The following is a 236,153-nucleotide window of genomic DNA, read 5'->3' as shown; positions in this document are numbered from 1 at the left end:
TGCTAGTGAATTCGTAAGATTCTGCCAATAATGGTATTACAGAAATACAGCTGATTTTTTGCCTCATAACATTTAAATTTGCAATGTATCATGCTGCACTCCTATTCACTCAACACTCTTGCCATAACAAAAGTTTCAGTGGTAAGACATCCAACTGCAGGCAACTAAGAAACTGTAAATACAAAGACTTCTTTAGAAATCTACCCCTTACCTTTGCCATCAGGTGGTATTACAACTTACCTACTACTACGTAGGATTATTTTGCTCCAGAAGCATTTAGAGAACGTATATCTCTCAAACTCCAGGAACATAGGATGTTGCTTGGGTTTTTGTTACAGGAGATGAACATAAATCAAAGAAATAAAGGGAGTTAGTTAGGACAACTGCATACATTTGTATCATCTGCAGTATTCTGCAAGTATTCCCCTTTAACTGTGGATAGGAGTATCCTTCACAGGGTGCTCCTGATTTCTTTTTCAACATCTGACTGCAAGCCCAAGTGTCTCTTCAACTGCTTTGTGACATTCAGGTCAGGGAGGACGCAGGGAAACAACACACTGAGCACATTCCAAGGCAACTGAGGTCTTCCTTTGAGTGAGGAGGATGATCTAATTGTGGAATGACACACAGTGTCAGGAAGGAAAGAATTTTAGCTAATAGAAATTTTAAACCACAGAAAAAGAACACCGATGTCAAAGGGAACTGACCTATGTCATCAGCACCAGATCGTTTTTGTCTGAATAATCTGATCCAGAACCTTGCAACCTGGTATTTTACAATACATACTAATTGTGACATAAAAACATATCTCACAAGGATTTCAAGATTAAATGTGTGTCTCAAAAGAAATAAAAAAACTATCATCAGGCTGACGTTTCAATGAATAGGAACTAATTTTAACATAGTCTCTCTTAATGCCAACATCTTGCAAATTGTTTGAACCAATGAATACATCTAACAATCTGCTCAAAATGAAAGAGATTGGGGCTTGAATCTCTTCTTACTCAATCAACTGAATATCAGGATTGATTTATGCTAATTTTAACTTGGGTAAGTAAATCAAAGGGAATTCGGGCTCTAATTCCTTTATCTAAACAGAAACCAGTAGGAGCAAGTATTAAAACGCTATAAACATCACTGAATATGATCATTGTAAAAAATATTTTTAAAATAAATGTTATTAATAACATGTAAGTTTCATTTTCACTATGCTATCTTAGGCAAGTCTGTCCTGTATACCTTGAAAATTTCCATTGACACTTTTAATGTACAGCCATACTGCTAGATAAAATATTTCTTCTTGATGCATACTGTGTAAATTTGAACAGCAAGCTACATTGCAAGCTCACCATACATAAGAGGTTCTGAGGTAGATAAGCATCATCATCCCTACATAAGCGGTAAAAAGATTCATTTATCTACTTTAACAATTTTTTCAATAAGGATAACACATTTCACCCTTTGAAAGATTTAACTTGACAATAATTGGAATAATGACCAGAAAGGAAATTAGCATGTGCTTAGCCCAAAAATTCTCAAAGCACAACAGAATTCGTCAAAAGTTTTAATTGTGATGACTTTGATACAGAAGCCATGTAAGTGACAGAGCCCTTCTATTGACTGTTAGAACAGCAATACACATATGATTGTCTTCAGGCCCCAGTACCTAAACAATACTGGAATTAAAAAAAAAAAAAAAGAAAAAGAAAAAGAAACAAAAAGATCTAGCTGATTTCCAGCTGGAGAGGGAAGAGAAATATCGAGCTGCATTCATGCATTTTATGGGAAAGATTGCATAGCTGGTTTAGAAAGAAAATGTCTTTTCACGTCCTTAGTAGTAGTTCTGTGCTTCTTTAACTTCTTCATGAGTTACTGATGATTATATTCTTCCATTCAACATTATCAGCCCATAGAATGAGTAAAATGTAAGACCCCTTTTGAGAATAAGGACACAGTTTTAACATTTATCTTGGGAAGAAATGAATCATGTGTGCAGTTATCATATACAAAAGGCAAATATTTCAAGTTTCATAAGGACATGACAATCCATAAAATACTGGTTGAAGGTAAGCACCAAACCCAGCAACTGCCATTTCAGTGACTGAAAGGCAAACCTGGGATGTGGTTGTCTTCAACACTGGGAGCTTGATCTTGACTGCAGTTCTTTCACCTAAGATAATTTCCATGCAAGGTCCCCAGCCGTACAACACAGTGATAGAGGCATGTCATTATTTAAGGCCCATGCTTTCTTTCAAATACGTTGGAAAAGTCACCAAAGCTAATCTTTCTGTCAATCTTCTTTTCTTTTTTTTTTTTTTTTGCGCTTTTAAGAGCAGTATTAAATATTCATAAATATAAAAAATACGTGGAAATACCTTTAATAATATTCTGATTCTGCGTGTTTAAAAAAAGAAAAGAAAAGAAAAGAAAAAAAAAAAAAAACCCACAACCCAACAACCAACCATCTTCGCCAGAGTGCTTGGCCAGCAGTGAAGATAAAAATGTGACTGTTCCAAATATCCTGTAGGTCACATGATGCTTCTGTCTCTTTCTGGATGAGAATTATTTCAGTATTTTCTGCTGAGCTCTAAGAAGCCATAATTAGAGGACAAAAGCCCCCAAAGTGCCTGAGATTCAGAAAGGCTGGACTGGCAAGTCATTTCTGATAACACTGGCTCACAGAAACATCTTCAGATTCTTATGTGGAAAGTACTGCAAAGGAAAGAAAAAGATTAAGAGATATAAACACATTTGTCATTACGCACAACATTTTCCTTAAAGCACAAAAAGGAAGGTGCTGTGTAATGAATCCGAATCTCTTCTCTCACACCCTCAGGAAGATTTAAACATTCTGGAAGAAATTTCCATCTTCTGAAAATGTTAGCTCAGGGGGCCAAGCTCAGCACTGGATTAAATCAAGTATAAGTTGACCTATTTATTTGATACGCAGCAGAGCTAAATGTTTCCCAATTGCACTTTTGCTACGGCACAGCATTTGGGTTCCTAAACAAGTCAAATTAGGCAGATAAACTTGTTGTTTCTCTCGCTAGGACCAAGAGATCCTGATTGTTATATTCTTTCTATTTGTCCTATGATACAGGCAAGCAGCATGCCTTACTACTGCCATCAATTTTCTGAAAAACTCCCAAGCATCTTAGCAGGATAGTAAAAGACAATTTAAAGAGGGCATGCTGAAACCTCACTTTCTCTAGGTAGTAATCTCTGTTCAATGTCATGATATTGTAAACCATACGTTTCTTTCTTGACTGAAATCAGAAGGGATTATTATATATTTTTCTATGTAAATACTATAATTTTGATGCCTACACGGAAAGAAAACTTTAAAGGTTTGGAGTATCTGAGAGGCTGAACAGTTCTGGATGTACAGTTTTGGGATTTTGTTTTACAAAAAGAATGTTCTAACTTAATCACAGCTATTTGATTTTAAACAGAAATTTGCTGAAGGAAGCTCTGTGGTATGTATTTGGAGGAGATGATAAAATTTTATGTTTGCAGTGGTCCCTAGGGACTTCGTATCTAGGAATTTATTCAATCTGGGTGACAGTGAAAGATATGATGTATTGCAGTCTGGCATACTAGCCTAAGTATTATGAAAGAAAGCGTACAGTGATGCAAAGAGCATACCAGCACTAAGATTTTAGAAAAAAAGAATTATAAACCTTTTGTTCACAACTCAAGAAATGGTTAGAGCCCCATATTAATCCAAACTCTTGAAAATTTAAGTCCCACGCAGGCAATATCTAGGAACTAAAAAATCCACAGCATTGTATGTGAACACATTTTAGGCATGACTCCTTAAAAAAAAAAAAAAAATCCATCCAAATCAACTTAACCGGAAACCTATTTATTGGAAATTTTTTGTATTTCTATCAGAGTGTCATTTTGGCCTTTGGAGATTAAGCTTTTTTACTAAGAAGCAGCTGAAGTATTCTGTGAAAAATACTGACAAAATTATTCCCTTCCACGGTTTTCTTGCTAAGCATCTCTTGCCAATTTGTCACGAGCTCTAATTTTAGTCCTTAAGAACTAGAGAATTTGCATTTTGGGACAGGTCTTATGAGACACACATTTCCTATAAGAGAGCTTCTGTTACTTCAGCTTTAGGTAGGACTGGAGTCAGGACAGCAACTGTTACATGGGTAAAGGCCCACAAAGGTTACGGAAATACTGCATTTCCAGTGACGTATTTTTGTTTAATCTGTTGTTTCTCTGTCTCGTTCTGGCAGCTCCCAGGTGTTACTAATGCCATATTCTTCTCAAACTCCATTTCAAATTGTTATAGTATGTTTCACCCTCAGGCATTCAAATAAGTTTAAACTTTCAGGATGATTTATAAAACAATTTCCCATTGAAAACGTAACCAGTCTTGTAGAACAGAACACTTAGCTAGTGCCACTTCAGAGTGCTAATACTTCCATTAAACTACAAGCAGCTTCTTAATGATAGCAATTTTGAGTGAAATAAACCTACTGGGATCAAATTTTCTGAACTAGTAACTGTCATTATCATTTACAGCTTACTCAAGCTTCTGGGATAACAGCCAAAAAGGTATATATCTTCTTCCCTGGTCAACGATTAGCAGTGTTTTCCTTTAGTCTTGAAAAAATTCCTCAACCACAGCAGTGCAAATCAAGCAGACTTTACTGTATCTTCATTTGCTTGACAGCAGTACAAAGCTTGCAAAGGCTGTCTGTAGGAGATTAAACCTACACAGGGTCATTAAGTAAAGGTTTGAGAAATGAGTGATGAGATAGGGAAAAATCAGTCAACGTTCAGTGGATGAACTTTAGCTCATACAATGGCAAAGCCTGGATCATGGTGCCAGAATTAATGGCTGCTGTATATATTAAGTGAACGATAGTATGACAGCTTAAAAAAACCCAACATACTGAGCTGTGTGAAAAAAGTACTTTGAAAACGGAGTGTACATTGTTATAGGAATCTGGCCTTCAAAGGTTTTCCACAAACAGGGTAAAGAAGGTATGCCTCCTCAGTAATTTCATACTTCATTTTAATGATGATGAGATTTTACAGCTGGATAGTTCACATTACGAGAGTTCTCAATGTTTGTCAGAAGTCAGGTAAGCACTGGTCCCATGTAACAGAGCAGAGAGAACAAAATGATCTATGGCTTAGCAGAGATCACTGGCTCAAGCAATGGCAGAGCCAGGGATAAAACCTAACTGCCTTGCAGCCTAAATTTCTTACTCTTACAATGTGAAGAAGTGGTTTTTGGTGGGGGGAAAAGGCAAAGAACAGAATAAGAAATCCTTTACTACAAACAAAGTCATCTGGAGTCTGGTCAGTTAACTGACATTTTCAAAAGGATCCCATACCAGCTGCCGTTCTAGGATCAGATACTCAGATACGTTGATTGCCCATAGCTTCACAGCAGTCTCTGAAAGCTGCAGTTGAACAGCATCTCCAATTGCTTACTAGCAATCATATTCAAAGTGGCTATTGCTTTGTTTCCTGGGTGTTTAATTTTCACAGCTGCTGAGCATTTGAAAGTATAAATCAATAGGCACTAAGGCTTCCTTGAATTTAAAGCCTGGAATGCATTCAACTGGGCACAAAAAGTGGAGATATGCAAAACCAAATGAAGTTGACTGTCTCTGGACATTGATAGGTTGGTATTTCTTCCATGTGTCTGCTGAAGATTTCAAAAGGGACAATTTTATTTAGATAAAAACATGTTTTCCTATCTTTTTACAGTATTAAGAAGATAGTTCAGGCATAAGTTTACCACTGGCATATAGGGTTGCTGATCCACTATTAAGACACTTCTTAGGCTTTGCATGTTCTGCATTACATTACATGGTCCAACTGCACAGCCCTGTCTTCAGTTTGGCTGCACACAGCCTATGGTTATCACTTAGGAGGACCATTACAGCTGAAGACACAGAAGAGAGGAAAATGAGAGGCCATGAATCGAGCTGGAGATAAATTCATAAAGATAAAAGAAAGCATTGTTTCTGTAAATAAATAGGTAATGTGTCCAAGACTGTTATGAACTCAATGGGTTTTCTGTGGTGAGAGATCAGCTACAGGAATTGCACTCTTATCACATGCTAGCATGCATTGGGTACTATCCGAGAGCACTGGTTTAGTTTCAGTCCCCAGTCAGACCTTGGTGTACCTGTTGTGGCATTAAAATTCAATGGATCCCATTCCAAAAGTCAAATCACTGTCTTCCTTTAGAATGCAACATTTACACAGTATTTAAAAAATGACAATAAGTGGCTCAAACCAGGAAGTTCGGTATTAACAAATATGTCAGTCTATGATGCACTGCATACAGCAAAAATATGACTAAGAATGTCCTCAAAAAATAAAATACCTTTACAGGCAAAAGGAACAGTAAACTGCAATAAGGGAGAGGTATCAATCAAGTCTTCCGTACAGATTGGTTTGGATAAAAGTGGTCTCATGACCTTGTCACTTTCTTTTCCTGCAGCTGTTAACTCTGGCTGAAACAGAAAGCAAATCAGAGAAACTACACGTTCTCTTCTCGGCTCTGAGACTTTTTCCATTTACACCCTCATTTTGCAATATAACTTCAAAGGTTAAAAACCATGTTGCTGAGTTAACGGTCAGAGGCTCTAAACCAGTGTTTCAGCTAGAAGGTGGAAGGAAACCCTTCCTTAGGTCATGTCACATCAAGAGCTCTTAAGCCTGAGGACTTCAGAGCTGAATCCTGTGACCCAGCTAACCTCCTGGACCTGAAAGGAGAGGGAAGTTACCATTTCCCTTGAAGCCAGGGATGGAAAAAAATCTGCATTAAATATACACATCACTGCCCTGAACATCAAGGAGACATCTTGATAACATGAGTTCACCATGTCACAGACACGGATCAAAGTATATGTGTTTAAACTGGGCAACTGGATGATCAGTCTTCCAATATGTGATAGCCTGGTGCTTTGAGATTATCAGTATTGTCAGCAATCCCCGCCCCCTCTATTTTCTCTACCTAATCTATAACAAGCTCTGTGCTTTTCCCTTCAACCCTCTTTTTACTCATCTTCTTGCCCTGTTGAGTACCCAGCCCCAGCACTCAGGTCTTTCCACTCATTTCCTCAGCTTCCCAAAACATCACAAGCTTGGAAAAGAAAAATAACTATGGCAGTCATTCCAATAGCTACAGTGGCAAATATTCCTCTCCGCTACCTTCCCAGGAAATAACTGGACTGCACAGCATCCTCAGCGTGGAATTATCAGTCAGCAGTTTGCAAGCCTCTACAACACAGCGGTTAAGTCAGTCATGGCACAGGAAACTTCTGGAACTACAGCTTCTGCTGAGTCTTCAGATCTGCCTCTAAGTCTTCACATTTAATCTCTGCTCTCTACCAGATTTGTAGGTACAGTACAGCCTTTTCATTGATTAAAGGAAACTGCATGGCCCCAGCAGCTTCTATATGGATAACGGTATAAATTAGGAAATATATGTAAACAAAATATTAGAATACCTACTCAGCTGAGCTTCACCATAATGATGATACGTATCTTGTTCTAAAAGAGTTTCTGGTGATACACTTGATTAGTCAAGGAATGCCTGATACGTTTCTAATGTATAAAAGACATTCACGTTGACTTTGTAGCATATCCTCTCGAGATGCTGATGTTTCTCAGGGTTCATAGGGATCATGTCCTCATGCTTTACTGTAGAATCATTTTGTTGTAACGTCTTTCCTTAGAAATTTCATTTATGAAATAAAATGTTCTGTGTTCTGCAGGACACTTAAAAGTTCTTAAACACCATTAGCATTAAGATTATCAGTCTGAATTTTGATCTATCTTAATTCAATCCTAATGTTTAGCCTTATTTCCTATGAAAATACAGTTTATTCAATCAGTCTGACTGTGAGCTTTGTTAATCCTCCCCAGTAACTTCTGAATCCTTTGGCAGAATTCAACAACATGTGACTGAAAGATGAGTAATTTTCTGCCAATTTCCTGCAAACAGGCAGCTGTGTAAAAAAGAGTCTCTAAGTGTTCCACTTCATAGAAAGATGCAAAATAATTCCACTCCTTTCCAGACGTCAGAAGATCTACATAGATGAACCAGTCTTTGCTCCTTAACTGCAGCAAAAGAATTGGAACTAAACTCCTTCTCATGTATTAGCCAACTAATCTGGAGACACAAGTCTGCAGAAACTAGTAATTCCAACATTCCCAAAACAATTTACAATCATACTGTATACCTGCTTGCAGTCCAGACAAATGTCGGATTATTTATTTTCCCAGATGTTAGAATTTATCTGTTATTATCAATTATCACCAGACAAACAGCAACACTACCAACTTAACAACAATGTGTATGAACAAAGATTATGAAAAAAACCTTTTCAGGTTATCAAGCATTTACTATTAGACATAGTTAACCCAGACCACTGAAATTTGGAGAGAAATTAGACCTCGGTTTTAGCTCCAGCCTACTCTGCCCGTGGATTCAAGATTCAAATATGAACTCCTCTCAATCTGGGAGTATCTTATTTTGCTGGCTGGTTCACTATAATTTCTTAAAGAGGGTCTATCCTTGTATTACTTAAGTAACAGCCTTAACTATAAGTTTATATGGAATGTTTTATTAATGTGTAAAAATGAAAAGTCATTGTCCTTTTCAAAAGGTCTCTTTAAACATGAAATATGCAAGAAAAACTGCCTTAAGATAGCTGGGGTTTATCTATAGATTATTAGGAAGAAACTCAGCAACAAAAATAAAAAATATCAGTTACAAAAAAACCCCAATTAACAATGGATTGAAGAAAGACTGCAGTAATTAATCATTTTAATTGATTTTCTGCTACCAGCATGAACGGTACCACTGTAATGTCCTCTAGCTCTCACCTTCTCAACACAAAAGATCAATGTATTTCCATGTAAATTTGTAACATGTATACAATATTCACATACATTCCTATTCAGACAGCATGGATCCTTGCTATAGGCTTGAGAACAATGTGAATTTGAGCTTATAATAGATCAAAATATTTTCCTGAAGGAACCACACAAACCAAAGGGGAAAAAATAAAAGGAGATAATTAAAAGTCATTGAGCTCGTAGTCTTCAAATTAGGAGAGAACTGGAATATGCTCTAGAAAAGTAAACTGCATTAAGGTAAGAAGTCATCCTCTAGTCAGCTCTCTGGTAAAGTACTTACATCTGACATTTCTTGTATTATACTACACAGTGATATCCTAAAAAAATACCTGAAAATATGCAAGAGACTATCTTTTCCTGAAAACAATACCTGAGAAAGTCTGGTGCTTTGGAAATCATGTTTTCAAAATCTGCAAATCCTAGTTTCCCATCACCATCCATGTCAGCTTCTTCTATCACTTTCTCACAAACTAGAGTGATTTCTTCTGCTGTTAGCTCTTCTCGGGTCAGCTTATTGAGGGTTTTTTCCAAGTCTGATTTACAAATGAAGTTATCTGTGTTAAAATCTAAACAATAAAAGAACAAAAGCAAAGATCACCAACAACCCTCGTACTTCTTCAAACAAAAAAGGCATACAAAAGCATCCCAATACAGTACCATAGATCTTAAAGGCATAGATTGCTTTAAGCTCTCTAGGAGCCATTTCACTGAGCACAGAGAACATATCCACAAAATCATTGAAGCTGAGGCTCCCCTCTCCATCTTCTGAGAAAGACTCCACGATCCTTTCCTTGAAGGGATTCTCCTGTGAAAAACAGATATATACTTATTTTTAAGTATTTGGAAGATCAAAAAACCTGCAGACTCCCTGTTAATAATGATGAGTATTTAATTCCATGGTTGGCTCTTTGAAGACAACATTTTCCTTCCAAAATGCATCTAAAAATTTATATTTGCATGCTTTAGCAGAAAGTGTCAGCAGAACATGCTGCTGTATAGTACTTCTTGCCCAGATTTTCTCAGCTCCATTGCTACTCATTCTCTCTAAACTGGTGCTCATCTTGTTTCTCCTGTGTGGAACACACGCTTTATAAATGTTAGGGTAAAGGTACTAAGAGTGTGAAGATCATTTGCACGTAACAGATTCCTGACAGGGTGTCAGACTGATACAGTCGGGAGAGTTACAGCTCCTACATTAAGAAAGTAGCACATCCGAACAGATGACAGGAGGGGAAGGAAACAGAGACTCAGGTGGAAAGCCAATGAAACAAGCAGGGTCTTTATGCTTTCTGGTGGCACTTGACTGAAGGCTGGAGGAACAAATATTATTTATGAAACCACCTTAAAAAGTAAATATCTGCATTCCACACCTGACTGATGTGGAACCATCAATCAACCATCAACAAAACCGTGTCTGTTCATTAAGGATGCAGAGTCACAACCCAGTGGAATCTTGTAGAACTGTCTCTCATTTTCACTCTGATACATATCAGTGTCCAACCTCTGGTTGAACTGACTGCAAACTCCAGAGTTTTAAATGAAATTTCATCTCCGCAGGAGATGATCCTAAGATCCTTTTCTAGCACTCTACCAACCCAGCTGGTGTCAAGGCTACTCTGAATAAGACAATATTCTAAAACCATAAACACACAAGGAAGCATAAGAAAAACTGCTTTAGTACTCTGAAGTCCAAATAAATGTTTTTATAGTAACAAAACAACATCTTTCTCGTAGCTATGTAAAAACCCAAGATGAATTTGTAGCTATGTCTATAAAAATGGGAAAATCAATTCAACTGACTATGAATAAAACACACAAACATCATTTGGGCTGTGAGCAGCATCTTATCAAAGCTGTTCTACAGATCTTATCTGAAGCCAAGACAACGATTAACATATTGATCTCCTAAAAATGTAAACAGCTTTGGTGGTGGCATATCATGTTCATTATTTTTAATATGCATGCAGCATTTTATATGGCTTTAAAAGAAGCAGTATTGCAGAAGCTCAGAGCTCAAACGTATATCCATTTAATTTTTTTTTCTGTAAGTTTAATTAGCTAACAAGTATTCATAAACCATCCAATTATTTTAAATGAAATTTCATAAAACAGCTATATTTGAGAGGTAAACGACCAGGAAATGTTATTTTTAGGTTTACTTGTATTCTTTCTTGATAATTCACACAGAACATATGCATCTATAGAAGACATTTTCTGCATACTTGTGGAGACTAAAAAAAAAAAATACAAGTGGCATGTACAAAGCAGAGTTACACAGATTGATGTTTTATACTTCTGTAGTATCCTTCATCTTAAAGGAACACAAAGTACCTTACAAGAATTGGGTTACTTACTTACCACTAATATGCAGCTGCCTCTGAAGTGAAATTCAACAACTGTTAAATGGTGTGCAGCAGCTTACAGCAACAGCTGCAGATAAAGATGTACAACTGAAATCACAGGGGGAACTTGGAAGCATAATGAGATTTGTCACCCACACAGAGATAACATTTAAGATTCATTATTTTGAGGCTATGAAAAAATGTAAAAGTTTTAAGGATTCTTGATAAAAGACAAGCGTAACATACAAAAGCTTAATTTCTGTAAGAGGAATGTGAGGTATGACTGTGCACACGAACATTTCAAAGAACATCCAGTTCCTGGAAAACAGCCTTCCTTTTTTCTCCAGGTGATCAGTCAATGCGTAGATTCACACTACGGGATGACCCTTTGCAGTGTCTAGTTCTGGGATGCAGGTACAGAGAAGTGGTCAGACATTCGGGTACAAGACATGGACTGATCAAGGGTATACCACACCTACATACATTTGGCAAGTCATGTCACCTGGCAAATTTAAGAAGAGATTCCAGTGGCCATCCCAGCTGGAACTTTAAGATACTTTTTCACAGATGGTATACTGGCCGTTCACATCCTCAGAGAGCATACCTGATTCTATCAGGAGGTTTCTATTTAATAATAACAAAGCACTCAGGATACATCAACTATCTAATGAGATGTCTTGCAGTTTGCGCTCCAGGACTATTTCCATGGTAGAAATTAGTTGGAGTCTGCCAAAAGGCAAATATCCATCTAATGACAAACCACATAAGTGTGTGTGTCAATCTTCTGAGGATGGGTGATATTTGAGAAAGAGACATTGGAAGCATAATTCCCTGAGACCATCAAGATTCAAAATTCAAAAAGTAACCTTGACCAGAGATTTTAGGACTACTAAATGCCAAGATGTCCCCAGTCTTTCTGGCTGAGATAATGGCCAGGAATAAGGCTGTTTTAATGGATAGGTGAAGTAGAGACCACAAAGCCATAGGCTCAAATAACAGCCCATTAAGGCAGTCAATACTAAATTCAAATTCTTCTTCAGGGTTCGATGACTGAAGTAATTCCACAATAGGGAGCATGCCTACAGATTTCAAAGGGTAGAAGATTAATGAGCTCACTGTGCTCTGAGCTGAAGATGTAAGGCTGAGCTCAGTGTTCAGATGAAGACAAAACCAGGCCAAATAAAAATAAAAAAGAAATTAAATAGAGTAGAAAAAAAGGGATTCCTGAAAATAAAAAGACAACAGGCTCAAAAAAGCAGCAGGACCAGATCTCTTGAGAGTCTCAGAAAGAAAAACAACACCCCAGAATTAGCCAGATGGCTGAGAGAAAGTAATTGTAAAAGGATATGTAACGATCACTCACATCATGTGCATGATGCATAGAGGAGGTATAGCAGATGTGCAACTGTGTGTACTGCTAAGGCTAAAGTATCTGACCTGAGTGCTTGGCAATATGCCTGTTTGTAGTATGAATATACATACAGACGCTCAGTGGAAAACAATTGATTCTATTGTTTCAAGTTGTTAGTTTATTAATAAGCCAAAGTAAGATTCAGTTGGGCTGAAATACGTGAAAAAGGCCCACTTTCTTCCTAAAAATCACATTAAAAATTGCTGTATCTGTTAAACGTTTAATATTAGAGAATGCTAAATCATAGAATCATAGAATACCAGGTTGGAAGGGACCTCGAGGATCATCTGGTCCAACCTTTCTAGCACAATCTAGACGAGATGGCCCAGCACCATGTCCAGCTGAGTCTTAAATATAAGAGTGGACGAGAAAACATGTTAGAAAAATTATCTTTTTTATTTCTAAAATACTATATTGCTTTCTTTGGAACAAACCTCATCGGAACTAAGTGTCACAGCAACAGTTGTAAACTGACATCTTAGAGGCAGCATTGGGTAACAAACAGGGAGTACACAGATGCAAATATCCCTATCAGCAGTGGACATCAAACCCAGGACTTTCTGCATTAGAAATGCTAGGCATGATCTCTCTGACTGAATAAGTATATTGCAGTAGCATAAGATGAATTATCTATTTGGCAAATCAGAGATCTTGACAATACAGATGAATTAACAATGAATTAAATGGACCTAAGCATACTTCTTAAGTAACTCTTTGCCAAATGGATCTCTAAAACCTAAATGAAAAATAAAATCTTTCCTCCTATTGATTTCTTTCCTTTAACTTTCTCATATTATGTGTCTTCAGGCAGTTTATCTGTGGTCTACACAATGGAAAGTATTGGCTTACCTTCAGAGATACTTTTCACATCCTTTCTGTAATTTCATTACCTCTACTCTAAAGAGCACAGATTAAGGTTCCATCATATTTAAAGGAAAAGCCATGGGGGAAGGGAGTAAAGGGGAAAACAATACTGTTCCTTCCTAGATTGTCTTCCCTCAAGCATTAATTGTTTAAAAAAGAATCCCTTTAAAACTAGAAACTTACACTTGTCTTTGTTAAAAAGCTTTTTCTGTCCTCTCACAATAAAAATGAGAGGGGAGACAGAAACAATAAAGAACTGTTACAGCTAAAACTCTGCTGGTTTGCAGACTGGTGCTGCTGTAGTGGCTTGAGATAATCCTAAAAGTGCCACCCGTCTTTTTAACAATCACTTTTTCTACTCAGATAATTGTGTTTCTGTACATTTTTGAATGTCATGTAGCATCTATTCCAACATGCAGACCTAGAACACCATACAATAAAACATAACCATTGGTTTTCTAAGAAACTATTATAGGGTTTATTCCTGAGATTGCAGCTAAATCTTACCAAGTCACTTGTTATTTTCCCATGTCTTCTAGTTTCCATCACAGGCTCTAGCAAAGCACTGCATTGTCCTTTTGCCCTATCCGTTTTGCAGCTTGATGAACTTATTTAAAGCACTGCACCCTATTCTCGTAAGCTGTCTGCATTTTGGAAATAAGAGGTTGCAAGTAAAGCTGTAAGATAGGTCAAGATAACTAAGCTGGAGAGGCTAGACAGTCATTAGAAAATGGCTCTCAGTTTTATATCCACAGAAACATGATGACAATTTTCTCTTTTGTATTTGGACATAAGTCCCCACCAACATTATGGAAGATATTTAAATGCACAAAGCAGTCTGCTTTGCAGACTACTGAAAGCCAGAATCCCTTTGAATGCTTTAATCAGGACTTGTTCAGAACTTATCAGAAGCAAACCTTTCTCAAATTTCAGGAGTTATTTCTAAAAAAATAGAAATGAACTCTTATCAGACAAACATTAATATAAAAATGGCTAAATTGTTCATTACCAGATCTCCATAGGAGAGGCTGGTGGTTTGGAAGGGAAGTATAGTAAGTGCAACAACAAATTGTCCCTGGAGCAGATAAAAGCACATTTCTTTGTTAGTTTTTTTTTGTCCTTCTTCCTCAAAATCAACAATTCCTTTTTTTCATGTGTAGATTATTATATTCATGTCATCAAACTTCTCTGCAGTGCCTACAGGGTACTGGCTAAGAAAACCCTGCACAAACCAAAGCTAAGATACAGCTAAATTGATATGTTTACATTTTTAAAAAATGATCATGTCATTCTGTCAGAAAGCAGAAATGTAAGACTGCAGCAATGAGCTTACCTCTTTACTGAAGGCTCCACTATGATCACAACAGCCAAATAACCTGGTTGCATATGGAATTGCTTTAATATTACAGAATGTAACAGTATACCATGGGAATATAAGGCATTTTAACAAAAACTGATTCACTAACTATAGCAGAAAACTGCAGACAATACTGGTAAAGACCATCAAGCAGGTATAGATTTGGAGTTCAATGGAGAGAAAATGGCCCTCACTTACTACGCTTGGAGGGCATACAGTTGATTGAGACACATACTTAAAAAGGGGCTTCAGAGAAGCAAGAATAGTGGTCTGGAAGGGGTAAAACATCCCATCATAACTAGAAACAACTAAGAGGATGCAGAGGCAAGGAAGTTGGGATGAGCTGCAGGCAAAGATTGGCCAGAGCAGCGGTGGGGGCTTGGGAAGAGTATCAACCTGCTCTCTCAAGTGTCATTGCCTGTTACATGGAAAGCTTTGAAACTGAGGACTCATTGAAATTACTTCTAAAATTCCATCCTCTTGAAATTGTAGAAAGTGTTTTCATTTTATTTTGAAGGAACTTGCATGCATTCATGTTTAAACTGACCAAAAATAGGGTGCTAACATTGGTTCTGAAATGTGTGATCAATTCACTGTTCCCTGTGTGTCCTTTCTTTCTCCTGACTGATTCCTGTGCCTGCTGGTCATTCCGTTTCAGTAGCGTGTGGATTTATGAACTACCTTACTCACCACTGCAGCTAATGACAAGGCCTGCGAGGATCAATGAAGTTACTGCGTGAGCCAAAAAAAGAAAGCAACAGACTGTAAAGTGAATGAAACAAAAATGGTTCCCCTCCAGGAAGTCCTTTGATGACCAACTCCTGACAGAAGGATTGCTCTACACTACAACAACCAGAGACAGGCCGTACACCAATTTGAAGATTCTGACCATTAGGGACGTATGTGTCACAAAGATGGCCACCCACTCACTTCTACAGATCATATGTGATCTCTGTCATCAGGTTACATTCCCACATCTAGTTCTGTGGAAATGACAGGGATAATGTGAGTGGAATAAGTTTTGTTTTGAAATAAAAATCACTTTTGCTTTCTACGTGGTCTCATACTGAACAACCCATATCATTGCTACAATTTTGCCATATTAATTGCTGCAATCTCACAGGTGCCCATATGCCCTAAATTTAATTTATTAGACTGCTGCCTGTGTAACCAAGATTGTCAAAATTAGAGAACAGAGGCGGCAATGAAACAGATGGAGTAAACTAGCTCTGTTAACTTCAGTGTAACGGTAGACCTAATAAACTTAAAGTATCTGCCCCTTCTTTATTTATTTATTTCTCGTCCTCACTTTCAACTTTTAAGAATCATGAGTTAGTGAATAATTCATAACCAATTAAAGTGAGTGACCATCAGCATTTTTTTTCCTTTGAAACACAAAAATCCTGGCTCAAAACATTAATGCATTAGGTAAAGATCTTTCTTTATAGTAGCAGAATCTAATTTAGAAAAGTGCATTATTGATTCTATCCATTTGTCAGAATCTGCAGTGGTACTGAGCTCAACATTGCCAGTAACTAGAAATGTAATGTGTATATGAAAAAAGCCAGGTGCATTGAAATTATCACTAATTTTATTAAAATTCAGTAGATATTTAGTTCATTTATTTCTATTTTAAGATTTAAATGTTGGCTTTGTCTTCACCTTGATGAAAATTTACTGAAGAAAGAAAACACCAGAACGATTTATTTAGCAGTCTGGTCAAGTTGCAAAGGTTAAAGATATATTTTTCTTAGTGTATGAGCTGGAGTTACTACCTAGATTGCTTAGAAAATGAACTCTAGGGGAAAGACTCTCTCCCCCTCCCCACCATCTGCACAGGAAATAGTAAAATGCTCCATGACCAAGATTGACCCCGGTTTATAACCGAGATCCTAGGTGGCATTTTAATATCTTTTAGTGTTAATGTTTTGAAAGAGTTATGGAGAAAGATCTAGTCTCCTGTAACTGATATTTTACTGGAAACAAGCTCGCTAGCTATTGAAAGCACTTTCTCTATGAACTGCTAGAATTGCTGAAATGAGTGGTTTGACAGCAATATTTCTAAGGTTCTTCCACAGCCTTATGAGACTTGGGAGAGAATTATTAGAAAATTTGACACTGAATTCTGTCCTGCTATTTTCATAAAATCAAGTTCCATTACCCTAGAGAAATCATCTCAAGCAGGGTCAGAAAGCCTCACAGACTTGATGTGGTGCAAGAAGATAGATTATGATCCACTTTACTCACGGAAATCTATTATCATTACCACCTAAGTTTGTTAAGGTAGAGAGATGTGCTCCTGTATCTCAAAATCTAATCGTGGTCCATTATAAAATTTCTGGTTTATATCTCAGCTTAAGTACCAGGCCTTCTTGTAAATATAATAGTTTCCCATCTCTACGGTTTTCATAGAATAAGCTGTTCCTTAAGTGTTCAATCCTGTATCACTGAAGCCAAAAAGAACGTTAGAAAAAAAAAGATAATCATACGATTATTGTTTCTCACTTTCTTTTCTGAACTTAGCCTTGATTTTTCATAAAGCAACTATCAGCCATCTGGCAGTTAAACTCTTCACAGTCACATAACTAAGCCAGAGAATTTCATATTGCGCTATCAAGATCCTACAGTTAATAACATAAAACTTAAGGAATACTGATTGTCCATACCAGAAGTACCAGTACAAGCATCTAGCGATGCTACAGTGATGAATGAGTTGCAGACATGTTAGAGAGATATAAAACTACTTGCAGTAATGGATGAATGAATCAAAAGCCCTTAAGGATGATACACTTTATCACAAAGATAAGAATTCAATATTTATGCGTAAGCAAGAACAGCAGATGGCTGAAAACAATCAGAATACTTCAAGATGCTGCCACGTATTTAGACTTTGTGAAGCCCATGCTATTTCATCCTGCCAGCTACTAAAAAACCCTGATTATTTTATATTCACATAGGTAAGACCATTAGTAATTTTTGTCATATTGTATTCCATGCAACACTAATTTGCATTTTTATATACAGCTGTCCAACATGACAGCACTTCAGTAAGTCAGGCAAATATTCCTGTTTCAAGATGAAGAGTCGTCTTCCTTTTGTACTAGCTGCTAAGCTTCAAATGACTGGTTCCAGGTTACTGCTAAGAGCAGGTCCTTTAATTAAATCATCTCAGACAAATCTCACTGGGGCATTAAGAATAAATCCAATGGATGTAGGGGTTGCTTCTAAGGGGGAAAAACAAAAAGTATAATACGAGAACTGCCGTGAGTCCATCCAGCCCACCAGCCTAACTCTAACTGGAACCACTGGCAGATAAGGCAAGAATTTAAAAAAAGGAGGGAGATATACCCAGTGATCCTTCCCATAGTATTTTCGAGATTAGTGCAATGAGCATTTCAAGGACTTTCTGAGTTAGATATTACATCCAGGTCCTAAAACTTAAGAGCTATCTGTGGAATTCTGCTCTATAAAAGCACTTAAATAATTTTTGAAGACTAATGCTGTCTTCACCAACATGTCTTGTGGCAATGAGTTCCTCGATATATTCACACATTATGTCAGCTGTCTGTCTGTAATTTCATGCAATACTTCCTTGTCCTTGTGAAAAATTGTGTATAATTGTTCTCTATTCACCTGTTGGTATTATTCATCTGATCCCGTGATCTTGTAGGCAGGACAAAGAAGACTTTGAGCAAGTGTTCCAATTCCCAACTTTTAGCTCCACTGAGTAATTCAACACTATACTTCAGAATACAGCCTAAGGGCCTAATTAGATCTGCTTGTGCTAGCAGCTTCTTGCAGGCTACTGATTCTGATGCCTAATTGTGTCTTAAATCTAATTACAGATAATCAAATTTGAAATCTTTGTTGCTATCTCCAAATTGGACTCAATTTGAGGTAACTAAAATACAGGGCATTTTTGCAAAGTATTGTTAATTTTGCCTGTTGCCTAATTTCCTTATTTGTACAATAAGAAAAAAACTATACAAACATTTATGTTATTCAAAACTTATGTGAAATATTTATAAGATATCCGAATGGTTAATATATACTATTTTATGCAATTGAATGAACTGAAAAGAACTTTTCAGCAAGATCTTTATACCCCCTGTTTTAAAGTTCCGCGAGTACTCATCTAGATGCATTTTTTTCATCATTGAGTATACAGGCACATAATTTAGGCTCTTTCATAGACACTTCAATACATTTAAACACATAATATTATTGAAAAATAATGTTTTCTTGAATGTTGCTGATACTACAAGTTCATATATAAACAAACCTTGAATTACACTACTTCTGTATCCTGTCCTACTTCATACTGCGTAACATAATGGGCAAAGATGAGAAGAATTTTTTTTAAACTACGGTACCTTCATGATTTATTAAACGTCATTCATTTTATTTGAGGTGAGCTAGGAAGGTCAACTTTGCAAGCTGCAGAAGAGGGAATTACGCTTATACCTGTGGCAGTCAAGGACACATACTTGGAACATGCACACAGCTGCTATGAAACTAACCTGGAGCTGGATTCTAATTAGGGCTGGGTTATGCAGCTTTAGGAGTTAAAAGGCTGAATAGCTTTCAACCAGCTGATGAAAGAACTATTTTTTAAGTTCTAGGAACAGCTCATAGCATATCACAGGCCTCAATTCCATAACTATTTAAACAATAGTGAGGTATATACTAATTTTATTCCTATACTACACAATATTGTTAAGGAAGGTCATTAGCAAAACAGCCCTACCAAAATCCTTAACTATTAATATTTTTAGTAACTCAATGTAGCTGTGCTGTGTTGATGACAGTGACATTTATGGCTTTTATGATAAAATTAATGATGTCTAAAGTTTTCCTTGCATTTTTTTTATTTATAAAATTTTAAAACTTATAATATTTCTTTATTTTTTATGCGTAATTTTGGAATTAAAGCTAGCTACATCTTCATCTACTTTATTACAGGGCCAACTCATCATTAGAAAGAGTATAAACATATATTAGGATTTTGCTGAAGAATCCCATGCTTAGTGTGAAAAAGAATCCTAAATTATTTCTGTTTCTTCAGAAACCCAAATTTCTAAGCTGTACATAGGTATCTGGTAAATCACAGTCAAAACTGAAGGATGAAAATTTTTCAAAGGTCTTCTATTGAATTAAACACCCATATGCATTCAGTCTCTAATATTTCCATTTATATGAAATGCTGGTCAAACACTTTTTAACAAGCATTCTTTAGAGTGAAATCTGCTTCTTGTTCAATAAATGGTATTGTCCCAAAATCAAACATGCAGTAAGTCTGGTACTAAAGGAACAAGGAGTCCTGTGAACTTCAGCTTCAAATCTAATTCAAATGTCTTTCACTTTATGTTGACTTAAACTCCTCCGCAACTGAATTTCTAAAGCATTGCTTATGCTTGTACTTTTTTTTCCCCCAAAGATTTGATCTCTTACAACATTAAGGAAGAGTTTCTAAATCATTGAAATGAAGTGGAAGGCCATCAATTACAAGGGGTTTTTTTTATGGCATTGCTCTTAAAAAGCTTAATAATACTTCATGCAACTATCACAGTGAACATATAGTTGTTTCTACATGATAGTAATTTAAAGGTGTCAACTAATTTGCACACATGAAAAAGAAAAATAGACCACAAGACCAAAGACAACATAATTCAATGAACTGTTTAAAAAATAAATTGTAAAAATCCATTTGTCCTGTTAAAACCATATTCAATTGTTGAACTGATAAAATAATAAAACCAAATACTGTCTCAATTTTTTTGCACTGATTGCTTTATGCCTACTGCTTCTCTCATTTGTAGTTACATGGACTGTCTCTCCATTCCCTATCATGTAATGACTCCCTGAAAAATGAAACCTCCTAATAATTAAGAAAAATAATATTTATTGTGCTCTTGCAGCTGAGAAAAAGAGGGGAAAATCTTTACTTTTGATCAGCAATGTTCTGCACACCTCTGGCAAATTTCCTGTCAACACACAGAGAGATAAGAAAGATAAGAACTTCTGATTTCTGACCAGCTCTTCACACAGAGATCCCACTGGCTTCTAAGGGATCGATATATACAAAGTTGAAAGATTGCAAAATTTAATTTAATTTCCTACTCATTTCCTTTAACATCTATCCCAACTATCTCTGAAAAAAAGACATTCACCTAGGTATTTTCCAGTTGCTGGGGATGGTTTTGCCCTTGAACAGTAACAGGAAGGGGAAGACCTCAGCATGCCACATTGCTTCAGGATATCAAACTCACTTGGCAAAATCTCTGGCAGATGAGCTACATAACTTAAGAAGATACAGTTTGTAAGCAGTCAGAAGTGATACCTTTAGCTCAGGCATGTTTATTATAAGCTGCATAGGTAGTTTAACATCTGGGTCCTTTGTATAGTCCATGGGCACAACGTTTGGTGCCATTTCATGGTATCGGCCATGCAACCTGTAAACAAGCAGAAAAAAACAGCCAATAACCAATTTTAAGTAACCAATTCCATTCATACAGTAATCAGACACAAATTTGTCTTGCAGCTCTAATTATTATTTTTAGTGCACAAGTCTGAGCCCACCAAATCCCCATCTTTTTGAAAAAAAGAGGGCTTTGATGCAGTATCCAGCATAACTGCTACTAACACACATGCACAACTTGAGGTGTCTCACACTACCTGTATATAACATTTAAGCACCGTATAGGTACATGCACAGAAGAAGTAAGCCTGGACCAATGTACTAACACTGTGAGTATAATCCAGGGATCCCATCTCAGTGCAGATTATTGGTTGACCTGCACTATGCAATAAAAAGTTGTTTAACAGCTCAAAGAATTTAAAAGCCAAACAATATGCAACTATGATGCAATAGACAACAGTATCCTTGGGAGACCTTCCTTCTGAATTAAAAAAGCCCTTTGCCTATCTGTCCCTCACTAACATAGCAGATTTAGTCTTACAGTTCTAGCACCGGCTGACACCAGCACGCAGACCATTTCCACTTCATTCCTTTTCACATAGTTTTGTTTCATTCTTGGCTCAGCTTATCCATCAAACCAGTATATTTTAAAGGCAATAAACAAGTGTCTTTCCTGAGAGATGCAAGTCAAACATTCATAAACCTAGTTTCACTCTCTAAAGCTTGCTTATCGTGCTAACAGTATTATGTCACTGTTTTGATACGGGAGCTGGGAAAGAAACAGTCAAAGGCAATGAAACACATAGATGTTTCTAAAGGTTTAGAAGCTGAATATCAGTAAATTATGAAAACTGTCTCAGTCTCACGTACAACCTGGGCAAAGACTGTGCAAACGTTTCTACAACGTTACTTCCAATTGAATTAACTTAACAAGTGTTAATCCCACCCTTTATTTGCTGTCTCCAGATATTCCAGTGAATGAGTTCAAAAGCATAGCCCAAAAGCCAAGAGAAAACAGCCATGTGTAAAGAAAACATCAAATTAAGGAGGATGCAAATTTTAAACCTATCTTAGCACATTTATTCTCACAAGGATGCTCACTCAAACTGGGAATAGAAACATTTCAAGTAAAACAGGTATCCAATTCAAGCTCACCGATGGATATCAAATTCTGAGCTCTCAGAGAAACTACAGACAGAAATTGCCTAGTAAGTAAAATATTACCTGTCTAGAAGCAATTCATATATTAGAGAAATTAACTGTACTGATTTTCTGATTTTACTCATTCTAGTGGTATCTCAGTCTAGCGGGCAAGTATCTAGAATCCAAGATTCTGTCAAATATCAGCACAAAGAGGTTGGAGAGGGAACACCAGTATCCTAATGCTCAAAGATTAGTCAGAGATCAATATATTTATCTTGAATGTATGACCTGCCAATCCTCTACAAAATACCACATGTGTAAAAAGAATAGGAAGGAAGAGTAGGTAGTTGGTGTTCACAGAAAACTTAGAAAATGTCATGTACTATAAAATGTAATTTTTATCATATGTGCAAATTTTGTCTTACACCTAATTCATAAACTGCTTAGGGCAGAAAGTGGTCATTTTGCCATGTCTTATGTACTAACAGAGAGTATTCTGGTCTCTCATTAGGTCAAATGTACTACTTCTTAATATATATTAAAAGGATATATTTATTGTTTTGTGACTCATTTTCATTTTAACAAAAAATCCTGCCTGCTTCCTAGGTATACTAACATTTACAAATAGCGATTAACGTTTTAAACAGCAGAACATAAACAAACCAGTAATAGAGCAAGTAATGCCTCACCAACTCCTTCGTTTTTCCACCTTTAGCTTCAGCAACTCCTCAGTCAGCTCCACAAGCAACTGAGCTATTTCAGATTAATGTGGGTAATGAATTTCAAAAACTAGGAGAAAATAATCTACAGGCATCTCTTTTCTCAGCACCTCTTTGGTCATGATTATGATGTGTCACAAAGAACACAGAAAGGGAGCACAGAAACATGTTTTGTCTGGATCTTAGGAAACTACTGTTTTTAAACTGTGCAGCAATATATTGTGCCATACAGGAAATTAAATATCCACTGATCTAAGCATATTTCCAGCTGCTTACCACAGCTTGTCCTGACATTTCATAAATACTGTGTAATTCAAGATGCAATAGCCATTTCCCACTCCAGCAACTGATTTCTCTGTTGTAAACAGCAGCTGCAAAGATGCCCCTAAATACAACGGAAATAACAGCTTAAAAGCACTTAAAGGAAAGCAAACCTTTCAAATCAAATATCCATCTAAAGATTTTTTTTTTTTAAAGCCAGAATACTGAAATGGTGTTCTAGTCTTCATGAAAATAAAGCATTCATCATTGGAATGGATTGACTATTGTGGGCAACATTTCAAAACACACTAGCTGGCAATGCCTGCTTATTTTAACTGCCAAGATTTTCTCTCCTTTCTCCAGTATTAGACTTTTCTGTCTTTGATCTGTCTTCTCCAACAGGACTATGAATACAGGCACTGAGTTGGGCATCTTAAAGGAGTTGTCCATAACGTCTTTCAGAAGACACAGAAGGGATTGGAACAAAGTGATCTGTGTTTCATACTTTACTAAGCTTGTTGTATTAATCTAAAGTGCAAGGTATGGAACTTCTCTTAGTTTTCAATAAAAAACTCTGAACAAACCTCTTGTTTGTAAAAAAAAAAAAAAATTATAAAAAAAATAGCTGAGTCAATTCCTACTGGGAATAAACATATGACAGAAGTTTAAAAATGTTGTGGGAAAGTATCTGTTACTGAAATATAATCACATCACAAGAATAAACAAACACCTGTTAATGGTAACAAAAGAAACAGCCACAACAGTGTGAATTTAAAGTTACTCTAGTACTGGGAATAACGCAGTGCTACAGTAGAGACTGAATACTAAGATGACAAATAAAAAGCACTTATTACGGGTACTTAAAGAGGCACTTCGGTGACTCACAGTGACCTGGTACTCAGTACTATTTTGGCAGAAATACTAAAGCTTCTTATGATGCTCACCAAATTAAGTAAGAAGTTTTGAAACAATATCTACAGAGCAAGCAATATTATTCTAACACAAGAAATACCCTTGTAAGGCACATGACAGGTTGCAATGCTGTGTCCCAGATGCCATTTGCTGTGAAGCAACAATCTTATTTCAATGATGGAGGCTTAGAGGGAGAGAGATCAAAGAGAGAGCACAGCCACAGCTCTTACCAGCTGCTTACTGACGTTCATTTTCTCAGGACAAAGGTTTAGTCTCTTTATAACATGCAATATCAGTGCAAAGTAAACCCATCGTTTCTTGCTGACAGAATTCAGCATCTTGTCCACAGAAATTAACACAACCTGTTTATACTGAAAGTAATCCAAACTCTCCCATAGCTGAAAGAAGGATCTGATTTTTCAACTGGAAGGGATTGTGTTGTTAATTGCAAGGCACTTAGCAGAGCAGTTAGGTTTTGTATTAGATCTTAGAACTGCCCTCCTTGTCCCACAGATATCACCTCATTTGTGTCTTCTAGTATAAGGCCAACAAAAGCACTCCTACTTTACTATGGACAAGGCACCTACACTAACTGTAAAGAATATAGTGTGTCCACCTGATGGCACCGTGGCAAGTACAACTACCCAAGACTGATGCATTCTCTCTTTATTGTGCTTTTCCTACTACTTCAGACATTGAGTTTTTGCTATGCCTTCAAGACAAATGATACTACCCTAGCACATTTACACCTCCATACAATGTAAATACACTCATTTCAGAAAGCATCTCTAAGAAAATATTCAAAGCATCCTCCTGAAAGGGTTAGGTTTTACCTAAAAACATTGCCAAACGACACAGAATAAAACCGCATTCCTTTGGTTTGCTGCCACAGATTACAATAAAACTAATTCCTCTTTCCTTTCTACAAGAAGTTACAGTCAGAAGCATCGAGTTGAACAACACATTTGCTGACAGAACTCAATTTTTAGAATCAGAAAGGGAAATGCATGCCTAGGGATGGGAGGTGGGGAAAGACAACCAAAGCAAGAAAACAACTACCCCTGCCAAACACCTTTACTGTAACATATATGTAACCCTACCTATACATATTAATAGATGCAGTTTCTACACCTGTGTTTTATTCAGAAACATCCACAATGCAGACAATATTTATTTTTACAGAAATCTGTTAAGATAACATGTTCCCAGTCTGTCCATTTAAAGTTAATCCTTTCTTTTATCTCTGAAGGTGAGCAGAAAGGAGTTGCCAGGCACTAGCAACCAGACAGGCTTCCAGCACACTGCCTCGGGCTCAGCAGGACTCCGCTAGAATTAGCTGGAAGGCAGATAATGGACACAGAAATGTGCAAGTAATTAACAGCAGATTTTAGGGCAGCTCTGATATCCTGTTCTCCTGCCACTAACTCTTCCATTAATTCACAAAATTGCTTAAAGATCTGTAGGTATAAGAGCTTTCCGCCTGAGTAGACTTCACACTAAAGCATCCAAATGAGTCTGTAGGAAGTGGCTGGGATCCAGCTCCCGCAAACTAAATCACAGCAATAAAATAGTCTTTCACATGCTTTTACCTGCAAAGATCCTACAACTCTATTTGTGATAGCCTTATTACATGGCATAATTAACTAATATCACAATGAAAAAGACCATAAGGTTTCTCCAGCTTAGGTTCCAAAACCAACATACAGTATGTTGCACAAGCTCCATTATCCTTTGTAATAAAACAAACAAATGAAAAAACCCAACCAACCAAATAACAAAAAATAGTAGCACCTTTTCCCACTGAAAGTTCTTTATACTGGAAAGTTCTTCAGGGACACCATGCACTGGTTTATGACAAACACAGCACTGGATTGCCAGTCTCTCAAATAACCAGATTTTGTAGAAAACAGGTGGAAAAGCAACAGCGCTGCCTCAGCTTCTTACAGGATTCTGAGAAAGCCACGTATCACAGTGAAACACAGTCCCTTTTGCAGGAGTTTCAGCAACACTTCTGTTTACTTGAGTAACCTACATTACACTGGGTGAATATTTACTTTTTGGCAAGGAAACCGGATGCATTTCTGATCAATTATTCTATGACACAATGTAAAGATCAGTAGACATAAGGGTTATTTACACCCATAATCCTCCTGCCTTTATGCAATACATCACTACATCAATTTGTCATACCACTGCCATACTTGGATCAAGTACTATGATCAATACTGTGAGTCAGACTCTGTCATCACCTCCCAAATGCTGCACCAATTGGCACTGTACAGACTACTGACTGTTTGACACATCTCTCAATAACATTAATTACTAACCGTAAACAGAAAAGAAACAAACCTCTGTGGTAAAGGCTCTAATATTCCTCCTGTTCTTATAGAAGCAGAAGACACTTCAGGTGACTTGAACACATCAGGAGCAGTTGCGACCTAGAGAGGAAAGGCTTTTTGTCCTTTTACTCAGCATGCACCTCAATGAGAAGCATATCTGAAAATAACCTAAGGCTGCTTTAGCTATCTGCCCAAGTCACAGAAACATTTATGTCTTGTCAGGGGAGCAACGTAAGGTTTTGCAGTGCTGTCTGAACAGATATAGATTTGGAAAGGCTGCCACTACCATATACAGACCATTATGTATATTCAGAAGCCCAGGACCTGCAACCAGCCTCTCTGTATTTGCAGTAGTGACTACAGATCCTGCAGTGATATTTGCTTCAAAAAATTCTTCTGGATGCATGCAGAAGCATTTTTCCATTCCTGGATGTGCTCTCTTTGTTGCCAAGACGCCTTATTTACTCTCCATGGAAGAAGGAGAAGAAAAGCTGGCAGTGTTTACTAGTGTCTTCCCTCCCACAGGTGAGAGTGGGAGGGAATGTAGTGACAAATTTAATTTACTGATGATGCCCTGTCCCCACAGGTTTTGGTATATGTTTAAGCTTAATGTACTATATCCAAGGATTAAGGCTGTGATTCTGTATCAATTTAATCCAGTCTAAACACAAGTTGCTGAACCTGCCCTTGGAAAAACTTCAAGCCCACCCACCCACTCACCTCCCTTGCATAAGCACTAACACTTAAGAAACTGTAGTGAGGTTCAGGGAACTGATGTGTTTGAAAATACAAAAGTTTTCACAGTCAGCTCCTTGAGGTAACTGATGCAGTTGCAACAGCAGTACTGCCCGTGCAAGTAAATGGGGGTATACTTTTTCTATTGAATTAATCAATTAAATAAGGGCAGAATAAGACCTACCCCTGTAGGCAGCAGAAGTTTTTAAATCAACTCAGCTGCCCATCAACCAATGAAACCCAAAAAAGCTGTGTTCAGAAAAAAACAAGCAAACAAGCAACACAGTACTGCCTCCACAGCCTACTTTTTGTTTATGCTAACTTTCATTCTACCACTTTTGAGGATTTTACATGGCAAAAAAAGGTGGGTCAGAGTCTGTCCTCACTTCTCAAGGGTGTAACATCCTGGAGTCAGCAAGGGTGACACTTTCTGGGTATTTGCTGGACACGACTTGACTGGGATGTCTCCAAACTCATAACAGAGCCTCCAGCTATACCTGTGTAGACTGAAAAAAGAGATTTCCAAGCTTACACCCTGCAGTGATTTTTTTAATTTGCTATTAAGCTTTGACAGAAAGTCAGATTGTACCCAAAGTCACCAGTGGGTGTGTTAAAACACAGAGCATCTCTTCCTTGGCTTGATATACATAAATCACCACCATTAAAGGTAGTGACAACACATTACAGCTGGCTGGGCTGCCTTTGTAATAAGAACTCTGCACTAAAGGAGTGCTGAAAACAAAAGATAAAAGCTTGTAATGGCTCATTGATTAGAAATAAGTAGAGGCTTTAAAGTGGCCTTTAGAACCTAATAAGCATCTCGTCCACTCTGGTCCTGCCTTCATAGTACCAGTCACTTGATTTATGTTGTAAACAGAAAATATTTTTATTCAGCAATATATATCCTATTTATTCCTAAATAACAGGAATGCATTCAAAGACTTTAACATTACAATCAAGACCATCCCAAAGAATAAATTCTAGATTGCCCTGCATATTCACAGAAAATAAACAGCAAAATGGGTTAACTGCAACAATGAAGCAAAGCACTGAGCACTGATGGACAGTCCCACAAGGAGTTCATAGGAGTCGTGGCATGACCTGATGGGAGACTGACTATACAGAATGGAATAAACTATGTCAGCAGAAGGTCCAGAGAAGCACTCTGTTGCTGTGCGGTTGTGCTTTCAGTTATTCACCATAATCAAAGCTATAGGCTCTTGTTCAGTTGTCAGAGTTGAACAGAACAGCTGGAGAAGGACTTCTTGTAATATACAGAGAAGAATTCGCCACTCCAGAGACCAGCAGGAGCACTGAGAAGTCTATCCATAGCCCTGGAAACAGACAGATCTGAGCAGTCAGCCCTTCTGAGCCCCTGGAGACATAGATGGCTGGAAGGAAAAGAAGCAATAGCATTCAAGATGGGATCGCACAGACTGCAGAAAAGAATGCATCATGCTGATGCAAAGACACTGATGGGAACTGATTTACAACTGACCCTACAGAGGCTGTAGCCCCCTCCCGATGCAAATTGTCCTATAGTGTCATTATTGCAGATGTACAAATGTGTGATCAGAGAGCTGAGGAACAGGTTCAAAAAGACGTATATCCATAAGTCTGCCATACACAGAGAAAAAGTTGCCACAGCTCAAAGAGAAGGAGGTTCTTTAATCCCAGGCTGAGAAACTGAGGAAGGAGGGGCCTTCAGGGCTGCCTGCAACTGATAAGGAAAGTACTTTCAGGGTGTCAGATTTATGTCATACATTCACAAGCTGCTTTTGCAATGATGGTTACGTGTTGCACATGGTAAATAAGGCATAAATCTCTGTGCTGCAGCAATTCCTCAGTGAATTATTGCCTCCAAGGATTGCAAGAGTTTAGAACATTCTATTAGAAAAAGGCATCTACCATATGAAGCTGAAACCAAAAGGACAGGAAACTTGGTGCCACATTGGAAGGCACCAGCCAGGAATGTCAGATAGAAACTGGAACCACAACTCACTAAATTGCCAAATTTGACAAAGGATAAAGAACAAAGAATAGTGAGAAACACAAGCAGGATGAGTTGAAAGGTGAAGGAATTTTGTGACTTTTCTGTTACGGATATGCCTTGTCCCTTCTATGCTTTCCAGATGAAGTTATATCAATAAAATACAATAACTGGACACAGAAATCAGATCTACAAAAAGGCAGCATAAGGGGAAGAGAAAAGGTGGATAGATGAGCCTTCTGCCAGCTTTTAGTTAACATGTCAAGTGTTCTTTCATCTCTGCAATGCAAAATGAAGCAGTACAAATTAATTCAAGACAATACTAAATAAATATCCTCCTAAACCATCTGCAGTAAAATTAAAAAGAAAATCTGCATGAGAAATGTTTTTGGCAGATAATTTAGAATAATAAATTCATTCTAAAAGATCTAGTCAGACTTAGGAAGGCTTTGCCTTTCGATACACCTAACTCTACTGTTCACAGAACTACTTGATGCATAGTAAGTATAGATAAAAGCAGTTTATAGTATTTTTCCTTCCTTGAAGCACCACTGAAAAACCTGCTCATAGGCCTCTTCTCCACTGGTGATTCAAAGAATCACAGAACAGCTGAGGTTGCAAGAGATCATCTGGTCCAACCTCCTGCCAAGCAGGGGCACCTAGAGCAGGTTGCCCAGGACCATGCCCAGATGGCTTTTGAATAGCTCCAAGGATGGAGAGTCCATAATCTCTCTGGGCAGCCCATTCCAGTGCTCTGTCACCCTTACGGGGCGGGGGAAGTGCTTCCTTATGTTCAGACAAAACCTCCTGTGTTTCAGTTTGTACCCACTGCCACTTGTCCTGTCACTGAGCTCCATCTTCTTTACCCCTCCAGATCCCATCTCTCTCAGTCCTTCCTCATATGAGAGATTCTCCAGTCCCTTAACCATCTTAGTGGCCCTTTGCCAGACTCTCTCCAGTAGCTCCATCTCTCTCCTGTACTGGGGAGCCCAGAACTGGACACAGTACACCAGTACTCCAGATTCCATGCAGATCAACACTGAGAATGATTTTGTCCTCACCTGAGCCTAGCAACACAGGTGCAACCTGAATAAAACATAATAAAGGAAAGCTTTATGGTACAGGAGATGCAGGAATTATGTAGAAGCCTTTTTTTTTTTCATTCATAGACGATACAGAAACATTATTAACAACAAGAATAGAAACATAATTAACAAGAAGATCAATAGCAGCTTCAGGAAGATTCCCAAGGGCATAGAGTTCCCCCAAACTTTATTTTCTTGGCAGACACTTTTTTCCCCCAAAGCTGACCACATGGGAATTTCCCCTTTCTGCATATGAACCCCAAACTTTTTGAAAGACGGGATGTGTTAGAAAAACAGGAGCTGTGCTCTAACCCCTCCCTCCATGTGCATAGCGACTTGCTCCACAGGGAGATGCATCTCAAGCAGTTTGCTGTATTTGCTCCCTTATAAGGAAGGCTTTCCAGACACTTGGAGGAAACCACCGCTTATCTCCCTAACTTAACTCAGGCAGGTTTCAGATTTAAAATCCAGCATATAGCTGGATTGGCTAGAAGGGCTCCTCTGCACCTCACTTTTCACCCATCAAAAACATGCCAAGACACAGGCAGAGAAGAGAATGCAACAGAACTACTAATTTTCTTCTACAAAAAGGTTCAAAGGTTTGTTCATTGCCTAGATGGCACCCAGCTTGGTAATTTAGTGCCACATTCCCCCAGCAGTTGTCTAGCTAGGTTAAGTCAGTCTCAAGCTACACAACTTTTAATTTACAGATTTTGTGCTTTTTGGCTAGGACAGACATCCAAGAACACCTGTGTTTGAATGCCTGGGTATTTGCCAAATTGTACTCGTCTACAGGGAGAAATAGAAACAGATGGGCTGACTAGGAGATAAGCATTATTACTGGAGTAAAAGCTTGTGTGCTAGAAAATCAGATTTACAAAACTGAGTAAGAGAAATACTGCCTTATAAGAAACAACTCAACGATTTGTTCCCATTTACAAGCACAAGAGAGGCACGTTATATAAACAGATTCATTGCTATGAATAAAGTGTTTTTCCAACCTTTCTTCGTATATCATTTTTTCCTCTTATTCTTGTTTCTCTCTACTGGATGTTTTCCAGTACAACAAATCTTTTTTGAATGGTGATGCCCAAAACTGGACAGTCTATTCCTACTGAGGCCCCAACAATGCTGACTGGAATGGAATTCTCCCATTTTATATACAATGCTGAGATTAATGCATCCTAGAACTACATTTTCCTTTTTTGCAAGAGCATCAGGGGGTTTTGTAGGTTTTGTTTGTTAAAATTACACTCATTTTGCTTAGATCAACTAACCCCCTGCCCTGCTGTTGGTTTTTTTTTGTTTGTTACATTGCATTCTGCGCTTGCAGATTTTTCTCAGTTCTTAATACTTGACTGCAAATTTCCTGTTGCTCATTTTGGGTCTAATAATTTCTCTGATATATTGGGCGCTGTTGAAAAAGCTAATCTTGATCTTCATAGTATCTGCAACCCTCTTCACCTCAATGTTTTTTACCATTCTTACAAATTTTTTAAGTATGTTCAATAGTACCTTAGTCAAGAGGTTAGCACACTTATAGAGGTAGAAAAGGACTAACACATACAGGAATATATAAAAGGCTTTACCAAAATAAAGATATGTTGCATCTGTTCCTTTTCTCTTATCCACAAGAGCAGCCACTCAGAGGAAGAGATCTGCTTTTAACAAATCCACAGTGGCTCCCTCTAAGCACATATTATGTTCTAGGCACTTATGAACTGATTGTCTACCAGTGTGTTCTGGCATCTTTCCATACACCAAAGTTGTGTCCTGAAGTTATACACACTGGTCTAATTTCCACATTCTCCTTAAGAAAAGTGGGGCATGTTTTCAAAGCCCTAACACATACTTACCAATGAAATCAGTAACAACTCTAAAAATTTGACAGTTATCCTATACATATTTTAGATAATGTTTTGAGTCAGTGATAACATAAATATGTCTACATTACCCAACATTCTTTAACACGTTCTTGCCCTGGGGTCATGAGTGAATCCTCTTAGTTGTGTTAAGCACTTCTCAAAATTAACCATCTCTATTAAAGACTTAAGAGTGTATTTAGGTTTTCTGGTGATAAATAGCTATTAAACACCAATAATGATCTCTGCTTTCTATTTTTCTCTTTCACCAGGCATGCTTGGCTCTGCTGCAATCTAACTTTATTTTTTTCCTAGATCCATTTTCATTATTCTGTGTTCATTTCTTCTTCACCTTAAATTCATAAATTCTACTAGTTCCTGATAATTTGCAAATTATCCACACTCAGATTATCAATCAAGAGAATGTGTCCTCAACCCCTTTGACCGCAGCCTGTGTTTATGTTGACTTAAGTTGATGCTGGTACCAAAGTCTTACACACTAAAGTTAGACTAAGCCAATCTAACACCTTACTGGTACTGAAATGCTAAGTCTTGCTCTCCTCTCCTTTCCTCATTTTCAGTTGCATTTGCTCGCTCTGACTCTTGTGCCAGCTTTAGCACTCATCTGATCCCTCGGAGAGCTGATTCAGCTCATTAAACCAGCAGAAAATAGATTTTTTGTTGTTTGGGCTTTTTGATGGGCTACTTTTCCTGTAGGGACAGATAAAAACACTTAGCCCATTTCACCTAATTGCAATCTCATGCTGCTTTACATCAGCTTAAATCGATCTAAATTAGAGCTGCCATATTCATCCCTTCATGCCTACCTACACAACTATGCCCCTTCCCTTGTGTCCACACTAACACTCATGCAAATGGATGGTGAGCCAGCCAGGGTGGCTGACTTCAGCAAAAAAACTATTAACTTTTTTTTTGGTAAGGTTACTCCTTGCTGGATTGTCTCACCGAACTTCGCAGCTGCACAAGAAATTCAGTTCAGCCTAAACAGAGCTGGACCTGCACTTCCTTCATATCACATCTGAGAGTATTCTGCAGTGCATAAAGAAATGCACAACAGTACTTACTTCCCTCTTAACTGAGGGGGGGACATGCTAAATCAGTAAGTGCTAATTAATGAGGGGGTCATAACCCATTTTATTTCCACTCAGTAAAACTTCACCTCAGACATGCAGAAATACCTATTGATTCTACTCTATTAGTTAGACAGCAATTTGTATTCAACAGTTTATATACAGTAAATAAATGCTACTGAATGTATCACTATCTTCCATATCATAAACTGATTATGTATAGAGGTTCCCAATAAGCAGAAACATCACACTTTGAGGATAAGGCAGAAGAGGAAATACAATGATTCCAAGTGACTATTCCTTCTCCCATGATTTTAGGTCTTTACAGAACTACTCCCATGATTTTATTCCTCTAAGCATTTTACAATCAAGCATTAATCTTCAGCTTTGTATAGCATACTTTTCAAACAGAGCATCTATTTTTCACCATCCATTAATGTAATCTCTTACCCCCAAGAATATCTATTTTTCACAATCATATTCTAAGGTTGCACTGTTTCTCATAAGTATTTTTGATTTTGCGCTTTTTGATACAGATAGTGTGCAAAGTCATGCAGCCAATGGCTCCCTTATCTCCCATACACAGCCCATAAGCAGGAAAGTTTTCTTTAGCCTAACATAAACAATGTAATTGAGTCTAAGTGCATGCTTTGTTCTCTTCTCAGGAAATAGATTGTTTCCCTAGAACTTCAGTTACGAAATACAAAATGTGTTATTAGGCTTTCACAGTACTCAAGCTGAGGTCCATTACATGTTTCCTATTGGAAGAAGCTACACTTCTATTTCACAATAAATTATAACAATTTTGGGCATTACCATTGGCATCACTCATGCTCTTTTATATTACTGAAGAGAGAAAAGCAAACCAAGACAAAATTCTTTATTTACATTTCTATGCTTTTTAGAGAAACAGCACTTACTAAAAATCTATCAGGGTTGTTTTAACTTAAATATTATTTGCCACATTCAACACTTCACTGTTCTTTAATTGTTCTATTTAAATGACCAGGTCTACCAGGTGATAGTAACACCTCTCAGAGATACCATAACCCTAAAAAAATATTCAGAACAGCTTTGCACTACCATAAAATGTAAAAGCTACAACTAAGATCACTTTTAGCACGCTGCATATAAAAATAGTTTACATTATCCTTACCAGGCAGAGTTTGCAATCTAAACAGGCAAGACAAAGGAAATATTATCCTCATACTTAAAAGGCACAAAAATATTATGTGTAGGTAACACAGACAAATTACAGTGGCAATTTGTCAAAGGTGCTCAGTAGCATGCATAGACTAGTGACAGAGTAAGAAAGTAAACAGGAGCTTCCAATTCCCCAGTCCCTATCCCACCCATACTCCCCACGTCAAACTTTCTTAGATAGAAAAGCATCCACTTGTTCTAGAATAGCAGGAGAATCTTTTCCACAATTCAATGCTGCTTCCTTTATCATCAAGTCCTGTGAATTACAGTGACCTCCTCTACTCTATGTCACACTTGCCATGCGAGGGAAAAAAAGATTACAGATCATCTGTCTGCAAATGTAGTTTCAAATTACACACTTTTGAAAGAGATACATGTAGTGTTCTGTCCAGCACTGTGGAATTTGTAGCACTGTGCAATCTGCCTAAATCAAAAAGGAAATAAGATCCATTTCTACTCAGATATTCCTTTATGCTGCCAAGAGTCCTGCAGGACAGTGGAGTGCTCTTACTTACTGAAATAAATTGTGACCTGTTTTTACCATTACCAAAGGTCCTGTGTGAAATACAGTCTCAGGTTTTGGATATGGCATACACCAAAAATCAACCCCAGAATACTGTTATATAAAAAATATTTGCAAATCCATATAATTTTTTGTTGTGATTTTTAGAATGTTCTGAAGCATTGTCTTCAGTGCCTTGATATCAAACTTCAACATAAGTTTTATCTGTTTCATGTGTCAAGAAAAAATGAAGAATGAGCGTGAAAGTTTTATGACAATTCCGTACAGAAATCTCTTCATTTCAGCCAGTTTTTATCTACTTGTCAAAGCTGCACACTGCAAACTCATTCTCTACACGTATATTTTTAATCCACTGCAACCCAGAAAAAGAGAACAGAACTTGCTGATTCTTCATTTCATAGCCAGATTTTGCAATACTGTAAATTCCTCTTTGCCTACCATACAATGATATTTTCTAATCTCATGACTTTAAAATATCTTTTCCTAAAATCTGCAGTGTATTTTTCAAAGCACACCTTCTGTATTTTCTCTGTTGCACATGATGGTTCAAATTTACAGTTTGGAAATGTTGTTTTCCAGATTAAAAAAAAAGTTTGCCTATTCTGATTCAGCAGTTTCCTAATTACAAATTCTGTGGAGATGGTTGATTCCTTATTTCCTTTCTTTCATCAGCATTTTACAGTTCTGAGTCCATTCTCCCCCCACCAATGTTACAGTCCTGCTATAACATTGGTCATATTTTAGGTCATATTCTTTAAATTGGGCCTGTACCGCACACGTTTTACGTTTCCTATTTGTCCACAAATTTTTCTCTAAATGTATTTTAGGTGTACATGTACCAAAATCAGTCACTTTTCTTCTTCTTCTTTCTTATTCTGTTTTATACAGAAAATTACACTAAACCATTCAGGAAATTTTTTTCTGGCTATATAATGTATATAGCTGAGATTTGGTGGCCACACAGGGACATCTTTTATTCCGTATCCAACTGCTGGAACTAATGACGGTACAGGAACATCACCGAATCACTTCTGACGTCTGAACCACAAAGTGTCTGTTATTTTGGGCTCACAGCTGCTTTTCTGAACGAACTGTGATGACAAATTCCCTTATTGCCAAAGCCAGTGTTCGCAAGCAGAACTAACAACTTTGAGCCCTGATAGAACATACAATGACCATTCATTTTCATTTAAGCTGCATGACTTTTTGTAGGGTACCACAGTCACAGAACGACACCTCTTTATAGCTAACGATCATGTGTCATTCCTAGAGGTTTGCAGCTGAGGACTGCTTTGCTAAAGAAGTTACATCCATGCTATGGTAATTCACTTTTGCGAATCCTTGACTTGCTTTGAGGACACCAATATCTCTGTTGGAGCCAGGTTGCATTAAGCTTAGCTTCTCTTTGGGCCAACTATCACCCACTCACTGCACACATATTCTGACTCATTCAGTCACACCATCATGTATCATGAAAATGTACTCCAACAATGTGACTAAATATTAAACCATAACAATTATATAAGAGGGACCCAGACCAAATTAAATCCTGGCTTACGTGGTGGTGGTATTGCAATGTTCTTACTTCACAGTGATCTCAGAGATGTTGTGCACTGCTGAGGAGTGAGTGCATCATTTCTCTGTGATCTCTCTGTGTGAGAGCAAGGTATGCAAGAAATGAGCTGAAATACCACCTCTATTTTTCCAGCAAAAAATAAAGCACCCCACTCAAAGCCATGCCATTAGTTTTTTGCCTTGACAGAATCACTGAACATCAGTCTTACTGATGTTTACAGCAACAGAGTAAAGGCAAAGAACATTTGTCTCAGAGACCATGTCTATTTTTGATCTCAAAGTGGTTCCCAATGTTTATGAAAACAAAGGCTGCTTATGTCTGAGAAGCTATTCAAATTGGAGAATCCTGAAGCATTATGAACTCCTAGGTCTAGATACATACAACAGATTTATTCTCATTCCCCAATCTGGCAAAAATCCTCAGGAAAAACAACAGGTGTATTGACAGGACAGGATCTATGTCATACTTTCACATATCTTTAATCTAAATGGTTAGAAGATCAAGAATCCACTGCAGAATCCATGGCAGGATCCAGGGCAAAAAGTCAGCATATGCATAGGCAGAAATTACTTCAGTTTGGCTCAATCAATCACTACTGAAAAATACCAAGTCCCTTCTATTGCAAACAGTGATCCCAGTCTTTGGGACTTTCTGTAGGGAAAGTTTGTACAGAAACAAACATTCTCAGCACTCTGCAGTTTAAGTTCCACCAGTTTTCCCCACACTTAAGTCCATACCAAAACCTGTACTGACCGAAGGATGTGCCCTCGTTGGTATAACTGAGCAGAAAAGCAGCAAATTCCTTTCATAAAAAGTCACTGGCTCTCAACTGTTCAATGGCTTATCTCTAGAAAAGTCTATGATATTGACATTAAGCTAATCACCATCTGTTTCTTTATACACATTTACATATTATAAGTGTTTCTTGAGTCCAATCCTACACTCACTCATTCATTCATGCAAAATAACTGCCTTTATTTGGTTTCCTCACAAGTCAGAAAAAAAGATTTAGTTCCTTCCATATGAATCACAAAGGAAAAATTTAATACCATTTACTTACCGAAGGATTTCTTTCCGAGTGAAGAACGTGCAATCCTGTTAAGAAAAAAAAAAAGTTATTGTACTATAGAAATATTGAAAACAACTGCAAAGAATTATTTTTCAACCTTTTGGAAGGAAACTCAGATCTGGCAGAAAAACATTAAAGCTGTCACTTTTGTACCATCTGCTTTTGACTCAGAAAGCAATATATGCTATAAAATAACTGAAATATCCTAAGGACAGGGTTATCAGTAAAAAAATATTGTTAATGTGAAACTTCAGGAGAAAAAAAAAACAGCTTGCTGAAACACTTCTCCACTGTGGAATGACCAGACCAGAAACAAAATGAAATAAAAAAGTAAGGTACAGGCCAAAAGCATTCAATAAATGGATCTAGAAAGTTATAAATAACAAATAGATGAAGAAAACTATCTTCAAACTTGGAGTATTCCTCTATTAGAGACAACTGATTTAATAATAAAAGTCATGTACTTATTTATTAGTTATTAACTCTTTTTGCTAACAATCACTTTGCACTGTGGTTACTTCAGCGAAGGCTGCAAACTCTCATATGTTAGGAACATGGGTAAAAGGACAGCCCCTGCTCCAAACAGCAGGCAAACTATTCAGCTTTCCCTGTGGTATCACAGAATTTGAAATAACTTACTAGAATGCAAAGTAGAGCTGGCTGAACATGAAAGAAGAGCTTACAAGCATTCACTTGCATTCTGAATGGCTCTGTGGTAGGACTGCATTTACACTAGTTTAATTCACTCTTTATGAACATCTGCATTTTGCTAGCAGAATTCACACACTTCACAAAAGAACCATGATATGAGCAGTGAAATAGTTTGCATTTCATGTATTTCTACATCAGTCATAAAATAAGTTATATTTTCAGATGCTGTGAGGAACCATAATAATCAGTCCCATCCCGTTAATAGAAATATCGCCTAATACCCACTATCTTATCTATTTAGGGCAAATTCTGCCCTGCATCCAAAACTAGGAATACTGGTGGCAATGAAATATTGGATGATCAGTTTAGAACATTGTTCAGGTCATAAAGTCAGAGAATATGCATCATCTTGTCTTAGAGCTAGTGGCTGATGAGGGTGTATATATAGGGAACAACCACCAAACCACAAAATTCTTCCTGATTACCCACCTCTCTCACAGGCCCATGTGATGCGGCAAGGCATTTGCCTAAGAATTCAGCTCTTAGTAGTTTTCCTCCTTTAATGTAAATGTATTTAAAATATATCATATTTTAAAATTAGCTAGTGACAGGGTAACAATATCAGACTTGGTAAGTCATACTTAAAGAGTACATACAACTAGTATGACTCCCCCAGTCCTGCTCTTCAGTCAACTAGTAAAAAAGCATTTCTTCCCTAAGCTGAGAATCACTCTGGCTAAATGCCTGCTTCTTCCAAGGAGGGGAAAGGCAAATGATCACAGCTAGCTGAAGCAGTCAAACAGCTTGTCTCAGGTATCCAGGTACGCTATCAGTCCTGCATGGTATCAATTATTGAGTTTGCTTGCTCTCCTCCATATAAAGCGGCAGGAGAAGCAGCTCTTCCTTTAGTGTATTGTGTAGCAGAATAGTGTTACAAGGCACGAAAGGAAGCACCTTGTGAGCTGCTGACACTGATGTCACATTGTCTGGAACTGCACAAAGTGAAATAGGAGCCAGCTGGTTAAGTCTTCATTAATTTCAGCACATTCAACGCTTACAGTCAAACTGTCACTTAAGGATGCTTCATTTACTAACGAAAGGCAAGTGCAATCTCACAAATAACTGTAATGCCCTCAGCAGCAATCATCCCGTAATTATATAGGCTTGAGAAAACAGGAGACACCGTTACTTAACTAGAAAGCTGACAGTGAATTGATATGCAAATGGTGATGAAGATGAAAAAGAGAAGTTACCCTTTACCTTCCAGATATCATGCAAAAAATGCCATTGGAAGACATATTAAGAGGTCAGATCGTAAACCTTTTTTACTGAAGGTCCACATAATTTTTTTTTTATCTGAGTCACCTCATGTCTTTGACAGACACTATTGTCTGCCTTTTTTTTATCAAACAAAATTTTTACTAATATAATCTAAAAACCACTGATATTGAAAACCTGTATAACAAAAGTAGTTGCAAGTATCTGCCTGACCACTGTTACTGACCGCAGTATTCCAATTATGCCTGCCAATTACATGTAATTGTGTGTCAGGGATGAGGGGTGTCAAAAAAATTTACAGTGGTTTCACAGACCACTTGCAGAGGTCTTAAAGCTATTCAGGGTCAGAGCACCACAAATTAATTGTGACCTGGCCTATACTTCTGATCCACAGCAAGATCACACACACCACTTAAGAAATGCTTTACCATTAAGAAGCCTGTCTGGTCTCAAATGGCAAATGTAAAAGCCGTGGCTCCAAGCTATCTCTGACAGGGAAGGCCAGCCAGCTCTCTTGCTTCTCTCAAGCTTCTTATTTCTGCCTCTTCCTTTATGCGGACTTCACACCGATGAGTAGCATAGCTGCATCAGAGAACCCTGAAGGAAGGAACTAATGTGTTTGAAAACTAACCTAGCAAAAATGGATTCATTTCCAGCTTGGATCATTTCCTTTTAGTGGCTTAGAATATAGTGTCAGTAGTGCTGGTACAAGAGATGAAGCTAAAACAAGTATCTGTTCATGGCAGGACAGAGGTGCAGGACTGCCCTTTTTTTTTTGTTTTGTTTTGAAAGCACAGCCCTAAGTTGGATTAAAGTCACGATGGAGCAAGGGTCTAAATAACATAATTACATTTTACAGTTGCTGGAACTCCAGCAATTTAATTCCAATTTAATTAAAGACTTTTGGCCAAAGAAACACGGAGATGAATCATCCAATTTTCTTCTGGCTACTTCATTCATACAGAAAATACACAATGATGGACAATAAATAGTAAACTAAAACGTTAAATTAACTCCCTCATAAGGAAAGGTGAAGTTGGTCCTAGAAAGCATTTGTCATTTATGCATATGATGACATTCATCTTCCTTCAAGCCAGAGATATCACAGAACACATTTGCTATTACGTGGACTGTATTTGAGTTTATTATGAATTTAAAAAGCAACCTGTCTATTCTGTCTGGACACTAAAGCCACTGGGAGTCCTGCTAGAAAAGCACAAACAAAATACCAAACAAATAAGCGTTACCAGAGTTTTCATAATTCTTATCAATTCAAGATTTCTGGCAAGAATTTATCCTGAGAATTGTTGCTTTTATTTCTAATGCTATACAATGGCCTGAAAAACTTCTGCTAACAGGAGGTCCCTTGTGGGTTTTAGGTTATTTAGAATATAGGCTTTGTCTTGAAAGGTCACCTACTCCAGCCCCTGAGAAAATACGTGCTCCTTTTCTAAGATCAACTGTCCCACTTGGTCTGTCCTTGTGCCCTTAATAATCAAGTTAATTAGAAGTCTGACAAAGGATCACTGCTGGTTTTTTGAAGGTAAGATACCACTTAAACAAATCTGCAAGTATCCCCTTAACTTCCTTACGTCTAGCAAAGTGAATAGAATAAAGCAAACAGAAAATTTCCCATTGATTTCAATGAGATCATTAGCTTATATAATGGGACTAGGTTCTCAAATTTAGCATTTAGGTGGCTTAACTGGTTCTTAAAATATTTTGCAGAGAAAAGAGTCAGATAGCTGGTGTATTTAGGTTCCACGGGTGGCTTTGCTCTGGGCTGGTAGTGTGACTTTCTGCAAGTCACTCAACATTGCTTGTGAAGTAGGGCTAATGGTCTCTGCTCTTAAAATTTACTTTATAAAAGAGCAGAATGTACAGGCTGTTAGTTTTATTCTTTGATTTCCTATGTCAGGTGAATGCAGGTTTAGGACAAAATGGGAACAGACTGAAACATGGTGGTCCACTACCTTTTCCATTAGTCTGTAAGATCTTACTGCAAACTCCTAGAGCGGTTCTGCTTTATGTTTAGTTCTACAGGGATTTGAACAGAAAATAGGAACAGAGATAACTCTGCTGAGAATGCTGATACTTAATTTTATGTAAAGTGTGCATACACAGCATAACATAAGGTATGGCTCCAGAATCAGACCACATGTTATTTCTTCTGTTGGATCTATTGCCAATACCGGAGCACAGCATGAATTTTATGAATGGCAGCAGAGTCCACTGAATGAAAGATTATCACTTACCACTTTTAGAAGCAAATATTACTGTGCATAAAGCACAGTTTTCAGGTAGAACTAATTTCACATAGATAAGCAAAACACTTCAGAAAAGAAAAGAAGAAAAACTAGAGAAAGGAATGATAGAATGAAAGAGTAGCAATGCTCAAGTATGCAAAGCTACTTTGTAATAACATATCTTAAACCCATTACATGCATATTTCTCCTCTAAGACAATACATATATAATTATGCCTTTTATATGTATAGTTTCATAAGGGCAGGTTTATTCTGATCCTGCAACAGTTCCATTGGAAAGTTTTATAAATACGGAAATAATGTAAAACAGTCTTAGCAATACAAAATCACTCCAAATTAGAAAAACAGTCTAAAACAAAAGCCAGCAAGCCACAGATAAAGTAAACCAATGACTAGCAGGAATTTTGACAATATCCTCAAGGCAAGACAGATTAGATCCATATAGCTGTCTTACTGAACAGCTTTTAATAAATGAGAAATACTGGATGCTGCAACATTTTAAATGTTAATATTTCAAATAAATTATTTCAGAGGTTTCATTTTTTAAATCACAAATTATGTTTTGTACTGTGCCAAAAATACACAATGTGTGTAAGAACATTTAATCAAAACACCATAAAACCATCATCCTATGAAGTAATCAAAATGGTTCTGGATAGAAGCAAATGAACTTTCATATAAGATCTATTATTAAGTCTATTCTGGTAACATTTTACAAATGCAATACGTTTATTCTAGTTGCCATACAACTAATACTGGTACAGAGTTGTGCAAGACTGAGTCAGCAAGATACTATGTATTTTCATCACTGTAAATATATAAAGAGTTACTGGAAGTCAATGAGATTAGCACCAGTCTAAGTTCTGTAGCTCTGCAAGTACTTCAGTGAATCCAGATTTAAATGCTAAAAAAAAAAAAATCCTGTCAGAGTTAGTATCTGCATTAATAATAGTATCAGTATATGGACTTTTATTTTAAAAAATGCTGGTTGCATCAGAATGTCAATGGAGATTTTAACATCCAGCCTATCTTCATTTGTAATTATATATATTTTAGAACTACTGCCAGAACAACTAAAACACCCACTGAATTTCAGGAGAAAAAATCTGCAGCTATAAGAACCAGTTTATATATTTATATTGCAACATGGGAGTAAAAATAGTTAGACATTAGCAATGACTGAGGAACAAACAAACTGTCAACAAATGTAACTTAGCTCAATCTATATATGCACCAAATGGTAACATGAAACCAGAATCTGACTAAAGGATAATTTCACAGAAACCTTGTTCCATTATTATGCTACTTAATATTTGCACATTAACAGCAATGCTCTATCAAACTGAAAAGTACTTTTTACAGAAGATCCTGGAGAACCTGTGATAAATACACTTTTTGTATTCTTGCAAAGGGTTCATTTTCATCAGAGATCCTGATTAAGTCAAGCATAGCTTTTTAAATCAAAAGATAGCTTGATGACCTAGTTTCACTTTATAAATGGCATTTCTTGACAGATCATAACATAACTTTCATCTGGTTTTGCATAATTCTCATGAAATATAGTTGAATTCCACTTAGACGAGAATTTTAATAAAAGGAAAAAAAGTTAGTTCTGTAATAGACAAATTCTTGTGCAAAAGAAGGAAGTAATTATTTCATATTACTGTCTTTTATTGCAATATTGCCGAGAAGACAGCCAGGATATACATCAGTTTGCATCAGAGGCTGCATTAAATAATGTAGAGTAAATAATCCCATTAATGACAAATACAAAAAGAAATGGCTTGTAATAAAACCAGTAATATCTGATATAAAATATTTGTGCCCTATATTCTATAGGTTCTGTCTGTTAAGAAAAAAAATTAGAATCAAATTCATATCAAATTCAGGCCACTTATTCGAGTAACCCCAGAAAAGGCAATGAGATTGATTGAACAGTGGAGTAGTTTGTCCATACCCCAAGCACAGCTTCTATGCATTTCCCACTCCATATAATTGTTTCTCAGTGAGAAATGCAGTGCACTGAGGCCAATATACGGCTCTGATGTTGCTTTATTATATACCTTTATTTTCCACTGCTCCAAGCATCCTTATACAGCATCACTCAAAAATAGCCTAAAATTCTGGTTCATTTTCTTTTCTCATTATGAGACTTGACCTTCAAAATCTGTAGACAACTTTTAAAAGCTTAATTTTAAAATTATGTTCTTTGATTGCAATGAAATACATCTTTCTTGCTGATTAATACTTACCTTCTCCCTAACCAGACCTTGGTTAGATTTTGCATTTTATGTAAAAAACAAACAAAAAAACAAACAAACAAACAAAAACCAACACAAACCAAACCAAAAGAAACCCACCAAAAACACCCCCAAGCAGTCAAGTACTCTAAGGGCGTAAGAAGCAGAAATCCCCAGTAGAATTAATTTTCTTACAAGGCTAACTTTTTAAATGACGTGAATCTCAATGAGGAAACCAATGTTAGCAAAAGCCTAATTTCCAAAACATTTCACTAAATTTACGAAAATGTAAAGAGCTGCCAACTAGAACACTATCTTAATAACAGGTGATGTGACAAGGTGTTAGGAGATTTGCAGCTTTCCAGTCTTTCTTTAGACAATTTGCCTCTACCTCTTCTGGGGGCGGGGGGGGGCGAGTATGAGAGGTTTAATACTATCAAGTCTTATTGTGCATCTCTCTTACTAACAGTTTCAACTGGCCACCTATCACCAGTCTTAATGAAGAGTATTTAAAACACTAATCTATTAAAAACATTGAGGTCATCTTGTGGGTGACCAGATTTACAATTATTTCATGTAAATGAAAGGTGCTGCTAAAAAGTGACTCTTCAATATGATAGTTTATATGCAAAAAAAAGTTTATACATGGGCATTTCAGAAAGTTTTATACAAAGCAAATAAATTTATTTTATTTCACTAATATCATATGAATGATCTGAGATTTATGTATGCTAGCTTTTCAAGCAGGTGATTTTTCTTCAGCTTAATCTTTACTCCTGAAAACTAAAGCCACTTACATATGGTTTTCCCATACTTTAAGCACATTAACTTCTCACTTTTCCATCTTATAGTGTCTTCTATGGAACAAGCGCTTAAAACATAATGCATTAAAAAAAAAAAAAAAAGTAGCGTTCAGGTGCTATAAGCTCAGAGCAAAAAAGCTACAACCAGATAACACAGTGGCCAGAAATACATTCAAATAAAGAAATGATAAGTCTAACCATGAGGGGAGTGAAGTTTTGAACAGTCTTCTAATAGGAATTGTGGGGAATTAAAAAAAAAATATATCTATTTTACAAAAAGGATTAAGTTGACTCCTTTGCTTCTGCCATACTGATACTACGGACTCTGCAACCCTGGGTATTATTGTGAGGAGCAGAGTACCAACTCACAGACATACAAATTCACAAGAAGTTGCCTACTTCTCATTTGGGAAAAAAAAAAAAAGAAAAGGATTAATCAATGATCCATTTTAAAAGCAATTTATATGTAGATGCCTGGCTGTACATTGGGGTACAGATGTGCACAACACCCTGTTGCAAAGTGGACCCTGGCACACAGTGTTTTACTTTGGTCCCGTGTTCAGAGGACCTGGCAACCGAAATGCTCTTTCAAGAAATGAAAAACCTGCATTTTAAAATTATGGAACCACTACCCCATTCTCCCCTTTTCTGTTCTGAAGGAATTCCACAAATGAGAAAAAGGCAGATAAGACGGCAAACTCCAAGTCAAACAGCTCCATTTGTATTACAGCAACTGCATACTCCCCCAGAATGTAGTGGAGAGGCAAGAGCTCTCTGTGTGGATGGCTACAGCAGCAACCCCAGGATTTCCGTGTTTAAAAGATCCAAGAGGTATGCAATAACTAATGGATCAGAGGCAAATCACCATCAAAATAAGGACTTTAGCTGATTGTTCACAGCATGAGGCTAATATTCCTTCCTGATACATTCTGGAGATTAGTTATTGTCCTGAAACTTGTCATTTTATTGTACTTAGCATATATAACAAGTGCTCTTACTAGTAAAAAATTGTCTAGCATTATACTAATGAACTACAAGTCTGCCTGTAACAGAGAAATCCCATAGGCTGGCTCAATCCACTGGGCCTAACTACTGCCAGGCTTTGAGATCAATTACCTGGCATTATGCAAGGCAGGGGCTGCAAAAGCCATTAGAGAAAGGCAATTTCTACATGAAGAGTAGTGAATTAGGGATGACATTTCAGCTCTTGCATTTGCCAGTTTATGTCAAGAAGATAACGTTAATTACATTTGGATTTTGTTTTGTTGCACTGCAGTTGTCTCTGCTCTGTGTTCACTTTTATTGGTAGTAGGAAGACTGACACTGGTGTTTTACAGATCTTTGATTTCCCTCTTGCCTATTCAGCAGGGATGTAAAAAAGCCTTTTTGGATCTTGGACTACTAAGTCTGAGATCACTAACTTAGACTAATACATTACAGTGATAGACTGCTGGTGAGGGTGACATGTGTAACAAAGTGGAAATTAAAGAAGCTCCATTTTCATATTTCCTACAATGACAAGAAAAAGGCTAGGAATTTAATAAGAGCATTTAATTTATGACTTGTTTTCTGCGTGGGATAACATTTTAAAGCATATATCCATTGCCTGACTCTCCGTATAAATACCTACACCTGTGAAAAGTCCTTGTTAGCAGTAACTCCAAAGAAAATTAGTATTTAAAATAATTGTTTCTAGTTCAAGGGATTAAGTCAAAGATTCTGAAAGTAAAAAGAAAGTTATTTGCTTTTGTGTGCAGTGGATCTGTCCCTTGGTTAGCACAAGATAAACTAAACGTTAATATCCTGTGCTGTTAATTGTCTATGTTTATAGCTTCATGTAAGAGAACAGATCAGTGCAGCCAGCCCTGTCTGCATCTCCTAATAAGTAGTCAGCTGCCTCCTCCTTCAGCACACTTCTGTTCGATATATTGCCTCACTGTATTTTCAGAAACTTGTTCAAGATGCCCACTGTGCAGATAGCTTCCCGCGATCCATTTCACCAAGATTTGCAGTGTGCTGAAACATGACTGAAAACTGGGAATTATTATTTTTTTACCCTATTAAAAAATCAGTTGATGCAATGTGAAGTAAATAAAGTACCACCAATAAGCTATCCCTGGACATAAAATGTATACTTCTTCTGTCAAGGTAGGAAACTGCCATCCAGGAGCGGATGCAAGCATAAGGATACCTATTCTGGAATTACGCTAAGCATATTTCTATGACTTACCCTTAGAAGAAGTAAAATTAGATAAGATTTTATTTTTTTCCCTTTCCCCTCTTATTGACAGCAAAGGTATCAGGGAGAGAAAAAGATGGTATTGCTACACTTTCTTCTTTACAAAACACTCAATAGAAAGATTCTACTAAAAACTCCCATTGTCAAGCTAATCACCATCCTTATCCTGCTTCCTAGTCCAGACATCGAGGATTTGACTCCTTTCCTTGTATACAGAGAGAGGAATTAAACTATATTTAAGAACCCATCCTTACAATACTATTACAATTGCTGGGAAGGAATAGTAGAATATATGCATGCAGGCTACAAATGAAGTTTTTGTTTATATTTGGAAAAAACACTCCCCAAAACAAAACAAAAAAACCCCCACAAACATATTAAGATATGTTTCTCCTTTCCTTCCCCTAATGCAAACTAAGATATCTTACCTGGTAGGCATCTAGCTGTTCATCAGTAAATATTGTTTGCTTATTACCCATCTTAAATGAGGAATTCTTCCTCTATGCAAATGCATCCCATTAGAAGTAGCTGGATTCCTCTGTATTGTAGGCATTTAGAGCACGTATACTCCGTGAGCGCGCTGGAAAAATCCCAAAGCCTGCATTGAACTGGTTCTGACTGTACCTGTCCAATGAGGAAGGACGCAGTATTGAGAAATCTTTGCAAAGGCTTGACCTGAGTGTGCTGGGAAGGAAAGCGTTAAAATCACAGGCAGGTGTCGCCCAAAAACAGTGATGCCATTCTCCCCCTTTTTCAGATGCTTTTCTAAGAGGCATACAGAGCTTTTATAACGTAAAACCAAGTAGCCAGTACCAGAAGAAATCAGCTCTCTACTGCCCGGGTGCCTCGCTCGCTCGCTCGCTCCCTGACTTCAGGGCGCTCCAGCTCGGCACCTTCATGTTTTAGAGCAGCTTTGCGTCACCCGATGGCGCTCGGTAGCGCAGTCGTATTACACACACACACACACAGAGCAAATCTAGTAACTAGAAAAATGGATCAGCAGAGTAAAGGTTTCTGCAGCTGGTCTCCTCACAGATAAAAGTACATCCTAGTCAGTGCTTGCATCTGACCTGTACCATGCTGCCAATGTTAAACACAGCTGGATGGAGGCTCAAAGTGTCCAGAGTGCCCCCACATCATCACAGGTGCCGTGGGGGCTCCACAGTAAATGCTGATGTCTACGCTGTGGCTATAACCAGCCCGGGCTATCAAGGATGTAAGTTCACTACCAGAGGTGGCAAACTCCCAGGTATGCCAGTGAATGCAAGTATTCCTTCTCACATTAATTTAATCTTCCTGATTTTTTTTATTTAAGTAGTTTAAACAGACGTCAATCTGACTCCTTCGGCTCAAGCAAGCACAGCTGGTAAGAAAAAAAGTTACCACAGCCTAAAGCAAAGGTAGAAAGTACCACTAGAGGGCTCACAGTGTATTTTAAACTAATACAACCCTATTTCCGTATTTCCGGGGAAATTAAAAAAAAAAATAAATAAAAGAAATAGAAGAGCATATAAGAGATGCACACAGAAAAAATTAATAAACTCAAACAAAATTATATTATCTACCATCTGCAGAAGGATAAGCTCTTATAACAACAGTAGGAAGAAGGCTGAGTGAGAAAGGATGGGAACAGGGAGGAAAGACCTGTTATGACTAAGTTTCTTTGGACTGCTCACTTCCCATTTGTACACACAGGAACGGGAGAGAGTTTATAAATATTTAATAAAATTCCTACCTTCTTTACCTACAGCTCCGCCAATGGTCATTATTTCCTCAGCAAGTTAGCATGTTTAATAAAAACACCTGGAGAATTATCTTGTGCTTTTTCCTAGAGCTTCTAATGATCCTGACCTGATAACAGCATTGGATAATAGGAGTTTGGTTTACCTTGGCATATAACAACAAAGAACAAACATTTAACAATAATACTGAAAGTAAATGTATTGTATACACAGTAAAAATATCCTGTGAAATGTGTTGGATACGTAGTAAAAACAATCTACAAAGTGCTGAAGCACAGACTGTTCTAAGAGGTGTCTTACTTAGATTGTAATATTTAGAAATGCAGATCTGATGAACTGCAAACCAGCACCGCCTTGAGTTACAAAACCACAAGGTATTACCATATATACAAAATAAATGGCTTGGGATGAGAATGCATTCAATGAGGCTTATTAGCGATAAGCAAACATCAGCATTTTAACAGTGAAAGAAATGGATTCTACCAATCGAATATATTGCAGCACAGTTTCAAAATAAGAAGGAAGAAGCTAATATATAATAAGGACAATACAAACTCTGAATGACCTACCATCAGGTCAAGAGTGCAGCTAGCACCTATTCGAATATCAGACAGTTGAATCGACTATTACATGGCCAAGCTGACCTCTCTTTTTGTAGCCACTAGTGTTGTGGTTTTTTTTCCTTTTCCCCAAGGTACAGTGGCATTGGATTCTTGTTATGTTCAAGAAGATTCTCCATAAGCAAGTCAGAATGTAATGACGAAAAAAACCCAAACCTGCAAAATACAGTATTTCTGTTTATTAAAAGTGCTCTTTTAACACACCTTTTTTGAATCAAAAAAACAACAATCCGTAAGGACCCCTTGAGATTAAGAATTTTCACAGTTCTGAAAGTTCTTACACATCCTCAACTCTGAATGAGCTTCATCATTAGCTGTAGTGGTTATGCATATAATTAAGTGTGTTTCGTAGCTGGTGCTACTGAAATGCCAGAGCTAGCAGCTGTTCTCACTCAGACCAGACCAATACATAGTCGAGTGATTTGTGTGAAATAGCACTCCTTTCACAGACACCTAATTCAAGCTGCCTTTAATGTCATTATACAAAAGCGAATTGCCACCAGGGGTGCACTGGGCTCCATATCTTTTCATCTTGTCATTCCGTATACTTAACAGTATTACTACAGTGAAAAGACTGACATCTCATTTCTTCTTTTTTTTACCTGCTTTTATATTCCTGGCTGTTTGGTCCTACTGTATCCTAGATGACACACACATCAGCTAATCTCTATCTTTAGAATCAAAATAATAACAATAAAAAGCAGAAGGGCTAAATGGAAAGCACCAACTAGGTAAGACTTACTTGTGGTTACAAAGTAGGCCAGAGGTAGAGTTCCTGAGGTTCACAGACATATTCCCGTTTATGCGTTTGGGCCTGGCTTTCCACTCTGCCCCCTCCGCTTTTCTCTTGCATATTAGAAATGCTGTGGTTTCATGTAATGTAGAGAAATTATGCAGGAAAACTGGTATGGCTAAGAGAGTTGATTGCTTTAAAAGAGTTAGTAGTTCTTGCTTTAAAAGAAAGACGCAACTTACCAAGGGAACAGCACCCACTGAGTATATGGACAGAAAATACACTGTTTCTTCAGTTCTTCTTTCCATACCCTGAAGAGTATTTTCCACTATTAAATAAGATCAAAATGCACAGAATTTTAAAAAGAGGATTCAAACACTGATTGTTGAGGATTCCACTACACTAGCTAGTTCTTCTCAAGCATGCTATTGTGGTACCTATATTTCATTGCATAATTACCTTGCTATACTAATTGGGTAAAAGTTAAAGACAATATAATGCACAAACTCTTTTTGACTCCTTGTATCTGTTTGTATGTATCAAAGATCAGATAATTTTCCAGTTTGCTCTTTTTCACTTCTTCTATCTGTTTGTATTTATCAAAGATTAGTTTAATTTGCCAGTTGGGTGTTAAGCAATACTTACTCCCAGCATAAGCTACTGCAACAAATCAATACTTTTCTATGTACACAGCAAGATCTGACCTTAATGTTATCAGTACCAGCCTTTCATCACACTATACCGTATTTCAATTTCTCTAAACTGTTTGCCAAAGCATGTGATTTTAAGCTATTTATCAATATATAGCATATATCTTGCCATCAGTTGTAAAATAAAGTTTATTAATTAGTGTAAGTATATATACAATAGTCTTGACATTACACTGGCCATTATACCAGAGAACATGGTTAAGTAGCCACTGTTCATCCACTTTAAAAGTTTAATTCATGGAGCAGAAAATATACTATCAACCACGTACACCAGATTTAGTATTTTATAGCAAAATGGCTGTCAGCTGCAATAGCTTAACACCCACCTAAGGCTGCAATCTGATCCCAGCTGCAGGGATGTGATGGGCCAAATCATGCTAGCACTCCTGATCGCCTTCAGTGCAAAGTCTCTTGCGCTGAACTGTTGCTAGCCATGGCTGCTCCACCAGGTGACTTTGATTTATTAGTAGAGATGTTAAATTTAATAACCTCCAACAGACAGGTCCTACTACCTTAAATTGCCTCTGTAAATTATGCAGTAAGAACTTGACTGTGGTTTAGGTATGAAAGCTCTTATTCCTTGTCAAAGGAAGATCAAGATACTATGAACAGAGATCACTTTACCTGTTAACGAGAAGATCCACACAGAATTTTAACAATCAAGTTGCACATCTGCTGCCTTCACTGCTCAAGCTCGTTCGCTACAACTTTTTTTGAGTTTTCATATATAGACATAATCAAAAGTTATCCTTTTAATTGGGGAAAAAAGAACCTGCAAGATTTTGTGCCCATTACACCAAATATTCAAACAATTTCTCTCCCACACAGATGTTTCCTTGCAGATTAGCTCTTCGTAAAGATTCACCCTGTTAGCAAAAAGAACAGTTTTGATAGAGAAGGGCTGTCTGTCAGTTTATTCTGTTGCTACTTTCTGTAAGTTAAGTTAGGGCCCCCTGCTACTGAAAGTGTAAGCAACAATGACCTCTACTTGCAATGATTACATGGGAAAAGTTCTATCCTCCACCGAAGCTGTGGAAATCCACCCTGAGTCTTCGGGGCTTGTCTTATTTACTTGAACCCTATTCACAATTCTGTTTGCTCACAGGTAAATGAGAAATAATAATGTTCAGGTACAATAGGTGCTGTGGAGATAAAATAATTAAAATGCTTGTGAGTCCCTTGAATGAAAAATGCGACAGCTACAAAACATTACCATTGTAATATGCTTCACCAACTGTCACAGCTTGCCTCTTATTCAATAGTTATTGCAAACTATAAATAAAAAATGAGCTGTAAATACACAGTTACAAGACAGACATCCTAAAATGAGTGAAAATGATGGTTTCATGCTACTGCAGTAGATTGATTTTCCAACACATGACCAACTGGATGCTTAAACCCCACTAAATTTGTCTGGAAGTGCTAGCCTATAAGAGAATGCTTCATGGGACTGAGCCCTCTCTTACGAATGAATAAACAGAACTTGAGAAAGATGCAAAACTCACAGCCCTCAAACCAATGAAAGATGCTGACTATCTGATTAAATGCACTTGTTATGATGAGCAGGAACTTTCTGCAGAGAGTTTTTAATACTAAAGAAAACAAAGAGAAAGGAAAACCTTGTGCCAAATTTGTTGGTTTTATGCTCTTATCTATCTAACTTAATAAAATACACTATCTTGGAAGATGGAGGTTTCTGACTGCATTTCATTAAGCCTAATTTATCCATAATAAATCAAGAAAAAATGATTTTTTTTTTTTACGATGCTTTACCCAAGACAATGCTTTGCCTCAGGGACAAAATAATAATAAAAAAAATTAATGGTTTCCTATGCAGACTACATTTAATATCATGAATTTCCTCACATGGATTCTCAATACCATGTTCACTAGGGGAAAGAAACTCCTGCTATCTCTGTATAGGCATCTTTTTTCTAGGCAAAGTAACTACTAATGGTTTTATTACTGTGTTGTTTAGCCCTTCTCAAAACAGACCCAAACCAGCCACTGTTAATGGCTTATTATTGTAGTATTATTATGGTAGCACCTATAAGACACAGATCAAAATCTGTTGAAAATATGTGTAAAAAATCCTTTCTCCCCAGTTTCTCTCCTCCACTCAATTTACAATCAAAGTGTAAACCGAGAAAGTACATGCAGCTACAGTCAGAAAACACAAGAAAATAACATGAATATACTGATCAGCACATAATCAACATTTATGGAGTCCTTTGGTAAGCATCATGGCAAAAGAAACAAATATAAAGAAAGGAGTAGAACAGATGTATACATCGCATGGGAAGCAATACAGTAAAAACATTAAAAATTCAGCTAGTATGTCCTAGAAACATCACAGGTCAATCTGAGATGGGAGCAGGCCTCAATTTGCAAGAGGCTGGGGGGAAAGCAGTGAATAGGACATGTAAGCTGTGGAAAGTAAAGTGGCACAACAGAAGAGCCAATATGTGTAAAGTATGATCAAGCTTTGAACAAAAAAAAATATTTTACAGAAACATTTAGAATAGATATCCACAGGACCAATTTGGATTTTAAGACTAAAATGAAAAAGCAGCAGTAGTTACCAGAAGAAAATCAGTATCAAGAGAATTCTGCACACTTGCAATTACAGACAACATCCGAGAGACTATTCTCAATTCAAAGCATTATCAAAAATAAAATAAAACATACACACAGTACGATGTTTCAAAAATTGTGAGTACCCTCCGGTGCCCTGTCATGGGAGGGGGGAAGGAGCAAGCGACCCCCAGAAAACAGTGGCTACTAATGCTGGGCAGTTTTGAGGATTTCTACTTACTCACACTTTCAAGACAAGAGCAAACTGAATACACAGTCTTAGTCCTGAGTTTTCAAGCACATACAGGACAGAGGTAAGTAAATGGAAAGGCCGCAAGCATTTTGATAATTCCATCACCAAAAACTGGCACCAAATTATACTGAGATAGAATCCAAATCTTTATGTTGCCAAAAAAGTATAAGAAACCAAAGGCAGTTCTGGTTTTCTTTCAAATTGTCTTTTGAGTTTAAACTTTCAGGATATATTAGACTCACATTTTGTATCACTCTTTGCAGCCACTGAGTTTAGAAATTCAGTCTTGGTTTTAAATCAAAGCTGAGAGTCTCATTTATTTCTATAACTAATTTTTTGAATTGACAATAAAAGAGTTGACTTAAATTGACTGAACAAAATTGCAAGCAATGGCCCCACCATTATTTAGACAGCAGAGCCCACCATATCATAAAAGAGTCTCTGCATCACTGTTTGTCTAAGAGGATCAAACAGAAGGTGGAAGTATTATCACCATTTCACAGGTAGGAGAATCGTTTAAAAGTCAGATGAAGCAGTCATTCCCAGAGGTCTGAGCTCAGGCTGCCTTTGTTCGAGCTTGGTGCTTCACTCTGAAGAACATCCCAAGCTAGCTTACCACCCTTAAGCATAAGGAAGAATAAGCATTTCTTAACTGCTTTAGGTGGGACTCTAAGAGAGCTGTCTCCATTCTCATTTATCATTGTAAGAAGCGCAGCGCTGTCTCCCTTGCCGTATGCTGCTCAGGAAGGGACGCTCCACAGCTGGGGGCCGCCCACAGCCACAGCCTAAGCCGGCTCCTAGAACTGACACACAGGAGCATCAACATTTTTAAAAATAATGAGACAAGTACCTCAAAAATTAAGGCAAATACAAATTTTAAACTGCCCCTATTTCAACAGCTTTGTTTTCTGATGCTTTAGAGTGCATGGGTTTTTTTTCTCTGCTGCAACAAATACGTGACACTCTTCTTTGTTCATGACGACTATTTTCTCCTGTAAACGACCCAATTCTAGAATCTGAGATTTTATAATAGCATCAAATGCTTCAAAACCGGAGGCCGCTTGCAAAACCGCTGTTGTTTGTCGCTAGGCTGATGCCACGGCGGTGCCGCCTCACCCCCCCCGGGCTCCCGGCGGCACCGGGCTGAGCCCACCCCAGCACCTCACGCACTGCCAGGAGCGACGGCTCTCCGGCTGCACCTCCGCCGGGTCGCCCGGGGCAGCCGGGCGGGGCCCGGCCGGGCCGGTGGCACGCAGTTGCCGGGCGCTCCCCGCGGTACCTCGGCCCGCAGCGGACCGCCGGGGTGGGGGGTGAGGGGGGGCAAGGAGGGGAACACTTCCCGCCACACAGGGCCGGGGCATCCCCGCTGCCGGGGGCAGGATGAGGAAGGCGGCTCGGCCCGGGGCAACGGCGGGCGGGAACCGCGGGACCGGTGTCGCCGCGGCGGCTTCCCCGGGGGCGGGGCCTTGCGCCGCGGGGGCGGGGCCTGCTGCTCTCCGGGCGCCGGTTCCGGTCTCGAGGCGGGCGCGGGTGTTCTCGGGCCTCAGCGCGCCGCGGTGCCTGGGAGCATCATGGCTGCAGCCGCGTGGATGCCTACGGTAAGCGGGGGGGGACAAGCCCCTTCCCCGCGCCGCCGTGGGGCGGCGGCGCCCGGGGCGCGCGTGTGACCTTGGCCGCGGCGGCGCCTGAAGCGACGCCGCCGTGGGGCGCCGCCCGCCCGGCCGCAAGGTCGCGGTGCCGCCGGGCCCCGGCAGCGCTACCCGGGGGCGGAGGGCCGCAGGGCTCGCGGCCGAATGGCGGTCCCGCGGCGGCGGGCTCTCTGCCCACACCGCCCCGGGCCGGACACCGGGGCGGCGGCGGGAGGGGTCCGCGGCGGGCCGTTACTCAAACGGCCGCTGCTGCCGCGGGCGCCCGGCCCGGCCGTGGCGGAGGGAGCGCCGCTCCATCCCTCTCGGCGCGGCCCCGCGGCGGCGGCCTGGCGGGGAGGTCGCGCCGTAGAGGTCACGGCACCGGCACGGCGCCTCGCCGCGGCCCGGCCGGGGAGGGGCTCGGCCCTGGGGCAGCAGCGGCCCGGCCCCGGGTGGGGCTGCAGCTGCGCGCTGCTCGGAGCCCCCCCGGTGCGGGGCCAACCGTGCCCTGCTTACCGACAGCGGGGGCTGGAAACGCCATTCCTGGAAAGAGCCTGCGGTGCCAGGCCGTGCGGAGCCTTCCCGGGGGAGAGGCTCAGTTACGGGGTTTTGTCCGATTGCTTTCTGGCCCGCTACCTGGCCTCCGGGATTTACTGGCTCTGAACTATTCTGAAACGCAGGCCGTATTCCCTGGGGCTGTCACGGAGACGCTGCTGCTTTTTGCCTTGAGTAAATGAAATTTCCTTTGCGCCTTTTAATAATAGCCTGCCGGAGGCTAAGTCATCGAGGAAGCCCCGCTTTGCATGTTTGTTAAAATATGGAAGAGCTGTCAAGAGTTAATCACGACACATGAGTTTAAGGTCAGAATGGATCGGTTTTGTTTAGCCTGATTCTCTGCTAGTGTTACAGATGTTGAACTGCAGTATAACGTGCCAGGCCCATGATTTCTGGCCAGACAGACTGTGCCCTTTCCAGGGCTACTCTGGAACGTGAATCCTGACTCTCTATGCGGGAACTGTACCACGAGGGCACTTACACTTGTGTAGTCAAATTCACCTTTTCATTTATTGCTCCAGCTGGTGCCTCAGATATATGGCTTGCTGTGGCAAACATTGCTTGCCTGTTCCAATGACCTTGTACATCTCACATTAGGTTACAAGTAAAAATAAATTCTATCTTAAATTACTTCTCCCACAGCATTTGTTACAATATACATGAGAATTATATTGTTTCTAGTTGTTTCTATTAGTGCCAACATAGTTTGTCCCTTTTGCCACACAGCTATGTTCAAGCATACGTGTCAGTAAGATAGGAGGTAACAAATACAAATAGGACAGGAGAGGAATACAAATTGTCAAATACATTCCTGTCTAGCCTGATAGCTGCAGACAGACTGCATACATGAGTATGGTAGAACTGAAGTAGTGTGAGTCTGTTCACACTTAGAAGCCTTCTGATTCTTAAGTCATAGAGGCATGAAAAATCCTAGAGAGGAGGATAAGATTGGGAGGCTGTGATTTTTCTGCAGTTACCGATACTGATAGGATTGGTGATTTTGTCTGCGGTGCTCAGCTAGGCAAGAGTTCAAGCTGTGGTATCATCCCAGTTTTGAAGCTTAATGCCAGTTCGGAATATTCAGATGTTAGAAAATGTAATTCTTTGACTATGCTGTGTAGACTCGTTGCTATGGTGAATTTTGTCTTTAATGTGCATTTCAATTATGCTTTTTAAAAACTGTCAGGCATGCAGAAGGCAACAGTACAAAACCTACAGATGTAAAAGATGGAAGAACAAAATTCACCACAGTCTGAATGGAAGAAGTGACACTAATGCAAAGTAGTTTTGCAAACATTACCGAAAACATGTAAAGATACTGTCTGCCCAACTGTTAGCGAACGTGTTTGATTTTTCACTTTGCTTTCCACGAATCTTAATCCTTAGCATATCATCTATTTAGCTAGAGTTACACAACCTTGCTTCCAACGTGTAGTATGTAAGGACTCAGGTTGTTGTGCAGTAACTTCCCCTCGCCCCCAGGCAAGATAAGAGAGTATGGCGCACTGCAAAACGCGGCTGTCCTGGGTTTGCCTTGCGCTAAGAATACCCACATGAGGTGTTAGTGCACAGAATGTTAGAGAGCGACTTGGCAAAGCATTAGTTACTCTTGTTTCATTTGGGTTATTATACTAGTTCAAGATAGGAAATTTAAAGCAATATGATTTTAAAATGCAGATTTGCTGCAATATTGTTAACTTTTAAAAATTCCATTTATGCAGTAAAATAGCATCTTTTTGCTTTATGTTCTTGCAGGTTTCTCGATTGCTAGGTGCTTTCAAAAACCAAAAACAGGTGACCAGAAGTTTTGGTAGTGCTGTGAGTATGATAGTACCATTTTTTTCTTTTAAGAAGTTTCTCAAGAAGGGGGTTCAGAAATTTATAAGATTGCTGCTCTTATTTTTACATTCTCAAAAAAATAAGGCCAAAACAAGTGAACATATATGCTCCTAATGCTGTGCTGGACTTATACTGGTTAATTACTATCTTTGGCAATTGCATATTAAAGCATAAGTGATAATACAAAAGGCTCTAGTAAAAGATAGAAGTGGCATGAAGACTTTTCACAAAATATGGACATAAGCCAGTCTTCTGAAACTCATCTGGAAATAGGCAAATACTGGGCAAAGTAGAAAGATTGTTGAGAAGCTTCTCATTTTCTTTATCTTGCAGACTTTCCTCTAAGCACTAGATTTACTTTACTGCTGCTTTTAGAATACCTTGCATATAAAGTTCTGCCTTTTCAAGGCCCTCTTTAAAGTATTTTAGACACTGATTGTTTATTTCCTTGTAGATGTTTTACCTTCTTTATGCGTATGTGTTTGAAGTGCCCACGGGCCCTTTTTTTTCCAGTGAAGGCGGCCTTGAAAACTGCTCAGGCAGAAGCAGGGCTCAGCACCACTGCATGCACCCTTAAGCACAACTTAATTTTAAAGAGAAACTGTGGCTTTTAATATAAGTTTTGTAGAACAGCAGGTAGAACAGCTAAAAAAGAAACTGAAGAGTTGCTCATATCTTATACAGTATAAAAAGATTTAGAAGGTGAGGCACCTCCAGTTCTGTTTATACCACATTACTGTTTCAGATGAAACGTTCTGTGGCTCAGGTGGAGTCCTGCTGTGCTGTGAAGCAACAACGCAAGACAGCACAAAACTAATCGTGAGGCATTCCATCAGCTATGCGCTTGCTCAATAGCAGTGTTCTTGTATCTGAGGCTCTGCTTCTTTTGTTGTGCACAGTGAATTTCTTTGGCTCAAATTAGTTAAAAAATCAGTCAATAGATGTTGAAATTCTGAATATTTTGTGTGGACAAGGATGGAAATGTATCTTGTGAGTTGATTCTAACTGGGGTTTTGCAAATAATGCTGTATCTGAGCTGCCTTTTTTGTAGGTAAAAATGAGCCCTTACAAAACCTTTGGAAATCTTTAAATAAAACAAAAAGAGCTAGGGCACATACAATTAGAATAGTGATCATATTTTTTTTTTTTTTTAATCAAAGCAGAGTACTTTCTTCCCCTGTTATTCAGTGAGCCTGGGCTGTGCAATTTATTTCATCTGTTTGATGATGATAAAAGAAACAAGACTGAGAATATTATGGGAGGAAAATAACTTGTTGTTAAAAACAGGTCTGAGATTTTTAGGAAGTCACTTGAGAAGTTTAGATATACATGAAATTTTCTTTTTTTTATGTGAATGTAGCTTTTCATAAATTTAATCTTTTCTAGCATGTGTCAGTATTATGCAGCATGTTAATAATATTGGAGACATATGGGTAACAGAACCATAACTAGGTAATATTATCTCCTCTCCAAATTTCAAGAAGGAAGCATGCTGAGATCATTCATTTCAAGGAGTACTGAGCAGGAACCTGCCTTTCAGGTTAAACCTCTGTGTTTTGAAATACTAATAGATAGCAGGCAGATTTTTAAACAATTCTCTCAAAACATGTGCGCGCTCCTTTTGAAGGCAAGCTAGTCATTCTCGCTTCTGCCCAATACTGCTGTTCTTCATGGTGAATATTTGGTAACTGAAGCTTTCTTTTCTTTTCTAGTAGTGACTCCATTCTTACAACACATGAAAATGTTTTCTACATAGAAAACAAGCATTCATTTGTTGTACTACTGATATTTCTTTACCTAGGTACAAACAGTAACTTTAATCCCAGGAGATGGCATAGGACCTGAGATTTCTGCTGCTGTCATGAAGATCTTTGATGCTGCCAAAGTAAGTCATGTTTGTCTTGCTGTAAGTTTAACTACAACAACAAGTATTAACTAGGTGTATTAAAAACGTTTTCTCTTTAACTTCCAAAAGATCAAGTCATGTTTAAGCTATTAAAACTTCTTGACAATAGAAAGAGTCTGAAGCTTCAGCTAATAAAAGATAGGATTGCAATATCAACACAGGGTTTGAAACTGTTAGCTGGTGGAGGAGTAGAGAGTTGAGAGCAAATGTTGTGTTTAATTTTTGGAAATATGAACTCAATATATCGTGAAATCACCTTGTTGGGGTAGCAATCCTGAGCAACTGATAGAGGATGTTCTTCCATTCATTGTGACTTCCAGTGCAGATGAAAATGTGTGTGAAAGGACTGGCTTATTCTTAGAAATCAACTGCTGCACTGCCAAACACATTCACTTAAGTGATATGAAAACTAAGTACATCCAAGAACTGTATATCCAAGAACTGTTTTACTACCTATCTGAGGAACTTTACCAGAATTTGTCCAGTTTCCTTGAAAGGAAATACAGCTCTTCAGGAAAGATGCCTGTTAAATTGTTCCACATTAGTTACTAACTAGTAATTACTACTACATTCCCACTATCTGACTTAGATTTGGAAAAAGTGAAGTTCTCTCTAATTATATATGAAAACTTCGTAATAGTTTTGGTTGTTTCTGGGCAATCACGCAGGAGGTACGGAGGAGTAAAATGTAAGTTTGTGTGTGAGTGCATGTTTGCAATACTTAAATCGGATTTGTTTGTTTTAAAGGGGATTCTCTAGTATGTTATGCTTAGATTGGTTCTGTTTGCTTATGGAAGCCCTTGTGTCTTTTCCTTTATGGTCCTTCCTCCACTTAGAAGATTCCCATGGTGAATGCAAATTCAGAAGGCATTGTGGAACATTTTCAGTTAGATAACATATATGTCTATGTTATATACTGTCTTCCAGGCAGTATGGATGAGGAGTTCTCAGTGAATTCAGTTTTCAAATGTCTTGTCTCTTGTATACAGGGAACTCAACAGCTCTAAGAGCTTGAAAGAAGTAGCGTGTATATTGCAATTCTAACGATTTCTGTGTATATGATGCCTAGGGAGGCATCTTGTGGTATTGAAGTTTATAATGATATGTTGCTCATACTATTTTATTTTCACTTACTTAATTACATTTTTAAAAAATTGTTTATTTTTTAGTTCAAACATGCTTACTCTCACTCACCAGAGAAAAATTGTTTAGGAAGGCCTGGGCAAACCTCCTTATGCACCTTTTTGTGAAAGGGAAGTTACAGCTTAAAGCAGAAGTCATGATATTTAAGTTAACATAGAGTAAATGTGTTTAGGCTCCTATTCAGTGGGAAGAGAGGAATGTTACAGCTATCCAAGGACCAGGAGGGAAGTGGATGATACCTCCAGATGCCAAAGAATCCATGGATAAAAACAAAATGGGATTAAAAGGTACTTTAGGGGTTAATACAAAGATATTAAATACTGTTCTTTTTATTTTGAGTCTGATTTAAAGCCGACGTCCTTCATCTGTAGCACAATAAAATGGCTAATTATAGGGGATAGCCTGTCAGGTAGTCTTCTGTAATCTTAAAACAGTCCTTCATTTCAAAGCCGTAACACATTTCCTAGAAGATCTATAAATGTTAAAGGCAGGTATTACTACATACCAACCTTTGGACACTATGCAGAATGCATTTCTAATATAGTGGATGTACAATAGTAAGTGATAGCTATATTCTGAATGAATAGTATTTTTTGATGTTGTTTTCAGTGAAAACCTTTTGTAAAAACTCCTATTCCATGTAAGGGTTGCAATCTGGCCTTTAAACAGCTGATTAGTATCACTGTGTAGTACTCTTGATAGCACAGAGAATTCCCATGGCATTTCAGCATCCGGGATAAATAGGAATTTGGAGATCCTCTGTAAGAGTACCACTTTACCTCGAGTTTCACCTCTAAAATTCATGGAGGGGTTTAATCTTCTCATTCATTCTTGTATTTTCTTTTCTTCTTCAGGGCCTTTAAAGACCCCAATTGCTGCAGGGCACCCATCAATGAATCTGCTTCTGCGTAAAACCTTTGACCTTTATGCAAATGTACGTCCCTGTGTCTCAATTGAAGGGTACAAAACCCCGTATACAGACGTGAACATTGTCACAATTCGGGAGAACACAGAAGGCGAATACAGCGGAATTGAGCACGTGGTATGTTGCTGAAAGTGTTGCGTTGCTGGCAGGTTTTCTGTGTTTCATGAATGATAACTTTGCCTATCACGGTGGCCTAGTATTAAGAGGTTGGGTGGTGTTTTTTAAGTTTGCTACCCATAAAAAAGTTATTTTATTGTGAAGTGCATTGTCGAGACTGCCTCACTTAGAATTCTACTGCTTTGTTCCAAACATTCATACTAGTGACTTCAAAAATGAGCTTTTACTATCAATGCAACTACTGTCTTTCAGATTGTTGAAGGTGTTGTGCAAAGTATCAAGCTGATCACAGAAGAAGCTAGCAAGCGTATTGCAGAATTTGCTTTTGAGTATGCCAGAAATAATCAGAGAAGCCATGTTACTGCTGTGCACAAGGCAAATATTATGTATGTTGACACTTCTTTTTGAGAAAAACAACAAATAGTAATATGCATTTAGTTATAAATAACTTTTTAAATCTTCCTCAAATGTATAATTTCTGTTGATGCTAGTGGGAGTAAGTAAAATAGGCAGTAAATAAAGTAAATGCCTCCTAAGTAAAATGGGCAATACTGACCCAGTATTCATAGGGCTGTAATAATTATATACTAATGTTTTTATTAGCAAGTTTGTAGTAATCCTGTGACTTTCCTTGCAAAGCTCTCATTTTAAAAATAGTCTTAAACTAGGAAAATGAATTTAAAAACTGAGGATGAAAATGGCTAGTGTATTTTACAGTTTCCAAGCCACTGAACTGAGTCGTGACACGTGATATTATGTGACACCACCTTTACAAACTCAGTAAGCCTTTAGTAAATCAATATGAGTCATTCTGAGAATTAATGTATGCCTGTTAAACTACTGATACAAAAATATTGTGGGAAGGAATTTAAAAGGCATAACTTATCTGACTGTAATATATTTAAAATATTATTTATATTTAACAAAAGGGATAATTAGTCACAAATTACATTTCTGCCCTCTAATGTTTTTATTTAATCCTCTGTTGCATGCAGTTTTCTTTATCTTCAGTATTGCTTACTTACAATAACTGCGATATTCTCTTGCTTATTTAATTGCAGGAGAATGTCCGATGGGCTTTTCTTGAGAAAATGCAGGGAGGCAGCAGAAAACTGTAAAGATATTAAATTTAATGAAATGTATCTGGATACTGTGTGTCTGAATGTGAGTATTTATATGTTTTAATTGTGGTATTTTTTTAGTTTAAATTCTTAACCTTAATGAAAATATACTTCTTTCTAGATGGTTCAGGATCCATCACAATTTGATGTGCTTGTTATGCCAAACTTGTATGGTGACATCCTCAGGTATGGAGATTTTAATTTAAAATAACTCAACTCAATAACTCAATGTAAAATACTGTTACTTTCCAGACAGTTTTTCAGGTTATTTGCTAGCCAGATGGGTGATGATTTTATGCATCCAGAGTTTAAAACTTTATAAATCAGACTCTAAATGGGAAGAAAGGATGGTATTATTACACTTCAATTATTAATGTATTGTTGGGAGGGGCTATAAGATGAGAATGTGCTTCTTATTTTTAAAAAAAGTTTCTGCTTATGGAGGCTATGAATATTGTTTAGATGGGGCAGAAGAGGAATTTCTCTCAATGCGAAGAATTTAATGGCTTAAATTGTAATAAAGAACGCCTAGTTAGATATTGGGGAAAAACTTTCTAATATTAAGCACTAAAATAGATTGTGTAAGATGACTGTGGTGCCCTGATGTTTACAGCAAGCTAGCCATACAGGTAAATGATTCTGCATAGTCACTGAAGAATGAAATGTGTGGCCTCTTAATATCCACCAGTTCTTGTTTTATGTATTGTATTTTTTCCTTATCTTCACATTAAATTTCATATTTGAATAACATTAATACTAGAGGTACTTGATGTCTTGGAGGCAAAATCCATCAGCACAGACCTTTCATTTTGTAAAATGTTAAGGTGGAGCGTAAATTCAATTAAATACTGCGTGTAAAATTAAGTAGCTTAATCTGAACCTTTAAGTGTATAACATAACATTGCTTATCCTTGCACCTCTAAGGAGAGACTGAGACAACAGCCTGAATCAGAATTTGTTTAAAAGTTCAGTGATGATTTACATCTTAGAATTCATCTCCTGTTTTTGTACAGATAATAAATGTAAAGGTAACTTAGGTATAAGAAGAAATGCTTGTTGAGTTTCTCTTAAAATTGCACTCTGATGAGGCTGTCTGTCACCTCTAAGAAAAATCAGACTCCAACTAATGCTTCTTGCTTTAAGAATTGGTAGAGGAGTCCATAGGGCCCTCACAGCAGCTGTTATGTCGTTAACTGAGAGATCAAATCAGATGAGTCCCATCATCAGTACTATTTCAACTCACTTTACCTAGTTCAGTATCACCCATTTTAAAGTTCTCGTAGAAATTCTGTAAAGAATTTCGTAGTTCTAAAAATTTTCAATAAATTTGAGTCTGTTCTTGAAGAAGGGCACTTTTCTCGCTGGGGAAAGTCTCACCCAGAGTGCTTTTTTTAAAGCATGAACATAATGCCAAACAGGTTTCTTGGCCTAAATAGGTACAGAAGGAAATCTCTTATCTTGAAGCATTAAATACCTAAAGTGACAAATGTAGACTGTATCCATTTTTTTCCCAGACTAAAAACTAAAGCTAATTGGTTTATTTTAGCTTAAACTTAAAATATTGTTCTGCAGGGTCATCCAAACTTTTCTGCTTGTTAGTCCTTGATTAGCTAAGTTGTAGGCAATAAAACAGTATGCTAAAATATTAGTTTTAAGAGCCTTGTTTATCACTATGTTCAGCTTTGAGGGTACAGTATGATGACTATAGGCACCGTTGGTTTGTCCTTCCCCATGTTAATTTTCGAGGAAACCAAATGCAAATTACTTATGTCTGATGATCTGCTAATGTCAGACTTGTGACTTATGGGCTGTTCAGTAAAGAAAGGGGGAAAGCTAGTCTGGTGTCACCTGGAACATGATCCTTAAGGTACATGCAATAAACTTTAAAAGTACTAGTAATTCATCTACCTAAGCAAAATTCTTCCACATTTTTTAGAAGGACTTTACATATGAAAAGTAGTTCTGTGGCCTCTTCAGAGAGAAATAAGACTTCTGGATAGTTACAGGGAACTGTACATTACAATTTTTGCTAGTTTTTGAGACTTCTGCAGGTATTCTGTGCTTTGAGTACCTTTGTTGTGCCTATGTCTTAATCAGCTTTACTCTAGTATTTGGAATTTCCTTTTAATTTTCCTTTATTAAATTGTCTCCTGCTAGTAGGTCTACAAATTTTCAAATGTTCCAATGGAGTACAAGTGGTTAGCAGTATCTGTTCTTACCCATAATTATTATCAGATGGTGTGGGTATATAAAATAAGTTATTGTTGCAATAAAATGAGAAACAAAAATATTTTAATACCTTGCAGAGAAGGAACTGTATATGGAAAAACTTGTGGGGTTTTCTGGTTTTATTTTTTGTTTTGTTTTTCCAGTGACTTGTGTGCTGGACTGATTGGGGGTCTTGGAGTAACACCAAGTGGAAATATTGGTGCTAATGGAGTTGCTATTTTTGAATCGGTAAGTTTTCTTATGCAAGGTACAGTAATAACTACTACTTTGTCTCAACTTCAGAATCTAAAACTTCTCCATGACATACAATGTGGCTGTCATTTCACTAAGTTCTTTGTAAAACTATTTTTCACTATGAAGATGCTGAAACTTTACCCAGAGAGAGTAGTTAAAGTATGTATTACAAATAGTTTTTTGCATGTCCTTCTACTGACACTTTGTTTTCCCCCTTTTTCGTAAGATAAATACTCTCTGTGAAATAGAACTTGAGGGGCACAATTGGGAGATATTAAGTGACCTAGTTCCCTCTTTCTGATGCCTTTGAACTGAATTGTTCTGGTCTTTATCTCCTTTCCACTAACTGTATCACAGTGAAGTCCTATTTTAACATGCTTGTACATGTTTCAGGTTCCTTGCATGCACTTGAATTGCCTAGGACATTTTAATCACCATATTGGCATCGTAACAGATAGGTTCACTTTTATTTCTAGGTTCATGGAACGGCACCAGACATTGCAGGAAAAGACTTGGCAAATCCAACTGCCCTTCTTCTGAGTGCTGTAATGATGTTGCGTCACATGGGACTACACAAACATGCCACAAAAATTGAGACAGCTTGCTTTGATACAATTAAAGATGGAAAGGTAATATGAGGGTGTGCAAATAAATGCAAATCATCAGAACATTAACACCACAACAGTGGATGACCTGCTGTGCTGGCCTGACACATAAGCAGTGCCACTATCCTTCTCTGATAGTAATTATATTATCTTTGGTGGTATTAAATCTGCCTAGCTCAGTAATAAGGACAGGCTGTAGCATTCCTTGTGTCTCAGTAATGCTCATTCTACATTTCCACAGCTTTGTTAACTCTAAAAGCTAGAACTGGATGTCCGTTTTTCATGAAGGGGATGAGAGGTTTAAATAACTACTGGTATTCCACTTGCAAAGTTTATAATGCATACAAAGTATATATCTTTAAATCTGGATCCTGAAGTGAAGGACACTCATTTGCCTTTCACAGGCTTAATCATCCACTTTGTTTATAGCATTTCAGTCCTGACTGTATATTTCTGCTCCTGTTTTTTCAGGTCAATTATTTTATCTTTTTCCTCCTAACTGCTTTCACACTTTTTTGGACTACAAAAGAACAGTTTTTATCCAGCATTTACATTTTCCCTTAAAATTTTATGCGATTTCCCTTTGGCAATAAGCGTCTCCAGATTCAAGACTCAAATGGAATATTCTGGGGGCACTTATGCTCTGAAACCTGACTTGAATTTGTGCTCTTAACTTTATTGGTTCACTCATCTATTTTGGCATCCACCTTTTCAAAACATAGCAGGAAAGATCCTGAAGATTGCAGTTAAAGAGGATTAGCAGTTAGCCACGCTGGTTCAATTATCTTGGGCAGGAGCATAAGCAGCTGCTTTGTAATTAAAAGTAACAAGCATGCTTAAACAAAAAGCTCTCATCATTTCATAAGTGGTCTGTTTGCAGCTATCTTACTGTGTGTAGGAGCCAGTTAAAAAAAAAATCTAAACTTACAAGTGAATAAAGAGGTGCTCCTGTAAAGTTCCCATTTACTGCTCTGGAAATGAAATCCTCCATCTGCAGGTCAGTAATTCTACGGAAGATAACATAATGCAAGTTTTGTGATATGGCTATTTGTTTACTAGTTACTTACAATGTTATGATTATATGCTTACAATGGAGAGAATCTTTTTAAATTGAAAAAAGCATAATGCAGTTAAAATGACAAGATCCTAAAACAGTAACCTTTATTGCCTCTCATGCTTGCTGTTTCTCCCTTCCCCCCCCAGCCATTTAATTAAGAGCTCTGCGTGTGTCATGTAAGGGGAAAACTAATGATTTTAAATTATCTCCTAGACTGCTTTAATCGAGCTAGGATGGACAAGCAGTGTTGTCCAATTTTTATTTGATTTTACTATCTTCATGCTGCTAGACAGGAGTTGTACTTGATGAAAAAGTTTCTTTTAACTCTGCATTTTTCCATCTCTTAACTAAACTAAGCAAACTTAAAAAACTGTTAACATGCAGCGTTAAGAGCTACGTGTGCTTTTTCTGTTTTCAAACCTTACTGAATGACTCAATTAGTTGCCTTTGCGCTGAGCCTTCATATACAAATTTTACTTCCAAAGAACAAACTTTTATTGAAAACTTAAATACTAAACAATTAATTACACTGTTACGTGGCCAGGGGACTTTGGAGAGCTTTAGCCAAACGCCCTTTCTTCCTGTAGTTAAGATAAAACCATGCTGAATAATGCTTGATGTTCATACTCAAGTTTTCTCTACCTGCTTCAGTCTGCATAGTCCTTACTGATGAAGGCTATACGGGATGCAGAAAAACTCAAACCTGATGTATTCCTTCTTACCCCTACTTAGTATCCATACACAACATAGAAGAACAACATATAGAACTTCAGAGACAAGACTAGCCCCATAAAACATTTTAGTAATACTGTTTTTTCCTTCTTTCAGGTCTTGACAAAAGACTTGGGAGGTAGTGCCAAGTGTTCGGAATTCACAGAAGAGATCTGCCGCAGAGTACGGGACACAGACTAAATTTTTGTCATACTACTTGTAATAACTCCAAAAGGACACATCACACACAGTACATTATATGTAACCTGATACCCATATAGGTTGCTTGTCTCTTAAGAGAGCAAACTTTTTAGTTAGGGCCTCTCCATTAATAAATTTAGTCCAAATGGCTACAAATGATGCTTGTGACTGCTTTCAGTGGACTTTTCTAAGTGCTTTGTCTTATTTATTTTTTTTCTATCAGGTGAACATTTTTATGTAAGTGAATTCTTTTATTGCCACTGTAACTGTCTACCATTTTCCATTTCAACTAGAGGTTTTTACTTTCCAGAAAGAAATTATGCAAATAAACCAGTAACAGAATTAGTGAAATGTAAAAGCACCTTAATGGTTAAAACCTACTTTATTGATCTTACTGAAATTTAAAAGATAGGTTTTCAGCCTAACAATAGCACAAGATGACCTTCATAAACAGAAACGGGTATAAAATAGCTTAAAATAGCAATTTCATGTTAAAAGCAATGAAAAAGCTACTTCAGATACTCTGGTGATTCATGAAATATAGCATTGCCCTCCAAGGGCATGAATAAAGAAATTAAAAATTCTAGACATTTAATCTATTTATGTATTTTAAAAACCCCACAACCATTAACCAGCAAGGGGTGAGAATTAATGTTGAAGTAAAATTATTTTTCAAATCTATATACCAAAATAATTCTTACAAATTTTCCCCTCTGAAACACACTTTACAACAGAGTTCTAATGAGAGTAAATTATACAGAATTACTTCTGCCATATATTGTGAGGGGAAAGTATTAACTTAGCAAAATTTATACTAAATATTTCGTGACTTCTGCTAGAATGCTTTTTGTGTTGTACTTTTATGCATAGTCTGTTCAACGTGTCTTACTGTATTGACTAGTAATTTTATTCTAGAAACTCTGAATGTAAGGGACTAGTCCTAAATGGACAAATTGAAGGTTTGGCTCTGGTGCCTATGTTCCAGAAATACATTTCATCCCTATTCAAGGGGATCTGAAACTATTTTTTTCCCCTGCTTACTAAGCTTAATGGGCAGAAAAGCAACTCTCTTCCCTCCCTTCTTCATTGTACAGGTTGTCATATGAGTCATTCTGATCTGTGTGTCTTAAGGTATGCTTCCAGTAGTAGACCCTACAAGAAAATGTGTATTTTAAAACTCCTGACTATAGCACAGGATTATCCCTACTGCCAGAACCAGGCTTCTTAAAGCTTAATTCTATTAATAGATACTACTCCACTTAGTTACTTTCTGTTAAGACTGTTTAGGCTGGTGGTTTCAGAAGTAAAATCAATTTTGAGTGATGACTTCTAGTATCACTCTATAAAGTAAGCATCCCAGCTTTTTTTGTACAGTCTAACAACATGCTGGAGGAGGGACAATGAGCTTTATTCCTCATGCACTCTGCTTTTGGTGAATAGGGCAACATTTCTTTCTTGTGTTTTACAAGCTGCTGCTTCTTTGTTTCCTTCAGATTAATATTGTTAAAGAACTTCTGAATTACCATTACGCACAAAATGGGGAAAAATAAACTTTTCAAAGTGCTATTGCTTGTTTTGTTTTTATAATCCTAGGCTGCTGTCTTATGTGTTGAACTGGTTGTTGGTACTTGCAACAGATCTTAAGTCTATAAGATGTGTAAGGCTGGTAATGGAACTCTCATGGAAACAATATCCTATTCTGCATGACGTTTTTGATCAAGAACAGTGGCTGTAGCCTGCCTGCTTGTGTTAGCTACTACAACTCTCTGCCAGAGATCAATTACTAACAGCAAACCCTTTAGACAACTTTCTGTCAAGTATGTCTTTCACATAACATGATTTATTTTTTATAAGGGGAAGAAAAAAATGCAGCTCACGTTTGTCAGAATTAGTACAATGTGAATATTGAAACATGCAGGTAGTGTTGCAACACACTGACAAACATTGCTTCTAAACACTTTTGCTTAAAAAAAAAGGGCTGTAAACAATTTTAAAGAAGTTTCTGTTCTAAATAGCACTTTAATGCGAGAGCTCCTGTATTTGCCACTTTGTGTCTTTCAATCTTAGGGAGCTATTCCCCCAATGTTTTTTATTATTTGTTTTTAGGATAGGTAGTAATGCTTATTTCAACATGAATTTAAGAAATTATGAGCTGCTGCCTTCACAAAAGTCTGAATTCTAGCCACTGTAAAAATGGAAGAGGAGTGGCTTTAGGTTTGGAAATGTGTTAATGAACAAAAATACTCATCTCTGGGATGGAAAAAAACAGCCCTTTTGATTTTTTTTTTTTAATTATCTTATTGTTGGAACGGTATAAGTTTCACTAAGCATTACTGCGAACTACTGATCTACCAAAATGTATCACGAGCTACAGGCAACCTCCTGTAGAACAAGAACAAAAATATTATAAGGGAAGATCACTGTATAAAAAAAATTTCCTTCTGTTTCAAGTCTAGTGGAATAATTAGTTATACCTGCTTTATACAACACAAGAGGATGTTTTAATCATTTAGGGCGTAAAGTAAAAACAGTATTAGAAAACACACTCTGCAGATGCTTCTGTAAAAAGAGGACAAACTATCAGGTGAGTATCAGGAACAACTAAATTGACACAGCAGTGTTCTAGTGGTTCAGTTCAGTAGACTACACAACCAAAACAAGCATCTTCATTAATGCTTTTGATTAGGAAATACTTTAGCTCACAGATCTTCCTTAATGCTTGGATGAAAGGCTTCTTATTCTTCATAGAAGGAATCTACTTCATTTCTGTATTTCTCAAGCACGGCGAGCCGTTTTAACTTCATTGTCGGACCTTAAAAGAAGGATTTAGTCACAATAACAGAAATAGGAACAAAAATTCCTACTCAGGTTGAGCTTTGGTTCCTAAGATTTTCTATTGAAGAGCCTGTTTGGAAGAACATCTCCCACTCTGTAAGTGTAGATACCTGCTGAAAGTGAAAAGCAAGCGTGGTATGTAAGGTTGCCTCCACATAAGCACAAGGACTTCAAAGGGAGAGGGTGATGACTGACTTCTACTACTTCTTTCATTAAAAATAATTAAAAGGATTATGTTTTTGAAAGCTTTTAAAGAATTCCCAGTTTATTCAGAGAGTCTGGTAATGTGCTTGGAGCTCTGCTGTCAGGCTTTCACTGTCTTGCTTCTCTTTTTAAAATGAGAAATTTTCAGTATTGTTACTGGAAGTTATTCATACTGGAATTAACCAGAATTGATTTTTTAACTGCCCAAAGCCATCTGAAATTTAACTATAGAGCTGTACATGTAAATGAGCACAGATTGATACATATGTACACAGCAAAGTCTCCAATTTTTTTATTCTTTAACACACACACACACACACACACACACACTCTGCATAATGGTTTTTTCCTTTCCTTCTAGTGGCTGTACCCAGAATTTGGCATACAAAACTGTATTTGAATACTCTTAGATCAGCAGCCTCTTTACTGTGTGTATACCTCAATATAAATCAGTAAATCTTACCTAGTTCTCCCCCCGAAATGGAAAAATCTCTTGGCAGGACTATCCATTTTTGAATACAATGAACTCTGTTAGTAGCATTCATGTTGACTTTGTTGATTCCCTCCTGAATGGCCTGGTAGATCGCCTGGTCTCTTGTAGCTACAATCTCTGATACTTTAGTGGCTTTACTACCAGTCTTCTGGCAGAAGTCTCTAGCTTGCTCAGTGAGAATGTCAGTGGGATCAGACGTATCTGGGTCCAGCACGCTCTACAATATCAAGTGAAGGGAATCATCAAATGCTCACTCTTACAAGGCATTAAATGTTTCTCTGATCAGGTCCTCCCCAACTAGTAAGAATCAAGAAGGCTCAGCATCAACACCCAAACATCCTGTAAGCCTTAAAAAGCAGAAACACCTACAGATGATAGTGCTTTTCTTTCCACTTGGCTACCATATGCAAATATTTTTGGCTTATATGCACATGACATGAACAGACTTAAAATGTGTCAATGAATCAAGCAATAAAGTCCATCTATAGACCTTGAATTTCTACCATATTTTCCAAATTACTCCATTGTTACAGGGGAACGTTTAGCTCATAATTAAATTGAATTACTGTGGTGTAATGTAAACAGCTTGAGATAGAAGCATTCTTTGAAGTTAGACTTCTTAAATTAGTATTTCTATTATACCTGTAGATAGGGAGTATCAGTCGTAGAAGTAAACAACTTGAGAAAAACTCAACGGTCTTTGACTGGGTATGTACACAGAATATGAAGTGCAAATGTTTTAGAAAAAAGTGATTTCTCAATTGAAGCTTATACCACAGCAAAGCTATTAATTATTTTGTTCTACAGTCATCCTTCTATGTGTTACATGAACAAAACAAATGGCAGAGAAATGTTTCTGTTGGAAAGTTTCTGTTAGAAACTGGTTTTGCCCGTAACAGAAACATTTGTTGTCTCTGCTTGTCTGTGAGAATAAAAAGCTATTCTTGTGCTCCGTTACAGAGACTTCTCATTCTTTCAACATTTCTTAATTAAAAATTTTCATTTAAATAAAAAAAAGGTCTTATTATACGTATATAGGAGAAACAGCAGTAAACACGTAGATGTTTAGCAGATCATCTAATCATAAGAAGTTTAGACCATCAGGATTTGGTCTGTATTTGCTATATATTTTTTTTCCCACTAACGTCCTTCCTATCTAATTTTGGGTCTTTTTACAAACAGTTCAAAATTCTTCTGGTTTTGCTAGGTGTGGGTGTATAATTTCCCTGAAATCAATATTAAAACTGGTGTACCTTTAGGGTCAGCAACATTGACAAAAACTTCCTTTTATCTCCGATCACCATAGCATTACTAACAATTGGGAGTTCTTTTTTAACAGCATCTTCAATTGGAATTGGAGGCACGTTTTCACCTCCAGCTGTAATAATCAAATCTAGGCAAAAAAGAAACGCTATTAGTTGAATTCAAATAAATCCCGAAGATCAGGCTAATGTATGGATTGATGCACTTTTCTTATTCTGACATAAAGAATAAGAGATTTTTTTCAAAGATAATGTTTTCAAAGAGAACAAAGCCTATTAATTAATTATCTTCAAAATAAAAATGCTAATATTTTTCAAATATGTGCTCAAGTTCTCAGTTCTCCCTCAGTATAACATATTTGCTCCAGATTATTTTTACATAATCCAGAAACAGGTTAGTTATTCTCAAGGCACTGTTGCATAATCTAGAATTTTTCTGTGAGCAATCATCTTTTCCAAATTAGCATAGGATTCACTCTATTTTACTGTTGCTATCTCAACAAAAAGCAAGTTCATTGTTATCACAATTAAAACTAATTCTTAAAGCCACCAAGAGGGGTCAGACAAAAAACAAGTTACTACTGCAGGAAGGCTCCCTGAAAGCAATGTGGAAAGAAAGGAGAGAGGATTACAAGGAGGGAGAAGTCAAGATCCCAAGAGAGGAAGCCTGCCGTGGAAGTAGTGATTCCTGCCCTACTTTTGACATGAGGGGAATATAAAGACAGACTAGAATCTTAATATTTTTAAGGTCTGTAAACAATGGTAGAGATACTTTATTCTACCAATAAAGGAATGTACATTTTTATTTGAATACACTAATTCTGAAGTATAATACATATATTCATTAGAATTATTACAAATTTGAGTATTGTGTAAGTAACTTCCAACTCTTTGCTTTCATTACACTGGTGACTTCCCACTTTCCTCAAATAATAGTCTTTGCAGCATTTCAGAACGTGCTTCAACAAATAATGCAGGCAAATGGTATTCCAGTCCTTTGTGTAATAATGCAGCTGACTGTATGTATTAAGGATCGGGTTTGGTACCTGATTCTCTGTCAGGGGTAAACTTGAAGAATTTAGATGCAATCAAGAGAATATAGTGCCCTTTAAGCATTCACAGGTTTGGGCCCTACCATCTCTACTGCTCTGTAAGAACTATGATGCGAGATAACTTCCAATCTACACTCAACCTTCTGGTATGAAATAGGCATTGATCTCATAACTATAAAAGTTACTTGTCTCCCTAGTCAACACACATTTGAGGAAGCACAAGTACTGTTTATAGAATGAGAGACTTCTGTCAAACCACAGATACATACCAAAGTTAGTTGTGTATCCAAACTTGTCTAGGTCTATTTTTACCTTTCATTCCCCCCTCCTTTTGCCGTAGTCCTGTTTTTGCCTTAGAACCTCTACCAGTCTCTGTGGCCCTTAGTTTTTCGTTGTCTGACATGTCAGCTTTTTCCCAGCTGATCCAAACAACTCTAATAATTGTAACAACTTTTTCCACACCTCTACAAATACTCCCCCTGTACAGACTTCTCTAGCTACATCTTTGTGCTATGCAGCTAATGAGGTCTAAAACTCCTAAGACCCACAGAACCAAAGGAAGAAGTCCTGTTTCAGTCACCAGAAGAAAAGCTTCTTTACTACCTTCTATTAGATTTTACCTTATTTGGACTTGGATTTAAAATTTTAATGAAACTGGACAGACAGTTATTTTGTCCCAGATGGTGTACCTGTCCTGTAATTCAGAGTAATTGTTATTAATTCAGCAATCAAGGAAGATGTAAATGAAACACAAGTGTTATGACAGAATGAGACTAGGAGTTGCTAACTGCTACGCTAAAGGAAAATGAATCAGACAAGAAAGCAAGTTAAAATCAAGATAGCTGCATTTGGAGTAGATACTATTAATAGCCTGCACAAGTCCTGATCCCTAACAGGACACCATGTCACCCTATGACAAATTCACTCATCCATCTTATCTCCCTAGTGATTCATCATGTATTCTAAGGTGATAGTTCCTCAATTTTTAAATCTTCCTCAGTTACACCTTGACTGTGACCAATCCCACTCTCTGAATATGTATCATGAAAAAAAGCTTCCAAGTAAGCAAGTGACCAATCTTACTCATGTGAGACTTCAAGCTATGTACTGTAATAATACCTAGGTTTATTGCTTTAGCTTTAACTTTCCCTTCTGCTCTCAAGCTTCAATACTAGTCTCTGCAAGCACGTCACCTAAGGCATCAAAGGAACCTAGCTCTGACCTACAGCAACAACTTTTATGTAACAGAGGATTGTCTCTTGTCACTGTCTAAACATCCTAATGTGCAATTAAGACAATTTAGCAAGATTCAAAGGGAGACTGGACAGCTTAATGGATCACTAGAAGTGAAGAAGACACATTAAACCTGCATTATTATTTTATAGTACTAATTGTAATTAATACTGAATAAAGGTCTGGGAGATAAAAAGCCTCATTGTAGGAATTGAATCATGTCTACCCATTACAAACTAGAGGGAAAGCTTTCCTGAACAGGGCACACCATGGTTTCCTCACAGGAAAGTTTATTTTACCTTCCTATTAGGTCAATGCTGCTGGCATTAAAGGAAAGACACTTAATTAGATGGGCCACATCTGACATGTGACTGAACAGTGCTGAACCATTACCATAAACATGGAGCAAGATTTTGCTTATTACCTTTAATTCTTCCAGTGACATAGAGAAAGCCATCCTTGTCTAGTTTTCCTAAATCTCCAGAATGCAGCCACCCATCCTTATCAAAGGCTTCTTTTGTTTTGTCTTCCATATTTAAATAACCCATGAAAACAGTCCTTCCCCAGAAACAGATTTCTCCATTGCCTTCTGTATCTTCATCCACCAATTTCACCCTGCAGCCAGGTACTGGTTTACCACAGCTATTGGAGAAGAGCAGAAAAAAAACACACAGAGCACAGAAATATTAAACATAATACTGCTAAGACATCTAACACACCAAATCCCTGAACCTATCAAAATATTAGTGACTGTAAATAACACCCTGCTGTAACTGTTTGAAAGCTATGGAATATTAATTCACTAGGGCGGATATGTTAGGTTATCTAAGTGCTTTTTGGCTACCTATCTTGCTCTGTGCTTCCTGTGTTTTGTTTTTTTTTTTTTTCCCCTCTGCATCTTCAGGCCTAAAACCACTTTTGTATTTGAGGTCTTCCATTTGAAATCTATCCTACCCTGGGCCAGGGCTAGGATATACATCAGATTTAGTAACTGTGTTCTATAATGCTGCAGATCACTTTCAGTGCTCTTGGCGTGGCATGCTATGGAGGCAATGTGTTCAGCTTCTGACCTGGAAGTTATTTTGCCTCCCAAAGTCACAACAGAGTGGCAATGCATTGAGAAAAAATAAAATAAGTGGCAAGACCTTTGCTGAACTTGGCAAATACTCTTCTCACCGATATAATGAAACATACCATATTAAAAAAAAAAGTTACATTACCTGTGCTGCCTGTATATATAGGGCCCAGATAGGCAATGTGGGCCTGTGGTCTCACTCATCCCATAGGCCTCATACAGGGTGATGTTCAGACCCAAGAAGAAATACAGTGTTTCTGTATTGAGAGGAGCAGCACCAGAAAAGTGCTTCTGACAGGAAGAAAAACCCAGTGCATTGCGTATTTTTGCAAGCACCAAATAGTCTGCCAGCCTTGTCCAGAACTGCTTTAAATCACTGCTGAGTACAAAACACACAAGAGAAGGAGACGGTAAGTCAGCGCAACCTATGAAATTTCCAAAACAAAATCAAACACAAATTTTGTTTAGAGATGTATTTGCCATTTGGTTTTGGGTGTTGGCAGAAGTTACATCAGTAAGAACAGGTTACATATTTGTCCTTTTTTCATTTATTCAGTGTCTTTCATCGCTAGTGAACTCCAATTCGAGCTGTCTGAATACTGAAAATACACAAAGAATCTATAAAAATGTATTGTATAAAAAAAAGCTCTTGTATTTCTGATTCTTTATCAGTTAAATGTGTCTCTGAGAACCTATACCGCTAAAATCTGAAATTTGCAGGACCTATCTCAGAAGCTGAATAATCAGACAAGCAAAGCAGTATCACTACACGATCTTTTGGAATACCATTTTCTGTAATCAATTTCACACTTCATTGTGTCACGCTTTAAAGAACTTTGGAACAGGAAAGAATAGTGAATTAAGGTAATATTTTAATTTATACAACATTCTTTATCTGGGAAATCTTATAGAGAAAAACACCAATGCTATTCAGAACAGAGATAATGTACTTAGAGCTCAGAGAATTTGTGGGGGGTGTCCCTGAGTTTCTGTGTGGAGATGAGATGTTCTTACTCACATGGTGCATACCCCAAACTGTCCTGAGCCAGCCTGTCTGGGCTGTCCCCCAAAAACTTCGCCCTCTCATACACATCCTCCAAATGCATGCCCTTTTCTCACACCAGTAACTAGTACTTGCACGGTCACATGGTGCACTGCACCAGGGAACTCTCCCAGCTGAAAACTAACTGTTCAATTCACAGAGGACACAGAGTTGGAGGACTTGTTAGTGGGAGTATGTTCTCAGGGAGGATGGAGGGACACTTTTAACAGTCACCTGTGTTTAAGATCAGCGTACTGTAACTGATAACTACACCCGCCTTCTTGCATTATATTTGCTGTGTTGCCAGGCCAAATTTTACCCAATTATACTTCGTAGTTTATTACAAGCAAATAGCTACTTTCAAGTTGACAGAAATCTCACTCATTATAACACATACCTGCTTGAGCAGTTTAGGTTCCTGTCTAAGCTAAGTGACATAGCCCATGACAGGATTTTCTTCTTCATAAATCCTGACTGAGCAGAAGCATCCTTTAATTTCTCCATGATTTTCTCCCATACTCGAGGAACTCCCATGTGAGATGTTGGCTGCACTTCTTTTAGTGTGTTGATCAAGCTGCCCTGTTAAAATCGTTAACATCATTTCAAAACATTGCAAAAGGTCCACAGAAGCGATAAAGAGGCTTGGTGATGCAGTCTGCATCTCGCAATGCTAACATGTAGAACATCACTAAACATGTAGGATATAAAGAAGGACTGCTGAACCTACTTCAGTCAGACACACGCACTAACATGTGCCAGCTCTGACACATTGAGGGAGGTATGTATACAAGAAGGAAAACACACTGGTGGTTTAGTTCCTTCTGCCTCCCTTTCCTCCAAAAATTGCTTATACTTCTTTTGCTTTAGATGCATATTCTTCTGCCTTAATAGAAGCTTATGGATCTGGATTATGCATTTTAATTGGAGTCTAGAGCACTGGATCACAAGTCTAATGGATTTTATTTTTCCATAATTCTTAAAATAATGAACTCTCAATCTTCATCTTCTGCACCTCTTCAAAGACCATATTGTCTTCTTGAGATGTTTTCTAAGAGAAAGAAGTGCAAGCTTAGTTAGGTGCAATACAAGACAGATACCTTCAGAGCATCTGGCTCAGCAAAGTAAACTTGCTCTCCCCATTTGATTCCAGTCCACAGGTCATATATCTGCGCAGCTATATGGCTGAGTGGGAGATAACTGACTATAGACTCCTGTTGGACCTCTGCAGGTTGCATATCTCCTGCTCTGCTGCAATGTGCTGATGTCCAAGTTATCTGTTTAAATAAATAATAAAACACATTAGTTATGGTGGGTTTTTTTTCTTTTTTTCTTTTAACACAAACTGAGGATCCTCATGCTATGTTAATGTAACTATGAAGAATCTGTGCTCACAGAAATTGCTGAAGACATTTCAATCTTTGACAACACACCAGACTGTCAATTCCCTGGGGGACACTCAGTCAAAAGTATCAGCAATGAGCTCATTGTCTTGTATTGATCATCACCTGGCTAAGCACTAATGAGGAAGACAGCAGCTGTATTCTGCTCCTCTGGAAGCCTCTGGGATATTCACCACAGCAGTTCACAAGTGACACTCACACACGCACCCCGCCATGAGCAGCACTGCATGTGTGAATATTTTTGAAGATGTGCTGCTTGACTTCTTAGTGAAACTGTATGATGCTTCCCCCCTCACCTTCTTCCTAATTTCCACTTTATCTCAGAAGATGCAGCTGAAGAATGCTAAATACGCATATCTTCATTATCAGAATATAGCACATGGAAGACCCACAAATATATGCGGGGGGGGAGATACATGTGCACAGCAAAAAACCCCACCACAAAACAAAACAAAACCAAAACCCCAGCTCTTTCTCAGAGGAGTCTGTAATCTAAAAGGGGTAGGGCAGGACACAGAAATGAGATTATTCAAGATGGCAGGGAAGAGATATAAATCACATGCAATATCTGTTATCACAGTATGTTCCTGCCAGCTCCTTTTCTTTGTAATACATTAGAAGGTATGAATGTACATTTGGTCTAAGGAAATAGAGATTCTCAAGAGAGATTTTTAAGGAGCAGCATCCTGTCAGGCCAGGCCACTCCAAGTTTAGATGGCAGCACTGGACAAGTGGCTATGGGAGACTTACACAGTAGACAGAATGGGATGTCTTTGAGATGTGGCTGTCTTGATTGCTTATCCTCCTTATCCTTCAAGCCTCGCAGCACGCAGGCACACTTACAGCACATCTGTGTGGGTGCATATATGACTGACTCAGCATTGGTTTTGCACATGGACAGTAGCAAACATCTTTTGACTAAATAAGGCAGCGGCACAGTTACAGGCAAGGCATGTTTTCCACCACTCGTCAACATAAAAATAGTCTGTTTGTGATCAGCAGCCAGGAATAGTTTGGCAGCTAACATGGAAATGACACCAGACTCCTTTGAGATAGAAGTGCATAGGATTTGCAACGTCAGATCACTCTTTTTGTCTATCAAGTCCACTATGTTCTGCTTCCAGATACTACTGTACTGATTTCCCTACATTTGGGTGAATTGCATCTCACAGTGTGCATGTCTACAATAGTTACTGCATTATTTTAAGAGGAGAGGGCACAACTTAGACCAGCCGTTTCACAGATTGTCTGTGTGTTCAGAAAGGCTCCCTACCACTTTCCACTCCTGCTCAGTCACCTTAAAAAAACATTAAATATATAAAAACCCAGAACAACCACAGTCCAGATCTTAGCTAGCAGACCTCTGAGGAAAGTGAAACAACTTTGCTCTTCTCTATCACTGGAAAATTTTCTGTTCACAACAATGCAGTTAGGGCTATTGTAAGTACCAGGACTATGCACTAGAGTTGTATTATCCTCCAGTGACAGATGTAGAAACCCAAGTCTAGGAATACAATAACGCCAAAGTGAAAAAACCACACATCCATCCCCAATTTTAATAAAATTTGCAAAAGCAGTCTATCAGGCTGTTTTGATAGTGGCTCTCTGATGTATATGATTTGTTTGTTTTAAGATGACCTGTGACATCACCTGAGAGACTTTATGGCAATCTGTGAATTATATTTATGAAAATATGCATATCTCACAAAAAAACAGTGAATAAAAAATTTATATTCATAACAAACTGTTCAACCTTGTGAAGTGCTAGTTCGAATGGAGTTTCATTCTTTACCGTGCTTATACTTTACCAGAAACAGCCGACTGCATTTTGAATATTGCTTTGTAGTACAATAACCATGTTGCAAAAGCAGAAGGATTTCAAGGCTTTAGTGTGTACCAGTCATTTCAAAACACAGGAATAAATATCCTCATACTTTGCTATTGTTATGCTAAAGGAAGAGCCTAAAGTACATACATTGTCATGACTCAGCATGGCTCCTTTTGGCTTCCCAGTTGTTCCGGATGTGTATATTAGTACACAGCATTGATTTGGCTTTTGGGAGTTAATAATATCATCCAAAGTAGTATCAGATATGTCATCTCCCAACTCCAGAAACTCTTCCATCTAGAACATGTAACAGAAAATACAAGATATCAAATGGCTTCCTACAAGTGGGAAAGAAGCAGTACCTTATCAGTCTCAAAAATGGTAGAAAACTTCAATGCCTTGCTCTGAACATGTTTCCAAGGCAAGTTTCGCCAGGTCTTGCCTACATAAGTAGTATGATAAGACTAGCTTAGAACTTTATGGGCAAATTGCAAACAGACTATATAAAATTGTGCTGCCATGAGTCTTTTCAGTGTCTAAGAAGGGAATAGTAACACTATTCCTCCTCCAAGATGGATACTACGGACAAGTCATAGAGGCTAAAATTCTGTTACTATCTCACACTGTTAGAATGATTTTGAGTCTTAAAGGAATCTGGATGTACCGTTCTTAAGTAAGAGTACACTTGTGACATTCCACTGATAATTCCTTGTCCTCTATATAAATACAAATATAAATATAAAGCAATTGGATGAAAGCTTCCTTGCAAAAGCATCATCATCTAGATGTGTGAAAGTTTGCCCAAATTATCTGCTATTTTATAGCAAATAGAGCATATGATTCCGGTCACAACTTCCATTCAAATTTGACTCAACCTAAAATGAGCTAACCCTTTTATGATGCTGCATTTTTGTGCCGCACAAATCGGCCCAGAAGAACACCGAACCTGATCCTCTATGTTATATTGGCTGCTCCCAGATACTTCTATTGCATGCACCTGATATGCTGCTAAGTGTACCATTGATTTCAATGCTAGTTGAAAACTAGGATATAACAAAATTTTTTAAGAAAGTCAATAACCAAACTGTCAGTTTCCCATTGGAATCAGATGATTCATCCTGTGCTACAGAACTATGTTATTCAAATGGAAGATGCAGCACCTCCATTCTTCAATGATTTCCTGGAAACATATCTAGTACCACATAGCAGTGAAGGGGATGATGCGAAGGACAGCAGAGGTAAAAAATGAGAGTCTGTGCTTGAGAGGGAGTTCATTGTTTTCTTCAGACCTCTGCCATTGCCAGTGTGCTACTAAGGTTACAATAGTTAACCTCTGGCACCTAGACTTCCTTTTCTTGAGTGGCAAGGCTGTCCTAAGGATTCTTCTAATTACCAATCATCAGTTTTATACTTTCTTCAAACAAACCACAACTGTGAAAAAGAGAGGCAGTACAATGCACAGCTCTGTAGCAAGTAGAATATTTGTCACATCCTATCCCTTTCCACAGAATGTGGCTGCGTCAATCTCCCTAGCTCCTGGAAAGTCTGGAGGTGTCAAGGATGTAATTGTTTCTATGTGACTTAGCAGTCATTCCTGTTTTCCTGACCTTACTGTCTTCTCATACTAGAATGCATTAATCACTGTGAATCTGTTGCCTAGGCTTTGTTTACTGAACAGTACCTGCAACAGACAGTGTTTCCATTCCACATAGTGTGAAAGGTACAAACAAACAGTCACACACACTACTGACTTTGCATTTGCCTTCTGGAAACATGCACTGATCAGTGAACTAGGGCTCTGCCCTTATGCAGCAATTGCTCATTACACATTACCTGTCAACTTGCAACACAAATCCCTTTTATCAAATGCCACATGGTTTGGGTGGTTTGCTTCACATCAAGTCTAATAAACAATTATTTCTGCCTTTGGTGATTTGATGTCTGATTTTTCCTTTAGATGACTAACTATGGCAACTGTCAGACACTCTCACAGCTACCTTTCTCCATTGAGAAAAGGTGTCCAATATGACACCTGAACAGGGGTGTTTTCAAATATATCAATTCTCAGGCATTTAGGTTTCAGCAACTGAATGTTGTTCCAGAATTAATTGCTAGCACCTACTCCTTTTACTAAGAAATACAAATAGTAAGATCATCTCTGTACTAATTTTTTTTATTGTATTGAGATGCAAGGCATACTCTATACCAGCATGTACAGTATTGTAACAGTAACTGTTTACTATTAACAGTTATATGCTATTCAACATAGCAAAAGAAGATATGATTAAAACAAGTTCAGAAGAGTTTCTTTTGTGTACCTAGTAACCCTCTCAGATTATCGAAATCGTAAATATTTTAAAATATTTCTACACTGTTCACTCTTCATTAATATCTTTTTTCCCCAGTTGAAGATTTTCAGCCCAGAATCTGACAATCTGTAGTCCACTTAAAATGCCGATTTTTCTATCACTACTTAACTATTTTCAATTATATTTTCAAAATATATTGGAATAACATGTTTACAAAAATCTGTTCTGCTTGAAGTCCTCATATTTCTTAAATTAAAGGCTGGACTTCTACCACTCAGAAATTTCTGATCCTGGCTTTGTCCTTTTTTCTGCTTTATTTTTACCATGTGATACGAAGATTCCACATATACTAAGAAAATGTGCTCCTCTGTGTAGTCCATAGTTACTTCTCTTCACGTGTTGCCTAACCACCAGAAACATTTGGTGCAAACAAAATGCAACTATCATCTGTAGAAGTACAAGCATTTTCATGTTCTTGGATTCAGTGTAACTAACCACAATTCAGTTTCCACTAGCACCAGTGGGCAACTTTTATTTTTAACAGTTTGAGAGTACACATTTCCACCTGAAACCTATTAACCTTTTGTTAATCCAGTCAAGTAAAAAGCCAGGAAGACACAAGACAGACAGTTAAGCAAGGTAGCTCTAATTTTAAATGTCAAGTATAAAACATGAAGTTACAGGTAAATTAAAAGCTGATGAAGCTTTTGAATGTGTTTGCTGGAACACAGCAATGCATTCTAAATGGTAAACATTCCACAGATTAAACATAGTAGAAATTAATCAAATAAATAATACCCCATGAATTATAACTCTGTTCTAGCATTCACATACCGTATACAAATTTGGCTGTCTCTCTGGAATGGAGTCCTTATATAGCACAACAGCTTTCAAGTGTGGCAAGCGATTCCAGATCTGTTGGATTTTTTAAAACAAATTTATTATTTATTATTCATATCTTGTGTAGTTTTTTTTTTTTCCACTAAAATACTGCCAAAACCGTAATGGCTTGACAGTCACAAGAAACCTCCTGTTTCCCTCCGTCCTCAAATAGTCTCCCCTAAACTCACAACCAACTAGCTCAACAAGAAGTGGGGCGGGGGGGAAGGAAAAAAGGAGACGCTACGCAGCCTGCTCTAGAAAATCTTTTTTCAGTCAAAAGATTTAAAAAAAAAACCAAAACCAAAACAAAACATCAGAAATGGCTCCTCAGCATCCTTTCTCATAATGCAAAGGGCACATCAAGGAACAGTCTAGGTCAAGCTAGAAATTGACCCTAGCTGCTCTGGTTACCAGCAAAGATAGAGGAAGTCCCTCAGCAAAAACTGTTGTTAAACTGCTAAAAAAACATTCCACCTGCTTAAAAAAGGAAAGGAAGCTACATGCACATTTTAAGGATAAATAAAAATATAAAGCTGCAGGCTTACAGGCAGACAGCAATGGCTGTTGCTTTCAGTAGCTCTTTCTCTGCTTTGCATGGCCTGCAGAGAGCGTTCATTTCACTGAACCTCGTGGGACCCAGTGCCTCAGATGCCTTTGAATTAATCACATTCTGAACTGACTTGATCAATCTGCGCTAATACAAAAGCAGTGGCTTGACGGCAGCCATTATGTATATATTATTAGAAGGATAAAAGTTGAAATGTTATGTTATTATTTCAGTCTTGGGTTCTTCCAGAAAAAAGAAGTTTCAAAAAACCCTCATCTGGATAAAGCAGTGTTGGCCAGAGCTGTCTTTTCTTTTTCTAGATAGAAATGTGTAGGAATCAAATCCCTTGAGTTCTTCAATTTTTATTCTCCTCTCCACGTTCATGACAGCATAGTCTGGTATTTAGTCAATGACACTGCAAGAAGGCTTGTCTTGATTGTATGTTTTTCCAGAATACTTATAAAAATCTCTCTTCCTCCAAATCAAATATAAAACAAAACTACAAAACACAAAGCAATTAATGTATAACTTTTATGAAATACACTGGAAAAAAATCCACTGATATTTTCTCTCTGGCAGGTACATGTTTTTGGCAGAAAACTCCATCGCGGAGGGTCCCCCTGCTTCAGCAAACAATGCAATTTGGTGCAAGATGGATGACTGACTTCCAGCCACAGGCCTCCCTCAACATCTTACTGACAGACAAGCCCTTCCCAGGGAGCTGCCCTGTGCTCCTGTGCTCCTCCCCCAAGTCATGCAACAGGGATCTTTCCGTCAAGTTGGTCTTTCAATCTGGCACCCTTGCAGAAACCCACTCAAAGCTGCCAAAGAGTTTTGTCAAAATTGTGACTGTTCACTTAAAGAGCCACCTCCTTTCTCACTAAAGGCTCTCTCCTATCAACCATCATGCTATCAAAGTGCAGTAAACTCAACAGCCTTAATGGTTAATAGTAGAAGCAGGAAAAGATGACATTTTGGAAAGAGGAAATTCTAAACACTAACATCCTTAATATTCAAATGGAAGGCCTTTACAAACTCACATCATCCTAATCTCTTCCATTCAAGTGGTCTGTGCTTTTCCAAACAGAATCAAGTGGTGACATTATAAACACGGGATCAAAACATGGGGTTTTTTGTGGGTAAGTTTGCAGTGAACCAGCCAGCAAGCGCTCTGCTGGAAAGAATCAGCACCGCTTAGACATGAGCCACAGACACTATACAGAACAGAGCTGCAAGTTACGCAATAGCTGAAACACCAGATACCACGTTTCCGAGTAAGAACACTCCCATGAAAGGTTTCATGATACAGATAGTGAATATGGTATTTGGGACCAATACAGCACCGAGAAATGGGAAAATTATGGCTTTTAAGTAACCATTCAGCCACCTTGTACCTGCATTATCTTGTCCAATTGTTTCTGATTCTCCACAACCATGATATTGGTTTTGCTGTCATAAGCAATGTAGTGACAGGCCTCTGGAGAATTGGTTGTATATATTCCTGTGACAATTCCTCTGTATCAAAAATGTATATATATATAAGAACATGTATTTATATACATACACACACATATACATGCACTTAGTATCAAAAAAGAGAATAATAATCAAAGATCAGATGAAAGCTGAAAGAGTATGAAGATGTGGAAGTAAACAGCAGCACAGCTGCCATGTTTGTTTCAAGTATTCAGATATACATGAATATCTCCGATATATGCGCATTGCAAAAACTAATCTCTGTATTCAGTAGAAGATGCCATAGGCTAGGATTCAGCATTTTAACCCACTTGAGGCTACATGACAGTTAGCTCAGGAAGTGGTAAAAAACACACTTATGTCCTCATTCTGTTCAAGCTGCACGCAGATATCAATTTGAATTTCACTGACACAGAAACAGCTTAAGAGGTAAAATCCAAATTGTATAAACAGGTATCAGGACAGAAGGAATTAGGCTAGTTAGTGTTTATCTGTCACTTCATCTACTTGAATGTATCTTGCTGTAGACAAATATCATTAATATAAAACCAGGAGTCTCATCTGTTTCCCACATCTTCCAGTGATAAGATACTGTACAATAGCTTCTGCGTGACTGTCACAGTTAAGCCCATAGCAAACAGGATCAATTTATGACTGTCTGGACTATTTCAGATATACAGAAAGCTATGAGACTCCAGTAGGTCACTGAACATGCTTACCAGGTGCAGCACAACTTCCAAGATATGACACCAAATACTGATTTGCTGCATTTCCAGACTGAGCAAAGCAGAAATCCCCAAATCCCCCGAAAAACCAAACCAAAAAAATCTTACCCAGCAAAAACAGCTCCAACAGCTGAGATGAACCATTCTGGAGAATTAAATCCAAGGATTGCTACGCTGTGGAATCGTTCAAGACCAAGCTTAAAAATAATAAGCATAAGGTTATATAATATAGGCACACTGTTGAGAAGCATAGAGCATGAAACATACATACAAATATAAACCATGGGAAGTATTTGTTATTTTGATATTCACAAGACATGTCCATGCACATCTCTGTTGATATCCATAGCAAAACCAGTATTTATCAGCAATTAACATGATCTAAACTTTCCACTGCCTTCTCCTGTCTGGTTGAGCTCTGCTGTCCAGAAGGGCCCGAAAAACAGAACTTTTCAATATGAACAAGACATAATGAGTACTAATCTTACCTATGTTTAGGATGTTTTAAAATTTGTCTTTATCTCACCAAATTCATGACAGTGCTGCTTTCACCTATTTTTTTTTTTTTAATCTTAAGGCCTTAATGCTGAGCTTTGTACCCATGCCCCAGTGAGACAGTGTAATACAGCAGCTCTTCACTTGCAGTCAAGTTCCCTTGACAGCAGTGTTCTCTCTTTGACCAAAACCAATTTTCATCATTATTATTTCAATAAAGAATATGACTGTTGATCTTCAATTAATGGGAAAAGCCTCTTATACCCTTTTTGGGTTTTTTTTGTTGTTTGGGGGTTTTGTTTGTTTGTTTTGTTTTGTTTTTTAAGGAGACAAAGGGAGAAAAAGGAATTGGTTTTGTTTCCTGTACCTACCTTCAAGAAGCTCTTGGCTGCTTTCCTGGATAGGCAATAATACTCTGAAAAAGTTATCTTCTCCCACTTTCCATTCTTTTTGCTGGCCAAAGCATTAAGGGATCCATATTTTTCTAGGCTCTCCTTGAACATCTGATGAACTGTTATGGGAGTCTGTGGACATGAGTTATCTATTCTCAGTCTGACTCTGCCATCAGCAAAGGATGTCCACAGAGACTCTGGAAAGTAAAGCATTATCATCAAAGGATTCTGTAATTGAAAAATGCTGTGTGACTGTGTACCAAAAGACAAGAGGACTGAATAAAGACTGCAGGACTAAGCGCAACTCTGGCACTTCCCACCTTTTGAGAGAAGGGCTTTCCAATTTTATAACTATCAAATATGCCATGTAGAAAGAGAAAGAAATCTTTATTTCTTACACTTTTTTCTGTGTCTTGAATGGAAGTGCCACCATGCAGAATTATGCTGATCTTCTGTGTGTTACAGGCACACCATCAATTCCAGAAGAATCTGTTTGCCCATGCTCAGCCCTGCACAACCCACTATCGCTTGAGCTAATGGAGTAGCTGGTGAATCAGAAGGCTACAGAGATCTGAAAGATCTGAAAGATCTGAAACCTCTGTCCCTGTTTGGCCTGCAAGCTCCTTTTGCTCGTCATAGCTCCTTCCTCCCTCCCTCCTTCCCCTCCAGCTATTCTCCTTCATCCTGCTCCTGTTCCCCACTGCTCCCTGCAGTTTTTTTCCTTGGTCATCTGCCCTGTGTTCTAGTACGTAAAGCCACCCCACTCACTCCTGTCTTGCCCTATTTCCACGTCATCTTTCACCTTCTTCTGTTCTTGCCTTCCTCACCCTGTCTTTCTACCGTCCACTTTTTTCCCCCCTGTATTTTTCCTCCCCTTCCTTGACAGGACACAGACACAGCACCAACTAATGTCACTTGGCTCTCACCACTGGTGCCAAGGACTGGGGCAGTCCCTGGCATTCACAAAAAATGACTGTCTCAAATATTCTACTTGGCTTTTGCAAACTCAACAAGACACAGGATGAGTATAAACACACTCCTTAGAGAATCCAGGGGTTACTAAGTTGGCAAAATTTAGATGAATTCTCACAAGGAAGACAAAAAACCACTTATGACTCCCCTATCAAATAGTTAGTTCCCATACTTCTGAACAAAATAGTACAACAACATTTTAAGACCAACATTTCTTCCTTAGATTTACTTTCATAAATGAAGAAATATTTTTAGCATAAACATAAAAAAAATATATATATTCTACAGAGAGTGGGTGGAAAATTTCAGACCAAACAGCTCAGGTTTGTCACAATTAAGAGTAACAGAAAATACAACTTTTTGAAGTTTTTGATACAAGTTAATAAGCATGATTGGTTTTTATTACACTTACGGAAAGCAAAAACTCTAAAGAAAACACAGCTAGTATCTATGCTGTTTCCTGGTACCTCAGTTGCTGAAAAAAGCAGTTCTGGAGTGTTCAAAAGTACAACATGCTTTACATCCCTCTTAAATGCTATTCCCATAGTTGCTTCACAGAGGGCCTGGAAACGAAAATGCTTCTGAGCATTTCTGGCAATACACAAACACATCAACCATAGCTGGATCCACATGAGCGCTTTATAACACACTTGCAGCTTCCCTCAAGTCAGGCTTGCAATCTGCGCAGACAACCAGAGGCACAGCAAGCTATTGTAAGCTCACCAACATACATTTAAAAAAACAAAAACAAAAAACCAAAAAAACCCCAACACAAAAAACACAACAAAAAACCAAACACACAACCAAAACACAAAACCAACTTTCTCTTGCAGCAAAAGCAGTTTCTTTACTTAGCTGTGTAGAAAAGCTCATTCATAACCAGCTAATAAAGTACAAGTACTAAACTGAAAAATACCAAAACCAGTCTAGTTTGCTGCCAGTATTCCGTGAAACTATTTCTGAAGGTTTCACTGCCCCATGCTATATCCTAGCATGTGCAGAGCATTTGGGGGGGGGTGGGGGGGTGGAATCACCTTTCTACCCTGTCCCAGGTAAAGAGACAAAAACCCTGGTGCAGAAAGTGAACTGAGCAGTCAAAGGTGTGATGTGTTTCAATCCAGGATTAATTTTCCTGACTCACATTATGTTCCATTCATTTTCCTGACTCACAGTCTTGCATTTGTTCTCTTGACAAGCAGAAAGTAATGATGACAGCAATAAATACAAATAAAGCTGCTTAATCTCCATGTACCTTAATTTTCTCAGGTGTAAATCGCATATAATGATTTTCAAAACATAGGTGTGGAGCTTTGCTTAGGTCAGTGGAAGAAGGGCATCATAAATCCAGACAGTTTAGAAAATAAGTAGCTATGACGGATTCTAGTTAATAGACAGACAGACTTTATCAAAGAGTAAACAGTGGCACCCAACAAATATTTTATGAGTAGAGAAGGCAAAGCAGGTATTTCTGCACTTAACCTCAATCCTGGTGTGAAAAGGATGACAGATAAGACCTGTCAAAGACAAAAGCTAGCGTTAATCCAAATGCTTATTTTCTTCAGGGACACACTAAAGCCCAGATGAAAAACTCTGTATGATGTTCTGGCTTCTAAACCAACAAAGATAGAAGGGATTTCAGGTGTGGTTGGGTACAGGCGGGTGACTGCTCAGTTGAAAACCAAATTGTACCATACAGAGCTGAAATACAACATTCTAGTCTGTGTATTATAAAAAGCGCTCTTGAATAGAGCGTATCTCTCTTCAAGGGAACTGAAAATATTAGCAACATTCCTATAATAACATTACAAAAGTTGCATAATTACTACCTTTTCACTGCAGACGTAGATAACAGAATAGTTTCCAGAGAGAAGAGTGAAAGTCAATCAAATCATTGCAATATCTATACACAGAAACCAAAAATATACTTTGAAACTGTGTCTCCTTTTGCTTTTCCTTGTGCATTTTTGTCAAAAAGGCATCTTTTATTCATACCAAAGACGAAGAACAGAATCAGTCTCACAGAGACTCAGTGAATCACCTTAATAATACACGATATATATAGCAAAGGAATATAAACTTGAACACCCATTCAGTGTCTGTTCTTGCATGTATTTGCAGGTAGAACTTAAATCTAAAAACAGTTCCTAAATTTAGATAATAAGCCAAATAATTCTAAAGATCAAACTATTCTGTCCCATAGAATTTGTAAAAACAGCAGAACGTGAACAATATATTCTGCTGTCAGTTTGTAGAGGGATTTTGAGCACAGGGCTCGTTCTTCTCAGAAAGAGCCTGGGAAGGAATGCCTGGGTAAATACTGAGTGAATCGATTATAAACTTTGGGAAAAGCAAAATAGGTGCTCTGCCTCGCTAGCATCTGAAAGTTAAACTGCAATGTCCAGGCTGGAAATTAACTCAGCGCCTCCTGAAACCAAAGTAGAAATGAGAACAAAGATCCTTTAAATACCCTATTAGTGTTGGCACATTATACACCCATAGGTTTACAGAGAGCATAAGAAAAAATGAAACAGCATTCCAGCTCAAAGTACTTAAGGCCACTGAAAGTTCCCTATATGCAAAGAGGAATATTTGTTCCTTTCCTCTTTCTTCCAGTAGCTCCTGCTACCTGCATTACACTTTGTACCCAAAACGCTTTTTCATTCACTAATATGTGACGTTGGCTCATGTCCTCCATATGAATTCACTGAAGGTCAGCGCTGGTGAGAAAAGATTTGCTCCTAAAGAAGACTATTTTGTCAGATAAAACAAGAAACGACAGAGGTTTTATTCAGATAAGTAGTCTTGACTGCCACTCCTTGAGCCTCTTCAAGTGGTTTTTTTCCCCCATGTCATTCTCCTCCAAAGATTCACTGTCTTTAATGCTGAAGGAAGAGATGGTTCAGAGTAGTCTTATACATACAGCATGTAACGGGATGACTATACTGCAGTTTGTCTTAGGAATTGCTCTAAAGACAGCTAATCTAAATATTTTGGATTTTAGGTGTGCAGTTTTCCCACTAAAGTGTAAGTTTTCAAGAAGAAACCCTACAGAAGAAAAAAAAAATACTTAAAAACTTTGTTTACCACTTAAAAAACACTTTGAAAGTTTTCAACTGATCTTTTACAACACATTCCTAGACTTGTGTACCATTTACATGTGAATACTGATTTATAAAACTAAATTTATTATTCAAGTATTTTCTACCAAGTCTGAAATAATACACAACATAAACACATTACAATTTTTGTATTTTTATCATCCAATTGTTACTCCTTTCCACCATGTATGACTGAACAGTTGTGACATGGTCCAGGCTGTCTCTCCCAGCCCAGGTACCAAAAATTATTTTAAACAGACAAACAAATAGCAAGTCCATATTTTTTTTTGCATGAATAATCACTCTGGCTGAAACTGCTGGACCTCTGGGATGTATGAAGGAGACTGTGTACTAGTTAAAACAAACAAACAAACAAAGAAAACACTAATCCTACAGTTTAAAGCAAATACATGAATGAAACCTTCTCTCTGTTCACTACCTGACCTGCAAGTATCCTGGTGACTGCCAGAATGGATTTGGGAATGTAAATTAATTCTGATGTTTATGGAAGAACAACTCAGAGCCATACAAAATGTAAAAGAACCAAGGTCACCTTTCAGACAGGTAAACAAACAGACAGGCTGATTGTGGAATGGCCCTGCTGCACAACCAGAGTAACTCCAAGTGATATTCCATAGATGTGCCCTGAAAAGCAGGAACTAAGACACTAATTTAACTTCTGCTTGAAACTGATTCAGATTTAACTCACAGAACAGTATCTCAATTATATGCCAGTTCCTGCAAAACATCACTCTGCTCTAATGACGGAAGAAGGTATTCAGCTCTTTGCTGGAGGCGTTTCTGACAGACAGTCATCATCCCGGATTCCACAGCTATGATGCCATCACATTCTGCTGACAGCACAAATACATCATTCCTCCTCTCACTCATTATTTTTTAGTTTTCTTCAAGATGTCTGTGGCCCTGAAAGCTTAACTTCTTTTTACTAAAAGCTGGAGCCGAGTACACACAGGCTGGAGCCTGAGAGCTTGGCATGTGTGTCAAACTTCCCCTTGTGTCAATGAACAGATTAAACAGAAGTACAGAACTTCTGAATTTCAAGTGAACCTGAATGTATCAGCCAGAATATATTCATAGTGATTCTCTTAAAAAATACAGAAACCAGCTTCCTGTTGCTTGCCTAGCCACAGATGGGGGAGGAGAAGGGTTTCCTACTATATTATAAATTTTCCGCAATAAACATATAACTTTAAACTCTCAAACAGAAAAGACTGGATAAATAGTGGAAATCTTTTTAAATTAGCCAAAACTCACCCAAGTATTTCAGTTCATGGAACCATGTACCTTTTCCATTGGAGGAAAAGGGAACATTTATGAATTGCAATACAATATACTGCTCTTCACATCAGTAAACTACTACCAATGTGGATCAGAGAAAAGATATCCTCCAAAGAATGCCTCTACAAACTGATGTGGAGGGAGTGGTGCATCAGGACAAGTACAAAATAAGCTTCATAACAATACCGACGCTTCTAAAACTGATTACGATGCACCAAAAAGGAAGTGTGTGGAGGGTGTAATCAGGAAAAACATCACTACAGAACCATTGCCCAGGCATGCAGGAATGGAAAGTCAAAACTCAGTTGGAATTGAAATTGGCAAGTAATGTGAAGAGCCACAAGAAGGGCTTCTGCAGGTACACTGGCAGCCAAGAGGAGAACCAAGGATATCATCATCCTACTGACATAGGACATGACAAGGGCTGATGTACTCAGTGCCTTCTTCACCTTGGTCTTTACTGGCAAGACCAGGCTTCCTGGGTTCCTGTGCCTAGTGGCAGGTGAGAAGTTTTACGTACAACAGGAGCGGAAGATCAAAGTAGGGACCACTTACGCAACCTGGGCACATACAAAAATGTCGATGGGCCCAGATGGGATGCTTCACAGTGTACGCTGAGAGACCAGGCCAAAGTCATTGCAAGGCTGCTCTCCGTCATCTTTGAAAAAGCATGGCAATCTGGTAAGGTCCCCATGACAGGAAAAAGGCAAATGTCACACCTGTCTTCAAAAAGGGGAAGAAAGAGGATTCAAATAACTAAAGGCCAATCAGACTTACCTCAGTCCGTGGAAAAGCTATAGAACAAACTCCTAGAAATTGTTTTGAGCTATAAAATGGTGACTGAGACCATCCAGAATGGATAGAATTGATTTGGCCTTGGAAAATCCAACCCAACTGTCTTTCATGATGAGATGACTGGCTCTGAGATGGGGAGAGCAGTGGCATGTTGTTTACTTTACCTTTAACAAGGCCTTTAACAAGGTCTCTCCCAGCATCCTTGGAAGGTTTGGACCGGATGGAGTTGGAGTAACAGGTGGATAAAAAATTGGCAGGATAATTAGTCTTCGAGAACAGTGGACAACGTTTCTATGTCTAGCTAGCAGTCAATAACAAGTGACATTCTTCAGGGGTTAGTCCCAAGAATGATACTGTTTAATGTCTTGGACAATAGAATGCACCCTCACCAGCTTCAAAGATGACACCAAACTTGGGGAACCGGCCAACATGCCAAAAGGCAGGGCTGCCATTCAGATGGACCTCAGCAAACCGGAGGAATGGGCTGACATACACCTCAAAGCTCAACAAGGGTGAACCTAAGTCTTGCACTTGGGGTAGGATAACCCCATGCAACAGCACAGACTGGATGCCGGCTGGCTCAGCAGAAAAACCCCTGCGGTTCCTGGTGGACAAGTTGAATGCGAGTCAGTAGTATGTCCCAGTGGAGATAAGGGCTAACTACATCCTGAGCTGCATTAGCAAGACTATAGCCAGCAGATCAAGGAAAGTGATTATTTCCCCCTACTCAGTACTCATGAGGGTGCACCTGAAGCAGTGTGCAGCTTTGGAAGCCCCAGTGCAAGAGAAAGATCCTGACAAATTGAAGCAAGCCCAGAAGAGGGACTCCCAGATGGTCAGGGGCCTGGAGCACACCATGTATGAGAAGCCCTTCAAGGAGCTGTGTTTCTTCAATCTGGAGAAGACAAAGAATGAATCTAACTGCAGTCTGTCACAGACTGAAGGGGAGTGCTATAAAGAAGACAGATTATTCTCAGAGGCACACAACAGAAGAACAAGAGGCAATGGACATGAGCTGCAGCAAGGAAAATCCTTGCTAGATAAAGAAAAATAATTTCAAAACTCAGCTGAACAAAGCCATGAGCAGAAAGCTGGACTAGTTGTCCTCCAGTGGTCTTTTCCAACATAAATTATTTTGCAGTTCCATCAGTATAAAACCAGTGTGAATGAGTCCTCTCTTAACTTTACACTGGTTTTAAGCCAATATAACGCTTGCTGCAAACAGTAAGGTTACTCTGGATTTACATATGCATTAGAAATCCAAAATCTGGCCTGGTTCCACAGCTTCTATACATTGGTGGAAAAGAATAGGGAAAAAATTCCAGAACAACCCAGGGTCCTCATTAGGCAAATTTACTCCTGAAGTTGCAGAACACATCAATTATAAAATGAGAAAGACAGTTCTGCACAACTAGAAAACATCCGAATCTCCTTCTTTTCTCTTGATATATAAAACAGACCCACTGCAACCAGACACTGAGCTTCCTTCTCCTGAAAGATTTTTGGGAGAAGTTTTTGACATTCAGTCCTCACTGTACCACTCAGCATCTGCATAGCTGTGTGATGTTTCCAAGTCAAACACTGCTTCTCATTTAAATGGGTAACAAGTAGTGCCACAGATTCCCAAAGTCAAATAAAAGACGAAGGCTAACTTAAATTGTAAGCTCCTGATTCATCAACTGAGAAACATACCTAAACTCAAATAAAGGAACTGCTTAATTAAAATGGATAGGGTGTGACTTGTGTTTGCAGGAAAATTATGATGGAACAGCTGGAACGACTTCTACCCTCAGCTGCTCACCTCACCTTTCTTCCAGAGGCTGTGGTCACCTCTGCAGGAGTGGCTGAATGGCATGTGCATTCCTTCCTGAGCACTGTGGTTTACAGCCCAGCATATTACTCTAAACTGCAGCCAGGAGCAACCTCTGGGAGAGAAGCAGGGTAGATAGCTGACAGCAGTAACCAGCATCCCAGATAAATTCTTAGAAAAACAGGTCAAAGGCTTCATGAGCACGCAACAAGTACTCCACAGAATTACAGCCTCAGTAATAATCTACGTATACAATGTGTCTCTCAAATAGTTCAATAAAATACCCCGAATTTGAAAACAGAAGTTAGTTATCACCTTTATCCATCCAAATTTATTTCCTGCTTACTGAAAAACAAAAAGCAAATGCCTAGTAGTTCAATTCTTGGAAAGAAACCTATCGCGTATCAAAGAATTACCTTTTTAAAAATAAATATATATGCATACAGGTATATACTTAATACATATGTATAAAGTCTGCGTGTGAGTGCCTACATAGATCTGTTGTTTCTTCAAAATCCACTTGCAGTCATTGCTTCAATTGTCTCATAAAACAAATATTCCCTGTTTAAATGAGCAAATTTAGATACCAGTTGAAGCTTCACCAAGGCAACAGGGAGCTTCCTCAGGACTGCAAACCTTCCAAAGAACCTCGGAAAGTTCTGCTAGTAGACCCCCTTTAAGCCACATGGTAGCACAACTAGGTTAATTTACCACTGCAATTGGTTTAAAATTACAGTAGTATGCACATGCTACAATGCAACACAGAACTGACCAAAGTATGGATATTCCTTTACAGCCTCCAGTTATTACACAGTATGCCAAATCCTCAACAGCTGACAGCTGGTAAGCAGGCTGTGATGCCAAAGGTAACACAAGAATTGGTATGATTTTCCATGGGATCAGGCTATTTTTCACTTTTATACAGTAATCATCTCAAATACAGACAAAAACTGGGAGAAGCTATTGAATTCATCCAAGTTTACAGAAAGCTCCTGAAAATTTTTCAGTTGCCCTGAATCACTTCAGTTTAATTTTATTTTTGGCTGCCTCTCATTATCCCAGCCCTGAAAAATTGTCAGTCATAACTTGATAGAATAGACACAAAAACTACATTAAAAAACTGTAATAAGAGCTCAAATTTCCAAGGATCATCTTTTACATGCTTACCTGTTGGCTCCATGCCTTCATCTTGGATCTCCTCCAAATGAGGCAGCAAATCTCTGCAGACAGTCTGTGCATCTGTAAAGGTTCTAAAAGAAAACAGACCTATTAAAAAGTTATCCAGGAGTGCTAGTAAGATCCACTACAATCAACATACAATATATCCAAGGGAAAACAAAAACACAGCTTGCAAGCACTTAGAAATACAAACAGGAGAAAACAGAAAGGTCAGAGGAATTAAGAACATTTTGCCTCTGTTGCAAACTCCACTACAATCAGGTTAAACAGGGAAATGCCTTCACTCTAAGGATGACATTCTTATTTCATACAGTGGACTTCTGGTTTCAACATCATGGTATATACCAGATGGAGACACTAATTTTGAATCTCGACAGAGAGGCTGTGCAAGTATAAAGAGTGAATTATCAACCTTAACCTTGATCATACTGCCACTGTACCAATATCACGATACCTTTTAAGTTGTCACTGTTAATACCTGTTGAAGCTCTAAGGTTAGGGGGTTGTGTTGTTGTTGTTTGTTTGTTTTTTTTAAAGCTAGGAAAAGAAGGAGATTTAATTCCTAATAATAATAAAGTTTCTCAAAAACTTCACCAAAGCAACAAATTACCATATGGATGAAATTAACTTTTCTTCATTTAAATTAACCAGATGAAGCTTAAAGCATAGATAATATAAAATCAGAAACAGAAAGTCTGTAAGGTAACAGACTGCAAAGGATTCTATGAGCAAAAAATCTAAACAATAACTAAGCACTTAGAAATGACTGACTGCATAAAGCAATGCACGGCAGATTATTCATGAATAAGAGCATGCAGATTTTTTAATTTAGCTGACTTCATTTAATAGAACAAGGGGTGGGAATCAGCAGCCTTCAGAGGCCAAGAAAAAGTTTGGATTACCTTCATTCCCTCTCAACAGGTACAACGGAAGAGTCCTGAGTGAAGCTCAGGAAGTCCTTCCCCTCCACAGGGCACTAAATTAACTCAAAATGTAGAAAAAGAAAGTCCAAACAATGCCGTTCCCAGCTTTCAAATAAATAAGAAACAACTTCAGAAGCAGTTTTTTACACAGCAGCATCAGGTAGCAAAGAGTAGGACCAAATACTACATCAGACATTAGTTCCTATCTCATATTAACAACTACGTTTTGTAGAATACCTATATGTGGGACATTCCTAGAATTTGTTATTGTTATTCACAATTAAATCACACTTTAAGAAAGCCTTATCCAAGCTGGATCCCTTTTACAAGAATTCAGCAGATTTTGTAATTCTTCACCCATCAGAAGTGACAACAGCATTTCATTTCCTCCCGTGCTACTACTATGCTGCAGATCTCGTGTCTCAGAGCAGAGGTACAGGTCGCAAAAGCAGCTGAAGGAAAATGAGGAGTCATCACTAACCTTGCTTGCAAGGATATTTTCTCTCTTGTTAATAGCATAATGGGACAAAACATGAAAGGGCTTGTCTGATAAGCAGAGAGTTAGGCTCTGAAAATAGTCACTGGCTTGGTGAAGGCAGGTTTTGATGAGAAACCGAGTAATTTAAATATAGAGGGGCATTATACTGCATTTTGAAAAGTAAGTCTGATGATATACGGGAAAATGGTGACTTAATGAAGTGGGATTGCAAGGACAGAACGACGGACCAGGAAGACATATTTGGGAATAAAAATAAAAGAAAACATCTGAAATAATTTGAAAACATGTGTTTGTCTGCCATCTCAAAACACTTAATAGTTCTTGAAATTTTTCCTATTTTAAAGAAAAACTATGTTTAGAAATCTAGTGCAATCTTTTCCTTTAAATATCTTTTGAATACTAAAGCTTTTTAAATTTGTATTATTTTACAAAACAAATAAACCAAAGTCTTAGTCAAAAGATAACTGACCGTTACTCTTGCCAAAAACGAATAGCAAAAAAGCCCTCAGAAGAAAACAGATCTGATTAGTAATATATTAGAAGAGCCTCCTGTGAGGCTACTCAAAACTTTTAATAATCATCATTAATGACTTTTCCCAAATGAAAATCTCCATTTTTTGCTTTATTCTCATCTGACTATTGTAGAATACTGGTTCGGTTTACATTATGTTCCCTTAATAGAAAAGTAATCAACAAACAAGTCCGAACTTCTGGACTTGCTCTGGTAATGCTTCAACATGCAAATGTCATATGAGGAGCTCTATGCATCCAATATCTTCAGGAGTGTTAAAGTTAGTAATGCTGCATGCAAAGTAGTTGTTACCTGCCTCTACGGACTAAGTAGTCAATTTGAGAGTTGGGGGTGTGTGTGTGTGTGTGTTTGGTTTTGTTTGTTTGTTTTTTCCCCTGAAAGTACAACTAAGAAATTTTCAATCAACAATTTATGTCTATATTCAAAACCATCCCTTCTGAGTGAAAGAATGTGTTTTTAATGTTGTTACTTTTAGCTTTTTTAGGAGTTATTCCTTTAGAAATTAAGTAAAAATCCAAGAATGGTTATGTTATCTGGAATCGTTCAAGTAAGACTGAATTGAGCAGAATTCGGTGGGACGGCTTGATTGGAGCTTGCTGAGCATACTGCAGCAAGGAGAAAACACACTGCAGCATTACAGTTCCATGGTGAGATGCCCCAGCAAAACCAAAATGCTTTGGAAATCTGGACTTTGGCTGCTAAATTTGTTATTAAGGCTGAGGTTCCGTATAAATTATTTAGTGTTATTAGTGCAGGGAGAGCATGTTCCAAAATCCAACTACCAGTTTAAAAGTGGATTTTCTACATCCAATTTTTGTGTTAAATAAAAAAGTTTATGATTCCAAAGGTAATACGCAAAAACCTCTACAGCACACACACAGAGGATTTAACAGTAGAGTCACTTTAGCAAGCCAATTAGAACAAACTGAGTTCATGTTACACAATGTTGACCAGCTAGAACTAAACAAAGCATACTTCTGTATAACTCCATTAGCAGGAGTGGCTTTTGAATGACACTATTTCCTGATGTAATTTGGGATTTAAGTTCAAGGTACCATTCTATCAAACATCACCTCATCTGCTGCCTGAATTCAATGCACACACACTCCTCCTCCACCCGAGAGAGAGGCACAGCACGCTCAGGCTGACTGGCTTATCCAGAGGTTTGGGGCAAATCCTAACATAGCATAACTTGCTTGCAGCTACCACCCCTGCTCTGTGCCAGTCAGATGTTACACCATACTGAAGCTGTTCTCACACATCAGGCCAACCTAGAAAACAAGAATCTGAACATTCTCTATACTGGATTAACAAAGGGAAAGTTTCCTTTCCTTCTTTGTTTCCAAGATTGTAACAGCTCTAGTGAGATTTACCTTTGCAAACCAGTGGAAGTAATGCATGTGTGACAGATATTATAATGGTAAAATAATGACTGTCGTAACTGACAGTCCTTAGCGCTGGTGATGATTCACCAGAAGCAAAACATCCAATCTGAATTTGCTGGCATAGCAATTACTTTTTTTAACTAAGTATATTTGATGGAAACCAATAAATACAGTACCATTTCTTATCATAACTACAGATGCTAAATGTAACAGCTAAATCTCTCCACTTTTATAATTATGAAATGGCAGTGCTCTTTTGCTGAAGCTACACATTAGAAAAACTGTTTTTTCTGTTACCATCACGATACCGAGTGTCCGATTAACAGCACTACTTACTGTGATACTAATTTCTATAGTTTTTTTAGTTTCAAGGGACTTGGGAATTGGCCTTTTCCTTACACAAGCTCTATGTTTCCCTCTCTGGTAACTGGAATTTCTGCTTACATCTCATATACTAGGTCATATACAGTCAGATATTTACTGTCCTCTACATTAGGTTAGAATCTTTTCTCTCAAATTTAAAACCTATGAACTTAATGTTGTAGGGTTCAATATATTTTGGCCTTAATTCTGCAGAGTGATTTCTGAGATCACAAATTGCACCAACAAAATATGAACACTGTTATGCAGCAGTCATTATGAGATTCAAGGGGAAGCTATTCATTAAACTGATTATGTATAGTGGCAAATAAAAAGACATCTCTCATTCTTTTTGTATTCCTATTCCTTGTCACTATCGTTCAACTCCTGTAGCTTTGTCAATGTTAAAGTTTTACCAGTTGGCTCTCTACAGGGGTTATTAGAATTTTCTATAAACTTACAAAAATAAGCAGTTTATCAAATAACTGCATATGTATATTGTTAATACATTATTCAGTACAACGTATTCCTTTAGACTTCAGGATGTTTACTCATAATCCTTTATATACTTATAGCAAGTCAAAGTACTTAGTCTGGAAATCACATTCACAACTGCTCACAAAAAAGACTTAAACATTTTTTTGCAATTAAAACAGTCAGTAGTTCAGGCTACGCATTCATCCAGTGTACCCTACCTCAGCTTCCAGACCTATGCTGTCTGGATTCACGATGAAGCTACCATCTCCTCCTCCCTTTCCTGGTATTTCTAACACAGAGGCTTCTCCCATCACACAGCTTCTCCACTCTCACCTTGTTTCTGGATAACGTTGTACCATGTGTGGGTTCACCATACAGCGAAAATATTTTTATAAATTTATTTTATTCTGGTTTAATGTATGGGAAATGTTCACTGTTTAAAATACTGCATTCATGTATTATCAGGTAAGTTGAGATTAATGTGATGCCTCATTTTAGAAGAACAATGTGTTCAAGGTGGCTATGGCTATGGTCAGCCACATTACTGCAGTTCCTGTCTGCTTAACTTCCAAAGCTTTATTATAAACTATTGCATGATTTTTGTTCTTTCATTCCTTCAAAATAAATTATCCTGCAGATTGTCTACAACAAATAACATAAGCAATAATGACGGAATGCTCAGTTACAGTGTCTGCTGAGTACATACAATTTCTCTGTCACTTACATGCTTTTTCCAAAAAGCAATCCGTTTAGCTTCTCCTGGGAATGCTCTCATAGCACTGCTTCCAGACTCAATGGCTCTCAGGAAGGCTCACTTGTGTTTTGCCCACACTATGATGATCCAAAGCAGTGCAGCTCCTTCATCTGCTTTGCTGTTCCTCTGAGCATATCATCTACAAGCTCACTCAGCAGGCTACTTTCAACTGGCAGTAAGCATGTTACTACATATTTCTTACAACACAGTCTCCACTTTATAATTAAACTCCGTTCTCTGCTTGCCTTGCCCAAAGAAGTATTTTGCAACATGCAGGTGTTTATCTTGGGGAGCAAAGTGTGAAAATCCCCATTTGTACAAGTACTTTTTTCCTCAAATACTTGTGTTGAATTGGCTTTCTTAACTATTAAATATGAATCTTGGTTAATAAAAAAAAAATAGGCTGAACTGGAAAATACACTTTTCCAAGGCAGAACTTCTTAACAAATTTTGTTTTAATCTTTCCCTGCTTGCTCTTCCTAGGGATGACTTGGTGAATTTCACCTCTAAACTCCTACAGCTTGGTTACTTATTTAAGTAATCCATAACAAAGTAGAAGAAAAAAAATCCTTCTTCCAATCAGTGTGCACCTTTTGCTGCTTCATTCTTTACAACGTGTCCTAAATATTTATCTCTGTTAACAACAGGTTTTGTTTTGGTTTTTTTTTTTTCCTAAGCTTTTGTTACATGTTCTCCCGGACAACCCAGCTATATACATTCCACCAGCCTTAATCTACATTAGAGCTGCTTTTGGTAGTATTTCTTGGGTCTACATCTGCACATTCCAAAGTATTTTTTATTGGGTGTTAGGCATTTTCAAGAGCTCACTGGGGCATTTGAATTCAAGATGGAATCACTAAGTAATCATCTGACAATTATTCTGGCAGCAAAAAGCAATGGCTTGAATTACCTATGGGTACCTCTGAAAACTTTACTGATTCTGGCACTTTGCCTAGAAACTTCAGAAACAAAGTATCTTCATCTGGATACCATTCATGAGTAATCCTTTCCCAATTCCCCATGCATCCTGCAAGCGCTGAATCCAGTATTTTAAAACGGAGCTCTGGGGAGAGTTTGTAGGAGGGAGCACAAGACAATAAATTTAGAATCACAGGTCTGTCCTAGTTCTAGACAAAGACAATAAAGTCACTCTGACTTCAATCAACATAGCAACATAGCACCAAAGCTTCGACAGCTCAGCAGCTAAATAGAAATCTGTGACTAGCACATAAATAGCCAAGTAGCAAATACTACATCTCCAGACTCTGAGGAGCTGTGAATTGTTACCTAAGACATTTTGAAGATGTTTTCTCATTTTCTATGGCATAAGGGGAAAAAAAACCTCACAGTAATGACACATAACCTTAGTTCTTTAAGCCCCAATTTTGTATTACATGTAAAATTCTTCCTATATTAAGGAGCCAAGTAAAGAGTCACAAGGGGTCCTCGTGGTCCTTTACAGGGACATTACTGTCTATTATGACTGGTCGTCTTATTTACTAATTACTCCTCTATTCAAATTAGGGCAATAGTATAATACTTTCCTTAGTCGTTCTACTTAAAATTTCCCTTTGTCCTCGAAGAACAGGTTAGATTTAGGTTTTAATTGGTTTTCATGCCCTCATGAGACTTAAAAAGGGGGCCACAAATCAGCCCAGATATGTTCCTACTCTTGCAAAAAGGGTCAGCTGATTTGACAATCACTTTGCTTTTCACAGTGCACAAAAAGCCAGTCTTGCTCAAATTACTCAAATAACTTCTTCCCACAAAAAGGTATATTTAAAAGCAACACAAATGCTTAATAAAGAACAAAGTACTAAAGATAAAGTTAACAGCTGAGACCTATTTCACCATATAACACAGTTGGCACGCACCTTCTAGTAAAACCTCTCTCTTTACTTGCAAAAAATAAAACTGAAGTGTATTTTCTTTTGTTAGGACTAAATATCCTCAAAAATGAGGCCATTTATTTTGGTGAGCAGACCAGTTTTACAGATGGCTGAGAACTATGTGGGTGCATGGGAAGGAATCAACAATGTATCCAGCCTTTTTTTATTCCCTCCCCCCAAAAAGGCTCTATTCAGCAGTTGGAGTGTACTACAACCCTTCACTGACCTTGGTGCAGATTTTCTGGCTCTGTTCTCCCGTGCACAGCAAAAACCCAGACCTGAAGCTGAAATCTTCCAGTAGCTGCCTCTGTATGGCTATTTGCAGCAAAGTAAGGTCATACAGAACTCATTATTTCATCTCTTCCTCATTTTTTAGGTCACACTGATTCAATTTCAGCCTTATAAAAGGTCTTTTTTTCCTCTTTCCATTTTGCTAGAATTTTATTTTCTTTGTCTAGTCCTTTCTACCTGGAATCCTACTTCCAGCATACAAAAAAGATAATATTAAGTTTGCTACCTAGCTTCAAACCACATCAGGTAAACAACACTATTTAACAGGAGAACATGGACTGACTTCTTCAAAAAACTAACAAAGAAGTATTTATTCCAAGGGCTTTAAATGCATCAACAGTATTTGGCATTCTAGTCTCTGTGATATTCTTTCAATAGACATTCAGAAAACAAACCAAATGCTAAACACCTTTCTAATACAGGAAGCTTAAATTTCCTGTTTGCAGTGGGTGCAAACCATTACATATTTTTAAATTCTCTTTTAGCTTTTTTTTTTTTTAAATAAAGAAAACATGGCTTTTTTTTTTTTTTTTTTGCTTAAGCATGTCACAAATAGAAGCATGCATGGACTAAAACAGAGGCATTATAACTTAATTTAGCAAATTCCTAATTTTCATAAATCAGTGTGTACATATACCTGATCACAAGTCAAATACTGTTTTATGATCTCTGGAAAGATTAAACAAAAAAAAAAATACCATTCTAGTATTAACTGCATAAGGACTCCAGAAGTAACAACAAAAACAAAACAATCAAAAGCTTTCAAAGGTTTCTTACACTTTTTTCTTTCCCAAAAACATTAAGTCTACAGTTTGCTCCTAATGATGCTTATCCAGGATTACAAAGCCCAGAACAGAAGAAACCATTATGACAAAAGTGACCCCAACCAACCGTTTACCTGAAAGGGTCAAGCAATTGTTCCAAGTGACACAGCATGCAAGTTGTTACCTAAACAAACGTGAAGCTAGATTTAACTTAACAGAAAAGTAAGTATCTACCTGATAGAATAGTTCAGTCTCTAGGAATGGATAATTAGTACTCAGCAATACTGACAAACTTATAATAATCAGAAAATAAACTATTTCCTGTGAGATGTGGTGTTCTATTCTTAAAACAGGTATTTCCACAAACTCTAGAGATGGGGAGCTTTCTCTCACAGAAGATACCATTCCAGTGACAGAGTAACAGGAAAAAGAAAGTATTTTTGCCTTTTGTGCTGCCTAGGACAGAAAGAAGACAGCAGCCAGTAGGGTTATCTTAAACATAAAAAGGTAATATAGACCCTAAACAAAACTCTTCTAAAATGAAGTTTCCCAGTCCATGCTCTAAGATATGGGTTATCTGGTTAAGTTCTGTTGCCTTTGATGCTCAACCACAAAGGCAAATTATCATCTAAGGATTATTCCCCCAAATTCAGGAGGGAAGAACGACCTACTTCCATAGCTGCAGCTAAGGTATTTTTAAAAGTCAATGCAAAGTAGATTATATGCATTGTAATATGTGCAGAGCAACTGGTACTGAACTTCTAGAGTCTTCAGTGCCACTCTTACCATCAGAGACATGTGAAGGTATGGTACAGGAGCACTGACTGGTTTTTTTACTTGACTATCTGAAATTTGCTGTTTTCTGGTATTTGAGAATGCCTATAATCTCACCACATGGTTGAAAAGCCATTAATCATTTAATTTACTGAAGCATAAGAGTCTAGTAGTTTACCAGTATTTTTGCTAGCATTCCATGCTTTTGCTAAGCTGTGAGCAGCTGAGCCACAGGAGCTAAGCGTACCTCTTGTCGGAACTGCTACACGTGAACTTCTGCTGAGCCCACTTCTGGGGCTAGGAGCCTCTGTGCTGTAAAATGAACACTACACAACTAGGGATATGCAAATAGGATACAAGCAACATAGTCCGTACTGAATGATGCTATTGAGTTTAACGCCAAACTAGAAGTTAGCATAGGAGCATAAATCCATTTAGAATCTTCATTACAATTTTCTCTCATTCTAGCCTCAAAAGATACACCTTATTCTGCATTAGATAGCAGAGACACCATTAGGCAGACAATGATCCTTGTGGATCTGTGCAGTAGTAGAAGATAAACTTAAGTTGTGAAAAATTGGTAAATCAGTTTGTTAAAATAAATACTCAAGCTACTTTACCCATTTTCATAGCTTTCTGAAATATTCACTGCATTTTCATCTTGTAATTTTTTCGTAAGAGTCTCTCCACTGTTAGGCATGCTGACAAACCCTCTAAAGCTGGTCACAAATATGCTAAATAACTGTTCGGGTCAGGCATAAATAAGCTACTTGGACAACTGAAGAAACCAACAGTAACTGGTTATTTGTTAAAAAAAAACAACACGTAATACAAGAGGAGGAGACTACAGCTACAAAAGCTATTTCTTTCTGATTTTAACATGCTTGAAATGTCGCAGTGCCTGTGAGCTGCTTACTGTTAAACTTTCCTTTTAATTCAGTTTTCTTTAATTATCCATGAGAAGAATTTTAATGAGTCTACAGTGCTTTAAGATGCAAATCTTTCGCCAAGATTTCCAACAAATTTGTTCACAGAAGTTGAAGCAATTCTAATTTTATTAACTCTAGTTTCAAAAAAGAACATTCAATGAAGTTATTTCCTTAAAGAAAATGCAGATTAATTACATTAGGAAATGCCTTCAAGTCAATTACACCTATGAAACCCCGTACTGCAACAGCCAAGCACCTCCTCCAGCATCACAACTACACCAGCACTTCATCAGCTTCACCAAACCAGGCCTATCATATACTGTAGAAATTCTACACATGACTAAACAAATTACTTCTCAGGATATAAAGTCTAGTTCAGCTACTTAGGCTACTTCTATACTAGTAAACAAAAAAAGATCTCAGGAATGGCTCCAGCCACCCCCTGCAAGCACCTTCCCTGGGACGGTTCTGGTCTGCGCAAACTGGCGTTTCCCTACACCAGGCGATAACCCAGGTCAGGGGCTGTTAATGGGAGATGAAATTAATGACTATCCTGTCTGGAGGAGGAAGAGAAGGATGCAAGCTGTGCCATGCCATTTGCCTTCAGAGTCAGAGAATATGATCTAGAATGTTTTATTTAGTGATACAAAGACAACCATAGCAATTAGGAAAATGTAAGGCTAGTAAACATCTAACTTTATAGAAATATGTGAATTTTATTCCAGAGTATCTTGTACCATACCCAAATGCCTAATTGTAGATAATGGAATTTGAAATGAATGGAAAAGAAAGAAAACTTTGTAGTGGGATTGTAAGGGGTCCATTCTCACACCAGAAACTTGAAATATCTAAACACAGAACATGGGATATTTCAATGGTAAAAATGTATCTTCTTACACAGTGAAAATTCATTTTTGTCAGGATTGATTTAGTTCCTTCATTTTGGGATAATTCTCCAAATTCCCACTTTGTTCTGATGCTGCCTTGCAGAAAGCCACTAGGTATCTTCCATGGGCTTGCAACTAGCTTCTCAGAAATATCATAAAGAAAAAACAGGATTAAACTCTGTTGCAGGAAATCTCATTGGTTTTTTTTTCTTCTTCTGGTCATCTAAAATGTTTTACATGCTACGTTGTATAAAGGAATCCAATTAGATGACCACTAATTATCTTGCTTGGGTTGCATCTTGGGTGCTGAGTGGCTAGGTAACAGGCTGGTCTCATGGAAGGAAAATGGATGTTAATTCTCTAAAACTTGTACTTTCAGCGAATAAACAGAAAACCTCAAATATACATCTCTTCTATACATACTGTGTTTAGAAAGGATTTTTTTGTTTTGTTTTTCATATAATCTTCCTTAAACTAACTGATGGTTAGAAAATTATTTTGATGCAATCAAGGATTCTCCGATGCTAAATCACTCCCCTAGTAACAAAAGTGGCTGCAGGGCAGCCAGGCTGTGAAGCAAGGGGAATTTATCTGGGGGGACTGGTGGAGAAGAGTTGCTTTTGGACTGTGTATTGTTTGACTGTAATAGAAAACTCACATGATTGTGCTAAACTAAGTTTCCTGCAATTGTCAGCTACAAACAGTCCTGTGTCATTTTAACAATAGGCTTATGAACATCATGCTGTAAGAAATAGTTCTACACGGATTTGCCTTTGTAGTTCTGGTCCAACATTTCTAGGTACTCTTCAAGTTTCAAGTAATAAACCCTAACAAATGAGACTAGCAACTTATATAGAGTTCAGTAAGGAATGCTCTTCACCCTCAAATGATTTTTACACGCAGAAGTTTACACGATTCTATGGTCCTTTTCTTTTATGCCTACATCTGCCTGCATGTAACTTGCACAAGACCACACTAGACTTCGACTGAATGTTTGCAGTGGGACGGGCTGCTTTTTCCAGCTACAGGTTAAGGTTTCTGGGCGTTGACAGGCTCACAAAGCTATGAAGGAAATTAAGGGGCAAATAAAGCTCACGTACTGTTCACGTCCTTTGCTCTACAATTACGATTGGTATCTTTCAGGAATTAGTGACTGATACTTAGAGTTGAAGACACTGTCACGACAAACTTGCACTGTCACAAGATCCCAAACAGAAATATTAGAAGCCAAAACAAAGCGATGTTGTTACTAAGGTCAGTAACCAACAGAACCGCAATGCGCACATCAGCCTCAGCGTGGGTGGAGCGTATGGCACCCCTTCATGTTTGGGACAGGATGCTGCAGGTTTAATTCACAATGCCGCTATGGCAACATGAAACTGCCCATGGCTGCGTACTCCCCCATTCCTTTACTTGTAAGGCAAGAATGTTTATGGTTGTTTGGGGTTTTTTGTTTGTTTGTTTTTTTAATTGTGTAACTGGTAACAAACATCTTAGTGTAAAACAGTGCTTTTTGGTACAAGCATGATGTTAAACTGGTAGTCCTGTTGTTATTCCAGACTTCCAGCACTGAGTCCAAAACAAAACAAAACAAAAGAACACCTCAGCCCACAACAACTACCAGCAAAACATCTAATAATCTTTACAGTTTCTATTTCAAAGGCTTTGTTACATTTATTTACAAAAATGGCACCACTTCCAATCTTTTCTTCATTATTTCAAATCGGTCCTCTTAAAGCCTGGCAGTTTTTCAACTTGCTACTAATTGCAGCTCTCTGTCTGCTATGTTCCTGAATGGCTGTTAACTGCATTTACTGTGATTATATAGAGCTTTCACACACAACACATTCATACAACTTTTCTTTCCCCAGTTTCTCATAAAATTAGATTTAATTTTTGCCTCTAAAACATTTTAGCTAAAATAAAAACATAATCAACTCCACAGTCACTCTTAAACAAGAGTAGGTTTCAGGGTTTAAGCAAAATTCTAAATCCAAACAGGTCTTCAAACATTACTGTGGCTAAGCCTCCATTAAGTCTTAGTAAACAAATGAGTCTCAACTCATACCTTAAAGATCAACAAATTCATGCTAGCTTGGGCCAAGGAGAAGATGCTGAGGGCAGATTCCATAATGAAAAGCCTCAGGCAAGCAACATCTTTTTAAACTCACATACACTTTTTACACTAATTAATTTCTGATTAAGGAATTCAGATTAGAAAAAGGACAACTTTTACCCCTAGCTGTGTCTCCCCATACTTGCATAACAGAAGAGAATTTATCCATACTCAAATCAGCATCTCTAGGCAAAACCAGCACGACTACCTCATAGACATTTGTCAGGTGAAGCAGTTTATTCCACAGAACACTTGGCTATCCACAAGCATAACCAGCTGCATGTATTAATATTTCACAAAATTTCCAGTAGCAATCTCTCTGTAAAAATGTTTTCTGTCATTGACCATGCCACAGCAACAGGAATTTCATTTGCTTTTCTGAACAATGCATTCTGCTTTCTAGGAATTGTTCCATGACAATACAGAGGAAAAACACAGATTTGTTTGTGCAAAGCTTCTGGAGTCTGAGTGCCAATTACAAAAGCATCTTAGATTTGCCTGTAACTACCAGTTTGTACTAATTAAGGAAGAGAGTCATAAGGGGGGAAAAAAAAAGTAGCTGCAAATGCACATCTGGAGAAAGAGGCAGCTGTTTGTGAGCAACTGGAGAGAGGCAGAACATTCTGTCAGGTCAAAACAACAGTTGGTCTGAGGACAGGCACATCTAGAAACAATTTTGCTGGTTCTTTCTGAGGAAGAGATTGTTTTGGACTCAAAGTAAGTAGCTTGTACTTTCACATTTACCTATAGGTGTTCACTTATCCCGTCATATTCGCAGTCAAATTTTCTACAGGCAGGCCCAAACCACTTAGAGATGCCCAGCCTTTAACCAATCAAAACCGTACTATGACAACAGGTCTTATTCATTCTGTATTACTAGCAATTAATTACTAGATTGTTGCACATTTTAATTAAAACTTGCCTCAGAAAAATCCTCTAAAGATGCTAGTCACTCACTATATGCTGCCCTAAAATAGCTCAGAACAAATGCCATCATTTAAGTTTTCTTGCAGATACAGATCTTGTACCTTCCATCACAGGCAAAAAGACTTTCCTAAGAGCTTGTTTCTGTACAAAACATCCTTTTCAGATATTAATTACGGGGAAGAAGTTCCAGGACCATTAAAGGTCTACTACATGAAACTGTCATACTTTAAATAGCCTTTTAAAAGTATATTTTAAATAAGACTAAAAATCATAGGTTAAAAATATTATTTAAAGGGTTTTCCTAACAGCTTTGTGGAAATTGTGATACTTGTTCAGGTTTGGATGCTGAAAGAATCTAGCCCAACACCAAGGAAAGTCTGTTGCGATTCCAATTTCACCATCGGAGGGACTACTGTACCTCTTTATGCAAATTTAGTGTGACTGAAAACACACACAAGTTTCAAGCTCTCAGATTCCTGATTTTTTTTTTGTTTCAGGTGTTTGTAATGAAAGTCCTTCTTGGAACTTATTTACAAAAATCAAGGGTGCTGCAAGAAACTGCAGCTGCAATTCAGCAGATTGTACTCTTACCTGCATCTCCAGGATGCTGCTTCCAATGACAGCTTCACAGTTTAAAAGGCATGATTAATGAGAAATGGTAATATGGCCAGATAAAAGATGGAAATGCAAACAAGGAGATTCTATGAGTATTTCATATAGCAGAGATTAAAAGATAAATGCATAATTCTTGTAGCATATCTAGATGCTGTATGCTCCCCAGCCCAGGTTTTTGACTCTTGTTGTGTGCTAACAGTGGGAATACCTATTTCAGAGCTGAAGGCAGAGTCCTCTTGTGGTTAAATGAAACTGGCAGTAGGATCTGATTATTCCCCACTTCCAGTCCAGTCCTGCCTACTTGCAAAGAACGGAAATTCTCCACTTGTTTTCCTGTTTACACCTACATGCAAGTTTGATACTGTGCAAGTAAAAAGTGACAAGATGGTTCACAATATTACATGCAGCAGGAGGGAAAGGAAAGGAAAGAAGGTAAAAGAGATCAGCTGTTCATCTGAGAAACTTGTTGGCAACTGCTGGTTAGGAACAACCACAGAATTAAGAATGCAAGGTGTGTAGCAAAAGAAACAGAATTGAGCATATGCACACTCGATCACCAGGTTGGTTGAGGAAGGGAACCACCACTGTAATTGCTGAGAAATATGTCAGCGTGTCCAAAGGCTGTATTTTATTTATGACTAATTATGACAAATTAGATGAGTAAAATCAGCTGCTGAGGATTCCAACTCTGTTCCTTAAATACAGTATTGATAAATAGGAAATGTGTTGCTTCAGAGTTACAGAAGTACTATATTCCCCTCAGGTGTCAGGATGACTGCAGTTCTCAGACTAGAGCAATGCAGGGGATGCAGATGATGACGTGAGGAATACCAACAGACTGATATCCCTCCTATTTTTCTAACCCGAAACACCAGCCCTTACTACTTTTCCCACTAATTCTTTGAATAACTAAGGAGTTTGGTTGTACCAACTGAAACCAAAGACGGAGAAAACAAATACTTAATATTAAAGATAAAACAAATATAACCTGATAGCTCCCTCTAATAAAATGCAAGTAAATAAAGCAGGAGGCTCAATCTTCTTGAGCAAAGATCCATATCAGCAAAGTTTTTCGCTGTTACTACTAGTAACTGTTACTAGTAAGGAACCACCCATGAGTCCGAGTTCATATTATATTTACCAATATCTACATATACCTACATGAGGGTTTCTACTCACAGGAATTATATACTGTTTCTTTATACCACACTATAAATTGATCTTTGAATTTCAATTCTCAGTGAAATTCATTATATGCTTTGAAAACCCCTCATCTGCTGAAGCATCCAGCTACTATTAAAAGATTTATCATTTCTTCTTAAACAGGAATATTATCTTCAGGACTATAGGATTGTAGCTAATTTATCTTTAAGGTGAAGACCATTGCTAGAATAAACTGGTTTTTTTCCCCTTAAAAAAGGGATATATAGTTCTCAGCCTACAAATTTGCAGAGGAACTTACTATATTTTAGAAAATAATTTCTGTATTTACTTGTCAATATAATTTCACAATTGCAAAACACAGATTTACATGTTCAGCTGCTGATAATTATGTTTAGAGAAAATAATAGTTACCAACACCGATTTCTTTCTTGTGGTTTTGAACTGTTCCTTTCATTGATATTTTGGGTTTTTTTCCCTGTAGATGAGCTTCCCCTCCTTTAGCAAGTCTACATGCTTAACACAAGTAGGAGTACGTAAAAAACAGATTGCATTAATTCAATCTTCTAATAGCATTTACCTGAAATACAGTAAGAAATTCACTACAATGTCACTAGAGCTTTAAACCATAAAAAAATTTTCATTCAAAACCCACATTGCCTTTTTTTTTCCCCCCCTTTTCTTTTATCTCATTTTCCACTGTTAGACAATGAAACACAGTTCTTTTCTTCATGGTCATCTCAACTTTCTACCTGTTTTGCGGCTGACAGAGCACTGCAGCCTTTGAGTTATCACAACCACAGGAGATGTTCTTGTTTTATAAAATTGCTTTCAGGAATAACAAACTCTTTCCTGGATTAAAAACAGCTTGTAAGCATTTCTACTCATCTCAAGGTTGAACAAGTTCTTACTTCATACAGCTTTTCTCTATTTTTCACTTGTGATTTTCACCATTAATTTGTCATCTTCTATGAAAACATGCTTTTACTCAGCTCCCATACCAGCACGGGTTATCTCCTTTCAACCGAGCAGTAAATAATTCATCAAGAGACCTTTGGTTGCCTGGAGAAAGATGAAAACCAACCCAGCTTTCTAGCCCACTCTCGGCAGGCCGGCGTGAGGAAAGGGCGAGTAACGAATACAGAGCAGGGGTGCGCCATTAGCTCAGTTAATTTTCAAATGCCCGAAACACTGAAGAACAAGGCATTGGAAATCCGACAGATTAACTAACAGCTTCTCCAACGCACAGCCAGGACTTCCTTACCAAGAGCGCGTGAGTTTGTACGAGGGTGCTCGTGGCCCTCCCAAGGCCGGATACAAACTAACGAATTTTACAGGAGAGAAGGGAGGGAAAGCTGCCACCAATTAGGAAGGCGGCTGTAAAATTACACTTTAGCGGCCCAACCCTTGATACCTGACAGAGAGAAACCGCCCCTGGGCGAGCCTCCTCCTGCCGGAGGAAGGCGGGCAGCGACCTCCGCGGCTCGCCTCACCCCTCACCGCGCCGCGCCCGCCGCAGCGCCACCCCCGCGCGCCCGGAGCGGCGGGCGGAACAACGCTCCTCCCCCTGCACGTACCGGCGGTGACGTCATGGGCGGGAATTCTAGACCGTTCCAGGGCCGTGACGTAGGGCGGCGTCATTCCAGAAGATTCGGCCGGTGCTCATATAAAACCCGCGGAAGAGGCGGGGCAACGGTGATCAGCGAGCGGGCGGCAGCAGCAGTGGCGGCGAGGCGGCTGCGGCGGTGAGCGCGGCCCGGTGGGCCTCTGCGGGCCTCTGCGGGGCGCCGGGCGGGGCGGCCTCTGCTGGGGCGCGCGTCCTGGGCGGCGGCGTGACGGGGGTAACGCGGTGAAACCCGGCGTAACGCGGCGCGTCCTCCCTCCCTCCCGCAGGGCACCATGGTGAAGGAGACGGAGTACTACGACATCCTGCAGGTGAAGCCTAATGCTTCCTCCGAGGAGATCAAGCGCGCCTACCGCAAGCTGGCGCTGAAGTACCACCCCGACAAGAACCCCAGCGAGGGCGAGCGGGTAGGCGGGGGCCGGGGCCGGGATGGGGCCGGGCCGGGGCCGGTAGGCCGCCCGCCCGCCCGCCGTGAGGCGGCACGCCGCCGTCGGCGCCCCGCTGCGCTGGGCAGGCCTCTCCGGCGGGGCGGCGCGGGGCCGGGGCCGAGCCCGAGGCCAGTGTCGGGCCCTGCCCGCGCCGGCCGGGCTTACCGCAGGCCCCGCTGGGCCTCAAGATGGGCGACTCCGGCGGGAGAAGCCGGGGGCTGGCGCAGAGCCGCGTGCGTGGGGCACTACGGGTCTTCCACATAGCGGTCGTTGTTCGTGTACAAAGGCGGAAAGCGCGCCCTTGGTCCGATTTTAAAATTGTGCTTTGCCTGAAGGACGGACACAATGCCCTTCCTGCAGCATAGTGCGAGTAAATGAAGGCTCCCGTTCTTCAACGTCTGTAAAAGCTGGCAGCAGGCCTGATGGCCCAGCTGTGGCAGGAGGGGATGCCTTGGTTCCTCTTTTTGGACGCAGTTCCTACCGCTCTCCCCATAGTTGCTAATGGGAGCTCATTCTTAGTAGAGATGCTGGTTAAAACAGGCAAAGCTGAAAGGATTTCTGGTGTCCCAGTGGCCATCTTGCTGTGTCAGATGTTGCAAAGGCCAGTGGTGGATCCAGCTGCCAGCACTACTGTGCGTGCTGGGGTTGCACTGGATGGATTTGTGTTCCTGAACAGGATGAGTTTTCTTCAGAGAAATTGCTAACGCAGATGTACAAGGTAACTATCCAGAGGAAATCATTGGGCTACACATGGGTGGACTGTTTACAACAAAACCATTTTACACATGCTCAACTGCACATGTTGCCTAGGAGGATAAATGAGCACCACAATTGGAGAACTATGGAAAACTTGAATGATAGGATTATTTATCTAAAAGTTGGTCTGATAACACCTTAACATAGGAATAGAAGCTCCATATTTGTGTATTTAGTACAATAATTTGCAAAACTCGAGCTAGTTAAATAGTAACATACTCAAAGGTAACCTTGCCTGCTTTTTTACCTACACCACTTTACCTGGTCATAAGTAAATCATGTTTAAAATTGAAGTTGTCATTTCAGTAATAGCAAATTGTGTTTAAAAATTGACTTAATCGTCTTAGTAATAGGAAATTCTTGATAGCCATTTATAAAAAAAATTAAGGGATTTTTTTGAAGTGGATGTTTTGATTTATATCTAAGTCTTTCTATTTGTGATGAGTAAGCAACACCATTGTCTGGTCACTCAGATCTCCGCTTAGTTCTAGCTGGATGTAGCAGCTCATCAGGCATGAAGGATCCCTGTGTAGCTCTAGCACGACTAGCACTGCTGGCCATTGGGCGTCTGAGGACCTCCAAGACTTTGGGGATAGTATCATATCCCTTCCTAAATGGATTTGTTAAAGGTGTATAATGGTCGCAACTACCACAGTCATTTAAGTGTAGTTTGCATATGCTTCTAAGTTGGATGTGACTCTGAATTAAGCCCACTTGTAACATGGGAGGAGGGGGGAGAGGGAGAAAAGGGGTGGTTTTCCTGGACAAAAGCGTGCTATTATAGTCTGTTACACATTTGTTTAGGGAGTTTCCTTTTGGAAAAAAACAAATGCTACAAGAGAGTGCTATAGTGGCTCAATCTGAAGATGGAGTTGCATATGAGAGGGTTACTTTTCCTCTTGGTCATAGTTGTTCAGAGCTTCTTTTTTCTTTTTAGTTTAAACTCATATCCCAGGCATATGAAGTTCTGTCGGACCCAAAGAAAAGGGACCTCTATGACCAGGGTGGGGAGCAGGCTATTAAAGAAGGAGGCCTGAGTGGCGGCAGCTTCTCTTCACCCATGGACATCTTTGACATGTTCTTTGGTGGTGGAGGCCGAATGAATAGAGAGAGAAGAGGTACACAGTTCTAAACAAGTTCTAGAAACTCTAACCATGCACTTAAGCATAGAACACCTGTACTATGGTACTGCTGTTCTGCTAAGTACACATAGTGTGGATATTACTCGTTGCAACAATAGATCAAGTAAACTATGATTTATTTTTTTTTTTTAGTTACTCCAGCATTAAGATTCTAATAAAGTAGATAACATGATGTAGCCATAGCAATCTTTCTGACTAGTTCTGTTTATTTTTTGTTAAAGTGGGTGTGGGTAATCTGTAGGGGAGGGGGAAACATTAGTAGGTTAGAGCAGTTGAATTACACTGGGTCTAAGTTACCTTTCTTCCAGATCTGTGCCTTACTTGCTCATAAGCTTTGGGCAACTGGCTTCCAAGGACACCATCAACTTAAACTTCAGTAATGTTAAATCTCATGGAAATATTTGGAAGAAATTGTGTGAAACTGAGTACAGAGTGCTGCCAAAAGCATGGCATATTTGTGTTTTTCCATGCATAATGTCTGTTGAAGGAACAAGTAGTAACTTGCTATAAAATCTTTACGCTATGAAGTGGCATGGAAATTTATAGGTAGGCGTAATAGCAACTTCTAAATTGACTAGATCTGAAGCTGGTAGTGTCCTTGCATCTTGCTGTTTCAGTTAAGCTTATAAAATTACGGGTAGGAGCAGGGATAGGGTGGCTTTAATGATGCTTTGCTTAATATTATAGCTAAACTTTATGTTCTGACATAATGGGTGCAGCTCAGTGGAAGCTGATGGAACTGCACATGCTTTTAAGGGGGCTGAGCTGTGTTCCAAGTTTGGAATGAACTTTACATTTCTTCATTGAGACTGTGCATGTATGAAAAAGTGTAGAAGCCTTTAAATAAACATTTGTCCTTAAAACAGCTGAACCAGAATTAATGTTTCTCTTTTTTTTTTTTTTTTTGAAGGCAAAAATGTTGTGCACCAGTTAGGTGTATCTCTTGAAGATTTATATAATGGTATTACAAGGAAACTGGCACTGCAAAAGAATGTTATTTGTGGAAAGTGTGAAGGTAAAATGACAAATAGTGGTTGCAAACCCCTTTTATTCCAAGTTGTTTGTTTGTTTTTAGAAAAGAACATTGCAGGGAGGGCTGGGAATAAAGTGTGGGGTTTTTTTTAATCCCCAGCCCGAAAGTCTGTCAGGGTATTTAGTTCTTATTTATGCTTATCCAAGAATAAGGCTGTCTTAAACATAGTGGTATAAAGTTATTGTTCTAGTGGCAGGCTCAAACTCACTGTGAATTGCAGTTGAGGGTACCTAAATTAAAAGTATCTTAATCTGGAACTTTAATAAATGGCTGTTTCTTTAAACTTAAAGACGTCTAGCTTGTATTACATAACTCATTTTACAGCTATTAAGTATCCATAATGACTGGTTGTCTTTGAGGTAAATCTTGATGAGGTCTTGTATGTCAGTACTCCTATTAAATATTTAGCAAGCAGATTCTTTCCAAAGTATTAATGGAATGTCTAGGTCTTGCGGTATGCTGATAGTTCCTTGAAAACCAAGATGCATTGGGAGGTGGGGCAGAGGCTAATAAAATAAGCTGTGCATAGAAAACTTCTTTGACTTGTATAAACTTCTAACTTGTGGGGCATGTTTTGTGATGGAAACTAAATTCCAATTACATTGGAAATACGTTACCAAACTACTCTAAAGGTGCCCTAAAGGTGCTCTTGAAGTCAGTGAGTTCCAGCCTGACTACTGTAGAGTAACTTTTTTTTTTTTTTTTGAGACTGAGATCAGATTTAACTTTTTTGTCAAAGGTTATGGCGGAAAGAGAGGGGCAATAGAAAAGTGCCCTGTCTGTAAAGGAAGAGGAATGCAAGTTCTAGTTCAGCAGATTGGACCTGGCATGGTACAGCAAATCCAAACTGTGTGTCCAGAATGCAAAGGCCAAGGTGAAAGAATAAATCCGAAGGACAGGTGTGACAACTGCAATGGCTGTAAGGTTGTAAGAGAGAAAAAGATCATAGAAGTTCATGTCGATAAAGGTAAGAGCTGTATATTTGTTCTGTGTCCCTAATCATAATCTGCAGTTCTGCAGGGAATAAATGGGTTTCTTTTCTCCAGGTATGAAAGATGGTCAGAAGATAGTCTTTCATGGAGAAGGTGACCAAGAGCCTGATCTGGAGCCTGGTGATGTTATAATTGTGCTTGATCAAAAGGATCACAGTGTCTTTCAGAGGCGAGGGCATGACTTAATCACAAAAATGAGAATTCAACTCTCAGAGGCTTTATGTGGTTTCAGAAAGACCATTGAAACTCTGGATAACAGAGTTCTCGTCATATCATCTAGGCCAGGTAGGTCTTAAGAGTTCTGATGCTGTATAAACTGCTTGCCTGTTTCATCGTGCCTTGACTGGGGTTTTTTTAGGGTGTTTGTGTGGGGTTTTTTTCACTAGTTGGTGCAACAGATTCAAACTACGCTTCCAGTCATTTAATTTAGTTGGTTCTTTGTCATTCTTGTCACTCCTTCTAAAACATTACATGCAGAATTATAGCTGAAGATGACAAATGCTTCTTAATAAGCTTCAGCCTCGGTGGATAGCTGGGAAGATATTCAAGGGGCCAGAAACTTAAAGGCTACTAGACTATCTGTCAATTCAGCGTGAAGGCTGTGCTAAAAAGCTGGTTCTCTTACAGTAAAGTGAATAGCCTAAATGGCCTTACTTCTGTATAGCTCGAGTTCAGTACTTTTCAGTCTGCAGCCTTTTCTGGGGGTTGCTTAGTAGTTTCCCTCAGATGCTGTGGGAACACTGCTTGTGTATAACCCTGCTTGTCATGGTTATGAAGTGTCTGCCATGTCAGCTTACTTACGCCTCTTGCCTCCATGTAGGTGAAGTGATAAAACATGGTGACCTAAAGTGTATCTACAATGAAGGGATGCCCATCTACAAATCTCCAATGGACAAAGGCAGCTTAATTATACAATTTTTGGTAAGTAAGTTGACTGCTTTTCTGTAGCAAAGGTATCGGTGTTGGCATCGGGAGTAACTATTCATTTAAAAAAAAAAAAAATACAAAATTGTAGGTCCAGTTCCCAGAGCACTACTGGCTCCCAAGGGAGAAACTGTGTCTGCTGGAGGCTCTGCTTCCTCCACGAGAAGATGTTATGATTACAGATGAGATGGATCAGGTAGACCTTGAAGATTTTGATCCAAGTGAGCAAACCTACCGTAACAGTGGGGGAGAAGCATATGAAGAAGATGAGGAAGGTCCAAGAACAGGAGTACAATGTCAGACATCTTAAAGCAAGGTGGAATGAATGTCATCTAAAATGTAAATTTTCACAATGAAAACTGCATGGCTGTAATAGCCACTGCTTGTGGTTTTTGTGTTCAGCAAATTGAGTTGCTGCGCTGTCAGTATCACCTTTTTGTAACTAATTTATATTGTGTTCTTGTAGTCTTTATATATAAAGCAAATGTCACACAGCTGAGAACCAACTGAGTTGGTATACATTTTCCTTTGCTGTGAGGGTTCTCAATTTATTTCACCTATGCTATTTATATAAGACTTTGGCAATACTGATAGAGGCTAAGTGGAGTGTCTTATGTAAATACTTTCATACTGGAAAATTAATTTCATGGAATAAAACATAGCAGAAATAACTTCTAATAAATAGAACTCTTCACATTTTATTGTGCTTCTCTTGTACTCTCTAAGCCACTCTAGAACCCCCTTTATTTAAGTAAGTTTCTCTAAGCTCAGACTCCTGTCACCTACCTAGTCTAGACTGTTCTCCATATTCAACATTGTGTTAGCTGCAACACTAGTACCTGTCTCATTTTGTATTTCAAAAGCATTTTGTGCATGCTCCACAGCACTCTTCTTTGTGGTCTTTTGTTGTATTAGAGTAGCGTTCCTTCAGCTGCTTAGTTCTATGTAAGTGTAACTTAGGGTTATAAGGTATCCTTCTAATGTGTATAGAGTGTACTCTAAATACTTCTGATTTACATACAGGCAAACCAAATAAAATCTTGATCTTCCAGAAGCTCAAGCTCTATATTTCAGCCTTCCCTAGAAGGGGTTTTCACTTCCTCCTAGGCATTGTGTACTTGAGCCTTAACTGAGATGAATAAACCAAAACCACATGTGTTGGGTATACTGCTACTGTTCTATAACATGCCAAGACACCATAGTAGAATGATTAAAGCTGTTTCCTTTTTTTGTCTGTTTTCTAGTAGAGTTTGTATTAAGTCAGGGTTGGAAACAACTAGTACCCTTTAGTGATGATTGAGCTACATGTCACCATACAATTGCTGGAACAGGTGTTCAACTTAAGTGACCCTATTGCATTCACTAGGACAACATCAAGATGAGTGCAGGCTATCATTTCCCATGCATACAACACATAGCCTTAGTCACTTTTCCTTTTGCTAAAATAAGCTGCTGTGAGACTTGGTTGATGCTTTCCAGCCCCAGTCTATTTATGTATAAAGGCAGGGGAGATTAACTGAGCAGTTACTTCACCCATGACTACATATTTCCAAAAATACATTTTTCCAAGGACTAGACACAAGTTACTTGCATCTGTAGCTTTTATTTAAAAAAAAGTACAGCTTTCTCTCCCGCTAAACAAAATCAAAATTACATATAAACATTGGTTTTGCAGATCAGCATTACTAAAATGCTTTTATCATACTAAAAAATTACATAGAAGGACAGTAGTATTCCTGAAAACTGCCACAAGAGTTAAAGGGTCTGAGTCAAGACATTTAAATTGGACAGTCATAAATATGAATTTCTTGGTCATCTCCAACAGATACAATTTTGGACCCACTTCCATTGTATTTTACTCCCCAAACCTGCAAATAGGACATATGCAAGGTTATCAACAGGAGACTAAGAGAAAATGTCTTCATAACAGTCATATTTATTGACTACAACAAGCAGAAGAGGGAGGATTATTTAAGATCACCTGGTCCAATTATGGCTTCTGCCTCAACAGCAGATGAAGCTGATGAACCAGAGAAGGACACTGCCATCTAGTAGCCTGACAAGTTCTTACATTCCACTCCTACTGACAACAGATTACCCAATCTAAAGATACTTGAAAAAGGCTGAAAAGTGCTTGCCCCAGTTTGCATAAATCAAACCTAACACTTTCACTCTTGCCCATCCTGTCTTCCTTGCTGAAAAAGAATATTTTGCAGTGCTTTCAGGAAAGCAAAAAGTATTTTTCATGCAGATTGACACATCATGACAGACTGAAGAATGATCCATTAAGATCTAATTAAGATGGCTAATTAAGATGGCTAATTAAGAAAGCCATTTGCTTATCAGTGCAAAACTTTTAGAAAAATTCAGGTCGGTCCTCTGACTTGTGACAGTTAGACAAACTCAAGTGACCCCCATCTCCATCATCAGGATGGCATCAGGAAGAGTGAAGGCTACCCAAGGTACTCACAGGGGATTGCAGAATGGGTGTGTTGACAACAGCATGTTTTGGGGAATCTTGTACGCTATTTTGCATGAATACCTAAAAGCCAGCCTTCCCAAGAGCTGACACATCTCTGCCTTCCACAAACTTGCGAGATTATAGACAACAGCTAAAACAACACTGGGAATCTGGTTCTGCTTTGTACTTCAATACTAAGACCCCCATAGCTGTGGATAACTGAGAATGTTACCAGTAAAAAAGTACTACAGAAGGAAGAGCCCAAATAAAATCTAAAAATTTCCTCTGTTAAATCTTCCTCTAGGATCCATTAAAAAAAGCATCATTCTATTTAACACGTAACATTTGGAAAAATAGTAACTTGGTAGATGCCCAACTTCCTCTTCCCTCACAGGTTGCTATCACTCAGCAAAAAAAAAAAGGTATTGCAGACATTTGAGGAAGGAAAAGTCCCAAGTTTCAAGGGTGCTTTTAAGCATCTTTTTAGATAATTCCATCCTTTTAAGTAAGTATTTTCCCCCCTTACATATGCACACACTGCGCAAGTGATGATAGAAATAAGTAAGACCACAGACAAAAAAAATACAGTCTGGTAAGAAGCCTTTTGGCCACAGGATTACCCTTACTTGGACCTGAAAAATGTAATTACTTGGAAGAGATCAGCCTACACACTTGGAGTATTAGTTCAATATTAAGTGCCAAATAATCATGAACAACTTTTAAGATTTCATTACAGCGAGCTGAAGTCCAACCCCGAAGCTATAGCACCAAGCTGAAGCACAAATGTGCACAACTACACAACGGAAGTTCTCCTGTGAACACAGGGACCTAGACAGAGCAATAGCAGACATACCTGATCTTGGTGGTCAAAGAACGTGTGAACACAGGTTCTCGTTCCAGCATCCCAAACTTTTACACTTTTATCAGATGAACTGAAAGAAAAATAGAATTGATCAATGTTTAAATTAATAGATTAACTACAGTTTAGTGCAAAGCTTAAAAGATTTCATACAGTAGACATAAGAAACCCTCTTTCACCCATCAAATACAGGGATGAAGTAGCAGAGGAGTGCTGCTTCCGCCAGGTTCCAGTTACCTTTAAAATACATTTACTGTTTCGATATCTGCAAGATTAAAATGAAGGCTCCCATTTTAGCCGGAAAATTTTTTGAAGCAAGTTCTTTTGATAAAGAAACTCCTGTTACATATACTTGGTCCCCCAACTGCCTGAGCTGTTTTAAGAGTTAACGCTGAAGTTCAACTAGATTAAGGTACTACTACCGTAGGTTGTACTTTTTAATTCAGCAGCAATTTTTCAGCTATTTAGAATCAAATTGCCCTTCTCTTAAGTTTAGATTTTCTTCACTTGTAGGGAACTACACTGCAGTGGGTTGACTTACACTATAAAATACTATTCACTACAACTAGTATCACATCACAGATTGGCTCTTGAGTCTTCAATTGCAATGTATGTTATTCCATTATAGATTCCATTGCAATTTGTACATATTTACTTTTTAGGATCCATCTCCCCTTGTAAATATAAAATCATTTTTTTTTCCAGTAAGCATAAACAAGTTAAAAATCCTCAATACCTGGAAACAAAATGGGTATCATCAGGACAAAATGCTACATTTAATACCCAGGATCCATGACCACTTAATGTGCCGGCCAAGTTTGCATGTTGCCTGTGGAAAGAACAAATTTTAACATTTGGTTTGTGAATGCCAGGGAAAAAGCAACAGGAATATAGCTAATGCAGTCAGGAATTGTTCAACGCAAGGTCATGGAAGGTGACTTCTGGACATTTGTTCATCCAAGCTGAACTGGTGTTACAACAGATTCTGATTTTCCATTTCAAATGGTTAACATAAAAAGAAGTCACTACGAAGATACATTGGTGGACAAAACAGTTTCACCACGAAGGAGGCAAAGTAATGCAGGTTTAGGGGAGCGAAGATCACTGAAGCAGTGCCTTTTCCTCCCCAGGGTCTTCCAAGTTCTGCACAATGCAACAGAAATAGGCCATAATTTCTTGGGTACAGAAAAAATGTTTAAGATGGGTAAACACAAACACACAGGACAGATATACAAAACAATTAGCCTATTGCCTACAGGGCAAATATGAGGAAAGTAATTTGTTTTCAAGTTAAGGCTGTCATCCACCTATGCACTTTTTAAAAACTATCTCAGAGTGTAATATTTTAAGATTGTTTATTATATAAAGAAGTCACCAAAAGCTGAAGGGAATTATAGAGAGCAGAGAGTTTAGTATTTTTTTACAGTATCAGCCTCTCTGAATAGTTATTTTCCTGTTAGCATGTCTTGCAAAATAACAACTTACACATCATAGATTTTGATATAGCCGTCATCTGAAGCAGTTACAAGTAACTGAGAATCTGGAGAAAATGTCAGTGAACGAATAGGCATCGCATGACCTGAAATTCAAAGTTATATATGGCTTAGAATGTAGCTTTTCCTCTTACTAACGACAGTGCTTAAGAAGCTACCCCGGAACAGCATTCCCTGTTAAAATACAGCAACCTCTGAAGAGTCTTTCTCTCTATGCCTCTACAGGCTTCTTCGCACAACATAAAATGGAAACTGACAGTAATTCTGAACTTCAAATGTTAAGGCATGTCCACTGCAACGCAAAAGTATCTAATTTTTTCAGCTGTGGATCTTTATTATGTCATATTTTCTAATATGATTTCATATTGTTTAAGTGGTTGATCTTTTTAATTAACCATACATCTGGACAGAAACTGCATGAACATTAAAAGCCCATTTATCTGTTAGAAACATGCACATACATCTTCTACAACATAAAATGTTCGGTTGTTTTTTAAAACAGGAAACAATTGCTATAAAACTGATACCATAGCAAAAAGAAAAATCATACGCATGGCAGCACACATTTGGCTTAGCTTCATTCCCTTATACTGCACTGCAATACATGAAGGAACTGCAACTTAAGAATTTACTTAAGCATTACTGACTGTATCATTTGAGATAGGCACTTATGATGCAAGCCTGAATTTACAGTTCGCCTCTAATATTTTAAGTGGTTTAAGTTACAGCACACTAAATAACTAAATGCTGTCTAATGGACAGAAACATCGACTCCTTTATGCCATGGCTGTTGTATCTTATTCTGACTTGCGTTATATCCTTTAATTTTGTTCAGGAATGAAGCCAGAGCTTGGGTATTGCAAATACACAAACCATTACCTTCTAGCGTATGCAGAAGTTTTCCAGTTGCAATATCAAAAATATTGATAATGCCATCTATCGCTCCACTGGCTAAGTATTTTCCATCTGGACTCTGTAATAAAACACAAAAAGTATGCATTTAACAACTGTATGTATTTATGCTATGTACCTCCCTGACATTCTCTTGGCAACTTTTCACAAATACGATCTATGCAAGATACCTGGGCTCCAAAAATCCTGAAGACTTCAGCTGACTTATTCACAATGTGTGTATAAAGCAAGATCAAAGTATATTCGCCATACATGCACAGGGAGAATGTCACGTAGTTTATATTTGGAACTATTAAAATATGGCTGTCATTTAGTATTATCTGGAGATAAACTGACAGATGGAAATAGAAATATCTGATTTACAACATATTAGAGCAATAGCAATTTCACAGAAGAAATTATCAATTGTGCTTCTTACATATGCAATGCTAAGGATGAACTTTCCTCTGGTGTCCAGAGAATATTCTTTCTTTCCGGTTTCAACGCCAAAAATATTTACTTTTCCCACATGACTTCCTGTTGCAAGGTACTGGGAATCAGGTGAAAAAGCCAGGGACCAAGCATCAACTGTATTAAAAAGAAAAAAATCAGTTAGCTGAATACTGTTTCTAGTTCTTATTCAACAAAGTCAGTTCTGTATGCATCTGTTTAGACATTTAACCCCCCTAACTACTCTTAATACTCTAAACTCTCCTACGTATTCTTAAGAAGAGTGTAGAAGTTCATGAAAGTTAACTTCCTTCTATGTAAATAATGGAGCATAGCTTGAGCCATTTATTTCTGTTTAGTGAAAGATTACATTTTCTAATAAGACCTTGAGCTTATTAGACCCTCCTGTAACAATAAATTTAGAATTTAAGACTGTGTGAGTTAAGTCTAAATTCTTACTTTTCTCCTGGTACCAAAAGATATTAAACCAGTAAAAGAAAGCAACACTAGTATCTAGCAAAGCACAGAAGATGCAGGAGAAACACAGATATACTAATGTAACATACATCAACACTCCTTGCAACAGAATTTAACAAACCATACCTTTTTGTAGCAGTACAATGTATTTATCTGGCACAATGTAATTCACAGTTTTTTTCTATAAGCTTAATATTAATTACCTAAAACACTGCAAGATTGTTCTTAAATTAGGGATTGCCCGTGGACCAATTAAATATTTAGAATAAGATCTTAGGCCCTGAATTCCAACTTGGAGGACGTAACACTGATCCAGACTTCAGCTTTACTGTGTTTTGACTTGCTCACTCAGGATTGGGTGTACTGCATAAATAAGAATCACATATACGGCTCAAATTCAGTGCAGTGCAGTGCTTGCGAAGAAAGTTCAGACTTTCCTTGTAAATCAATCTGAATAAGCATTTGAATTATTTTTTTAAATATCCTTTCATCAATACATCTGTAAGAGCAAGCTGGTTTCCATTCTGCCTTATGCCTCTAGCAAAAAGCATATCTAAATGTACCTGAGAAAGCATAAGTAGTGTGAAAAAAAAAATGTAAAATTGTCTGATACTACTGATACTACTTTATGTTGAGTTCATAAAATCACTAAGATTTTTGCAAACAAAGATTTAAAAAAAAAACCAAAAACAACTAGTCATCTCATATACCCTAATTATACACGGTACGGTATTCACTATCTAGAGTAAGGACACTTCTTACGTAGAGACAGCTTAACACTGGTATCTTACCAGGACCAGCATCTATTGACTTGATCTGTTTGCCAGTTTCTAAATCCCAAAGGCGAATATGGGCATCTAGGGAGCTGGATGCTGCAATGGAGCCTGTGTGGCTGATATCCACAGATACCACGCCCAGCTGGTGACCCTCCAAAGTCCACTGTAGATCCAATTTTTCATCATTCCTTTTGTTCAAGGGAAAGAAAAGCCTAGTTATTAATAGCTGGGGGTACTTAACCAATCTCCAACCTCAAACAGAACAAACAACCAAACAAGACAACCCACATTTCTCCATTTTGTTCAACAAAAGGGGAATCCAACTTCACTCACGAAATGTGAAGATAGCTACACACAAATTGCTCTCTGTGCTTAAGGGAAAGAACTGACTAATCAATTGTTTACCATATTTCTGCAAAGCATGTATTTCATCTTAAGTCTGTAAGTAATCCCACTGAAATGTCCATTACACATCAATACATGGGTACTTACACAGCAGACTGTTAATCTGTCATCACAGCGTGAAATGCAATGACTGGCATTTTTATAGTCACCACAACAGAGCTACTCACGTCATTAAAATTAAGCACATACTTAATACTGCTTTGGCTAAGAGACAGAACAATTTCTTTGCAAAAGCACACTTCAGTGTCACTTGTATGAGGATTACGAGGATTTTTTTTAATAAAAAAAGAAAGATGTCATTTCCTCTTTTACTCTATTCCCATTATTCCTTTCACAGTACAAATGCTCCCAATGCATTGCCTCATAAAAAGTTGCATTTCTAATTCTTTGGTTTAGAAATACATCAAGTTGTACTATTCTCTGGCAGACAACGTGTAAAATTTGACGTGCATTTTCAAAAGGCTTTGCGTTCTTTGAAAATTAAAGCACATCAGAATGCTGCCACTCCAAGAGAAAGCACGCTCCAATCAAGATAAGCTTGCTCAAGAGAACAGTCCTGTGTGCCAGGCTACCCCTTCCCTGACGTAACTTCTAACATCCCTGCAGATTATGGAAATTCAAGACTGCTGTATCTCCATACAGACTACGTCCAAGGCTTAAAACTGGTTAATAGGGAGCACTTCACTTACCACTTCCAGACCTTCACTAGATCATCCAAAGAACCAGAGATCACTGTTTCGGAACCATCTTTTTTATTTTTTCCCCAGGCAACTGACCAAATGGCATCATCATGAGCTAAAAGAGAATATAAGCATAGAAATTAAAAATTAAGTGGTTTCTTTTGATGGAAGACAACTACCAGTTTTGGTAATGCTAAAATTGCTGATTGTAATGTTGGCAATAGTCCCCTTGCTCTTCAGGCCTATCAGTACTCGGAAAGCCTTGTCACTGTTTTCATTGTTTCGAAACACATGATGTATTTTGTTCACCAAGGTCACTGTTGAAAAAACAGCATAACTATTTTTAAGTTATTGAGATTTATACTTCATATAAACATAATCCAGGTCATCTCACAAGTATATCTGCTGTTATCAATTTTACATCATCCAAGAAGACCAATATTATTTAATACATGTTAGTGTTTTCTCACCTTGCTCTTGCTTGAAGAGAATACCGTACTAGAAAGAAAAAATAATTAATATTACGTATGAGCAGCCTAAAAAAAATACCAAGCTAGCGATTAGTTTAATTAACGCTGTGTCTTTATTTACCTGTGTGGTCATGTTTCTATGGAAGCAATCTTAACAGGAATGCTCTGGAAGGAGAAACCCCATTAGGCTCAGCAATAAGACTCTGCCTCAGAAACACTGCTCTGGAAGGAGAAAACCCGGCAGGCACAGGAGTAAGGCCTGAGGGAAACCCCGCCTTTTTGCGACCCTCCGCTCGCACGGCGAGAAGCGCCCGCCACGCAAGGGCCCAACACCCCCGCCGCGGCCTCCCCTCGGCCCGCGGCCGCCTTCGCCCGCCCGCCCTCTCTCCCTCACCGTGCCGTGCCGTGCCGTGCCGGACACACAGCTTTCTGCCCACCGCCACCCTGTCACCACCACAGCCGCCGTCGCACTGTGATGACGTCTTCTACCACCGAGAGCGCGGCCAGAGCGCCTCTCCCCAACGCCCTTCTCTCCGCCACAGCACCAGAGAGGACCCCGGCCTGGCGCTCTGTCCCGCCGCCGTGTGGCCAAGGCCGCTCCCTTCGCCCCAACGGCCGCGGCGGCAGCGCGCGCCCCGCCCGCCCGTCCCTCGCTGCCACAGCCCGCCGGCGGGAGCGCCGGGCCGCCGGGAGCGCCGGGCCGCCGCCCGCCCTCGGCTGCGTCCTCAGCGGCTCGGGCGCAGCGCGGGGGCGAAGGCAGCGGGGTTAATACCGCGGGCTGGCTCCCTCCGGCCCTCACGGGCCGCCCTGACGGGCCCGTCTGGCAGCAGCAGGTCCGCAGGCAGCGCCTGTCCCGCCAGGCTGCCCGACACTCCCCTTCCCACCGCCTGGCAGCGCCAGGGCCGGGGCGCTGGCAGCTCAGCTCCCTGCCTCCTCCTTCAGGGGATGCCGGTGAGACCCGTGGGACTGGTGGTGCGGGCTCCGTGTTCAGCCGTACCCCTTCCCAGCCCTGCATCTCGTCACGCTTGCTTAGACAGTGAACCCCTTGGGCGAGGGACCAGTCACTGTAGTTGCAGCTGTCCAGAACCAGTCAGCGTCTTTTGTGTACGATATTAATGACAGTAATACCCTTCAGTGTTGCGATGGCAGTAATGATGTAAACCGTGGAAAACACGAAGGACTGAGGAGTGCTTTCAAGTCTGCCGTCTCAGCAGTGTTGGAAGCTCCTGGCTGAAAATTGCAGCTGGCTGCCTTTTGTCAAAGACATGGAGGAGGAATGCCGACCAGTCAGGGGAGACTGAGCACAAAATTGACTTCCTACCCTGGGCTGTGGGGTCACCTTATGAACAGCTGGCTCCCTGAATCCTGGAGTTGCAGTAAAAGTTGAACAGTACTGCCCATTTCTCCCACCACAGCACAGAAGGCTTCTCTAATTTCATTGGAGTGAGAGGAAGTTTCCCTACTAATCATCTGTTTCAGAAAAAAAAAAAAAAAAAAAGGTATGACTTTTTTGGAAGCTGAGTTTTTTCAAGTTGCTGCCTCTGCTTGAGTTAGAAGCGGAAAAAATGTCAGAATTAAAGTTCAGGAGAATAAATCAGATTCCCTGAGGCTTAAAATTAAAGACGAAGGATCAGTGGCCTTTCACAGCTTTTAATCAGTCTTTATGTGTACACAAAGCTCTTTGAGATCAATAGAGCTTGTCTCAGTAAGCAAAGTAACAACCCAAACAGGAATTCTGAATGTGTCTTAACACGGTTCTGCAGTCAAGAATGAAAATCTGGGTAAAACTCTTACATATGATTACAGAATCCTTAGTTCTCTGATTATTTAGATTGAGCTTTGAGAGGATTTTAAGGCATACTGCTTTAATATATTGAATTTCGGAAACGCTAATTTTCTTGTTAGTAGTGATGCAATGGTAAGCATTTTCCAAAAGTAAGAGAAATTATTCTATTTCTATTTCTTACCAGGATTCTCCTAAGAACTCTTCCATTTAAATTTGTACTTAAAATGTAATACTTTCACCTTATGTTCAAATGACCAGGATTTGGTTTTGCAATTCTGTTTAGAGTACTGCAGTACTGTAATATCATCTTTGACAGACAAAGTGTTTCTAATCCCTCCAGAGTTTTCAAATCATGCAAAGTTCTCCTATGCACTTGTATTTACTTTGTACATGGAACATCTTAGACCTTCATGGGAAAAGATTGTTATTTTTCTCCTGCGAGTGCAGAGTGAGATTGCAGGTTATTTCCTACTTCACTTATGACACAAATCTGTATTTGTTAGAGTGAAAGCTGATTAGGTGCTGCTTTGGTGCATCAAGAGGATAATCTGAAGCAAAGCGTGCCACATGTTTGATTTGCAGATAAACTGCCTCCTTGGAATGGTACCTGAGAGCACGTTTCTATATGTTTGTTCTTGTTCTGGAGCACTAGCACACTTTGTATCTGTATGGATATTTCAACCCAAATCAGAATAATACTTTATGAGTGCATATATGTTTAAATGCCAGTTTTTAAAACCACGTTACAAGGGAAAAACCTGGTGTATTTAAAAACATTATGATCACTCTAATATTGTGCTAACACATAGAAGTGAATTAGGTCAAGACTTTGAGGTGCAAACATCGCAAAAGGCACTTCCCAGCCCAAAGCTCAGTTGCAGAGAATGAACTGAGAGCAAAACACTTAGTTTCAAAAATAATAGGCTGATTGCCATTGTCGCCAGCTATTGAATCACAATTCAGATCAGCATTCACAGTTCAACACCTGCCCAGCCTTACACAGAAGATGAATGCCAAGTAAGCCTTGATTTATTAAGGTCTTGAAGACACATGAACCTCCATAAAACAGTAAGGCTAGATAATTAACTGGGAGCTTCAGCTCTGCAGGTACTACAGCATTCAAATGTTGTCATATATGTCAACTCCTCTCCCCCCTCCACACTAAATAATTCATTTACTAGTGGGTTTGAGGAAAATGGTAATGGTACTTGAAGTTATGTGTGGTGTATGCCAAAGTGGGTAACATATGAATATGTATTCTTGTGGTTATCAAGATGGAACGACCTTGTCAGTTTAGGAAAGGGACTGTGTAACATAACTGTACCTGCAGAGGGCTGGATTCAATTATAGGTCCCTTTCAGGGCTGATCCATCAATTTGGGGTTTGATATTCCATCTTGGGGTTCAGTGTAGGATCAATCACAGAAACCCACAGGCGCTGCAGAAACAAAGGGCCTGGAGTCTGCATGCAGATTTATACCATCTGCCCGTTGTGGGGCAGCAGCAGCAAGATAATCTCCACCTCTTTGCAGTAGCAACGGGTTGGCATTCACAATGAAACATTAATCATTCCGCGTCCTTCTGTGTCTGGGGACTCTGAACTGTTGTGGCAGGAGCAAAGAATCCTCTGCTTATGTTGCCTGATGTGCCTCTAGGAAACCATTAAGGGACTGTGTTCCTGGGAGTGAATTGGAATGGCATTTGCACCGTTTGCTCATTCATTTCAGATACCTGTCCCCTCCATCATGTTCCAGGAAGACAGTTACACACAGTACATATACCTTTTTCTTGAAAGACAGTGTATAAGCATGTATAATGCACCCATCAGCATTGTAGTGCACTGGCATCAGGGTAGTTGAGGCAAAAGCAAGAGACATGGAAAATCAGATCCTAATGCAGTCTACAGTTCCACTTTTGAAATGAGTCCAGTTGCTTGCATGCAGATTTTATAAACTTCCAGCTTTTGTTTGTTTTCCTTTGCTCGCTTATTTCTTTGTTGTATCTTTTTCAGCTGCAGTCCCCTTTCTTCCCTTTTCTTGCCAGTTCATATGCTTTTTCACTGATAGGTTTGTCTCTGATGGTCCCAAGCAGCTAAACTGGGATGTGGATTCAAGTATAAATTCTCCTGAAGTTCACAGAGGTTCAGATCAAGGCTTTGCTTTAAACCAATCTCTTGTCTTATTTTTCACAACATCCATTGTAAAGGCACTGCATGTTCCAGGTGATGGCACCACACCCAGCCATCCCACTTTATAGGACAGAGAGTTGGAACTACACTCATATCTTTAGTCCAAGCGCTGGCCAAAACAGGGAAGTGATATAATGGAAAAGCTCTTCTTCAAGAATCTGAAACCAAGTCCAAATATTAATGACATTCTTGCCCTGTGAGTTAAGGAAGGATCATTATCCCATTTCACAGATGGGTGAAATCTGAAGCAAGGTGACGAATTTAGTCAGTGGCAGATCGAGGAATGGAACCCTTTTCTCAACCTCTTGGTATGTATGTGCTCTAACTCAGTGTGTACCTACACATTGACATTGCTTTAATCTTACACTTGAATATTAAATTGCTTCTTTAGGAAGAAGGCAAGCCTTTCAATATATTCAGTCAACAAGTAGTGAAAAGTTCTTGGGACAGACAAAAATGGAAAAGAAAATCAAAACTGCCAGAGACTAAGCCTAACAGGAATGAAAATAATACTTAGCACTTGCAGGAACAAATCTTTCTCTGACTGGCACTGTGCAGTTCCACCCCAAGGTGTCCTTGTGGGGTACTGGTCAGAGGAAAGCTTGGCCTGGAGAGCACTTTCCTTCAGAATGGATGAGGTTCCTTCAGAATGGATGAAGTGGGCAGTGAGACTGGAGTGAATGAACAGCTGCTTCTAGGAAGAAAAGAAGAAAATAAAACAGTTAGTTAACTAAACAAATCCTAAAAGCTAGACTCCGTCCTCCATGGAAGCAACCTCATCCCCATTGTCACTTGCAGAGAAGCCAGAATCATTAGATGTAATAACAAGCCTTTTAAACTCCTGCTTATGGCATTTATAGGTCAAAGGGAACCTTTCAGAGCACAACTGTTTTGAAAGGAATAATAAAATAAACAAAAAAAAGCAAAAAGCATTGTTCTTCATGAGAGATTTTCTAACAATTAGTCTGTGCTTGGTGATAACTGAACCCAGACTTTATTCTCACCCTATCTTCTCTTCCTATGGAAAGACTTCAGTTCTTCCTTCATTTGCTGTATTTAATCAGAATTATTATATTTTATTCTTGATTTTGTTCTCTCTCGCAGCTTCTCTTTTTTTTAATGGGGCGAGAGGTGGGTCAGAGAGAGTTTCTAAGACCTTAACATGAGCCTGAAATGTTGAATGACTATATAAAATGCAAGTACAACAAAAGAAACATCTGGTGCTCATTTGTCAGGATTGAAATAAGGCCCTTTAAAACATCATGCATGTGGTTGGGACTTGCTTTTAGAAAGCACAAAGTTTCAATGCATACATCAAATCTAGCAGTAAAACTTTTCTCTCCAGTACGATGAATCTCATGTGTTTTACCAAAATTCATGTACGTCCCTTGCTATTGTGGCTTCAGATACACATGACAGCTAGTGAGGACCTGATCTACGACCTTATGTACCAAAATTGAAGTACTTGAGCTCTAGGAAAACAGTTTTGGCTGTCAGTTAATAATTGGCTGTTTAGTTGTGGGCAACTAAATAATGATCACATAATCTAAGACACCATTTTAAGCCTGATTGTGTACTTTTTACTTTGGTATCCATACCTGATGCTACAGAAGAAAATGCTGTAACACATACGTATGGGTAGGCTTTTCTATGCCAAACATCACCCAAGTGATGTTCAGTTCTCAAGTGTGAATGGATATCTGCAGTCACTACCTGTATGAAGCAAGATACTATACTCATAAAGCAAGAGTATGAAGGCATCAGGGATCCCAGGCACTTTTTTTACCCAGAATGCTAGTTCTTCTACTTGCATCTGGGTCATGTGAAGTTATGATGGGTGGTGGCAAAGAAGACAAGAGAAAGCATCTTTTTTTTTCTGATCCGTGCAGACAAATGTTTGAATAGGTTGCTGAACTGGGAGACAGGGAGGAAGGAAGGAGTTTCTTTCACCTGCTGTGGGACATTCTCTGCCTGACCAAGCTGTTCACAATTTACTAATGATGGAATGAAGGCATCATGGTTTCAGTCTCTGGATATGTTATTTGCTCCACTGTAAAATGCTATTAATTTTATGCTTCTTAGGGATTCTCTTTATACATTGACAAGTCACTTAGCTGCTAAAATTGGCTTTTAGCCAATTTTTTGCTGGAGTGGGGAGCCAGAAACTGATGTGGCAATGTGGCATCTTTGTAACTTCAAGGGTCTTTTTGATACGAAAAACTTTTACAGGATCGAATGTAGAGGGCACAACTCTGGCTTTTGAGAATAATTAGTAAGAAAACTCAGGAAGAAAATGCTTCATTCATTGGCAGTAGATGCAAAGAAGGTTTGTAATAATTACCTCAGATACTCTCAGAAACCTCTAGTTGTACTTAGTAAGTGTTTGTTCCTATGTATTTTTGTGTCACCATCTAGAATATATTTACATAAATAGGCACTTAGATCTTCACTGCCTAGTATCCATTTGCATGGGTTGCTGGCAGGCGGACTGTATGGATACACTTGGCTCAACCAGCCAATTACTTTGCCACTTATCTTCATGTCACTGCCCTGCTTTGTTATTGCAGCCTTCAATGCCACTTCTGTCTTCATCAACACTGTCTCATTCATGCTCTTTGCTTTGATGAGTTTGCTGGGCAACCTCTTTCGTGTTCTTGTCTCCTTGTGAGAGAGGCTTATTCTTGTTCAGTTTGCCTGTCTGGCTCACAAACCCTTGTGAATCGAATTGACGGTATTAACCTTACACAGAGGAGCTATGCTGGAGGATAAATGCCAGAGCTCTGCATGCTCTGGCTCACATGGAAGTCAGTGGGAGGAGGACTAAGCATGGCACATCATGAAACATTACATTCAGCTACCTCTGGATGAGATGCTTGAATCAAACCATGTAAGTTTGTTAAATCATTGTGTCAGTTGCCGGCTGTGAAAGCCCATTTTACAGTGGTGATTCAACATACTATTTCTGCACAGCAAGAACATGTGTTCATGTCTCATAGATTTTACTAGGTCCTGAGCACATGTTCAAGTGTCTACTGAATCAGTTCCATAAATACCTCATGCAACACACTGTACACTTTCCCCTGCTTTTGTGAGTTCCCATCATAAATACTTCATTCACATTTGACATTGTACCAGTGATGGGTGTTTCATATATTGAAAAAAAATCCTGACTTCTAATGAGATGGTTGTTCGACTGGTTTGGTCCACCTATGTTTAGAGATGTGTTACTGATATGAGCAGAAGCATGGCATGAGGAAATAATAGATTTTGGACGTAAGGTAATCATCATCTAGGTCTCAAGCTTTCTAAGTCAGACACAGAACCAAAAAGAAAAAAAAAAAAACCCGAGGAAAGTCTCCTCCTGATTTCAGTGAATTTCAAATCGATCACTGTGACTGGAGGATTGTTGCCAACAGCACAAAACACTGTATTGGAATTTGGACACTGTGATCCCAAGGAAATCTTCAGTTCTGCGTGTTTCCCCTGACAAGAAAACCTATGCTTTGAGAACTGTAACATTTGAGTTAATTTATGAGGTGACACCTGGAGCCCTGTGCTCTTAATAAGAGATTCTTGATTTTTGGTGGCTGGGAAATGCCATCTAAAATGCAAGTGTCCCTTCCCAATGGGATGTGCAAGTTCCCAAAACCATGATGGGAAATTCCTGAGAAAAGATTTTCTTCCAGATATGGATGCATTGAAAATAGTGAGAGTGCAATTTTCCCTGCGGTGTCTTGGCCCTCAAGAGTAGACTTAGAGGTATTAAGGGTGAGAAGCCCATAAATGTGCTCATTGTATGATGTTTGACAAGTGTTAGTGAAGTGGCTTTTGCACTGCACAGGAGTCAGCGCCTTCTGCATTTATTTGAAAGAGAACGAGTTTATGCAGCTGTACTGAGCTGTATTTGTGACTCAGTTAGCTACAGCTCTTGATGCTGCCTAATGGAGGGAAGTTGTGCACAACATTTCTGTAATGACACCTTGGCTGGAGCTGATCCTGCATGAAAACAATTACACACTGACCGCAAAACTTCTGAGGTCAGGAACGAAGAGAGTGACCTTTCAGGCCCTTGCAATGCACCATCAAACTTCGTGAAGTGCAGTCAGTAGCTCTCATTTACTAGTCTTAGTTCATGTGCTGGTTACTGGTGGAGATGTAGCAGTTTATTGTTTGAAGTGCTAGAGTCACCATAAAAATAACTGGGATATTTCAAATTTGAGTGCCATCACTGGATATTACTGTGACATACAGTGTATCGCAGTAATAGCATATGGGATTGGTACAAGTCCGTAACTGGCAGTTTAACAGTAAAAGCTGTATCGTAGAAATTTTACCATCGAGCAAGGTGGTAGCAACAATACGTCAGTGTTGGCCTGCACAGCATTCACCAGTCTAGTGCCAACAGACAAACACAGGTTCAGTTCTTGCCTACATGAACACAGTCTTAGAAAGCAGAGAACTATAGTTTTGGCCCGGTAGCTCAGTATTGAATAAGAGAAGGGAGAGCAGTGGTCCTGTCTGGACTGCCATTATAAACAGGGATTTTATGAGAATGCTCAGAAAGTAGAGGGGTTTGCCTGGCTCTTTTGCGCTACTGAACTTAGTCCATATAAGTGTCCTCAGGTCCTGATCCAGCAGAGTATTTAAGCATACACTAAGTGTTTTAGCATTGAAGTAAAAGTATTTTGAAGCACGATGCTTAAGTATTTTGCTGGTTTTGAGCCTTAATAACAAGAGATGAAGGTAATAAAAGACCTCTCCCATGTCCTCAGTGAAGATTGTTGCCCAAATCCTGAAGAATCAATTTTAAGGAGGTATTTTAGGCTGATGTTTTGACTAGGTCAGATTCTTCAGTTCCTGAATTGGGAATGCTCCTAGTAGAGTCTCCATGCATTTTGATAAAATGTGTGCTGGTTTTGGGGCCCTCTGTGAGAAGAGTCACTTTTCAGTATAAAAGGTGCTCTATCAAACATCAGAAGAGAGAATGGGAAATTCAGCTTCAAAGCTGGGTGGTCTAAATATTGGCACATGATACTCTGCAGCAGTTTTAGATTTTGAAAAGCAGCTTTTCCAGCACGTGTTTAGAATTGGAATAATTTACAATGTGAAGAAAAAACAAATTACAGATTTCTAGTGTAAGTATCAAGGACCAGTCGTCTCCTGTTTCCATATACTGCTTCTTGTGCCAGGTTTCGGCTTCTGAGGAACTGAGTAATGCCCTCAGGAGATGGCCTTTGCTGGGAGAGTAATGCAGAAAAGCTAAAGGAGACTTAGTAATGTGAGCTGCAATCTGACATACTTTGGAGCCTTAATTCCTGGATGGCTAGAATCTAGTCATCCTCCTCCTGACCCTGTAAGTGGAGGAGTAGTAAACCTGGCTGGCTGTTTTTCCTCAGCACAATGTCAGCTGTGGCCAGTTATGTTGCATGTGTATTCATCTCTCCTTCTGTGCAAATCACAGCAAGAACAGCTTCTTTTCAGAGATGGGAAGTTCCTGGCTTTATTACATGTGTTAATAAAAATATGTTGTAGCAACTGCTGATAAGGTGCTGATTTAAAGAGATGCAGACTGTTAAGTCATGAGTTTCAGTGGACAGTTTTACCTCAGAAAGACTGAAAAAAAGCAGAAAGGTTTTTGATTGTCTTCAGTGATCAAGATCTTGAATTTGAGAGCTAGATTCCTCCAAAAGCAAGTGGACAAAATTCAGTTGTTAACAGAGTGAGTTTGTCTGTGAGGATTCTGCATTGTCTAGCTCCTTAAAGAAAATATTAGCTTGCTGAGTAAACACAATCCCCTTTGCTTTGTCATCTCTGCATTGGTGTCTGCACAAATTCTTTTTGTTGTTGCTGGTCTGCGGGGTTTTTTTTTTTGTATGAATTGGGTCACTTTCCAGTCTCCTTGCATTAGAGCATGGTAACAAAATCCAGTGTGACAGTTCCCCAAATGTTCCAATGTTTTCAAGAGGGAGGTGTGAGGCAGCAAAGAAAGGCTCTGCCCTTGAAGGAATTAAATCTCTTGGAAAACACAATGTCAGGTCCTTCCAAGCGCTTCATTGACCGACTTTTCAGCAAACTGCTGAAAACTTAATTGGACTATGTTTTGATTGGTAAAACAGATCTGGGAGGCAGTCCATAAGCAAAGGGGAAGATGAGCAGGGAAATCAGAGATACACACTGAGTTAGTGTGGAAACGACCATCCTCCCAGGCTGATCTGAACTTTCTCAGACTGCTACACAGTGCAAGAAGAAAGGAAACAGCCCCAGGCTACTGCTTCTTTCTTTACCCGCTTCTCTGTGGTGAAGTCTAGCTAGTGCAAGTCACATAGACCACTTTGCTGAGGCAAGAAGAGACAAGCTGGGCAGTATGGGCAGACACTGGGCTCCCAGGAACCAGAACTTCAATACGTCTAGTGCGGGAGAGGAGGGTTGGAGGGAAAGGCAGAGGGTGTGCTCTCTGCTACTCATGATATTGCTGCAGCTTGCTCTTCACGAACTGATGCTGCTGCATACACAGTGGCTGGGGATCATGATTACCCCTCTTTCTAGAGTTTCCTTCATCCCCTCCTCCTCTTTTAGGTAACTGCCTAAACAAGAAGATGAGAAATCCTAGGGTTTGCTAGATGGTCCTGCCCTAAAGCAATCCCGTCAAGACAACAAATTTTTCTGACATCATGACAAACTCCCTGCAAGAACAGCTATAACCTTTCCTTTTTGGAGTGGCTATATTTTGTTTTCACCTCTCATGAAACCAAAATCTGTGACCCATCTTCTGAAACATACACCATATACTGAGTTCTGATCAGAGACATGTTTATCTCAGGGTTAAGATGTTCAGAATGTTAGTATCATTGCAGTGCATTCCACTGCAAACACACATGCTCAGATAAATTAATGCTGTAGGCATAATACTTGTGGTTTAGGTGCATATTTTCTTGCAAAATTGTTATAATTAAAAGCACTGATATCAGAGGTCCAGGAATGTACAACTGGCATCCCTTTGCATCCTATATGAGGCCTGTGCGTGATAAAGGATTCATGTGGAGTGTAAATAAAGTTTGCACCACAAGACAATGAGCATTGCAGAAAATCAGGCTCTAAACATATAGCTGAAATAGAGAAGGAAGAACAAACATGAGGATTCAGAATGAATCCAAAGACCCCATTCTAGCTAGTGATTGCAGATTTCTTCTGGAGATCCCCATCTCTGTGTAGAGGCGAATGTCCCCTTGATGTTTCTGACTCCCCATTATTTCAAAGGAAATACATTCTGCGTGTAGCTGTAGTTGTTCACTGGTATTTGCAGGTAGAACTGACCTTGTAAAATGAGTGTAAAATTAGTAACAGCATATAATTATTAAAGCATATTTGTTGAAGTAAATCTCATCTCTTTCTCGCTTATCTTACATTATCTCTGAGTAACGTCATTTTCCCCTACAATTTCAATTGGAATCTCTGTACTCATATCTACTACAAAAGTAGTATTACAGAGCTGCAGTATTTTATTGGAGAACGCTTTGCAAATGCAATGTATAATGCCTGCAAGGATGTGGAGTCTCCATCAAGTAATGATGATCTACCTTCTTTCATCAAGGCCTCACAACCAGCTGAAGTTCAACATGGGCAAAAAGAGCTCTTCATCTTCCCTGTACCCTGTCTCCCTGCCTTCTGCCTTAAGTCCATTTCTTTGTCTTTCCCAGTCACTGAGGAAAACATAATCATTTGGTGTGTTTCTCGGGTCTCTTTCTCAGACTTGGACTTCACATCTGATGTGTCTCTTTTCTATGTTATTATATGCCTGTCTCTAAAGCTTGTAGAGTTTTTCTCCATAATATCTTTATGATAATGACAGTCACGGGGCTAAACTTTCATCTTGGGACTTGTGTCTCTGTTGCTATAATATTCTTTTCTCTGTCGTGATGGCTTGGATTTCTCTATCCAGATGATTTTCCTACAACCATTCTGACTCATCTGCACAGACTCACTTGTTCTCCTATCTTTATCATGCTAAGCATAAGCTGCTTGGCTTCACTCTCAAGACCATTCACAGCTATGAACTCTGGCCCTTTTATCATCTGTCACTCTGTATAATAGGTTCTGCAATAATCATGGTAACAACAATTGTGGGCTGGAGTCTGCTTCTCTTTTTCACATGCAACAGTATATTACTCTTGGAGTAGCCTCTTTGGTTTCAATGGGCATACTTGAGAGATTGCATACAACCCATTCTGAGTAAGGGTAGGAAAATCTGCTCTGAATTATTATTATATAATAAATAATCTCCAGATGAAATCATTGGATCGATTTCAAAATCAGTATCCTTTGAAATAGTAAAGTAACAAGAACAGATGTATCATCATGTTAACATGCATTACAAATGAAGTAAATAGATGCCTGTGCATGAATAACTTGACTGTTCTTAACATCCATCAGCTCATGTTTTGTAGTAACTGGGGTAAGAAAACTATGAATAAATAGAATAATTAAATAAACTCATATACAATGAGAACTGTACTACTACACCATTAGCTAGTTTAGAAAGCTCTCAAACAGATATAGATGGATTTAAAATTGCACCACTGAACCAATAAGCTGATTTGTTAATCTTTGATCTCCCTGTGCCCAGGGCTACCCTCTTTGCAGTTAATAGTAGTCATTCTTGGTAATGATGAAACTGTCTAAAAATGAGCATTAATGGAGACTTAATTAAATATCATTAAATAAGCTAGCAGTAGCTCTTGTGGCCACAGAGAATCATGCAATCATTGAGTGATGATTGGATTTAATAGCTTCACTGAACAAAACAGCTTCTTTCAGGTACAAGATTTAGACTTTCCTAGAACAGCAGTTGAAATTCATTGCCATGATGAAGAATAGTACATCTCTGTTTGGTTTTTTTATTTGTATAGTGAGTAAAGATCTGTTTCTGTGTGTATTATGCTTTATCAGAAAGTTAGCACTAACTGCTTTGGAGTAGATAATAACTAAAAACTTGGAGATTGCTAAAGTGTTTTTTTTAAAAAGGTGTAGGGTGAAAACCAATGGTTTATGTAGACTCTGATGTAAAAAAATACATCTTAAACTCTGAAAGTGGCACAAATAAGTAATTAGCTTCTTTTCCTTATCTTTTTTCCTTTGAGTATATTCCCCCATTTTCAATTGCACTGAGTTCATTAATTTAAGAGTACCTTTCTAAGTTGGTGGGAAAATATTCTTTGTATATGAATGTGACATGCATTTAATGAAAGTGATAGCAAATTGCTCCATTTTCATAATGTTCCAGATAAAACACTGCCTTTTTATAAAAGCTTGCTTAACAGTGAACTGTCTCATAGATAAAGTATTATTATTCTAGCCATAGGATTGCACTGTTCTGTGTATTAGGGAAAAATGGTGAGGGGGTGCTGTATACAAAAGCGTATGTATCTGACAGACAGACATTAATTTGTTTTTTTGGCAGGTGAAGTTCTTAGATATCAGTACAGTGACATCCATTCTGGTAGGAATTAATCTTCATAGAACTAATCCAAGTGGTAGAGAAATAATGATTTCCTAAAGCAGCAGACCATATTAGCATCTGCAATGGAAGTCGGTTTCTGCCACATTGCCCTCACAGTGGTTTATACCATGGAGGTTCCTCTAGAAGTGTGTAAGTGCAGTAGTCGCTTATTTTTTATTCTTGCCTGACCCAGAGGCTTATTCTGTCAATGTGCTTTCCTGTGAGGATGGGGATATAACACGGATTTTTAAAAGCAGATTTCCAAATTTTCTTTCCTTATTAAATTCCAATTCTGGAATCTCACTTAAAAGTGTGAGTTTGCTTTGATGCTGTTGCTGTAAATATGCACCCTGGAGAGATACAGCTGGCAGAAAACTGAATCAATTTAAAGCAATGCGTTTAAAACTGAAGTAGGTGCTGCACAGAGTCCTCCTTCAGGTCTGTGGCTTTGCTACCACTTCTCTTATTTTTTTAAATTCTTTTCTCTATACTGTTTATTTGGTAAAGATAGAAAAGGGAATGTGGAAGAACTAAATGCTATGACCCTGCTACTGCATGCTCACAGATGACTATAGTGACCATGCATAGTCTTGGTTAAGGTTCAACTAGGTTTCCCTCCCATCTCCAAACTGAAACTAACCCTGTAGGGCAGAGTTGTTTCCAAAGAGAATTTGAAGAAAACACCAGAATTTACTGGACCCTACATTTCACAGAGTAAAGAAGTTGAAGAGAATATCAGAAGAATATTTTTTCTCCAATTCTTTACATTTACAGGAATTTGTAGGGAAACCACAGACAGATATGATTTGTTTTCTTAGTTTGTGGCACCTTTAAATTATATCAGCTTTATGTAAACATAATATTCAGATAGATAGTATTAAAACATTAGATTCCTACAGTACCATTCTTTTAAGTTGCAGGCTAAGGGAAGTGATTTTTCTTTATATTCTTCTGATAAAATTCCAAATATCAATTATTTCTTTTTGGCCCACAGGTGAAACAATTAACCCTGGGGGAGATGCCAAGAACTTAAAAACTCTTCCAATGTGTTGGCTTGTATGCCTGATGGCTTTGTAAAGTAAATGTTTCTAATACTCCCGTCATCTTTCTACACATGCACACAGTGCTATTCTAATATTTTCATATGCTACAACATTGCATGGTGTCTAGAGATCACAAAGAGTCAATCAAGCAGAGCTACTACAAAACAAGCAGTGATATCACGAATAAATTACCTCCTCTTTTCTATTGCTGTCAGTGCCCAAGGCCAGGAAATGAAAGGTTTTAATCTATTCTGAAACGAGAGTGTTGATGTGCTGCTGTTGGGCTGTGACAAGCAGCAGTAAACAGTTTTCTAGGTATAATAGTCAGGACTGTCATGCACTTAATTAGTGCTATATGAGCTCTAGCTGGCCTTACATACTATTTACATTCCACTTTTGATACACATTTAGAATTGGGAGACCATGGTGCAGATATTTTTTTCCAGCTTTCTAGTGTGTTTATTGGGAAGAGCTAAGGTCTGTGCCAAAAAAATGAAGTTACAGATCCTGCAAGGTACTGAGGGCTTTTAATTCTTGCTTCAGGAAGCATACTGCCAGTATTGCTTCAATTAGAGTCCCACATTAAGTAGCCAGCTGTCTGTTTGTCTTTTCAGTGTGTCACTTATCCTTTCTGCTCCTGTCTCGCTTTTCATTGCCATTGTGAGTCTGTTTCATATTTAGCATGGTGGCCCACCTACTCTTCTTGTCGGATGTAATTAATGTCACAGCAGCCACAGGAAGGAATGACATTTGAGAGCTGGCTACACAGACTGGTTCCCGCAGCAGGGTCATACAGTAGAGCTGGTCAAATACTTCACCTATTTTCTTGCCTAGCCTTTTCCAAGGTTGGGAACTCCATCTGAAATGTGTGCCAGCTGAACTGGCTATGTGAGTCATTTCAGATGCATGAGATAATGGCTTAAGCCAGCAATACATTGTATATATTTATGGGGTTTCTTCCTACTCAAAGTGACTAGTGGTGTGGCATACTATATATAGTCAGTGTCATACCACTCACTGCATTTGAGTATGGTACAATCAAGCCTTTAGAACTGTCAGATAAAACAGAATTTGAAACCTTTAGCCAGCAGCAAACTACTCTGTCACAGTCATTAGACTGAAAAACATGGGAAGTGCATTAGAGATTGTTGTGGAAGTATATTCTGCCTAATCACAGCTGCAGGCAGTGTCTTTCTGAAGCAAGAAATAAATCATCAGAATGAAGGTCTGATTTAACAGCAGAAAGTCAGGGGGAGCTTATATGCTGTTTACCTTAAAAGGGATAGTGAACCTTGTTTTTTGTGTCTATAATTGTTCTAATGAGTTAACGTAAATGTTTCATTATTAAGTCCGTGATGATTAGTCCATTTTCCGAAGGCAAATACTGTTTCTGGGACTGGGATATCTCAAAATCATAAGCAGCAAGGTGTTGCTCTTTGGCGGAGAGGTTTGCTGGTGTCACTTGAGAAGACCAGCAAACCTCTCACACAACAAACAGTGGACACAGATAACTGTAGCCGGTGTCACAATCTGCCCTTGTGCACCCTGCCAGGAGAGCACCATTCCCTTGTGACTGAACCAAAGTGCTGAATCCTATCCAGTTCTTAGTTCCCTCCATTGATCAATGCTCCTACCTCTCAGTTTCTTGTTTGCAGATACAGCTCACATATCTGGCACCTGGAAGCAAAGGTATTTGGTATCCCATAGGCTGATGGCCTAAGCATTATGCCACCTATGCCACACCTGTGCTACACCTATGCCACAGTCTACTGAAATTCATACTGTATCAAGTCCTTAATAGACAGTGAATTCAGATTCCTGGAGCACAACAAGCTCCTGAATATAGTTTAGTTGCTTTTATAAACTATCATCTGCTCAGACACATATTTACCGATCTTTCCCTCTTGCTTTAGATCATAGACAGCCCTCCCTGTAAACTTGCTTCTGATAGTGGAACATCTCTTTTCTCAGGAAAGTAGCCTCCATTACTAAACTCTCTCTAAGTTGGTTAGTCTAAGTCTTCATTACTACTACTCTGGCAGTAGATCACAGAATTTCAGAAATAAAACAAAAAAAAAAAGACATTAGAGAGAGTCCGTTCAAAGTCAGTGGTATTATCAGCAGAACCCCTCTTGTTCCAGAAAGGAAGATGCATTCAGCCTAGTGGCTTTCTGTCATAGCTCATTAAGCAAAATCAAAATTAATCAATATGCTACAATTTCCTCATTTCCAGCTGTGATAATCTGAAGTTATGTCTCTGACATATGGGTTCCATTTCTCTTTAGAAATTCTGCTTAGGCTTGTAGCCTTCATTTTAGCACAGATTCAACAGCCTGGGTCCCATATACAGACATTGATTTGTTTGTGCCGAGAAAATATCATTCAGAATTATTTGTGAATGAAAAAATGTAGACAGAATTACATCTATAGCATCTGGCATAATGGGGACTTTAATCTTGGGAGGGCCTTTTTAATGCAATATTAAAAAACAGTGCATAGTTGAAAAAGATTAGTTGTCTGTGTTCATAAGCCCTTTTATGATTTAGGTCTGGCTGTTTACATGGAACTATTGAATTTTTCTTTTGGGTGTAGACTTAGTATTGCTTTTAAAATGTGCATGTAATGACCTTTCTCCTTTTGTAAACTATCTGCCCAGACATAAACACTCTAAATGATAGAACAAACAATGCCATTCTTTTTTCTTTTTTTTTTTTTCCATTATAAATGGAGAACCTCTTGTATGGGCTGGAAAGCCATAGCCGTCTGACAGTCTGGTGGCAGAAATTGAGTTCAGATGAGGAGAGTGCTCTTTATTCAGTGACCCACAGCAATTAATGGTAAAAAGGAAGAGTTTAGCTTTTTGCCCTAAAATCTGTCATTTGGGATTGCTGTTTAGATTGCTGACATGGAAAGATATTGATGCTCTTTGCAAAATAAACTGATATTACATTAAAATAAAAATTTAAATATCCTTGCATCTTCACTGTGGCCCCTTTTTCTGTCACCTCTGTTCTGAAATGTAGAGAGATTACATCAGCACAGCCAAGTTTAAAGTTTAGCAATTCCCCTTTAATAGTGTACCTATATAATAAACTTTGGATGTCAGCTTTTATGAAAATACCCTCCTGAAATTCAGTTGTAGTATTTCACATAGCCTTACTTTGAGAGTTGATATCTTGAAATTACTTGACATAATATTCTGTTCTTCTCCCATGTTTTTCCTGTTAACATTATTGATGGAAGATGCTCATAGGAAACTGCTCAAGGCTGAATGCATCTGGGATACAGATGGAAGAGCTACATGTGGGTGCAGTGACATGAAGCATGCTCTGCACTAGGTGGTGCTGATGGGAGAAACTACAGCCTCCTTAGTACTCCAGTAAATTTACTGCCATTATCTTTAAAATAAGAGGCGTTCAAAGATATTTTGAGATATACAGAATGGATTTCTTAGATTCTTAGCTTTTGAAGGCTCTTTTGAGGAAGGGGCTCTTTTGAGGAAGGGTGTCTTGAGAAAAATGAGACAAATTCTGTAGAAAGTGACTTATTTGTACTAATGAGTTGCATGAATGTAAAAATGTATGTCTGCTGTTCCTAAAGGACTGAAGCCTCTAGTAGTATGCCCCTCTATCTCAGCCAGAATTTCTGCTTTGCCAGGATGTATTATACAAAGATCGTATACAACCATTCAGAACATCAGACTTTTTATGTCTTACGAAAGAAAAGGGAAAGAATTTTAAAAAATAGTTACTTCGCTCATAAGCACTTTCGAAAATCACGTAGATCGTAAACTATAAATTTAGATGCCTAAATACAACATGTTTGTTTGAGAATTCTCTTCATCCTTTCCAAATTTGTTTGCTCTCAGCTATTCATCTAAGCATATAGTGAGGCACGTAAGTAAAAATATCGCAATTCATAGAAGTGCTGAGTACCCTCTCCTTTTACTGACATCAGTGGGAGTTCAAATTATTATTAATTCTGAAGATTGAGGTTCTTTTATTTAGATACCTCATCATATAGTTTGCTACAAATTTCAGCATCCAAGTTTGAAAATCATGGCCATAATCACTTAGGTCCCTAGAGATGACCCCTCAAATCTTAAATGACGAGGAAGTGGCTTGAGTTATCTTGATGCTTTCCAGATAATGTTTAGACAAAGAATGTCTGCATTATTCCTTTTCAGTCTGAAATCTGCAGATCTAGTACTAGGGAGGAAGCCTGGAAAACAATGACCTCCTTGTCAGAGACTCTGGTTTCAGTTGGGAATGGTCACTTGGCCTGTTTAGTTAATAAGCCCCAGAAACATTCTGAATTCGAAAGAGCAAAGGATGTTAGCTTAGAAGGTCAGAGGGTTAACAATGGAAGGAGCAGTTGTACTCAAGGTCATTTTCTGAGCAAAGTTTAGCAGGACAAAATAAAGATGGGAGAAGGATTGATAGGAGTTAGAACACCTACGGCTTACATATTTCTAGACCTCATCTTCTGATAGTATAAATTGTCATATCTTCACTGGAACTAGTAGAATTATAGTTGTTTATATTGGTAAGGACTAACTCCAAACCCTTAGGCTTATTATTGCGTTGAGATAGGCTGATGAAAAACCTTTCAAAAACATTTGGAATTTTAAATTGAATTAATGGATGTGATCCCTATTTCCTGGTTCTAATTTATGTGGAATGCTAAATACTCTGTTTTGTTAGGAAAGGGAAAATGAATTTTCTTCATCTTCTTTTTGTCTGCCAGATGTAGTGGAAAGCTTTTGAATTTAGCACGTACACAAAGGTCAGGGCACCAGAGTAAAGCCTAGGATTGTGCAAATGGCGTGGCCTCTATAGCTTCAGGACATGGCCCTGTTGGGAGTTCAGTCCAGACCTAAATGAGAATATACTCCTTTGAATTCACTTATTCTTCTTCTGGACATTTGGAAAAAATAACATGGCCCCCTATCCCTGGAGACGAAGATCCTTTAAGAGTCTCCAATATCTAAGGTAATCCATGCATCAGCTTGGTCCATCTGCCTGAGTAAGTAAACCTTAATAGACCTGTGTTGTCTTCAGAGGGGAGCTGACACAGTTTGATGACTTTTATATTGACAGCTATGGCTTTATTAATGCCTTTTGTTCAAGCAAATGAGAATTGCAGAGTTCCTGAAAGCCTCTGTGAAAATCACTGATTTCTAATGTCATGATAACCCCTTCGTGAAAAAGAAACAACTTTTCTGCATTAGTGATTATGGCGAGTGTTTCCAATTTAACAACAAAACTTCAGCAGTGTCAAAACCCGAAGTATCAAACAAGGCTGTGTAACACACAGAGCACCGCTCTCACTTTTCTAGCGTTGTTCAGTTATTTGTGGTGACCACATAGGGAAACTACCAGACATAGCTCAAAGGAAAGGCTGGGTTTTAAGAGCTGCTTTATCAGCATCTCTACCCCTTGCCTGACTCAAGTGCACGCTTGGAGACATCTGTTAGATACATCATATGAGGTATTTATCTAAAAGCAGTAACTTCGTTTCTGACTGCTGGACATACCTATGAAAGCTTATTTGACTTGGAGATGGCTTGATTTTATTTCCTAGAGATTTATGCAGACCAGTGTGACCCAACCTCAGGAGCCCAGGAAGCTCCTGCCTCAGATCCTCTGCCCTCCTAGCCTAGTCCTTGCCTTAGGTTGCCTGTGAACAAGTGCAAGTGACTTTACTGCTTAAAGAACTGTTCGTTATCTTGTCTGAAGCAAAGGTATTGGACTGAAGGGAAGCATCCCCAAAATTGGTTGAATCAGTCTGAATACACTATTTCATTTCGCTTCCTTCAGTAAAGGATAAACTGGGGAAAAAGAAAAGGAGGCTAGAATCTTACTTGCTAGTTCGCCAAAAATCTATTGGGATTCTCCAAGATCTTCTTCATTCAGAAAGCCATCCTTGATTCACAGGTCCACAAAAAATCCGTTAAAACATGTGTAAGGAGAGGATGACAGAGGACAACTTTCACCCCCAAGTCATTCTCAACTGTCATGGATTCTGAAACTCAATAAATCCTTTTTTTTGCTTTTTCTTTCTGAAGTACATTATTTTACCCAATAAAACATAAAGCTCTGTTCAATCATGTGAATAGATTTTTTTTTCCTGTTCATACAAGACTGTATTTTAAACTTGGCAGATTGTTAGTGTTCCTTCAAAACTGTTACTTTCTGCCATGTTGCTTTATCTGAACCAAAGGGGCTTGGGGATTGGTAACTCCCTTTCAGCTGCCAAGCCAACTTTTGGGAGACAAGAACTGTTCAGGGCAGCTGGTGATAGCTGGACAGTTTGGACAGAAGGTAATGTCACTTATGTTCCTAACTCTTTCAGTCAGTGCTCAAATTCTGTCCATGTAGGTTAAAGGGATCAGCTACTAAAAATCTGTATTGGATGTTGGTTATTCAGTATGACCGTTCTGTACAACTATTTAGCAGTTTTTAAGTGGTTTTCCAAAGCAGTGATCTAAACTAATTTATATTACAGACAGAATATTAGTCTGAGACTGAGTGATCTTGGTTTTCCTCTCCACTGACATTTGTGGGTTTATTCTGCCACCAGCCCAGGAAAACACACCCATAAGCACCTCTAAAACGCAGTTCATAGTTATGCTACTAGCACTGCTACTATGCATTGCTGGGTAAGGATCAAATTGCTCAGCAGTCTGCAGAATTAATGCCCAAGTGAAAAGACAATCAAACTCCCTTTGTTTTCAGAGTAAGAGTAGCAAATTTTACTTTGGTTAAGAAAACAGTTCTCAATTTTATTGTATTCTTGTAGCAGTTCAGAAAAGAAAGAAAGAGCAGGTGGCCAGCTTAAAGCCTGACTGTGGAAGAGAACATGGATCAATTAGTTCCCTTTGAAAGGGAATATTATAGGGAAGGAATTAAGGTGATAACGTTTATTCTTCATAATGAACATAAAACTGGCAAACACTTCACTGTCCACCTCTAATAATGCAAGAATTCATTTACTTTCCTATTAGTTAGGTCTCAAAAACCAAAAGGATAACTTGGGACTGGAAATCCCTCTAGCATTTTAGCTTGGGAATAGTGGGTATTGTTCCAGCTTAATGAGAGTGCAGTAGAAGATACAAGGCAACACTGCAGAAATGCTGTTTACTCTGCATACATTTGTATTACATTTCACCTACTGTCATGCTAGAGGCCCATTGTAAATTAATTTGGCGGATAAATTTACGACGGCAATTTGCCTTCCAGTTGTATAATTTATTCATGTCAGAAATAATTTATTATATTCTCCCTTAAACCAATCTTTTTTTCCTAGGGTACCACCTTAGTAAATAAAATTTATTGTTTACACGGAGCCTTGTGTGACTTCACAGTGGTCAGTCAATAATCTCAAGGGGATAGTTTTGGTCACATTACTGGTCACTTATTTGGATGGATGATGGAGTGCCCCGGTCCCATCTGTACATATATTACTTTCTTTTGTCTTAGGGGCACTGTTGGAAAGATTAATTAGGTCCATCTGCAGGGAAGAATCAGCCTTAGGGGATTCAGGTAAATAAAATAAATGCCAAGGGGAAAAAATGCTGAGGGGGATGTTTTGAAAACCAAACTGTTTTCCATAACATTAATGGGGAAATTACATACAGAAGGAGATTGAAAGAAAAGTAAAACTGCTTTTTAGTCTGGGTTATTTCAGCATGACCTGATAAACATCTCCTATTGCTGCTGTGCTAGGATAAGGATCTATGAAGAGAGTTAAAGTCCATGGGCAATATTCTCAACTAATATAAATCAGCATAGCTTTCCGATCTCAGTGGAGCAACCCTCACTTTATAACAGTAGAGATTTGAGTCATGTCTGCCATAGTGATATTATTTCTGTCTTTCATTTGGGTGATCCAAGACATGCAGTAAACTGATCCTAATTCACATTCTGTCCCCTCTTAACTTTTTCATTATACCACTGCTATCTCCTTTATGGCTCTTACATCCCACCTCTGTTTTGCTTTCCTTTAAGCTTCTTTCCATATTTACTTCCTTATCTTTTTCTTCCCTTTCCACTGACAAGTTCAGCATGTAAATGAATCCAATAGCATTGAGAGAACTGATATGATCACAGCTTGTAAAACAGAAAATCAGCTCTTACTGACTTTTATATCCTTATTATTATATGCATAATTAATTGGTGTAACTAGTACATAAGCCATGTGAAATCTGTTGCTTTTAAGTTACATCTCACTCTGTTGCCTTATCAGTCTAAGTGGGGATTTGTATTCCACAATGCAATGGGATTACAATTGACAATATTTTTCATAAAACACGACATGGAAAAACAAAAAGACCGTTTTTCTCACTGAGCTTTAGCTGTCTTAAGAGACTGGAATATAAGAGTTGCTTCTAAACTTTACTTGGAGTGAAGTTAGGTTCCTTATGAGTTTGGAGTTCAACTCCTGCTGACTTTCAAATTAATCAGTAAAGCCAGAGAATCATGCGGGCACATTTTTGAGATAGAGAAGGAAACATAAATGATTTAAAAGGAAAGGGAAGGATACAAAGGAAAATGTAACCCAAAGGGCAAGGAGGAAAGGGCAGTTGGTGAGCAATTCAACTACTGTGTATACATGAAGAACTACTGGTGAGAGGGAGGACATTGGCTCTGGAAATGCATGTGTCTGTCTGCAGCCTGTGCTAGCAGCAGTGGCCCCTCAGTCTCAGAGAGGGACAACTCCTTCTGTGGTTGAACTTCGAGGTCTAATTCTAAACAGTTGGTGAGTCTGCAGTATGCAGTGCTTGAAGGAAACTGCCTCTATGTATAAATAAGGTGTGAATATGTACACATTGCCAGACAGAGCCAATTAGACACCCGAGAGTTTACCTGGGTTTTTGTTTTAGAAACTGTACTGTATAGGTGGATCACAGCCTCGCAGCTCTATGTATTTAGGACGAACAGCTCAATGTACTGCCATTGCAGAATAGAGCCTTTATCGCCTGAAGGCACTTGTTCCTTCTAGCTTGCCGCACTTGGTAGATGAAGGGTTTCTGAAGGCTCTCTCCTGGTCTTCATGAAATAGGTCAATGGCCACAGTCCAACACCTATAAAACAAGTCCTACATCTTAGAAACACTCTCACAGCTAACATCTACTGGAATAGTTCTTGTTCGTATCAGTGGTGCAGCAAACAAAAGAGTAGTTGTGGAACTTAAATGGTCCTTTAAAGAATAAAGTATCCTCCCCTTAAAATCTTCTGGTTATTTTATTTTCTCAGGTAGAGATAGGTGGTTCCTTTCTGGTTTATGCTGCACATACTTATTATCATAGTTAGCTAAGGACTTCATCCTGCAAAGAGTGAGCCATATCACTTCCACTGGGCTCCATGTATACATATTCTGCAGGATTCTGGAAGCAAGCCTGGATCATGGTAGTATGTTTTCAGTTGTGCAGTTGGGAAGTTGAAACTGAGGGACTGAGCAGGGTTTTTATTCACTGTTTCATAGCAATACACAGACTTGGTATGGGTTTGTTGGGCCTGCAGCCTTTTATTTGTAAGACTTGAACCTACCTGCAATAGGGAAATGATTTGTATGTCTGGTTTTTTTCCCAAGTGGTTTGTTTGTGTGTTTGCTTTGGAGTTCTTTTTGCGATTGAAAATGTTTAAACAAAGTATTTCAGATGGGGATTAATTCTTTTGTCATTTACTAAAAACTGCAAAATGCTTCATGCTCTGTTTGTTTTTTTTTTTTTAGAGAAAGCCTGTTATTGAAAACAGATATTCCTCACTGAAATTTTCATTTCCTGGAAAAAAAAACGCATTTTCCATCGAAATATTTCAGTTAAGGAACTATGCCTCCAGGTCTCCAGGGCATCCTTCTGAAAAGACAGAAAAAAAATCAGTAGAAAAAGAGTGACTATCAAAAGAAAAACATTTGGTTCTGCCCTATGGTTCTTACTCAGGTAAAACTCTTCCTGGGATAAGAAATGAGAGCAAATTTCAGCATATAGGAACTGGAGAATCCTGCCTAACATACGGATAAAGTAACTCCCAGATCTATACATTTTCCAGGAGTGAACACATTTTATACATACCTTAAGTAACCGACTTGTTCATTTTACGGAGTGAGTCTAACAAGTGAAGAATGGTTGTGAATGTACCATGAAGCTGGCTCAGCAAAGGCTTTCCTATAATTAAAATACATCTGGCTCTGTTCTGAGTGGGAAATCACAGACGTCTGAATGTTTTGAGTATTTCCTTATGCACAACAGCAGTAGAAAAACTCCATATGCCTTAACCCATCAAATTCTGTTCACCTTAATATGTGGATAAATCAGCTGCAATAAGGAACTTTAGTCTATCATCTTTGACCCGAAACTGAGGGATTCAAAGCAAAGACGACGGAAATGATCATGGAAAGTCTGAGAGGCGCAGAGCAGTGCTCAAATCTTTAGCACACTGGTGTCAATTTAAGTAAGCGTGAAATAGCTTGATGTGCTTCTCCATAGAAGCTTGTGACCGCCATGGGCACTGCTCTTTCTGGTGCCGCAGGAATACCTTCCAGTTCCACAGCTACATCCTCCAACAGCCAAAAGCGCCACAGAGCAACAAGGGAGTGCGTGGCTGTGACTGGGGAGTAGACATTGCATGTGTCTTTGTCCTTCACCCTTCTCAAAGGGGCAGACTTGGGTCAGGGGGCAGCGACAGCTTCCTTACAGCAGCCTCCTGCCCTGGAAAGGGCGGTGCTCCCTGGCACCTCTTTGGCACGGTGGCCGTCCAGATGAGCAGCATTGGGGGCAGGTTCGGTGGTGTGCAGGCCCGCCGAGCTAGGAGGCCTGTGCCCGTGGGGAGCTCGGGGGCGAGGGTGTAACATAGTGCTGTGCCTCAGCCTGCCGTGGAGGGGATCAATCCAGCGTGCGCCTGGAGAGGGTGCTCTTATTTGGATTGCCCTCTCCCTTCCTTGCCTGCCTTTGGGGCCTTTCAGCAAGTCCTCAATGTCCACCCCAGCTGTGGGACAAGTGACAATTGGGCTCTCCTTCCTGGGAAGCCCCAGGAGGCAGCTGGCGGGCTGCAAGGCAGGAGAGCAGGGAGTGATGGATGGAGGACTGGAAAGATGGATGGAAGGATGGATGGATGGATGGATGGACGGATGGACGAACGGATGGGCGGATGGCGGGGCTGTGGCTGGGAGGGGGACGGCTGCCCGGCGGCGTGGTGCCGGCCCCGGGGGAAGGGGTGGGGGGCCGGGTGGGTGTGACCCGCCCTCCCAGCCGCCGCCGCGGCCCGCCCCGCTCACAAGGTGCCCGAGCCGGAGAGAAAGCAGCAGCGCCGCGTCCCCGCCGCCGTCCGCCGCGCCCGCCCCGCCATGCCCAACTTCGCCGGCACTTGGAAGATGAGGAGCAGCGAGAATTTCGACGAGCTCCTCAAGGCGCTGGGTGAGGCGCGGGGGAGCCCGGCGCCGGGCAGCGGGCAGCCCGGGGCTGTGTCCCGCGGGAGGGGGGCACGGCGGGGCTGCAGCTGGAGCCGCGCTCCGGTGCCCGGTGCCTCCAGAGCCGGGCACCCGGGAGAGCTCCGCGCGGGGGGAAGCCGTGAGCCCTGCCCGGGCAGGGGCGATCGCAGGCACGGCGCGGTCAGCGCCTCACCTGCGAACGCCGGTGGCCCCGCCACGGGGAGCCGGGCTGCCGCTGGCCCGGCGGCGCCTGCCGCGCTCTGCCACGGGGATCCCGGCGAGACCCCGCGTTTGCCGTCTGCAGCGCCTGCCGCGGAGCCGCAGCTCCCCGCCGCGGCGCGCTGCGCGGAGCCCCGCCGTCGGGCTGCGCGCAGTGCCCCGGGGCCGCCCCGCCGCTGCGGGCGCCGCCGGCCTCTCGCCCCCCTCGGTCCCCGTGGTGCTGGGCGAGCTCCAGGGCACGGCCGGCGGCTTCAAGCTCTGCTTCCTCCCCGCTTCGCCCAGGTGTCAACGCCATGCTCAGGAAGGTGGCGGTGGCTGCCGCCTCCAAACCCCACGTGGAGATCCGCCAGGACGGGGACCAGTTCTACATCAAAACTTCCACCACTGTCCGCACCACTGAGATCAACTTCAAAATCGGGGAGAGCTTTGAGGAGGAGACGGTGGATGGACGAAAGTGCAGGGTAGGAGGAGAGCTGGGGTGCATGTCTGTGTGTCTCTGTCTGTGTGTTACCAAGTCCTTTTTAGATGGGACAAACACATCTGCTGCCAGTGTCCCCAGACAGTGGCATTGCTGCCCTCCACCTTCTTTTTCCCAGAAACACTCTTTGGGGGTTCTTGGTGGTCACTGCTCCTCTTGTCCCTCGTCCAACATTCTCCCTCTTGCAGGGTAAAACTGAAATCTGAAGGCAACAGAGTATGGCAGGTCCCAAAGGCAGAGTTCGAGTACTTGCTTGACAGCTCCTTGGCTGGCAGCAGTTTGTCCAGCTCATTTTGCTTCCCTCTCCCTTGGAGACCTCAGCTACAGTGAAAGCTCTCCCCAGCCCCTGTCCCTGACGGGAACATGGGGAACGGTGGAGCAAGAGAGACCTCAAGAGTCAGGATTTAGTGCATAAACCTGACATAACTTTTGTCCTAAACTGAATCAGCTGAATTCACAAGCAGGACTGCAGACTGTTTGTAGTTTGGGGCTGAAATCCTCTTTCATTCCCTTGCAAGTACATGTCTCCAGTTTGCTGATCAGGTAAGTCTTTAACAGTGTAAGGCAGACTTTCAGCTAGTGTTATACCAGCCATAATTACACCATCTCCTTGTGCCGAAGTGTATTAGAGGGAGTTCACTGGGGTGCTTTGGGCTTGATTCTGTGTGTGAACCCTGCTCCTCTACCTTTGTAACCACTTCTATGGCTATGGAGGGGGCTTTAAGTCAGCAGCCTCTGACGCCAGCTACTCAGTGCTGTAGATATATGGGATCTGGGGTATGGGAGAACTGGGCTGTGATCATAGCTGTCTTTTGAAAAAAGTTATCAAAGGCACAGGTTAGTTATCCTTTCCTCAGGCACTTTACTCTCATGCGTGTAAGAGAAATATATATAAAACACTTATAAAAGAAGTATGAATAAAGAGTATCAGAATGTAGTCCCAAATGAGAATGCAGTTTTAAAGGTATCCTATGATGGTGAAATAATCTACTTTCCAAAATATGATCTCTGCTAATTCTTGGGCTAGCTTCTGAGACCATTTGCACCACTAAAAATTCAGAACTTACTATCTCCAGTGCAATTGCTGTGAATTTAAATTTATGAAAAAGGGAGGCAGATTCTGGGAGTCAGTGAACATGTAGAACATCCGCTTGATCTCTAGGATGAGTTATTGTATATATAACAGTTTGTTCAGGAAATGTTGCTGGCTTTCTTCATTTATCTTGTTCGGCAAAAGTAGTGTTTTAGTGTCTTCATGCATAATGCATATACAATAAGTGTGACCCACTTTCTAGAGAAGGATTTATTGCTGCAGATGGAAAAACAATAATTACGGCTGTAAGCTATGAAAGTTGGAAAAATCTGAAAGAAATGTGTTTTGTGAAGTAGTAAATTTTTTCCATGTGTTGTGAAATTATTTATAGTCCACTCTCAGGAATGAGTTGTACTGCTGTGTGTATATAACCAAGATGTGGCCACAGAGCAGCAACTGACAGATAATAAAATAATACTTCAGAATGTAATTTGCAATATCTGGCAAAATAGCTGACTGGTGAGAGATTTTGCTACACTTTATGGGGTGGAGGGTTTTGTTCTGCCAACTAACTTGATCCATTGTTCATACAGACAAAGAGCGAGTCATATGTAGTTGTACTGCAAGGCATAGCTTCTATAACTGCCATGGCTCGTTGGCTTAAAAAAACCTATTGTTTTGAAAAAATATTTATAAGGTAAACAGCTAGTTTTAAATCAAAGTAAAGTTGTTTTCCCTTGGAAAGTCTGGGAAGTGTTAACTTGAATTTATGCATACATATGCACACACACATGTACATGTATATAATCACAGACTAATGAATGTCTCCCATGTGCTAGTTATAAAGCGATTACTTGCACATTCATTACAGGGCATCCTTCTGCACAGCTGTTGTTCCATTGCACTGTAGAATAATAGTTCAGTGCTAGAATGAAAAGCAACAGAGTCAGGGCTTGCCTGTTTGTGAAAGCTAAACAAAATCCTATGGGTTTTTTTTTTTTATTTTTCAGTGGTTTCATAGTCACTATTGAAATGCTTTGAAAAATGCCCAAGGGTATTTCAGTCTCCAGGCCCACAACCTTAAAAAAGTAATATTGCAAACACTAGAATACTAACAAAGTTTCTTTAATTTAGTTGTGATTTATTCTAGTTTGTTAGCACAGTAAGTGTTTAATATACAGTTAACTTGGCACAGTGCCATACAGCATGAAAGGTTGTAAGTGACAAATACTGCATTATTTATGACCACAACATGATACATATGATTCTTTATGCTTTTACACTAAGGGGACTCTGTAGTGATAAATAACATGTCAGATCAAACCACATGTGTTCAAAGATGCTTGGGAATGTAGACACTGTATTATTACATGTTTCTAAATTATACTTTTCAACATCAAGCATTTTATGAAAACTGGGTGGCTTTTTAATTTGGAAACAAGTGTAGATTTACACCGAAAAGACACATTTACAATTACTTTGTTATTAATATATACCTATTTCCAAAATGCCCCCTCATACCTTAATTTTGATTTTACCAGTTTCCACTGATGTCTTTTTCCCTTTGCCTTTATCTGTCTATGTGTCGTTGCTCCTTTACTGCAGCAATTATTCTCACTACTGCTCATTGTTGTCTCTCTGCCTCACACTGCCAGGGAATATAATTAATGTTATTCCTAATGGTTTTCTTGCCTGCAGAGTTTGGCCACTTGGGAGAATGAAAACAAGATCTATTGCAAACAAACTCTTATCGAGGGAGATGGCCCCAAAACATACTGGACTCGAGAATTAGCTAATGATGAGCTGATTTTGGTAAGAACCTTGAACCCAACCAATACATGCACCATATTAACAGTTTGTTGTTACCATGTAGTATGACTTACTATTTTTCCTTACTTAAATCCACGTGGAAAACTACCATTTTCATAATCCTCTACAGTACAATTCATACATCACATTTTTTCCTTTCTTTTTAAATATTTTTTTAAGAACAAATGAAGATGTATGCAGGTTCTCATTTGCATTTTATTGCTATAACTTTTGCCGTACTTTCACTGGTAGAATAATCACAAATGGGCCACTTCTGCTCAGTAAATTCATGTCACCACCAAAGAATTTACTTGATTTATTGCAAATTTTCTCTGGTGAAAGTGAGATCAAGGCATTTAACCTCATTTCTGGAGAACCTTCTTTTTTTAGGCACGTGCATAATATGTTGCTTCTTATCCGCAATCACATGGTGTATAGCAGGAAAGATGTGGCATGTTAGCATGCTCTAATCTCATTCTGTTTATGAAGAACGTATAATTCCTCCCCCATCTCTGCCACCTTCCCCAATTCCTTGATCATCTCTGAATCCAGTTCAGAATTGCTGTCATGAGTTTCACGGAAATACACCTATTTGCACGTTTTCTGTCAGCCAACATCCCCCCAGTCCTGTGTGACTTTCCATATGGCAGCAGGGTTACTGTAGGCATTCTGAGCAGCACCTCTGCAACTGCTTCACCATTTATGCCATGAATCATGTGCAGTTTATTTATTTATATTGTACTTATTTCTGTTAGAGTTGAGTTCTCTTCACTGAATCTTTCCTCAGTAGTCCCCCTACATTAATGAAACAATATCCAGAACTGGATAAAGACACGGTTTCTCTGAGTTACAAGTAGCACAGTTCAGCTTGAGTTCAGAATCATTTTATTGCACATGTTCTTACTAGTGAATTCTGGACAAGTAGTTGATTAGACTGTTACGCCTCATCAGTTTGGGCATGAAAGACAGGCTGCTGGAGTGACGGGTAAGAACACATCAAAGCAGGGAGGTTTTATTTCCAACTATCACACTAACTAAACCTCTGCACTTTAAAAAACAAACACCCTCCCCAATGTTCCTCTAAAGCAGTTGGAGCTCTGTTTTTAAGATTGCATCTGAAACAAAAACAGCACCCAAACCTAACCAAGTATAAACAAAAAGCTTTTAAGGTGTTAATATTATTCCAGACATCTTGGAACCGTTCATCCACCCCTTATGAGGAGGTGTATGCTGTTAGTGAAATCACACTGGTTTCTATTGAATGAATACTCCAATTATGGATAATTTCTTTTGACTCAACCACTGGAATTCTTTATATTATCAAAAAACTTTAGGAGGCAAAGTACTTTGTGCTTCACATCTTTATATATGATGCAGTTGACAAAATATATTTTCAACTATAATTTTTCCAGCTTTCTAACAATACATTTCTGTAGTTTTATTATTTAAGCAACAAACTAGTGAGGCAGCTGTTAAAGAAAGTGAACTGCTCCAAGCAAAGCAAGAAAGCCAGTCATAATACTATTGCCTCCTGCAATCAGCAATGTGAACTTACCCTGCTGGGGAAGGAGAGTGAGGTTGGTTAAGAAACCAGAGCAATTCAAAAATTATAAAGCCATCTAACCTTTTTTCTTGTATAATACCATCTGTTGAGCTTTTCTGAATTAATTATTTTTCAAATTAGGATATAAATTAGAAAAACATCCTTCTTATTAAGATATTTCCATTCATAGCAATGCAATCACAACTTTTGATAAGTGTTTTACTGGTTAATTTCCTTGCCATTAAAATATACACATTATTTCTAATCTGTATATATCTAGATTTAACTTCCAGTCATTACATAATTGTATAAAAGAACCTAAATAGTATGCCTAAAGTTTGCTGTTGCAAATACTTAACAACACTGATCAAGCCACCTCTTGGAAGAACCTTCTTGTTGTTAAGCTAAACCATTGGAAAACCTTGAGCCCTTCAATATAAAGCAAGCTTTCCTTGAATCATTCTTTCAGTGCTTCTATAAACCCCTTCAACTTATCAATTTCCTTTCTAAACTATGAACACCAGAACGGCACATGCTGTTTTGCTAGCAATCACACTAGCACCTGATGTAGTGACTTCATCTCCCTACTCTTATCTGAAATTATTCTGATTTATATGCAAAGACTTTGTTAACTCTTCTTTGGGAAGTCATGCTCAGCTGATCATGATACCAAGTAATTTCCCTGGTTTCTGGTTCCCCAGACTGATCCCCTTTCCCTCGCCTGCAAGTTGGGACTATGTTCTTTGGTTGCAATGTAAGATTTTACCATGGCCATTATGAAAACATAGTGTTTGCTTCCAAGTGATCCAGATCGTTCTCTCTGTCTTTTACTATTTAATGATATGCAATTCCATTCTTCTGCCTCTTTTCTGGAGCATAATGGCCTCTTTTGCTTTATTAAATATTAGGGCATTACTTGGTCCTCAGGACAAAGATTTTCAAACCCCTCATGACATTTGATGGGACTGAATGTACAAATCTTTTAAATACATGGTCAACATGTTCAAAATCTTCTGACACCGTGAAGCTCAGCAATGAGGTGTTTCTAAGAGTAATGGTGGTGAGTGTGAGGTCTGTGGTCCTTTGGAGAAGTTAGGATGGCCAAAATGAACCCTTCTGGGAGGCAGCAAAGGATTCTAATGTTTGGAGGAAGACAGAAGAGGGTAAGGGAAGCTACATTTCTTGTCTGTGGCCCCTAATTTTAGAACCCCAGAATATTCCCTCCAGCCCATTATTTGGGCTTTAAAAGTTAAACTACCTGAAGGGATTGGCTGAGGTGTGTTCCTCAACTATTAACAGGGAACAAAGTAGGAACAGGAGCTCTTAGCGAGAAGACCTTGTGATCCCTTTTGATCTCTTTCCTCTCAGTTATGTTTGGGTTTTTCATCACTCCAGTGAAGACAGATTCAACTTAGATTATTTTATCTCATGCTTGGAAATTTTCCTTGGATCTGAGTCTGCAAACCCCCACTTACATCTTAGTTCTTCAAAACTAAGATCACAGTGAGAAGAAGAGATCTTTCTTTGTCTTCTCCTTTCTTTCTTCTTGCATCCTCCCAGCTTTGTTAGGGTTCTTTAGGACCTGAAATTCATTCTCATTCAGTTTTGCTGCCTGTATCACTTCAAACATTTAACAATACCCATCTTCACGCTTCTCAAACCTCCCTGCTTACCTAAGAAATATTTTCTGTTCCTTTACTCTTTCTCATGTGCTTTGGTAAGCTTTCCCTATTTCCATTCTGGCAGAGTGCCTTAAATAAGCAGAAGGAAACCACATTCTTGTGAACTTCTAGATGTTTGCAGCTGGGAAGCTGTCTTTTATGGGGCATGTAGCAGTTTAGGAACTCTGTAAGGCTGATACTCATTCTCACAGTCTCTGCTCCTGTTTCTCTATCCAAAGAAATCTTTCAAGAAGTCTTGAGTCTCCTTCTTAGCTATTACATGCCTTTGCAGAAGAAATCAAGAAAACTCATACCCAATTTGGAAAAAGTTGCAAGAAGGAATCTAAACTGTTAGACTGAGGCACGAATGGAAAAAAGGCTTGGGGCAACAGGCAGGGGGTAAGGAATGAGTTTTACTCTGCTAATATTGGCTGCATAAATGTTGGAGCTTTGCCACATAATTTTGATCTAATATGCTGCATTGCTTAGGGGGTCCATTAGATTATGACATTTTCCTAGTGGAAGGATGTATTTTTTCCCCAACACAGCATGTTAAATAAAATGCATTTATTATCACAAATAATAAAGAAAAAAATCAGTGTTGAATTGTCATGACTACCACAGAGCTAAAATAGAAACCATATTACTGTATAATTATCAATCTTTCTTGCATCCTGGCAGAAGAATTCCTTATGTGCTTCAAAGATACTCCCTTGGAACAATACAATGGTGTTCCATGTCACATCATGTCCTCTGCTACACAGATGCTGGGAACACACTATTTAGTTAGCAAAGGTTTTCTTTACCTTCAGGTACCAGTTAAGTCTGCCTTAAGTTCTCCTTAGCTCCTTGCAGCATGGAGAATGAGATTACTCTTACTAGTAGCATAAATAATATTTGACTCATACAATGGCAGAGGTAGGTCTAAAGTCCTGTTAGAAAAAGAGTCCTTTCAGCTGAGTAAGGGAAGAAGGATCAAGCTCTGCTGTATAAAAAAGGTGCTGTGAATGTGTTAGAACATTGCAACTGCTTTCATCAATGCTGTTTATTCTAATCTCATCTGATGCACTTGCTGGGATTACAGTGCTGCATTTTTAGAAGCACTGAACAATGTAGGTAAAAAAATTACATGGAATATGCAAGCAAGGGAGGGTGAAAAGGATAGATCCCCATCAAAGTCCACATTTGTTTGTCTTGACTGGGTCTTTAGATTCCATTGTATTGTACTTTAAGACTGTAATGTATACAGAGAGTCAGAATATCTGTATTTACAACTCCACATTCATAAAGTATACTTGGATTAGCACTTGAGCAATCAAGATCAGAATATAACACAAAAGATATATTTCCTTAACTTGTCTGAAAAGTAAGATCTGGCATTAAGCCTATTCTAATATGCTTTTTCTTCCCTTTTCTTTTATACTCTATAATGTTTTTGCTGTTGCTATGTGTTTTTGTCAGGGACATTAATGAGCCATCAATCACTTGTGTAAGTCAGAAGAACAAAAGGTCTGCTCTTACAAAGTTAAAGGATGCTGCTTCCAAATGTTAGCTATTCAAATGAGAAACATTTATATTCAAACTTTATCTGCATTGCTGCTTTCATAGCTGCTCATGCCTCTATAGACTTTAGTTTAACCTGTAACACACAAACATTTTAAAGTGGATGATTACTGAAGAGGGGCTTTAAAAACAGCCTCAGACCACATTTTACACAGTTCACGTATCACACAGGGATTCTCAGAATCAATTATAGCAAGGGTCAAAGATCAGAACATTAGGGGGGGTTTCAAGCATGGTTTCTATTCTACATTCCCTCCCCAGAAAAATCATGCCATAGTTGATTAAAACTGGTGAACTGTGGAGCCCAGATGAGTGAGTGAACATTTTTTAAATTATATTGCTGGCTCCTGAAATTAAACATAGTAGGTGAGAAGGGTCAGTGCAGATTTGGAAAGGTACTTTGCAGCTGAATGCGGAGATTTGTGATGTGCCTAAGCTTTGTATCGAACAACGTTAAACTAAGTGTTTAACTTTTCTATAGTTTTTGGAGAGTGATCTTAAATAAAATCAGTTATCAAAAGGAAGGCCTACTCATACTGAGGTCAGTAGGGGGTTTTGCTGCAGACCCCATTAAAGCAGCCTTGATAAAAGTTCAGAAGCCTGTAATAACGCTTACGTATGTGTTGCATGGACCTAATTGCTTTAATTTACTGTTTGCCATGAGCAGATTTACAAGGGGGCTTAGGGATCTGCAGCCCTTCTCACTAGTATAGCCTGGTCTGGGTCACATCCCAAACATATACGCGTTTGCATCTTGGATGCATCTGATCCTGTATGTAGCCTCTTCTAATATCACTTGTAGCTTAGATGTTTGCTGTGTGCTGGCTTTCAAGACTACTACTGGGAGATAACATTGTCTCATGTTCTTACCTCTGTCATTCATTTGCTGCATGACTCTGAGGAAACTGTATAATATAGTTCTCAAACACAAATATCAACAATTAGGTACCTCGATAAATGACCTGATTTTGCATGGTCCTGTCAATTGATATCCTGCAGAAAGTGAGGTTGTATGTTGGGTGATTTGCTATTAATATCCAAGTATGAAAGTGGGGGCTGCACCTTCCATGACCATGGCCCCATAATGATCAACCTCTTTCATAAAACATTATGGGATTCAAGAGGAGAAAGGTTATGTATGTATGCAATATGCCTTTATTGTGGATAACATGAAAGTTTGCACATGAACAAAGCCTCTTCTGAGGATTCATTTAAGTAATATCTTCTCCATTTGTTTGCTGATGTATTCTGTCTTCCTTTTGCAAGTTGCCTCTGCAGGTTGGTCAGCCACGAGCAGATAACAGGGGATTTCTGCATACACTGGCAGAAGTGATCTTTCCCAGTTGATTGTTTCAATGACGGTCTTCCTAATTATATACTGTGTGCTTCACTTATCACAAAGGCTTCTCAGCAAATGTTGATGAAGAAGGCCTTCAAAAAGCAGATTTACTCATACAGTAATATATTACTGCCCTGTAATTCTCTTGTAATCTCTAATGATGTCGGTGGTCATCAGATTGTGAGTGAACTGAGAGAGGTCAATTTATTGGATTATCCCCCTGTGCAGGGCTTTGTTTGCAGTGTGCTTTTGGACTCTTAGCTACAGATTATGACAAGCTAAGTGAAGAAAACAATCCTGTAATTTTCAGTCATTGCACATTTAAAATCCTGTTTTAGGTTTAGATAGAAGCCTTGCCTTGTAGCATTTTGTAAGATAAGTGGGACCTTTGCAAGCTGATGAGAAGGTGGTATTTGAAAATCCTGCATCTTCTCCTTAAATTTGAATCACAGTTTGGTAGTGTTGCACTTTTTCTTAGTTGCTCTGGTGAAACTTCACCACCAAATAGCCAGGATTGCTTGCTCTCTTTCTTTTTATTAGGACGTTCTCCTTTGGGTCATGGAAATCTTTAAAGTCTGCTGGTTCTGACAGGAACCATCACTTCTTTCCAATCTAGAATTAGAACCATAGACACTAAACTGCTTCATCCTACCCCTGAATACAAGGATTTAAGTGTGAAGAATAACAGAGTGACAGCCTTTTGATTTAGACCTTCCCTTGATCTTGGGTCCAGCTGTACCTTAGACATTTCTGTGAGTAACCACAAGAAAAGCAATGCAGCAAGTTTGAACACCTTCCTCTTTGCTTTGTTTAGCAACATTTAGTGGAGTTTTATCAACAATGCTAGTAAGCTACAATAAGATAGGGAAACACCTTTTACATAAGTCCACATTTAAACCATGTACATAACCATGACAATCAAAGCCATTTATTTATGTGCTTCAGTTTGGAATTAGGTCACTAATCATCTGAATGGGTATAAAGTATGAAATCTAAGTGCTAAAAAATGCAGCTTATTCCTGAAGCAGGTCAGAGGCCACATAACCTAGCTAGGTCTTCAAGGAAAGGATGCCTGGCTGTTTAAGAAGTGCTCAGTGGCTACATGGTACTCCAGAGTAATCGTAATTGGGCTTTGCATGCATTTTATCTCTTTACAATCTAGATTTAAAGATATGATTGTGTTAAATTATAGTGGTTTTCCAGACTGTGAGACTGATGTCTTGCAGAGAATGGCATTCCTTGTGTATAGCAACTAAGACTACTACGTGTTTGGGTTCCCCAGGTATGTCCATGTTTTCTGCACTTAATTTTTATCCTGACAGAGCAATTTGAATGCAGTCCTTCGCCTGAGCTTTTCTAGAGTCCAGAAGCCCAGCTGGAGCTGGATGTTGGAAGTACAAAACAAACAGCCATTGCGCTTTGTCAGAAGCGTGTCAAGTTGTGACCCTGTGAGTGCACAACAGTCAGTCTGTGTGTACATACAGTGGACTTGCTGCCTCTGCAGTGCATTCTGGATGCACCCATACTGCTGAGCTTTCCCAGAAAGTTACTATTTCTTTTTTCTTCCTCCACAAATTTTTATCTTTATTTTCACACTCCCTGCTGTGGGTCTTGCAAGGAAGCTGCCAGCTGGGACTGCACTGATGTCTTGGGAGCAAGCTCTGCCCAGGAGCGCAGTCTCAGAACTGGACATTAGAATTTCACCTACAGTGGCACCCTAGGATAGACTTGCAGCATGGATCACTTCTATTTCAATGTACTCTTCCCTGCAGTGTTCCCTCTCAATGCAACTGCTGACCTGTTGTGAGAATAACTGCTGTTGCACAGGCTTAGGGGAAGGAGTTTGTCTCTTAATTTCCCCGAAATGATAGACATAAATTTACTGGGGAGGTTACAAGAGTTTTGGCAAACTGCTGCTGCAGCCTTTCTCATTAGAACTGGCTGATGTGGCACCCACTCACATCACAAGATGTGGCTGCATAGCTGTGCAGCTCCAACTGTCAGACTGGGGCCGTGCCAGCTCTTGAAGAACACTACACAAAGGCTGTTTTACTATTATTTATGATTTGTGTTGAAATAGCAGCGGGGGACTCAAACTTCACTGTGCTTAGCAGTGCCTGAATGTACCATAGAAAGACAATCACTGTCACAGTGACCTTCCAGTCTCCACGGACAGCCTCAAGCCCTGGATGGTCTTGACTCTGACTTGCTTTCTCTGGCAAAGCTCCTGCCGAAATAATTTCACCTTTGTGTATAATTTTGGAAATGTTGAAGGAAGCCATAGTAAGGGTATTTGCAGGTGATGCCGTGGGCGACAGAGAACTATCTGCATCCTTTAACGTTCATTTTCAGACACTTTAATGTATAAGCTAAAAATGTGTATAAAGATTGATATAAGCTCTTTATATGCATAAAAACAAAGCCTATATCTCCAAAATACTAACAGACTTTTCTCCTCAATAAAGTGAACAAAATATAAGCCAGAGTCAGTTTTAAAGCCAAGTTCTTTCAAAGACGTGTTGGCCAAAACAGGCGTAGAAAGCATTAAAACAAATAAAGTCCAGCTGAATTTTCATAACACACTGGGGTAGGTCTTAATTATATTTCTCAGTGAGACCTTGGCAGTTATTATAGCCAAACATCCCACCTCACAACTTGTTAGTGGCGAGCTCGAAACTGTCTGTCAGTGTAGCTGAACATGAAGTTTTTTGCAGTCATTATTTCCTCGCTCTTGAACCCATTATTTGCTTCATTTTTAATTGCTTTCTTAGATTCCACCCTGCCAGACCTGAAATTACATACAAACACTCTGGGGTTTAGGTGGCTTTCTCAGGCAGCTGCCACAATCGCTGTCCTGCCTATGTGTCCTGATAATCTGTACTGCAATATTGCTGGGGTAGAATTGCCTTTGAAGTGCAGAACTACACAGCAATTTAAAAAACGCAGGCTTTCAGGTGCGTATCTGAAACTCTGTTTCAATCAATGGTATAACATCATATAACACCAACTCTAAGTATCTGGAAAATCAAGGTACTCTGAGGTACTGAATCTGGTATAAGAAATGGGATGATAATGGGACATAGTCTGTAGTAAGTCAGTGACTTTCAGATGTGTAGTGATCAAACGTTTGTGAGATCCCACAGGTGTTTAGTCACGTGAAATGAGTTTGCACTCCACTACATTTTTCTCCATTATGTGCCCTCATTTCAGACCCTTATCATGGTTAACAAATTCACTGGTTAAGGTCACAGTATCCTGAAAGAAGGTTGTGATTGATGCTGCCCACATTCCAGCTTGGGAGAGAGGGTTTTGGTATCCTAGCATGGTGTGTCAACATCTTGCAGCAGCATTGTGTTTACAGGTTATAGGTATACATCCTCCTGGTCTTCAGCATTGCTCCACTGACTACTCTGATTTATACCTGCAAATATCAAAGATACCTTTTGAACACGCCATCTGAATTCCACCCTCAGCATTTGCAGTTCAAAGCGCTGCAACTGTTTCTAAATATAACAACAGTACATTCCAATTTCTCTTTCTTTTCTCATGTTTATTTATAAATGCATGCCAAGAAACTATAGAAAAAGGGAATTTCTGTGTCATTTATCATTCTGACAAAATTCATCGTGCCTTGGAAAAAAGGTCACTTACATTGCATTTCTCATCCAAAATTACTCCTTTCTTTACTCTCATCTGTCAAAAGACATAGAAAAAGGTATTTTTGCTGTAGAACTAGCTACTATAGTAAAAATAACATTAAAAAATGGTGTTAAATGTTTGCTGGTTCCATCTCTTCTGATTGATTTCTATTTCTTTTCCAGACCTTTGGTGCTGATGATGTTGTGTGCACAAGAATTTATGTAAGAGAGTAAAAACATCAATTTACTTCTCATCTGGGATGAAGTGGAGAACTGTGAAAATCCCCAGTATACTAAGTATCTGTGTGTGCTGTTACTAATGCGGTGTTGTATGTGACCGTGTGTGTTATATCTGAACCCATATCCTCTGTTAAGTGTATTTTGCTTTCATTTTTCATTGCAGACACTATTCCTTCCCACTTTTATGCCATCATTTTTTGTGTCTGCTTTGTATTTTGTAGTTGTCGCTTGCTATGGTTTCATCAATTATTAAACTTATTGGGCATAACTCACAGCCGTTTTGGGGTGTTTTTAATAGAAAACACAGCAGTGCTTTGGTTCGGACTGAAACGCTTTTTACCCTCTTTTGAAGTCAATGTGGAGTTTCACTGCTGTTGGCTAGCACTATGCTGTCAGGGAACACCTCCTAAGGGCAACACAAAGCGCAGGAGGGCAAGTGAATTGCAAGGCCTTTCACAGAACTGCAGGCTGCTCTCTCAAACCCAGAGCTCTGCTTCTTTCCTTCTTTCTGTCTCATCTCCTTGGGAGAGATGTTGAACAATTCCTGTATCCCGGGATTGCTGGGACTGTGATTCAGCAGAACCAGGCAAGACAAGGAGAGATCTTTACCCTCTTTCCTGCTGCGTCTCTGCAGAATGCCCAAACTTTCCCTGTTGAGATGCTCATTATCCAAGTACAAAACCCAGCTGTATCTACAGGACAAATAACATTGTGATCATGACTAATACTTACTGTCATCACACCCAAGCACCTCAGGCCCGGTCAGAGAGCCAGCAGAATCTGACAGACTTTACTTGTTTGGGCCGTAAAAAGATAAAGGTGAGGAAAGCTGCTTTTCTCCTACCTTCTCACCTGTGACAGAGAGAACTTCTGATGGCTTCACTCCCCCCTTGCTGTTACAGCTCTCACTTTTGGTGACTCAATGTTTCATTCTTTGAACAACCAAGTATTTCACAAACCAGGGCCGTAGTTCAAGAATGAAAGAAACACCAAATTTAATGTATTTATTCTGGCTCAGAGTTCTGGCCACAGCACTGTCAAGTATTAGATTCAAGCTGAACAGACATTGCTCTAGTGAACCAGAAAGTCTTCTGTTCTTCAGCCTTGGAAATATCTGGAGATTGAGACGAGGAGCACTACTTATTTCAGTGCAATATCCAAGCTTATCTGACCAACTTTCAGCTTTGCAAGAATAATTTATCTGCTTCATGTCACCCAATCATAGAAGATTTTTAAGAGGATCAGTGTTAGCAGAGTAAATGCCCTGTTCACTGGACTGTGCTCAATATTCAGAATGGGAAAGTAGGTCCAAATCTTGATCGTCTTGGGATATTCATGGGAAACAAATTACTTTGTTTCTTCATCACTCACATAGGTATGCAGAGGAGTCCCCTTTGGTAGGACTGTCAAACTGCTACACAGAAATCAGCCCCCTGTTCTATACATTGCAGTGTGAGCTACAGCAGCACAACAGGAGAGAAACATACAACATTTTCTCTCTCCTCTGGTCTGACAGGTCACACTTTCTTTCTCTGCCATGAGGACTCAAGATACAATATTGCAGTTGAAAAGTGGGATCTTCTCCTTCTACACTCTAACCTTAAGCCAAACCCTGTTTCCAAGACCTTGGTTCAGTTGGTACCAATTAAATACACTGCATGTTATCTCACATTGAAGCATAAGCTGAAATTAGTTTATTGTGGTTTGGACGCAGCTGAAGCTACCCCCTGGTAAGAATGAAACCATGTGGGGGAATGACTGATCTATCTTTATTTTCTATCTTCTTTTAAGATTCAAATTAAAATAGTTGGGTGTTTTTTTTTCCAAACAAATTCCATTTCAGGAGTATCTGGACCTGCTTGTGCAATCAGCCATGCCAAAGAGACTCCATAAAAAGTGCCAGGCTGAGCTAGCTCAAAGCATCTCAGTGATGCAGACAAAACTGTGTCTTGCCACATCAAGGCTAAGAAGTAAATAGCACTGTGTTGCCGGACATGCTGGCACATGCCATAGCCCTACGGCAACAGGAGCCCGCCAACACTGTAGAGTGCTTTGCCTCCACCTCCCAGAAGGTTGGTGGTGGATGTGGGGGCTGGTACAAGCTGACGAGGCAAGTAGTAGAGCCAAAGCTGGTAGGTAGCAGGGCTGTTTTGCCATTCCAGAAAAATGTTACTCTTAGCAATTACCTTTTCTGCCTGTGTCTAAAGCAGCCCTGATGCACGGTTTGCAAAGGTTCAGCAAGGTATTGACATGAACCTCACATTGTCTAGAGCAAGTGAATGCATTTAATGGAAGCAGTGATTTCTATGTTTCATTTCTAGGAAGGTTCATGCTAAGCTGTTGTGCTGCTCAAGCACATATCCTTCAGAAAGCTTTCCCATCAACTGGAAAATACCAAGTCAGGTTTCCATCCAGTTGGCAACTACTATCCAAGTAGTAAAGCATGAGCTGTGTAACTGGGTTGTAGAGGTTATGATTAAAAACAGGCTTCTGAGATATAAGCTACCCTGCATAACTGGGAACTTTCTTCTTCCAGGATTGAAACTGTTCCCCTAAGCTTCATTTGCAGTCTGGCATGACAGAAGTTCCTTTCTTTAGTAATTTCAGTGTGGAAGCTTCACCACTTGATTGCCTTTCATGGAGCTACATTAGTTACTGGTGCATGAGTAAATTCATACGAACAGAGACTACAATTGGTCCAAGGTGTTAGTTTTACGGCTCATTGTTGAAACACTGCAAAGGCCAAATTGCATTTTGTGAGTCCTCCTGGATTTAAAAGCTCTTCAAATCTAGGCACACAAGGATTTGGAATGATTTTGCTGGCCAAAAGCCTTGCAGTTGTCTCCTGCCTTTCTTTTCTTTGCTGAGATTAAGGTCCTTTGGGAACACGGAAGTTGAACAATGCCAGGATGGCCAACAGAGACAGTTTTATCCACTTTTTGTGTAAAAAATCATGAATTCACCCCTCCCTGGATGAGGTGATGGAAGCAGAGTAGAGTTACTATAGCTGGCATCCACAAAAACTTAGTCTCACAATGTCTGAGTGTTAAAGAGTTGCTTAGCAGAATAGGATCCTGAAAGCGTCAGGCGGCCGCTCTCTGCACATAGGAGGCAGGGACTTCTTTTATAGGCAAAGGTGCCAGGTCAATGGAGCACCTAAGGGTTACATAAATGGTTTGTTGATTACTTGATAGCATGTGGATATCTGAAAAGGGCCCCAGGGATTTTATGGATATTGCCTTCCAGATTCAAATCAAAGAGACACTCTCTGCCTCACGAGGGCTTTTAATCAAGCCTGTGATGGAACAAGCAGTGGAGCCAGGGACAGAGCCTGGCTCACAGTTATGTGTATCAGTGAGCAAGCAGGAACTTCCTTCCCCTCCTGCTGCTGTGTTCTAATTAGCACTTTGTCCCTTGACCTGGAAGCACTCGGTGGTTACAAGCATGGAATGGTGACAAACGTAGCTCACATCTGTCTGGATGGCAGCTGATTGACCACTGTATGCATAACCACCCACTGCACGTCTGCTGTCTTGCAAGTCTCCGTGCCCAAGAAGCTAGACTTCTGAGGTCTGCCAGTGCTCAATGGTGATGGCCAAATGACTTTCAGGCTTTGTTGCTAAGAACTTTCTGACCATATAAGTGAATGCATTAGGGAACTCTTCCCTGTGAGTTTATTACATACTACTATTTATGTTTGAGAGTATTTCTCCACACAAGGCCAGCAGAATACAGATAGCTAAAAAGGTGGGAAGTCTTCCTCCCTGAAATCTAAAGGCTTTGTCTTGCAGTTGCCTGAACAGTTCTGCTGGTTGAATGGATACAGTACAAGTGAGTATTCAGTTGCCTAAACATAGGTGTCTACAGCTGGTTTAGATGTCCTATGTATCCAAGAGATCTGCACAAAGCTGGCATATAACACAGGCTCTGCATGAGAGCTGTGCCTTTTTTTGGGGGAGGCAGCAGCATATCAGGGACAAAACCTGAGGGCATCACAACATAGATGGCTGTGATTAGGCAACTGACTCCCAGCCTATGTGCCTGCAGGCTTGGGACCATGCTGTGCACTGCATTGACCACACTGATAACTAACTAACTGGTACAGCAAGACAAAGAAAGGGTTATACAGATATCTGCAGCAACTTGGCACATGTGTAACATTTCACAAAAACAAAACTTCCCCACATGAGTGGAACACTAGGATACAGCAGCCATGTTCTCTGCCCTAGGGCAAGAAGAGTTCATTTTAGGATTTTCCTTTGATTTTCCATACTTTGTTCTTATGCTGCTTTCATAAAACATTTATTGTTTTTCTTTTCTCCAGGAAAAATAAACATCCTAACCAGTAAACAGATCAGGCAGTGAAGTTGGATTCAAAATAATCCACTGTGGGAAACCCAAAATAAGAAAAAAAAAAATCTCAGCCAGAAATGTGATATTGCATTGAACTGTTCAGTTCAGACGTATCTGTACCACCAGCTACTATTGTGTGGGAACAGAGCTGTCCCACTGCATACTATATGCCCTGGAGAGCTAGTGCTGCTTTAGCTCAAGTGATCAGTTTTTGCAGTCTGAGTACAGAGAGATCTATTTCTGCTGACATGAAGCTCCAAATCCCACATGGCTGCAGAATCCAGAGTCTTTGAATGCTGTTAAAATAGGCGCTGTCTGAATACCGCCATGTCAGAAGTGGAACAACTTAAGGTGCTCTCTTTGATATTACAGGTAGTTGGCTGGCTGGCTAAGGAGAGTGGTGAAAAAAATGCTGTTATTAATAACGGAGGAATAGGTGGGAATAGATGTCATAGTGCTTTCTGCTGATTTCTTCATTTTCAGCATTCCCCACTTTGCCTCCCAGAACATGAGGTCAGTTTCAATCAGACCCAAAAAACCCCCAGGATTCTTGAAATTTTAGTTCACTCTTACTTGAGTCTTGCTGCACCCTGCTAAATCAGAGTCAAGTTCTGAAACTGGGGATTTTGATTTGTATCTCTCATTCCGTTTCCATCTGAGGGCCTGCCAGTGATGCTCCGCCGACATGATCTGTGCCAGGCACTTGAGTTTTTCGCCATGTTCTCAAAACAAAGAGGAATCTGGCAGCTAATCTGTTTTACAAGTTTGAGTACGATTTGCTGTTAGAATTTGCTGTACGGTCACACACTACAACTAGAGAGGAAGGTGGTGAGGCTTGAAATGGTTTGTGCAGCAGGCAATACCACAGTCTTCTACTAGATACTGCTATCTCCCACCCAAACCAGCTGCTCACTGGGAGAGGCAGTTCAGTTGCTCAAGCAGAAAGAAGGTGACAGTCTAGGTGACTGACTGAACTACAGATTTCTTAAAGGCCCTGTAGATACGTATCTCAATGTTAATCTTCACAAGATGTTCATGTGGAGCTGGTGGACTGATTTCATCATAGGTTTGATGAGTTCACAGAAAGTTTTCAAAGGGCTGAAGCTTTCATGTCTAAGTAGCTGCCACTGCTGGGAGATAAAGGTGCAACTGGAAATCAAGTGGTCTTACAGAAACTGCAGATAGGGGTAACGATAGTGGGTCAGTGCAAAGAGCCTCTCTCCTTCAGTATCCACTGCCTAAGACTCTTCCCTGTGACCCCTGTGAGCCTGCATATCCCTTTAGCAGGCTGAAAGGCAAACAGCTAGTCTGCCTCCAAACCGTGCCTTGGAAATCCCTCTATGTGCTTGTGTCCCATTCACTCCATTTCTTCACCTTTGTCTTCCACATACACAGAAAAATGGCAGGACTTTTTTACCCCCATCAGAGAGACCAAGGGACCTGTCACCTTTTTAAATGCATTGAGAATTTTTGGCATCTTGGGTTGGGCTGAGACAGACACCATCACTGAAATATACAGCAGCTTTGATGACCAAGGACTTAGGGATTCCACCCACCGTGAGTAAATTATAAGAAGCTTGCTGTCCTTTCGTGTTTAGCTTCTATTCTGCCCTGTGACACAAACCCAGAAAATACACCCACAAGATGAGAGTTTATCTCAGCATCTCTGGAGAAAGATCAGTGATTGAAAACAATCTTGATGGAAAGCAGTGTTATCAGTGTTACTCAGAGAGACCTTTTGAGCACTAATTTATTGTCCATGTCAATGCTGAGATTCTGATACTATTAAGAGGTTGCTGATTGCTGAAGCTATTTCTTTCCATTTCTCTTGTGGCAGTTGGGAGATCTTTAAAATGTTCCATATGTGGAAGTTTATGTAAAATTGACACTGTGCCATAACGATGCATAGCGAGTCTGGAACATCTAAATAATGATACTAATTTGCGTATGGTCCTCCATAGGGTGTGCCAGGACATCAGCAATGACTGCAGTGAGAAGTCTGTGTCTGAAGCAAGCACCTAATAACTCCTTTTGGAGGAGTTTTTAACACTGAGCTTATGCAGTCTGTGGCAAGGCTAGAGACTGAGAACATATTGCAGTTATTACAGAGCCTGAAGTCCAAGTTCCTTTTAAGACACGTCACCAGCAATGTGTTTTAATCAAAAGTATTTTAGTGAAGTAAATTGGAATCATCTGGACCTGACTGGCATCATGTTCTCTCAGGTGTGATTTATTTCCGAATTCCTTTAATGAACTTGATATCAGTACTTTGTGATGAACATGAAGAACAAACAGTAAGGATCTGTAATGCTTTCCATTAGCAGAGGTTATACAGAAATGTTGCGGTTGTTGGCTTTGTTGCAGCAACAGAGAGAATCTTCAAAACAGGTCATAGGGCAGCTATGGGAATGGTCAGAATGCTGTAAAAGGACCATTTTCAGGGACAGAGCTTTCTTCCTTGCTATTGTTTAAGTAACAGGAGAATGAATTAATTCACCGATTTATCGCTGACATTTCATCCTGCTGGAAAAATATCTAAGATACTCCAGGACCTGGGGTGGGGGACATCTTGCAGTGCGTCTCCTAACCCCATAGCCAGGGTCCCAAGCAGGACGGACACAAAACTACAATTTCAAGAAAGGGAAGAAGGAGGCAAGAAATGTGTAGTGTGTGTTTGTGTGTGTGTGAAATAGCCATCATGCCAGAGTACCTAGTTTTCACACAGCCCTAGTAGTCATAGCTGAAGATGAACACAGTACTCCCTTGCCTTTCTTTCAGTTTATTAGAAAGTGACCAATTTTGTTCAAAAGTTATTCACTGCTATCTGACTGAAAGACAGACAGATGGCACGACTGCACAGACCTCACTCCAATCTTGGGAAATCAAGCTAAAATACAATGAGAGATGTACAGCTGACACAGTTTTAGTGACAGAAGGGAATACTATACAGTCCTGCAGGCAGGGTGAACAGTGCTATGAAATGTACCATTCCGTTATTGTCCCAAAGCTTTTTGATTTTACTGTGTGGATTGACACTGTGGCACACAAGGTTTTCCATACAAAACTCAAACAGCTCTTTCCCCTCTCACTACAGATAGCATTCTGTGTGTTATGAGTACGTCAGTGGGGAACACTCTGCATTGTAGATAAAAGTTTAAAGTGTCAAATATAATACTTGGAACCATAGAAGGATCTCAGAATAAAGCCCTGAATCTGTTCCAAGGTAGGGAGGAGGAGAGAGAGGGAATTTATAACTTTCTCTACCTTTTTTTTTCTTCTTGATTTTGGCTGAGAAACAGAATTTAAGGAACAGTTTCAATACTCTGCCATAACTAAAAGCCTGGGAAGAGATTCTTTGTATACTTTTTTAACTTACATGCATTTGAACAAATTGCTGTATAGTTCCCTAAACTGTTTGACGTTTGTTCTTGTTAGGGCGAATTGTGATTACATCTACTTTTGACCCTGATATCTTGTGAAAGAGTAAGTTGCTCTCTACTAAGTTTAAACAATTGCATGTGCTAAATGCTTGTAATAAGTGCAGTGGCCTGTTAAATTAAGCTTGAATTTATTCAGGATATGTTAATTTTATGAATACTTTTGAATAAGTAATTATCATTTTGCCTGAAGCCTGTCATTTGGATGCTGCGATAATTAGGGTGCCCATTAGCCAGATTTTATCATCTAATAACACAAAGCAAATACAGAAGGAAATTGCTGGGAGAGGAGAAAAAGGTTGTGTCTTGAAGAAGAAGATATTGGGATAGGAATTTAAAAGACACGTCTCTAGAAGCAAGACAGGAGTTAAATGGAGCTGATTCAACAGTGACACAGTTACAGAGTTCCTCTCACAGACAGCAGCCGTCACAGCTGGGTGGCTGGAGGCAGAAGCAGGCTATGGCCCATGGGGATGGCTGGGGGCAGCCACTCTTTGTGTTGAGTAGAGCATAAGAATCTGACGGCAGCCCACTAATGTGCATCTGGTAAAGAGAACAGTTCACATAAGCTGGTCATAAACAGATGAGATCAGTCTCAAGGAAATGATGTGAACCTACAAACATCCCCATGTTCACTGGCTGGGAATGGCATGAATCTCCCTCTCAGTTACCCAGCCCTGGGAGGTGTATAATCATTCTGTTGTAGTGCAATCTGGGCAGCAATTTTTAGCTCATTCCTACAAAATTGCATTATTGCCTTGCAACAATTTTACTACCATAGTTACCCACATATAGGTAAAGGTGCTTTTTAAAATAAACTCTTCTCTCTATAGTTCGGGCTTATGTTCCCAGTAGAGTCCACTGAGTCTCTGCACTGTCCAGAGTTTAGTATTGCTCCACCAAAGATGGAAGGAACTAGCTGGCTTTGGAGGGTTATGCACGGAAATAAAATGTGAGAAGACCTATGCCTCACGCAAATGGGAGACATCCTGGAGCAACAGGGTAGGGAATGCTACACACAGAGCCAGTGCCAATCAGCGGAACAAAGCAACTTGCCTTTGGCCAAGGAGGCAGCTCTTGTTCCTCCTCTGCCCCTGCTTGGCCGGAGCCAGGATGTGCCTTTCTGGGTGAGTCTAGGAATACGGCACAGGAATGTAGGAAACGAGAGGAAGGTGGATGGTCAGGGATTGCGGCCATGATTTACTGAAATGGAAGATGTTTGTGTGGGACACACTTTTATCCCTTGAAAATAGATACAAGAGTGTCGTTATATTTAAGGATGTCCTACGTTGCTCTTTCACTCCACCTAGTTAAGGCCTCAGTCCTGCAATCAGTATGTTGAATGCTGCTCACTTGAAAGCAATATGGTTACTTGCTCAAAGGCTGCTTAGCATGTGTTGTCCATGTGCACACGCACTTCTGCACTGGGAGATCTTGGTGCAAGGCTGTTGAAGGAAACTACTGGTGTGGGCATAAGGAATTTCTTTTAAGGTTCATCTGTAAAGTGCCAGCTGCATTTCTGACTATAAAAATAGCAACAGTGCCCTTTGTATATATGACTTTAAGTGCATAATTTGTCTTATATTAGTATAATAATTACTGTCTTCTCATGCTTAGTGTTGCAAGAATAGTGAGAAGGCATTCAGCCTGCATGAAGCCTGCACCAGAGATATTGTATTCTCCATAACACATGGTAAAGTCCTCTATTGTTTCTGGAAATCTTTGTAGTTTGGATGCATTATTCAGCTGTCTGATCATCTGTTTGCATGATAAACTGGGCACTTTTGACTATTGTTTTATAAAACTGTGGCTATGAAAATGAAATAGCCTTTTATTTTATTTGGGCAACAAAGCGATTTATGAAAAGACACATCCATTCCCCTGCTGGGAAGTTCATGTGTGCTTTAAGCCCCAGAGCTGACTGTGGGCCGAGATTGTGCCTTTGCCATAGTTATTCACCATTTATGTTATTGGAGTGCAGGGGAGGACTGAGCCCCTCTGCTGCACCAAACTTTACTGCGCTAGGTGCTGTACAAAGACAGTTTGAGGATCTCCCAAGCTTCAGCCTCTGTAAACGCCCTGGGGCAATAGTCCTGGGGACAGAAGGACACACTCCTCTTCCCCATGGGGTTCAAATGGTCTGCATGCACGGTGTCATCTCTTGTACTTCAGTAGTGAGCTGGAGGGACAGGAGGAGGATTAGAGCAGCACAGAAAAGAGATCATTCACACAGCCTTGCTTGAGTGCCTCCCCTCTCAGCTCTCTCCACAGCAAGGCCTTCCTCCAGAGCCACACCATTTTCACTTCACGGGGTTCTTGGCTCAATCTGGGCCTCGGAAACACTGGCCCATCTGTTGTGAGCGGTGGGGGTGCGTGTCAGAACAACCCTCACTGGCATGAAATGAAGCTGTGCTCAGCTTTAATCTGGAGTTACAGCTGAGTGCATCCAGCTTGGTTTGGGCAGCCATGATAGCTGGCTGAGCCCGCTTGGCTTCATCTGGTGAAGGGTAAATGACTGAAAGGATGAAAACAGGGCTTTTTAATTGCCAAGCCACCTGAATCAATAGGGAACTCTGCATGCTACTACACGTGGTCTCCATGGACCCCATATGAAAGATGAAGGCAGCTGTGACCTCGCTTCACCACCCTTGCCTCAATCAATAGCTACCAGCTTTTAAAGTCCCAAAAGGTGTGATTAAGCCTCTGCTCCATGAAGTTAGCATTTCCTAGCATACAGCCCATTGTCCTGACTGAAAGGACCTAAAAGCCCTTATTCTGTGAGGGTTAATGACCAGATGTCCCTGGAAAGAAGCCCATCAGCCCTGGCCCTCAGTGCCAGGCGTTACTGCAGCTGATTTCATTCCCCTTTGCATCCATGTTTTAGCTTCAGTGGGCAGCACGGAACACTCCACTTGAGTAAACGAGTGTATGTGTACAGGAATAATCCCAGTGATGTCCTGGGAAGGAACTGGAAAGAGAGTTGTGTTATTCATTACTGTTATGTGGAGGATGCTCTTAGTCTATGAGAGGAAGCGTCAGAGGGATGCAAACTCCAACCCTTCCATAGCTGGGAGGATGATAGTGCATGTTTCAAGTCCATATATCCAGCACTTTCTCTGGAGCAGTCCCTCTTATGGAGTAAGCGCTTGTGTAAATGTGATAGTGCCAGAAAGGCTTAAATCAGACTGTCCCCTTGTAATAGCAAGGCTTTAATAATGCGTGAACAGGACAATTGCCTTGTCTGTGTGAAAACAGTAAGGACAGGTTTATGGTTTGCAACAGCAGGTGCTTCAGCACCTTTAAAAGGAAGGGAATGGGCAGTATAGTTTGGAGAAATAAATGAACAAAGCAAAAGTTGCCTCATATATGATGCATGTAAGCTGCACATTTAGCAGTGCTAATATTGATACATCATTCTCTAAGGGCCATTTCAACGTCACCATTTTCATGCAGAAATCCAACAGTACATACATCAACTTAAAAGGGTTCTTTGAGCAGCTGGCTTTCTTTCTTGAATTTTTCTTTTGCTCTGTCTCATTATTGATCCCAGAGCTCAAGAGGCTGTGAGGACGTCTCACTCCAAGGAAAACGCTAATACTGGTATCTTGCTCGCCACATGGTGTATTATTGACTGTATGTTACTCCACTCAGGCAGGACAATTGGATAGGGAATTTGGTTAGCACAGTATAACCAGGGTATGTGGTGATTACTGGGGTGTCATTATCAGTCTTATGACATGTTTTTTCAGTTGTTAATTAAGGCTTTTTTTTTCTTTTGTATAGTAAAATTTTTAAAAACTTTGAACAGTATTTATAAATCTCTAGTCCCTATAGCCAGCAGCAGCTTTGCTTCCGGAGAAAGAAAAGCCCTGTAAGTCCTCTTCCCATAGGTTATGCCTTGCAGGTGAGTCTGTGTGTAAGGACAGGTCATTAAGGATTTGCTGCTCAAGGACGGAGGCAGAAATAAACTTGCGCATGCACAGAGTATGGAGCACAGATGAATCCAGTCATGATTCAGTTTGAGTGCAAGATTAGTTTCCTTTGAAATGCCATCAGAGAGTATTTGCTCACAATCTAGGTCACAGCAACAAAGGCTATGGGAGGGACTGACTGAAGGCAAAAGGAGTGAAGCTGAAATTACCTATGTTCAACAGCTGTCTAAGTCTAAGCCAGATGTCTGCAATGTTAAATATTCTGTGGGAACAGAGGTCTGTACCCATGTAGACCCTGTAGTGGGAAGAAACGGAATTGTACATTTATGTAAGTCCATGCAATGACCTCGTAACTGTCTTACCTGTGCTATTGCTAAAAATCTCTGCTTCTCTTCATACTAAAAGTATGCTGAACACTCATTTTCACAGCTAGCTCATACTATGTTTTTTTCTACTGCTTCACTTCCTTCCCCTGAATAAAATAATTGTTCTTTGAGCTCAGTACCGTGAACCAAACATTGATACAGATTAAGATGACCAGCATATGATGGGAAACAGAAAATCCAGCTAGACTCATTCAGCATAAACAAATATTTCGAGGTGCATTGCTCAGGCAGTGATTAGTTTGCCAGCTGTAGGCAGAGCTACAGAGGAAATTAAAAAGATGGAGTATGCTGAAAAGTGCAGAGGGAGAGAAACTACATCAGGGTACACTGATTCATAATGCAGCAGAGAGAGTGGGGTTTAGACTAGGATCTGCTGGATTTAAAGATTCTTGCCTCTTTGAGAGTTAGTCTGTCTGTGAGATGCTTTCTATACTGTCACGCCAGCAGTGGAGCAGAGACTTTTTTTTTTTTAACAGGCAGGAGGAGGGGGGGAAGCCCTGCATAAAAAACAAGCTCTCATAAGAGGACAATATGGCATGTACCTTTTCAAAATCCTTCAGGATGCAGCTGCAGATAATGAAGACAAATGATTCCTTCAAAATGCCAATAAAGATAATAATGGAAACAAGCTATGCCTAGAATTCACCTCAGCTTTAGATTCTGATGGCAACAAAGATAATAGTATAATGGAGCCTATTAATGCAGTAGGAGGCAGAAATAGACAGAAGCTAGAAGGATGAAGAGTTATTTAAAATCTCAAAGTGATGTGTACAAAAGAGTCCGAGGCAGGAAATCATCACTGAGATCATGAAAACATGAACAGCATATGCTGAATAACGCAACTATGTTATGGCCTCGCTACCTTTACTTGCAGATAGTACGAGTAGCATCTCTAGTGCCCTCCCCAAAATAAGATATCTCAGCAAACAGCAGTAAGTGGAAAATAGTCAGAATGTGTTCAGAAATACAGTTCTTTTTGTCAAGAAACATCAAGTAGTCCGGCCCCAAACCTCTCCTGTCGGTGATGGAACGTTAGCCAGGAAAATTCAGTAGGTTTAGAGTAGGATTTCTACTGAAAAAGCAGCCACTTACAGAAAACATCCCAGTAATTTTGGCACTCAATGGTATTACAAGAGACATGGGAAAGCTAGTTCCAAGTTCCTCTTCCTGTTTTAGATGATGTCGTGAGCTTCAGTCTGATGATATGGAAGATGCCTGCTTGCGGTAACAGCTTTTTGGCAGCCTGGAGATTCTCCTAATCCCTGGAAATGATGAAAAGATCTGAGAGAAAGAAATCTAAACTATATGCACTTCTAAAACAGAATACTAGTCACCTTATCACTTCACACCTAATGCTATCTGATAATGCGGCAAGGCTGGAGTGTCCTTTTGTGTCACTTCCTCTGATTTTTAAGAAAATTTGGGACATAAATTAAATGAAATGAAATAGAAAACATATTTTGAGCTGGAAGTTCTGGAGAGGGAACTGAAAGGTCCAAGGATGGGATGAAACAGATGGGGAAGTAGAAAGCCTCATTCGTTTTTGTCAAACTCATCACAGGATTCCTGGGTGATAACGCAGGCACTGCCTGAGCCCTGGTGAAGCCTGAGCAACAGGGTAGGCCTGTTCTATGTACAACCAAATATGAAGTTGTCACTAAGGTCTGTTGAAAACAAGGCTGTAAGTGTAAGGGACACGCACACCATGGGAATAGCTGTACTTAGAGATCAGTGCTGAAAGTACAACTGGCAGCCTATATTAATAAGGTTTAGTCTGTTATCCAAGGAGACCATACATATATCATGGGAGTCTGTGACCTCCCAGAGGGAGACTGACTACTAACTTCACTAGGATGGTTTAGAAATGATCTTGTAGCACTTCAAGGCCTCTCCTCTACTGATTTATCATCTCACATGCTTTTGAGACTCTGTCTCACACCTGCCCTTGAAACCTCAGCCTGCTCCTTTTTAAACTTGCCCTGGTAGCTCTCTTAGACTTTCACACATTTGTAAAAATCCCCAGAGCCACAATATCCCTCCTCAGAAAACCTGCCTGTGCGAAGGAGTCTCTGACACACAGGACAGTGGTGTGGTAGCAGAAGGGCTGTGCCACTGCTCCTGGTGGTCACTGGTACTCTGGGCTTCCCCAGCCGTCTGTCATCTCTCAGATGCTAAAGCTATTGCAGCAGGAGCAGTCTCTGTTACACATGCACGGTCCATACTACAGTGGGGCCTCTGATTGGAGGCAGCAGTATATTACTTCTAAATAGAAAAATACCGCTACTAAGAGAACAAAGACTTTCAACTGAGATTAACATTTTATTGCCTGGGCGGTAGGTATCAAAGGGCTTTATGGCTCTTCTGGAGGCACTTCAGTCCAGTTGGATTAAAATCAGCACAGCTGTTCCCCAACTGGTTTTAAGAATGCTTCCAGCAAATGCCGCTTCCTGCTGTTGCTGTCCTTCTTCTGGAAGCTGCGCCATCCTGCTCAGCTCAGCTCAGAGACTTGCTCTTCCACTTCCTCCTCCTCCTCCCCTGTGTGTTTGCTTCAGGCCTAGCAGTCTCCGTCCCTGCATCCTCTCCGCCCTTCCCAGCAACAACCTTCAGCACAAAATTGAGGAGTAGAGCATGGTGGGGGGTTACCAGTAAGCAAATGAAATTGCACACACAAACAAGTGAGGCTGTGAGTATGGGAGATGTCAGGTTTCTCTTGCTCTGCTCTCCCCTCTGCACTGGGTTCGGCACCAGGAGTGTATATCTCTGACTGGTTCTTCCTACGCTGACGGGACAAGGTGAGCTCTGCTGTAGCCAGCTGACTCCTCATCTCCCTTCAGGCTGCTCAGCAGAGGCAGTAGGACAGGTATTTCCTTGTACAGGTCACATGGAGGTGAAACTTTCAGATGGTGAGAACTGCACAACCAGCAACAATTAACTGTTTCTGCCTCTGCTGTGGCTGGTGGGGTGCAGAAACCTTTGGTACCAATGCAGAGATGAAGAGGAAGACTCAGGCCTCTAACTGCACTTGGAAGTGAGCAACAGCATGTCTACATTTAAGAAAAAATAGTTGCGAGTGCCGTGCTGAAGAAGCCAGGACAGCAGGACTGGAGCATCTCCTCTTCTGCTAAAGAGCTGCAGATGGGTGACCCTGGTGGGAAGCTGAACAGCAGAGTGACAGAAGCAGGGTTCAGAGTTTGTCTAAGTTCCTTTGATTGCTCTCCAATGCACTGCATTGAATAGGACTCTTGCTGTGCTCTAGCCTAGATTTCGCTCCATCCCTAGGATGCAGATGCCATCTGCAGGAGCCACTCGGTCCAGCCTCCTGCAAGCTACAATAGCTGTGAAGGGAAGACTTAATTGTAGTAAAGAGGTGTCAGAAAGAGACTCTGCCTGCATCTCTGCCTGCACCCTGAGAAGGAAGCACAACCCTTTTTTGTGCAGAGAGCTGCAATGGCGGGTGGCAGCAAAACTGCCTGTCTCAGCTAGCGTCCAGGGGAGACTGGGTGGTTCAGGGAACCCTCCTATTTTAGGTTGTAGATTGAAGGTCTCTCCTTGTAGAGCTGGGGGCTTCCCACCTCCAGCAAAAGTGTGTTTGACAGTATTTAGATAGAAAGACTGGAGTTGTCTGCTCCCGCAGCTGACTTCTTCCCCAATATGCCTCTTGGGTTCTCCTAAATACACAGGTCTGTGGGACTCTGACCTAGTCCTGAGTTGAGGACCATTTTCTAAGACAGATGATATGGTGTTCTTATCTCAGACTGTTACCAGTTTCTAAGAAGGATGGGTATGGTTTTGAATGGTTGTTAGCTTCATGAGTTGGGTTTTATCTTGCTAAAAGCCACATTCTGTGCAATATCCTGAGCACACCCCCATCTCTCTCTGTCCTTTGGGTCACAGTGCAGGTAATGAAATACCAAGACTGAGCTGAAAACAGAACTTGCTGTGAGCCAGGTCCCAACTCACCAGAAAGCAAAGCGCAGAAAGTGGCTTGTCCTGCTGTGGAGGTTTCCACAGATGACTGAAGATTGTCAGGTGTGGATAAGCTGTCATCATATTAGAAGCATTTAATAGCAATCAGCAGTTAAAAAAGAGCTTTAATACCATCTATACTTCCCTTGCGCACTAGGGAATTGCAGTGCCTGGTGCTGAAGGGTGTAACTTTATGATCATTCTGGCCAACTGTTTCACTAAATCCCCCAAATTTCTTTCTTGTGGATGTATGGAATGCGTTCCCCGCTGCCATCCCTCTCTGAAGGGATGGAGCTCTGGGCTCTCTGCAGCTGGGATGCACGCAACAGCCGTGCCCAGCACTCAGCTCTCCTCACTTTCTTCCCTCCATGAGAAAGGCACATAGTGGTACTTGCCAAATTAAGCATTCTCCTGCAGTGAGTGAGGAGAGCAAGCAGTTTGGCTCTCCAGAGCGTGTGTGAGCAGATGGCAGGTGAGCTCTACCTTCCTGAGAGGGAGAACGCTTGTTCCTGGAGGTTTAGGGGTGAAAGCTCGGCCAGCAGTGCCTGGGCTTGCAAAAAATCCTGAGGTAAAGAAAGCTGAACTGTGCCTCCCCTCTCAGTTTCCAGCAGTGTTTAGGAAAGAAGGCAACAGATGCCATCCATTTAAAACAAGCATGTCAGTAACAGCCACAGCCTGAACCAAAACAGATGTCATCTCTATGGCTGTTAAGCCTGATATTTCACAGACTGCCATAAGCGCTGGTCAGCGTAGCTTGAGGTTCCCCCGTCGCTTGTTGTACTTCCTAAAATGAAGACCTCGTGCTCACCACTCAGAATCCAGTTAATCTGCCATCAGGACAAAATAGTCCTTCTTCTTCCTGACATCTCTGGGAAAAGACTTTGCACACACTTAGACTCTGCTGAGTAACTAGAAAAGGCAAGTTTTCAAGCTCCCTAGGGATACAGGAGGAACAACAGTACTGCAACCTGAAAATAGGTGCCTGTTTTCAGAATAGTAAAAGTTCTCCATCCTATTCTTTTATTATGTGATCTGTTTGGAAGTAAGCATGTTGACTCTACTGAATTTCCCTTTTGGTACTAATAAACTCTTCACAGCAAGGTTGTTCTCCCAAACACAATTTGTGCAGGATTCCATATACTAGTACTTCTCTCACAAGTAAAAATCATTTTAGACACCTCTTTTCTTCATCTGGAGAAGTAAAATACACTGAGCCCCAGAAATAAGTTTTGAAAAGCAGCTTCCGTGATACTTGAGCCTCTCCTTATACCCAGCCTGAACTTTAAAACAGTTCATGTGCTATCTCTAGGTATTTACAAGACAGCATTATCATCTGATTTACTGAGAGTCTGCTGAATGCTTGGGAGGGAATTTTAGAGGGGTTTCAGTTGCGTACATCTGTCTAAACGGCAGCTCTGAGAGATTAAAACAAACTTTTTGACTTTCTGAGTTCCAGCATTTTAGAGGAAAAATTATCACAGCAACTTGAATTGTTATCAGTGAATCAAGTAATAAACATCAGTCTGAGGTAATTAATATCCCAGGGGATGAGAAATCTAGAGAGTGTTATTTCTCAGTGGAGCCCTAGCATGGATAACGAACTGGACTTCCAGTCTCTTTTGTGACACTGGCTCACACAGCACAGACTCGTTGCCATACAGCTAGTGTTAGGAATAAATGCTTCCTCCTCTGGCAGTTATTAATCTACTTATTTTGATATTAGGGATTTTGTGTAGTGATGACAAGCAATATACAATCAAAAGTGAAGCTTAAATTCATATTCTTGAAGATTACGTGGTGGCACTGAGGATACTGTGTTACCAAAAAAAACCTCAAAAGCAAAGATTGTACCTCAAACCATGTGGTATCAAACCTAAATATTCAGTCATGTTCTTACTGAAGTATCCAACCTGCCACGTTCTTAGTTTACAGCTCACCTAATTCCTGTGGCTTTGCTGCTGCGGCACAAGACATAGGGGAATGCAACCATTTCATTTTTTTCTTCCAAATTGTCCAACATGAATGTTACAAACCCTTTTTCAGTTTGTTACTGAAAATATGCCAATGTCAAAATGTCTTTGTGATCTTTTTAATTAGCTGCCCCAACTAGCTCCAACTTTGACATAGTCTATGCATAGATTACTGCATGTCTTACCCACTTCTGTAGATTCACTGGCGTATCTCAGACTCGATTGATCGGACTGACCTAAATTTCTTAAGTAAATATTCTACAGAGGTTTCCCAAGTTTTCATTCTTAATCTCCTAAACTCACTCATATGAAAAAAAAACTTCAGTTGCTGTGTTATTGTTTTCATCTATAGCTAGATATGAAAATTAAGTTTTACTCCCCCCCTCTAAAGATCTCTCACTGCTTAGGAGAACTGTGTAAGCTTTACTGCTTTCGAGCTCTAAATACAACAGTCATAGGGAAGTCTGTGTGTAGCCAGGATTAGAAGCGATTTGATTCAAAGGCCTGTACTTCAAACAGTTGGACCAACCTGCTTCTCCTGTAGAGGAATGTATGGTGTGGGTGCTGCCTGGTTGTTCCCGCTATTGTCTTTCCTCCATCTTTATAGAAAAAGGGAGGAAGACAAAAGAAAGGCACAACTAGAAAAGCGTCTTGCAGTACATTGGGCTATCTCGTTCCGTCTTGGTACGGTCTCTCTTTTATATGATACTGCTGTGGAACACAGACCTGAGCGCATTATTTAGCTCAGCTTTTTCCACAACAAAGCCTCTTTCTCTGTTTAAAGGCTGAAATATGGTGAACAATACTGAAATTCTCTCTATGGAGTGACTGCCTTTCGCAGAGGTAGCGCAAAGTAATCCCTTCTATTCACATTCTCTCCTTCACTAAGACACTCCCTTTTAGCCTGCTTCTGGCAGTTCTAATTACAAACCAGCAATACCCATCCCCATCTTCCTTCCGGATAAGCTCTCCTTGAATTTAACTTATTTCAGGATGTTGGATGCCAGCTGGGAAATGGAGAAAACCTTCTGGAAACTGCAAAAACATCTTTCTTCCTAGACTGTTACACAACACCTTGAAGGACTCCATGATTCTAAAAGAGTCACACACCAAAAAAAATAGTATGCAAAACAGTGGAGCAGCCCAGGTGCTAATAAGCAAAAAGAAATAAAATTTTCAGTATAAATTAAAAGCCAAACATCAAATGACCAAACATGGCGTTAAAACCAAATATATACGGGATTTGCTTTCCAAAAATCGATCTGATATGTGAGAAGGGCACAAAAACCTAAACATTTGGTGCTAAAGGATTTAGCATATGAACAAGAAATACTCCATACTCCCTAAAATTCCTTTCCCTGGACGTACCTGACCCACCAAAGTCAGCCTTCAGCCAACAGCGGAAGAGAACCAGAAGTCATTTTGTCCCTGGCACCCTGCGGGCTCAGCCCTGTGAGACTAGAGGTGTCTTTCACACAGGAAAACAAGTGGGTCAGTGACAGTGCAGAATGTCCCTGGAGATGCATCTTATCTGAGTTTGTCAAGAGACAAAGCTGCCATCATTTGTCTGCCAGCACTTCATCTGCTCGTCACTGCACCTCCCAGCACTGACCCCAGAAACTCCTGCCAAAGTCCTCTGGGAGCAAACGTGTGGCCAGCACGCGTGAGGCGGCCACACGCGCTGGGGAGCAGAGGGTAAAACTGCCCTTTGCGCCAAGACACTAGGCTGCAGCCCTCGCTGCTTGTCTGAGCTTTGCAATGAAAAATGACTGCACTGATCCAACAAGGGTAAAAGTTATAAACAAGATGCCACACAGAAATAATCTGTTCAAAGAAACAGACAGCTTTTGGCATCCTGAGCATGCTTTACAACTGAAGTGGGGGATCTCCTCTAGACACGTCTTGGCCATATCCTTCACCACCTTCCTTCCCACTGGTCTAGTTCCTTCCGCCTGCAGTCTCTCAAAGATAGGCCAGATATCATTGCAATCTAGAACAGGTAAAAAGATGCCAGAGTCATGGTTGTTCATGCGGTTTTGAGTATAACTTTTGCTATCAGTGTGTCAAGTCATTCTGTCACAGTTCAGGAAGGCAGTGGCAGTTTAGGTCAAAACAGATGCAGGCAAAAGGGAAAATGGATCAATTAGAGGCCAAGTCACGGACATCTTTTTGGTAATCTTCTTTGCTGCCTGACCCCGGTGATGAGTTCTGCATTAGTGTCTAAACCCTAGATATTATCTATGTCTTATAGCCTGGAGAAACTAGTATTGCTTGACTTGGTCACCACTGTGAGCATGACCTCACGTACCGTCGCTCTGAAGATCAAGACAAAAATAAAATTCTATCATCCACCTAAGAAAAAAGATCATCACTTGAAAGCAAGAAAAGAAGAAAAATATATATATAAAAAAAACCCTCCCAAAGAAATTTAGCATCAGAGACTAAGCCCAGAGCAAGGTTAAGCCTGTGTGACAGAATGCTGACAACAGGTCTTTCCACTCTTTCCAGTGTGGGCTGTGGTAATGCTAATGCTCTGCATCAGGAATCGGCTCATGGAGGTTTTTAACGCTCTGCCCTGGGAGAGGTTTGCCAGTACTTTTTGTTTCCGTAAAGGCCATCCCGTGCCACCCGAGCAGCGGAAGGCAAGAACGTGATGAGTCGCAGCACAGAGCTCTGGGGCGCGGGTGCCGCCTGCCTGCGGGGCACTCACTCTGGTAAACCCTGCGAGGGGAAACGCCCGTCCTTCCTTCAGTTTCAGCCCCATGATGTTACTCCTGTGAAAAGCGTGAGACCCTTGTGACAATGCTTTACTTCAATCCATTGCAAGCCTCACACGCCTCTGGAAGCGCCCCTCAGCCAGGGCTGCAGCCCGCTCCAGCTGGGCCGGGAGGGAAGGGGCTGTGCAGCCAGGGAAAAGGGCGCCCACAAGCCCATGTGCTGCGGGGCCGAGCCCAGGGGCTGCGGCCAGGCGCCCCGGCCCCACAGGCACCAGCCTCGGCCCGGGCGGGTGGAGGGGGCCCGCGGGCACGGGAAGGCCCCGGCGGAGGAACCGTTAGGCCCGGATGGGCGGACCGATGGCGAGCCCCGCCCCGCCGCGCGAGCCGCAGCCACCTCACGTGGGGCCGCACGCAGCCGGGGCGGCGGCCAATAGCCGGTGCCCGCGGCCACGCTCGCGCAGGGGGCCACGGGCGCCCCTGCCTCGAAGCGCTTCCCCGGGCGCTCCGCCCCCGCGGCCTCACAAACATCGCGAGAGCAGGCGGCTTCCCTCACCGGCTACTTCCGCCCTCTCCGCAAAGCCTCGCGAGATCTCGCGTCCTTTTCTCCGCTGCGCCACGGCGGCTCTCGCGAGAGCTGGGGCCGCCCCGCCCGGGCCCGCTCCCCGGCCCCCCGCTCCCCTCCCCGCAGAGCTAATATGGTCGCCAGCGATGGACCCTGTCAGGCCAGGTCAGTGCGAGCGGGCCCGTCGCCGCCCGCCGGGCTGCCTCCGGCCTCGGGGGCCGCCGCTGCCCCACCCGGCGGGACCCCCGCGGCCTGGGGCCATCGTCTCGCCCCCCCCGCACCAGGCCGGCGGCGGAGCGGCGCCGGGCCGGCCGGAGCGCGGCCCCCGGTGGTGTGAGGCGGCGGGCGGCCGTTCACGGCTCCTGCCTCGCTGTCCCCTCCCTCCCGGCGCCGTTGCGCGACTGCCGGCCGCCCTTTGTGCGGGAGCGCTGCCCGGGCCCGCGGCGGGCGGCCCCCCCCGCTGCTCTGGGGCACCCGCCGCCCCCCGCCCGGGCCCGTTACCGCCCCCGGCGGCGGCTGCCCCCGCCGCGGGAGGCGCTTTGTTCTCGGCGGCGGTGGGGCCGGCTTCGCGGCCCGCCCGCTCGCCGGCGGCTGCCCGGGGCGCCTGGCCGCGGCTGTAAGCCGGTCCCGCCGGGCCTCCCGTTATTCCTGACGACCATTTTTGTCCCTCTCTCCGTTCCCTCTGCCGCAGACGCTGCGGCGAGCGAGGGATGTCGTGCCCGTCAAGGTGGCTGCTCGTTGGGCTGAGGCCTAAGCGGTACTCGCCTTAATTTGGGGGGTCATGTTAATTGTTCGGATGGTCAAGTGACGCAGTTCTTGTTAGCTGTTGACGATGTAGCATTTGCTTTGCAGTGAAAGTGTAACTGTAGTGTATTAAGATCAAAGCAAACAAAGGGTAAGTGTTCTGCTGCAGAGCCATCGTTTGGTGTTTGTGCTCACAGGAGCAGCTCAGTGATGTCAGAACTGACACTGTTTCCCCCTCGGTTTGTCATCCAGATTTTATTCCCTTAAACTTTTACTATATGAAGTCCTTTAGGCCTGAGGGAGTATATCATTATCCCTTTAGTTTGCTAGCAATTGAATTAAAACCTTCTTTTTATGAACCACTGCTTTTCTTCTCGAGAAGTTATTTGTTTTCTCCACCTAATAGCTCTTATGAGGTTTATTTTTGTCTCTTGTTTGCTTGTCATTAGCCTAACACTTAATGCTTTATGCTTTCTACTATATTAAGACCTGCATCTCTTATCTGAGTTGGTGAGGTGCATTTATCCTGTTTTGTAGATGGTAAACTGAGACAATAAAGGTCAAATGTATTCAGGTGTGTAACTATGCTGATTACTTGCATGACCTGTATATACCTAGTATTATACTTTTAAAATTCATCTTAGTCATACATCTACATCATTAGGTGTCTCAATCCATGTAGAAACCTTTCCATATTATGATTTACTTACAGTCCTAGAGGAACGTTATTTTTGGTAAAATCAGAAATAAAAAGCTGTTCTTATCAGTCCTTTACCACTGCTTAAACCTTCCATTCTTTTATGGCTGTAACTTTTTGTTGTTTTTTGCCCCAGGAAGCCCTTACCAGCCCGTAATTGAAGCTTTAGGAAACTATCCACAGAAGAAGTTCTACAATGTTTCAAAGCTTGGAGGCGCCAAGTATGGTAATGATGCTTTTTAGTTGTTTGTAATTAGGATGGTACCAGCAGTAAACATGCACCACTTACTGCTGTAAAATGTTAGGAGATGCAGTTGTGAATACATGAATTCTCAATAGGTGTATTTGAAAGCTTGCAATTTTCCAATCTGCTATTGCTTTCTGAAGTTGGTAGGGGGTAATACTTCATGTAGCTTTTTTTTCAGTAAGGGAGAAAGTATAGGGGTTGCCGGAGCTTTCAGCAATACTCCGAATCAGAATAATTTCTCTTTGGGAAAACAAAGACGTGACGGGGAACTCCTATGTAGTGCTTCAAAAATAAATATAGTTTTCACTGTAATTTTCTACTGCTTCTTGGTCTTCTAGTTTCACCTTTGCAGCAGCTTCAGATAGTGGGTAACTGTGTGTTTACTAGAAATAGCTTCTACTGCAATTGCTACAGGAAGATGAGGTTTTGTGGTGTTCATACAATTGCTTAATCTCAGCATGTCATTAGTATGTAATAGAACACTAAGTGGTATGTGCCAAAAGGACTTTTATTGGCTCTCTGTGTCTGGGTGCCTTTTAAAAAATAAAAAGTATGTGCACATGTGATGCGGGAGGGGAATACATAGAGATGGAGAGAGCTATAGATCAGTGTCAGCTGGAATAGGCTTTACTCTTGCAGGTAATCAAAACATGCTTCCATTATTCTCTCCCTGTGCTTTCATGTTAAACTCCTAAAACACTTACCTGAGGTACATATTAAAGGTATTTGGGATTTTTTTCAATTTTGCAAGGTCTAAATTACTCTCCTATATTCACAGAATTTGTGATGTGTTTCTTGACTAAAAAATTACCAGTGGATGTTTCACTTGAAACCCATATTTGACAGCGGTAATTACTTCCTTGTTGTTCGAAGGGAAGAGAGAGGGGAGCTAGTGCACAATGGCTGCTGAAACTTTTGTGCAATGGCTGTGTGCTCTTGCAAATTTCTACTGCCTGTAACAATGAAGCTAATCTTTCAGATACACACATAAGAAGGAGGTAGAATGCTTCTGTTTGTGGCTTTCTCCAGGAGGAAGCAGTGGTGTGGTAGTAACAAAACCAGTCAGTTCTACAGCAGTTTTTTAAAAGCCTCGTGGCAGGAGTGGAAATAAAAACAGAATATACTACTTACTGTGAAGCTGTGCCATAAAGCTTGGAGCAGCAGCGGGTATTCCTGAAGATATTTGGAGAAGGAGTCTAAATAGACTAGACTAAGAGTGTCTCTGTCTTCCAATAGAAACTTCTGTGCAGAAGTTGGAAGCCTCATATTAACTACACGTTAGCAAGATATTAAATGAAATTTAGGCATGTTGTGGGACAGCACTAATAGCAAACCCAGCATCTGGAATTGCTTATTGCATTTGTTGCTAGAACATTAATTTTGGGTTTTACCTGTTTGCCCTCTGCCTTGGGGCTTCTGCCTATAATCTGACAATAAGTGCCTGTTTAAATTAATCAGATTACTAATGTAAATGTTAATTGATTTATTTGCCAATTTGCTAGGGAGAATCTGATTTTCTAGTGCTTAAAATAGTATTCGGTTATGGGGAAAACGGTAGCTAGAAAGAGCTCAGAATGATTTAGGGCAGAGGGGGCATCTGGAGATCTAGTCCAGCCTCTTGCTGGGACTAGAGCTAACTTGGAGAGCCTTTCTCAACTGAGCTCTGCAAACCTGTGAGGATGGAGATTCCCCCGCCTCTCTTGATCTGTGCTTAACCACCCTCCCTGTGAACTTATTTTGCCTTGTATCCAGTCACCATGTCCCTTCCTGCACCTTGTGAATTTTTTTGTCCTGTCACCGTGCGCTTCTGAGAAGTCAAGCCTCACCTTCTCTGCAGTTCCTATTAGGTTGTGGTAGTAATGTCTGCACTTAGCTCACTTTGCTCACCCTGAGAAGAGAATGCTAACGCAGGTCTCCCAACTGTTCCTGTGTGGCAGGTGCAGCAGCCCCATAACCATCTTAGAAGGCCCTTTGCTGGATGTGATCTCATTTCTTGAGATCTCCTGTATCCTGGGAGGCCCGAAACTACACACAATATTGCAGATTTGAGCTTGCTAGTGCCTAATAGAGAGAAGTAGGCTCTTCTCCATGGCTGATGGCCGGTAAGGAGCCCACTGGACAGTTAGATTTATCACTGTAAGGACGCACTGCCTATCATTTGTAATCCAAGAAAAAGCAAAACCATTTTCTGGTAACTTGGCTTTTAAATAAAGCGGGTGGTGGCATTACAGCTGATTACACTTGTTTTTGATGACATTCTTATATTATTTTGAGTGACTTATCTAATTAAACAACAATGGCTAATATCTGAGAAAGACACACAATGAGAACAGAGTCAGCAAATCCTATATGAATAGTTTGTGGACAAACCTCTGCATTAGGTGGAGACCACCAAATCTAACTTTTTTGTTAAAGCCTGAACTTAATTGTTTCACCCTGTTCTCTTCTTCCAACTAACTTTTTTATATTTCTCACTGTTCTTATAAAGTCACTTTCCTGCTTGAATGGTGCTGAAAAAAATGGGATTTGGGGAGAAATGTGAATTAATCTTGATTTGTTTGTTTGTTTGTTTGCAGCAAATAGTGATATCTCCTTTTTTCTCCTCCCACTTTTTTCATTCTCATTTCCAGTTCCCTATTTTTTTTTGTGCCAGAAAGCTGCTTCTAGTCCATAGCTTAATCCAGATCAGTAACAAACTAACTAAAGTCATGTGTAGTGAAATGTCATTCTTCTTTATATTTTATGAAATGTGTTTAATTTTAGGGCACATGGCAGAATAGTTTCTGGTCTTCATATCACTGTTTATTAAAAAGAAAGAAAATATTCTGTCATTGGATGCTTTTGGCTTGATATCTCAAGTAATGAAAGGGTGAAATTCACAGTTAAAATATTTTTGAATATTCTAGTTGTTGCTTTTCACCCACTCTGATCAGTAATTCCAGCTCTAGATTCCTTGCACCTCTCTCGGGCCAGCATAGCATACCTTCGTAAATGTCACTGTCTTAACACAGTGCGGTCAAGCCATTGGTATCTTCCATTCAAATCCCATATGATAACTCATCTTCGGCAACATACACATTATGCAACTCGCTCTTCCATATTGTGTAATGAAGCTCAAACCCAAAGGCAACAGGAAAAGCTGGCTCCTGTAGCTCTCATCCTTCCAATCCCTAGCAAAGTGGAATTCTTTAGAAATGTGAGGTTGTCATTTTTCAAAAACTGCGTAAGCTGAAGGTCTTGCACTAATTAAGTCAGTTACTTTGCTTTACCCTAGATACTCTGCCTTATTCCATACGAGTGTTGTTTGAATCCAGTATCCGTAACTACGATGGCTTCTTAGTGAAAGAAACAGATGCTATGAACATCTTAGACTGGAAAACAAAACAGAATAATGTCGAAGTGCCCTTCTGTCCTGCCAGAGTTGTTCTTCAAGACTTTACGTAAGTCTGTGCATGTGCGCGCCAGAAACGCTGAAATAATCTGCGTAGACTCACTGAGTTGTATGGACAATTCTTTGGCTTGAAAATAAATCGCACCTAGCCTTTTGATACTGAAGTATCTCTTCAGAAACTTGTGCGCTGCTTCTGCTATCCAGTGGATTCCTCGTGATGATTACATGCGATGCAAGGACAGGAGTTGTTCCATAGGGTACCCTGGTTTTAGCGCAGGTTGGCGAGGCTGAAGCTGTTGGCCTGCAAGGAACCCTTTACAGGATAAAAGCCAAAACACAAATGGAAGTGGTGACATTTTGGCTGTAGCCAGATGGCTGACAGTTCATTGAAATATATAGAATTCTTGCTTGAGATAACTGAAGTTTAAATATTGCTTACTCCACAAGTATATGTAATCCAATTGAATCCATAAATAATAAATATATTTAAAAAGAGGTCTCTCACGATATTAACTTCCTTTGTGATTGGAGTATGGCATAGCTAAAAGGGCAGTCCTTCAGCAATTAGCAAATATTAAGTTTCAGCTGTTTTGCTGACTCAGTAACTATATATTTATGAAGAAATGAGAAAACTAAAAAAAGGAATGGTGATCTTAATAATAAAAATGAGGTAACTTCCGCTTAGCAAGCGAAGTCAGGAAGATTTCTATAGTACTGTGTTACATAAACATTGTGTTAAGATGTATAGCACGAGCATTGTTTGCATAGCAAGGTTCTATTGTAAAGGTAATCGGTATCTAAAAATTAGTTTAGTAGTAAAGTATCATCGCACTTCAGAAGCATAGCAAGACAAAAGAGAAATGTAATTCTTTTCTTTGAGATGTTCCTGTGTTCTTGTTTGGTATGTTATTTCCAAACATGCTGTTGCTTGTTGTGAATGAGTATGAACTCCATTGACTTTTAAAAATGTTCCAAGTTCTTTACAATTTAGAGAATAGTAGGGGTTTATTATCTGAGATAGAACTTAGGTAGATCTAGACTTAAGTAAAGTTAAAATTAAAAAGAAGCTTGTATATTTTAGTGAGTTAATCTCCCATGTTGTTATGCTATTTTGTTTTCTATTTCTGTTAGTGGAATTCCAGCAATGGTGGATTTTGCTGCCATGAGGGAAGCTGTGAGAAATGCTGGAGGAGATCCTGCAAAAGTCAACCCTGCCTGCCCAACTGATCTCACTGTTGACCATTCTCTGCAGATTGATTTCAGCAAATGGTAACATACCTCTTTACCTCTTTTTTTTTTTTTTATTTTTAACCATACATTTTTGTCTGATACCGAAGTATGGATTCACTCGGGACTTGGTACCATCCCATCAAATCATTTGTCGTGTGTGGATCCCTGAAACTAGACCTGATGGTATCTGAAAGAGGGCTGGATAAAAATAGATAAAGTAACACTCTTGAAGGAGAGGATGAATGGTTGTGAGGGGTTATGGATGAAGCTGACTGACAGCCCAAATTCTGAGCAAGAGATTGCTGAAATAACTTGCTCTGTCATGGTTCCAGAAAATAATGTCTTAGACAATGAGGCAGAGGGAGTTTGTAATTTTGCTTTGCCCTGGTTTTACTGTTGATGTTAAACAAAACTTTTTTTTAAACCTGACTGCCTTGTCACAGCTCCAGAGAAATGGCTTGCAATCCTACTGGACACATTGAAAGGCTGTCATTTCAGCCCATAGCTTACGATTGATTTTTTTTTTTTTTTAATGGGCCTGGATTTTACCACAGATTAAGAAAGGCTGCATGTATTTGCAGAAAGAGAAGTGTACTTGTAGGAGTCTGGAAGAGTATTGGGACTGGAAAACTGACAGCCTGGTTTTCCTTTTCTGACAGGCAGTAACATGATGAAAACAGCCTGGGGCTGCCTTTTGCTAGAAACATAATACTGCAGAAGAGGAAAAACTTGCATCTTATTCAGTGTTTGCTGAAGTACACACTAAGTAAATAATGCAGCTCCCCTCTACCTTCTCCCTTGCCCCTCCATCATGGAGTCTTTCAAACTCACGCGGAATTGTGTAAATTGCTCAAGCTCTTTGGGAATTGTAAAAGTGCATGGGGAAAAAGCCTGTGGTCAAATGGATGTGGGTGTATGAGTCATTTCTGCAGACCTTCCAAATACATACAGGATTTTGGTGGTTAGTATTAGAAAAGTAAAGAGCAAGAAGCTACAAATCATTTGTTGTGTTGCACACGTGTTGTTTCAGTTCTGTGGTCTGTCCGTTCTTGTGTCTGGAGGGACAGCTGATTCGATTGCAATTAGGCTAGCCTAAAATTATCAGAAAGACCAAGTGTTGGCAAGAGGTCTCAACACGCTGCTTTGTAATGATAAATCCGGCTTCTGTAGTTTCGCTTTTGGAAAGCTTACGGGATCTCAGCAGCTGCTGCCCTGTGATAAGAAACCCTTTGCTACAGGATGGTTTGTGCTGCTTTTATATAGCTTCCACCTCCTGCTGCTCAGAGGCTCATGCACTGAGTTGGGGTTTAGACAAGGTATCCTCTGAGGCCATGCAGTATCCTGCAATTCGATAACTAAGTATCTTTGTGTTGCTAAAGCAGAAGAAAGCAGTGGCTTTAATTATGAATCCATGATTTGGTAAATATTGAGAGATAAAAAGCCATTCACTTTTCACAACAAGCTTTCTTTACTCAGTAGAGGGTGGCATGCTATATGGACTGTATTACGTTTCTGTCTTACTTCTGACTGACTTGAATAGTGTATAAAACTTATCAGAGCCTTTGAGAATTTGTATAAAAAGCCTAATTAAATAATAAGGTTACATTTCTTTCCTTGAGAAAACTTTGTGTGTAATCGCTGCTCTGTGGATTTAACAGAACATGTACAGCACTGTCTTCAAAAAAGAAACATGTTCAGCAAGTCCACTGCCTGGATAAGACTCTACCCACACCTTGGAAGTTTAAAACCCTGAGTTTTAGCCTTTGCAACATTGTTTATAAAGATTTATGGTCTGTTGTGAACAAATTGAAGTTGTTGTTTATCTGGTGTTACTCTAGACAATCCAGTTCTGTTCACTCACTTATTACCACACTACATTAATTAAGCTTATCCAGTGGTAGTTTACTTTGCAACAAGGTTGTAGTAAAATAACTTTTTTTTCAGATACTATTTTATAATCTGCTGAAGGGATTAAAAAAAAAACAAACAAAAAAAAACCAAACCAAAACAAAAACTAAAGAAAAGAAAAAAAGAGCAAAATTCCTAATGTCTAAATTATTCTTCTATTTAATGTTACAGTGCAATACAGAATGCTCCAAATCCTGGAGGTGGTGATTCACAGAAGCCGATGGCAAAGCTTTCTCCACTTAAAGCACAGCCTAGGAAGTTACCTTGCAGGGGTCAAACTGGCTGCAAGGGGCCGTGTAGCGCCGGAGATTCGAGTCGCAGCTCAGGACAATTTTCTGCGCAGATTGAGAACACGCCTCTCCTCTGTCCTTTCCATCTTCAGCCGGTGCCTGAGTATGAAAGCTTCCTTTTTTTAATTATTTGCACCCTTCTGTGTTGTTAAGCACTGCCTGTGACAGTTCAGAGATGTGATTTTTTTTTTTTCTAAACATCCTTCTGTACTCTTCCTCACCTGTGCCCTAGGCAGGTTTCAGCATCTAGAAGAAATGTCTGATGTAGCAGATTTGAATTAGTCTACAATAAATTTTTTTTTTACAAGGGCTTTACTAAACAGTGCAAAAGGCCAACGGTGTGACTCATGGCTGTGTTTTTTAAATTAAATTTTGAGACTTCCCTCATTTCTTTACAAGGACAATAAAGCGTAGGAGTAACCTTCTGTGTGTTACAAAGTAAACCTCAATGAATAAATCAATGAAGCATTGAGTTATTTCTAAAAGCAAATTTTAGTTTTTCTGTGAGAACTTTTCAAAAGTCTCTGGCTCTTAAAGAGCTAAGAACTAGCCTGTATGTCATCCCCCAGCTTCTACGGAATCTCACAGTCCCTCTGTCATTGAGTTGAAATTCAGTGTATGTCCTGCCTGTATGTAATGGCCTAGGGGAACCTCATCTATCTGCCTTTTCCAGATTTTCAGTATTATTAACAGATCATTGGGTACCATTCCATCTATGACAATTGCATGTAATCATTTGCCCCTTTCAGCTGCCACCTCTTTTCTCTGATAGGCTGTAGATCCCTATCTTCCTGTGATGGACAGGTATAGAACTTAAAAGCTGATCAAATCTGTATCCCACAGTGATATGATGCTGATTGCCTTGGTAATTTTATAGATAATGCCAATTTTCCTGCTCAGTAGAGGTGTAGGAATGCAGAATTAGTGATGTTTTCAGCAATATTGATGTTTCTGGCAGCAAAACAGCAGTGGTATTTATGAAGCTGCAGTGTGAATGATGACTGTCCCTCAGGGCTTTGCAAAGCAGTATAGCTGCTAACTTCTGTCACTGCAGAGGAGAAAGGGAAGGGTCACGATGTAAAATACACCTCTAGAAAACGGAGGACTTCCTTCCTTCCAGGCATAAAGCAAGCGTGTTTCCTTTCTTGTCCACCTTCTCAAAGCAGAGGTTATTCCTCTTAAATTGTGGATTACTCCTTTGTAATGAATATCAGCATCTTAATAGATAACACTTCCTAAGAAGAGAGTGTTCATTTTATGAGACTCTACTGATGAGTACTTGGGGAGAAAAAATTGTGGCTTGGAGGCAAAAAATACAGAAATGGAGGGTAGTTACAATTGCCCTGATGTTCTGCTCAGCTGCTAAAGGGCTAGCACTGAATGTGGAGGGTGGTTTTTACCTGAACTAGTGAAAATCTTGGTTCTTTACCCTGACTGAATTTTGAGGTGTGCAGCCTGTCAGACTACTGATTAGGGAAAAAAAAGCTGCTGTGTATTGTAGTACATGCTGGGAATAGATCTCCTAAAACGAGTATTTTTGAGATCAAATGCTTTCGGCAAATTACAGCTAGAATAAACATGTTCTCAAGCACAGCACAGATGAAATCAGTTATTTTTCACTGTTCACAGAAAGCTTGCTGCAAGGAAGGAATTATCTTTGTTCTAATAAACCACTTCAAATTTTGCTGCAGGCTTAAATGAGTCTTCCATCAAACAAGCAAAAATAACTTGTTCTTCTGTAATTTGAAATAAATTATGACAGTGCTTGTAAACTTTATCTTCCTAGGCCTGAGACAGTATTGAAAAATCAAGAGATGGAATTTGGCAGAAATAGAGAGAGGCTTCAGTTTTTTAAGGTATGTCTGTGTACCTGTGGGCTTTGTATTGTGTTGTGGTTTAAGAGCTTGCTCCATTTGTCTCCTGGTGTTCAGGTTTAGATGATAAATTAAGTGTAATCATTTGGAAATGTCAGACTCTCAAATCTGAATTTAATATGGGAACAGAAAATTGGCTAATAACATGGTTTATGACTTTAAATCTAAAAATTGTTAGGCAGCAGAAGTTCTAAATCTAGGTGTTGCTTAAAGGGGAGATAATTTTTCATAGTCCTAACTTGAAAAAGCTTATACTGTTTGATTTGGTTCTTATCAGTGTGAAGGCAGTGGACAAAGTAGATGTTTATGAAGCATTAGTCTTTTTAATGCTTCTTAATGAGTTCAGTGCCTTAGGTCACAATGAGTTTCTGGATAAAAGGTTCATTTAGCTGTAATTCTGTTACAAATCTGACTGAAGTTGGAAGTGTTGAACAGAAGCAGGTGTTGAGACATTGCTGCTCTGGAACTAGGCAGCAGTGCTGGTAAACTTGGTTTTAAGGGAAGCCTTGTTTGGTGAACATCGGCTTCTTTGTTGCTAGCCAGGGATCTGCAACATTGATATTTGATCTTCACCCACTAATCTGATGCAATGATCTAAAAATCTTTCCATATAAGCAGACTCGGAGATTTCTTTCTGAAAGCTGCAAATTAGCTTTTACATTATCAAAGAGGAAAGCTGCCAAGCTGAATCTTGTTACAAGTTTCCACATCAGCTTTTTTAAATCTAGCATCCTGAGTTTGTGTGTACCGAGACACTTTTCTAAATTGTGTCTTCAGTCTCATCCAGGAGTGTAAAACCTAAACTAAATTCTGCTATAAATACAAGTGCTTAGGTTCTGTTGTCTAGTCTTTGCTGTGCTTGAAATCAGTTGTGCGAGCTGGAAGGTAAGAGGCTTATCCAGCCCTGCTTTTGAAAGGTAGGCATGAATTATTGATTCAGCCTGCAGCAGGAATTGAATGAATGGGTTTGTTGATGATTAAAAATGTATAGAATCCAAGGGGATCACGTAGCCGTGTTTGACAAAGGAGCAAAAGCAAGTACTGTTTTATTGCATATTAGTTTTGTCATTTTAGTTACATTCTAAGAATTGAATATACTTTCGAAAAAACGCAACTCTCTCTTTCTCGTTTTGGAAAAATTACAGTGGAGTTCAAAGGTTTTCAAGAATATTTCCATAATTCCACCTGAGACCGGAATGGCGCACCAAGTTAACTTGGAATATTTGTCAAGAGTTGTTTTTGAAGTTAAAGATTTCCTATATCCAGACAGTGTGGTTGGCACAGATTCTCATACAACCATGGTAAATGGCTTGGGTATCTTGGGCTGGGGTAAGTATCCTAAGAATAACTTGATAGCACTTTGAAAGGCATACTAAAGCATTACTGAGAAATACTTTCTTCCCTCTGGTTATTTCTCTCAAGCATAACAAACTCCATCTTGAATTATTCTTCAGAATGATTTTTGTCTAAAAGTAATTTCAACTAACACTTCTTCCCACTGAGAAACTGCTTATTGTAATTTAAAGAGAAAATAGCCACAACCCAATTGATACTGAAATAAGTGCTGTTTGTACATGCAGTGTAAAATTTGTATGAAGGTATTTTTTCTCTTGGAAAGTTAATTTTAGATACATTTTTCTGGTTGATTGTGAAGTCTAACTTCAGCAGTAGTCTTGCTTGATTTTATTTTTCATATACAAATATTTAACAGAGAACATCTAAATTTCTTGCTGTAGCCTTTAGGCTTAATAGGAAGGGTTTTATTAGGTTTTTAGGACCTCAAAATATCTAGTGTTGGTTACTTAAACTGATGAAAAGCAACCTAATCCTCTCCTTCCAGGTGTTGGGGGGATTGAAACAGAAGCAGTGATGCTGGGGATGCCGGTTACTCTCACTTTGCCTGAGGTGGTTGGGTGTGAACTGACCGGCGCAGCCAGCCCGCTTGCTACATCCATAGATATTGTTCTGAGCATTACAAAGGTAAGTTAGTTTTCAAACAAAGCAAAGTTTGTTGCAAGTTCTATCAGTGGTGTTTGAGAACTGAATTAAATGCTGGGAGTATTTTTAGTATACCTTTAATCATGGCAGTGCAGAAAGATACAAATAATCTCTAACCATTTTTATTTAATAGTCCTCCAAAGTAGTGTGGTTTTCTTCCTCTCTAGTGGTTTATTTACAGGTCTTCTTTCGCTAAAAAATAATTTAAAAAAAAAGTATGTGTATAGGGTTGGAGGCAGGGGCAAGAAGCCCTGTTTTCCATTTTCCTCCTGCTGACAGCATGTAGGCTTCTTCTCCAGCTCAAACTTTTTCTGGATACCCTTTTTCTTGTAAAATACTCCTGCAAGACACAAGGCCTGTCTATGGTTGTGAGCTGGTATAACTCAAGAATATATTTTCTGAAGACAGGGTTTTGCCAGGGTGGCACAAACTGTCCCTGTTGTAGTGTAGGTGAAGAGCTAGCGTCAGAGCATTGAAGAGCTGTGATTGCTTTGAAAATACTTTCTTCTTTCTGGCATGATGCTTTAAGAAGCGTGTATCTGTTCTGGATTAGGAAATCTGAAGAACTCAGTTGGAGATGGAGGTGCAGTTTATTATGTCAACTTCCAGTGTAGATTTTTAGAACCCAGTATGTTAATGGGGCTTGGGTTTGGGTTTTTTTGTGTGTTTTTTTTTTTTCCCCAGACATGGGCCTTAAGGTTTCAGCTTTTTGTTTCAAGTGTTCATGACTTGCCAGCTGTGAATTGTTGCAAGAAACATTGCTTGCATTGTACCTCTTAACATAACAAATGTTGTTGTTGTGCGTTCTTTTAAACAGCATCTTAGGCAAGCTGATGTTGCTGGAAAATTTGTTGAGTTTTTTGGGAGTGGAGTTTCCCAGCTGTCTGTAGCAGACCGAACCACAATAGCAAATATGTGTCCTGAATATGGTGCTATTCTGAGCTTTTTCCCTGTTGATAATGTGACACTGAAGCACTTAAAGCATACAGGTAAAGATGAAATTAAAATAGCGATTCGTTGTAATAGTATTTTAGATATGTGGCGATACTTTTTTTGCTTGAAACTCCATAGTTCTTAAACTGATTTTCTGCAGAGTTCTGACTTGGGTTTGATGTATAAAATTGTGCTGTACAGTAGCAGGCTGTGTCCTGGGATACACTTGGCTACAACTTTTTGTCCTGTAGAATCTCATGCACCTGAGCAATACCTGCCACAGGAAATGTACCATATATGTTTACTGTTGGCTGGTTTTGTGGGATGCTTAGTATGTGCCATTTGGGCCAGAGTTACTTACCTGCTTTATTGGCACAGATGTTTTCTTGTGGCCTGTTTTGTCTCCGTGTATGCCATGTATTTAAGCGAGGCTGTAGTTCTTGCATGCATAACACTGGCATGTGGATAGGTGACTTGCCCTTGAGGTTTGTGTCCGGTCTGGTTCATTTGTCTAACGCCTGATTTACTGAGATCATGTTGCTTTTCAACATCCAGAGTCCTTGTTTTTGAAAGCATAGGTAAACCTTTAAAAGAAAAGTATTAAGAAAATTCTCACTTATATTTTGAAAAGCATATGGAATATGAGTCTTCTCAGTATGAAATGCATCCCTTAACCACCTGTAGATTCCCTACAAAATGAAAATCTACGATGGTTGCTAGAAATAAGTGAAACTGCAAAACAAATCCCAACATGTTTCTGAATTTTTTCACAATGATTTTTTTTTTTCCCCTTTGAAGAGCATTATTTTGCTGATGTTTCAAGCTAAGCTAGAAGGATGTCAATTCCTTATCAAGCTACTGCAAATAGAGAAAGCCACAGGGTAACATATCAAAAAAAGCTCATTCACATTAGTGAGCCTTTCTCACACTGAAATCTGTCACTTAAATACAAGTTAAACATTTTAAATTTAATAACAAACATATTTTGTCTGGTCAGTGCAGAGCAAATGAAACATTTTCTAACAGTAGCGAGTAATACTGGCTGTTATCAACTAAGCACATGATCTGTATTAAACAAGTAAATCTTAATAGAGAAAAGCTTTATGAACTTCAGGGACAAATCTGTAAATTTAATTAGAGTTACAACTGCTAGAGTTGGAACAGCTTATTTTGTTCCTTGATACAAGAAGGAAAGTTAAGCTAATTAAAAAAAAAAAAAAAAAGTATTTAAACTCATGTATCATTCCTGAACAGCTCCAGGAGGTTGGGGTATGGAAGTGGTGTGCCTCGAAAAAAATAACTTTGCATGTTCAAGGATAAATTTTGTATGCTTGAAACATTGTTAATTTCTGAGAATTGTGTGTTTTGTTTTGTTTATTTTTTTAATGTGACTTTTCTCTTGTTTGAAATAACCTTCCTAAGGTTTTGACAAGGCCAAGCTTGAGGTCATGGAAGCGTATCTTAAAGCTGTGAAGTTATTTAGAAATGATGAGAGTTCTTCCAGAGAACCAGAGTATTCCCAGGTATGCTTGAAATTAGTTGTTTCTCTATGTTTGACTCTCATAATAAATAACTACTGCTGATTTAACAATTTTGTCTCCTGCTGTAATTTTCATTGCTTTGATAACATTTGCATTTATTAACTCACAATTTTGAGAAGCAGAGTTTGTTTGCAAAATATAGAGGGTGTGGGGGAAAGAAGGGAAGGACAATAATGTTCAGGTCAACTCACATACTGAATTTCTGCCACTCCCGAGTGATCAGGTAAGTCTTATGGAGGGTAGAAAAGTTAGGGGTAGTGTTAAAGCATGTGGAATAAGATGAATCACCTTTCATAGTGGGCAGTCTTGAAAATAGAAGCCCAGAGTTTTAATGTCTCGGAACATTCAGATTTTAAACAAAAGAGGTCCTGGATGTCTCAAGAGTATATTCAGTGTAATGTTGGGCTGGGATTGATAATGCATGCTTTTTCTTTGTTTCATTGGTTTTTGTTTTTGTTTTTAGGTAGTGCAAATTAGTCTAAGTTCTATAATTCCATATGTCAGTGGCCCCAAGAGGTCCCAAGATAGAGTGGCTGTTAATAACATGAAAAGTGACTTCCAAGCCTGCCTAAATGAAAAGGTTTGTACAACTGATGTACTTTGCAAAAGGTACTTCCTATAATCTACGTGAATAAATGTTACTTATTCCTTGCATACCTGCTGAGCCCTCCTTATTACTATATAAACAGCTTATCCAATGATATTGTTTTCTTGCTTGACAAGTGTCCTGAGGATAGTCGCTCGTCAGTCATGGGTGTGTTTGTCAGGAACATGAACTTCTAAAAATCCTTACGTTCACAGTTTAGATTGCTTGGGAGGAAAAACTTGAAGTTAAGTGATAAATAGCATAAGCTCAGGAAACACTTTCTCATTTTCAGAGTGTTTTTTTTTTTTTAAACAGCTGTATTTTACTTAATTTCCAAAACAGAATTACCATGAGAAAAGAAAACTCATCATATCTTAAAGGAGGTGCAGAAAGACTTCCAAGATTTGTAGCTAATCAGTGTTCTGGGTTCTTAACTTAGCAAGTGATTTTTTCCTTGCAGCTTAACTTGACTTCACAGAGGAAACATTTTTACTCTGAAGGTGATATTTTTGGTTAGGAATACGCATAGGTATCTAAGAATGCAGCTAATACAGGAATGAATCTTCATTTTTAGTGTTTATCATTAAAGTTGAGGACTGGCAGGAATATTAGAAACAATTACACTTAGACACTCTGTAAAAATTCTTTCTGTTGGTTTTAGCATTTCTGGCTTGCAGTGAGGTGTATGCTACAGAGTGATCAGTTCTGCTAGAGACAGAAATTGTAACTGATCATGGATCACAGAGTGGTTGATGTTGAAAGGGACCTCTGGAGGGTGACTGAGCGCTGAAGAGCTGGAGGGTGTGAAATGTTAATGGACCTAGTCTGCTCTTAGTTATGATCCTCTTCCAGTGAGAATCTTGGATATGCTTCTAATTCAGCAACAAGTATTGTATAGAATTAGACATGTACTTGTAAGGGATTGCTCTTTCATGTATAGCAGGAAATGAGCGTGGGATCAACCATGCTTTTTGACTGGCATTTGTTCACAATTGTTGCGAAGTTCAAGCAATTATGAAGAAAGAAGGATGTAGATATGGAGAGAGGCATGGTCTGAGGGCTGCTTTTAAAATCTGTTTAAGGGTTCCTAATGGGACAGCTGAGTATTAATTTAAAATGAGGGTTCACCTGGTCTTGCTCTAATGTCATGCTTTCTGTACTATAATGGCTGCTAACGTGTTTTTGTCATCTAGGCTGGTGTTAAAGGGTTTCAGATTGCAGTTGAGAAACAGAATGACATTGTACCTGTTCAGTATGAAGGAAACGAATACAAGCTATCTCATGGCTGCATTGTCATTGCTGCAGTAATCAGCTGTACAAATAATTGTAATCCATCTGTCATGCTTGCTGCAGGTATGTTGTGACTAGTGACAACTAACTTGATCTTAATGGCGCTCCCATATTTACGCGGACTTTAACCTTCACTTCCGTAGATTCTTTATAATGACTTGACCTAAAGGTTTGAAACTGTAAACTTTTAGCCTTAAACTTGTTGTGTGTTCTGGAGGTTATATAATGACAGTTACTTTTTAATAATACAATCTCAAAATTTGTGTCATAAAGCAGTATGAATGATGGTAATTACGAAATATTTACATTTGGTAGTATTTCAGCAAGTACCCAGTTTTAGGGCTCTCTTCAGATGGACGCACATAGCGACACAACTGATGCAGGAGGTGGGCTTTAGCTTTGACTCCGTCCTGGATGACTGTAGCCTGAACTGCAGTCAGCTGCAGAGTCCGGAAAGAAAATCCGTATTGCTGAACAATTGTTCTGTGCTTTAGCCACTGGTTAAGGAGTATGTGCTGTACCTTCACAAGCTGCATACAGTTTTCCCAGAACAGTTAATCCTCTCTCAGACCTTGCTTTCTACTTTTGAGGTCCTCTATGGCCAAGGCAAGCTTCCCTTTGAGGCTGTGGCCTGTGCCAGAAGAAGAATAAATGAATTTGCACTGTCAGCTAAAACATGGGAAAGAGATTTTTCTTATAGAAAAGAAAATGGGCATCTACATTATAGGACTAGGAACAGAAACCTGAATGGTGTTGTTATAAGTTAAACTTTATTCAAGCAAGTAGTTGCTTTCATGATTTAATAAACTGAAGGTCTACTCGTTGTCTGGGTTTTTTTATGCTTAATTTAACTAAGGTAGCATCATATAGATGTTATTTTAAGGGATATACAAAACATAAGCTGTCTCTCTTTTTCTGGCAGGACTCCTGGCCAAAAAAGCTGTTGAAGCTGGCCTAGTGGTTAAGCCCTACATAAGAACAAGTTTATCGCCGGGCAGTGGAATGGTTACACATTACCTCAGTTCAAGTGGCGTATTACCATACCTCAGTAAGCTTGGGTAGGTTGTGACTCTGACTTCATTTGTTGTTTTAGGAAAATAGCACACAGGGGTTTTCGACAGGTTGATAAGTATGGTTGCTCTTCATTTTGGGCTGGCTAGCTCTTAACTTACTAGATTGTCTTTTAACTACTTGCTGACTTAAAGTTGCAGCTTACTCCATTTTATTGCCACCTTACAAGTTACTGTGTGTAGATCTCTACCTCATCTGAGCTCTGGTTTTTTGGTAGTGATCTACGAATTATAAGTGTCTTACAAGACAGGATGCACTTGTTTATATATTTTAAAAGTGGAACCTGGATGTAAATTTGTCAGGACAGTCTGTGTTAGACTTTTCTTAATGTTGCTGCTGTTGTGGGTTGTTTAACTTGCTTTTGGTTGCTCTGTAGCAATAACAGTTAGATTATGTTCATAATTCTGTAACAGTGCCCAGTTGTGCTCCGTGAGGAATGTTACTGCCTTTGCTTTGCCATTATTTATGGAACTAACAACATCTTGCCATGTTTTATTTGACTTATCTTGATTGATTACAAAAATGTTACCTTCTATCTTCCTGTTTGCATCAGTGAGATGTAGTGTCTGCTGTTCACTTCCTAAAAAGTCTAATAGTCAAAGGAAAAAAAAAAAAATCTTCTTAGTGATTGCTAATAAAAGAAAAAGCCATTTTGCTAATAAATTGCTTGTGATCATTTAATGTGCTACTTGATTGTTTTTTTCCAATGTAGGTTTGAGGTTGTCGGTTATGGGTGTTCAACCTGTGTTGGAAACACTGCCCCCTTGCCAGAAGCCATCAGGAATGCAATAAAGCAGGTAACACTCTAAGGCTTGTTGAATACAGAAATATAGTTGTCGCCCAGTTAAGCGATCAAGAAATACAGTAATCCATGCAAAACGTACTTTATTGTTGGTTTGGACTTTGCATGACGTTTTTGCACATCTGCATGTCAGAGGGAGACCATGGTAATTCATTGCTATGTAAAATAAACATAATAAATAGTATTTGTAGCATACAGATATAAATTACAAGGTAAATACATAGAATCAGTTGGTGACCGGTCACGAGTGGTGTTCCCCAGGGCTCAGTGTTGGGGCCGGTCCTGTTCAACATCTTCACTGATGATCTGGATGCGGGGATTGAGTGCACCCTCAGGAAGTTTGCAGATGACACCAAGTTGGGTGGAAGTGTCGATCTGCTGGAGGGCAGGAAGGCCCTGCAGAGGGACCTGGACAGGCTGGATCGTTGGGCCAGGGCCAACTATGAGATTCAACAAGGCTCAGTGCCGGGTCCTGCACTTGGGTCACAACAACCCCATGCAATGCTACAGGCTGGGGGAGGAGTGGCTGGAGAGCTGCCTGGCGGAAAAGGACCTGGGGGTGTTGGTTGACAGCCTCCTGAACATGAGCCAGCAGTGTGCCCAGGTGGCCAAGAGGGCCAATGGCATCCTGGCTTGTTTCAGAAATAGTGTGGCCAGCAGGACCAGGGAGGTGATAGTGCCCCTGTACTCAGCACTGGTGAGGCCGCACCTCGAGTACTGTGTTCAGTTTTGGGCCCCTCACTCCAAGAAGGACATTGAGGTGCCGGAGCGTGTCCAAAGAAGGGCAATGAAGTTGGTGAAGGGTCTAGAGCACAAGTCTTATGAGGAGCGGCTGAGGGAGCTGGGGTTGTTTAGCCTGGAGAAGAGGAGGCTGAGGGGAGACCTTATTGCTCTCTACAACTACCTGAAAGGAGGCTGTAGCGAGGTGGGGGTCGGTCTCTTCTCCCTAGTAACAAGTGATAGGACGGGAGGAAATGGCCTCAAGCTGCGCCAGGGGAAGTTTAGGTTGGATATTAAGAAAAACTTCTTCACCGAAAGGGTAGTCAAGCATTGGAACAGGCTGCCCAGGGAAGTGGTTGAGTCTCCATCCCTGGAGGTATTTAAAAGATGGGTAGACGTGGTGCTTAGGGACATGGTTTAGTGGTGGACTTGGCAGTGTTAGGTTAATGGTTGGACTTAATGATCTTAAGGGTCTTTTCCAACCTTAACGATTCTATGATCTAATCTTATGGAGTATGCAATGTGTCAATTTTGTGTCATAAATGAAGAGGAGGGTTTTAAAGAGCTATGTGCATGAGTGATTTTTAACCAGCAGTGTCTGAACAGCTGCAGCATTTTTCTCCTGTGAAGCAGAAGAAAAATACAAGAAATAAAAGGCAGGAGAGGGGTTGACTGAAGTGATGAGAATACATTAGAGGGTCGAGAGTAAAAAGGAGGAGAAGGAGGAAGGGTAGCAGGAGAGAACAAAATGCCTTTAAATTGAAGTGTTAGAATAAATATTTGAAGTGAAATGCTAGAAGCACATCTGACTTAGTCCATAAAAAGTACCACGAAGTCCTAGAAAAACATATATGGGTCTGCCTTTCAGGGTGATGTAATTGCCTGTGGAGTGTTGTCTGGAACAAAGAACTTTGAAGGACGTCTCTGTGACTGTGTCCGTGCCAACTACCTTGCTTCTCCACCGCTAGTAGTTGCTTATGCTATTGCAGGCACTGTTAGAATAGACTTTGAAACTGAGCCTTTGGGTAAGTATTTCCTTACGTCTTCTATTTCCGCATCTAATGTGTACGTAGAAGAGGTTTCTTCACATGCATTTCAGCATACAAAACCAGTATGCTTGAAGAGAAAGAAGCCGTATTTGGTGTTGCTCATAGCTCAAGCAAAGCATCCACTTAACTGAGAAAATTCTTTGCATATCTGGTACCATCTCTGAAGACCTGAATATATTTATATTGGAATATAAATATGTATATAAAGTCTAATATTTTATTCTTCAAAATTACTCTTCTGTTTAAAATTTTACTCAGGCACTGGCTTTAATGGCAAAAGTATTTACTTACGAGATATTTGGCCCACCCGAAGAGAGCTTCACACAGTGGAGGAGGAGTGTGTGATATCATCCATGTTTAAGGAATTGAAAGAAAAAATGGAGGTAAGAACGGTCTTTTGTTCTACATAACTTAAAGATTGCATTTCATTGTAGCTTTATAGTATCTTCCAGTTGAATGATTGGTTTGTCAGTTATTTCCATTACTGTAAAGGAGGACTTAACTGAGATGGATGCTTGTATTAACAAGTGATTCTTAAGTAATATCCAATAAGGTAACTTGTAGTATATAATAGAAATTTAAAAGAAAATCACCAGTAAGTCATTGGTTTCAGAATGTAAACAGATTGTAAACCAATGTCTCCGTTCTTTTTGGTTCACTTTCTTTTTCTGTAGAAAGGAAACAAACGATGGAATTTACTGGAGGCGCCTGAGTCAACTTTATTTCCCTGGGATTTAAAATCTACTTATATCAGATGTCCTTCCTTTTTTGATAAACTCGTAAGTACGTTAGATCTATCCACCGGATTATATGCACTACATTTAAGTAAAGGAATAGCTATTCCAGTAAAGCTTTGATGTTTAAGTAACAAAGTTGATTATCACTAATATTTCTCAGTCTTTTAAATACTCTTTGTATCTCTGGAACGAGTGGCGCCTGTACATCAGTCTGCCTTCATATATTGCAGATATGTTTTATGTCTCTAAGGATCTTGGAAGAAAAATGTGTTTTTTATTCTTTTGTTGTTGTTGTTCCCCGTCCCTTCCCTTTTAGGCCAAAGAACCGGTTTCACCACAACCGATTGAAAATGCCCATGTCTTGCTCTACTTGGGAGATTCTGTAACTACAGATCACATATCCCCTGCTGGAAGCATTGCAAGGAGCAGTGCTGCTGCTAAGTATCTGACCAGCAAAGGGTAAGGACTTTTCATACTGAGCAGCTCTAACTGTATCAGAGGACTGCTTCATGTGCCAAATAATGGCACAGCACTGCGGCTTTCCTTTAGAAATGCCTGTCTGCATAAAGTGGAGGTTCTGCATGGATAAGCAGAATAGTAACTGTTATTGGTGTTTGTAAGTAATCACCTGTCTTGCAATCCCAGTGAGCACCTTGCTTGCAGTCTCTGTCTGAGGTTACAACAAACAGCCGAGACATACTCTTAACAAACTCATTCTCATAGCTGTCCTTACAGGGATGTCTGCTGCCAAATGCATGCCAAAGCAAAAATAATTCACTAATTTACAAATCAGGTGACTGATCTTCTGTTAATGTTAGTTAACAGGTTAGTTGGAGTTTAGCTGCTGTTACTAACTAACCTCAGTTAGAGGTTAGTTGCTGTTACTGTCATTGGCCTCAAGAACAGTCAGACAGATCCACAGAACAGATCAGAAGCTCTAGAAACAATATAGTTTAAAAAAATGAAGCCTGCTTTTATAAATGTATGTGATTGGTGCTCTAACTTACCTCTGCATCAGGGAGCATCCTGCAGTGGTAGTGGGTGCCTTTCGCCTCTGATGAAATTCTGAAAAGATGCAGAACACAATGCAGTGCTGAGCTATTCAGTGTCACACCTCTGCTGAGTATTTTGGAAATTATATTGTTGTGTTATATTGCAAAGGTGTATTATTATCAGTACAGCATCAGTGAAGCATGACAAAATCATAGCCTGTGGTGTGGACTCTTCTTTCTAACTATTGCATTCAGTCTGAGTGAGTAGTATTACAAAAAGGAAAGAATTAATAGGCCTTTAATCCCAGGATGGTTCTTTGATTTACAAGTAAAGCTCTTTTTGGTACACCGCTTGTTAATAAATATGCTGGCAGAGGTAAGAGGAGATTAGTAAACAGGTTTGTTTCCTAGAACAGTCTCCCCCTAACTCTTCTGTAAGTACCATACTGCTCATAGCACTCTATAATGAAGTCACAGAAAATGAATTTAAAATCACAGCTTTCCTCATGAATAATCTAGTAATGATTTACACATTTTGTTCATGATTTATAACAATTATATTTGTTGGATGAATAGTTCTTTACATCTTGCACTGAAAACTTAGAGATGCTGCAATAATTATTATAAAAAACATAATATTGTTCTAAACCAGATGATCTTTAACTGATTTCCTTTTAAATATTCTTTTTATTCTAGACTCACACCTCGTGAATTCAACTCTTACGGAGCTCGAAGAGGTAATGATGCTGTGATGACAAGAGGTACCTTTGCAAATATCAAGCTTCTGAATAAGTTCATAGGAAAACCAGCTCCTAAAACAATTCACTTCCCATCAGGACAAACGGTAAAAATATATTTGTTTGCATATATTTGTCTGAAATTGTGATGCGGATTTAGAACTCACTCAAACTATTTCACTTTGTTATTCCACAGCTAGATGTGTTTGAAGCAGCGGAGTTATACCAGAAAGAAGGCACCCCTGTAATTATTCTAGCAGGAAAGAAGTATGGACTGGGCAGCTCAAGAGACTGGGCTGCAAAAGGGCCTTTTTTACTGGTACTGCTGGTTTGTTTGGTTTTGGGGTGTGTTTTTGTTTTTTCTGGAAATACCTAAAAAACATGGTTTAGTTTTAGGCATGAATGTGATTAGAAACTATCCTCAATCTTGAATATAATACCACATTTTGTTTTTAAAGACTTCTCGATAGTCTTTTTGCTAGAATCTTCATAGAAGAGAATCACTAAGGATAGATCTGAATTTTCTAATAATGTAACTTACTATCTTAGAGTCCAGACTGTGAGATGAATTAGACATCTATCTGGTGCTGACCTCTGGTCTCTGTGAAGTATTAAGTGTCTCGCTACTGGAGACTAATTTCCACTGATATTCAGAATATATTCTGAGTCAGCCATTTGTTCATGTGGAGCAATAGAAGCAACTACATTTGGTCCGGGATTTTCTGCCTGCTAACTACAGCATGGTCACTGTCTGTTATAAAACTCCATTTCATACCCTGTGGGCCGACTCTGGCTTACTTGCTTTCATCTAGCTGTGAAGCTGTAAAGCTAAAAGATGCTGCCTGCTTACTGACAGGACTCATACAAAGCGCTCTCTTTACTCTTCAGTTCAAATAGCAAGATTTTGCACGTAGTATGTATGTGAAGCTTACTTTTGCATTTCTCTCTAACTGACTACTATACTGAAATAGAAAATCACTTGTATTTTTTGCAGGGTGTTAGAGCTGTCCTAGCTGAAAGCTATGAGAAGGTTCATAAAAGTCAGTTGATTGGAATTGGCATAGCTCCACTTCAGTTTCTTCCTGGGGAAAATCCAAGTACTTTGGGTCTCACTGGCAGAGAGCAATTTTCTATATTGTTTCCTCCAGAGCTGTCGCCCGGAATGACTTTGGATATTAAGGTATCTTTGCAATATCTTTTTAATTTCTCTGTTGAATGTGCTGATGACTGAAAGCACAGAAATAAAAGTTTTCTGCTTTCAGTCATCAGAATTAAAAAAAACCAAACCTTAATTCTCTTTGAAAGTAAGCTTATAGTCTCACCTGAAGTTTGTCATGGCTGTTGAAATTTCCCAAAGTATATATATACACATGGTCTTTCTACACAACTTTTTATGCAACCTGAAATTCTTGATTTTTCTTTTGGGCATTGTTTCCCCCCTCATGGGCACTGTATTAGGGTAGAATTGAGTCTCGTTGCTCATTCGGGCTCTTAAAGGCAAGGGTGCGACAATTTGAGAGAGGCTTCAGCTCTCCGTTCTGTGTAAAGGAACCGTATGCCCGTAATAACACGCTTTATGCCATCTTAGAGAAATGGCTTTTTCTCTGTTATTAATAGGTACATAGCGTGCTCCAGCTGGATCTAAACCGTGCAGTAAAATAAGCCTTCATTCTGTTCCCAGCAGTGTCTGGGATCTGCAGTGGCAGATAAGTGGGTTGAATTTGCTTGTGTTCAACAACACTTGGGGCTAGAATGTTAACTGAGAATAAGCAAGGGGAAGCGAAAGCAAAACTCTTAATTGGTCTCTCTTTCTTACTTTTGTTTTGAAGACAAGCACTGGAAAAGTATTCAGCGTGATTGCCTTGTTTGAAAACGATATGGAGATAACTTTATACAAATATGGTGGAAGTCTAAACTTTGTGGCTCGAAGATTCTTATAGTAGCTACTGACTATATGGGTACCTTGCATAACTGGTAATTCTGAAAATGCCTTGTGTGAACCCAGGAATCTGTACTGTGGAACTGCAAACAGTCCTAGTGTGCTCAAAGTTACTTCGTCCATGGATGTAAAAGATTGTGAATCATTGTAACTGCAACGAGATCCTTCCTGATTTTAAATAATATTCTAATGGTGCTATTAAACATTGCTAAAATCAACATGTGTATTGTGGCAGAAAGCTGTAAGTATGGAGGGGATGTTTTATCAGACCATTTTGTAAATAAACTATGCGAAATCTGAAACTGATTGTGCTGAAGATTATTATGTAAGAAGATTTTCTGCAGTTGTTTCCACTCAGTTTTTGCACCTGTAAATCTGTGTACTGCTGTTTGATGGTTTAAGGGTAGCAGATGGTATGGAATGTTAAAGGCCAAACAATTTTTTTTTTTTTTTTTTTTTTTGCATCCAGAGCTTAAAACAGATATTCAGTTTTGAATTTCTTGCTCTTTAGGTTATGGGCTGAACAAGAAGCAGTCCACATGAGGCCCATGGTATCCTGTATGACAGATCATGGCTTTCTTACCTTTATTATGGGATTATATTTCATCTGGATCCAGATTTAAAACTGCTCATGCTATGAAATATTGTGTGCTTAGAAGTACAGAGGACAGCTCTGCATTTAAAAAAAATGCTCTCAATTATTTTGTTCGTGCAGGTTAAGTGTAGCAGCCCAGCTTTTTGGTGAGCTGCAGTGTCCTTCAGTTGAAGTTTGCCATATCTACTTCAAAGGATGCAGTTTGTCATTTATGACATCGGTTTTTACTGTCTTGTCTGTGATATCATTAGAAAAAGTACCTCCCCTTAGTATTTTAACCTTTAAAATTCAACAAAGCATTTATTAGGATTGTTTAAATTCCTATGCTTTAAATATGACCTATGTCTGATAAGTTATAGTTACTTGTCAAATGTTAAATAGCCGAGGTAGCCAATACTGCCTTTTAATGCTTTCTAATATGCTGTTAGTTTACAGCTCTTCCAAACATGCATCAGATTCCCCTGCTGAAGATCCCAGAAGACAGAACAAATCTGGCTCTTACACCATTGCAACTCCTATAAATTTAATTTTCAGCACATCAACAGTAAAAACCCTGTTCTGTATTTAATATTAACAGAAGATATGCAGTTTCTGCGAAAGTGCTCGTTTTACCACTTAACTAAGCATTGATAGCTTCTAATCTGTGCAAGTGAGTCTTCAGCTTCAAGATGTTATTTCTGTGCTCCTGTATCTTGAAAAGCTTTATAATACTGCTTACAGTTTACGTAGAAATTAATTTCTTTTGGAGAGCAACACTGCAATAACTTGCCTATAAATTGTCAAGATTTTCTTTAAGATTTTCTTTGCTCTTGATAAACATTGTCATAAATATCAAAACTTTCAAGAGGACTATATTAGCTTTACTACATGTGCTTTCAATTTATAACCAGACACTAAGCTAGTTGACATGCAAACTAACAGATGCACCATTCAAATATTTAAATAGTAAGTTTCTGACATTCCATTTAAAAAACAACAAAAAAAAGAACAAAAAAAAAAACCCAAAAAACAACATAAAAAAACCCTGGCATAATTATATCATTAAAATATATTAATTTTTGACAGTTCAAATGCCAAATTAATTTGAATTCACTTACATAACTTTGATATACCTTTTTGATTTTTTTATTGGACAAAGTTCCCTAAAGTTTGAAATTCTGTATAATCTGTTTTTACATTTCACTAGTTTTGCTGTGGTTTTCTTTTAGTCAAGATAAAAACCATTCTGGTGACTCCTACCACTGATATGGGTGATAAATCCATGCATTTTTGAATACTATATTCAACTGAATGCTGAATGAGTTTGTTCTGTGGTAAACTTTTGCTAATTTTATCCAGAGTTACTGAGCAGATCTTATTTCTTGTACAACAGTGTCTAATGCAATTTTTTTTCCCAGCTCAAAGGTATATTCTTGATTTAGTTCAAAAGAATGCATGTTTATGATTGGGGAGCAAATAGGAATTTAGTGCTGGCACATAATGATGCCTCCTGCAGACGATAGAAACACAACTACAAGCCTATTTAAAACTCGTGTAACTGCTAATGCTTGAATGGAACACAGCCTCCCACCCTCCCTAGTGCAGTAACACGCTCGTTGCTTCAGAAGGAGCCAGTGATCCAAGCCATGCCAAGGTAAACCAGTACTGTGAAGTGCAATGTCAAGGGATGGGACTTACCCGCAAGTTGTCACCAATAAAGCTTGTCATCTCTTAAGAGACGTGATGGGTTTCATTACCATAGCAACCACTTTAATTCTGCTGCACTCCTATGTCTTAAAATCAGTGAAAGACAGCTTTGGGGCTGTGCCGTGGCACAGTTGCTGTTCAACTTTAGGCTCCTGCTATTGTTGCTGCGGTGGGCCCAGCCCTAAATCTGCCGAAGCCAGCAGCATCTTTGTGAGCTGTGCAGACTGACTCCTACCCTTAAGATCCGAACGCCTGAAGCGTAGTGGGCGCTGCGAGGAGCAGCGCTGCTTATGTACCCATCCCCTGCTGCTCACGTGGTAGCGAACTGCCGGTGAAGGTAACACTTGCCTGATTATCCACGGCAGCGTGCCTGTCCCCTCTCCCTCGTGCAGCAGTGAACGTTGTAAAGCCCAGTTCAAGAACCCAGTGGCAAAGGGAAGACGTTTAGCTTTGGACACACTGCTAGGATCCGATGAGCTTTAGATGGGTGAGAGTGACTTCTGCTTTCTGGCAGTGGTGGGATACGGTACAGTCAGAGGCCTGCTGTGATCACACACACAAAACGTCGTTCAATTAGCCCTCTTTCTAGTATCTTAAAGCATAGGAGGAAATGTACCTTTTTGAAGAAGTGACTTGGTGTGTTAGATGTCTTTAACCTAGAATTCTCTCCAGTTTGATTCAGGGGAAGTCTGTTCCGATTTTTCTGAATGTTCTCTCTCCTAGTGCCCCTCTTCCTCCCTCCCCCTCCCAAACTACGAAGCTTTGGGGTAGTGTTGATGTTTATACATTTTACACCTAAGTATAAGGACAAGAAACTATGTATATTAATCATATTTAAGCAACTGCAAATCAATGTCTGCTGTTTAAAGCCAACAGAACAGTGTAAGTTTTAAGTTCAGCAAGTATTGTATAGATATATCTTAAGTTCAATTGATGACAATTGTGCATAAAATGTTACTGATGCTGTAAATTATTTTTAATAAAGAAAATTGTATCACAGTTTTTGTATGTTACTGTTTATTTTGAATAGGTAGTATGGAATAGACTTAAAATGGTACTGTAAGTATGCATGAAAGGGAGGGGTGAATAAGGAAAAGGGTATAATTATGCGTGGTTTGTTTTCTCCTTAGGAGTGTCTCACATGTGGGCTTCCAAAGCGTGTTTAGTTGGTGTAGAAAGAGGTTTTCTGCGTTAGCTGAGCTCCAGCTATTAGTCTGGATATTGTAACTATATCAAATGCTTTTTGAAGAACCTATTTTTTTTTTCTTCAGGAAAAAGTCTAATTTAGAATCTAGATCAAATCTTGCATTAAAGCAAGCTGTTGACCAAGCTTATAGTTACGGCACATAGAGCTCACAGCTATGACAAGATCTGCAAAAGTGCTTTGGGGGTGTCCGACACTGACCCACCTCTGACGACTGACTTTCAGAAGAGGCATTAGACTTGTATCCAACACAGAGATACTAAATTATTCAAGTATTTTCTTTCTTACAGATAATGATAAGAGAAGTGCAACCTTAGTCCTGTGTGTTGCCTCACAACAGAGGCAATACTGGGCAGGCAGGAGAAGCACAGAAGTCTGTAGGTCTTACCTCTTGGCGCTACTGTCTGGAAACTAAGGCAAGACTAATGAGGTACAGATCTGCAAAATGCATTGTAACTTTGCAGAGAGAATGAGTATATTCTGATTTTTCTGTAAGCTGCTATGTATCTTAAAGTCATAAGCATAGCAAGAATGCTTTCCTGCTACATAGTGAGCTAAACCTTCAGTCAGCCTCAGAAATTGGCAGAGGGAACTCTAAATGTTTTCTGGAGCTCTTTTATTCTTGAAAAAACTTACTTGTGTGATTTCTGGGGGGCTGGCAGGGGGGAGAGTGAAGTAGGTAAAAATATTTATTACTTGGTCAATCCCTTTGTTTAGTAACATCTGTTCTGGAATTGGGGGGAAAAAATCCAAGGAACTTCTATTTGTTTCTTGGGGAAATAGTTTCCCTTTTCTAGATTCCATATTGGATTAAAATAATGTTTTCAATTTGATGTCCTTAGTGTTACAGATGACACTGAAATATCGGGACAGAGGATTCTTGATAACTGGTTTCCTTAAAACAAAGATTCTTTTTTTTTTTTTAACTTCAGTTAGCCTTTCCTAAATCCTTTTTTCCTCAGATTCCTAATTCCATCATAGTGGGACCTCAACTATTGCAAAAGACTACTTTTTTTTTTTTTTTTTTTTTTTAAATCAGGAATTTCAGAAGAGATTTATATATTTATCTTGAAAATTAGTATGTGGGAGGGGGCTGAGGTTTGTAATTATTTTAATCAAGTCTAAAATTCTCCAGGCACGGACAAGTGTTCCCAGTCTGAACTCTGGTACAGTCTAAAGGAAGTCCTGAGAAAGATGCCTCAGGTTTGTTAATAGGCAAACGCTCTTCGGTCAGAACAGTTGACAGAGTTTTTGATCTGGCGTGCTGATAAAAGGATTTAAACAAAATACTCAAATGTAAATCTCTGTTTCTACTGATAGCAGTGGGAGCACTTTTTTTTAAAGTGTTTTCCCTTTCTGCCTCCCATGCTGTCTGGAAACAAACACCAGTAAAGCGGCGCATTGCTTAGGACGCAGCCCCCAGGCGAGCGGGGGGGCCCTTCCCAGGGGCCCGGGCCGGCCGCCAGCCAGCGCTCACCGGGCCGCGCCGCCCCCGTCCCCGCAGGGAGGCCTCCGGCCCCGCCGCCCGCGGGAGGGGAGGGCCGGAGCAGGCCCGGGACCCGCCGGGGAGGCTCCTGCGTAGGTGCCGGGGGCGGCGGGTGCCGCGGGGCGCGGGCAGCCGCTCGGAGGGCTGGGCGCCGGGAGCCGGGCGCTGGCGGCGCCGGCAGCCGGGGACAAAGGCGGGCCCGGCCCGCTCTCCCGCCGGGGACCCGCGCCCGGCACCGTGCGGTGCTTCGGCCGAGAAGGGCGCTGGCGGGCGGGGCCCCGCAGCCGGGCGCCCCCCGGGCCGGCGAGGGGCGGGCGCCGCTGCCCCCGGGTCCAAGGGTTGCTGCGCGCTGCAGGGGGAGGCCGGGGCTCGGCGCGGCGCTGCCAGCGGCCGGGACCCGGGGCGGGCGAGAGACGGAGCCAGCGCCTGTAGGTTGGTTCTGCGTTTCCCAACGCGGGAGTGCTGCAGGCCGTGGCCGGGCAGAACGCTTATGTCTGCTTTAACATTAAGGTCTACTAAAGTATTTCTTGTCTTTTGCAGACGTGAATTCAGAACTTCCCGGGCAGGGATTCAGCAACTCTGTTCCTTAGGAAATCATTCCTCGTTAGCAACGTACCAGGTTAGGCTGCTACTGGAAATCAGCGAGTACGAATACTCCTCGTTACTAAGCTTTTCATGTCTGCTTGTTCTGAACAGATTGAGTGCTTCTCTCTAGAAGTCTTTCTGAGGGGGGGGCTACCAACTACGTAGCTGAGAAGAAACCATAATGTAAGAAACCTGGACTGGCTTAGTAGGTTTTCTTTGCTCATTTAATAAATGCAGGCGACTCCTCTCCAGCATCCGAATGCATTTTGATGCAGTAATTACTGCTTCTGATGTCAGAATACAGATAAGATCATGCAGCTTCTCTTTTTCTCCTAGAGACACGATGTCTTCTGGAAATGACTCTCAGCCCCAGACATTCACCAAACCAGCACTTGGTGAAAAAGAAGCGACTGAATTGGTTGACAGGGTGTTTGGACTAAAGGTGTCTTGGCTCAGGCCACTCCCCAGCTATGATGATCAGAACTTCCACGTGCGTGTCTCAAGAAACAAAGGCGCGGCTGAAGGTGCTGATGAGTATGTCCTCAAAATCACCAATTCGGAAGACAGCCGGGAGCCTGACCTCATTGAAGCGCAGACCCAGGCCATGATGTTTCTCAGCGCTGAAGGCTTTCCTTCAGCTACTCCTTACCTTACAAAAGATGGTAACATAATGTCCCTGGAGTCAGGAGGTGAGCAATTACAAGCACCTTTACTGCCCTACTGTCACCCTTAGCTTGGCAGTAGCTTGCTATATGGCATGCCACGTATATACTAAAGTAAAACTCTAGGCTTATTTTTAAACATGAGGGGATATCTATCAGGTGACCTGTATGTCCAGCCATAGTAGTCCAAAGTTAAAATACCAGAAGCAAAGCAAGTCCAAGAGAGTAATAATTAACTATGAAAACACTTAGGAAATAACTTCAGTATAATGAATTGGAGAAAACATTGATCTGACCTGTCCATGCACAAGAAAAGGGAAAAAAAGCCCCATTGACTAAATGATGTTACAAATTATTTGCCCACAGGATGGTGTAAAATACAGTTCTAGCGCATCTGTGATGCCAGAACAAATGGCTTTAATAGCACTTGGAAGAAAAAGTGTGTTGACGTTTTGCTTTTATTTTCACTGTAACTTCCATACAAAAGCTGGGATTCCGGAGACCTCCTGTTGTGCTCCAAAACGGTGTAAGTGGGTGTCTGCGGGCACTGGAGGAAGCCTGCTGTGTGCAGTCAGTTCCAAGCACAAGGACTAGAAGTCCAGCATAGATTGCAAGCGTGTTAAGGTTTGCACATCGTACAACATTCTGGTAAATCGCATCTTTGAATGAAATCTGTTTTATCAGCTACATCTGATTCTAGTGACTTCTACACTGGGATAAACCTTTTTTGCCTCTTGCATTACCTAATACTGACTAGCATATATTGAAGCGACTGACTGCATCTCTCTCTGCTTGCTAGGTACTGGACCTGGAAACAAAAAGTACATGGTCAGACTGCTGACTTACCTGCCAGGTACGCCTGTAGCAAAAATTGCTACAAACGCTCAGCTTTTCTATGAGATCGGTAAGCTAGCTGCCAGTTTGGATAAAGCTCTCTCAGAGGTGAGTTTTCATTGCTCCAGCCTCATGGACTTCTTTCTCAAATAATTTCTCCTCTGTATTTCTTCTTGTTCTTGCTGTCTGCTTTCCTGATCTGCAAAATTCAAGTTGGTGAATGCAGATGTCAGTTTAACTCATCCTTCAGGTGCCAGTCTCCAAGCTGGCTGTTACTAAAGCATTTCCCTAAGTAGCGTGACCGGTTGGTGCTTATGACATGGTATTGGCGATCCTTTTGCAATGAGTTTTTGTACCGTGAACAGGGAGATAAGGATTTCTTTTTACTTCTGCAAAACTCACCTGTTTGGTGTTTGAAGCCTGGCACATAAGGAGAGTGAACCCTAGGCTGCCCAAATTAGAAGCATGTAAAGCTTGTTTTAAAGCATTTTTGTGTAGTGCATATCAGGCACAGCTGGCTGATCTATTCTTCTGAATTCCCTTTGACTTGCTCTCTTTCTCCTGGTCATTAGAACTGTGACCATTTAACATTGGTAGCAGTTGGTTCCTTCTCTACAATGCCAGCTGTGCCAATGAAGAGAGATTTGTGACACTTCTCTCAGTTGCACCGCTTCAAGTCAAATAATCTTAATGCAAAATAAGTTCTTTCTTTACTCTGTAATTATACAGGATAATAAAGCTGATAAATCAGCCAGTAATTAAGTTTGATACATAAAAGAACTCTTGCATTATTTATTGCCTTTCATTAACCTTGCCTTCTCATGTTCTGGCTACTGGCTTCAGACAATTATGAAATGTGAATTGCCAGCTTTACTAACCACATTCTGAAATTACAAGAGCATTTTTCAATTGGGAAAGATAATTTACTGTTGCCTTCTAACACTGTGGTCACGCTCCTATAACGCGATTAAAACAATTTATATAGACCAGCTAGTCTCAAGATATGCCTGTGACTCGTTCTGCCAAGGAGGGAAGAGTTGATGAGAAAGCAAATTTTGATGGAAAAAGCTCTTTATGCCCTTAACGTATGGATTATCATCTACCAAGGTTTGTCATTTAAAAGAAAGAAAATTACAATCATTACTGTCAAAACTTCAAAGTATCATTGACACTAAAAATAATACCTAAAGTATTAACTTTTCTGATGACAGACCAGAAAATATAGCCTGTCTTTTCTACCCAGTTAATTTACTTTGTCAACTTGATAGCAAAGCAATGCGCTATGCTCTGTTTTGTGCACAAAATAGTATTCCACCACTTTCTCTGTTGGTGTCTCCTTTTGCTTGGATGTGCCTCACATCCTCTAAATGGAAATCAGTTAAGTTTATTATTTATAAGTAAAGTGACTGTCTATGGCTTTACAGGAACAAGGGCTCATGCCTTTTTATTACCCTTCACACACCTGGTAACCCATTTATAGCTTGCTGGAATATCTGATTTGTGCAGAGTGCAGTGGTTGCTTACCAGATGACATTCTTCCTACCAATGTGGTGCTTTATACAGCATTAGGGATCCTGTATTGTGATTTTTGGTTTAGGCTTGATCTTGTCCCTGACTTTTTCATACACAGTTCCAGTTTTGACTATCATTTAGCTATCTTTAAGAGCCTTAATTACAAGCATGGGTTTCTTTTTAAGAGGAAGCCAGCTACGCTAGTGGGAAGGGTTTTTTTATTTGCCCTATGCTCAGATAGAATCTGGCCCACAAGCCACCTTAATAAGCATTAGAGGATTCAAGGATAAGAGTGGTATGCAGCGGGAGAGGTGCTTTTCCTCCCTGAATGTCACTTTCCAAGCCACCTTTTTCATTTGCTAGTGAGAGAGAGGTTAGGGACCTTGTTGTGTAAAATATTTAGGGTACCTGGATGTACAAAGGCAAATTTTCATAAGAATAAAGCTCTGTCCAGTATCTCCAGAAAGCACTTCTGTCCTCAGGATTTTTCATGTACCGGCTGATCCTAAGGCTCGTTCCCAGAAGCTGCCACCTTTAAACGCAGAGTGTGCCTGTTCCCAGCACGCTGGCAGGTTTTGTGTCTCTTCTGCTGTGACAGCTTTCTGTAGCACCAGCTGTGCAATCCAGCCTCTGCCAGCATGGGATTCTGGCCTTGGCAAGGCCTCAAAGTCGCTACATAATGGCACATTACAGAAAGTCAATATCAATTTTAAATTTATTTAAGTGGTGAATGACTTAAGATAATCTTTGTACCTAAAGAATGAGGGAAAAAACATTCGGGTTGTGTGTAGATATTAAGGTGCTTGCCTTAATCATTCTTCAGGTTATTCTTTTACTTGTTGATATAAAGCAATAGTCAAAGTCATGGTGCTTTTCAGTGAGTCTCATTAGAAACCTGTTAAAAGTTAACAGGGGCTTTGAATCAAGCCCTTTAATCATAAACCCAGGATTTTTTACTTATGGCCTATTTTATCTCGTGCTTTTTCCAAAGAAATTCCATCATCCATCAGTAAAAAGTCTGCATCGAGGTCAGTTCATTTGGAACCTGGCAAACGTTCCTCTTCTAGATCGGTACATTTATGCCTTGGGCCAGAACAAATATCGTGAAGTGGTGGAACAAGTTATTGAGCAGTTTAAAGGGAAAATAATACCCAAGCTAAGCAGTTTTCGAGCCTGTGAGTATTTTATTCTCATTGTAATTATGTTGAACCGAGACACTGAAATTTCTTACAGGAGTTTGGGTCTGTGGAGAAGGCAAAAAAAAAAGCAAAACAGTAAGTCTCCTTTATCCCTAGCTAGACATCTGCAAATATTGTGCTGAAAGAACACAGCACAGAATAAGCCAGGAGGAATGCACTGTCCAGAGTCAGGTTTGGTTCCTGATTTTTCTGATGAGTTTGTTTCCAGTTAAGGTGATGATTTTCACATGGAGTACACTACTTCCTTTCATAAAGGCCCAAATAACTATTTAATAATATTTTTGGAATTCAACTCACGTTGATGGTAATTTGACAATTTGATAATTTGAAAAACTACTATTCTGTGTTTGGAAAACACGTGGCATATCACAGGTAGTACCAGACCAGAATAAGATCTCGTAAGGCTCCCTTTATCAATTGCTGTCTGGTCACAGGTCAGTGGAATGGAGGTTCCTAGGAGGCAGTGGAGCTGTGAAAGGCAACACTTGATGCTGAGGGGGACTAGTATGGTTTTGTCGTTGAGTGTTAGTTTGAGCCTCTATGCATCTCTTCAAAGCTGTTTTGCTGAGAAATGGGGAAAAAAAGTTAGATTCTGCTGTTCAGTAATTATTAAATACTGTTTATGTTTCTTCTGTGTTTAGGTATCAATCATGGAGATCTTAATGACCACAACATTCTAGTAGAATCCAGTTCTGCTTCCCTGGAGAATCCTCAGTACAGAGTGTCCGGCATCCTGGATTTTTGCGACATGAGTTACGGGTATTATGTGTTTGAAGTTGCAATAGCTATCATGTACATGATGATTGAGAGCCCAGATCCTCTGAGCGTTGGAGGGCATGTTCTGGCAGGGTTTGAAAGTGTCCTGCCACTCACAGAGGAGGAGAAAGGTGCCCTCTTTCTCCTGGTGAGCGGGAGGTTTTCTCAGTCCCTTGTCATAGCAGCCCACACAGCTCTGCAGTACCCAGAGAATAAGGAATACCTCATGATCACAGCCAAAACCGGATGGAAACACTTAATGAAAATGTTTGAGGTGGGCCAAGAAGCCGTAGAGAAGACATGGTTTGAGACTGCCAAAGCGTACAGGAACCACGCACCTGCCGAGTAGATGGATGGCTGCTGAGGTACTTGCAGGCTGACACCTGGCTCTGTGGCAATAAAGGCAGCGCTGCCTGGGCTGGAGCGCGTCCACCGCCGTGTGTGCGCCGGCAGGGGCGGGGCACCACCCGGGCCGGGGGTCGGGCTCTCCCCCGTGGGGCGCTGGTCACTGCCCTCGCCTCAGCGGGGCCGGCCGCCCCTCCTCACAGCGCCAAGGGGGCGGGGCGGGGCGGGGCGGGGCGGGGGAGGGCTGGGCCGGCCCCTGCGCCGCGCGGGCGGCAGCTACGGCGGCCGCGCGGGGGAGCCGTCAGTGCGGGGCGGCCGGGCCCGGCCCCAGCGCCGCCCGGGCAGCCGGTGCGGCGGCCGCGCGGAGAACCGTTAGGGCGGCGCGGGGCGGCCCCAGCGGCGCGCGGGCAGCCGTCACGGCGGCGGGAGCAGCTGCGCGCGCTGACCCTCCGGGCGGGAGCGCCAGCCCCGCCCGGCGGCGGTAGGGGGAAGGGCGGCCCGGCCCCGCCCTAGTCCGGCAGGCGGCACCGCGCAGGCGCGGCGGCCATTTCCGACGCAGCGGTGAAGGTTTGGGCGCGGCCGTAGCGCCCGGTTCTTCCCCGCCGGCCGGGACTCGCTCGCCCTCTCCGGCCTGCCGTCAGTGAGTGCGGGAGGGCGGGCGGGCTGGGGCGAGCGGGGCGCCCGGTGCGGGCCGCGGGGGGCGGCGGCGAGGCCCTCGCCTTCCGCCGCGGCGAGGATGACTCTGCAGTGCGGCCGCGGCGGGGGCGCTGGGCCGGGCGCGGCTGCAGCGCCCTCTGGGGCTCGGGGCGGGCGGCGGGTGCCGGTTAACGCGCCTTGTGGTGTCTTGCAGGCCCGCTTCCCTCCCGCCCGCGGCGCGTCCCCGGCACGATGGTGAGTGGCAGCTGCGGGCCGGGCCCGCCTCTCCCGGGGCTTTGCTGCGCCGCGGGTCGCGTCGAGTCGCGGGCGGGTCGGCTGCAGCGTGTGGCGCGGCGACGGGCGGTCACGCTGCAGGGCGGCCGTGGTCAGCCCCTGCGGGGCCGGGGGCGTGGGCACGGCTGGGGCCGGGGGCCAGGCCCGCGTGTGTCATGGTGGCGGCGTTACTGACGTGCCGTGGTGCCACACCGAGGTCGCTAAGCGGCTGGTATTTTTATGTGCGGCTCGGAGCATCGCTAATTTTAGAATGTTGCTTTCTGACAAGAGAACGATGATATTTAACAAGCTATTGCTTTTTACAGTCTCGAAGATATGACTCCAGAACTACCATCTTTTCTCCAGAAGGTATTTTTTAACCCCACACTTTCAAGTAAACTCTGACTGTTCTATCCAGCTTCTCAAAACTAAATAACAAACTACTTGTACAAAGGTTGGCTGTTTATAGCATGTTTCCATCCATATACGAGTTGCAAAAACCATATATAGCTGCTAGAAGTAGCGCCCAATTCTGTAAGGAGACCAAGGGTCCGAAGTGAAGACACCCAAATTTGTTCTAATTCAATCAATAATGAGACTGTGCCTCATTAGTGAGCAATACCACCTGCCACATTTTTGAAATTACTTGAGCAATTCTTCACCATTCATCTTTTGTTTGAGTATGGATGGATTTTGTTACTGTTCCCCCCTCCCCCCAAGAACACATAATACCCTGCTGGTACAATCACACCTCTCCTTGTTATTCTTACACATGCCGAAACAAGTACGTACAAGCCATGCTTTCTTATTTCTTAGTTGGGATGTACTCAAAGTATAGTATCAAATAATTTTCTGTGATTATTGAAAGTCTATTTTGGCTCATTCTACTGCAGCAGAGAGTTATGTGGATTTTTTTTTTTTTCTTTTGTAAAAGAGGGTTTTTTCCACACTGGCAATGCCCTGTATTACCTTATCAGATTGGTGGATTTTCCTTCTCTGACTCCTTCCTCCTTTTCAACCAATTAATTTACTATCAACTGGTAATAGACTGAAGTACTAAGAGTAGGTTGTACAATGAGCGTCTGTCAGATTCTTGCAAATTTAAGTCACCTTGCGTACTTGGTCTTGTTCAGTGTTACTTTTTTGATGTTACTACAATTTAAATCCTTTCCTAGGTCGCTTGTACCAGGTTGAATATGCAATGGAAGCAATTGGACATGCAGGTACTTGCTTGGGAATTCTAGCAAATGATGGTGTTTTGCTAGCAGCAGAGAGACGCAACATTCACAAGCTTCTCGATGAAGTGTTTTTCTCGGAGAAAATATACAAACTTAACGAGTAAGTTGAAATAATGATCAGATGTCCAGTGATGTTATCAGTAACAAAACACTACTGTTATTCAGACATTTTAGAACTGAACCTCATTTTATTTTATTTGAACTGTTAGTATTCTTTATGTTCAGCATTTTAAACGGGTATGACTATTTTGTCATTGTTTGCTTCAGTAGTTCTCCTTCTGAAGTAGAAGCATCACTTGTTTTTTTAATCTCTAGGAGAATTTTCTAGGTGGAATAGCCTCTTTGTTGGTACTTCCCCATACAAGGTAATGTTATTGCAGCACTTCAGAAAATTAGGATATCTCAGTTTTACGAAATACCATTTGGGGGGGCAGAATATAGAATGCACACAAAAATCACTGTGCTATTTCAGCTCAGCATCTTCTTCTAAGTCTTTGTTCTTCTTTAATGATTCAAAGAGAACAAGACAATTAGGTAAAACATGCCTTAGGTTTCTTTGCCACAATTGTAGCAGAAGAGATCTCTCTCCCTATTATGACTTCCTTTTTAGCTCTCTGGAAGTTAAATTTGTGGTGTCAGAGCAAAGAGCGTTACGGATTATGCTCTCTTGCCTATAAGGGAGGTAGTGCTTCATCATTGCCAGAAGGTGCACACGAAACACAAATAGTTTTCATCCTGTTAGCTTCCCATTCTTGAAAGCAGCTAGAACCGTAGGAGGTACTGGCTTTTCAAGGAGGCTGTGTAACTGCACTGGAGTAGTCCCCTAGGCCAGCCCTTCCATCTTCTGAAAAAGTCTTAAGTTCACTTGGAAAAAATAACCTGGATTATTTTTCTTGAATCCTTTTTGTGTAGTGAAGGCTTTGCAGCAATATCAGATTGGACAAAAGAGATCTTAAATTAGAGCTAACGAAACAATCAAGGGCGTGAAGCGCTTGTTTTTCGTGTGATCAAATCCAGATCGCTAAGTTTCAGTTACACAAATGCAGTGTGTCAGCCAGCAACTTCCACTGAAGGCCTGTCACATCTGTATGGCTCCTTCAATATTCTGGTGTCAGGTGGCCTCCTGATAGGCACTGCTATGTACCTAATGGCTCTTGGGAAGATACCTGGGACTGAATCATCTTTGGCATGATCCTCTTCTCAGAGCTATACATGTAACTAACCCGTTTACTTCTTGCTGTCCACCTCTGCTCTTACAAAATGGTTACATAATAATTTTGATGTACCCTAAAGGCAGGCGCTGATGAACCTGTTTTATGTGGCAGCTACATAGTTTTGATCAGAACAGCCCAACAGTAGGTGTTCTGCTTGAACCGCTCTGTGAAGATGTGACTATTTGTTGGAGACTGATAGGAATTCAGTTAATTTGTATGCTTGTATTGCAGGGATATGGCTTGCAGTGTTGCAGGAATAACTTCGGATGCCAATGTCCTAACAAATGAACTGAGACTGATTGCGCAGAGGTAGGTCTGCTGATAGTTAACATGGTTTTACTTGCCTGTGCTGTCAGATTCAGTTCTGTTCATGTATTAAATCAACATGAACGTGCATTTAGTAGAGCAGAAGTAGATTGCTTGAAATAAAACAGCTAGATCAAAGAGGCTCTAACGTAAGAACTTCTTTCATGTTAAATGTGGTACAGGATACTGTCAGCAAAACAAGTTTTGAAAACTGGGGTTTTTTTTTTTCTCTTTTGTATTAGGTATTTGTTACAATATCAAGAGCCAATTCCTTGTGAACAACTGGTAACAGCCCTGTGTGATATCAAGCAGGCTTATACACAGTTTGGAGGTAATGAAGTGCGATGAACCGTTGTGCTTTTACATGTCTAAAGAATGATTCTGTTACATAATTTGAAGCATCCAAGTCTCTGGACAGTTCTACTAAATTCTTCTGTAACAAGTTATATCGGAAAAACAATAGCCAAATTTGAGAGGAATGGGTAGTCATGGTTACTGTTTTGCTACTGAAGGTGCTACTTTCTAGTGATTGAGAAAATGGTGGCCGAGATTCCGGCCCATTGCATAGAATGCTTTGAGTGCTCTTGGATTTAGTGAATGCCTTCAGAAGACCAGCAGAGAATTGTTTGATATGTAACCTTTCAGCATTTTGGGCCCATCCAGCATAATGGCACAATGACTCACAAATAAGGCTATATGTAGGGGTATCAATATTGTACCGTTAAAAAGTACTATTTCTGTGGATCAAGCAACATGTTAGAAAATGATGTTTTAAGTAGTGTTCCTTAGTACATGAACTGATGATTATGGTATTTTACATATATGTAGTGTAAAAGAATGGTCCTTTTATGTACCTGGCTTTTGACACTGTTAAGTTATATGCTTTAACAGCTAGGCTACATTAGGTTTTGATGTAAAATCCCGAGATGATAAATTACAATTTGTGGAGACAGAAATGAGATGCTCTTAGGGTTAAACCAAATAAACCTCTGCTGCCCCCCCACCCCATGACTTGGAAAGAAATGCTGGTGTGCTTATCTCAAGCAACAGAAGTACAGAACGGTCTGTTAAATCCCAGTTCACAGGAATAGATTTGAAAAAGGAAATCAAAGAAAATAATTGTCACTCATGACCAATCTTGTTACTAAATTTAGATTGCTAATAGCCTTCTTTTCAACAGGAAAACGTCCTTTTGGTGTTTCGTTACTGTATATTGGCTGGGATAAGCATTATGGATTTCAGCTGTATCAAAGTGATCCTAGTGGAAATTATGGAGGGTGGAAAGCTACGTGCATTGGGAATAATAGTGCTGTAAGTTCTGGTTTTTTTTCTTAAAAAGTCAAGTAAAAAAAAAAAGTGTAAATTGCACTGTACTAATTAAACTGAGTTGTTGATTACTAGTGCAGAGCAGAAATGGGTAACTGTAGAAACACTGCTGTTACTCACGTATGGATATTATCTGGGAAAAAGCAACTGTTTGATTGATTGCCCAAAGACACCATTTTCATTTCTGTGAAATTTATAGGCAGCTGTGTCAATGCTAAAGCAAGACTACAAAGAAGGAGAAATGACCTTAAAGACTGCACTCGCATTAGCCATTAAGGTTCTAAACAAAACCATGGATGTTAGCAAACTCTCTGCAGAGAAAGGTAAGCAGTTCACTAATACGGGATAACACCCTTTGCTTAAAAAAAGAAAACGTAGTGAATGTATGTACACTAGATGTGGTTTATTGGATTTTTAGTTGTCATGTGAAAAATGTTTTTAGAAGATGCAGCAGCTCTCAGCCTTAACCTTTCTAAGAGGCATGCGGTAGCTTAGTTGAGGACGATCCACCTTGGTCAGCTCCAGGGGCTGGACCACAGTTCAGGGATCGTAGGCCGCATTGGTGCAGCCACAGAAATGGCTACGTGTCTGGTAGAAGAATCGCTGGAGAGGTATTAATGCGCTTGTACACGCTGCTGCAGAAGAGGACTGCTGCTGCCTGGCTTGCCCGTCAGGCTTCTTTGTAGAGGCAGGACAAGAGCCTTCTGCTTCATTGTCAGTTGTAACCACAAATCTTACCCTTCTGATGATTGCTCTGTCTGAAGGACAAAATGTAACGCCGCTGTCTGTTCCATGTGTTTCAGTTGAAATTGCAACACTGACAAGAGAGAACGGAAAGACAGTAATAAGGGTTCTGAAGCAAAAGGAGGTGGAACAGTTGATAAAACAACATGAGGAGGAGGAAGCAAAAGCTGAACGTGAAAAGAAGGAAAAAGAACAAAAAGAGAAGGATAAATAGAATATGAAATCAAGTGTTCTGTAGATAATATAGGACCTGCTTCAGTAAAAGATAATCTCAATTTCTGTTTCGTAAAAGCCTACAAATATGCCATGGAGGACCCAGAATTACTTTTGATGAACCAGGTCCTTAATAATAATTCAGATAATTAGTTTACTGCTCCTTACATTGACCAATAATTGCTTTAATTCTTGAACACTCTCTTTCTTTCATCTTCTATTTTTTATTATGGAATAAAATTTAAGAAGAATAGTGATGGGTGTCTTTATTTCCTCAGTAATGCCTGGATATGCACAATCTTGAGGGATTTAATCGCTTTAAACCATTAAAACAAGGTATATGCTAGTTGGTAAAGAACAAACATGGTGTTAGAATTGTTAGAATTTTGTGTGTACGTGTGGGTTTTCCTTTTAAAGTAGTGAAAAAGGGCTCCTGAGTTTGAAAAATTATTTCACAAATACAGAATTAAAGTGTGCTGGCATGCCAAGTTTTAATTTTGGCCTATTTTATAACGGGCTATGTCAAACTGATGTCCTTGCAAGCAGTAGTGTTTTAAACATGCCCTGTAGCAAATGTGTTCAGTTTATCATAGCCTTTCATGAGTGCATGTGTTTTCTAAAAAATTAATCATATAACACTAGCTATATTCACACAAACTAGAAAGACATTTTACAAAGGCCACATGAAAATGTTAAACTATCTTGTCAAAATGCAAATAGGTAAATAAAATAGTGCATGATTTTAGGCCATGTTGACTATTTTACATTTTATCCTCAAAGGGAACTGAAATGTTTTATATTCTTTATTTTAGTGTTGCTGATACTTGCCCAGAGAATTCGTTTCCCTTCTCTGACAGACAACGGTCTAGAAAACTAACCAGTTAACCATTTGAAAAATCACAATATTTGTGCATGAATTAGAAATGACAATAATTTTTGTTCATATTGTCCCTATACTGGATGCAAAATAATATGATTTTCAGATTAACAAAAATCTCTTCTAGTTCTGAAAAAAAAAAGATCTGGAGTTAATAGAGGAGATGGAAACAAGTTACTGAAAATTATTTTGCACCTTTTCAGTTATCAAAAGCAAAGTGAAAAGCTTACCTGAGTGACGTGCTTAAATGAGAGGCTTTACCTGCTGAATTTCAAACTGACGGTGATCCAGCCCCTTTGTGCCAACCCTGGATTGTGTCTACTTTGTAGCGTTTTGGGGTTGTTTTGGGTTTTGTTTTTGTTTTGTTTTTTTTTTTTTTCAAACACCCCAAAGGATAGCTGGTGGTTACAGGATTTAATATGATCATTTAAAGAAATGGAGTGAATCCACACAGTGTGTTATTATTTTTATGTATCCCAGACATTTTTGACTGATAAAATGTGCTTTGTCAACATAGCCAGAAATTACCATTAGTCTCAACAAAACCCATTTTTGAGCTCATTGCTGTACAATTCACTGTTGAGAACAGAGGAGGGAATCTGACTTGAGGTGTCTGTGCTGCAGCTTGCGTAGATGTACTGCGCTCACTTTGGAAACCCCTGTACCTCTGAGAGGAGCGTGGGGTGGCATGGGTTCTGTGCAGGCTGCAGGACCTGCTTGTTAATTTTCTAAGTCTCAGTGCAGGCTGATTGCTTTAGTCTTTTGTACTGAACTTAGGCGGTACTTTGTTAGTATTAAAATTTTATAGCTAATAATAGTTATCCTGAGTTTTATTTGCACCTTGTGCAACAGTAGATCTTCCAAATAATAACATAAGAATGATATTTCGTGTAACAAGTCCTGAATGGTTGGAGACAACATGCAATAGGTAAGATTTAATCTCCGTTATAAAGGGTTGTATAAAATACCTCAAGCTCCATTTTTATGTTGACAAGTCAGTGCTCAATCTTCTTATTTTTTGATACCATGAATGCAATATATCAGCATCTTTTGCAGATTTCTACATCACTGATGATGGTTATACAAGTAGTTGGAATATGCCCTAAAAGCAGCAATGCCAAAATGGAGTTTTTTCAACTTCTCAAAGATCACTTGAAACAAAACGCAATAGACTCCAGCAATGCTTTCTGTCTTCTAGGAAACCATCAAGAGCATCTGAGTCTGGTTTCATAAATGTATATAAATCACACAAGGCAATTTGTTTAGTGTACTAGTATAGAAGTAGTATTAGATAACTTAGGATGTATATTTATTAAAATATTTTTTCTTAAATGCTTCTGTTTCTAACGAAGAGGGGATAACAAATATATTTGCATCTTTGTTTAAAGAATTGCCAACAGCATTTCTTTGCCAAACACTGCATCATTTGCTAGTAAAGGAGAACTTTTTTAGATACTGTAATAATCAAAAGTTGGAATGATTTAAATAATTTTCTGATCTGTACTCCATTATGTATTGAAGCATTGTGATAAGTTGTGTAGTTATGCTACATTTTAAAAGATCTATTTATTTAAAGGTTTTGTTTACGCAAAGTAAAAGCATTGTCAAATAGTTTATGAGTATAATCTCTGAACAGTAATTACCAATTTAATTTAAAACCCACCATCTCTTCTGAGTGCCATTAATAGCTGATTGTGAGATGAGCCTCAGTACTGCCTTGGAATAGGCAAGTAACTCCAGCTGGCGCTCACATCCAAGATGTACAGTAAAGTTCTGCTTAACTACATTTAATTTCTGATTCTTTTCTGCATTTGAACCTAGGACAGCAAGCAGATGCTGGATATCTTTTATTGACTAGAATCCTCCCGGGACATCCTTACACTAATGCAAGTTCCTTACCTGTTTTTCCTGGAAATAGAGCAGCGTTTGACTGCGTAGGCCTGTTGTGTTGATTCTGGCTTTGTGTGTTTTAAAAAAAAAAAAAATCACCACTATCTGTGCCTTTTCTGGGAGTGGTTTGGGGATAAGTCGTAAGAACAGAAAAATGATTTTGGCGATACATTTGAGTTGTCTTTGCTAATCAAAATGATCTTCCTGTTCTTTGTATGTTTTTTTTGGTGTACGTAGTGTTTACGTAGAGTTTACAGTGTATTACATAAGTATTTGAAATATTTAGCTATTGCTGTGGATTAAATGTTATTTTAACACCAGAACTTCATGTGGTGCTGTGGAAGGTGACAGATTTTTCAAATTAGGTAAAAGTATTTACTTGAAACTGTTTGCATAATATGACGTTAGTAAACTTAAAGACTGGATAGTTTATATCTCACTTGAGTGCATGATAGAACTTGTTAGGGCAAGTATTCACAAATAGATTGCCCTAATAAATTGTAATGTGTTTTGTTATTCTAAGTAGTTTAAGAGATAATGAAACTACTGCTTCTCCAGTAATACCTGTGCTGTCTCTTGCATCTGTCAGTGTTTAAAAAAGGAGTTAGCTTGTTTTCTAGAGGACTGTATTCTGTTCCAATAAAGTCAAATTAACTTCTAAGACTGCTTCTTATGTGACTTACTGTATTTTGCACTGGAAGACAGAAGATTCCTTTAGATGTACTTCCCTATTCATCCAAATATTTTACTTGTCAGAGTTACAAAGGCACCCAAATTAAGATGACTGATAAACAAAGGACTTTTTGTGTTAAATTTGACTGCTGCTTCTGTTTTGTTATGGATTCCTAAGGTAATTATTTATTCTTTCTGGTCGTAATCTTAAAGTTAGGGACAATACTGCTCTGCTCTGTTGTGAGAATGAATATACTAGTGATTACAAGGCATTCAAATTAACGGTTTGAGAGGCCACAGAACTGTATGTGATACATAGATAACATAGCTAGGTGTATACAAGATCCAAGTCCAAGAAGTTAATGCACTCAGGTACTTCATACCTGAGAGAAATGATGTAGCTTCAGACTAGATGAGATTCTAGGGCTTACTGAAATGTCTTTCATCTTCTTTAAAGAATATTTTCCATTACAGTTTTTCTGTAGTAAAAGTTGTCCTTGTTTTCAAGTTTTAATTGCAGTTATTTCTATTACAAGATGAAAAACTGCTAAAATAACTTGATCTGAGAGTACCCTTCTGATTATATAGCTCTTGTCTTTAATCTGGAGAAAATTCAGCTTCACAAAAAAATTTTTAGGATATTTCTGATTTTACAAAGAGAACTGAGCAGCTTGCTATTTTTATCTGTGATTAATTTGGCATTGGCTTTCCAGTTAAAGTACTCTTCAGTGCACAGTAAAAGCTGCCATCAGCCAATTTACTGGAGATCCTCAGAACATACTTTAGTGGGGACCTTCGGATGTCAACTCCTGCTGAGAAGGACCCTTTGAAAGACAGCAGATATTACTCATGTAATTGTTTAGGCTTTCACTTAATGATAAATATTAAACTTAACATGCTGCTGTTAGTATTAACATTTTGCTTCAAGTTCAAAGCCGCAGGAAAAATGGCTTATTTATAACTGCTGTTTTCTAAAACATTAATAATACAACATAATTAATGTGTGCCAGATGATGCTACATAAAATATTTAGCAAAATGTTGGGCATGTAACCGAGACAGTTTAATCCTTTTATATCTTACAGCATCTGTTTTGCTTAGCTAGGACACAGCTGCAAACAAATTCATAGTTATGTAATAAAACCGGTTTGCTGTGTCCTGCACATTCGAGTGGCAACTATATTTAACACAGTTAACTAGACATCATGGCTCTAAAATGCATTTACTGCAATGCATATACGCTTCTAACAGAAACACAGATTTTACATGATAACCTTACGTTAGGAAGAGCAGGTGCAGTGCAGTGGTGGACCAGTTGTCATCAAAAACTACATATTTGCAATTTCAGTAGAAACACTGCCCAGTAATTTTTGGAGCACTCAGACAATATTATAACTCCAGTATATCACAAAAGAATAAAACAGGGGGTTTTGTGCCATGCTTTGGGCTAAAATACATTTTTATTTACTGTAAGATCTTGGGTTGACCACTGCATACACACTGAGCGTTTCAAAATAAGAGTCATAGGCTGCATCCTTTAACACATAGCTATTTCGATTGTGGAGGACATGCTGCATACAAATGGATTCTCGATATATAAAATGACCATATTTACTGCACAGCATTCAAATCAATACAACATGTCACTAGAAGTGTGCTGGAAGAAACTACCGTGTAAGCAGACTTTTTTCAGATGGCTTGTACTGACTGCATTATCTTACACAGAGATGCACAACCTAAATATGGCTGCAGGATAAGATAATACAGAAAACCACAAGTTTAAAATTAAGAAAGGGATTGAAATGCTTAAGTCCTCTGTTTTGGTCGTCAAAAAGATTCATGATTTACATAAAGAAATGCACTATTTTTCTATAAAATGAACACGATATAAAAGAACTTTTTTGTTCTTGACAACATGCTTAATGAAATTACTACTTTGGGTAATGCTCATTTTAGGAAGGTACAAAGTTGCTAAAATTATTTAAGTTGAATGAGGTCCATTTTTCCTGAGGAATCTGGTATCTAGCACTTTTCATATAGCACCTGATTAACACCGTGTAAAGCCATTTAGCCCTTCTTTCCAAATCTTTCCTCTCTGTAACAACCTTAAACAGTATCTTAAATGTAAAAAATGCATTAATGCCAGCTGCTTCTATTTTCCACGGCCGTGTGTACACTGTACATTTCCATTAGGATGATTTAGGAAAAAAATCACTGATTATATTTCAGAGTTGGTGCTTTTAAAGTCTTTCGTACCAGCTTTTTATTTACCGGATACAGAAAAAAAAAGGTGTTTTTTTTTTAGAGTATTCATTATATATGTTATGTATCTATAACATACATAAAGATGGAAATATCCTAGGTCTTTTTAGCTTGCATCAGTTTATCTATGTTGGATTAAAAGTTCCAAAACATTCTGATTTAGAAACTTAAAAAAACCCCTACTGTTTCATATGGAATGGAAGTTAAAAATTGGTTTGTTTAATATTTTCATTTTCACTAAAAATCACTTGAACTTACAGCCTCCCCAAAACACGGTTTAAAAGAACCAGATGTTGACCCAGGTGGATACACCCCTGCTACTTAACGTTTGCGTTGCAGCTGCT

At 39.7% G+C, this 236,153-nt stretch overlaps 9 protein-coding genes across 14 annotated transcripts; 6 read left to right on the top strand and 3 right to left on the bottom strand.

The window, feature by feature from the left end:
• Nucleotides 1-2,690: 2,690 nt before the first annotated feature.
• Nucleotides 2,691-47,760, bottom strand: CIB2 (calcium and integrin binding family member 2; the record flags this gene model as incomplete). Of its 2 annotated transcripts, XM_082322085.1 has the most annotated exons (6): nucleotides 2,691-2,712; nucleotides 9,275-9,470; nucleotides 9,562-9,709; nucleotides 21,219-21,330; nucleotides 37,796-37,830; nucleotides 47,710-47,760. In XM_082322085.1, 6 exons carry the CDS (start codon nucleotides 47,758-47,760, stop codon nucleotides 2,691-2,693), a joined length of 564 nt encoding a protein of 187 aa, XP_082178211.1. The 2 variants fall into 2 exon arrangements, with proteins under 2 accessions (XP_082178211.1, XP_082178212.1); XM_082322086.1 differs by lacking the exons at nucleotides 21,219-21,330; nucleotides 37,796-37,830.
• Nucleotides 47,761-55,428: 7,668 nt separating this feature from the next.
• On the top strand, nucleotides 55,429-69,748 carry IDH3A (isocitrate dehydrogenase (NAD(+)) 3 catalytic subunit alpha). Its single transcript, XM_082321446.1, has 11 exons — nucleotides 55,429-55,511; nucleotides 57,852-57,914; nucleotides 59,737-59,820; nucleotides 61,157-61,271; nucleotides 61,839-62,026; nucleotides 62,279-62,412; nucleotides 63,088-63,190; nucleotides 63,269-63,333; nucleotides 65,520-65,604; nucleotides 66,087-66,239; nucleotides 68,101-69,748. Exons 1-11 carry the CDS (start codon nucleotides 55,485-55,487, stop codon nucleotides 68,182-68,184), a joined length of 1,101 nt encoding a protein of 366 aa, XP_082177572.1. The 5' UTR covers nucleotides 55,429-55,484; the 3' UTR covers nucleotides 68,185-69,748.
• Nucleotides 69,749-70,639: 891 nt separating this feature from the next.
• Nucleotides 70,640-113,524, bottom strand: ACSBG1 (acyl-CoA synthetase bubblegum family member 1). Of its 2 annotated transcripts, none has more exons than XM_082322081.1 (14): nucleotides 113,448-113,524; nucleotides 96,576-96,658; nucleotides 87,414-87,631; nucleotides 86,656-86,744; nucleotides 85,741-85,861; nucleotides 83,752-83,832; nucleotides 80,756-80,905; nucleotides 78,478-78,654; nucleotides 77,778-77,959; nucleotides 76,484-76,717; nucleotides 75,688-75,905; nucleotides 72,970-73,109; nucleotides 71,687-71,933; nucleotides 70,640-70,996 (listed from the first exon to the last, which is right to left on the bottom strand). In XM_082322081.1, exons 2-14 carry the CDS (start codon nucleotides 96,586-96,588, stop codon nucleotides 70,920-70,922), a joined length of 1,947 nt encoding a protein of 648 aa, XP_082178207.1. In that variant the 5' UTR covers nucleotides 96,589-96,658; nucleotides 113,448-113,524; the 3' UTR covers nucleotides 70,640-70,919. The 2 variants fall into 2 exon arrangements, with proteins under 2 accessions (XP_082178207.1, XP_082178208.1); XM_082322082.1 differs by having other exon boundaries at nucleotides 76,484-76,714.
• Nucleotides 113,525-113,533: 9 nt separating this feature from the next.
• On the top strand, nucleotides 113,534-119,989 carry DNAJA4 (DnaJ heat shock protein family (Hsp40) member A4). 2 transcript variants are annotated; one of them, XM_082322083.1, is made up of 8 exons: nucleotides 113,534-113,615; nucleotides 113,764-113,901; nucleotides 115,616-115,796; nucleotides 116,731-116,835; nucleotides 117,593-117,820; nucleotides 117,900-118,130; nucleotides 118,666-118,766; nucleotides 118,861-119,978. In XM_082322083.1, exons 2-8 carry the CDS (start codon nucleotides 113,770-113,772, stop codon nucleotides 119,077-119,079), a joined length of 1,197 nt encoding a protein of 398 aa, XP_082178209.1. In that variant the 5' UTR covers nucleotides 113,534-113,615; nucleotides 113,764-113,769; the 3' UTR covers nucleotides 119,080-119,978. The 2 variants fall into 2 exon arrangements, with proteins under 2 accessions (XP_082178209.1, XP_082178210.1); XM_082322084.1 differs by lacking the exons at nucleotides 113,534-113,615; nucleotides 113,764-113,901 and adding an exon at nucleotides 113,930-114,640 and having other exon boundaries at nucleotides 118,861-119,989.
• Nucleotides 119,990-120,290: 301 nt separating this feature from the next.
• On the bottom strand, nucleotides 120,291-128,213 carry SKIC8 (SKI8 subunit of superkiller complex). Its single transcript, XM_082322776.1, has 11 exons — nucleotides 128,126-128,213; nucleotides 127,853-127,953; nucleotides 127,732-127,759; nucleotides 127,271-127,376; nucleotides 126,192-126,364; nucleotides 124,913-125,061; nucleotides 124,462-124,555; nucleotides 123,575-123,668; nucleotides 122,826-122,918; nucleotides 122,084-122,162; nucleotides 120,291-120,637 (listed from the first exon to the last, which is right to left on the bottom strand). Exons 2-11 carry the CDS (start codon nucleotides 127,862-127,864, stop codon nucleotides 120,548-120,550), a joined length of 918 nt encoding a protein of 305 aa, XP_082178902.1. The 5' UTR covers nucleotides 127,865-127,953; nucleotides 128,126-128,213; the 3' UTR covers nucleotides 120,291-120,547.
• Nucleotides 128,214-153,589: 25,376 nt separating this feature from the next.
• Nucleotides 153,590-167,190, top strand: CRABP1 (cellular retinoic acid binding protein 1; the record flags this gene model as incomplete). The annotated part of the gene is made up of 4 exons (XM_082321375.1): nucleotides 153,590-153,659; nucleotides 154,175-154,353; nucleotides 157,102-157,215; nucleotides 167,140-167,190. The coding sequence occupies 4 exons, from the start codon at nucleotides 153,590-153,592 to the stop codon at nucleotides 167,188-167,190; spliced, it is 414 nt and encodes a 137-aa protein (XP_082177501.1).
• Nucleotides 167,191-188,538: 21,348 nt separating this feature from the next.
• On the top strand, nucleotides 188,539-216,561 carry IREB2 (iron responsive element binding protein 2). 3 transcript variants are annotated; one of them, XR_014229178.1, is made up of 23 exons: nucleotides 188,539-188,684; nucleotides 190,097-190,186; nucleotides 193,482-193,647; nucleotides 194,730-194,867; nucleotides 196,908-197,129; nucleotides 198,813-198,882; nucleotides 200,046-200,229; nucleotides 200,741-200,880; nucleotides 201,716-201,887; nucleotides 203,254-203,354; nucleotides 203,836-203,952; nucleotides 205,152-205,311; nucleotides 206,171-206,306; nucleotides 207,032-207,116; nucleotides 208,710-208,866; nucleotides 209,149-209,273; nucleotides 209,565-209,669; nucleotides 209,944-210,086; nucleotides 211,316-211,463; nucleotides 211,553-211,675; nucleotides 212,351-212,536; nucleotides 213,186-213,536; nucleotides 213,807-216,561. XR_014229178.1 is itself a non-coding variant. In XM_082321566.1 (23 exons), the coding sequence occupies exons 3-23, from the start codon at nucleotides 192,303-192,305 to the stop codon at nucleotides 213,294-213,296; spliced, it is 2,796 nt and encodes a 931-aa protein (XP_082177692.1). In that variant the 5' UTR covers nucleotides 189,113-189,414; nucleotides 190,097-190,186; nucleotides 192,145-192,302; the 3' UTR covers nucleotides 213,297-216,561. The 3 variants fall into 3 exon arrangements, 2 of the variants coding, with proteins under 2 accessions (XP_082177691.1, XP_082177692.1); XM_082321566.1 differs by lacking the exon at nucleotides 188,539-188,684 and adding exons at nucleotides 189,113-189,414; nucleotides 192,145-192,309 and having other exon boundaries at nucleotides 213,186-216,561; XM_082321565.1 differs by having other exon boundaries at nucleotides 213,186-216,561.
• Nucleotides 216,562-218,807: 2,246 nt separating this feature from the next.
• HYKK (hydroxylysine kinase) lies at nucleotides 218,808-224,211 on the top strand. The gene is made up of 5 exons (XM_082321349.1): nucleotides 218,808-218,885; nucleotides 219,188-219,540; nucleotides 220,313-220,455; nucleotides 222,851-223,034; nucleotides 223,700-224,211. Exons 2-5 carry the CDS (start codon nucleotides 219,195-219,197, stop codon nucleotides 224,161-224,163), a joined length of 1,137 nt encoding a protein of 378 aa, XP_082177475.1. The 5' UTR covers nucleotides 218,808-218,885; nucleotides 219,188-219,194; the 3' UTR covers nucleotides 224,164-224,211.
• Nucleotides 224,212-224,502: 291 nt separating this feature from the next.
• Nucleotides 224,503-233,490, top strand: PSMA4 (proteasome 20S subunit alpha 4). The gene is made up of 9 exons (XM_082322126.1): nucleotides 224,503-224,799; nucleotides 225,010-225,050; nucleotides 225,395-225,437; nucleotides 226,244-226,406; nucleotides 227,752-227,829; nucleotides 228,069-228,157; nucleotides 229,007-229,137; nucleotides 229,352-229,475; nucleotides 229,956-233,490. The coding sequence occupies exons 2-9, from the start codon at nucleotides 225,048-225,050 to the stop codon at nucleotides 230,108-230,110; spliced, it is 786 nt and encodes a 261-aa protein (XP_082178252.1). The 5' UTR covers nucleotides 224,503-224,799; nucleotides 225,010-225,047; the 3' UTR covers nucleotides 230,111-233,490.
• The last annotated feature ends 2,663 nt before the right edge of the window (nucleotides 233,491-236,153 follow it).

The sequence above is a fragment of the Platalea leucorodia genome (genome assembly GCF_965183815.1).
Source record: "Platalea leucorodia genome assembly, chromosome: 9".
NCBI classification, from domain to species: Eukaryota; Metazoa; Chordata; class Aves; order Pelecaniformes; family Threskiornithidae; genus Platalea; species Platalea leucorodia.
The sequence above is the reverse complement of the archived record's forward strand: the minus strand, read 5'-3'. Positions and strand labels throughout refer to the sequence as shown.

Bases quoted from the DNA above. Each gene is read 5' to 3' on its own strand.
- IDH3A (XM_082321446.1), top strand. From the start codon at position 55,485: ATGGCTGCAGCCGCGTGGATGCCTACG. The intron at 63,191-63,268 runs GTGAGTATTTAT...ACTTCTTTCTAG, and splicing joins TGGATACTGTGTGTCTGAAT to ATGGTTCAGGATCCATCACA. The intron at 66,240-68,100 runs GTAATATGAGGG...TCCTTCTTTCAG, and splicing joins ATACAATTAAAGATGGAAAG to GTCTTGACAAAAGACTTGGG.
- ACSBG1 (XM_082322081.1), bottom strand. The intron at 78,655-80,755 runs GTATGTACTTTA...TTATTTAAACAG, and splicing joins CCATGCTGAGTCATGACAAT to ATAACTTGGACATCAGCACA. The intron at 71,934-72,969 runs GTACACCAGTTT...TTGATATTGTAG, and splicing joins CAATGTTGCTGACCCTAAAG to AGCGTGCTGGACCCAGATAC.
- DNAJA4 (XM_082322083.1), top strand. From the start codon at position 113,770: ATGGTGAAGGAGACGGAGTACTACGACATCCTGCAGGTGAAGCCTAAT. The intron at 113,902-115,615 runs GTAGGCGGGGGC...TTTTCTTTTTAG, and splicing joins ACCCCAGCGAGGGCGAGCGG to TTTAAACTCATATCCCAGGC. The intron at 117,821-117,899 runs GTAAGAGCTGTA...TCTTTTCTCCAG, and splicing joins AGAAGTTCATGTCGATAAAG to GTATGAAAGATGGTCAGAAG.
- SKIC8 (XM_082322776.1), bottom strand. The intron at 127,377-127,731 runs GTGAGAAAACAC...ATTCTCTTTTAG, and splicing joins TCTCTTCAAGCAAGAGCAAG to CTCATGATGATGCCATTTGG. The intron at 126,365-127,270 runs GTAAGTGAAGTG...CTTGAACAAAAG, and splicing joins CTAGTGAAGGTCTGGAAGTG to GAATGATGAAAAATTGGATC.
- IREB2 (XM_082321565.1), top strand. The intron at 203,355-203,835 runs GTATGCTTGAAA...TTTTGTTTTTAG, and splicing joins GAGAACCAGAGTATTCCCAG to GTAGTGCAAATTAGTCTAAG. The intron at 203,953-205,151 runs GTTTGTACAACT...TTTGTCATCTAG, and splicing joins AAGCCTGCCTAAATGAAAAG to GCTGGTGTTAAAGGGTTTCA.
- HYKK (XM_082321349.1), top strand. From the start codon at position 219,195: ATGTCTTCTGGAAATGACTCTCAGCCCCAGACATTCACCAAACCAGCA. The intron at 219,541-220,312 runs GTGAGCAATTAC...TCTGCTTGCTAG, and splicing joins AATGTCCCTGGAGTCAGGAG to GTACTGGACCTGGAAACAAA. The intron at 223,035-223,699 runs GTGAGTATTTTA...TTCTGTGTTTAG, and splicing joins GCTAAGCAGTTTTCGAGCCT to GTATCAATCATGGAGATCTT.
- PSMA4 (XM_082322126.1), top strand. The intron at 225,438-226,243 runs GTATTTTTTAAC...ATCCTTTCCTAG, and splicing joins TACCATCTTTTCTCCAGAAG to GTCGCTTGTACCAGGTTGAA. The intron at 227,830-228,068 runs GTAGGTCTGCTG...CTTTTGTATTAG, and splicing joins CTGAGACTGATTGCGCAGAG to GTATTTGTTACAATATCAAG.